Source organism: Myxocyprinus asiaticus, chromosome 6, assembly GCF_019703515.2.
Source record: "Myxocyprinus asiaticus isolate MX2 ecotype Aquarium Trade chromosome 6, UBuf_Myxa_2, whole genome shotgun sequence".
Taxonomy (NCBI): domain Eukaryota; kingdom Metazoa; phylum Chordata; class Actinopteri; order Cypriniformes; family Catostomidae; genus Myxocyprinus; species Myxocyprinus asiaticus.
In genome coordinates this window covers 16,211,734-16,448,661 of record NC_059349.1, presented here as the reverse complement: position 1 = coordinate 16,448,661, position 236,928 = coordinate 16,211,734, and the positions used below count along the sequence as shown (strand labels likewise).

Sequence of the window (236,928 nt, the reverse complement as noted above, 5' to 3'; positions counted from 1 at the left end):
AATGATAGATTTGCTTTGTTCTTATAATGCATTAAACCTCTGCTAAAGTCTCTTTGTAGGTCTGAAGACGTACAAATTTTAAAGGATACAAATTTTCTTTTGATCGTTGATTCAGTGACTAACTCATTTCACACAAGACACTGATTTTCCCCATCCTTCTGGCATCACCAGAAATGGTCACTGAATCATTAAATGGATCTGAATGAATTTTGGTGAATTTAGTCAAAACACTCAAGCCACTTGGATACATTTAAATCCCACAATGCACAAGCACAGAGTAAAAAATAAAATTGTGCACATGCACAATTGTCATTATTGTAACTGACTAAATAATTTATTCATGTCTTTAATTGTCATGTGTGAAACAAAAGCAAGTGCTCCACAAGATGCCCTTTATTTTTTGCTGATTTTTTGCAATTAATTTGCAATACTTGAATCTTTAAAATACTACAAATATTAAAAGTATATAGTACGCATATATTAATGTAATACTTATATAGACTGTAATATATTAATACTGCACTGTAAGCTTTGGGTCTGTGCAAGCCACCTACTTACAGTTGTGTGTGTGTCACCCCCCATTTAGATGTGGTTACATCTAAATTAATTGGTTTTATTGAAGTCAGATATATTATTTAATATGACAGAATCAACCCAAATGCATTAGGTTAAACCAGTAATGTTTATGAGTCAGGTTAAGTAGAAATTGTCAAGTCTGTATATTCCTCTCTACACCAATAAATAAATCCGATAGCCTCATGCAAGTTGAGATCATCTTTTCTTACCTTATTCATTTTCAAACAGAAACGATTCTTGGGCATTCTTTTGTTATAAAATGTCTGGAAAGCTTCAGAAGGGAACTTTCTCTGGCATAGCTGCATTGTTAGTGTCTGTGAGCACAGGCAGAGAATTACAGAGCCCAAGAGAGATCATCAATCAGAATCCATATCACAGAACCTCACAATGCCCCAATTAATGCTGAGCTGGAGTTGCATTGTGCTGGGATCTACATGACCTTGAAAATGTTCATTTATAGGTTTTAAGATGTTTTGCAACTCCCCCATGTAGATTTATCAGTTGGTCGGTGCAGATTCAGCAGCACTGAACCTCATTACACAGTGCAATGTCATAGGACCACATTTTTGTGGGAGGTGCTTCTCTGTTGCACTGAAAAAATGACTAGAAAGAAAAAGCTTAATTTTTATTTAGCTAGTTTTTGCACAGTAAATTTTATTGGTATTAAATTAAGTAAAATCTACTTACCTGTGAAATAATATTAAGATTAAATAAGATTATTGAAATAATAGTGATTAAGTTTAACTTAAACATTTTAATCAATACAGTAACTTTTACCTACAAATCTGATGTACATTTATTAGTATTTAAATAAGCTAAATTAATTTTAATGAGCATTTTATTTACATAAATTGTATTTTTATGAGAATTTATAATCACATTTAATGTACCACATGATATACAGAAATCTTCCACAAGGAAGCATAATGTATGCTACAGTATGAAGTCTATTAGACAGCATCACCTTGCATTTTTGGATGTAGAAACAAAATTTAGAGCTGTGCATGCAGACCTTAACACTTGGTGCACAAAACACGATGACGGTAACAATCAATAGAATTATTATTTTTTATTTTTTATCATGAATGGGTAATTTTGAGCAGAAAATGAAATTCAGACTTCACAAAACAAGAAGTTACAAAACATACAACAAGATCAACAATACAAACGGTGTAAATAAACGTACAAACAGTGAAAAAATGCAGTCTCATTAATTATTCCAGCCTGGTGCATGTTGGAAACACCAGCTTCAAAAAGTTAAGTAAAATTTATTTATTTTATTTACTACTGAAATTAACTCAAATTAGCGAATAAATCTGACAAGGTTTTCTTCTTTAGAAGTGATACAAAACTATACATTGTAGAGATACAAAATAATTATGAATAATATTTATTTATAAGCTAGCTGCTAGAGCTTTATTTTGTACATGTTTAAATTGAGTACAAATGTAAAAAGTACTTAATCTATTCTGCTATATTTACTTCACTACAAAAAAATAAATAAATTCAGTGTGGTATGAATTTCCCTCCAGGTGCTTCTAAATTTCTGTCTGATATTCTGTAATCACCCACTGGGAATCTTCATTGGTTGATAGGAGATGGGCAACCTGTAATTAATGTATGATTAACATGTCACAAGTTACAGTTAAATAACAATAAACCATGAAGCCATTTGCATGTGTAATTGTGTTACATATACCCCTATACTTTTAATACAGTAGGTCATGAAATTATGGTTTTCACCTCTGATCATTTCAATTAATGGCCTCTAGGAATATTTTTTAAACATCAATGACAATGGCTATGTTCTTAATGGTAAATTAATTTGTATTTTCAAATGTCATCATATTGTATTAAAACACGTCTAACATGTTTCAACCAACAGCTTTGATGTAATTTCAGAGTTTGGAGGGGTTTGTGTTTTTTTAGAAACAGTTAGAGTTAGAATGGTGTGAAGCTTGAGGTTTCTTCACAATTAGTCTTTAGTTGAACCACACATCCCTGTGTCTCAAGAAAAGAAAAATGTGGTTACAGTGAGGCACTTACATTGAAAGTGAATGGGGCCAATCTGTTATCGTTAAAATCACGGGCGAAGCCAGGAAATGACTTTTGGGTGGGCCTCAGTAAAAATGAATGGGCCAAGTTTTCGCACAATTTTTTTTTTTTTTTTTTTCACCAAATTATCCTTAACAACAGAGAAGCAGCACATTCAAACAGTTCTTTCACGCTTTCAGAAATCAGAATTTATGCTTTTTTTTAAAAACAAAACAAAACTATTTAGTAAATATATATTTGAAGACAAAGAATAATCTGTAATATTCTGGGTGGGCCTGGGTCTAATACTCACTGTTTCAGAAGTATATTCATAAAACATAAACAATATGGGTGTTAACATGATTTTAGTGTGATAAAATCGCTCACTAACGTATTCTGTTTAGTTATACCCAATTTTACAACTTTGATGTAAAACGATATAATGTCAACAAACCCCAAAACGACTGTAAAAATTATGATTTACAAAACATTACAGCTCAAATAATACATGAGTTTTAACAGAAGAATTAATGAGAGTGCTTTTATAAAAATTATAATCTTCACATTTCTGCCTTTAAACCCTCCAAAAATTGGCCCCATTCACTTCCATTGTAAGTGCCTCATTGTAACCCAGATTTTTGCTTTTTTTTTTAAAGAAAAGGAGGGATGTGTCGCTTGAGCTTAACTTGTATTGAACCCGGAACATTTATTTAAAATAACCAACACACTGTTTTAAAAGTATAGCCAAAAAAAAAAAAGAAAAAAACCCGTAAACGATATACGCGTTTAATATGATTTTAGTGTGATAAAATCGCACACCAGGATTACAGCATTTACCGACGTTATGTCGTCATGACAACAAAGTTGTAACTTTGAATATAACTTTAGACAGAAAAGGTTAGTAAGCAATTTTATCACACAAAAAACATTTGAACCCCTGTAATCTTAAATCTTGTGGCTATACGTTTAAAACAGCTAGTATTTTAACGTTTATGGACTGGCCCCATTTACTTCCATTTTAAATGCCTCACTGTTAACCACCATTTTTGCTTTGTTTTTTAATAAACAAGGGACTAGTAGCAATTAATTTTTGTCATAATCAACATTATGCTACAAATGCTGTCGATTGATCTTAACTTGTATTGAACCCGGAACATTATTCATTAACTATTGTCTCATCCTTCTGGATAAAAGCATCTGCTAAGTCAATAAATGTAAATGGATTTCCCTCACATCATAGGGAAAAAAAAGAAGAAGAAGAAGAAAAAAGAAAAAAGAAAAAACCACATGCTGCAAGTCCTCATTCCTAAAAACCAATGTGAAATATGTGCTGGCGAGAAAAGCATGAAAATTGAACCCTGGGGTGAATAATCTAAAAGATTTATTGACAAAAACGTTATAAATCATGTCATTTGGTTACAGCGTCTCCCATTTAAAAAAAATAAAAAAGTATATATTAACTTCAGTTTCTCATCAAGGAAATTGGAACAAGTCCAATTCAGTTAAATCAAAAAAGTTAATATATACTTTTTTATTTAAAAATAAATGTGTTGGATCATACTGTAACAGCATGCAAACAAGGCCCTTCTTTTTACCCTTTATTGTGAAAATGATTTGACGTAAAACTTAAAAAAAGTTTAACATACATGCAAACCTGTTTTATTTCTTAAAAACAACAATGTAAAAATGCAGACCTGCCTTTCTCTCTTATCATATACTATTTGGATAACACATTATTTTACAATGTTACATGCTACTAACTGCAATTAATTACTATAGTAATAGTGTAAACAATGTGTTATTACACGTATTTCCATGAATTACACAGTATAGCTTATTAGAAACTATCACACAGTCCTTTCTTCTGCAAATGCACACATTAAATTATCTAATAGAAAGACAAAAAGAAGCGTTTTTATTATACCACATTGACCACATTGTGTTAATAATGAATCGTGTAACAATGGTGACGTAATTCACTGTCGCTCAGACCGGTCACACTTTACATGACATTCTGAGTCAAGAGCCAAAAATGATAAAATAAGATCTTTATTTCTTAAGAATTTGATTTCTGTTCCACCTGTAATTTCCTTTTGGAATAATTTGTTTGTTAACCTTAATTGGGAAAAAAATATGGTCTTTACAGCAAACAAACAAACAAACAAAGTGAAAGAAGTTTCCTTTAAGCTGATACACAGGTTTTACCCTGTTAAGAAATGTATAGAAAAGTTTAGAGCTGACATTGATTTAACATGCTCTTTTTGTCTGAACTCTGATGAAACAGTGGCACACTTATTTTGGTCGTGTCACTACACTCAGAAGCTTTGGAATGATATTGGAGTTTTTGTCAAGTGTAAGAATTTGCCAGGCTTCTCAATACATATGAGAAACATTATATTTAGGTATTTTGACTCAGACCCCACAAAAGAAAATATCTGTTTTGTTATTAATTAAAAAAAATTTCCTAAGCAAATTTTACATTCACAAATCTAAATTTTCCAAACTGTAAACCTGTCTTCTCTGTCTTCTTAAAAGAAATGGAAAATGATTTAAATGTGATCTCAGTATCTGTTAATAAGAAAGCTAGAAGGACTGTTAGAATTTGCTCTGCTTTTGGGCTCTTTATGTGATCATTTTTATGTGATATAATGGCCCTCTTATTTTGATTTTTTTATTTTATTTACTTTGTTTTATTTTTTTGTTGTTGTTTCTTTTATTGTTGTTGTTGTTGATATTATGTGCTGTATGCTTATTTTTCTGTATGTTCCCGTTCTCAGCAATTAAAAAAAAAAAAAAACACTTTACATGACATCAACACAGTCACATGATAAAGGGGCGGGGCTTTCGTAACCATCAGCCAATAGAAGTGCACGTTAATCCGAGCTCTTCAGATCAGAGAATAGAGCATGAATAACGGAACGCCACAATATTTACTAAAATGTTTCAACGCCACACCGACGTCGGACACTCATGCCGCAGATCAATAAAACAGTAAACTCCCAATACTAGCTCTTTCATCTTAAATTGAGCACTCCAGCATTGCAAGTTATTTATTCAGCCTGTAAGATGGCCTGGATCTGGAAGGTAAGTCGAGCCGCTGACTGTTTTTTCTCACTTTATATTCAGTAACGTATGAATGTGCATAAAGATTGCACAGATTGTTTTGAAAATGCTGGTGTTTTACCTCTAAAGTCTTGTCGTGAGCGAGACGTGGAGATTTATGCAAATATCTAGCTCCTCTTGTAATGAATGTAACTGTATGCACTGTTGTTGTTCGAGTACGACACGTGTGTTCAGTTGGCTTACACTTTACAACCATATTTATTCTTTATTTCTGCTGTATTATGCAATGACAAGGCATCATGTATCTACACATCCATTATTGTGTTTTCATTGAAGTGGGAAAGAGACACATGCCAACATCAAGTTGTTAATTATCATGTTATATGCACTTTATTACAATCAGTGAAGAAAATATGCATATGCAATAGGTTTTTATACATTATCCTTGATGTTTTAGATCTTCTCTTATTCAAAAATAACTGAAGATCCTCATGCATCATAAGACTATCACTCATAATAGTTGAGTTGCATCATTCTCTGGGGCTTGAGTGCATCATCTTCTGTTTTCATTGAAATGGGACAGCAAATTGGATCCAGACTGATTGCATTTTCAAACATGCTCAAGCAACTGGATTATTTAGTAAATTAGAAAAATGTTTTGAGAAATTTTAATTCACATTTTAATTTGGATCCACTGACGCATGAAAATCTGTGAAGCTTTGAGAAGAATTGGTCAAAGAATTTTCACACCACCACCAAATAATTTTTATTGGTAGTTAAAATAAAAATAAAAATAGCTCAAGTAGTTTAAATTGAACTGGCAGCAAGAAAAGACACACATGAGTAGCTGATTCACTTTCAAACAGACAATTTCAGTGTGTGTTAAGAAAGTTTTGGTGTGACCCAGCATTAGGGATCTGTATGGTGAACACTTTCAGACTGACACTGACTGCATTGAAATTCAGTGTTTGTTTTTTATAAGGTTTTCTTACATGTGCTTTCAGACAAGTAAAACTGAAGATATATAATCAGGAGATACTCGTAGCTCTTGTGTAGCTATAAAAAGCCTCAGTCGGCCGTACTTTCTGACAAAGAGTTTCCTTTGTCAGCCCTTTATCCTTACCCTTAATCTATACGTCTGCATCAGATAACTATCAGTAAACAGAGAAGAGGGGCAGATTAACTATTTAGAGCTACACTGATCTAAAATGTATGCTTCTGGTTGCGTTAACGTGAACTGTTGGAATTCTACAGAAATCCCTCAGACCCTCTTTAAGCACTTTGCTTTACTTCTGGACAGTTTTAGCCGTTTTGTTATGGTAATGTACTTTCAGGAGCTGGTCAGAGTGCATAGTTTGACTGAGAGCCTCTTTGTTATCAAAGAGAATTAGTCCCACTGTTGTCCACAGTGGTCACTTCAGGCTACACTTGGTACTGTATATAAAGTCATCAGTATCTGTATACATCATTCACATTATTGAATTACAGTGCCTTCAAGCAATACATTTTATGAGGACGCTCTCTGGGAATCAACCCCATGTCCTTGGCGTTGCTAGCAGCAGCTGTTGAGCCACATATTGTAAAAAGTGGCAGCCTCCAATTGTTACTTTAAGGAGATATTTATACTTAATCTAACCCTTCAAATTAGTTTTGATGATGTGTAACCTAATATATTCAGATAATAAATAATAGTTGTGACCTAAATGAATTAATCTAGATGGTACCACATGAAACAATTTTTTTAGGTTAACATTTTTCCAGTGTAGAAAAACTGAATGGTGTGCTTTAGACGTCTCCAACAACCCCCCCCCCCACCCCCCCAAAAACACATTGTTTATCCTACTTTGAATAGTATATCATGTTCTTTAGACAGTTATTGGCTAAGTGTATTTAGACTTGACTGAAATGGATGTGGGAATTGGAAAAAAATTATTTTGGTAATAAATTGATGTGGGTAATTCATATTTTAGAAAGTATTAGTTTCGTTCCAAAGATCTAAAGTATCTATTTTTAAAGATTATCAGTAAAATGAAGAGAAACAGCCAATTTTGACTGGATTACACAAATCTCTATTAGACTATTTATTTATTTATTTATTTTATCCCCATTTCTCCCAATTTGGAATGCCCAATTCCCACTACTTAGTAGGTCCTCGTGGTGGCGCTGTTACTTACCTCAATCGCTTCTGAGACCGTCAATCTGCGCATCTTATCACGTGGCTCGTTGTGCATGACACCGCGGAGACTCCGCATGTGGAGGCTCATGCTATTCTCCGCGATCCACGCACAACTTACCATGAGCCCCATTGACAACGAGAACCCCTAATCGCAACCTTGAGGAGGTTACCCCATGTGACTCTAACCTCCCTAGCAACCGGGCCAATTTGGTTGCTTAGGAGACCTGGCTGGAGTCACTCAGCACGCTCTGGATTCGAACTTGCGAATCCAGGGGTGGTAGTCAATACTCGCTGAGCTACCCAGGCCCCCATTAGACAATTTTAAGATGCTTTTCCAAAAGTAAACAAAATAAAAAAATAATAATAAATGTTGGCATGTGTTGGCATAATACATAATAGCAGCAAAATGCAACTAGCCATGCAGTATAGCAAACTTTTAAATCATTAAATGTCTATTTACTATAAGACTGCATGTTCTGAGCCCAGTTAGCCAATTTATATGAGCTGTTCTTGCACACATTGAATTCTGACTAATCCAGCATCTACTCAATTACAGTACACTTAATTTAAGAGATGGGCCAATATATAGAATTTTGAAATATCCGAACCAAAATAAATGATGAAGCACATCAAGGCAAAACATGATATTGCGAAATTTGCTAAATTGTTTTCTGTCCATGTGACCATAAATGAAATGACCCATAAAACATCAAAATCTTTGTCGCTTTTTTCTACACTGTTTACAGCTTTCGCACAAGGTTCTTGAAGTGCTTAAAGTTCTTGAATTTAGCTTTTAGAAATTTAAGTACTGGAATAGCTGGAAAATCTGCTTATTTTGTTGAAAATTGCTTGAGATTAAAATAGAACATTTCTTCCGTGTAATGTGTGTCCACAAAGATAAGATCCACGCACTCCACTCTCATTGAATAATGTGTCTTTTAATGTCCTTTCTTTGTTGATCAAAAAGTAAAAAGAAACATTCATTTTAATCACACATAGCACGGATGTGGTAAAGAAAACAAGACTCCTCTCTCATTATATGTTTTATTAACCGGAACACTGTGAAGCCTAATTTATACTATGGAAGAAGCCGAACTTTTTTCTCCTGGACTAAAGCAACCTAGATGAACGAAGCCGGCGTTTATGCGCAGCGTCATTTTAAAATTAGTTAGTTGAGGGTGACATGATGGTGTTTAACGTGTTCCAGCCCCTGAAGTAATGCCAATAATGCAGATCTTTCCATGGATCTTCGCTTTTAGTGCTGCAATGCTTCTTTGCCTGGTTAAACTTGCGACGGAACCACTTCCACTTTTGGCAACAAGTTATCTGATCTGACTTTATAAAGACTACAATCTCTATCCACTCATTTGTTGTGGCCACGCTGTCTTTGTGGACTTTGTGTTGTGAATCATATAAAAAATTGTACTTCTAAACAAAATCTAAAATACGGGGTACAACGTTGTCAATTAGCCTATAACTACTCCTCAGCTAGCACGTGCGATTGTAAATATAAAACTTCATGTTCAAACCACACCCACAATTAGTTTTAACCAATCATCAATGCTCTTCGACCAGCTGAGTTCTCATAGGTCAAGAATTTCAGAGATGTGTGCAAACAGGAGAAATAGAACCAAGTGAACACCTTGTCAGAATAAAAACTTCACTGCATTTCGTCATCATTGTTAGGCGAACTAAAAGAACAACCCGATCTCATGAAAATTCGTACATATTTTATGAGTTGGCTATTTCGTATGATTTCATACAATTTTGTTACCCAAACCCCTATCTAAACCTAACCAATCAGTAGAGTGTGTAAACATGATAGGAAGCTGTTGTGTGTGGCAGAAGCAAGTAATTGTTGTGTACAGTGCTGGGTGGATTACTTGTGAATAGTAATCACGTACTGATTACAAAATACATTACAAAAAATGCTATCAGAAATGTAATCTTGTGGATAAATTTTTTTGGGGTTATCTAATCCAAATACTTTTGGATTCATTTCAACCTAATTCTATTTTATTTTATGTCACATACTTTTGAGTAGGATAATCATTTTAACATAAAAGTACAAAGAGGAAGAAAATGTATTCCATTCTTTATTACTAACAAAAAGAGCCTCACAAAAAGATCTCCTTATGAACTTTTTAAAAAGTGCTTTAATCATTACATGAATGAAGTAAATATTAAATCTAACAGCAATGACAGTGCATGGCCAAAATTTATAATTCAAAACACTGAGACATCAAGCTCATTTTAAGTTCATAAAACAATAGCAGCATTACGAACATTAATGACCATAAAATCAACATAATACGATCAACAGCAATGACATTGCCTGGTCAAGGCTAACAGCTCTAAACTCTGACACAGTTACTTTTAACCCTTACTACTTAGTAATAGTCCATCACCTATTCCTTAGCTGAGGTGCATATCTTACTATTGTAACATAAAGATAATTATTTTTTTGTATTTTATATAATTTTCTGTCATACTTTGTCATTTAAGTGTTATTATATCGATCGAGATTATATCGAATCGTGAACTTCATATTGTACATCAAACCGAACTGCAAAAAATTCCAAATACCTGCCCCATTTCTGGACAAACAAATCTAAATAACCCCGTCTTCCCAATGACACCTCCTCATAAGCCGCTACCCTCCCCATCTCCGTGCACCACTCCGGATATGGGGGCGCACCAGCTGACCTCCAACCCCTCAAAATAACCTGCCTGGCAATCATCACACAAGTCAGAACCCAGTTATCAATATGGCCATCCCCCACATCGATGACCACCCCATCACCCAGAACACAAAGTCTGGGGCAAAACGAAACCCGAGTGCCCACCACGTCGCACACAAAATTCTGAACCTCCAAAAAACATGGGCCTTCTCTCCATCCTCCGACTGGCATCTCCAGCAGGTGGGAGTGTCTTTAAGACCAAGCCTATACAGTCTAGAGGGGGTCCAATAAAATCTATGCAAAATTTTGAATTGTATAAGACGCACCCTTGCATCTCTAGATGCAGACTTAACGTTTTTAAGAACCTTAGCCCACACTCCTTCCTCCAATGCCAAGTTGAAATCTTTCTCCCATACTCTCTTGAGAGAAGTTAAGGCTCCATCCCCCAGACTCTGAATTAACAAGGAGTAGTACACTGATGCCTCATGACCTTTCCCAAAAGCTGCAATCACCTCTCCCAAAGCATCTGCCTCCTTGTGTGCTACTCCCAAAAATAGTACAAAGCAGGTGGCGCAGTTGTAAATACCTATAAAACTGAGGTCTGGGGATCCCAAAATGTTGGACCAAGTTTTCAAACGATCTCCACTTTCATATAGGCCACTGAGTGTAGCAACCCCCCTCACAATCCACTCTGGCCAGCAGAAAGGAGACTTGCCAATACACAATCTTGGGTTCTGCCATATGCTCGATGCAACATTTAAATAAGTGTCCAATTTAAACAATCTGGACACTTTAGTCCATACCAAGTGTAAATGCGAAATAATGGGGTGTACAGTAACTTAACTTTTCCGATTAGTTTGATAGATATGCTTTGTAATGGCGAAACAGGGGCAAGAACTGCCTGTTCAATAACAAACCAGGGAGTGGCTTTCTCAGGTGGAAGTGACCAATGAGCCAAATGTCTGAGACTGAACGCATAGTAATAAAACAAAATCACGTGTAGGCCTAGCCCACCTTTGTCTATCGGCCTATGTAACTTATTAAAATGCAATCTGGGACGTTTACCATTCCAAATGAAGGACTTCACTATGCTATCAAATTGCTTGAAATAAGAGAGGGGGACATCTACAGGGAGAGACTGAAGCAGGTATTTAAATTTTGGAATACAATTATTTTTAATAACATTAACCTTCCCAATCATCGATAAATGTAATGAAGCCCACCTGCCCAAATCTTTTTATTAAAGGGTCAAAATTAACACTAACTAAATCAGACAAATTTGCTGGGAATAAAATCCCCAAATATTTAATGCCCTGTTTGGGCCACTGGAAGGCGCCCGGCTGGAAAGCCGTTACTGGACAGTACACTGTCAGTGCCAAAGCTTCGGATTTAGACCAGTTCGCTCTGAATCCTGAGAACTTAGAAAAGGAATTAATAATTCTGTGGAGGCAAGGCATAGATCTAGTAGGTTCAGAGACAAATAATAAAATATCATCTGCGTAAAGCAGAAGCTTATGCGCCACACCTCCTGCCACCACCCCTGGAAAATCATCCTCCTTTCTTATTGGGCTGCTAATGGTTCCAGGGCAAGACAGAACAATAATGTGGAAAGAGGGCAACCCTGCCGAGTGCCCCTATACAGAGTAAAATAATCTTAAATTAATCCATTTGTTTGTACCGCTGCTACAGGGTGTCTATAAAGTAACTTAATCCAACCAATAAATGTACTCCTGAACCCATACATTTCCAAAATCTTAAAAAGATAATCCCATTCTACCATATCTAATGCCTTTTTGGCGTCAAGTGAGATGTCAGCGACCGGAGACTGATCATTCGCTACTGACCACATGATATTGATGAGACACCTGATGTTATCAGAAGAGCTGCGGCCCCGAATAAACCCCACCTGATCTATATGTATAAAGTCTCCAAATATGTGTAAGACCAAGATTTTTACACATTCTGTGAAGCGTCAGTGTTGCTCTAGTTGGTTTACACACTTTTGCTTCACTATGATCAAGGACTGAGTCCATCAAAAGATTAAAGTCTCCTCCCAAAATTATATCATGAGGGGTGCCAGCGGCTTGCAACATCCCTTCAAGATCTATAAAAAAGTCCTGATCATCAGCGTTAGGTGCATAAATATTAGCCAAAATCAGACTTTGCCCCTGAATTTCTGCTAAAACAATTTGAATTTGAATTGTAAATGTTTATTTACCAATATAATGACTCCCTTGCTCTTACTTGAGCCAACACTAAAGAAAACATTTTCACCCCAAATCTTCCCAAATTTTTCAGCTTCCTACTGGGAAAGATGCATTTCTTGAAGAAACACTATATCATATTTCTTATGTTTAAGAAAAGAAATAACCTTCCTTCTTTTTATGGGGTGCCCCAACCCATTCACATTCCATGTGGAGAGAGATAGTACACTCATATTAACATTTGACATTTTGATATAGTAGAAAAAATAAATTGTGTGGCAAAGACAAAATTATGAAGACCACATTTCAACATCAATGCAACAATAAAACCCTGAACTTCCCCCTGAACAAAACAAACAGAAAAAAGATAAAACGTGCGCATTAACCCCACGCACCAACTGGTGTCAATCCCTTTAAACTCAAAGAATCCATGTACGCCTATGAGAGCCCCCGCTACAACTTTGCCATCGGATTGCTCAATTTTGCCTCACAAATTTGTAAGGCAAAATTACATAACATCAAATATTTTGTAAAACAAACCCCAGCCAATAGGCAGAATAAACACAAAGAACATGTAGACTCATTCACAGAACTCTCTCGAAGGTGTGTTCCTTCACAAAACAAATTCCAGCCGATATAAAGCCGTTCAGTTTCCTCGTTCAGACAAACTAATCTTCAGTGAGCCAGCTGATGAGTACAGCAGATGACATAATCATTCTAATGTCCCACAAAAATACTCCATAAATCATACTCCAGCCAACAGGAGGCATAAGCACGAGGAACTGACAGATTCATCCATAACTGTCCCTAAGTAGTGTAATTAAACAAAACAAGCTCCAACCGCTAGGCGGGACCAGCACAAAAGGAAACGAAACACGCACCCCGGTTCCTCAGATGGTCAAGAGTCAATTCACTCAGAGGCCGCATAAAAGTATATCCCATGATTTACACAGTCTGCCAACTTTATAAAAGACATCCTTTGTGTGGGCATGTAGATATTTTGCGGTCATCCGTTGGGTCTATTCTCAATCTGCCCGGGAACTTCATTGTAAATGTGACCTTCCGTCAATGCAAAAGTTTCTTTAAGGAAAAGTGTTAATCCACAAAACAAACTCCAACCACTCGGCGGAGCCAACGCAAAAAGAAACAAAAATGGTGCCCAGCTTCCTCCAAAAGCCAGAGTATGTACAGTGAGTCAATCCACTCACAAGAAAAACACCCAATGGTTACTCACCCATTGTTTCAATAAAAGACATTGCCTGATTTGGACATGTAAATACTTTGCTGCCATCCTTGGTGTTTATTCTCAGTCTGGCCGGAAACATCAGAGCAAAAGTGATCTTCCGCTGATGTAAGAGTTTCTTGCATTCCTTAAACCGATCGCGTTTCTCTCTTGTCGAGTTCCCAAAGTCCGGGAACAAGAAAATATTGTAATTCTTCCAAGAAAGCTTTCCTTTACTCCTTGCCTGGTGCAACATGAGATCTTTATCAGATGATTTCAAAAATTTGGCCAGAATCGATCGGGGCCTGTCTCCCTCAGCAGATCTGCGAGCTGGGACTCTGTGAGCTCGCTCGATTTCCAGCTTGTGGCCTGTTATGTCGAGCAGACTTGGGAAAAGCTCGTCTAGGAATTTCACCATATCTCTGCCCTCCTCATGCTCAGGAATTCCAACAATTCGTATGTTATTCCTGCGGCTTCTATTCTCAAGATCTTCAAGCTTTTCAAGAACACGTTCCAAATCAACTTTGGTCGCGGGCGGATTAGCAGCTAATTCCCTCTCTGATGACTCCAAATAATCGATTCGTTTTTCAACATCTGTCACTCGTGACTAGCTCAGATAATTTATTTTCCATCGCCGTAATCGATCGACGTATTACAGCGAGATCCTCCAAGTCCGCAAGTACCTTCGTCAACATCACCGACATATTGGACATTTGACGCTGGATTCCTTCTCCCGCCGCACCATCTAAATCGAGTCCCCGGTCCACAGGCCTGTCTGGGCTTTCATCTTGAACCCGTAAGTGTCTTTTAATGTCTCCAGAGCCCGAGGATTTTGACTTCTTTGCCATGTTTACCTCAAACAGTAAATGTGTAACTGGGTGTATCGAATTTCACCGGATTATATCATGAAAATTATTTACAAAATTAGCAAAGTGCGCAGAGCTGTCTCTCACACGTCTGCCCTTCACATGGCGTCATGTGGCTCCCTGCTCATTTGCAGTGTATTTAACATCTACGTTCAAAGCGAGCTGTGCAATATGCAATGAGTCCAAAATAATTCCAAAGTGCTTTTCGCTCTTGTTCTACAGCTTCTTTTCATGTGTCAGGTGATGTTTCTTCAGTATTAATTTTCGTGTGCCATGTGAACAGAGATAGAACATAAAGCAAGCATCTGTGCATTCAGACGGTTTAAAACTTGTTCATTAGAATCAGTTGTCATTACAGATAGGACGGAGGATTAATTTAAGCGGCTCTGATTGACCATTGCCATTTCATTGCTCAACAGACATGTTACTTATTAGTTAGAATACTCAACCGCTGCAAAATCACATTGTAAATAGAAACCATTGACGTAACAGGAGCAGACTTAAATTGAACGCTGTAATCGTCAGTTTTCATGATTACATAATCGTGGCTGCCTCAATCGTAATCGCGATTAATTTTCCGATTAATTGTGCAGCCCTACTGCTGTATATTTTAGGGGTTCTACAGTGAAAAACATGAGGAATACTGCCAATTACAGTTCAATTTTTATGGCTGTGCTTAATTCTATTTCAAGAGGATGCACATTTGATTTCTCACTACTTGCCTCCTAAAGCTAAAGTTAATTTTCAGGCTGTAGCATATTCCACAGTGTTGGTCTTGCTCTGAGACGTGGCGCATATAAACGCAGTTTAAAACAGTTTTGCTGTTGTAATAAAGTCAAGCTTAAAAGGTTGCAGGTAAAAGGGACTAGCAAGCACTTTACACCTCTGATAAGATAATTAAAGTGCAGTTTGGTGTTTGCTTCACCCAGATGTCCAACAGGAGCTCTTGATTTGTTGCTGTGCTAGATTCTTTTGTTATACTAATTCATTTTTGTTGAATAGGTGGAGAAAGACAACTAGGTCAGAAAATGAAAGACATCTCATTTGACTGGTAATCTGGTTTGGAATAGTACAGTGTGGCTGTGGGAAAGTAGCTTAGCAGGAGTGTGAAGAAGCCAGGGAGAGATATTGTAGGGATCTGCTTGTGTGGCTGTTTGAGGATTTACACTTGTGATCCATGCGCACTTGAACAGTGTCCCAGCAGATGTGGATCCAGAATACATGTCTGTTACCTCTCTATAATGAAGTGTAAATTCTTATAAATGAATTTTGGTTTGAGCATGAAAATCAGGCGTTGTCATGTACTGTAGCAATTGCAGCCCTTATTTTGGCAGTTATTTGTGGCCCAGATGCAAACTAAAGGTTGATTAGTTAAAAATGACATTGTTAAAGGTTTATTTCACCCATATATGAAAATTCTGTCATGATTTGCTCATCCCTATGTCATTCCAAAGTTTTATGCTAATTTTTCCATGGAACACAAAAGGAGAATTATTGAGCCTTCACACAGCTATTTTCAGCACAACAACAGTTCATAGTGACCACATCTGTCAAAAAGGACAAAGACACCTTTAAAGTAGTCTAGACTCTCACACTATATTTTAAGTCTTCTGAAGTTTGCATGAAGAAAATATTTAAAATAAGTCATTAATTACTGTTAATCCTACTCTCTGCCGAAGCTCTAAAATCTCATTAGCAGTTCCCATTAATATAAATAATGCCACATCGCCAGACTCGCCACGCCAGGTTTGACAGGATTGGTTCTTATGTGTGACATAATCAAACAATACACATAATTTCAAAGCAGCTTCACAGAAAATGAGGCTGTAATGTCTGTAATGTTTTAAAGTCCTCGTTGAGCAGTTAAGGATATTAAGTGAACTGTAAGATTAATGATTATGTGTCTTGTAAATCCGTCCTGAATTGACTGAAAGTGCACGTAGATGCAGTGTCATTTGTTAATTGGCTGATAAAGGCTTTAGTTCGTTATTTATTTTCTATGTATTCCATTTTCAGAGGAGTGATGCAAGCAGTTGTCAGAGAAGTGTTAGTCACCATATGTGGAATTGGAAATTAGGTTTTGAGTGATTTTTAAGTAAATAACAACAACATTTTAGTCTGTTCTTCACACAACGCTATCATATGGCTTATATTGGAATATACACATATACACTCAAAAAAATATTTTAGCCTATTTTTAAGATTTACACATTTCAATTTCATAACAAAATTCCATCAAATTGAATTGTGTGATGTTTAACAAAATTAAATGAATACAACTTAAAATATATAGTTTTATTTTATTATAAATTACTCAATTCAGTTTGATAGTATTTTGATATAAAATAGAAATTCTTAAATCTTAAATTTGTTTATTTGAGTGTAGCACAAAATTCGTATACTATTTCAATTGTGTTTCTTTGTCCAGTTTCCTTAATGAAATCCTTTAAATATTATCATGTCTTCTCCTCAGTGGCGTGACTCCATTAATCTGTTGTAAAACATTTTATATTGCATTGAAGGCAACAAAAGCTAAATAGAGTCAGGAGTTGGCAAACCTGGCATCCAATTAACAAAACGAGATTGGAGGTGTGGGTTAGAGCTACTTTGACTTATAAAAGCACTCAAACATTTTGAGTTTGCTATTCACAAGAAGCATCTGCTGATGTGGACTATGCCTCGCAAAAAAGATTTAAAAAGACCTACGATCAAGAATTGTTGCTTTACATAAAGCTGGAAAGGGTCAAAAAGTTATCTCAAAGAGATTAGATATTCATCTGTCCACAGTTATACAAGTTGTCTATAAATGGAGACTATTTAGTACTGTGTCATACTCTCCCTAAAAGTGGCCGTCCAGCCAAGATGACTCAAAGTGCACACCGCAGAATGCTCAATGAGGTAAAAAAGAACGCTAGAGTGATGGCTTAAGACATCTCAAGACGGCTTAAGATGGCTTAAACATTTCTGTTCAAGAGTCTACTATATGGAAAACATTAATCAGGCTTGGTGAAATGGCAGGATACCACGAATGAAGCATCTGCTTTCCAACAAAAACATTGCTGCATGCAAAACTCTACTGGGAAAATGTTTTGTGGACTGATGAAACTAAGGTTGAATTATTTGGGAAGAACATGCAGCACTACGTATGTCATAAAAAGGGCATCACATACCAACATGAAAACGTCATCCCAACAGTGAAGTATGGTGGAGGGAGCATCATGATTTGTGGATGCTTTGCTGCTTTGGGACCTGAAACGCTTGCCATCATTGAGGGAAAAACGTATTCCCAAGTTTGTCAAGATGTGCGCCTGCTGAAGCTCAGTAGAAGTTGGGTGATGCAGCATGACAATGACCCAAACATAGAAGTAAATCCACTACAGAATGGCTTCAAAACAAGAAAATCCACCTTTTGGAGTTGCCCAGTCAGAGCCCAGACCTTAACCCAATAGAGATACTGTGAAATGACCTCAAGAGAGCTGTTCACACCAGACATCCTAAGAATATGGAGCTGAAGCAGTTCTGTAAGGAAGAAGGGTTAAAATTCCTTCTGAACGTTGTGCAGGTCTAATCCACAGCTACCAGAAACACTTGGTTGAGGTTATTGCTGCCAAAGGAGGATCGACCAGTTATTTCCACAGCACTAGAAATGTTTAATGGGATGTGTTCAATAAAGACATGAAAGATTATAATTGTTTGTGTGTTGTTAGCTTAAGCAAATTGACTATACTTGTGACTTTGATAAAGATGAGACCACAATTTACGACCAATTCATTTATTTAGGAAACCAGCTAATTCCAAAGGGTTCACATACTTTTTCTTGACACTGAAAGACACGATTGCACCAAAGGATCAGACTATGATAATATTTTGGTGAAATCATGACTATAAAGATTTTATTCAGTGCAATCACTTTAAGTGTTGTGGGTCATTGTCAGATTGTTTCTTTTGTAAAGTTAAATGAATAATTCAATGAGAATTCAGTCATTATTTACTCACCTTCATTTTGTTCCAAAACTGAAAACAAAAATGCTGTTATTTGTCAGTGAAACACGAAAGGAGAATATTTAAAGAATTCTTCACATTAATCTTTTCCATAAAAGACAGTTCATACTTAGTCGCTGACTGCTGCTTTAAAGCTCTACATGTAGTCCCAATGACTCCAGCACTACATTCCAAGTCTTCTGAATATATACGATAGCTTTGTGTGAGGAAGAGACCAAAATTTAAGTTGTTACTCACTAAAACAATCTTCCCTTCCGCTGCAGCTCTGATGTCTTATTCTCCATTCCGTATATTTAAACTGCTGTGCCATTTTCGGTTATGAAAAATGTGAGAACCAATGGCCTGTGCCATCAAAGATTTTAAACATGCCATTGTTAAATCTAAATGCAAATGAGATTTGAGAGCCGCAGTGAGGAAAGTGTATGGATTACACTTATCCGATTATTCAGCATGTGCCCGACTTAAAAGTTTGTATTAAATATGCTTACTAACAATAAAGAGGACAAAATCATCTTTTAAAAATACCTCTAAATTACATTCACTGAATTAAAGTGAAAAAAAAAACTTTTTATTAAACCCTACGAGAAGAGAAATCTTTTACGATCCTTGAAATTTGTGTCAGACGGCAAAATCATGGCCAAAAACGTACAGTCTGAACCCAGCTGTACACAGCAAAAAATCATTTTCTTAATAATGTTTTATTATTTTCCTGTAAAATATCTAAACATCTTTAAAACAAGGTAGCCTAAATTTTGCCCTACAACAAGAGAAATATTTTAGAAAATCGTAGTGTTAACTAGGGATGTCATTAAATACTGATATATCGATTATTGATCGGCACATTATTTTATCGATATATTTTTGAAGCATCAATATATTAAAATTAGCTGACATTTATATTAGAAGCCATATTGGCATGCTTTCCAATTCACTCAGTTGGCCTCTGTTTAACAGTCTGGTGTAATAGCATTGGGAGACCACAAAAGGGCGATATACCATTTACTGAAGCCGGTTGCGGTCACGATCACACACACAAAACGGTATTTTAGAGCTCCTTGACACAAACACACATAGTACGAGCTGAAGTGGTGCAGATGGCAGTTTTTGTACTTTTTCAAGAATGAACGGTGACGTTGATGAGGTTAGTGAAACTGGTGTAACTGCGTGAATTTTATTATGCAATTTCTCTGTATGTAGCGTTCATTCAAGCTGTCAAACCACAAAAAGGCATACTTGTAACTGAAAACACATTGTGTAGGCTCTATGAAAGATGCTTGTACACAATATATCATCCAGTTATACTAGAGTAAATAATATGTGTCCTTTGATAATGATTTGTGTCAAATTTAATGGAAAACTATGCGAGTTGAGCTCCGTGGCGCTGCAGAATGTTGATGCTGAGCGTTGGCTGTGTGTGTATACATTTGTAGGAAATAAATAATTCTTTTGAATTTTAGAACGCACCATTTCATCCGCCAGACACGTCCAGTGTACGGCCCCCTTTAATTTAATCTGCCGCTCACAGTTTACCAAAGGTTTGTTGAGAAATATGTCTGAAGAGTCAAAGACTTCTGTGCAACGAGCAGCCCTATTAATATCTGGAAAATAAAAATCTGTATATATGGATAATCATCAGGAAAATCGTCTGATTATCGATGCATGAAAAATGCATTGATCCCAAGCCTAATAATTAGTAGCCTAAGTGTGGCTTAAGTGTTAAATTTGGGGCCACTGTAGGCTTAGATTACAGTTAGTTACAGCAGGTCAAGCACTTCACTGACACAGATATCTATTTTTCAAAGAAAAAGGTTTGCAAAGTATATTTAAGTTAATTCACAATGTGAATTTTCCATCCTGAATCCAGATGTTGTGGTTTTTCAAGCATGAACCTCTCCTGCAGTCTTTCTGAGAATAAACAATTTAGCTGAGACAGCAGATTCTGCTTGTGAATTTGGTTTCTTTCAGTCTTTAAAGGAATAGTTCACATTTCTGTCATCATTTACTCAAGCTCATGTGGCCTTTATTACTTTCTTTCATCTGTGCAACATAAAAGGTGGATTTTTAAGGAATATCCTGGCCACTCCTTTTCATACAATAAAAATGGAATGAGGGTTTTTGCACAGTCGAGCTACAGTTTTCATTTCACTGTCCAAGTATACATGACACATGTGTAATCGAATAGCTGGAGAAAGACGTCAGCTGAGGAAGTGACTTAGATGGTTTCCAGTTGACCTTTTTGCATCAACTGGCACAACTACATGGAAAACTTTACAGCCATGTGCATTTCTAACCTTTACACTTTGATTTTGGTGCATATGAGATGTACGTCATCCCTTGTGCTTATGGTGATGTCCAAAGGCAGAAGACGATGCAATTTGCTCTTGAATTTTATAACTACAAACTCTGCTTTGCTTCACTTAGTGCCTACAATTATCCTTATAAACTCTGTGTAAAGTGTAATAATAATGTTTAGACTGAGGAGAGATGTCGTGAATAAACAAACGATTAAGAAAATGATTGTTTTTTCTATATTTTCCAAGCGATTGCTGGTATTTTTATAGATTTGTTGTCTGTATACTTGAACAGTTCTGCATCTGTCACTGAACCTGCATATTCAATAAAAGTCATGCTTTCTGCCTCATTCTATGAATGGAATCCACATGAGATCAGTAAAAGAGCTGTTATAACTAGGGCTGTCGATTTAATGCGTTAAGTTTGTGTGAATAATTATATTAAAAATAATGCATTAAAAAAACTAATGCAATTAATCATACCCCCGACACGTATGTAAATTCCGTAATGAAAGAACAGATTTTCCTACCATACGAGCTGCAAGTAGGGGAGAGATCTTCCAATGTTCAGGCGTTGTCAGCAACCGAAATCACTAACTTTTTCAAGCTTGAAGTACATCTGTTTTTACGAGCCGCGTCAATAGGTGGCAGCGCGCCTCAACAAACCTCACAAGCAGCGCAGCAACAGGATGAGAACCGCTCACTGAGGAAGCACAACAGAGTACAGGAATCTTGAGATGTGATTTTCAAAGTTTCCACTACTTTTAACTTGACACAGCATCCTAAAAATGCAGCGTTTATGACGATGAATACCAGTGAGATGCTCCAAACGGGTCCGTCCGAGTTTGTACATAGAGCGACAATTTAAAACTGTCACGCAGACGGAACGCAATAATGCGTACTGTTAAAACTGGACACACTTACGAACTCAATGCAAAACAGATAGCTGTCAACTGCAGGCTTGTGCAATGATATGAGAATTAAACAAACAATAGATCGAGTTCTTAAGCCACTTTTTGTATTGTCTAATCAATGCTGGCTACGCGAGACTATGACCCCATTTCCACCTGGTATCACGATGCGTCTCGGGTGGTCCGATCACATGTGGTCTGGTGAGACACATCGCTGTTTACACCTGGCCATTTAAATGCGTCTGCTGTGACCACTTGTGTTCGGATTTGGAAGAGAGGGTCTCTGTTTCATGACGACATACATCAATCACTATGTCTGTGTGTTACTGCATGATTTTAAGGCACAACAATGTCAGAAAAGTCAAAGAAAGATTCTTAAGCCACTTTTTGTGTTGTCTAATCAATGCTTTACCTGTCTGTCACAATAAATGCAATTTATTTCAAACTGAATTTCAATTCGTATGATATATTTATTATAGGCTCTATATATTATATTTATAAATATTTGAATTATTATGCATTATTTATATGAATTATCTTTATTTGGGGGCCTTCCTCAGCCAATAATGATGTGCACGATTAATTGAGATTCATTCGATTAATTAATTGTCATGTCATGTATTTAATTCAGTTATACTGTTTAATTGATTGACAGCCTTAGTTCCCTATCTGTCACTCACTCGACGTTGGTGTCGATGTAGTGACACTAGGGGTCACTCTTGGGAGCCCGAGACACCTCTGGTCTTTGATAAAAGGCCAATGAAAATTGGTGAGTGGTATTTGCATGCCACTCCCCCGGACATACGGGTATAAAAGGAGCTGGTATGCAACCACTCATTCAGATTTTCTCTTCGGAGCCGAACGGTCATGCTCTCTGAGCTGAATTCCCACGAATGTTCATTCACCTCTGCTGGATCTGACGGAGCATTTCAGCGGCTTCTCCGTCCTCTGCACTGGTGCACTGCAGAGAATGCCCCTGGGCGCTTCGACAGAAATAAGAGTATATTTCTCTAAAAGAGTATATTTCTCTAAAAGAGCGGCACACACGGTACGTCTTTTTAAAGATGTGTCTTTTTAAAGATGCCTTTCCTTGTGTGTTATTCCTGGTTGCGCTCGTTATCTCTCGCCTTCTGAGGGTCACGATCACTGTCTTTCATGTCTGGGCACTGCTCACGCGGAGACAGTGTTCATGGATGGGTCATGTACTCATTGTGAGGACATGTCCATGGCAACGGTGTGGTCGCAGCTTGCCTTCATAAGAAAGCAAGCCACCCCAGAGGCTCCCTGCCTCAGTCCTTTTACCCACAGGTATGAGGCCAGCGCGGCTAGCACTGGGGGCGATTTGGGGACCCAATAGGACCGCCTCTGCCGGGTATCCCCCCGCGGACCTCCCATTCCCCAGCACGCTCGTCTGCCCCGATTGGGCTTCCGGATGAGTCCGCCGGCTCGTCTCACGGTGAGTTCGACCTCTTATTCGGAGCCCGTGAAAGTGATGAGCTCTCGAGTGCAGCATCGGAGAGCGGGCTCGTCCAGTCGGACACGGAAGCCTTAGCTGGGCTCCTCCCTTCGGGTGCGGTGCCCGGTCACAGTCTGACACGGAGATGACGATATGCTTTCCCGGGCAGCCTCGAGCGTCAGGCTAGAGTGGAACCCTCCGCTCTTCCCTGAACCCTCGCGGATCGATGATTGGTTCCTGGTCCCTCACTACCCTCAATGGCGGGGTGGCCAAGGGCTATTCGGCAATCCCCCGGTGGATAAAAGCGCTCGCGGTGCACCTATGCCCGCAGAGCGCCGCCACCTGGCACGGGTGCCCAAAGCCCGCGTCCAAGGCCTGTAGGTTTACGTCGTCTCTGACGGCCAAGGCCTATGGTGCCACTGGACAAGCCGTCTCCGCCCTGCATGCCATGGCTCTCCTGCAAGTCCGCCAAGGCGCTAAAGGAACTGCACGAGGGTAGTTCCGCCCCGGGATTGTTGTGTGGTAGTTCCGCCCCACCCCTTCGGCCCGGCCCCGGCGTGGAGCCCACCACAGGAAGCAGACGCCACCCGTCTCGCAGCCGCCAAGAACTGTGAAAGGCTTCAAAGCGCCCTTGATACGGGCGACCCAGGGACGACGAAACACGCTGCTCTGGAGCTGGTAAGCAGACCTTTCCATCCCCCAGTCGAAGGCCGGGAGGAGAATCTTTTTGTTACCTTTGCATTTCATTGTGCTGCATGCCCAAGTGGCTGCAGTACCCAAGAGTTCAGCAAGAGCGGTTTCCTTGTTCCCTGGGTCACGTATCCGGTATGCACGGCTGTCATCACGACCACCGTCCACCACTCTATTTGGCAGGTTTGGCTCTCCAGCGGCGGTCTTCCACGTCTCGATTCTACCTCGACACAGACCCTTCCTGCGGTTTGCATTCGAGGGTCAGGCATATCAGTACAAGGTCCTCCCTTTCTGCCTTTTCCTTGTCTCCTAGCTTCTTCATGAAAGTCGCAGAGGCAGCCCTTGCCCCGTTAAGGGAAGTGGGCATTCGCATTCTCGATGATTGGCTAATCCTAGCTCACTCTCGGGACATGTTGTGTGCACACAGGGACTTGGTGCTCTCACACCTCAGCCGACTAGGGCTTCGGGTCAACTGGGAAAAGAGCAAGCTCCTCCCGGTTCAGAGCATCTCTTTCCTCGGTTTGGAGTTGGACTCAGTCTCTTTGACAGCGTGCCTCACGAACGAGCGTGCAGTCGGTGCTGGCCTGTTTGAAGGCGAAAACATCGGTTCCACTGAAACACTTTCAGAGGCTCCTGGGGCATATGGCATCCTCAGCGGCCACCCCGCTCGGGTTGATGCATATGAGACCGCTTCAGCACTAGCTTCAGACTCGAGTCCTGAGATGGGCATGGTGCCGCGGGACACATCGCGTGGTCATCACGCCGGTCTGTCACCATCTTTTCAGCCCTTGGACCGACTTCTCGTTTCTACAGGCAGGTGTTCCCCTAGAACTGGTCTCCAGGCGCGTCGTGGTCACGACGGACACTTCCAAAATGGGCTGGGTGTTGTTTGCAACGGGCACACAGCCGCCGGCTTGTGGACGGGCCCGCGACTGAATTGGCACATCAACTGCCTCGAGTTGTTGGCAATTCTGCTCGCCCTGCGGAGGTTTCGGCCGTTGATCCAGGGCAAGCATGTGTTAGTTCGGACAGACAACACGGCAACGGTAGCATATGTCAACCGTCGAGGCGGTCTGCGCTCTCTGTGTATGTCACAACTCGCCCGCCGTCTCCTCCTCTGGAGTCAGCAGCACTTCAAGTCGCTGCGAGCCACTCACGTCCCGGGCAACCTCAACACTACAGCGGACGTGCTGTCAGGGCAGGTTACCCTCAGGGGAGAGTGGAGACTCCACCCTCAGGTGGTCCAGCTGATTTAGAGTAGATTCAGACAGGCACAGGTGCACCTGTTCGCCTCCCAAGAATCCTCCCACTGCCCGCTCTGGTACGCCCTGACCGAGGCCCCCCTCGGCATAGATGCGCTGGCACACAGCTGGCCCCCTGGCCTGCGCAAATATGCGTTTCCCCCAGTGAGCCTACTTGGTCAGGGAGGACGAGGAGCAGGTCATCCTGGTAGCACCCTACTGGCCCACCCAGACGTGGTTCTCGGACCTCACGCTCCTTGCAACAGCTCCCCCCTGGCGAATTCCCCTGAGGAAGGACCTTCTTTCTCAGAGACGGGGCACCATCTGGCACCTGCGACCAGACCTCTGGAATCTCCATGTCTGGCCCCTGGACGGGACGTGGAAGACCAAAGCGGTCTACCACCCGCAGTGGTAGACACGATCACTCAGGCTAGGGCCCCCTCTATGAGGCGCCTGTATGCCTTTAAGTGGCGTCTGTTCGCTAAGTGGTGTTCTTCCCGATGGGAAGACCTCCAGAGATGCGCAGTCGGATCAGTGCTTTCCTTCCTGCAGGAGAGGTTGAAGGGCGGCTGTCCCCTTCCACCTTGAAGGTGTACGTTGCCGCCATAGCAGCACACCACGATGCAGTCGACGGTAAGTCCTTAGGGAAGCACGACCTGATCATCAGGTTCCTGAGAGGCGCCAGGAGGCTGAATCCCTCCAGACCGTGCTTCGTTCCCTCATGGGACCTTTCTATAGTTCTTCAGGATCTACGGAGAGCCCCCTTTGAGCCTTTGCAGTCAGCTGAGTTTAAGGCACTCTCTTTAAAGACTGCCCTCCTGACTGCGCTCACTTCCATCAAGAGGGTAGGAGACCTGCAAGCGTTCTCTGTCAGCGAAACGTACCTGGTGTTCGGTCCGGGCTACTCTCACATGATCCTGAAACCCAGACCAGGCTATGTGCCCAAGGCTCCTACAACCCCTTTTAGGGATCAGGTGGTGAACCTGCGAGCGCTGCCCCAGGAGGAGGCAGACCCAGCCCTGTCGTTGCTGTGTCCGGTTCGCGCTTTACACATCTATTTGGATCGCATGCAAAGCTTTAGAATCTCTGAGCAGCTCTTTGTCTTCTGTGGTGCACAGCGGAAAGGAATCGCTGTCTCCAAGTAGAGGATTGCCCACTAGCTCATTGACGCCATAGCTATGGCATATCACTCCCAGGACGTGCCGCCCCCGGTAGGGCTACGAGCCCATTCTACCAGGGGTATAGCGGCCTCCTGAGCCCTGGCCAGGGGTGCCTCTCTAACAGACATTTGCAGAGCAGCGGGCTGGGCAACACCCAACACCTTTACAAGGTTCTACAACCTCCGGGTGGAACCGGTTTCGTCCCAGGTAGCGGCACGCAATACAAGCGGATAGGCCCGGGATAGCCGGCCGGGTGTATCGCTTGCACATAGCGCCTTCCACCTCTTTTGAGCTGAAGATGTGCGTCATTAATTCCCAGTAGTGTTCACAAACTATGTTCCCTGGTTGACATCCTCCGAGCCCTGTGGCAGTCGAGTTTTCGGAGAGACCCAGTGCACGTGCTAACTAAGAGCCCTGTTCTGGGGTAGGTGCTCCGCATTTGGCGGTTCTCTGTAAGGTAAAACCCCATGCGATGTATATCTTCCACTAATTTGTTTCCCTGTTGGCAAACTGCGTCTTCATTGGGCAGAGCCCCTCTGCCTCAGTCTCTATGTTAGTAGTAACTCCTCCCCCGTTGTGTAGGATCTACCTTGAGACTCTCCACTTGGTCGTCAAGACCATGTGACGTATTTTTCCTCTTAAATATCCCCCCTCTTTTTGGGCGAGGTGTGGTCTCCGCGGTGTCCTCCCCTTGGGAGGGACACCCCCCGACTAGACCTGGTGGCCCAGTCGGATAATCCCCTTCTTTTTTAGGGAGTGGAAAAAAAGAAGGGGAAAATAGGCCACGACTGGGTTAGCCTGTCTTTATCTTTTGGGTAGTCGACTTGTCCCCAAAGGGCCATTCGACACTCATAACTATGTTGGGGAAGGTTACGTGTCGACCTGGTGTGCTGGCTACGAGGCACACAGTGGTCTGCCCGTCACACTCCACCAGTTCACGTAACACAGTTCAGCCAGTTGTGGCATTTCATATAGGGACCCCTAGTGTCACTACATCGACACAACATCGAGTGAGTGACAGATAGGGAACGTCCTGGTTACTTGCGTAACCTCTGTTCCCTGATGGAGGGAACGAGACGTTGTGTCCCTCCTTCCACAATGCTGAACTACCCGCTGAAATGGCTGGACCTTGTCTCGGCTCCTCAGCATAAAACCAGAATGAGTGGTTGCATATCAACTCCTTTTATACCCGTATGTCCGGGGGAGTGGCATGCAAATACCACTCGCCAATTTTCATTGGCCTTTTATCAAAGACCAGAGGTGTCTCGGGCTCCCAAGAGTGACCCCTAGTGTCACTTCATCGACACAATGTCTCCATCAGGGAACGGAGGTTACGCAAGTAACCAGGACGTTATAACCACTCGATGATAATTTAATGTAAGATGCAGTAGATAATTTCTAGTGTTTACAATCTATACATAGCATACATAGCATTTTAAGCTTGGCCATAGTATGCAACTGTTATGTCTGTGAAATTCTCTATATTGAGGTTTTCTGTGCTGTTCTTAGACTCTCTACACATTTTCTGCTATTCTTCCTTGTGTTTACTGTGCAATTGCTTGCGGAGATTCACCACTATATACTGTGCAAGACCACTATATAAATTATATTTTCCCCTCAATGTCTGTCTCTCTCTATTATGGTATGATACATCTCCAATAACCCCACCCCTAAACACCCTGTAATGACAAAACCGACTGTGATTAGAACCTTTACATGTCAGTTAGTTGTCTAAATGTGCGATTCTTGGCCAACTGAAGCTGCTATAGAGCCCAGACCTATGCCGCAGTCAGCAGAATTATCCATTATTTTAGTGGATTACCTGTATTAAAGGAGCTTCAAGTGTTATGCTTGTCATCTGTTGATATCAGACACACTAAAGAAGATGCGTGAAGCTCTCGTGATTGTGTACTGTATGTATCCGCTTTTTAAAATTGTCCAATCTGACGGTTATTTCCTTTTAAATCTGCTCGGAACCGGCAAAGTTTAAGCTCTTGTTTTTGCGCAGCAGTTGATTGACAGGTGAGGGGTGGTGCTTCGCTTCGGCTAGGACGCATGCAGGACGGATTACTGTTCATACCTTAAATGCGATGTGGACATGCATTTTTGACCACATTCGTATGTGGTTTCTGTGATCTGATCACAAAACATTTTAGACCCATTTTGGACCTGTATTTAGGGCTAACCACATATGATCGGATCACCCAAAACACATTTTAATACCTGGTGGAAATGGGGCCTAGATGTTGGGTGATGTGGGTATTACTGTGGCAGACAGATAAGAGGATTAGTCAATGAGCAGAATACAGACAAAAGAATAATAAGGCACATCAGTGTGATACAGGTGTGAATGGCTTACAGACTGTTGATTCGTCCAGTAATGAACATTTCTAGCGTTCGCCATGATATCTTTGTATTGTTGCTACAGTATCCTTCTCCTCTGTTTTGTGTTGCATTGAACTTCTGGGTTAAATACATGTTGTGCAGCACCTCTGTTTTTTCGAGCATGCACATAATACAGAGGCCAGTTGTGATCTGATTAACATGAGTACATGTTGGAGTCATGTTACAATCACATTACCTAACTCTGTTAGTTCGATTTCGCAAAAACTGGACTGGCACAATTTCAGTCAGACTTGACATTTTAAAAAGTCGAATTATTGCTTTAGTCCGACTTTTAAGTTTATAAACTTTTAAAGTGCATCTAAACGCACTCAATGACATATGTTTAAAGTATCATAAAAGTAGTTTATATGACTTGTGCAATGTAGTCTGGTCTTCTGAAGCCATATGATATCTTTCTGTGGCTAACAGATCGAAAATGTAGCTCTAAATGGGTCTACAAAAGTTATATGCCTATGTAATACATAAATACAACATCGAGGCCATTTGTAGCCAAATGCATCTTGGAGGGGATGTTTTTCAATGAACAAGATTAGATTTCATCTGCTAATCACACAAAGCTATCATATGGCCTAATTAGACTTGGAATATAGCGCACAAGTCATATGGACTACTGTGTTTTATTTATATTTTATCTTTAAATATTTACCTTGCGTGTTCGGGTTTGTAACATTAGGGTGAGTAAATGATGACAGAATTTTCATTTTTGGGTGAACTGTTGCTTTAATTACTTCAAACTTTCAGTTCTTATCTCTCTAACCTGCTGGAATGTCACGTCCTGCACAATAGAGGGGGTATAGAGCAGGGGTGGGTAAAGTTTTTTTGTACAGGGGCAACATCGGGCTTTAAGTAGTACAGTATATGGGTGGGAGCACATTGTATTCCTTTTGAGATACAATGTTCCGCATTGATTTACTTCTTGTATCTTTTAAAGGGATAGTTCACGCAAAAATGAAAATTTTCTCATCAATTACTCACCCTCATGCCATCCCAGATGTGCATGACTATATTTCTTCTGCAGAACACAAAGATTTTTAGAAGAATATTTAATCTCTGTAGGTCCATACAATGCAAATGATGTCAGAGGCGGCAAGCAAGAGTCCCAAGAGCAGAGGAACAGTTCACAGAATTTATTAATAACAGGAACTCAAAAGCACAGCAGAGCTGGCAAATAGTAAGGGACCCTGCACCGACTGCAGCGGGAAGGCGATGTGTGTGTTCGTAGGCGTGTGTGCATCGTTGCAGTGTAGAACAGATCTGTGAGGAATCCTCCGGTGAAGAGCTGGAAGGTAACCGCACTCCAGACACACGGGCAGAGACTGGCAACCAACACAGAAACATGAGACAGGACCAACTGAGGCAGAGAGAGCGAGGTGAGTTACTAGAACACACAACAACAATCTAGCAAAGAACATGAAACAACGAAGGGTTTAAGTAGGCAGACAATCAACGGAGAACAGGTGCCATCAGCAGGCAAAGTAGTGGCATGATCAGCATTCGGGAACAATCAGGGTTCCCATGGAAATGCCGGCAGCACCTGAGAAACATGAGGGAGGGAGAACCAAAACAAACAGAACAAACCGGCGAATTCACTGGAACCGTGACAAGTGAATAGTGATCAGACCTTTGTAGCTCCAAATATCATATAAAGGAAACATAGAAGTAATCCATTAGACTCCAGTGGTTAAATCCATGTGTTCAGATGTGATATAATAGGTGTGGGTGAGAAACGTCACAAGTGGTGCCTGTTTAGTTCATCTTTCACATCTGAAAAGGAAAGTTAAAGTGGAGATTTAGAGTAAAAAAAAATAACTTAAATATTGCTCTCTCACCCACACATTTTATTGCTTCTGAAGATTTTGATTTAAACACTGGAGTCTTATGGACTACTTCTATGTTTCCCTTATGTGAGTTTTGGAGCTACAAAGGTCTGATCATCATTCACATGCATTGTATGGACCTAAAGAGCTGAGATATTCTTCTAAAAATCATCATTTATGTTCTCCTGCTGAAAGAAATATAAGTGAATTTTCATTTTTGGGTGAACTGTCCCTTTAAGGCTAAAAATAGTTGTGTTCTCATTCTAATGTATGATGCTCTACAAAGATTAATTCTTTTCTATCAGGCATTAGAAAAACTTGATAAAGGCTGAGCATAACTATAAATTATTTTATCATCTCTACTTTCCTTGTAATTTATTATTCAAATTAACACACTCTCTACATCAAGGTTTGGTATTATAAAAAACAAAAACAATGTTATAAAAAATATTATTATTAAAATGTCTCGTTTTCTTGTAGTTTGAGCCTTTTAATGACACACATGATAGCGCGATTGGTGAAAGGTGCCATGCGTTGTTCTCGGCAGGCTACTAAACCTTACAGGCTCCATATGGTTAGGATTAGGGTGGTGGTGGGATTAGGACATCTGCTGCCTCCCAGGAACAAACTGAGGCACTTTTGTACAACAGGCTCATGATAGCAGTTGGCGCCACACCACCTTCAAGTTTTCTACTTGTTTTGATTTTGAGACTCTCCCTAGCCAATCACGTTCATGGATAAAAATAAAGTAAAAGTACAGAAACAGTCCTTAAAATATACTACAGTCTGTTAAAATGTAAGTATCAAATTCCTGAGAAAAACTACTTAATTACAGGAACAAGAGTATTAGTAATTCGTTACTTTAAACCCCTGGTAGGGAAAAAGGTTTAAAACCTGCCCTAGAAAGCATTTGGTGATAAAGTCAATGCATTCCCAGATAACATATTGCTAGTGTTGGCTTAGTATTCCTCTGTCAGAGTAGCTATTTCCTGAACCAGATGGTCATTGCTGGGTACCTACCTTAAGTACATAATGTCCCAGATCTAAAAATGTCAGGATAATTTCACGAGGCAGCAACTAAGCTGATATATGTGGCCGGGCAAAGTTCCAGGTCATTCCGAAATATGAAGCCAAAGAAGTACATCAGCGAATGAAAACCTTTTTGTGTGACCCACAGCAGGTATAATGGAGGGCAATTCTTTTAAGTGAACAGTGTCAGTGAAAAGCTCAGTATTCACATTAATCACCCACAGAGCTAAAAGACATTGTCTTGGCCTCGGAGCACAGCACAGAAATAATTGACTGTCAACTGTAGCAAGCGAGATTCTAATAAATGGCAAAAATTACTGTACGTGGGTGTTTGACATTGAAGCTTAAAAAGTTAGGGGGACAAATGTACAGAAGGTGGACATGGAATATGACTGACACAAGGCTGCTTAATAATGCTCACATGCTTATTTGGAACCCGTAATCTGTTACTCCTTGTACACTGAAATCGACAATAAATCAAATTAATATCGTGACATGTCCTAGTGTGATATATTAAAGGCTGTAATCTTAGTGTGGATGAGCTGCGTACTTTAAATAAATCCGACCCCTCATCCGCTAGAAACTCCACAGACATTGAGAATCATTCACATTGTATGAGATGACAGAACAGAGCACTTTTCCATTGTGAACCACACATGTAAAATATATATTTATATAATTAAAATCACAGCATTTGCACTTTAATCTCAGCTCATCTTTATTTATGTTAAATTATAAATTAATTATTTAAAACAACAGAGTTGACCAAAGTGCTTAACAGTAATAAAATTGAAAAATTACCACAAACACCAGTAACCTAAAATACAAACACTCCAAAACTGTGTCCTACATTTCATTTGTCAGACTCAAAGGCCAGTGTAAAGAGATGAGATTTCAGACGTGACTTAAAAGTCTTGAATGATCACACTGGGCCACAAACTGTTTATCTGGAAAAGTGAAGCATCCGGCAAAATCACGTCATAATAAAAGCACGATTCAAAATAAAATCGAAATAATTAAAATTAATTAAACTGGTGTGTTCAGTAGCACATTATCATATTAACATATTTATGCTGTGGTATCGAAGTTGGTATCGAGAACCATATAATTTCACTGGTATCAGTACCATCTACTGAAATTTTGGTACTGTGGAAACACTACTACATTTACAACTAAAAACCACTCGCTTTTGCCGCCACTCTGTGGACATTTTACCTGGAAACTGGAACTGACACGTGCCCGTACGTTCAACAACACTTCTAGCTTCAGCCTCTGGGGACAGTGATTTGAATTTTGGCAAACAGAGACCGATTTCAGGAGCAGAACTTTTGACTTACTATTGCCGAAATCACAGTGTGATCGGTCTGGAGTGCTCATTTTCTGTGAATTCCATTTTGAAAGCCTAAAGCCACATACTTTTGTCATTCTACTCACTTTCACTTAATGAAGTTTTAATTCTCCATGATGAGCTGGGTTGGGTGGGGTGGGGGAGAAACGAGCGATCCACTGTGGTAAATTTGTGACATACTGGCTCAGAGAACTTCAGTGCTGTATCATGTAAACGGGATTATATCTGCAGTGACCTGGTTTTATGAGAGCCTTTTAAATGCTAAATGGTTCATGCTTGTCAGTAAAAGTGGGATAGATAGTGAACATTCAATTGTGATTGGCTATATGTATGAAAAATGTAGCAGGCTGCCAATGGCAGGTGAATTGAGAAAGTTATCATTATGATTTTGTACCAGATATTTTAGTTTTAGTGGCATATTGCAAGAAAAATTCAAAATTGAGTTCTGGAGGAAAAAAACCCTCATCTAGTCAGCATTTAGTCATCTACTTTCATTCCCTCTAATGAAGGGGGAATGGTATTTTTTACTTGCATTTGGTGCTTTAGCGACTGAAAGACTTTTAGTAGGTCAGCTTTGGAACTCTTTACCTGAGTGGTGAATCACTTTAACAGATTATCAACTTTACAGATCTTTTTTTATGTTCTTTTTTTTATAAGCACCAGCCTGATCTCATGAAATTTACGTGACTATGGCAACATGTGTGCAAACCAAAATTACTTGCTCCATTACACGTTTGGCTGCAGTTCCCATGTGAAATGTCCAGCGGGGGGCACCAATAGCGAGTGAAATTATGTAATCAGATGAGGTTTTTAAGGTGAATTTTAGATGGATGTTTTAATGAGTAAAAAATACCTAAAACTTTAACCTAAACCTAACCAATAGTGTTCAAAAAAATAAATGAGAGGTGAACAAAACAGACATCCTTACCCTAAACCAACACCTAAACCTAACCAATAGTGTTTTAAAAGCAAATTCGACATTAAAAGCACATTTACTGAAGCAACCATGTAATTTCTTGTCATTTCTATGGCACTCACTTTTGCTTCACTTTCATTTTCATTTTCATTTTTATTTTGAGCGTCTTTGGCTGGGCTCGAGTGTCACGACCTCGGCCTGACAGCCCTCTCCTTTCTGTTATCTGTGAATGTGTTTGTCTGTTGTGTTTGAGTGCATAGCTCTGTTGTGTTTTCTGTCTGCCATGCGCTCTGCTTTCTCTGCCTCCTTGTTTAGTCCTTGTCATGTTGATTGTCTGCACCTGTCCCTCATGTATGTTCCTCTAAATATTGTGCCCTCTTTCCTCTTGTGTCTGTCAATTTGTTTTGTTAGCAAGTTCATCTGTTCCTGTGCTAGTCTTTGTCCTTTTCCCGTTCGGTCCTAGTAATTGTCTTTATTCTGGTTTATGTTAAGTTTGTTTTCTCTCCCTCAAGAGAGTTTTGTTTTGCCTGTTTGTTTTCAGTTGTTTAATAAAATATACAGTATTTATTTTTCACTAATTCTTGTGCTTGGGTCCTTCTCTCAACCCCACGTACCATCGACATCAAGGCTCGTCTCCATATCAAGTGAGCTTATGCGTATTTGCACTAATTTGCACATGGAAAAAAGAAAAACAGCAGAAAATAAAGACAGCAGGTATGGAGAAGTGGATGATTTTTTTTATTTTATTTTCTAATTATGTTTTGTCATTTGCTATCCAAATCTTGCTCTGCTCTTTGAACAAAGATGAAAGAACAGCTCGTGCCCATTTTGCTATTTGCAAAAGGAAACATTTAATAAAAACAGATGTCTTGCTCTTCCAATCTCATTGGAATAAGTGTGTAAAACTAAGTGTGTCTGTAATTCAAGCATTAAAATGTATTGTTCTTCAAATGATGCATTAGAATAAGTGTTTTTTATGTAATAACGTAGAAGTGTGCGAGTAATAGAGCGAAAAATAAGTGTTTATAAAGTCATAAACAGCCATAGTACCTGTGATTTGTGTGAAGGTGAATAAAACGCAGTTGTAGCACCTCTAGTGATAGTTTCACCAAGAAACATAGAACGCGCACATAATACTCAGTTTGCAGAAATTTAGTTATAGTAATGTTCATTTTATGTGACCGAGAGATCACTGAGAGATTGGCAAAGATTTTGGTTCAAATAGGTGTATTAACCTAAAGCAGTAATAAATAACATTAAAAGTTAACAAATGCAGGCCATAACTGGTAACATTAAACAAAACACGTATAGAAAAAAATTATAATTTGCTGACCATAAAAAAAAAAAACATTTTTAGCAAAGAAACTTCGGAAATAAATTCCTTGTAGTTGGGCCTTCTGGAGCTTCACCAAATGAAACGGCAAAAATATACATTGTATTCCAGCAGCTTTCCCCAATATACCTGCCGTATTCCATTGGTGGAACAAACAAAGTCTCACCCCAAACTAACAGTATGCTAAAGCAAACAGAGCAATAGTGCATAGAAAAGGCACACAGTGACAACATCTTCATAATAGTTTATGGCCAGGGGGGAAAACAACAGAACCATGAGACAAGGTGAGTTTTACATATAGAAACAGCTGGTGATCAGTTTGCAGATGCTGCTATCCAAAGTGACACATTTAATGCAGGGACCTGGGGTTGCTCAAGGACATTGTGGTAATAGCTAATTGAATGTCCCTTGCAGTGCTTGAACCTACAACCTGCTGGTTAACAGCCCATATCTTTATCCTTGCCATTTTATAGACTCTATGGAAGTGAGTTCCAGAATTTAGGTCCCATAACACAGAATGTTACGTCCTGTTACTGAATGCTGTTTCAGTCTGAATGCAGTCATTGTCAGTTCGTGACATAATGATGTTTATTCATTATCAGTTTTCTCCTTTATCCAATCATGCTTTACTCTCTTTCGTGCTCATAACTTGATGCAAAAGTAGCCTCTTGTGCTTCCAGATTCTTCTGTTGCTCCTTTTTGTCAGGCAGAATGAAAAGAGCTCATTTTCCATGAGGCCTGAGGAAAGTATCTCTGAACACTACTGGTGCTGTTATATAGAGAGGGGATCCCTCTACTGGTTACTGTCAGGACAACTACAGTAACATGTCTTACATACTCTATTTCTGAAGTATTTGCAGACCAACTTATGGTTAAACTAGGGAGAGTAAGGGCCTCAACAATAAGGATTTGCTATGCTAGTAGATCAGATATTTACAAATGGGATAAATAGCTATTTTCGCAACATATTTTATATATGTGAGAAAAAGTATATCATTAACAACAAAAGCTATAATGTAACTCCAAGACACCTATACATTCATAAACAATAGACTCTGAAATAGTTCTGATTCATTTATCATTTTTAACCATTTCTTACTGATACTTCCTAGACTATCACAAATCATTCTTGCAGTTTTGATAAAATCTCATCTATGCCAGCTAGACAACTTTATCTTGGCTACATGTTCAAAATGATACAAAAATTGTCAAATGTTTTCAATTGCAAGGCATAAAAACATGTTTATGATCAATGTTTTTATCTAACATTATTTAATGTTTATATTAACGTTTATTTCTTCACTCTGAAATAATGAAGAACAGCATGTTTTCTGAAATGTAGTGGAGTCAAAATTAAGATATTACATTTTGGAATGAAGAGGAGTAAAACTACAAGTTTCTCAAAATGAAAATACTCTGATTAAGTACATAGACCTATACATGAAAAACTCACAGAAGTACAAAAGGACAGTAATGGAGAAAAATACTTAGATGTCACATGACTAAATCCACTTTTTTTTTTACAAGTCTGGTTGTCTTGGTTGTCTTCTCAAGAATAATGATTCTTGAGAATTAGCTGGAGATTAGAGGAGAGGAAATAGGAGAAATGCTCTGTATATATTTATATTAAATAACTCCGTTATTAACTGAAACTGGATTTTAATGGCTCACTCTGTGGGTGTGGAAACAGTTTGTCAATGAAGCGTCTTTGCATTGCAAATGTAATTTCCATGCTTGTTATTGATGTGAAGAGGTCGGAAAATAGATTCTGTGTTGAGCTTGAGCTCTTTCTTTAGATGTCTTATCTTCAGAGATCATATGTATTGACATTATGAACCTACCCAACGAGTTGGTAATTTAATTTTAAAGTAAGCTTTTAAATAAAATTAGCTTAAGTGTTTGTCAGTGTGTAGTATGACGAGATATAAACTGGTTTATGACTATTTTCTCTGTGTTGGCTTAATTTAAATTTAAGAACATTTAAAAATACTGTATTTGCTTAGATAGGCCAACATAGTGACAGAGTTTCTATAGGCAAATGTAAATTGAACTAGATATTTAAATTTTTTGAAGAACATGTGAGTGACACTTGCCCAGGCAAAACTGTGTGGCGGTGTTCTGGGTAGCTGCTGGGGTCTTATGTGTGGTTGCTTGTGTGTTGCTAGGATGTTCTGGGTGGCTGCTGGAGTGTTTTGGGTGGTTGTTAGGGTGTTCTGGGTGGTTGCTAGAGTGTTGCTAGGATGTTCTGGGTAGCTGCTGGAGTGTTTTGGGTGGTTGTTAGGCTGTTCTGGGTGGTTGCTAGGGTGTTGCTAGGATGTTCTGGTTGGCTGCTGGAATGTTTTGGGTGGTTGTTAGGGTGTTCTGGGGGGTTGCTGAGGTGTTCTGGCTGGTCGTGTCTGATCCCTGGATGCACATTTTATTTTCCACCAGATGAAAATCTCAAGTCTGACTACTCACACACATAATAATACAAAGGCATCAGCATTATTAGCATGCATCTCAGCGTGCCATCCATGTTTTTGCTTCTCCAGATGTGTTTAATTTCCCACCTTAAATCTGGGAGAAATCCAATTTCTTTCTCTAACTCTCACACATACTTACGAGGCTGCCAAGATGATTCTAGTCAGTGTATGGGATTGCTTTGATGCCCAGTGCTCAGTCTGTGACTGCAGATCAATACTTGTTGAAATGAGTCTGGTTGTGGCTCTAGAAATAGCCCTGAGCAGAGAGATGTTTCACAGAGAAAGCTTTGTTAGCCACAGTGTCAGCTGCGTAGCACTGTAAAACTCTCTGTCAGAGCCGGTCGTAAAGAAGCTTCATAAAAGAAGCAGAATTTATCCAGCTCGGTGTCCAGTACTGGTGAGGAACCTTGAAGTTTATGGTACCTCTTTATATCCTGGCCGTGAGATTGGAGTGAAGATCCATTGAAAGTGTAATAGTTTCTCGCAGAGAGTGCATTGAATACTTCCAGCACACGGCCTCATGTTCAGTTAACTAAAAACAAATACAGTGATTTTCACCAAGAACTTTATCTTCACTTTGTAAAAAAAGCAAAGCCGGAACTGTTGAAAGGGCAACGTTTCACATACTGTATAATTTATTAGTGAGCAAACAGTTTGGAGTGTAACTAATCTACAGATCGGTTGTTGAAGAGAGGTGTGCTATTACTATTATCCTAAGTGATCGAACGAGTGACCCAAGACATATCTTAGGGACCAGAAAATCATAAAGAATTTGAGGTGGGCTCTTTTGTCTTTAGCCAATTAGCAACCACCCAGAACACTATAGCAACACCCTAGCAACAATCTAGATTAGCTCAGCAACAATAATTTATAGCAATGCTCTAAAAAACACTCAAACATCTTTCTGTAGCATTGCTCTTGCAACCACAAGGAAACACCCTAGCAAACGCATAGTAATGTCTTAGCAACAATCCAGAAAACTAAAGCAACCACATAGAAACACACTAAAAAATACTCAGAACACCTTAGCAACCACATGGCTACACCCTAGCAACCACCCAAAATTAACTCCCTCAATATATGTAGTGCATCATGGTGGCATGTTTTCTACAGACAAGCACCACTTACATGTACATAGCAGACTTCACGTTTGGCTCTTTTGACTATGGTCAATGGACCCTTTTCACACTTCTGTGTGCGCAATGCGGAAATCGTCATAGTTGGGTAAACTATGGCGGCAATTGGGAAGAAAAGTAATAACCAGCGCCACTGCAGTGTTCCTATTTACACAAATTCTAAAAGAAAACATCTGGATTTGCATTTCCATTCATTTCCAAAAGATGCTGAACTTTGTTCAGGCTCAGTGGGTTCAGACAATTAAATGCGAAGAAGATAACTTTGTTATTAAATGAGGAAGCACTTTCGTCTGTGGACAGTATTTTCAAGATGAGGACTTACAGCAGTCGCTCACAGGTGGAATTGTGAAACTCTTTGAAATCTGAGCTGTACCATCACGGTTTCATTGGAATGATTACACATAATCACAACCAACACGAGAGTGTGTGTTTGACAGGGTTAGAATTTGGATGGAGTGGGATATGGGTCTCTCCACTCGTCGCATCACCCCCATCAGGTATTAGTTTCACCAAGTACAACTCAAGCCACGTTTCCACCTGGTATTACAATGCGTCTTGGGTGATCCGATCACATGTGTTCAGGTGAGACCAGTGGCGGGTCGTGCATTTAATGTCTAGGCCTTCAGTGTGATTCAGGCCATTAAGAAAACACAGTTTCACAATAAATAAGACACCCTATGCCTTTGGGCATCATACGTTATGTCACAGCTAACTAGTAATACCAATTGACATTTTAAAAACACGTCCACACACGAAAGCCAGAACTTGGAATGACACTTAATACTCAAGCAAGCCTAATTTTAACTGCAGCATGACTGTTTTGTGAAATGAACGTCTCCCGAACAGACATTCAAAAAATGATTATTTTTCATATGAATCTACCAAGGAGGTATATAATACCTGGAAAAATCTATCTAATAATATTTGCGATTTAAATGTTGCTTGCAATAAATTTCGTTTCATCAGGGTACACGGTTATGCTGCATTCCATTCAAGTTGGATGTGGGATATTCCTACTTGATATCTCCGACCATAAATGCATTCCATTCCCCGATATTCAGAACTGCAACGCTCCCATTAGCTTAGCAGGGGTTTGACTCTCATTAGAGATGTCTCCTAGCAACCCAACTGATAAACAATGCTGCAACGCTAGCATTTGTGCTTCAGGTGTACGATTACCAAAAGAGATTATAATTTACCATGTTTTATACACCTGTTTCTGCAGGCGTTTGTTAAACAAGCTTTTATATCATGTAATTTGGAAACAAACTCATTTATCGATATTGCTTAATAAAGTGAATGTTTATTACTTACTTTGCATATCTCCCTGAGTGTCGACATGTTTGTGTGACATCATGCCCCTGCATCTCGGCGAAATCAGAGTTGAGAATTTCTGCACGAGCCTACAGGTTGTAATTCTGACTTCAAGATGCATTCCATTGCACTTTTCCTAGTAGGAAGTTGAACTTTCCGAGTTGAATGGAACACAGCACTACTTTTCAAAACTTGATCCGACACTGAATTCTCAAGCAGCCTAATTTACACTTAGAAAACTCCTGATGTTGCTATAACAATGCAAAAAGCACTTACCGATTTACTTGAAGTGAAAATCAGTCCTCCTTTCCTGTTTAATAAATTAAGCAATCACACGGTCATGCAGAACATCTCAGGTATTTAAATCCATAAGGATCTCTTTCTCAATGGCGATAGCGGCAGATCTCGCTTTCAAACGTACATCACTTAAAGCTTGATTGCGTCACTCAAGGCCAGCTAGAAGGCCTCGACTGGGACATATCCTAAAGATCACACCCACCAAGAACAAATAAATCAATCTGATTGGCTGATGAATATGACAATCTGACTTTAGTTGCCCATTCATTTGCACTGTTGAGGGATTCTGAAAAAGTTTTGAAGGCTTGAGGGGGTGGAGCTCAAACTCACATGCTGCTTCGGCTAACGAGCTCGGCTTCGGGCATGTGATTTGTGAAACAGTTGTCACACTTTGCTTGTAAGCATCAAGGAATAAATTCTGACTGGATAAACTGTTAGTTTTTCTCTATTTGTTTGTAGATTAATTAAGAGTGGAAAGCGATTCAAAATACATAGGCAAAAAGGTGATTGAGAATGAAAGGACGAATGAAAGGCTTTGCTGGCCCTGAGAATTCGCCACTGGGTGAGACACATCGCTGTTTACACCTGGTCGTTTAAATGCATCTCCTGTGATCACTTGTGTTCAGATTTGGAGGGGAGGGTCTCTTTCATGATGACATACATCAATCACTATGTCAGTGTGTTACTGCATGATAATAAAGCACGAAAAAAAAGAAAACGGTGCGCTGTTTCTCACAGATGCAGTACAAACACAACATGTCAAGCTGAATTATCCGTTATTTTAGTGTATTACCTGTATTAAAGGAGCTTCAAGTGTTCGTGCTTGTCATCTGTGTTGATATCAGACACACTCAAGAAGATCGATGAAGCTTTTGTTGGTTGTGTATGTATCTGCTTTTTAATATTTTCCGATAAGACGGTTATTTCCTTTAAAGCCACTCATAAATGGTAAAGTTTAAACTCTTGTTTTAGAGCAGCGGTTGATTGACAAGTGAGAGGTGGTACTTCATTGCTGCTGAGATGCAAACAGGACGAATTAGCGTTTACACCTCAAATGTGATGTGGTCACATGCATTTTTGACCACATTCGAATGTGGTTTTTGTGATCTGATCACAAAGCGGTTTAAACCCTGTTTAGACCTGTATTAAGCGCTGACCACATGTGATCGGATCAACTGAAACGCATCTTAATACCAGGTGGAAACGGGCCTCACAGATTTGTTAACTGTGCCCTCTTTTTTGCATTTTTGCAATTTATGGTGACAGATATGTAAAGATCGTTCCCTTAATACATACTAAATATGTGCCTGCTGATATAATGTGCAACCTCTCAATAATGATTTATTTTTATTGACTTACATTTGTATTCGTGCAGATAACCCTCGAAAACAACTTGAGTTTAGATTTAACCGTTAATGGACGATGCAGTCAACGTCTGCAAACATAAATGCAGGCAAAACTTTGAAGGACTGTGAAAACACCTCAGCAGCGGCCATAGTTGCGTTTACCCAACTATGACGACTTACGCTTCGCGAACACGGACGTGTGAAAAGGGTCCATAAGCAACCACCACCACCCAGAACACCATAGTAACCAGTAAATCAGCCTAAGCTGATTTAAGGCTGGTCTGTTGGCTGTTTTTTTTTTTTTTTAAAGGGTTTTGGGCACTTAAGTACCTGCTTAACCAGGAGACCAGCTAGACCATCTTAAGACCCAACATGATCTCATGAGAATTCGTATGTTTGGTACATTCTCTTACGTTTGCATAGACACCGAAACGTACAATACTGATGTACTGACAGCATGTAAACATCATAATTTTACGTATTAACATCTATATAAATGTACAAATGTTTACGTGTTCTGTTTGAATTGATTTATATTGAATTCATATAATTAATCAGTTTAGAACATTGAATTTATAATCATTGAGATTAGTTTAATGCCATCACATGTATTTTACGAAGATGACATTGTAATATGACATTTTAACGGTTTCTTTCAGTTCTGTGTGATTTCAGCTGCCCTGTACAACGTTTTAAAGGATTATCACTTTAACCAAGATTACACTTTAAAATGTTAAAATGAATAAAAATTCTCTCATGTTTAATAAATTATTAAGCATTTTGTTTTATTTTTGTTTGCCATGGGACACAAAAGGAGTTTTCAGAATATGCCAAAAAACAAAATAAACCACAAAAAGCACCATAAACAATAATAAAATTAACCCAAACATTTGTTAACTATAATCCAAACCTTCAGACTGCTTTCTGTGAATAACAGACCCAAATTGAAGCCTTTTATTCAGCGATCTCCGTCTCCATCTGCCGTAGCGCCGTCACGCCTGCCACCGTCAACCCGCATTGATTTTGTTTTAAAAATGCAAAAATTGCCGCCACAAGAAGCATTATGATTTACAGCGATTAATCATTTAAATTCCACTCTCTACCTTACACAAAGCTAATTTATGCCATTAGGGAAGCACATCGGATGCAGCGCATCACCCTTTGGACTACTTTTGTGCTGAATTTTGCTATTTTTCTGAATAAATTATTGTGATAAAATGTTTCTGCATGTTACGTGTTTTATATGCATAATAAATGGTTATGGTTAGGTTTAGGAGTACGGGTGGGATTAGCAGCTGTAAAATATATATAAATTAATATATTGTAACAAATTATTTCTACTGTACATTAATCTACTTGTTACATGTTTTCATATAGTTGAAAAGAGGTTATTTTTAGAGGTTGTGGTAGGGTTAAGGGATCTAAAATATCTATAAAACAGTAAAGATTTGCAAATACATATATAATCGATTTGTGTATTCAAATAAATTTGTAATGGATTACAAATATACACAAATATGTAAAAATGTTTACATTTTAGATGCTTTCAAATGTCCATATTGTACGTTAAGTGTCTGTCCAAATGCACAAACATGTACGTTTAAATGTTACAAATATTAGTGTACAAATAGCTATGTATATTAATGAGATTAGGGTGGAAGACCGGCTTGGCCAGACTGGGAGACCATCTTAAACCAGGTACAACCAGTTTTTCTACTGATGGTCACTCAGTTGTCCATGAGTGGACTGTATCTATTCACTTTTATTTTTAGTTTATTGTAATAGTCCTATGATGGCGCTGTTGTCCTCTCTCGCTCTCTCCCTTTCTCTCTTGTGCTCTCATTTCTTCCCTCTTTCTGTTTCTTTCTGCTTCTGAGTAATTCCTCTCCACTGAAATGGGTGAAATTGTGCAGAACACAAGGCCTGAGCGATGATTATCCTGATGGATAATACAATGATAAGATGAGTCATGTTGTGCTGATCGAAGTTCTCTGATTTCCTCACTCTCCTCGAAGCCTTTACCTCACCCCCAAATCTGACACATTGCTTCATCAAGATTTGTGACCAGAGATTGAAATCAAGGTGGATGGATATTTTATTTATACTCATCCTTGCCATGAGAACAGATGAGGTCAAGCAGATGGATGTTTTTTTTTTTTTCCTCCTTTCTCTCTCTTGGTTGGATATTGAAGAGCTTTAGGGCTCAATCACAGTCTCACAGGAGTTCCTATGACTCAGATTCATGAAAGCTTGTCAAAACCTAATCAAATTGCAGTCCATAATCTTATTATAAGCTTTTAACAAAGGCAGTGAGCAAAGAAACTGTTTTTGCAAGATATAACAGAGATATTACAATTTTTACCTTTGGCCTTTTTCAGATTTCAGCATTAACATTTAATTTAAAGTCATTTTAGTTAGAAAGACTGCCAAAACATAAATGTTAAACTCAAGATGCATCCATTTCTTTTAAGCTTCTCTTAATCTGTTTGTCCAACCAATGATAGATGTGGGGAGTGTTCGGGATGCCTGTATGACAACAGGCAATGTTTTGGCAATTCCGTTTGGTGACGCTAGTGGTACAAAAATTTTGTAGCATTCACCATTGATCTCAATGACAAGCCAGAAATGTGAGACCATCACAAAGATAATGATGCAACATTTCTGTAATGTGTGAAATGCAATATCTTAGTCCAAGCTTTAAATGGTCATTTCTTTGGTATCAACTCATGTTTGATCTCTTCCTGTGAAGTATAAACCCAAACACTCTCCCTGAGATGTTTGATGTGCCAAATCTGAGCCCCACTGGCTCAGACAGATTGGCTGACAACCACCCTATTATTCCAGACACGATTCTATTCTAGATGGCAAATTTCAGGCCATCAAAGAACATAGACATCCACATCTTAGCAGCAAAATAGGGGGCTTTTGCTTTATATGTCTCCATTGCATGGATAAACATCTGCAGTGGCTTAAAACATTGCAGTACACAGACATAACCTCAGCCTGGAGCATGATGTTAAGATAAGCATTTGATCCATAAAAACTCACAGCAAAGTCAGCACACTGGTGCTCCTAAATAAATTGAATGAGCTCACCACAGAAAAAGCAAAGTGACGTTTCGAACTACATGCTCTTCATCAGACTAAAATGACACTTACAAACACACCCATATACACCTGTGTGCATCAATCAAGAAATCACATGACAGTATTACATGACAGCATCACATGACCATACCAAAAGAGAAGACAAAAATAAATGTATATACAATCATACCTAAAATATAAATACACATTTACATACATGCAAACACCATTTTTTTCTTATGTTGACACATTTCGTAAGTTGAAGTGAGACATATCGAACGATTTGTCTTACTAATAAATAGCCAATATACTGTGTACTATTTTAAAAAAAAATTGTACATGAAACAGTACGCATTGTGCAATTATTTCAGCAGCCATATCACCCTGCAGCTCTTGCCTGGTTGCCCACTATAGCTAAGCAGGATTGAGCCTGGCCAGTACCTGGATGGGAGACCTCCTGGAGAAAACTAAGATTGCTACTGGAAGAGGTATTAGCGAGGCCAGCAGGGGGTGCACACCCTGTGGTCTGTGTGGGTCCTAATTCCCCAGTATAGTGATGGGGACACCATACTGTAAAAAGGCACTGTCTTTTGGATGAGACGTTAAACCGAGGTCCTGACTCTCTGTGGTAATTCAAAATCCCTGACACTTCTAAAGAGTAGGGGTGTAACCCTGGTGTCCTGGCCAAATTTCCCCCATAGGCCCTTCTCAATCATGGCCTGCTAATAATCCCCATCTATGAATTGGCTGTATCACTCTACTCTCTCCTCTCCACCAATAGCTGGTGTGTGGTGAGATTACTGGTTCACTTTGGCTGCCGTCGCATCATCCAGGTGCATGCTGCACACTGGTGGTGGTTGAGGAAAGTCCCCCTATACTATGTAAAGCGCTTTGAGTGCCTAGAAAAGTGTTATACAAATGTAAGGAATTATTATAAATTATACTTGTTTTAAATATAAATATATATATATATATATATATATATATATAAAACTTTTACATTTTTTGTGTAATTATTTTTTAATTCTTGATAGTTTGGATAGAAATGGAAGCATATGGAAGGTCAAATACTGTATAATGCACATCTTCTAAATGTGTACTAAGTCATCCTGGAGCCAAGGTAGGTGGAGCCATAGGCAGCTTGAGGGGCGGAGCCATGGAAGGTTGAGCCATGGAAGGCTCGAGGGACGAAGCCGTGGAAGACTCCGAGGGTGGAGTCATCGTGGTCAGGAACGCCGGCAGCGACTGGGGAACGACCTCTGTGGTCGTGAGCTTTGGCAGTGACAAGGGAAGGACCTCTGTGGTCGTGAGCTTTGGCAGTGACAAGGGAACGACCTCCGTGGTCGTGAGCACTGGCACTGACTAGGGAATGAACTCCATGGTCGTGAGCATTGGCAGTGACAAGGGAACGACCTCTGTGGTCGTGAATACTGGCATGGACTGGGGAACGACCTCTGTGGTTGTCAGCACTGGCATTGACTGGGGAACGACCTCCGTGGTCGTGAGCATTGGCAGTGACAGGGAAACGACCTCTGTGGTCGTGAATACTGGCACTGACTGGGGAACGACCTCCGTGTTCGTGAGCACTGACAGTGACGGGAACGATCTTCATGGTCGTGAGAATGGGCAGAGACTGGGGAACAACCTCCATGGTCATGAGGATGGGCAGAGACTGGGGAACGACCTCCGTGGTCATGAGGATGGGCAGAGACTGGGGAATGACCTCCGTGGTCGTGAGGATGGGCAGAGACTGGGGAACGACCTCCGTGGTCGTGAGCACTGGCAGTGACGGGAATGATCTCCGTGGTCGTGAGCATGGGCAGAGACTGGGGAACGACCTCCGTGGTCGTGGCTCCAGGCGCTGGCTCTGGGACGGTCGAGGCTACAGGTGACAGGCGCTGGCTCTGGGACGGTTGAGGCAACAGGCACTGGCTTTAGGTGTTTCCACTCCATGTTGTCTGCTGCATCCATGAGAATTGGTGAAGTATTCTGTCAGGAAGTACACCAGGAGAGTAGGATGCAAGTGCATTAAGGGCAGTTTAATGTGAATCAGGCAACAGTACAGTTCAAACAGCAGGCAAAATCCAATAATCAGTACAGGCAGAAGGTCAGGCGATTGGCAAACAGAGGTAACAGGGCTAGAGGCAAACTCGTGGTCAAAACAGGCAAAGGTACTATAACAAGAGATCAGGCAGACTATGAAGGCTTGGTAACGTCTTGGATACAAGGAATAGAGCATATATTTTGCAATGACTAAATGTGACAGGGTTTCTTATAAAGGGTGCAGTGATAACTGTGGTGACAAGGTGCAGGTGAGGCTGATCGGAGTTCAGGTGATTGGGATCGAGGTAGTGCATTGTGTTGTGAGTTCATGACACTAGTGGGTGCCAGATGATAATGGGGGCAAAGGACATTCTTAATATAAATTATTTGTAAAAATGTGTAAATGCACCTGTGAATAAGTTTATTTGTCAAATTTTAGGAGTACACTATATTACTGATGACCTCAAAGCTAACAGACATGGTCTAAATGCCACAAAACTAGAATTTTGATTTCATGGGGTCTTTAAAAGTTGAATTACTATGTTTATTGCATACCATGGCATTTACAACAGTATTATTCTAAAGGAGAAATAATTAAACTCTCAGACTAATTTGTATGCAGTTAGTCTTTAATTGAGATGTACTGCATATTTTTGTCACATAGATTCAAACATTTATTTATAAAAATTATTTATGAATATGCATTATGTCGGTAGGCACTTTCAGCTGTCCGTGAGATAGCTTTGACAGTTCCCCATCTTTCATTGTGAAAATAAAAAAGAGAATGTAAAGATGTGACATTTTAAGAGCTTTCCGACTTTTTGTGAATACTCAATGGAAAATGTGTCTTATCAGATAAACATGAAGAAGGAGAATATTCAGTTTTAATAGAAAAAAATGAACTATTCATTGGCTTGAATTGTCCTCCGCAATCAGCTGTGCAAAACAAGAGAAAGAGCTTCAGTTTCTGAGAGGTTTCATCCTTTTTAAGGACTGCAGAATAACTTCTGTTATAATGTGGTGTGAAAAGGTTGAATTTTTACTTCTTAGACTATTAGGACAAGTATTGAGAAAAAAATCATGATTTGTGTCGATACTATATTATTGATTTGGTACAGATTTATTGCCATTGTCATTTAAATGTGCACACTGTAAAAAAAATTGTTTCCCTATGTGGGAGAATTATCAGCAATCATTACAAGCAAAGTATACAGTAGCCTGTATATCTTTTCAATAAATGTATTTTTAATATTAAATACATAACAAAAAATAGTTAAAACACAAAAATACATCTGGCCATCAAAAAATCAATTAATAGACAAAATCTCTCTCTCCTGCATGCATTCACACACTGCTTGGGCGTGTTTGGACTAAAAGTAATCTTTTGTGGGCTTATGCAAATTATTTTATTTTAAACATGTACTAAATATTTAACAATTATTTAATTATTTTATCTCAATTTTTAGTTTTAATGACAGATCTGCCTCTCGGTCAGAACCCAGCAGCATCAAATCTGTATCTATGCATCATATCTAACAATAATTCAGTGAAGACTTGAAAATTAGGGATGGGCATTTGAAGTAATTTTGTAGTCGAGCACTCTTACAAAAAAATAAATGAGTAATCGATTACATGAAATTTAGAATTTAAGTTCAGCCTTCAGCTTTTGAACGTATTTTTCTTATAAACATTTTGCACTATGTATAAACAACTAGAACTAGATTCAAAAATGAAAAGAAAAAAAAAACATTTAGTTACAAAACATTTAATACACATATAGTAACATATTTTCCAAGTCTTTTAAAGCAATACAAGTTAAAATAATGGCAGAATTGTCTTTTTGGGGGGGACCTAACGTCAATATTTAGGTGAGAGAAGCAGTTTTAATGTTGCCCATGGCGGGCAAACGCACAAAGGAAAATCAAATTGCAATATTCGAGTAATGTTTTTACTAGTCGAATATTTAAATCTGAACGAGTACTCGATTAATCGATTACTTGTGCACATCCCTATTGGAAACAACTGAGAAATTTACTTTTTACCTTTTTATTATTTTTCCTTGCATCTGGATTAACCGTGAATGTATATGTAGTAATTATATATAGTTGTCTAAAAGGTCACAGAAGGCTACATCCACAATTAGCATAAACTGGGAAAGAAATTTGTGATGCAGCAGTTCCCTTCAGAATCAAAGCACATGCTTATCATGTTCTACTAAAAAGAGAGAAGCCTAATTTTTGGGGCAACAGGAAGTGCTGTAATTCCGAAAATGTACGGTAATAAACCATTAAGACTGGTTTCATGAAAAAAAAAAAAAAATCATTGTAACAAAATGATTAACCGGTTACCAACATTTAAATATAAAGTTTTCACTCCAGAACAATTGAAAGGGACTTTGCTCCCATTTTCGGTTACGTTCTGCAAAATTTTTTTGTTCGTTTTCGGTTTTTGTTTTTCATTCCTTGGAATGTTTTCAGTCCATCTAGAAACATTTGTAAAAAAAAATTTTAGGCCTGTAGAGCACACAAATGCAGAGCTCAGTTACAATTCCAGAGGGTCACACCCATTTGAGAAATAGATTTTTGTAATAAATAGGCCTTTTTAAATCTGATATACACTTTCAACAGCTAAATCAACAGCAAATTGTAAAATAAAAATGCAACTTGTTTGTGCATAGTTTATTTGTGCATGCTGGGAACATAAGGGACAGTATAGTACTGTGGACACTATTACAGTTAATCTGTAAAGGTTACAAGAAGTAACTGTAGATGAAGACACAGCTAATCATTGTGATTTTACAACGTAATTCTGCTTACATTTAATTAATGTCCTGGTCCTGTTCACTGTGTAATAAATTGTAGAACTACTTACTGTAAAAATTGCTGTAAAAGTATGGCAACTATATTAACCAGGAAAATGCTGTAATATAACACTTTTTTGTGTATGTTTTTATTAACCCATTTAGCTTTAGCAGTCACGCGGTAAACAGGCCAGTTTTGTTCTGACAGTATTTTGTTACCTGTCTGTTTGCTTGTCAATTATTTGGCCCATTAGCATGAACAGAAAAGCTAATGATGGTATGTTTTCTGTTCTTCTCTCCCTCCCCTCACAGAGGAAGTCAGTAATAGTAAGCAGTCTTATCGTGGTGGTGTCTCTGTTTCTGGTGGTGATGAATTACTCAGAGAAGCCTTACTTCCTTCTGCAGCCTGTATTCGGCCAGAGCTTCAGCAGAAACTGGATGTTCTCCCGTCCACCACACAAAGCCTTCAAACCCCACCGTGGCTACCTCAGTATCCCCAACCAGGAGGTAACACTAGAGCTCAAGTAAAACACAAAAGCTGCTTTTCTGGCTTTTTTTAAATGCAATATATTTGAATAAAAACAAATGGGCCTTTTTCAATCAAAACTGGAGGTGGAAACTCATATTTGATACTCATATAATGGTTAAACAAGACCAGTGTACATTTACGATTTAAACAAACAAGCAGTGCTCTGCACGTAATCCAGAAGGGCTTGATGTTGGGTCTGGTGGTTGCCGGCAAAAGCCTTGATGACTTTGGCTAATGGCGAGGGCTCCATGACAGCGTTTCTTCCTCAAATATTCACGGGTTCGGCACCACTGTAACAAGTTCCTTCTATTAACTTAAATGAGGAAGCGGCGAGCCAGGTGAATTCTCCGTTCTCCATATTTATTCAGTTTCTTTTTACACTTTTCAGTGCTGACAACAAAACCACACACACACACACACACACACACACAGAATGGCACGTGTCACTCCTGTCCTCTGTGGCTCTCAGCTCCCTTTTATCTCTCTGTCACCTCTCAGTGCAACACAGAACAACTGTTAGTAAAATTGCCCACAGGTTTAACTCCTTACTGCTCTCATCTCCCGTTCTCGCTCTCCATTCACAAATCGGTGCTCGACCACGGCCCCACCTCCACAATATAATTATGTATTATTATATGATTCATAATTATATAAACAATAAAATTGTTAATACCATGTAATGATTCAGGAAATAGCCCATACGTTGTGGGTATGATAACATGTTTATGTATAATTCATACTGAAAAAATGAAATAAAGCAGTTATACTCCGGGCAGCTGCCCATGTCGCCAATGCCTAAATCCGCCACTGCAAACAAGTACTATAATCATTTGTAGAGCTGTTCAGTCATGACGACAATTTGTAGGCCAAACCGGAAGCCTAATTCGGTGTGGGTTGGAATTTCCAGTGGGTTTTTTGAATAGCGGTTTTCAATGACTGAGTATAATAAGGTAGTTAACATCACTGGAAGTGACAGTCACATTATGTTTTAAATCAATTAAACAGTCATACTTCATATGGAAATCTCGCTCGCAAATACATTTATTCTGTCTGAATACACAGCTACTTTTCAATGGCTGTTAATGGAGAAACATGCTTTTTGCCTGCACAATGGTTTAGTGACAGTATATATACAGCATCTACCAGCAGTGGCTAGCTGCTAAAGTTACAGTGAGTTTTTAGTTATCAACCTTGAAGATTTACATAATGATTAAAATACTCTTCAAGCCTTTATATACTTTATAAGGGGCACTTGGAAGTTTCTATAATAGCAAGTATAGAAAAAAACACTGTTTCTACAGTATTTTACCCAGTGCTAATGAGTTTGTTAAGACTGAATTCTAATCGCATAAATATTTATGAGGACATTAACAATAGTTTTAGCCTATTTTGCCTCAAGATGTTGTCTTGGATGGGTGGATGATGAAAGAATCTGTGGCCCAGATGTTTAAATGGAGTTTTTCCAAGTCGTTTCTCTCATGTTGAAGGTCATTGGAGAGACATCATCACACACAGACCAGGCTTTGACTCATAACTGCCAAGTTAATGCAGTTTCAACCGCTCTTGTGATTTATTGCCACAATTAGTGCAGAGGTTTGCTTGTTCCCTGCTTAAAATGAAACAGGGATTATTAAAGAGAAAGAAAAAGTTTATTAATTTATTGCTCTACAGTAAATTGAACTCTGTGTACATTCGGCTTTTTTAGAATAGATAAAATGAGTCTGGAGGGTCAGATTTATTCACTTGTGTGTTTACAGTTTGCTGTATACACAAATGAAGGGGCAGAGAAGGTCCTGGTTGTAATGCATTATTGAATACCTTTGTCAAGGTTTACAAGTCTTGTCATGACAGTCATGCCTCAGTGAAAGGTTTTTTAGTTGCTGGGCAGTCTCTCTAAATAATTGAGCCTTTTCAAAGTCACAAAACTCCCTTCAACAACAGTTTTGACCATAGAAAACCATTCATATTGAAAATATGACTAATAACTAGGCTTGCACAGAATCTGCACCCCCATAATTGAAAAGAAAGTGTCGCAGATTTCGCTAAACTATTTTTATGAAGAAAGAATAATTATGTATATTTTTATTATACATATATATATGTAACAAGTTCCTCACTTAAATGAGGAAGCGGCCATTCTCTGTATTTATTCAGTTTCTTTTTACACTTTTCAGTGCTGACAACAAAACTACACACACATACACACAGAAAGGTGCATCACTCCTTTCCTCCTCTGTGGCTCTCATCTCCATTTTATCTCTCTGTCGCCTCTCACTGCAACACAGAACAGCTGTTAGTAAAATTGGCCATAGGTGTAACTCCTTACCGCTCTCATCTCTGATGATGCATTGATACAGATTTGATGCTGCTGGGTTCTGACCGAGAGGCAGGTCTGTCATTAAAACAAATAATTAAGATAAAATAATTAAATAATTGTTAAATAATTAGTTCGTTTAAAATAAAATAATCTCGCTCTCCATTCACAAATTGACACTCGACCACGCCCCCACCTCTACATACCCCCATCGCCCGACTCAGGCAGGGGAGCCATCCGGACTGCCCAATACCCCCCCCCCCCCCCCAAATACTGCCCAATACTCCAATACAGCCATCTGCACCCCTGGTCTGTGGACCACCTAGAAATTAAACAGCTGAAGAGCCAGATACCAACGGGTGATCCGCGCGTTGGTATCCTTCATGCGATGGAGCCTTTGGAGTGGGGCATGGTCCGAACAGAGGGTGAAAGCCCATCATAGGAGGTAAAACCGAAGAGTGAGGACCACCCACTTGATGGCCAGACATTCCTTTTCAATTGTGCTGTACCTCAGCTCTGTTGCTGAGAGTTTCCGGCTGATGTACAGCACTGGACGCTCCTCCCCCTCGACCAGCAGGGACAACACGGCTCCCAACCCACGTGTCGGTCTGTAAAACAAAAGGGAGAGAGAAATCAGGAGAGTGTAGAAATGGTCCGCCACAAAGTGCAGCTTTCACTTGAGTAAAAGCCCGTTGGCACAGCTCCGTCCACTGGACTGGATCTGGTGCTCCCTTTTAGTAAGATCAGTCAGCAGGCTGGTGACAGTCGAATAGTTAGACACAAACCTACTGTAATAGCCAGCCAGCCCCAGGAACTGTCTCACCTCCTTTTTGGTCTTGGGTCTTGGGCAAGTTGCAATCACTGCAGTCTTATCAGTTTGGGGATGCACCTGCCCATGTCCCAAATGGAAGCCCAGATACCGTACTTCCACCCATCCAATTGCACACTTCTTTGGGTTTGTCATGAGGCCCGCCTGCCGCAGCAATCTCAGGACAGCCCTGATTTAAAAAAACATTTATGTAAAGTCCTTGAATAAAGTTTGAGCGCAACATTTGTGGGTGCTCGTATCGTATTGTATCGCATCATATCGTATCGTGAGGCTATGCATCGTATCGTGAAATTTGTGTATCATTACATGCCTAATAGATGTAAAATCAGAAAAATAAGAAATAAAGTTTTTTTGTTTTGTTTTGTGATTGTTTAGCAGTTTCATAGGCTGAAAGTCTCAGAATTTATCATAATCTATATCATTAAAGAATTAGAAAAGTTTCCTTGACAATGCTACCAAACAGTGATATTTGACCCTCCTTTTTGTTTTGTTGTCAAGTTATGAGCCTTTAATTTTGGGTATGCCACCCACTATCAAGCTCTTTTGTGCTGTGCTACATTTAAACAAAAATCTATGCTGATTATGCTAAAGATAAATGCTCATTCTCAGATGGTGTTGAGTCATCAAGGCAATTTTGAAACATTTCAGTGAATTAAATCTTTGTGACCTGGGCTTTATTTTACAAGTAGTTTTTTTTAATTTTTTTATCCTTGACTGCAATAAAATTAGGATCTATCCAAGTCATTGGCATAATCTTGAAAATTACTACAGTTTATAAGCCTTCATAGGGTAACATTTATGAGGCATTTTAACCATTCTTTAAACGTAATAGATATAAGTGCAAATGAGGAAGCATAAAAACTATAGAAAGTTAAAAATATTTCTGGAAAGTGCGTATGTGGTGACATTTAAATTCGGTCAGATAACAATGTATAAAAGTTTCTAATTGTTTGATAATGCAACTTGTTCAGCAGTAGTCTACACTTTTTGCCCTTGCATCTTGAAACTCAGTGTTAGTTAGAAAGTGATGTTATGGCTTTGTGTGATGTTAGCTATTTTTAATTGTACAGAAAGTGAGTATTTTAGCTGATACCAGGTTTCTGTTAATTCTGTTCCTCCTATTTCACCTCCTATTAGACCTTAGGAAACAATCTGATACCTATTAACTCATCTGCTCTTAACCAGCTAAATGCAAAAGAACTGGATGACATTAGGGTAAGGGTTAGATGCAATATAAGTTGCCTACATTTATACATCAGTTAGTTCTACTCCTCTAAATTTAATTGGCTAAGCAATGTTCCAAAATTCCTCATGCATACAGTAAATATATGCAATACATATTCCCCTACACATCACTCCACAAACTAAAAATGTTGTGTTAATTTGCATGAATTTTTGTACACATAAATACAATTGAGAAATAACAACAAGCTGTATCTTTCATTCTCTAATGATGGAGTGTGGGCGTTGAATTCAAGCATCTCACATTCAGATTGGAACAGGGTTACATGTCAGATCAGTGTCTGTGTCTGTCGGCTCACAGTGAGATGAATGCCTCTCATCTCTCTGTTGATGTTCTTGTCAATACTTTGCTCTACTTCTGCCATACGGTGATGTGAATTGGCTGGGTAAATCTGTTGTAGTGGTCCTGTTGTTATTCGGTGCAACCAAGGTGACTGCTGTAATATTTGTCTAGTACTGCACTGGCAATCCTCAATTAAAAATCCACCTTTTATTATTTAATTTAATATTTTCCACTTCCTGTAATTATTCAGCGTTAAAATATTTGAAATATTTGCACAATATAACAAGAAAAATGTGAGCAAAGATTTAGGCTGTATTTAATATCGTCATACCGTTCCAGTTCACATTATCAAAGCTTAATGACATTGTTATGGAATGTTATAAATGTTGGTTCCACATTCAAAGTCATTTGCATTGTGCATTTTCATACTTACTATAGCAGAGAATTTGAGGAGGTATTTTCATTTCACCTCAGATTTCCTGTGTTTGGGTGTACAAATAGTTTTTGATTTATCCATCTTTTAACGCTTTGCTACATTAAACTTGTGATTATGACTCTGTTGGCCCCCTCTGATATGCGAGGTTGGCATATGAAACATTACTTTGCTGCAGCAGCAGCTGAGATTGAATGAATTTACCTTGAAATCTGACATCAAATGGAGAAAAAATCTTAAGACAGCACAACAAATATCCAAAGTGCCTAAAATGATATTATTGAGGCCTAGGGATGACGTGTTGTGAGATTTTGATAGTTAGATTACCGTCTGAGAAAAAAATAGCTGTTAACCGGTTTTACGATTATTTGCACATTTTCTTATTGTATAACAGCACTGATGCAAAAAATGCATATCACATAACAATTGATTAAATGTCTAAGTGGATGTATTTCTGGGGGATATGTGGATGCTAAGGGCATAAGAAAACTGATAAATATACAAAAAAATAAATAGGACTTGTATAGTAAGAGATGCTCCAATCTATCGCACGACACCACTTATGCGCATCCCAAGCTCAGTGATGTGCTTCAATGTAACCAGAGTGCTTCAAAAGTGTGTAACTGTAAGATTATTGTGGGTGCGCAACATGTAGTTCATGGCATCCAACAGTTTTTTTCGTCTGCATCAGTTTATTAAAGCAATCCGTTGTCTGTCAGATATCCCAACATCGGCAACAGACTCCATAAAAATACTGAACTTCTCACAAATAAACCTGTGGACAATGAATAATAAAGGGAACATTGCTCACAGCAGGCAATTTAATGTCCGATCATTACTTAAATTGACATTTATTGTTGAATGCGTTGAATATACACAAGCAATGCTTTAAATAATGAGTAATTGAAGACACAACTTTTCAAGTTTACTCGCTGATAGTAACTACACGCAAATGCACCGCATGCTGTCAGCATGCTTAAATATTACAAAAAGTAGTATCTTTAATTCATCACTTTTTTTATTTAACTCACTATTTTGTTCACTGTAAAAATCCATTTTGTCAGATAAGCTCAGTTTTAAAAGTTGATTGAACTATCTAAAATCGAAAAAAGTGAGTTTACTTAAAACAATCAAGTCAACTTTTATGCCATTTAAGTCAGAGCAGCTTACATTTTTAAACAGTGAGCACATACAATGTCAAGTTTGGTGGTGAAGATAGAACATACAGGCTTTTGAGCATGCTCGGTTTGATCACTGACCCTCCAACACCCCCCTATTTGAAACTTTGTGCACCTCTGTGAAATGGAAGTTAAAATTTTACTGTTGTAAGTCTGTAAAGCCAGGCTCTACCACGGAAAATCAGAAAATATGTGGGAATTTAAATCTTTGATTTTGACTTATCTTTAATGATGATATCCATTTGTTAAATTCATGGAAAGGTCTTGAAAATTCATGGTTCAAAATCTGTGGGAACTTGTAAGCCTGAGCACTATGAACTACACATTGTTGCACCTGCTACTGAGCATGCCCACTGGAGAAACATTGTGGCTAAAGACACTACCCACAATCCCCTGTGTGTGAATTTATTTAAGTGTGTTTGGTCAAAGCGTGCTGACTTATGAGACATGTAAATAATTTGCAAATAATCTGTTTTGAATAAATAGATGTTTTTGCTCTTTATGTGTTTTTAATTTTGTTTTGCAGTAAAAAGTTGTGTTTTATTTAAAGTCACCATCTGGGTAATTAGTGTTTGCTTTGATGAAGTTTCTTTATTTATAGAGACTACTCTACTTCTAAAAGTTTGAAATACTTGTAACCTACCCCATCTTTTAAGTTGGGCCAACTATTTGGTCTCTTGGTGGGGCTCATACATGATCTTAAGCTGAAATAAGGATCTGCTTAATAATATTTTGTATTATCTTCCCTGAGGTCCACTGATAATGATAAGTTGTTTTGTTTTGCACCAAAACAGTCATAATTTAGTAATATATGATAATTTTCCACGCTGTCTCTGGCCCTTTGTTTTGGTCTAAGCACCTCCTTAAAACTTCAGTGTGAAATCTTACTGTTATGATTGGCTAACAGTATGCAGCCCCTCAAAATTAGCCTTATTTGAAACTCAACCAGAAGAGAATGAACAACCCCATATTATCATAAAATGTCCTGGTTACTTACGTAACCTCCGTTCCCTGATGGAGGGAACGACACGTTGTGTCGATGTAGTGACACTAGGGGTCACTCCTGGGAGCCCCAAACACGTCTGCTTTTTTAAAAAAAGGCCAATGAGAATTGGCAAGTGGAATTTGCATGCCACTCCCCCGGACATACGGGTATAAAAGGAGCTGGTATGCAACCACTCATTCAGGTTTTGTGCTGAGGAGCCGCGACCAGGTCCCGGCCATTTCAGCGGGTAGTTCAGCGTTGTGGCAAGAGGGACACAACGTCTCGTTCCCTCCATCTGGGAACGGAGGTTACGAAAGTAACCAGGACGTTCCCTATCTGTCACTCACTCGACGTTGTGTTGATGTAGTGACACTAGGGGTCCCTATACAAAACACCACAACTGGCTGAACTGTGTTATGTGAACTGGCGGGTGTGACGGGCAGACTGCTGTGTGCCTCGTAGCCAGCGCACCAGGCCGTCATGTAACCTCCCCCAACGCTCTTATAAGCGTCGAATGGTCCATTAGGAACAAGTCGGCTGCCCAACTATAGGGACAGGCTAGCCCAGCCGAGGCCTCTTTTCCCTCTCTTTTCTCCCCAAAAAGAGTGGAATTTGTTAACTGACTGGGAGCCATAAGTGTCTGCATCGGGGGGTGTCCCTCCCAAGGGGAAGACACCACAGAGACCACAAACCGCGTCCAAAAGAGGTGGGGGGGGAGGGGGGTATTCTGAGTGGAATATGTCACATGGTCTTACTGAGTCTTGTCGGAAGTATGTCATGTGGAGAGGTCCCATGGTAGGTCCTACCCGAAGGGGGAGGAGTTTCTACAGAGCATGGCGACTGGGGGCAGAGGGGCCTCTGCCCAAGGAAGACGCAGTTTGCCCTCAGGGAAACAATTTTCCAGAAAATATCACATGGGGTTGCCTTCGGGGAACCAGCACATGTGGAGCACCTACCTCAGTACAGGGGCTCATTAGCGCACGTACTGGGCCGGTCAGCAAGTTTCTCCGCAAACTCAGCTGCCAGAGGGCTAAGGAGGAAAGTCATCCAGGGATCACAGTCTGTGACCACGACTGGGAGTCAAGAGTGCATGTCTTCACCTCAAGGGAGGGGAAAGGCGCTATGCGCAAGCGGTACACCTGGCCAGTTGTCCCGGAACCTACCTGTTCGTGCCTGCCAATACACAGGACGAGACCGGCTCAACCCGGAGATTGTGAACCTCGCAAAGGTGTTGGATGTTGCTCAGCCCGCTACTCTGCAGATGTCTGCCAAAGAGGCGCCACTGGCCAGGGCCCAGGAGGCCTCCACACTCCTGGTGGAGTGGGATCATAACCCCGCAGGGGGTGGTACATCCTGAGCCTGATATGCCATCGTGATGGCGTCAATGACCCAGTGGGCGATCCTCTGTTTGGAGACAGCGCTTCCTTTCTGCTGTCCACCAAAGCAAACAAAGAGCTGCTCAGAGCTTCTAAGGCTCTGCGTGCGATCCAAATAGATGCGTAAAGCTCGCACTGGACGCAGCAATGCCAAGGCTGGATCTGCCTCCTCCTGGGGCAGCGCTTGCAGGTTCACCACCTGATCCCTAAAAGGAGTCGTGGGAACCTTGGGCACATAGCCCGGTCGGGGTCTCAAGATCATGTGAGAGTAACCTGGACCGAACTCCAGGCATGATTCATTGACAGAGAATGCCTGCAGGTCCCCTAACCTTTTGATGGAAGTGAGCGCAGTCAGGAGGGCAGTCTTCAAAGAGATTGCCTTAAGCTCAGCTGACTACAAGGACTCAAAGGGAGCTCCCTGTAACCCCGAAGGGCTATGGAGAGGTCCCATGAGGGGATGAGGCGCAGTTTGGAGAGATTCAACCTCCTAGTGCCTCTCAGGAACCTGATGATCAAGTCGTGCTTCCCCAAATACTTACCATCTACTGCATCGTGATGAGCTGAAATAGCAGCTACATACACCTTCAGGGTGGAGGGGGACAGCCACCCCTCCAGCCTCTCCTGCAGGAAGGAAAGCACTGATCTGACTGTGCATCTCTGGGGGTCTTCACGTCAGGAAGAACACCACTTAGCGAACATACGCCACTTCAAGGCATACAGGCACCTCATAGAGGAAGCCCTAGCCTGAGTGATCGTGTCTACCACCATGGATGGTAGGCCACTTAGGTCTTCCGCGTCCCGTCCAGGGGCCAGACATGGAGATTCCAGAGGTCTGGTCGCGGGTGCCAGATGGTGCCCCGTCCCTGAGAAAGAAGGTCCTTCCTCAGGGGAATACACCAGAGGAGCGTGAGATCCGAGAACCACGTCTGGGTGGGCCAATAGGGTGCTACTAGGATGATCTGCTCCTCGTCCTCCTTGACCTTGCACAGGGTCTGTGCAAGTAGGCTCACTGGGGGAAATGCATGTTTGCGTAGTCCAGGGGGCCAGCTGTGTGCCAGCGCATCTATGCCGAGGGGTGCCTCGGTCAGGGCATACCAAAGCGGGCAGTGGGAGGATTCCCGGGAAGCAGACCAGGTCTACCTCTGCTCGACCGAATCAACTCCAAATCAGCTGGACCACCTGAGGGTGGAGTCTCCACTCTCCCCTGAGGGTAACCTGACGTGACAGCGCGTCCGCTGCAGTGTTGAGATCGCCCAGGATGTGAGTGGCTCATAGCGACTTGAGGCACTGCCAGAGGAGAAGACGGCGGGCGAGTTGTGACATGCAATGGGAGCATAGACAGCATTGGTGGTTGATGTACACTACCGATGCTGTGTTGTCCAACACGTGCTTGCCCTGGATCAACGGCTGAAACCTCCGCAGGGCGAGCAGTACTGCCAACAACTCTAGGCAGTTGATGTGCCAATGCAGCCGCGGGCCAGTCCAGGAGCCGGCGGCTGTGTGCCCATTGCATCCGGCACCCCAGCCCATCTTGGAGGCGTCTGTTGTAACCATGACACACCTGGAGACCTGCTCTAGGGGAACCCCTGCCTGTAGAAATGCAAGGTCGGTCCAAGGGGAAAGAGATGCTTTGAACCGGGGAGAGCTTGCTCTTTTCCCAGTTGACCCAAAGCCCCAGTTGGCTGAGGTGCTGGAGCATGAGGTCCCTGTGTGCACACAGCAACTCTCAAGAGTGAGCTAGGATTATCCAGTCGTCGAGATAGTTGAGGATGCGGATGCCCACTTCCCTTAGCGGGGCAAGGGCAGCCTCTGTGACCTTCATGAAGACGCGAGGGGACAGGGAAAGGTTGAAGGGGAGGACCTTGTACTGGTACACCTGGCCTTCGAAGGCAAACTGCAGGAAGGGCCTGTGTCAAGGTAAGACCGAGACGTGAAAGTACACGTCCTTCAGGTCTTCCGGCGTGAACCAATCTTGATGCCGGACACTCACTAGAATGCATTTTTGCGTCAGTATCTTGAACGGGAGTCTGTGCAAAGCCCAGTTCAGTACTCGCATGTCCAGGATTGGTCGCAACCCACCGCCTTTCTTCAGTACGATGAAGTAAGGGCTGTAGAACCCTTTCTTCATCTCGGCTGGAGGGACAGGCTCTATCGTGCCCTTGCGCAGAAGGGTAGCGATCTCCGCACGCAAGGTAGCGGCATTCTTGCCCTTCACCGAGGTGAAGCGGACGCTGCTGAACCTGGGCGGGCTCCTGGCGAACTGAATCGCATAGCCGAGTCGGACGGTCCAGGTCAGCCATCGCGACGGGTTGGAAAGCGTGAGCCACGCGTCCAAACTCCGGGCGAGGGGGAACAAGGGAATGATCACGTCGGACGTGGGGCCTCGTGGCGGGGCGGAGCTCGAGGTGCCACATCGAGGGGATTTGAGCCCCGTTGCCGTGCTGAGTCCAGGGACATCAAAGCACTTACATGGCTCCTGCCGCCCAACATAAGATTGGCCGAGGAGGGGGGTGGAGGAGTCTCGTCCCCGTAGTCCACCGGACCCAATCCCGTGTGGGCGTGTTTGTGCCACAGCTGGGCACACAGGGGTGGGGGACCGCCGCTGGAGCGCCATACCTGCAAAGATGGGATGGTGGATGGTGGTCGTGACGACGGCCATGCGCACCGAACATGTGACCCAGGGAACAAGAAAACCGCTCTTTTGTTGAATATTTGGGTACCGCAGCCTCTTGTGCATGCGGCGAAATTAAATGAAAACGAAAAAAAAAGATTCTCCTCCCGGCCTTCCACAGGGGGATGGAGTGGTCTGCTCACCAGCTCCGGAGAAGCGGGTCTCCTTGCCCCTGGGTCACCCTTCTCAGGGGCACGTCGAAGCCTTCCTTGGGTTCTTGGCGGCCGGCTGTGAGATGGGTGGGGTCTGCTTCCTGCGCTGGGCTCTACGCTGGGGCCAGGCAACGGGGGCGGGCTGTGGCGGAGCCGTGTGGTTGTAGTTGGGGCATCAAGGAACCGTGCCTTGTCAGCCTCGCACATCTCAAACAAGTTGAGCCAAAGGTGGCGCTCCTGGACCACCAGGGTGGACATCGCCTGCCCGAGAGACCGCGCTGTGACCTTCGTCACCCAGAGAGCAAGGTCGGTCGCCGAGCGCAGTTCCTGCATCAGTCCCGGGTCAGAACTACCCTCGTGCAGTTCTTTTAGTGCCTTGGCTTGGTGTACTTGCTGGGGAGCCATGGTGTGCAGGGCGGAGGCGGCTTGTCCTTTGGCTCCGTAGGCTCTAGCCGTCAGGGATGACGTAAACCTACAGGCCCTGGATGGGAGTTTCAGACACCCACGCCAGGTGGCGGCGCTCTGCGGACACAAGTGCACCGCGAGTGCCTTATCCACCTGGGGATCACCGAATACCCCCTGGCCGCTCCGCCATCGAGGGTAGCGAGAGCGGGGGAGCTGAAAGACCGGGTCTGGGCAATAAAAGGTGCCTCCCACGATCTTGTCAGCTCCTCATGCACTTCCAGGAAAAAAGGAACGGGGGCGAGGCGTGGCCATGGGTGGCACCCCGAGCCCAGGAACCAATCGTAGATCCGCGAGGGTTCAGGGGAAAGTGGAGGGTTCCACTCTAGCCCGACGCTCATGGCCGCCCTTGAAAGCTCCTGGACCACTAATGTGGACATCGTCCGCCCGAGAGACCGCGCCGTGACCTTCATCGCTCGGAGAGCGAGGTCGGTCGGTGAGCGCAGTTCCTGCATCAATCCCGGGGCAGAACTACCCTCGTGCAGTTCCTTTAGTGCCTTGGCGGACTTGCAGGAGAGCCATGGCGTGCAGGGCGGAGACGGCTTGTCCAGCGGCACCATAGGCCTTGGCCGTCAGAGACGACGTAAGCCCAGAGGCCTTGGACAGGGGCTTTGGGCACCCGCGCCAGGTGGCTGTGCTCTGCGGGCATAGGTGCACCATGAGCGCCTTTATCCACCGGGGGATTGCCGAATAGCCCTTGGCCGCCCCACCATCGGGGGTAGTGAGGGCGGGGAAGCTGAAAGATCGGGACTGGGCAGTAAAAAGTGCCTCCCACAACCTTGTCAGCTCTTCATGCACTTCTGGGAAGAAAGGAATGGGGGCGGGGCGTGGCTTTGAGCGGCGCCGCGAGCCCAGGAACCAATCATCGAGCCACGAGGGTTCAGGGAAGTGTGAAGGGTTCCACTCTAGCTGACGCTCGCGACTGCCCGGGAAAGCATGTCATCATCTCCGCGTCAGCCTGTGACTGGGCAATCGTCCCCGAAGGGAGGAGCCCAGCTGAGGCTTCCGCGTCCGAGTGGACGAACCCGCTCTCCGATGCTGCGCTCGAGAGCTCATCACTTTCGCGGGCTCCGAATAAGAGGTCGAACTCGCCATGAGACGAGCCGGCGGACTCATCCAGAAGCCCGATCAGGGCAGACGAGCGTGCTGGGGAAAGGGAGGTCCGCAGGGGGATACCCGGCGGAGGTGGTCCCATTGGGGTCCCCAGATCGCCCCCAGTGCTAGCCGTGCTGGCCTCATACCCGTGGGTAAAAGGACAGAGGCAGGGAGCCTCTGGGGTGGCTTGCTTTCTTACGAAGGCAAGCCGCGACCGCATCGTTGCCATGGACATGTCCTCGCAATGAGTACATGACCCATCCACGAATGCTGTCCCCGCGTGAGCAGTGCCCAGACACGAAAGACAGTGATTGTGACCGCCAGAAGGTGAGAGATAACAAGCACAACCAAGAATGACACACAAAGGAAAGGCATCTTTAAAAAGACGTTCCGTGTGTGCCGCTCTTTTAGAGAAATTTACTCTTTTAGAGAAATATACTCTTATTTCTGCCGAAGCGCCCAGGGGCGTTCTCTGCAGTGCACCAGTGCAGAGGAGGGAGAAGCCACTGAAATGTGCCGTCAGATCCAGCAGAGGTGAATGAACAGTCATGGGAATTCAGCTCATTGAGCATGACCTTTCGGCTCCAAAGAGAAAATCTGAATGAGTGGTTGCATACCAGCTCCTTTCATACCCGTATGTCCGGGGGAGGGGCATGCAAATACCACTCGCCAATTTTCATTGGCCTTTTTTCAAAGACCAGAGGTGTCTCGGGCTCCCAAGAGTGACCCCTAGTGTCACAACATTGACACAACGTCGAGTGAGTGACAGATATGGAACTGTTCATCTCAAGCACAATTGTTAACACTCAGCACCATAAAATATCAAACAGTCCTTTGCGTTGATGTTTTTGAGCTTTAGAGGCAGTCATGAATTTATGTACCCCTAGTGACGTTGGGTAGTCGCGGAAGTCGAGAATGTGGCGTCTTTGCAGCTTGGTTTCAATAAATGCTTTTATTGCACTGGGGATTAAGTTTTGAGTTCTGAAATTTACAGTATGTTTTTATAGTTTAAAAAACCTCTTATATGTCAAAATATCAAGTAAGATTGGATTCCTCATGATATGACCCCTTTCATTTTATATTGCCAGCAAAATGTTCTCGCATGTTCTCTTGCTAGAGAGGTTTTAAGGTTAACATGGACAAGTGGGGGAAAAAAATCTGATTACAAAGTATAGTCATGACATTACTGATATAAAAAACAGCACCATCATTATTTGAAAAAAGTAATTTTTGATCAAATCTAGACAGGCCCCATTTCCAGCAGCCATCACTCCAACACCTTATCCTTGTGTAATCATGCTAAATTGCTAATTTGGTACTAGAAAATCACTTGCCATTATATCAAACACTGCTGAAAGCTATTTGGTTCGTTAAATGAAGCAAATTTAACGAACACATTGTCTTTGTGTTTGTTTTTGAGTTGCCACAGTATGCAATAGACTGGCATGTCTTAAGGTCAATATTAGCTCAAAAATGGAAAAAAGAAATAGCTTTCTCTAGAAACTCGTCTGTCAATCATTGTTTTGAGGAATGAAGGCTATACAATGCTTGAAATTGCCAAAAAACTGAAGATTTCATACAAAGGTGTACACTACAGTCTTCAAAGACAAAGAACAACTGGATCTAACAAGGACAGAAAGAGATGTGGAAGGCCAGATGTACAACTAAACAAGAGGATAAGTACATCAGAGTCTCTAGTTTGAGAAATACACGCCTCACATGTCCTCAGCTGACAGCTTCATTGAATTCTACCCACTCAACACCAGTTTCATGTACAACAGTAAAAGAAGACTCAGGAGTGCAGGCCTTATGGGAAGAATTGTAAAGAAAAAGCCACTTTTGAAACAGAAAAACAAAAAGAAAAGGTTAGAGTGGCAAAGAAACACAGACATTAGACAACAGATAATTGGAAATGAGTGTTATGGATCTTAACCCCATTGAGCTTTTGTGGGATCAGCTAGACTGTAAAGTGCGTGAGAAGTGCCCGACAAGACAGCCACATCTATGGCAAGTGCTACAGGAAGCGTGGGGTGAAATGTCACCTGAGTATCTTGACAAACTGACAGCTAGAATGCCAAGGATCTGCAAAGCTGTCATTGCTGCACATGGAGGATTTTTCGATGAGAACTCTCTGAAGTAGTTTAAGAAGTTCTGAATATTTTAATCAAATTGTAATTGTAATTTTTCATTTTATTAATGTCCTGACTATACATTGTGATCAGTTGAATGCCACTTTGGTGAATAAAAGTACCAATTTCTTTCCATAAGAGCAAAATCTGTACATTATTCCAAACTTTTGGCTGCCAGTGTGTGTGTGTGTGTGTATATATATATATATATATATATATATATATATAATAATACTCTTGATAAGCTCAAATTCCTAAGACATGCTCTATAAACGGAGACTGCAACGCAGCCATCCGATTTGAACTTGAAATTACACTGTGCACATTTTCATTCATAAAGTTTATACTTTAGAACAGGGGTTTTCAAACTTTTTAATGCCAAGGACCCCCAGATATGATATTTTCCTTGTGTGGGACTCCCTTCCTAAAATTTAGGCAGCTACAGTATACATTCTTATGTAAACTGACCCATTTATACGCTCTGAGGAAAAATAGTAATAGTGAGACCATGTTGTTCTAGAAATTAAATAATATTTTTATTTTATTTTTACTGTACTGAAGCCAAAACAGATTATTCAAATGTCATGTGGAAAATTTCTTTTTGTGTGTGTGTGTGTGTGTGTGTGTGTGTGTGTAAAATATTATTCTGTTTTCTACCCAATAGTAAAATTTTAGAGAAATATTACTGATTTTTTTTTTATAAATATAATATTTTTTGCAGTTATTATTGTTCCAAAGCAGCTTTACATGAAATAATGCCATTCAACCGGTGAGCAAGCTAAGAACAGTTGCAATGAAAAAATCCCTAGAAAGATAATAATATATACAATATGTAAAGTAGATATGTATACAGTATGTTCACAACTATTTATGAACATACATATGTTGCAAGGAAGTAGAATGAACACTTAAAAATAACAAATATATGTTTTGAATATTTGTTTTTAATTTTTACTGTTATATATATTGTAAAATCTTTCAGTTTTCTCAAAAAATTTCTGTAGTCACCCATTACCCCCTTGCACCCCTGGGGGTCCCTGGACCCCAGTTTGAAAACCCCTGCTTTAGAATACTGGCTTCACAGACTCAACATTGCATTGCCATTTTTATGTTTGTGTTTATTTAAAATATCACTCTATCACTGTGCTCATTGAATAATCAGTCTAACTAATATTTTTTCTATTATTCTGAAGAATTAATTTTTCGTGTTTTTTAGAATAAGGTATTTGGCATTGGGCACATCTCTACTGTTCAGGTTTGTTCTATGAAACAGCCTTTATTTTTGGTCCTATTTTGTTATGTATCAAGATTGTCTGCACTTGAGTAACATACTTGGTGCTGTCTCTACTTCCTGTAAAGGAACATGAATACAAGGACAATATATTCATGATATACCGTGCCAGAATGAAAAATATACTAGCACAACTCAAGAAATATTAAACTAATTTCTCTTAAAACTTTTCTGGTTTCCCTCTGCACTCCCAAACACACAAATAAACCCACACGCGAGTGGTCACACGAAAATATATTTCTCAAATATTGTCTGTTTACATACTTATGCAGTGCTGTTGTGGCTTGACACAATGCAATATCAGATGCAGCATATTCTCCTTGTTTTTCTCATCTCAGCTTTAATGAAAAAAACCATAGCTTATTTTCTCTGGGCTCTTGGACTAATGTAGTGTATCTTCCCCTTTCTTTCCTAGTTCTACAACTGCAGTGCCAATGAGCATTAATGTATTCTAACATCCAAAAGCTTCTACACAGCTGCTCAAAGCCCAACCATAACCATTTGCATTTCAAGCTACTTTGCTTTTGTGCCCCTTTAGAAATACACATAAATCAAATATAACAGATCTGGCTCAATAGGGACTCGGTCCACAATGGCCTGTGTGCCACGCAAACAACACAATCAGTTTTCTAAAAGCAACTCAAAGCAGTTTTTTTGTCTGTCTCATGACACAAGGCTTTTAGCTCTGCAGAAAAATGTCCAACATCAATAAGTCTCTTTCCTACCTGCAGGCAACATAAGGCCAAGTGTCAGCAAAATTGTGTGGTTTGACCCATGAATCATTCATGGGGTCCCTGAATTACGGTCAGAAAGGTTGAGGTCATGGCCCTCTGTCAGGTTACATGTCAGGTGGTGCGGTTCGAGACAGGTTGCTGTAAGCTGCCAGTAACACTTAAGAAACTATTCAAGAGGTCCCACACTGTCTTATTTGCTGCTTTCAGGTGAATAATGGACTTGATTTTATTTTGGAATGTTGAAATCTCAGATTCAAGGGGCGTTCACACTGACAGCGAATTGTAGTGTTAAAATAACCAAAAGTTATTCATTTTCATCGTTGGTCCCTTTGTAGTCTGGTATTTTTGTCCTTGTTTGACATAAGCTCAAAAGGGTATTTGATTGAGTATGTCATTAGTGTATATTATCAGCACAGGATTATGCTCCTACATGACTTAATCTTATCAGAGACCATAAATGTGCCTCCACTGACATTTATTTTGACAGAAATATGTGACTTGCCCTTTAACAATGAGCGATGTTTAGGCTGATAGCCATTTCAAGGACACAGTGCTATAGGCTTATGCTAAAAACTGGATAGAGGGCATTTCTCCACCCCTTGATGCACAATATTACTCTTCGCACAGTATATGCATATAAAAGGAATAGTTCAGCCAAAAGTGAAAAATCTGTCATTATTTACTCAATGTTTACTTCCGGACCTGTATGCTGTTATGTTTTTGTTGGAATGCAAAAGGAATAAAAAGTTTCTTTACTCAGCTCTTTTCCATAAAATGACAACAACAATCAACAGCAAAAGGACCAAAAAACACAATAAAGGAAAAACATAAAATTAGTGCATATGACAAGCTATGTCATGCTATATTCAGAGTCTGGGAGGAACAGACCGTAATTTAGGTTGAAAATCTTCCCCTTGAGTCGTTTAAGCTACTTTTATGGTGTTTTTTTTTCTTTCGTTCTTTTTGGAGCTTGACAGCTGTTGTTGACAGAATTTTCATTTTTTGAGTGAACTGTTCCTTTAAGCTAACTTTTCTGATCTGTGATCAAAATGAAGTGTTGGAACAGGCTCATGTGAAGGCCTCCTTTTTGGCATGAAGTGCACTAATACTTTTAAGCATCTTAATGAACATCAAGGTTAGGTTTGGTCCCAGAAGATTCATTATTAAAATTAATTAGCAAGTATGTTATCTTGTGAAGTGTATGACTTTATAATATGCTACACTAGTATTCACTGTCTTGTCTTTTACTTTTATTCTGGAACCCATTGCATTGAACCTTTTTGTCAAGGATATATTAATAAAATTCACCAGCAGGGGCTAGATACAGTTAAATGGATAAAATTGATTATAATCATAAAAGTAATATTAAAGGTCAGATTTTAATTATCTTGAATTGCTGCATGCTGTTATGAGATCAATATGCGTTTTGTGAAGTGAGGCTGAAAATTGATATTTAATTAAAGTCATTTGTCTTGAACATTCGTCTTTTGTTTGAATATGTTTTTTTCAGTCAAAATTCAGTCAAATATTGCATAGAAGTTCTGCACATTAAGATTCTAAACAAGATGTTTGTATATTAAAAGTGTATATATTCTATTGAGCCTTCTAACATTTGTTATGGCATCAAAGGAAAGTGGAATGAATTTGAATTTGCCAACAGAATTAATGCTTTGCCATATGGGATTTTACAAATGTAAAATCCTTAGAAAATAATATTGACCCATTAGTGATTGTTTATGATTCTATTTTTCCCTTGCTTATAGAGTTTTTGATACAATTGTTTTAGGAAAATATAGATTATATGGTAAATAAAGTTTATCCTGTGGTTGTTGCCTGATACAAATCTATTATTCTATCTTTTCTGTACCGTGACACAGGCGACCTGCTTGATTTGACAGTTGAGTAAGACTGTTGTTTGTTTTTTTATGTTAAAGCTGACGTGTGCCATTAGCGACGCCAAACAGAATTGTAAAAATGAACATTGTTTTTAAATGTTTGCTATTAGTTGAACAAACAGATCCCGCCCCAATCTCATGCAATTGGTTGAGTCATTGGTTGCAGTGTCTGGCTGGTCACGACTCTCAAACAAAAAGAACAATGTTATTATAAGAAATTCAATTTATTTTTCACACATCGGTAATCAGAACGTTTTCCCAATGATTATCGATATATATCTGCATTTTTACAGATATAAATAGGGCTGCTCATTGCACAATAGTCTTTGTCTTTTCAAACATATTTATCAACACAACTTTGGTAAAGTGTGAGCAGCAGAGTAAATTAAAGGGGGTTGCACACCGGACGCATTAGGTGGACGATATGGTGCGTTCTAAAATTCGTAACAATTATTTTCTTCAAAGTTATACGCATCGCAGCCACCACTTGCCGTCTTCGGAGGCTGCTCAAAATTCTGCAGTGCCACGGAGCTCAACTCGCATAGTTTTCCATTAAATTATCGAAGTACAAGGATTTTTTACTCTAGCCATCACTGGATGATATATTGTGTATATGTATCTTTCATATAGCCTACACAATGTATTTACAGTTACAAGTATGTCTTTTTGTGGTTTGACAGCTTGAATAAACCTCTTCAAAGCTACATACAGAGAAATTGCATAATAAGTTCTAATTGTTCATTTTGCACGGTTACACCAGTTTCATACACTAACCTGCAAACTCATCAAAGTCACTTTGTTCATTCTTGAAGAAGTACAAAAACCTTCCCTTTTTTGTGTATGATGACTAAATCACAACTGCCACCTGAACCTCAATGATGCGTCCTGTGTTGTGAGAACTGTGCCTTGTCCACTTCTCAGTAAATGTTATATCACCCTCTTGTGGTCTTCCAGTGCTATTATGCCAGACTACACGAAACAAGGCCAACTGAGTAAATTGGAAAACATGCAAATTAGAATTTTAATTTAAATGCCGGCTGATGTTAATATATCGATGCCTCAAAAATATATAAATAAAATAATGTGCTGATCAATAATCGATATAAAGATATTTTATGACATGCCTAGTTCTGATAGTGCCAGATAGTCACAGGGCGTATACTTTTCGGGGAAATCAACCTACGAATAGTTTCCTTAGTTGTAGCAAATTTATATGTAACTAATTAATTAATTTGTTTACAAATCTTGGCTGCGTTCGACCATCATTATATGTAGCGTATTTGGTAGTATAAATGAACACAAGATGGGTTAAAGTGCCCGCGTACCTCCACCATTATATGTAGGGAAACAGTATGTGAGAGCTAGGGATTAAATTAAACTGTCCTTATTCTACATTATTACGTAAGGGAATTTGTAATGGAATTAGTCGCGTTCAACAACCATTATAAATTAGATAAATGACAAATAACTAGATTATTTGTCTGAATAAAATTCTCCACCATTAACATCGTAATACAACGTCTCGTTGTATCCACTCACAATTTCTATTGTAAGGAATTAGCTTTAATAAGGGAATTATGATTAATTCTCTTATTGGAGTAATATTATTCTCATGGCTTATTGAAAATAATATTACACATATTTAGGTACAACTTTGAAGTGAAATCTTTTAAAAACAGGGATGAGATTATTTATCAAAATATACCACAGTCAAATTATCTTTAAAAGGGGAATATGAATAATTAACCATAACTCATTATAATTCATTATAAATATTTGGATCAGTCAATAGAATTAACTTGATGTTGCTGAGTTAACAATACAATCAATTAATCTGTTTGTCCAGCGAACACTCAGTATTGATAACTCTTTCTTAGCATGTAGCTGTTTGTGGTTTAATCATTGAAGTAGATGTTCGCATTTTTGTGTCTGCTCGCTGAGCGAATTTGAAAATACTTGTGTAATGTGCATCATTGTCCGAGTGTAATTTTGAATGGGAGTGTAAATGTTTGATCATGCTAGAGATTTGCAGTAAATCTGTTTAACTTCAGTGGAAAGACCCTGTTGCGTATTTAGAAACTGACACAAATTCCGCTCTGATCAAATTACGTTGTTATTGAAACAGCCGCAGTTAACCTGCCGCTTAAATATAGATTAATTTAGCAGACCAACCGCTGGGAGGAGCCATGGAAAAGAACACCCTCACCCTGCAAACACCACAGGACGTCCCACAGCAGTCTACAACAACATCCTCCTCTGCACCCTTTACACAGGTGCCAAATGGAGGCTGCACAAAGACAGCAGGACATGCTTACTTCTGAGTTATAGGAGCTGCTGACACTAGCAAAAGAGCTCCTTGAACAGAACTCACCCGAGGAGCACTGGGAAGAACAAACATCCGACTCCTTGCCCAGCACAACTCCAGAGCAGAGTGACACTGAAGACTTCAGACGCCTTGTGACTGGGCGCAGAACCAAGGGTGAATGACCACCTGCTGCCCTCTTGCCACCAGCACTAGGTGACATTGCCAAGGCACCTGCTGCATAAGCCTAGGAACCTGAACCTGCTACTGTCTACACCATCTGCCATGGCACAACCACCACTCCAGGAGGCACAAACAACCAGGGAGCCCACCACGGCCTTCCAGCCTTGTGTGCCGGATGCGTGTCTGATCTTGCTGTACCTTTGACGTCGCTCGCTGTTGTCAATAGGATGGACAACAACGTTCGAAAGGGGGGATGTATGTAGCATCTGGACCAATCAGACACACAATTATTCATTATTTAATGAATAATCCAACAGACGTCTCAAGACCGTAACAAGCAAAGGTCCAAGTAGGCCCAAGCAGACTCCGAGATATCTGCTCTCCCACTAATCATTATCAGCTCTTACTCCCCCTTTGCTGACACTGGTCCAGCAACTAGTGGACCTCAGAGACATTCCAGGTGGGGGAAGGTAGCCACATGCAAAAGCAAAGTAATGTGGCTGAGAAGAAACTCACTCCCCCATAGGAAAGACACATAAAGCCCATAAAACAGATTTTTCTTAATTAATTTATAGACAAACTGTTCTATAAATGAACATGCATATCCTCAGGACATTGTGTGTATGATTATTACTGTCTCATATAGTGTCTTTTGTACTGTATACCATTTGTGCATGCTTTATGGCAGAACCACTAGATAATGTAAAATTATTGGTATCATGTTTCCTATCAAATTAATCCTTGTCTGATGCCCTAAACTTTGGAGTATAGCACCCCCTTATAGCATGCATTGTATGCTTGTTATATTAATCAGAGCATTAAGGGGCACAAACTGCTAGCTTACTCCAATCATGCAAATGAGTCAGCTTCCAAATAAAGGAACTTTTCCCACTGGAAAATTGCACCTTTCTCATTGGTCAAGCCAAACTCAGAGTGACCTCCCTCTCTCTCTTCCCTCTTCTCTTTCTCCCTTCTGCTCATGGTTGCTGCTCGTGTGGGACCGGAAACACCCGGTCCGACCGCGAGGTCATGGGCCGGCAGGCCTTAACACGTCAAGCCATGTGTAACTTCCTCGACCATAACGGAGTCAAACTAACACCGCAAGTTCATCATCATTTCTTCATTCAACACGGAAGAAATTGATTGCAACTTTAACACCATCGACTCAAGGAACCATCAAGACTTTCTCCTGAGATTGCATCCGGGCTCTCTCTCAACAGCCAAGGCATTGCAAGTATCGTACAATTAACTAACTAAACAGTGGTTTAGTATAAGCTGTGAACCCCTTTGTTAACACAGGTGCTTTGAAGTACGAAACTGATGGTCCTTACAGATGGTTAAATGACTCTTGTCATAGCCTCTTTCCCCTGTTCTGTTCCGGTTTCATTCACTTTCACTTTTCCATTTCCCATGTATGCTTGATTTGTGTGTATGTGTTTGTTTAGATTAGTTATGTGTTCGTGATTTAGTTAAATAAAGCTTTTGTGTACATTCTTGCGAGTTGATTCTGGTCTGCTTGTACATCAACGTCAATTTAACGAGTTGATCACAGCTACATGCTAAGAAAGAGTTATTTTTCTATGGCCACGAAAAATATACTTTCTGAGAGATTGATAGACGATCAATACTGAGTGTTCGCTGGACGAACAGATTAGTTGATTGTAATATTAATTCAGCTACATCAAGTTAATTCTATTGACTAATCCAAATATATATAATGAATTATAATGAGTTATGATTAATTATTCATATTTCCCTTTTAAAGATAATTTGACGGTGGTATATTTTGATAAATAATCTCATCCCTGTTTTTAAAAGATTTCGCTTCAAAGCTGTACCTAAATATGTGTAATATTATTTTCAATAAGCCATAAGAATAATATTACTCCAATAAGAGAATTAATCATAATTCCCTTATTAAAGCTAATTCCTTACAATAGAAATTGTGAGCGGATAAAACGAGACGTTGTATTATGATGTTAATGGTGGAGAATTTTATTCAGACAAATAATCTAATTTATAATGGTTGTCAAACGCGACTAATTCCATTATAAATTTCCTTACATAATAATGTAGAATAAGGACAGTTTAATTTAATTCCTAGCTCACACATACTGTTTCCCTACATATAACGATGGAGGTACGCGGGCACTTTAACCCATCACTTGTACATTTATTCTACCAAATTCGCTACATAGTTGTCTCTGCATATTAAACTGAGATAGAAGTAAATCGAGATTTCTTTTTCTTATAAGTGTTCATACTATGAAAGTGGATTTATATATCAAGCTCCAAAAAGGGCAAACAATCAAGTAACAAAAGTAGTTTATATGACTCGCACGCTATATTACTTGTGTTCTGAAGCTCTACAATAGTTTTGTGTGAGGAACAGACCAATATTTAAGTTATTTAAGTCAGCTGAAAATGTTCCCCTCAAAAAGAGCTCATAAATCTTATTTGCTTTTGTGTTCAATTCAAAAACAGCACCTTTGGATCTCTCGTGGCATGTATGATGTCATTGACGGAAAACACCATTGATTCATGTGTGTCATTTGACCAAAACAAGACCGCAAAAGTGATGTAAGATCTACGGCAGTTAATAGCTACCTAAATTTCAGTCTCTTCCTCACAAAAAAGCTATTGTATGGCTTCAGAAGAATTGGAATAAAGCACACCAGTTAATGGTGCTTTTTATGTGATTTTTAGAGTTTGTCAGTAAATCACCATACACTTTAATTGTATGGAAGACAGAAGCTCATTCATAAGACATGCAAAAGATCTCCTTTTGTCTTTCACAGAAGGAAGAATATAATGTGAGGAAAGTAAATAAAACAATTAAACAATTAAAACAATAAATAAAAGTATTATTATAATACTTATAATAATTATAAAATTATTTGTTACGCACACTTTAAGTTCAATTTATCTGGGTCAGTTGCAGTAGTATGAAGCACTGTATTACATCTCTAGTTTGAAGTTTAAATACCAAATTAAAGGATTAGTTCACCCAAAAATGATAATTCTCTCATGATTTACTCACCTTTAAGCCATCCCAGATATGTATGTCTTTCCTTCTTCGGCATAACCGAAAATAATATTTTTATAAGCACATTTCAGCTCTTTTTGTCCGTACAATGAAAGCGAATGGGTGCCATGATGCTGCTGGCTGTTTGATGGACTGAAAGCATATTTAGGCAGCATAAAAGTAATCCACATGGCGTCAGTCGATCAATGAATGTCTTCTGAAGCAAACTGATAGGTTTGTGTAAACCTGTTTTTATTTTGTCTCTCAGCATTTTAAGTTTTGTGAGAGGATTAAATAGTGTGGTTATTACAATTTGCACAGCATTTTATTCCAAACCAAATGTAATGAAAATAAATGTGATTCAAATCCCAGGTTTCCAGGCTTGTACAAGACATGTTTGGATACTTTTAAAAAGCCAATCATTCATTTTCTAAACATGTTTGTATAAACATTGCCTAACTGATTAGAATCCTGCAATGCAAACCATTTGTTTATGTAATCACTAATTTCCAAGGTAGTATGAAAAAAAAAAAGGACAACTGTGCACCATTTTTATGAAAAAAGCACTGGTTTGCTTCATAACAGCATTAGTCATTACTATGTGCATTTGGTTTCCCTTCTTATGACCTTGTTTTCAGTCTGATTTAACAAATCCAGAGGTGCTGAACTCCACATCAAAACAGACAATTAATGCATGAAGCATCATGTTGTACTGTATCTGTCAGAAAAAGCTCTTTAATTATATAAAAACTTTCTGGAAAAATAGACAAAGTTACAGTGTATAATGTAAAAACAATTTGTACTTTTATAAGAAGCATCTCAGATTTTTGGACGAGGTTAATCTGTGTTTTTTTTAAAATAGCCTATTTCTTGAGTTCACATTGAATACATTTTTGTCTTGTATGTTAACCCATTGAATTACATTACATTGTATTGCACATTTAATTACATCATCTTTTATAGCAGTGCATCATAATGTCTTATATACTCCTCAAAATGTCACTTTTTTGTCTGTGCGTGTTTTTTCCACTGTTTGCTTTTCCAAGTGTACATATTTGTTGTTCTGCCCAGATTGCCGTTTGAAGTCCAGGCATAGTCCAGATGCCCCCAAAATGATTTTATGGCAACCAACTTAATGACAGTGTATTCCTGGTCCAGCCAGCCAATCAATTTGTGTATGTCATTGTGAGTTGTGGGTGTACAGTCCAGTGGCAGGTTGAGACAGACTGGATGTTAATAGAAGGACAAGTGAGAGTTCAAAGCCTCACTGAGATGTCTCTCAGTCTCCACTGAAAGAGAGGTTGGAGTTGCAACCTTTCCATAGCTTTGTAGAGAGTGTGTAGGGAGGAAGGTTCATCCACAGAGGGGGTACTAAATGCAAGTGTCAGAAGTTTAAGTTTTCAAGTTTTGCAGTAGTCCAATCTTAAGATTAATAATAATTTAAAAAAAACTTCAGGGTCATAAATGACTCCTTCGCTTTCCATTATCATGGACTGTACCAGTTGACTGAACATTATTCCACTTATTAGGGATGCACCGATACCACTTTTTCTCTTCCGATCCGATTCCGATATCTGAAATCTCAGTATCGGCTGATACCGATACCAGTGTTGTTGTTTTTTCTTTCATAATCAGTTTAAAATATTTATACCTCACTGAGTGATGCTAATTATATGTAAAGAAACACAAACCTTTAACTACACATTATTTTAATATAAATGTACAAACTATTAAGAAAAACTTTATTGTTAACTAGTGTACTGGATAATGTTGCAGCAAAATTAACAGTAATTCCAGTCTAAGTGTTTAGTAGAAAAGTTTTTTATTATTATTTATTTATTTATTTTTTTAATGCAAAAAACATTCAACTTGTATCTAGACTTTAAAGGATCAGATCTCTTTTTTTTGTTCAATTTAATTGTAAGATATCAGTTCACTTTTCATTCACAGTTATTTTTTGGAACCCATCAAACTTCAATATTGTTATAATTTGTAAACAAATAATAATAATACATTATTATTATTATTATTATTATTATTATTATTATTGACTTTTAGAATTTTAAATACAACAGTAATATATTTCAATCGTGCACCTTTAACTTTAAAATCCCCTGGCTTTTATTTTGTCATTCTGAACTCTCCAGGAAGTCCTGTATGTGTCTGTTTGTTAGCAAGTTCACAGTAGTTTAATTCGCTTCTTATTCAAATTCTGGTAAAATGCACCTCCGGCACCGTTCTAAATGCATATTATAAGCCAAACTGAACTATTGAGCATCTACATCTGAGATGTTGTTCGTGAGTAGTGCTCAAATGTTGCGCAATGCGTGAAGGCTAAAAATAGCCGCGAGTGTGTGTGTAAACAGAGCAGCACCATTCAATAACGCACTGGCGTTGCACATGCATATTATATATTTACTTATTAAACACAGCCTTTTGTGATTCACAGAGCTATTGCACGTCCTCAAGTGGCTTTGAATAAAATGCACGAGTCATATGAACTACTTCAATGGTGTTTTTATGGTTCTTTTATGTCATTTCTGGAGCTTGACAGGAACGAACATGACTAACGCACAGTATCGGATTTGGATCAGGCTCGTCGGACCGATACTGATCCAGGTATTGGATCGGTGCATCCCTACCACTTATTACACAGCTACTTACCAAATAAATAAACAAATGGACAATAAATATTGATTTGTGTCAAAATTATTTTATTATGTGAGAAGAAAGAGACTGCGAAGTAATAACAATACAATATACAGATACATTTCCAGATATTGCATTGGAATGTTTGACATCATACAGTATAAGCCACTACATAGTTATCGACTATCCTTTGTTGCATCTTTGGCAAACAAATGGGTAGCCAAACACTTTGCATCCACTAAGGTGCATCTGATGGTTTCCAGGAGTTGTTCTTTATCTTTTGTCTCATTGACAACAGCGACAGTGACTCAGTGGTCACCTTAACAGTTCTTTGTCCCCAAGAGAATAATGTGACTAATGTAACATTTAAAGAGGCATACCTCAAATTACTGCCTAATTGTTACCGATCTACTAGTCAGTCATAAGCTATTCATCAGTCCCCACCACCATTATCCTGCCTGGAGCAATAGTCATTTGTGCTCAGATTTGCTGATCAGCCAAGCAGGGCCAACATGCTCTAATTTGTTAGGGCAATCTCATGGCACTCAGCATCCCTTTGGTATTCCAGGCGAATAAATAGAAAGACCAGGGTGATAGATTTAATGCCACAGTGCTGATGATTAGTCATTACATTGCTGGTAAGTAGAGGTAAGTGTTTAAGGGTTCTGTCTCAGTCGTCGGTTTAGAGAAACAGCATTCATTTCACACTCTGCCTGCATGCTCACAGTTTTAAGGGTATAGCTTTCAAGCAGACATATCATTTGGCTGGTGTATACAGGAGGGAAAACGTTTTCTTGTCTTTAGCTTGAGTTCAGCAGGAAGCTTATTATTAAGTTTTCTAAAAATATCCACACACCTCTTTCATACTGTATGTCTTCCTTAGTTGATAAAGCGTACTTAAATTAATAGTTTACCCAAAAATGTAAATTGTCATTATTTAATCAAAAACATTACTTTCAAAATTATATTAGCACTTTTGTCCATGAACCACAAAAGGTCAACAATTTTGAACAATCTTTATGCCCGCTTTGCATACAGTGCCAGTTCATTGTGACCAGTGTTGGATAAGTTATTCAAAAATAGTAATCAACTAATATTACTTCTCCAAAATTGTAACCAGGTTACTTATTGATTACTTAATTGAAAAAGTAATCAAGTTACTAATGACTAAGTTCAGGCATGCAACTCTGAATAGCACAAGCTGATAGGTTTTATGGAACTTCTGTTAGCCAATCAGCTCGCTCACATGTGATATGTCAAGCCAATCGGCTCACATGGTGTAAGCTGATAGGTCCTTTGACGTGTAATCGGGTAGCCAATCAACTTGCGTATTCTTTCTTTGCCTAACATTTAAATTTGCTCAGTTTGCAAATAAGCCGGTTTCGCTGTAGCACGCCAACAAAAGTTTTCTCTGAAAATGCTATTTGCTCAGGTGGTTGCTGGGGCTTGCATGGTAAGGTCTGCTTTGGCCATGACACATAGAAGCTCACCTTTATCAAGGTAAGCTGTTGCCAGATCAGGCACTGGCACACATTGCAATCTTAGCTACACATAGCTAGGCTATGTCACTAGTTAAAGAAGCTCTGGGTTTTCCAGGTCCAGATACACATTATGAGTCAGGTCACTAGCTGTTAAAGCCTTTTGGCCAAGCAGGCCCAAGCACACATAGAGATTTAGTTCATTAGCATTATGCCATTTGGCCAGCAGGCCAAGGCACACCTAGCTAGCATACACTCGGTGCACATGGCTCTTCGGAGCAGCAGCAGTACTCAAATCTTGGCGATAGATCTGCTTGGTTGGAGGGTTGTTTCGTGTTTATATGTTATGCGTTTGTGCAGCTTCCCTGCTTTGTTGTTTGTATTTATGTCTAATTGTTCAGCAGCATGTCATGCATGCTTAATGCAGCATGTCTTGTGTTTTTCTAATTTTTCTATGTCTGTGTACAGCGCTGGACTTAGGGTGGCTGGGGCCCCTGGGCAGGATTCATTGTTGGGGCCCTACACCATAAAATATTGTGCTACCATTTTGGAAAGAAAAATGTAAGGTATTTCAGAGAGAACCATATAAGCATAGCACTGAGTGCTTCAGGCTCTAGCTATACAAACACAGAGAACAGAAGCATTGTATGTGTGTGACATCAAAAACATTCTGTAATCACTCTGCTTGAACTCCACTCTAGGTTTTTCATATTCCACACCTCACTATATTATTAAATGTACATACATAAATGGAATGGCATACATCTATATAATTATCAGGAAAATAAATAAAAATAGACAGACATAACAATGGATAAAAATAGACCATGGCTGGGTTTCCCAAAGCACTAAGTAGCATGTAAGCAGCTATCTCTGCAGCATGTTTCCCAAAAGAATTATCTTAATAGCATGTAAAAACGTTTGTGAGCCTCAGAACACTCATAAGTCCATTATGTGCAACTGTCTTTCTCACATCTTTCAGTTTTTAAGAGACAAAGTGACATTTAGTAAATTGTATTGATATATTTTGATGCTTAGAAAGATAAGCCTAGCATCTGAAACCCTGTCTTACTAAAACCATCATTATTTATTTTATGACATTCATTTATATTTAATACCTTTTGGCACCCTGATAAGATTCCATAATATTTCAATGTTAGACAGTGTTTCCATGCTATTTTCCTGTTGAGAAAACAAACTGGACATATTGGTGAAAGATTCAGCCTGTTAGTTTAGCACCTTTGGACTGGACAGCTCCCGCTACAAAGAACATATGCGAAGAATGAATAATGAGCGATATACGTGCCAGTTCAAAACGTATGACGGTATTATCTTCAAACTCAGCCCATGATGGAAATTTACAACTCAGTCCATCTGAGTGACGGATAATAATCATTTTATTATCCACCATGCCATTCACCCACACCTCCTATTTCATTTGAAACATTTGTATGTAAAATGGTAAGCATATAGGCAACATTTTCTATAAAATTAGCGGATAAAATTGGAAACAAATATAGAAATATATCTGTCTTGTCAGCCGCATGCAGTCACTGACTGGTGAACTAATTACCTTAATAAGAGTGTGCGGGTGATGGCAGAATTCAGGCAACAGTAAGAGGTAATCCTGGAAATTATTTTGTCTTTGGTTTCATGAAAAAAAAAAAGGTTGCTCCTGTCTTCTGTTATGTTCAGCAAAACTATTCATTTGTTATCGGTTTTATTCCTTGAACTGTTTGTTTCTAATCCCTGATCCAAACTGATTACTTTAATTGGTGTTTTGGTTGTTATCGTATTTGCAAGGATGATATATTAGTATGATAATATTTCGACATTTTGAATTGGCTATGTGGAAGAGGAGAGAGAGAGAAAGACATACAGTAACCAACCTTAAAATGTTTTCCTTATATGAACGCAGCACTTTGGCATGTTTTTGGCCATAAGTCTTTATAAATTCCACAATTAATCTTTGCTTGTGGTAATTACCTCCTCACACTGTGTACATCCTGGCCATCTTGTATTTTTAGTGAGCATTTGTGATCGGTCTCTTTCTTACAATATTTAAATATAAACTGTTTAATTAGTTGACATAAGTTATATTTAGGTTCGTCATGCTCATGTTTCTCAGTTGGTCTGCTCATTGCTTTTCTAACTGATAGTTTCTTCATGCAGTGTTTGTTTTGCCCTTTTTTGTAAATTATTTTCTTAAATAAACTTTTTCTTTTTTTTTTTCTTTTTTTTTTTTTTGGCTGACCTGCACCTGAGTCCATTCTTCTAAACTCTGACAGAATTAACATAATTGAAAGTCTGTAACTGGGATTTGATTACAGTTATACTACTTTTCTGACTAATTTAATTTAATTACAGTAACTAATTATTTTGTAATCAAATTACACCCATGGTTGTGACCATGGCTGGCAAGCTTCAAAAAGGACATAATAACAACTTACTAGAGACTTGTGTGCTATATTCCAAATCATTCAAAGTCATACAATAACTTTGATAACCTTATTCTCATGAATGTTCACATTCAGATTTAAATATGATGCATTGATGCATAGCCTCAGGTTTGGCATCGTTGATTCAGTGGAGAGGAACATCATTAGTGAATAACTTACATTTCAACCTATTCCTCAGAAGATGTGTGTAAAGATTCCTCAAAATGTCTCTTTTGTTTTTCCATGGAAAAAATAACAGCATTTAGGATTTAAATGACATGAGAGTGAGTAAATAATGACAGAATTTACATTTTTGGGTGAACTCTGCCTTTTTTTTTTCCTTTTTCTTCCAATTTGGAATGCCCAATTCCCAATGTGCTTTTAAGTCCTTGTGGTCACGTAGTGATTTGCCGCAGTCTGGGTGGTGGAGGACAAATCCCAGTTGCCTCTGTGTCTGAGACTGTCAACCCGTGCATCATGTGGTTTGTTATAGTGATCATGAGGAGGTTACCCCATGTGACTCTACCCTCCCTAGCAACCGGGCCAATTTTGGTTGCTTAGGAGACCTGGCTGGAGTCACTCAGCACGACCTGGGATTTGAACTAGTGAACTAGTGAACTCCAGCATCAGGGTGGTAGCCAGCGTCTTTACCACTGTATAAAATAATTTATCCTACTCAGCATTATCAGGATATTATAATTTCATTATGTTTTATGTGTGACATAATCAGTAACCAGAATCACAATCTATCAAAGTTGCTATAACTTAAAGCATTTATTGTTTTGTTATACATAGTCAAAATAAAATATGGAATCTTTCTTGAGTTTTAAATTTCATCTTTTCTTTTCTCCTCTAGCCATTGAAGCTGCATTGTGAGGTGTGCAGTATAGTGTCCAGCTCTGGCCAGATGTTGGGGCGTGAGGCCGGGGCTGAAATCGACCAGTCCTCCTGCATATGGAGAATGAACAATGCACCTACAAGAGGCTTTGAGATAGACGTGGGCCGCAGGACGGACCTGAGGGTGGTGTCCCACACCAGTGTTCCTCTGCTAATCCAAAAGCCACAGCACTTTTTTGGCCAGGGGAATGAGACTGTTTATGTGGTATGGGGACCCTTACGTAACATGAGGCAGGACGGCAAGGGCATTGTGTACAACATGCTGCGGCAGGCGGTGGATAACTACCCACAGGCTCGCATCTACGTCACCACAGAAGAGCGCATGAATTACTGTGACACTGTATTCAAGAAGGAGACTGGTAAAGACAGGTGAGAGAGCTGTAATCACCTCCTGTGAAAGTCTTATCACATGTTTGTGCTGTGCTGTACTCTATAGTGCATACAGAGACAGTAAATGGAGCAGTAAATCTGCCCTGGATTCTGAATGTGTAAAACAGTACAAGGAAGAAGAGACAGACCACTCCTTAAAAAATGAATGGGAGAAATCTCAATGCTCAAAAAGGAGGCTGAAGGAATATAGGAAAGTCCTGCCTTTCAGTTGAAAGAGTAAAATTGCCTTTTTACTGTTTTTGTTTACCACTGCTATTTGTTTAAAGTTGTCTTGTTGGAACTACAGCTCTTTACCTGTGGTTAGAATCATAGTTTCTTGTTAGTTTGCTGTGTGGACATAAATTGACTTTGCTGAGGCTTCTATATCTGTTATTCTATGTATATCTTTCATTCTGTCAAGACTTTGACCACTTTTACATGCATTTAAGAAAAAATTTATTCTGAGGTTTTGCAGAAAGCGGCGTTCTGAAACATCATGTAAACATGACAGCCGTCTGGCTGTCAGTTTGTCCAGATACTCAGGTGACATTTCACCCCACGCTTCCTGTAGCACTTGCCATAGATGTGGCTGTCTTGTTGGGCACTTCTCACGCACCTTACAGTCTAGCTGATCCCACTAAAGCTCAATTGGGTTAAGATCCGTAACACTCTTTTTTCAATTATCTGTTGTCCAATGTCTGTTTCTTTGCCCACTCTAACCTTTTCTTTTTGTTTTTCTGTTTCAAATGTGGCTTTTTCTTTGCAATTCTTCCCATAAGGCCTGCACCCCTGAGTCTTCTGTTTACTGTTATACATGAAACTGGTGTTGAGCGGGTAGAATTCAATGAAGCTGTCAGCTGAGGACATGTGAGGCGTGTATTTCTCAAACTAGAGACTCTGATGTACTTATCCTCTTGTTTAGTTGTACATCTGGCCTTCTACATCTCTTTCTGTCCTTGTTAGAGCCAGTTGTCCTTTGTCTTTGAAGACTGTAGTGTACACCTTTGTATGAACTCTTCAGTTTTTTGGCAATTTCAAGCACAAAGACAATGTTAAGCTTCATTTAATGAACCAAATAGCTTTCAACTGTGTTTGATATAATGGCAAGTGATTTTCTAGTACCAAATTAGCAATTTAGCATGATTACTCAAGGATAAGGTGTTGGAGTGATGTCTGCTGGAAATGGGGCCTGTCTAGATTTGATCAAAAATTACTTTTTTCAAATAGTGATGGTGCTGTTTTTTACATCAGTAATGTCCTGACTATATTTTGTGATCAGTTGAATGCTACTTTGGTGAATTAAAGTACCAATTTCCTTCCGAATCAGCAAAATCTCTACATTATTCCAAACTTTTGGCTGCCAGTGTATACGTCAAAGGAGTCAGGGGAACACCTGTCACAAGTCTTATGTAGACGGAAACCCCACTATTGCAACGCAATGCATCAGTCGCATTACAAAGTGCATGCCGTTTACGTGTCTTCAGCAACTTTCTCACATTAAATGGCTTTCTGGCGTACGTGTGTCGTGTATTTTGTTGGTACATGTTTTTCATGTCTTTTATTTTGAAATTCTAGTTCCTGTTTCATGTCATGTGGTTCCCTTGTCATGCGATTTCATGTTTTCCTTCATGTTCATGTGTCTAGTTTTCATTGGTTGATAGTCTTATCTTGTTTAGAGTTCTTTGTGTTTATTGGTTTTCCTTGTCATGTTTTCTCCCACGTTCGTGTATTTAACCCTCATGTTTTCCATTGTCCATTGTCAGGTATTGTTGTATGTAACTTTGGTTGTGTATTCAAGCTTGTGTCATGTTTATGTTTCATTCATGTTTGTAGTTAGGGTTTTGGATATCACGAGTTGGAATAAATTTGCACTTGGCTTCTTTACTTCATCGTCATCGTCTTTGTCATTGCCAGCACCAGCCTTCGTTATAATATGTAAATGAGCTATTATTACTGGTGGTGGTTGAGGAGAGTCCCCTATTCACAATGTAAAGCGCTTTGAGTGTAGTGTCAGGAAAGCACTATATAAATGGAACGTTCATTCATTCATTTATTATAATTTGTGGTAAATTTGTGGAAGTTATTACTCCACCCTTGAGTAACGTAATTTACGGCAGCTCTGCCAACGTGGTTCGAATGATGGATGTGCAACATAGTTACTGCGGTGTCAGGAAACTGTCGTGACTAGCTAGCTAATTTCTACAACGATGCATCGTACCATTGTGGTTACGCAGTGAGTTATGTTGTTGTACGGGAAACACACCCCTGATCGGTTTTAGGTGATAACAGACCAAAATGTAACTTTTTCACTATTAATCTTGACATTAGCAGTCTCCTTGATGATCATGATTACAAGCTTGATTACACTTCCTAGCTCTCTGCGTACGCGTCAAGTTTTAGGAAGTGTAATGACAGCTTGAAATGACAATAGCAAGATATAAACACACACTTTTCAAATTGTTCCTATGCTCGTCCTTGGACATATCACTGTCATTTCATTTTATCACATGACATCTGAAACAAATGAGCTCTTTGTCCACTTTAGATATGCGTAACATAGTCTGATGAGAATTCGTCACAATACTACAAGATGGCAAATTCCAAACCAATTCGTACGACTTCATTCGTATGAAAACGTACAACTTAAACATCAACCAATCACCAGTGTTGGGTGAATTGTAATCATTGGTACAAATTCTATTTTATTTTGTGTCACATGCATTTGAGGAGGATAATGATTTGAACATAAAAGTATAAAGAGGAAGAAAATGTATTCCATTCTTTATTACTAACAAAAAGAGCCTCACAAAAAGAGCCCCTTATGACAGTTTTAAAAAGTGCATTAAACATTACATGAATTTAATAAACATTAAATCTAACAGCAATGACGGTGCATGGCCAAAGTTATAATTCAAAACACTGAGACATCAAGTTCATTTTAAGTGCATAAAACAATAGCAGCATCACGAACATTAATGACCATAAAATCAACATAAAATGATAATAATAATAACAATAATAATAATACGTTTATTATAGCGCATTTCTTGAACCCAAGGTCACTTTACATGAGAGCAAATACATGAAATACAGAAAATGGACAGATAACACATACATAAAAAATAAAAATAAAAATAAAAAACCTAACAAGCAGCCGAGAGATAACACTGAGTGAAGAGATTAATTTTTAGATGTAATTTAAAGGAGGAGAAGGTGGTGAGTTCCCGAAGGGGTTGTGGGAGATCATTCCAAAGCCGAGGAGCAACAGTCATAAATGTCCTGCCTCCCATTGAAGACAACCTGAACTTCGGGACAAACAGGAAATTTGCACCAGCAGACCGTAGAGTGCGAGTGGAAATATATGGGCGAAGCAACTCATTGATGTACTGAGGAGCAAGTGTGTGAAGAGCCTTGAAAGTTATCAACAATATCTTATATTGAATGCGATATATAATTGGTAGCCAGTGGAGCTGTCGCATAATGTGAGTGATGTGTGCTGACTTTTTACTAGAAGTAAGAACTCTAGCTGCAGAATTTTGGATGTATTGTAGGCAATTTAGGGTCTTAGTGGGTAAAGCATAGAAGAGTGAGTTACAATAATCCAATCTAGAGGAGAAGAACGCATGGACTAGTGTTTCTGCATCATTTCTGCATTCGTATTGATTACTGGTCGGAGACGGGCAATATTGCGTAAATGAAAAAATGACGTCTATATAATGTTATTAACATGAGCCTCGAAGGTGAGTGATGTATCAAAAATCACCCCAAGGTTACGAACAGTGAGAGAGGGCTTGATGACAGTACCGTCAACATCCATGGTAAGGTCTGAACAGCGTGATAACAATGATTTGGGGCCCATTATCAAAATCTCAGTCTTCTCTGCATTGAGCCTCAAGAAGTTAGCATCCAACCAATGTCTTAATTCATGGAGGCACGCAGATAATGAGGGTGGTGTGAATGGTGTTGATGAGCTATAACTAACATAAATCTGGGTGTCATCCGCATAACAGTGAAAAACTAAGGCCATGTTTCCTTATAATTTCACCAAGTGGAAGGATAAAAATTACTAAAAGAAAGGGGCCCAGCACTGACCCTTGTGGGACTCCTCTTAAAACAGAAGCAATTGATGATTTGTAATTCTGTATTGAGACAAACTGCTGCCTGTCTTGTAAATAGGATAAGAACCAATGATAAGCAGTGCCGGAGATGCCTATAGCTAAAAGACGAGTAAGAAGGATTTTATGGGAGACAGTGTCAAAAGCCGAGCTAAGATCGAGTAGAAGAAGAATGTTGAGTGAAGTTGTGTCTTCAGTAATGGGAAGGTAATTTACTACTCTTAATAGAGCTGTTTCCGTGCTGTGTCATGGGCGAAAATCTGTCTGAAAGGGCTCGAAGAGGTTGTTAGACTTCAGGTGTTCCTGAATTTGGGATGCAACTACTCTCTCAAGGATCTTGGCCACAAATGGAAGGTTGGAAATAGGCCTATAATTCTCCAATACACATGGGTCAGCATCAGGTTTCTTGAGCATAGGGGAGACAGCAGCTGTTTTAAAGCTAATGGAACAATACCAGAAGCAAGTGATGTATTAATCAGGTGAGAGATAGGAGTAGTGATAGCATGAAGAGAACATTTAAGGAGAGAAGTTGGTGCAGGGTCAAGTTGGCATGTTGAAGAGTGTGATTTATTAATCAACTCAGCAACATAAGATGGGGTGGTATGGAAAAAAGTAGTAAGTCTGGTGACTGGGTGGATATGAAAAAATTCTAAATACTCAGTAGCCTCAGATGGGTTAAAGTGGCTGCAGATTGTGTCAGTTTTGTTTTTGAAAAACTGTAGAAATGATTCACATAGCTCAACAGATGCAGGTGGAGACAGTGATGGAGACTGTGTAAGTTTCTTAGCAATGGAAAAGAGAGTTTTAGGTTTACAGTTTGAGTAATTGATAATGGAAGAAAAATAGTTTGCCCATGCAGTGTTAAGAGAAGCCTTGTATGGGACAAGATGATCAGAGAGAGCCGCAGAATAAACTGTCAAACCAGTTTTATTGACGAGCCATTCCAGATGTCGACCCTTTGCTTTCATAGCCCGCAATCCAGGAGTATACCAAGGAGAGGAATAAGAGGAAGAAACCAGTCTAAACTTGACAGGTGCATAGTCATCTAAGATGGAGGTAGTTGTTGCATTGCATAAAGAAAGAATTTCATCAGGGCAGGAAATGTTTATAGAAGATGTGAGTACAGAATTGCAGATAGAATCAGTGAAAGACGACAGATTGATAGATTTTATATTATGATAGGATATCTGTTTTTTGCTACAAAACTTAAAAGATAACAGCTGAAACTAAACTTTATGAGCTTATGATCAGAAAATCCATCCAAAGTTCCCAACACAGAAAGATTGTTAAGCCCAGAGGAACATACCAAATTCAAAGTGTGGCCATGACAGTGAGTAGGAAAATTAACACACTGATTGAAATTGAAACTATCAAGTATAGACATAAACTCATGAGAAGCAGTTGAGTTCCCTATCTGTCACTCACTCGACGCTGTATCGATGTAGTGACACTAGGGGTCACTCTTGGGAGCCCGAGACACCTCTGGTCTTTGATAAAAGGCCAATGAAAATTGGCGAGTGGTATTTGCATGCCACTCCCCCAGACATACGGGTATAAAAGGAGCTGGTATGCAACCACTCATTCAGATTTTCTTTTCGGAGCCGAAAGGTCATGCTCACTGAGCTGAATTCCCACGACTGTTCATTCACCTCTGCTGGATCTGACGGCGCATTTCAGCAGCTTCTCCCCCCTCTGCACTGGTGCACTGCAGAGAATGACCCTGGGCGCTTCGGCAGAAATAAAAGATTATATTTCTCTAAAAGAGTATATTTCTCTAAAAGAGCGGCACACACAGAACGTCTTTTTAAAGATGCCTTTCCTTTGTGTGTTATTCCTGGTTGCGCTCGTTATCTCTCGCCTTCTGACCGTCACGATCACTGTCTTTCATGTCTGGGCACTGCTCACGCGGAGACAGCGTTCGTGGATGGTCATTTACTCATTGCGAGGACATGTCCATGGCAACGATGCGGTCGCGGCTCATCTTCGTATGAAAGCAAGCCACCCCAGAGGCTCCCCGCCTCGGTCCTTTTACCCACAGGTATGAGGCCAGCGCGGCTAGCACTGAGGGCGATTTGGGGACCCCATTGGGACCGCCTCTGCCGGGTATCCCCCCGCGGACCTCCCATTCCCCAGCACGCTCGTCTGCCCCAATCGGGCTTCCGGATGAGTCCGCCGGCTCGTCTCACGGCGAGTTCGACCTCTTATTCGGAGCCCACAAAAGTAATGAGCTCTCGAGCGCAGCATCGGAGAGCGGGCTCGTCCAGTCGGATGCGGAAGCCTCAGCTGCGCTCCTCCCTTCGGGGACGATTGCCCAGTCACAGGCTGACGCAGAGATGACGACATGCTTTCCCTTGGCAGTCGGCTAGAGTGGAACCTTCCGCTCTTCCCTGAAGCTTCGCGGCTCAATGAATGGTTCCTGGGCTCGCGGCGCAGCTCAAAGCCATGCCCTGCCCCCGTTCCTTTCTTCCTGGAAGTGCATGAAGAGCTGACAAGGTCGTGGGAGGCACTTTTTTATTACCCGGTCCTGATCTTTTCAGCTTCCCCTCCCTCACTACCCTCGATGGTGGGATGGCCAAGGGCTATTCGGCAATCCCCCAGTGGATAAAGGCGCTCGCGGTGCACCTATGCCCGCAGAGCGCCGCCACCTGGCGCGGGTGCCCAAAGCCCCCATCCAAGGCCTGTAGGTTTATGTCATCTCTGACAGCCAAGGCCTACGGTGCCACTGGACAAGCCGCCTCCGCCCTGCATGCCATGGCTCTCCTGCAAGTCCGCCAAGGCTCTAAAGGAACTGCACGAGGGTAGTTCCGCCCCAGGATTGATGCAGGAACTGCGCTCAGCGACCGACCTCGCTCTCCGAGTGACGGAGGTCACGGCGCGGTCTCTCGGGTGGACGATGTTCACATTAGTGGTCCAGGAGCGCCACCTTTGGCTCAACCTGGTCGAGATGGGTGAGGCCGACAGGACACGATTCCTTGCTGCTCCCATCTCCCAGGCTGGCCTATTCGGCGACACTGTCAAGGACTTTGCCCAGCAGTTCTCGACGGTGGAACAGTAGACGGAGGCTATCCGGCATATCCTGCCCCGGCGTGGCTCAAGATCCCGCACCCCGTCCCAAGGGTGTCCCCCTGCAGTGACTGCACCAGTTCCTCCGCAGCCCGCCCTTTCGGCCCGGCCCCGGCGTGGAGCCCACCGCAGGAAGGAGACACCACCCGTCTCGCGGCCGCCCAGAACCCGTGAAAGGCTTCAAAGCGCCCTTGAGACGGGCAACCCAGGGATGACAAGACCCGCTGCTCTGGAGCTGGTAAGTAGACCTCTCCATCTTTTTGTTACCTTTGCATTTAATTGCGCTGCATGCCCAAGTGGCTGCATTACTCAAAAGTTCAGCAAGAGAGGTTTCCTTGTTCCCTGGGTTACGTATCCGGTGTGCACGGCCATCATCATGACCACCGTCCACCACTCTATTTGGCAGGTTTGGCGCTCCAGCGGTGGTCTCCCGCCCCTGAGCGCCCAGCTGTGGCACAAATCCGCCCCCGATGTGACAGTCTCCACGGGTCACGAGGACAGGCCTCTTCCTCCCCCGTCCCAGGCTGTTCCGGGGGTGGTCACAAAGAGCCAGGTAAGTGCTTCGATGTCCCTAGAATCAGCACGGCCACGACATGGTGTGGCACCTCGAGCTCTGCCCCGCCGCGAGGCCCCACCTGCCGGTACGTCCGACGACATTGTCCCTTTGGTTCCCCTTGCGCAGAACTTGGATGCGTGGCTTGCGCTTTCCAATCCATCGCGATGGCTGGTCTGGACCGTCCGACTCGGCTATGCGAGCCCAGGTTCAGCGGTGTCTACTTCACCTTGGTGAAGGACGAAAACGCTGCTACCTTGCACGGAGATCGCTACCCTCCTACGGAAGGGCGCAATAGAACCTGTCCCTCCAGCCAAAATGAAGAAGGGGTTTTACAGCCCCTACGTCATCATACCGAAAAAAGGCGGTGGGTTGCGGCCAATCTTGGACCTGTGAGTACTGAACCGGGCTTTACACAGACTCCCGTTCAAGATACGGACGCAAAAACGCATTCTGACGAGCGTCCGGCATCAAGATTTGTTCACGGCGGTAGACCTGAAAGACACGTAATTCCACGTCTTTATCCTTCCTCGACACAGACCCTTCCTGCGGTTTGCATTCGAGGGTCAGGCATATCAGTACAAGGTCCTCCCTTTCGGCCTGTCCCTGTCTCCTTGCATGTTCACGAAGTTCGCAGAGGCAGCCCTTGCCCCGCTAAGGGAGGTGGGCATTCACATTCTCAACTATCTCGATGACTGGCTAATCTTAGCTCACTCTCGGGACATGTTGTGCGCACACAGGGACTTGGTGCTCTCACACCTCAGCCGACTAGGGCTTTGGGTCAACTGGGAAAAGAGCAAGCTCCTCGGTTCAGAGCATCTCTTTTCTCGGTTTTGAGTTGGACTCTTTGACAGCACGCCTCATGAACTAGCGCACCCAGTCGGTGTTGGTCTGTTTGAAGGCTTCAAACAGAAAACGGCGATTCCACTGAAACTTTTTCAGAGGCTCCTGGGGCATATGGCATCCTCAGCGGTGGCCACCTCGCTCGGGTTGATGCATGTGAGACCGCTTCAGCACTGGGTTCAGACTCGAGTCCCGAGACGGGCATGGTGCCACGGGACACATCGCGTGGTCATCACGCCGGTCTGTCACCGTCTTTTCAGCCCTTGGACCGGCCTCTCATTTCTACGGGCAGGTGTTCCCCTAGAACTGGTCTCCAGGCGCATCGTGGTCACGACGGACATCTCCAAAACGGGCCGGGGCACAGTTTGCAATGGGCACGCAGCCGCCGGCTTGTGGACGGGCCTGCAACTGCATTGGCACATCAACTGCCTCGAATTGTTGGCAATTCTGCTCGCTCTGCGGAGGTTTCGGCCATTGATCCAGGGCAAGCACTTGTTAGTTCAGACAGACAACACGGCAACGGTAGCATATGTCAACCGCCAAGGCAGTCTGCGCTCTCATATGTCACAACTCGCCCACCGTCTCCTCCTCTGGAATCAGCAGCACTTCAAGTCGCTGCGAGCCACTCACATCCTGGGCAACCTTAACACTACAGCGGACGCGCTGTCCCGACAGGTTACCCTCAGGGGAGAGTGGAGACTCCACCCTCAGGTGGTCAAGCTGATTTGGAGTTGATTCGGACGGGCACAGGTGCACCTGTTTGCCTCCCAAGAATCCTCCCCACTGCCCGCTCTGGTACACCCTGACCAAGGTCCCCCTCGGCATAAACACGCTGGCACACAGCTGGCCCCCTGGCATGCACAAATATGCGTTTCCCCTAGTGAGCCTACTTGCACAGACCCTGTGCAAGGTCAGGGAGGACGAGGATGAGGTCGTCCTGGTAGTACCCTACTGGCCCACCCAGACGTTGTTCTCAGACCTCACGCTCCTCGCGACAGCCCCCCCACTGGCGAATTCCCCTGAGGAAGGACCTTCTTTCTCAGGGACGGGGAACCATCTGGCACCTGCGACCAGACCTCTGGAATATCTATGTCCGGCCCCTGGACGGGACACAGAAGACCTAAGTGGTGGTAGACACGATCACTCAGGCTAGGGCCCCCTCTACGAGGCGCCTGTATGCCTTTAAGTGGCGTCTGTTCGCTAAGTGGTGTTCTTCCCGACGGGAAGACCCCCAGAGATGCACAGTCAGATCAGTGCTTCCTTCCTGTAGGAGAGGTTGGAAGGGAGGCTGTCCCCTTCCACCTTGAAGGCGTACGTTGCCGCCATAGCAGCACACCACGATGCAGGTGACGGTAAGTTCTTAGGGAAGCACAACCTGATCATCAGGTTCCTAAGAGGCGCCAGGAGGCTGAATCCCCCCAGACCGCACCTCGTTCCCTCATCCGAACTCTCTGTAGTTCTTCAGGGTCTACAGAGAGCCCCCTTTGAGCCTTTACAGTCAGCCGAGCTTAAGGCACTCTCCTTGAAGTCTGCCCTCCTGACTGCGCTCACTTCCATCAAGAGGGTAGGAGACCTGCAAGCGTTCTCTGTTAGCGAAACATCTGGAGTTTGGTCCGGGCTACTCTCACATTATCCTGAGACCCCGACCGGGCTATGAGCCCTTTTAGGGACCAGGTGGTGAACCTGCAAGTGCTGCCCCAGGAGGAGGCAGACCCAGCCCTGTCATTGCTGTGTCCGGTGTGCGCTTTACGCATCTATTTGGATCGCACGTAGAGCTTTAGGATCTCTGAGCAGCTCTTTGTCTGTTTTGGTGCACAGCGGAAAGGAAGCGCTGTCTCCAAGCAGAGGATCGCCCACTGGCTCATTGACGCCATAACTATGGCATATCACGCCCAGTACATGCTGCCCCCGGTAGGGCTACGAGCCCATTCTACCAGGGGTGTAGTGGCCTCCTGGGCCCTGGCCAGGGGTGCCTCTCTAACAGACATTTGCAGAGCAGCAGGCTGGGCAACACCCAACACCCTTGCAAGGTTCTACAACCTCCGGGTGGAACCGGTTTTGTCCCAGGTAGTGGCACGCAATACAAGCGGATAAGCCCGGGATAGCAGGCCGGGTGTATCGCTTGCACATAGCGACTTCCACCTCATTTTGAGCTGAAGACGTGCGGCATTAATTCCCAGTAGTGTTCAAAAGTTTTGTTCCCTGGTTGACTTCCTCTGAGCCTTGTGGCAGTTGAGTTTTCGGAGAGACTCGCTGCTGGCCCAGTACACGTGCTAACTAAGAGCCCTGTTCTGGGGTAGGTGCTCCGCATGTGGCAGTTCCCTGTAAGGCTAACCCCATGCGATTATATATCTTCCGCTAATTCGCTTTTTTTTGCCCTGTTGGCAAACTGCGTCTTCCTTGGGCAGAGCCCCTCTGCCCCAGTCTCCATGTTTGTAGTAACTCCTCCCCCATTGGGTAGGATCTACCTTAAAGACTCTCCACATGGTTGGAAAGACCATGTGACGTATTCTTCCACTTAAATATCCCCCCCTCGCTTTGGGCGAGGTGTGGTCTCCGCGGTGTCTTCCCCTCGGGAGGGACACCCCCCGACTAGACCTGGCAGCCCAGTCTGATAATCCCCCTTATTTTTTAGGGAGTGAAAAAAGAGAAAGGGAAAGAGGCCACGACTGGGTTAAGCCTGTCTCTATCTCTTGAGTAGTCGACTTGTCCCCAAAGGGCCGTTCGACACTCATAACTATGTTGGGGGAGGTTACGTGTTGACCTGATGTGCTGGCTATGAGGCACACAGTAGTCTGTCCACCACACACCGCCAGTTCACGTAACACAGTTCAGCCAATTGTGGCGTTTCGTATAGGGACCCCTAGTGTCACTACATCGACACAACATCGAGTGAGTGACGGATAGGGAACGTCGTGGTTACTTGTGTAATCTCCGTTCCCTGATGGAGGGAACGAGACGTTGTGTCCCTCATGCAACAATGCTGGACTACCCGCTGAAATGGCCAGACCTTATATCGGCTCCTCAGCATAAAACCTGAATGAGTGATTGCATACCAGCTCCTTTTATACCCGTATGTCCGGGGGAGTGGCATGCAAATACCACTTGCCAATTTTCATTGGCCTTTTATCAAAGACCAGAGGTGTCTCGGGCTCCCAAGAGTGACCCCTAGTTCCCTCCATCAGGGAACGGAGGTTACACAAGTAACCATAATGTTAGTGTCAACATGGATATTGAAATCTCCTAACATTATCACTGTTTTATGTGATGCACAGGCTAGAGTAAGCAATTTGCTGAGGTCAGAAAGAAAGCTTGGGTGTCTATTAATTGGTCTATAAATTAGAATTACAACCAGTCAAATACCACTTGCCAATTTTCATTGGCCTTTTATCAAAGACCAGAGGTGTCTCGGGCTCCCAAGAGTGACCCCTAGTTCCCTCCATCAGGGAACGGAGGTTACACAAGTAACCATAATGTTAGTGTCAACATGGATATTGAAATCTCCTAACATTATCACTGTTTTATGTGATGCACAGGCTAGAGTAAGCAATTTGCTGAGGTCAGAAAGAAAGCTTGGGTGTCTATTAATTGGTCTATAAATTAGAATTACAACCAGTCAATGACCACCAGTATTACATTTAAACAGTATTACAATTTAAAAGAGCACCAGTATTACATGGGGACACATATGACACTTTTCCACTGCACGTTACTGTTCGACTCGACTCTGCTTTCTTTACTTTTCTGAGCTTGCTTTTCCACTGCAGTTTAGTGCCGCCTCAACGTGGGTGGGATTATAGGCTGATTGTCATAGTTGCGCCACCTCTACATGCCGTGACATCATCTTAAACGCAACACAAACATTACTGACCATAAACAATAACACGACCGCTAGCTGTTAGCTACTAGCTCATTGTGCTACATAAAGCAGTTGTTGCATGGTGATTTTACACAAGTGTAACAGTTAAATTGGCCTAGTTGTTTTAGAAGCAAGCTTTCCAGTAGCTGGTCAAATAAATAAAGTGAAGCTTTCAAGCAGAATATAGAGTTAATGTAACATAAACGTACCATCCTCCATCGTGGACTCCAGCAACGCTGTGGCTGAGTCCAGGGCACTCTCCCTCCCATTGCTCGCCGGTCTGTTGCCATAGATAGCGTCCATTTGGTCGAACCACTTCCACTTTCTTCTGTTTGAACCACTCTGGCTGTTGTGGTCCTTGATGGTTCTGTAGTCACTTTTAAGCTTTTTTCACTTTTCCCTACACTGTTGGTAGGTCCTGTGGTAGCCGTGTGCAGCCAACAACTGAGACACTTCTTGAAAGACTTTTTCGTTTCACGTTGGTTTAGGGATGAGGTGTGATTGGGTTGGATATGCAACAGAATTACTTTATCTTTAGTATAAAAGCAGAAATATCACCTTCCAGCCATCTTGAAATGGATATACAGTTATTCCGTATTCTCAGAAAGAAAGAGTACATCAAATGTTCCTCCTGTCATCAGCAACATCCCAGCGGTAACAAAGGAGAGATGTCACCAAAAGAAATCAATGGACGTTTGAGGTTATTTGAGTTGTGAAGAGCATTTGCTGTGTGCTAATGAGTCTGGTACGCTGTGCAGTCAGAGAGCAGAAATTAATCAGCTCTGATTAATTTCAGCTCAGACCTCTGATTCAGTCAGAGGAGAGAACATACAGACAGAAGAGTTGCATACAGGAGATGGGTGTTTGACAGGGTGTGGTGCTGAGAGTCTTGGTGGAGTGTCCACTTTTGAAGCCTGACTGATTGTCATCCAGCAGTTTGTTCTGTGAAGATAGGCAGAGATTTGATTGAAAACTGCCCTTTCAAGTGTTTTGCCATGAATGGGATGAGAGAGACTGGTCTGTAGTTTTCTATTTGTGTGGGGTTAAGTCTGGGTTTCTTCAGCAGCGGGGTTACTCAAGCCTGCTTAAATGTAGTGGGAAAAGTGCTTGTAAGTAGAAATGTGTTAATTATGTGTGTGAGTGCAGGTAGGATGGATGGAGAGATGGCCTGGAGAAGGTGAGAAGGAATGGGGTCAAGGGAACAGGTGGTGGGGTGGTTGGAAAGGAGTTGTTTAGAGACCTCTGATTCAGTCAGAGGAGAGAGCATACAGACAGAAGAGTTGCATACAGGAGACGGGTGTTTGACAGGGTGTGGTGCTGAGAATGTATTGCTGATGGTTGTAACCTTATTTGTAAAAAATGTGACGAAGACATCTGCTGTCAGTGATGTGTCAGGTGGTGGAGGGGGAGGGCAGAGAAGTGTGTTGAATGTTCAAAACCAGCTGCGAGCGTCTGTGGTGCTGTTGATCTTGTTCTGATAATAGATATTACTGTTATATTTAAAATTCTAAAAGTCAATAATAATAGTAATAATTATAATAATAATGTATTGTTATTATTATTTATTTATGAATCATAACAATATTTATGTTGCATGGGTTCTAAAAAATAACTGTGAATGAAAAGTGAGCTGATATCTTACAACTAAATTGAACAAAAAAAACAAAAACCTGCCTTCTTTTCTGCTGAACACTTAGACTGGAATTACTGTTAATTTTGCTGCTACACTATCCAGTAAACTAGTTAACAATAAAGTTTTTCTTAATAAGCTATACATTTATATTGAAATAATGTGTAGTTAGAGGTTTGTGTTTCTTTACATATAAGAGTACCCCAATTAGTTCCACACGATAATGTAAAGATATTCTAAACTGATTATGCAAAAAAAACAAAAAAAAACAACAGCACTGGTATGGGATCAGTATCGGCCTATACTGAGATTTCAGATATCGGAATCGGATCGGAAGAGAAAAAGTGGTATCGGTGCATCCCTAGTAATTCAGGCGGACAACCTGCAAGACGTCTCAGAGTGACACATGATAAGAAATGCTGTTAGTCACATAGACATGTGCTTGAAGAAACACACTTTATTATATTTTTTAAGAACAGACAACAGAAAGCCGTCAATGCTTTTCGCTGTCTAATTCGCTGTTGTTCAGAGGCATGCAGCACGAGCCTGTCATGTGAAACAAGCGCATGTCGGCGTGCAGCGCAAGCCTGTCTTGTGGAACAAGCGCATGTAAAGTTTTCACTCTTTTTTTCTCTGTTTCATTTGTCTGAGAACTGTTTGCAAGAATAATATCGACTATGATAATGCTGCCAGTTATCCCCGATCATATTGGGAGGTGCTGTGAGTTTAATGTGCTTTATTTCCTCGCGGTTGGCATGCATTGCAGATTCCTACGTAATGCAAATGGAGCCGTTGGAGATGGTAAATGTTTGGATTTGGGGAGGTGGTTAAATAAGGTTTTTTTTATCACTTCATTATTTTATTGCTTTTTTCATTTAGTTTAAAAAGCTTCTTGAATTTAGAAATGTCTTTGGTTTATGTTTTTCCTGTTTCAATAAATGAATTAAATTTTTAAACCAAAATCAATAAAGCAAATAAATTCACAGAGGGTTGGTGGGGGGGTTGACGATGTAATCGGATATCGTGATATTTTTTTAGGGCAATTATCGCTAAAATATTTTTTACATATCACACAGCCCTACATCAGACTATAACATAACACCATCTTGAATGTTTCATTTGAAGTCAGCAGATTCACTCTTACTGTCTAAAAAGTAGCCCAAACATCTCTCTTTCATGGAGAGGCTTAGACTATGTTTGATCAGTCCGACTGAAATGCTGCAATAGATCTGCTTTTCAAGGCTAATCCTCAAATGATAGCCCTAATGCTGTTGTGTTATTGTACAGATAAAAGATATTCCTAAGGAGGACTGGAGAGGATTATCCCTTATCCAACATCAGCTCCTTTAGAAGAAAAGCCAGCTGATTGTGATGTCTTTAGCAGTGTGCTGCAGTTTACATATCCAGTAGGTGATATGCAATAGGTGATATGCAATTCCTGCATAGGGAAGAGGCACTTATGTTTGTGTGTGTGTGTCTGTGTGTGTGTATGCATACTTATCTATAGTTTTGGAACAAAATTGTCCCCAAAAAGCAGGCAAAATCTGACAAAACCTCCCTTTGGGGACATTTGGAATCATTCTTGTTTGGAGAAAAATATGTTTTTAGGGGCTGTTGACGTCAAATATGTTTTAGCATCTGTCTGCTCTGTTTTTGAATGGTTTTTCTATGTAAACGTGCTAGGGGGACTACTTTGACTGTTGTGCACATAAGTTGATGCAGCGTCAAGTTAAAAAGAACTTCAGCTTTTAAAAATGCATCTCGAGACTAATGCATTCTGTTCCATTTGTTTCGCTGCATTTAGCTATTTTCTTAGTGTGTGGGTTAGGGTTAGTCTATAGTAATTACAATTAGCTTTATATAAAAAACAACAGAAGCCTACGGTGTTTCCCATTAAAGGGATAGTTCATCCAAAAAATAAAAATTCTCTCATCATTTCCTCACCCTCATGCCATCCCAGATGTGTATGACTTTCTTTTTCATTTTTGGGTGAACTATCCCTTTAAGATAGCTAAGTAATAGTGTGTGTGTACTTCCTTAGTTATAGTTTCGGGACAGTTTTATTCCAAAACTGAGCCAAATTGGACAAACCTCCCTTTGGGGACATTTTGGGACGTCCTCACTTGTAAAAGCGATCCATACGTAAATTTATAATGATTTTTAACATTCTAATAATGCAAATGTTTTCTGTTAGGGTTAGGTTTAGGGTGTGAGTTAGGGTTGTTCATAGTAATTATAGTTTTATATAAAAATAATATACGTCCATGATATGTCCCCATTTAGATAGCTGAGCAAATATGTTTTTGTGTTTGTATGTATGTGTGTGTGTGTGTGTGTGTGTGTGTGTGTGTGTGGCCATGAGCAGATGTGTGTGTAATGTCAGTAATAAATCAGCCTTAATAGAGCAGATCGGCATGTCAGGGAACAGTTGGCGGTAAAGCCTTTGTTTTGAATCACATTTTAGGAGCAGACTCACTTACAGACAACACCAGCAATTGGAATGTTTAGTTTAGAGACACCAAATGATCACCAGTATAGCCTAAAATCATTGCAGATTGCGGCAGAATTCAAAGGTTTGAGGTTTGTGTGTGACAAGGAGGAGAATGTAAACATCTGTGGCTGCTATGGGACAAACTGTGAAGACATAAAACTTAAGGAAGCAGGCATGCTATATTTTCTAAATCCAGAGATATTTTAAGCCTATTGCAGCTAGAAATAACTCATTTTCCTTGGCATTTTGAAGCTGCACCAATTTCACGCTCTGGCCAGATTATACAACTACCGAGACTGATTCAGTATACAGTAATATGTAAATGGATGGTAGAGATTCATTGTCATTTGTTGTTGCAGCATTTCACTTGCTGTAACACGCTAAATTCTACTCAGACTATATAGATGCAAGGTTTCAGAGAGGAGTGTGAAATTAACAAAACGTTTTGTTTTTCTGTTAGTGTATCAGTATCAATCTTTGGATTAAGTGCAACATATACAGCCTGATGTCAATGCAACCAGATTTAGTATTATGTTTCAGCCTTGAACAAATTAGTCACTCTCATTTGTGCGGGTGCCTGAAAGTTGGCTTTTATATTTCATTTGAATGCATGTGCACCTCATCGTTAATAATTTATTTATTATCTTCTTTCAGTTTTCTCATTGTTCAGCACCTAAGATACCTGTCAAACTGAATGGAATTCCGTGAATACGTCTGACTATACATTTCTGTCTCATTAGTCCAGTGTGATACATCAATCAGTGGCCAACAGTGTGAACCAGCAGGGGAATCAAGTGAGAGACACTCCATTATTCTTATTGCGAGCAGCAATGGCGTTTCTGATATGTGTGATGACAGCTCTAATGTAGAACACGATGAATGGAACTTTTTAAGAATTCCAGAAATCACTCTGCTCAGTTTGAGCTGCTGTGATACTGTATAGATCTCACTAAGTTTAGGCAATCTGAGATGTATTAGCAACTTTAGTTCTTACAGTAGGCCATATCACAAAAAGTGCCAAAGCAAAATAGCATATTATTTCAATTGAAATTAAACTCTGAAAACTTCACATATGAGTTGTTTTCATATACTAAGTTGCTCAATTGGTGTAGAGAATGGTACCAGCAACACCAAAGTCATGGGATTGATTCACAAGGATCACCCAATCCAGTAAAATCCCTTTGGATAAAAGCATCTGCCAAATGTAAATGAGTTTTGAAAGTAAAGTAATATTTATTGATTCATTTCAGGTTGATTTTAGCTGATTTTTCAATGTTTTCAATTTAGGATTTTGTAATTTGCTTGAAAAAAAATTGTCATTGCATTGCTTGCAGGGAACCACTTTACTGAATTCCTCAAACATTACATATTCTCCCCCCCCCCCCCAAAAAAAAATCTACAATCCAAAGTATAATTCTTTTGTAATATTATATTTTTTGAAGACATTTAAAGGAATGTTTCGGGTTCAATCCAAGTTAAGCTCAATCAACAGCATTTGTGGCATAATGTTGATTACCACAAACATTTATTTTGACTCATCCCTCCTTTTCTTAAAAAAAAAAAAAACAAAAGAAGAAAAAAAATTTTTTTGGAGGGTTTAAAGGCAGAAATGTGAAGCTTATAATCTTATAAAAACACATGAATATTTCTGTTAAAACTAATTTTATTATTTGATCGGTAAAATAGTTAAAAACATCCTTTTAGGGTTTTAGGGTTTACAGCATTACGTCATCATGGCAATGGAGTTCAAATTAGATATAACTTTACACAGAAAAGTTTAGTAAGTGATTTTAATACATGAACATTGTGTTAACATGCATATTGTTTACATCTTGTGGCGATACTTTTGAAACAGTGAGTATTTTAATGTTTATGGATTGTCCCCATTTACTTTTTATTGTAAGTGCCTCACTGGAACCCAGATTTTTGCTTTTTTTAATTGAAGGACTGCAAAGCAGCTCTGATGCAGCATTTTATTTGCATAGAATCAAAATCTAAAACCTAAACTTACACTATAATTCAAAATTAGTCTTTTGCTGCCTTGATGGCACTGGTATTTCCTTCAGGAAATGCACATCTAAATTTATTTAAATAAAGGACAAAAAGATACAGTATAGTCAATTCAAGTCATTTTTATTTGTATAGCGCTTTTCACAACACACATAATTTCAAAGCAGCTTTACAGAACATTATGCTGTAACAGAAATGAAGCCATAATATAGTAATGTCTTTGAGTCATAATAGTGCAGTTTAATAAAAAAACATGATTGTAAATTGCGCCTTAAAATAAATAAGTTAAATATATTTAAATTTAGACCCACAGTGAGCAAGCAAAAGTGACTGTGGAAAGGAACACAAAACTCCATAAGATGTTGGTTAATGGAGAAAAATAACTTTGGGAGAAACCAGGCTCGCTGTGGGGGCTAGTTCCCCTCTGGCTAAACAACTTGAATATAATGCCAATATGAGTTATTTATGTGCAGTGCAAGTTATGTTTTAAAATGTGTAAACCAAGAAAGTGTTAGGGTCCATTGTTTAAACAAAAAGATTTTGTGGAAGTGGAAGTGGACACAGACGCATTGTCCTTTGTTATATGTAGTCACAAGTGCAGTTTTAATGGACTTGGACTTGTCACGGACTCGGATGCATTTTTACTCGGACTTGACTCGGACTCGAGCCTTAGCGACTCTGGATTTTTTTCCGAGTCCAGCCGAGTCCATGACATTTGTAATGCAATGAAAAAAATAAATAACAAAACAGAAATTAATGAACACATCTCTGTCTGCATGCAGCTGTATTAGCCCCTGAAGTTGTAGACGTAGCCAGAGTTGTTTCACTGACATGCAAATACGCACGTGTACAGGCACACTCATCAGTCAACCAATACGCTTGAATGTTACTACAGAGACTACTGTATAATATCGACTACCGAGGTGGCTGGCACAACAAAAACATAAAGACGTGTATCGATCCAATGTAATAGAAACTAATCAAGGCAGTTTCACACGACACAGGACCTGACAACTGGTAAAATTGCGTGTGGCGTTTGTGCAGCCAAGACGGTGCTCGCATTGCGGTTAGTGTCTTAAAATCAAGAACTTCATTGAGTCAAGTCACCCACATCATGCCTCTCACAGTTTACTTAAAACAGCACATCGAAATAAAAATACATAAAAATAGTATTAATATTGGATATTAAGTCTTTTTAGGTGTAATGTATCTACACATGTAGGCTTCTGTAGTCTCTTGTGGTCCACGCAGTGTTTTCAATTAAACTGGTCCATAATAGCTTGATGAATTAACGGTGTAACTTTTTAAATAGTCGGGGGAAAAAGCATTATTGCTTAAGCAGACAGCAACTCTAAACATATAAACAGCACCTATTTATTATTGATTGACTATTTTCAAAGCGTTGACAAGCTGCTTAAAATACATTCTTTTACAGCATTTGTCCACCATTCACAACATTCAATCATGCACAATAAAATATTAGGATATTTTGGGCAGTTGTAAACCACCGGGTAACTTATGTACGTCTTTATTTAACCTACATCTCTGACACTTTTGAAGGACAATTCTGTTAAATTTATGACTCAAAATTATTATTCTCCATGTTTTTGCGGTTAAAGAAGAGCTCAATGATAATTTCTTTGGTTGGTATTTAAAGATTTCAGACTGATTGCAGAGCAACACGGCTGCCGCTCAAGCAAATATAAATTATTTAATTTTTTTGAATCTTCTGCGGTAGCTGCTGCGAGACGTACACGGACGCATCAGGGATTTAGGTACATGAGCAGCACACAGAACTGCCCTGCATTGTGAGGTTTCCCGCAAATTATCTAGAAAATCATGTCTGTGACGACATGGCCCTAATATTATCAGTGGGCTTTTCCAGTGTTTTTGGATGTAGCATTTGCAGTCAAATCGTGAGATGTAACTTCTTAGTGAGTGCTAATTACTACTGTTTTGACTTGTTTGTATGTATTGTATTTTCCCAAATCAGTCAGCAGATAGAGAAAAAAGATTCAGAAAGAAATCTCAGTATAGACTATTATTTCTTTAGATAGGGATCATTTTAAATAAAAATCAATTACAGTGAATTGACAAATTGAAAATTAAGTAGAAATAAAAACTAAATTAAAATTTGAAACATAACAACCTTGGTTGTAATGACTAACGCAGTTTTCACTTTCTTTAGTCTATGTTTGAGTGGAGGGGAAAAAGCAACAAATCATTGAAATGTCAACAGAATAAGAAGTGTGTTGAAGGACAGTTTTGTCTTCATACACCTAAAGTATATGCTTTCATTCTGAAACCACTTTGAAGTTTGTTCAGCAGGATACTAATCATAAAATATATATATGAAAGGCAACAGAGGTGTTTTGTTACATTTATACTGACAATTGTTTTTTCTTAGTTGTGAAAGTTAAAATAAGCTTAAAATATTGATGTTGAGTCTATGTGTTACACCCACAGCACCTGCCATCTCCCCCGAATGCCGCCAGAGGTTGCCATCACCTGAGTTTTAACATTTCACGAACTACATTTCCCATAATCCTCCAGTCAGACTGATTACTCTTCCACCTGTATCACATTTAACCCTGTCTATTTAAGTTCCCAGTTTCCATGCATTCAATGCAAAGTCTTGTTTGCCTAGTCTACAATTCTGAGCGTTATTACTATCATTGAATACCCTGTGTTTGACTCCTGCCTGTTCTCTGAATTCCCCAGCCTTCTTGTGAGTGTTTTGGATTTACTGCCTGTTTATTGGATTACCCCTCTCCCTATCGGACTTACTTTGTTTGCCTTTCTGGACTGACTATCTGTGTACCGATCCCTTGCCTGCCTATGTTTTTGCTGTTTGTTTTGTTACTTTTGTTTTTACTATTTATTTGCCTTATTAAACTGCACATGGATCTTAACACTATTGCCCCGGCGTCTTCGCTACACTATGGTTACAATTTGAACTCAGATTCAAGAACAGATTCATTCGGACTCGACTCGGACTGTTATGGACTCGGCCTTGAGTCCGTCTCGGCCACATTTGGACTCGGACTCGACTCGGACTCTACTAAGGTGGACTCGAACCCAACACTAGTGTCCAGTGAAGATATCATTATTTGTTGTCTTAAGTTGGAGTTTCAAAGCATAGTGATAAATCAACTGCAGTGCAGTAAACAGAGTGAGCATTGTTATTACTGTATGGGACAGAGCATACATAATTATACCAGACATTACTCATTCATTACTGTGCTGATCTACATTTATGTCTTGCTGTACTCTTATAAGGACAACATGTTCTTCTGGTGACAGGATATATTGGAAGTTTAATTAGTGTTGTTTCATAGAGAATAGAATGAGACGAGCTTCTGTACTGCTAACTACACAATCCTTGGATTCACTAATCCGAGCAATTCAATACTCGTTGTTTCTCATTGTGGTGCAATTAAGATCTCCCTGTTGGAAGAAAAAAAAAAAAAACACACTAAGCTGGTTTGCTTGTCTTAACTGGGTTAAGGTGGTCTTCCAGTCTGGTTTAGCTGAGACAAGCAAGATGTATTAAGATGTTTTGTTTCTCTTTGTTTTGTACAGTGTGGGAATAAACAATTGATGAATGTTCAAGATTTTTAATCAGCTTAATTAGAGTTTGAACTGCTTGTGTTTTCAGTCTAATTATCCCTTTTTTTTTTTTTTTACCATTTATGTCCTTTCCTCTCTGCTTTCATTATCCTTTATTTCTCCCTTCATTCTTGCCTCCCCATCCTTTCCATGTTATCTCCAAGGTAATATGTAAACTTTTTTTGCAATCTTAAGATCTGAACATTTCCTGCCCCATGTTTAAGGCCAAGCAGAACCTTCCAGATGGAATTGTTTTATCTTAAATGTCGCACTTTTATTGGTTTGCTGTCATGATATGTGTTGGGGTGGCCTGCAAAACTATGTGCAGATAACAGCAGACAGGCCTCCTAAATCACACTGTCACTTTAGTGTGCTGGTACCATTGCCATGATAGTGCTGTTGACCTCTGAGCTGACACACACAGGGTGCCAAGTCCCTGCAGATATTACTGATAGTCTGAGGATCCATTTTGGGAATTTAGTTTGCTTCTCCAGTATTTTCATCTGTTACATCTTCATAACTGCTTTATTACATTATACCCTTTTGCTGTACTTTCTAACAATATAATGAAATATTAAAATGGCAATATTTATATGAATTATAATCTTTCATGTCTTTATTGAACACATCCCATTAAACATTCACACTGCTGTGGAAAAAGTGAACCCTTGGATTTAATAACTGGTCGATCCTCCTTTTGGCAGCAATAATCTCAACCAAGTGTTTCTGGTAGCTGTGGATTAGACCTGCACAATGTTTAGAAGGAATTTTAACCATTCTTCCTTGCAGAACTGCTTCAGCTCCATATTCTTAGGATGTCTGGTGTGAACAGCTCTCTTTAGGTCATTCCACACTATCTCTATTGGGTTAAGGTCTGGGCTCTGACTGGGCAACTCCAAAAGGTGGATTTTCTTTTTGAAGCCATTCTGTAGTGGATTTACATCGACGTCTGGGTCATTGTCCTGCTGCATCACCCAACTTCTGCTGGGCATCAGCTGGCACACAGCCACCCTGACATTATCCTTTAGGATATCTTGATAAACTTGGGAATTCATTCATCCCTTGATGATGGCAAGTGGTCCAGGCCCTGAAGCAGGAAACCAGCCCCACATCATGATTCTTCCTTCACCGTACTTCACCGTTGGGATGATGTTTTCTTTTTGGTATGTGGTACTCTTTTTTTTTTTTTTTTTTTTTTTTTTTTTTTTTTTTTTATTTTTTATTTACACCATACGTAGTGCTGCGTGTTCTTCCCAAACAATTCAATCTTAGTTTCATCAGTCCACAAAATGCCTGTTTAATGTTTTCCATACTGTAGTCTCATGAACAGAGATGATAAACAGTTCCAATGATTCCTTCAAGTCTTTAGCTGTCACTCTAGGGTTCTTTTTTACTTCATTGAGCATTCTGCTGTGTGCCCTTGTCACCTTGGCTGGGCGGCCACTTCTAGGGAGAGTAGCCACAGTCCTAAATAGTCTCCATTTATTGACAGTTTGTCTAACTGTGGACAGATGAATATATAAGCTCTTCAAGATAACTTTGAAACCCTTTCCAGCTTTATGCAAAGAAACAATTCTTGATCGTAGGTCTTCTGAGATCTTTTTTTGCGAGGCACGGTCCACGTCAGCAGATGCTTCTTGTGAATAGCAAACTCAATGTTTTTCAATTTAGGATTTTGTCATTTGCTTAAATTTTTTTATTACATTGCTTGTAGGGAATCACCGTGCCACTGTACCACAGTGCTTTTTATAAGTCAAAGTAGCTCTAACCCACACCTTCAATCTCTTTTCATTAACTGGATGCCAGGTTTGCCAACTCCTGACTCTAATTAGCTTTTGTTAACGTCATTAGTGTAGGGGTTCACATTCTATTTTCAAACTACACTGTGAATATTTGAATGATGTATTCAATATTTACAAGAACAATACAATAATTTGTGTATTATTAGTTAAACAGATTGTGTTTGTTCATTATTGTAACTTAGATGAAGATCAAACCAGATTTTAAGACAAATTTATACATAAATGCAGGTAATTCCAAAGGTTTGACATATTTTTTTCTTGCCACTGTAAGGTGCAGTATGTAAGATTCAGAAACCCTTGTTAATAATGACACCTGTGACCATTAAGTGAACTGCAGCTGCCTGTTGCTCGTGATCACGCGCACACACTCCACAGGGACGCGAGCATCGACCAAAACAAAGAGACTGAACGTGATTCACTGGCATCATGCTGACAGATGAAGTAGCATAATTAAAATTACACCGTTATGATTGTTTTACTACAAACTTTGAGACTGTAAGTTATATTTGACTCTCCAGAGCTGGAACAGTGCTAAAACAAAGTGTGGATATAGGTCTGACTATGCCAGACTGTAGATTGAAGTAATCACTTTTCTGATACATAGGCTATCGTATACATGCAGTCAATGTCGGCGTTAGCTAGCTAGCCAGCTTCATCAATAGCTGTTAACTAAATTTGGTGGATGATGACAGTAGCTGTTTATAAAATAGACTGTACATTATAAATATGTTGAGACAATTCAGTATTGATGTGATTCCATCTCAACTGTCTTATTGTATTATATTTTCTGTATAATCAAGTTATGTTACATTAAAGAATGGAGCTTTTTGCATTATCTTGAACATTGTCTAGAATTCATTTAATGTGTTATTGTAGTTTACCTTGCTGAATAAATACAGATTAACATTGACATTAAACTGACTTTTAGTATAAAGAGTATATCGTTGAAATTATTTGAAAGTTATGAAGCAAGATAGCTTGCAATTCGTCAGCATTAGCAGGCAAGATCAATTTAATAAAATTACACAGATCAATCCTTATGGCACTATATTTCTCATGCTTTGCAGTTATGTAAGCTTACCTGTCCAATAAGAAGAATGTCAATTCAGGGTCGGTTTTGATCCCCAAAACCAAACAAAGGTCCCTCCAGGAGTCAAATGCCCTGCCGATGTTCACTGTAGTTTTCGTTCGACCACGATCACATTCCCGCTTAGCCAGACGGGATTCGGTAGATACATTTTTTTTATTTTTATTTTTATTTTTTTATTTTATTTTTTTTGGCTTACTCTGAGTTTGTATAGGAGTCGGTGTTGTGCTGGGAGCCGGACTTTGCTGGATTCCATCTCTTAAGATAACGTTACCTAGTGTTGCAGTTGAATAGCGGAAGAGAAGCACTGAGGCAAGGCTCTCGGGAGCGTGCATAAACGTCACATCCTTTGGATTTTCCCGGCAAAACCGACCCGCTCCCTTCGCATTAAAATCAGTCTACAGGCTTTAATAGGCAACCTAGGAAGTCCGGGAAGAGCTCATTTTTTAAGTTGCGTTACAAGCCGTTCACACATTGGCAAAAAAAGGCGAATATTACATGAAAAATGTTACATATTGCACCTTTAATTTAGCAATAAGCCACATTTAGGTTGTGCGTTATAGTGATTAACACAGGAGTGCCCAAATCCCCCTTAATTATGGTAAATCACTGTAACACTATGCCTCAAGTGGATTATTGCTTTAATAAAATGGCAGCAACAGCAATTTAATTAAAGACATCAATGCTCAATAAATATTTAAATTCATTCATAACAATAACTGCTGTAAACAATTCTTCTGCCAAGTAATAAATTGTCAGTTGTCAGGAAATGTAGTGACTTGGCGCATTTAATATGGAATGTGTAGTGACAACAACTTTAAACATGGCTCATGATCCAATCATAATTTAGAGACCAAACTATCCTTTTTATAAAATTCATTTTATTACATACTCAACAGATAAAACAGATGTTCATACCTGGAAGTTTAGCCATCATTTTAAGATTTGTTTTGACAGTGATGCATATGACAATGATACAGAGGCGTTATAAATGATTCTCCAGAAGTCTGTGAAGTTTGGAAATTTCAGCAGGTTGCTGCGTAGGCTGCATATTTCTGATAGCTTATTAGTTCATTTAAAAGTAACCTAATAAAGCATAAGCAATGAGAGGCTTTGTGTTACAAAACTTTTACAACAGGTAAGGGTTGTTCGTAGGTGACAACAGCAATATGATAAAAGACACCAATAATTACATTGGTTTTTTTTTTTGTGTGTTTTTTTTTTTTTTTTCTCCCCAATTTGGAATGCCCAATTCCCAATGCACTCTAAGCCTTTGTGGTGGCGTAGTGACTCACCTCAATCCAGGTGGCGGAGGATGAATCTCAGTTGCCTCTGTGTCTGAGACCGTCAACCTGCGCATCTTGTCACGTGGCTTGAGTGCGTTACCGTGGAGATGTAGCGCATGTGGAGACTTCATGCTATTCTCCGCGGCATCCACGCACAACTCGCCACTCACCCCACTGAGAGCGACAACCACATTATAGTGACCATGAGGAGGTTACCCCATGTGTCTCTGCCCTCCCTAGCAACTGGGCCAATTTGGATGCTTAGGAGACCTGGCTGGAGTCACTCAGCACACCCTGGATTTGAACTCACGACTCCAGGTGTGGTAGTCAGCGTCTTTACTCGCTGAGCTACCCAGGCCCCCCAATAATTACATTTGTTAGTAATAGTAAAAGTCATAATATTCTGTCAAATAATATAGTTCATTAGCCTAACTGCAGGTTGTTTAGATTTGCAATGCAACACAGAAACTTGGCACATTGATATAGAACTCAGTGGATGGTACACAGCAAATTATCGGCTATTACACCCGTTTTGAATGTGGCTTATTCAGTCAGAATTTATAGTCTAAACTGTCATTTTACAGATGGCTTTAAATATTGAATTTAATTGCCCAGACAGAGTTATATGGTTCTAATTAACAGTTGTCAAAGTAGTCACAATGCAATACTGTCTTGGGAAAGCATTGATAGTCTGCCTCACTATGCCTAATTGAATCAGACCCTTTCACCCACTTTTTACCATGTTGTTTTAGCACCTGATTCTGTAAAGCAATGCAATTGCAGGTAACAGCGTAAACACACCCAAAGATTTTCTCCATCTTAAATAGCCAAAATCGTGCAAAAGTGAATTCGCCCCCATGTTGTCATTGCCACCCCCATGTTGCTCTTTTATTTATTAACAGTCTGTGATGACTGAAAAGTTTACTTTATTTTAGTTCTACTGGAACCAAAAGCATGGATGGCATCTTCAATTTATACTTATAAATATCTGCAGCATTAAATCTGTTGCATTAGAAAGATATATAGCTCCACTGATGCATTTTAAAATCTAAGCTAATCAAGAGTAATTGATATATCTAAACCTCATCTGAAGTGTGACACTGTACATTCCTACTTGATGTATTATATGTATTCATAGAGAGATGTAAGAGAAAGACTGCATGTGCAAACGTTGCACTGCAGTTTGGTTGAAAAATACCTTTAGTCTGAAATCTACCATGTAAAACAGCACTGACCCCTATTTCCACTCTAATCCTTTATTTCATACTGGAACCACAAAGGTATTCATTCTGATTAGTTCTTATGCTTACAGTTTTCATTCTGAATGTTCATGGAGGATTTTTGAGATGTGCTTATCTTTTCATTTGTTTGTTATTTTGCATGGTTGCACAAAGTCGCTCTGCATATTTTAGTTGTGTCTCAAATGATGGACTATAAACTGTGTACTTACTATATACACTATGCCATCTAGTGTATACATTTTCGAGGGTTAACATTGTCTTAAATGTAAAAAAATAAAATAAAATTACAATGCAAAAAGCATTCGCCATTTTTCAGTTGAAGGAAATGCTGTTTTAAACGCCTGTGATGTGTTGCTGCTAGCTTAAGGTAGCGTAAACCAACCCAGTCCAACAACTATTTCTGAAATGATGTACATATTTGCACAATGTGTGGTCATGGTAAAGTATTTAACTTTTTTTAGGACAGCATCACAAACCAATAGCCCCTCCCTTTCCGCTATAAGGAAAGCTGCGGCCATTGCAAATAGCCTAGTTATATTACAAAATTCCATTTCATAGTGCAGAAGTATGTAAATTGTGACGCAGCTTTTCTATATCCACATCCCTACGAACTATCTGACGTATTACGAGATCCTTATGCCATTAGGAAATCCATTTTCTCTTTCTTAGCAGCTACTGTAATTTCACTTCTTTTGTAGAATTTGGCTGAATATCAGCAAAATAACAAAAATGGCCTTCCATTATTCAGAGAGTGCTTCCTGAGGCACCTCCATTTGTGTATTCTTGAGCAAGTTCTGTTGAATCAGCTGTGTGTCAGGATGGATGGCTTTATAGTCCATGAATTTAAGGGGCTGCCTGAGAACACTGTGAGCAGGACGAGGGAATAAAAGTCCTAATGTATGCTAAAGGCCTCATCATTCATTGCCTATTATTACAGATTCTGGAGCCTTTGAAAGAGACATTACCGAGATGGGATGTGAGCGTAATTCAAATATTGAAATTGTTCATTATTTTGCTCACACACATTTCTCCCTGCAGCAAATGCAGCTACACACAGATTAGATTTGTACTCCAACAAAGTCAGTTTAGCCCTTGAAGATTGATATTGGATCTAAAAATGTAACTTATGGCTGTCTTCATAGAGTAATGCTTTTTTTTTTTTTTTTTTTTTTTTGGATATGTAAATGATTCGGCCTGTGTTTAACATGAAAAACCAAATGCATGCTTTTGGTTACAGAAATATACATGTGGAGATGCTAAATACTGTACAAGCAAAATTACACGCAAAAATGAATGAATACACAGTAGATGTAAATTGTTCTTGTTCATTCAAATGCTGACAAATGTTAGATGTATTTATGGTTCTTTCTCCAGATATTGCCTCTTTTGAAATAAAAATGAGCTGCAACATCTAGTTAAGGTAATTTATAAAGCATGCAGTGGTCAGTTTACTTTATTAATCTTTCCAGCTACGATATAGTACCCTTCCTATTCTTATCTTTAAATCAGGATAGTGGTATTATTATTTGTGCTGGTTTCAGGTTTTTTATTACAGCAAGCTTTGACATAAATTGATCTTGGAATCAATTCGGAATCAAAAATTTGCACGCATTTGAAATTAATCTGCTTAACTTCACAACAAATCAAATGCTAAGAAATTTCTCCTTGCTTTAAATGCACAAACTGTCCTTAGATCAAGTAAAAGTGACATTAAAGACATTAGATCAACTGGTTCTATTTTCAACCATATAAGATTGTAAAATCATGCAATGCTGCTTCTGTGAGCTAATACAAATCAGAGCATAAGGCTCGTCATTGATTAATGAATATTTCTGCTAATGAAATTTGTTCTGTAAAGAATCCAAAGACGAATAAATGGAAGATAAATTAGTTCATGGCTTTGGACTCCATCGTGTTTGGCCTTTGGACTTCTCCTTTCCATTTTAATATAGGACTGAAACTGAGTCAAGATTGTGAGTGTAGAGAGTAATATTTAGGTCACCTTACTTGTGCATGTAATTCCAGGTCTTTCACTGTTGAGATTGAGCAGTCATGATTCATAAAGAGTTATAGCTCCTGAAAACGTTATAGAGCGTTCTGTACAAAATGCACAAACAAAACTAATGTCTGCCCAGATTTCCTATGGGATTTTGTTGAGATTTCAAGCCAGGCTGTCATATGAAATGTGCCATTCTGCTACTAAGAAGCAGGACGTTTTGATGAATGTATCTCTTGCATGAGAGTGCCCCTAATAACAGGTGTTTTTCAGAGAGAAGAAGTGGGGAAAATTTTGCCCTATCAAGATTAGAGTTAGCTGATCTTTAAGCCGAATATGGTCAGTATGGTGTTCAGCTTGTTTAGATGGTCTTCTAGTCTGGCCCAGCTGGTGTTCAGATGGCTAGCTTGTTTAGCTGGCCTTCAATCATAATTAAACTGTTGTTCAGATGGTTTAGCTGGTCTTCAGGCCTAGTCAGTCTGGTGTTCAACTGGTTTAGCTGGTGTTCAAGCCTTGTCAATCTGATGTTGAGCTGGTTTAGTTGCTCGTCCAGTCTGGCAAAGATGGTGTGCAGCTGGTTTAGCTGGTCTTCAAGGCTAATCAATCTGGTGTTTAGATGGTTTAGCTGATCTTCAAACCTAGTCAGTATGGTGTTCAGCTGGCTTAACTGGTCTTCCGGTCTGGCCAAGATGGTGTTCAGCTGGTTTAGCTGGTCTTCAAGCCTAGTTAATTTTGTGTTGAGCCAGTTAACTGGTGTTCAAGCCTAGTCAATCTGATGTTCAGTTGGTTTAGCTGCTCGTCCAGTCTGACCAAGATAGTGGTTAGTTGGTCTTCAAACTTGGTCAATCTGGTGTTCAGATGGTTTAGATGGTCTTCCAGCCTAGTCAATCTGGTGTTCAGATGGTTTAGCTGGTCTTCAAGCCCAGTCAATCTGGTTTTCAGATGGTTTAGATGGTCTTCAAGCCTATTCAATCTGGTGTTCAGATGGTTAAGATGGACTTCAAGCCTAGTCAGTCTTGTGTACAGCTGGTTTAGTTGGCGTTTAAGCCAAGTCGATCTGATTTTCAGCTGGTTTAACTGCTAATCTAGTCTGGACAAGATGGTGTTCAGATGGTTTGCTGATCTTCAACCCTAGTTAGTATGGTGTTCAGCTGGTTAACTGGTCTTCAAGCCTAGTCAATCTGGTGTTCAGATGGTTTGCTGATCTTCAACCCTAGTTATTATGGTGTTAAGATGGTTTAGCTGGTCTTCCAATCTGGCCAAGATGATGTTCATCTGATTTAGCTGGTCTTCAAGCCTAGTCAGTGTGGTGTACAGCTGGTTTAGCTGGTGTTTATGCCTAGTCAATCTGATGTTCAACTGGTTTAGCTGGTCTTCCAATCTGGCCAAGATGATGTTCATCTGATTTAGCTGGTCTTCAAGCCTAGTCAATCTGATGTTCAGCTGGTTTAGCTTTTCTTCCAGTCTAGCCAAGATGGTGTTCAGCTGGTTTAACTGATGTTCAAGCATAGTCAATCTGATGTTTTGCTGTTTTAGCTGGTCTTCAACCCTAGTTAATGTAGTGTTCTGCTGGTCTCCCAGCCTGAGCAACTGACAAGTGCCCCAGACCCCTTAAAAACCATCAAAACAGACCAGCTAACAACCTTAGACTTGGCTTGTCTTCCCAACCTGGCCAAGCTGGTGTTCAGCTAGTTGGCTAACTGGTCTCCATGCCCGACCATGTGACAAGTGACCAAAACACTTAAAAACCATCAAACCAGGTCTTAGTGGCCCGCTAAGTCCAGTAAACCACTTTAGGCTGGTTAAAGCAGTGATTGTTTTTTTGTTGTTTTTTGTTTTTTTTAGTTGTCACTTGTCATCCTAACATCCTGGTTACTTTTGTAACCTCCGTTCCTTGATGGAGGGTACGAGACATTGTGTCGATGTAGTGACAATAGGGGTCACTCTTGGGAGCCCAAAACACCTCTGGTCTTTGAAAAAAGGCCAATGAGAATTGGTGAGTGGTATTTGCATATATACATACGGGTATAAATGGAGCTGGTATGCAACCACTCATTCAGGTTTTGTGCTGAGGAGCTGAGACAAGGTCCTGGCCATTTCAGCGTGTAGTCCAGCGTTGTGGCAGGAGGGACACAACATCTTGTTCCCTCCATCAGGGAACAGAGGTTACGAAAGTAACCAGGATGTTTCCTATCTGTCACTCACTCGACGTTGTGTCGATGTAGTGACACTAGGGGTCCCTATACGAAACGCCACAACTAGCTGAACTGTTACGTGAACTGGTGGTGTGTGACGGGCAGACCACTGTGTGCCTCGTAGCCAGCACACCAGGCCGACACGTAACCTCCCCCAATGCTGTTATAAGCGTCGAACGGCCCTTTGGGAACAAGTTGACTGCCCAAAAGATAGGGACAGGCTAGCCCAGTCATGGCCTCTTATCCTCTTTTTTTCACTCCCAAAAAAGAGTGAAATTTGTTAACCGATTGGGGCCACCAGTGTCTATGTCAGGGGGGTGTCACTCCCAAGGGGAAGACACCGTGGAGACCACACCCCGCCCGAGGGGGGGGGGGGGAGGTTATTTTGAGTGGAAATACATCACATGGTCTTGCCAAGCCTTGTCGGAAGTATGTCATGTGGAGAAGTCCCATGGTAGGTCCTACCCAACGGGGGAGGAGTTTCTACAAACATGGTGACTGGGACAGAGGGACCTATGCTCAAGGAAGATGCAGTTTACCAACAGGGAAACGAATTAGCGGAAGATATATGTCACATGGGGTCACCTATGGGGAAGCAACACATGCGGAGCACCTACCCCAGTACAGGGCTTAGTTAGCACATGTACTGAGCCGGCAGCGAGTTTCTCTGCAAACTCGTCTGCCACAGGGCTCGGAGGAAGTCATCCAGGGAACACACTTTGTAAACACTACTGGGAGTCAACAGCACACGTCTTCAGCTCAGGGGAGGTGAAAGGCACTGTGCATAATTGATACACCTGGCCAGCTGTCCTGGACTTACCTGCTTGTGCCTGCCACTACATGGGACGAAAACGGCTCAACCCGGAGATTGTAGAACCTCGCAAAGGTGTTGGGTGTTGCCCAGCCCACTGCTCTGCAAATGTCTGATAGAGGCACCACTGGTCAATGCCCAGGAGGCCGCCAGACTCCTGGTAAAATGGGCTCGTTGCCCTGCAGGCTCGACAGGGCTGGGTCTGCCTCCTCCTGGGGCAGCGCTTGCAGGTTCATCACCTGATCACTAAATGGGGTCGTGGGAACCTTGGGCGCACAGTCCGGTCGGGGTCTCAGGATCACATGAGAGTAGCCCGGACCGAACTCCAGGCATGTTTTGCTGACAGAGAACACTTGCAGGTCTCCTACCCTCTTGATGGAAGTGAGCGCAGTCAGGAGGGCAGTCTTTAAAGAGAGTGCCTTAAGCTCAGCTGACTGCAGGGGCTCAAAGGGGGCTCCCCGTAGACCCTGAAGAACTACAGAGAGGTCCCATGAGGGAATGAGGCGCGGTCTGGAGGGATTCAACCTCCTGGAGCCTCTCAGGAACCTGATGATCAGGTCGTGCTTCCCTAAGGACTTACCGTACATTGTGTCGTGGTGTGCCGCTATAGCGGCAACATACACCTTCAAGGTGGAGGGGGACAGCTGGCCCTCCAACCTCTCCTGCAGGAAGGAAAGCACCGACCCGACTGCGCATCTCTGGGGGTCTTCACATCGGGAAGAACACCACTTAGTGAACAGACGCCACTTCAAGGCATACAGGCACCTCGTAGAGGGAGCCCTATCCTGAGTGATCGTGTCTACCACCGTGGGTGGTAGACCACTTAAGTCTTCCACATCCCGTCCAGGGACCAGACACTGAGATTCCAGAGGTCTGGTCTTGGGTGCCAGATGGTGCCCCGTCCCTGAGAAAGAAGGTCCTTCCTCAGGGGAATTCGCCAGGGGGGCTGTCGCGAGGAGCGTGAGGTCCGAGAACCACGTCTGGGTGGGCCAGTAGGGTGCTACCAGGACGACCTGCTCCTCTCCTCTCTGACCTTGCACAGGGTCTGTGCAAGTAGGCTCACTGGGGGAAACGCATATTTGCGTAGTCCAAGGGGCCAGCTGTGTGCCAGCACATCTATACCGAGAGGTGCCTCGATCAGGGCGTACCAGAGCGGGCAGTGGGATTCTTGGGAAGCGAACAGGTCTACCTGTGCCTGCCCAAATCAACTCCAAATCAGCTGGATGACCTGAGGGTGGAGTCTCCACTCTCCCCTGATGGTAACCTGTCGTGACAGCACGTCCGCTGCAGTGTTGAGGTCGCCCGGGATATGAGTGGCTCGCAGCGACTTGAGGTGCTGCTGACTCCAGATGAGGAGACGGCGGGCGAGTTGTGACATACAACGGGAGCGTAAACCACCTTGACGGTTGATGTATGCCACCGTTGCCGTGTTGTCTGTCCGAACTAACACATGCTTGCCCTGGATCAATGGCCGAAACCTCCGCAGGGCAAGCAGAATTGCCAACAACTCGAGGCAGTTGATGTGCCAACGTGGCCACGGGCCCTTTCCTGGAGCCGGCAGTTGCATGCCCGTTGCATACAGTGCCCCAGCCCATTTTGGAGGCGTCTGTCGTAACCACGACGCACCTGGAGACCTGCTCTAGGGGAACGTCTGCCCATAGAAATGTGAGGTCGGTCCAAGGGCTGAAGAGGCGGCGACAGACTGGCGTGATGGCCACGTGATGTGTCTCGTGGCGCCATGCCCATCTCGGGACTCGAGTCTGGAGCCAGTGCTGAAGCGGTCACATATGCATCAACCCGAGCGGAGTGGCCACCGCTGAGGATGCCATATGCCCCAGGAGCCTCTGAAACAGTTTCAGTGGAACTGCTGTCTTCTGTCTGAACGCCTTTAAACAGGTCAGCACCGACTGTGCACGCTCGTTCGTGAGGCGCGCCGTCATCGAGACTGAGTCCAACTCCAAGCCGAGAAAGGAGATGCTCTGAACCGGGAGGAGCTTGCTCTTTTCCCAGTTGACCCAAAGCCCTAGTCAGCTGAGGTGTGAGAGCACCAGGTCCCTGTGCGCACACAACAAATCCCGAGAGTGAGCTAGGATTAGATAGTCGTCGAGATAGTTGAGGATGCGAATGCCCACTTCCCTTAACGGGGCAAGGGCTGCCTCTGCGACCTCCTGAAGATGCGAGGGGACAAGGACAGGCCGAAAGGGAGGACCTTGTACTGATAAGCCCGACCCTCGAATGCAAACCGCAGGAAGGGTCTGTGTCGAGGTAGAATCGAGACGTGGAAGTACGCGTTCTTCAGGTCTACCGCCGCAAACCAATCTTGATGCCGGACGCTCGCTAGAATGCATTTTTGCATCATCATCTTGAACGGGTGTCTGTGTAACCCCTTCTTCATCTCAGCCGGAGGGACAGGCTCTATCGCACCCCTCCGTAGGAGGGTAGCGATTTCCATGCGCAAGGTAGCGGCGTTCTCGCCCTTCACCGAGCTTGGTGGACTTGCAGGAGAGCCATGGCGTTGAGGGCGGAGGAGGCTTGTCCAGTGGCACCGTAGGCCTTGGCCGTCAGCGACAATGTAAACCTTCAGGCTCTGGACGGGAGCTTTGGGCGCCCGTGACAGGTGGCGGCGCTCTGCGGGCATAGGTGCACCGCAAGCGCCTTATCCACCGGGAGGATCACTGAATACCCCTTGGCCGCCCCATCATCGAGGGTAGTGAGGGCAGGGGAGCTGAAAGATCGGGACCGGGCAGTAAAAGGTACCTCCCACGACCTCGTCAGCTCCTCGTGCACTTCTGGGAAGAAAGGAACTGGGGCGGGGCGTGGCTGTGAGTGGCACCGCGGGCCCAGGAACCAATCATCGAGCCACGAGGGTTCAGGGGAGAGCAGAGGTTTCCACTCTAGCCTGACGCTCGCGGCTGCCTGGGAAAGCATGTCCATCATTTCCGCGTCAGCCTGTGACTTGGCGACCATACCCAAGGGGGGAAGCCCAGCTGAGGCTTCCACATCCAACTGGACGAGCCCGCTCTCCGATGCTGCGCTCGAGAGCTCAGCAGCTTCACGGGCTCCGAACAAGAGGTCGAACTCTCCGTGAGACGAGCCGGCAGACTCATCCGGAAGCCCGATTGGGGCAGACGAGCGTGCTGGGGAATGGGAGGTCTGTGGGGGGATACCCGGCAGAGGTGGTCCAATTGAGGTCCCCAAATCGCCCCCAGTGCGAGCCGCGCTGGCCTCATACCCGTAGGTAGAAGGACCGAGGCGGGGAGCCGCTGGGGTGGCTTGCTTTCTTACGAAGGCGAGCCGCAACCGCAACATTGCCATGGACATGTTCTCGCAATGAGTACATGACCCATCCACGAACGCTGTCTCCGCGTGGGTAGCGCCCAGACACGAAAGACAGCAATCGTGACCGTCAGAAGGCAAGAGATAATGACCGCAACCAGGAATAACACACGAACGGAAAGGTATCTTTAAAAAGACGTTCCGTGTGTGCCACTATTTTAGAGAAATATGCTCTTTTTTTTTTTTTCAGAATATACTCTTATTTCTGCCAAAGCGCCCAGGGGCATTCTCTGCAGTGCACCAGTGCAGAGGGGGAGAAGCCGCTGAAATGCGGCATCAGATCCAGCAGAGGTGAATGAACAGCCGTGAGAATTCAGCTCAGTAAGCATCGACCGTTCGGCTGCAAAGAGAAAATCTGAATGAGTGGTTGCATACCAGCTCCTTTTATACCCGTATGTTCGGGGGAGTGGTATGCAAATACCACTCGCCAATTCTCATTGGCCTTTTTTCAAAGACCAGAGGTGTTTCGGGCTCCCAAGAGTGACCCCTAGTGTCACTACATCGACACAACGTTGAGTGAGTGACAGATAGGGAACCGATGTTCCTTCTAAATGCTAAGGTTCTATTGACTCATTCTGCCCTCATCTTATCACACATACACACACACACACACACACACAACTTAACTGTAATTTTAAACCTTTACATTTGTATTGATCACACACACGAAAGCAATGACTGAGATAAAAGTTTATTGTGGTCAGTCAAAGAAAAGTGACGAGCCCTTTTTAAATTGACATAAAGACTGAAAACAGGTATGGCACCATTAGCTGTTAGTGGATACATTTGGAAAGTCTTGTGCTGACCAGGAAAAACCACTTAAGAACAGGAGCTGGTGTACTTACCGAAGGCCCACCTTTTACTAGCAACTGATGACAGCCTTGGGGTTATTAATAGATATAGCCAAAATGAAAGTAAACAACCTTAGCTTCGAGGAACTGTCTGTCTTCTTTAATGTGTCAGGTAATAATGGCCATACTTAGTTCCCACACAAAGATAAATTAGTGCAGCCTGAGAACGCTAGTTAACTCTAGCTTTCACACCCGGCTAAATGAAGAACTCATCCCAAGGGAAGAAATAGTTTAAAACATCTTAGGAAAGCAGTGTTCTGTTGTATTAGTCAACAGAACCCTACTATTAAAAATGATCTGTCTAGTGTAATCAATTAAATAACAAAATAGCTGTGCTTCCCCATTTGAACAATTTTGGTAAGCAATTCTATCTCACTAGTCTCATTTTAAAACACATGAAGTATGTGGCTATACTTTTGAAACAATGTGTATTTAAATGCTTACTCCAGTGCAATGCTTTGCTACATAGACTTCCATTGTAAGTACATCACTGTAAACATGATTTTTTTTTGCTTGTTTTTGCAAACTAAGAGACGAGGTGAAATTATTTTCTGTGGTAATCGACAGCATGTCACAAATGCTGTTGATTGAATTGAACTATTCTTTTAAAATAATAGTTCACCCTGTCATTATATGGAAGAGTGTTGCACAAGAGTTGAATAATGCACATTATCTGTTGTTCATTATACATTTTTTATTCAAATTGACTATAAATAAATAATGGCAGAATTGTAATTTTTAGGCTATCCCTTTAAGTTTCAGCAGCTACCATTGAAAGTGTTATTAAAAGGGTGTTGTGTTTAATCAGCCAAATTATGTGACTTAGAGGCGAACAATGCCTCTGAAACTCAGTGTGAATGGCAATTTAAGCCTACACAGAGTCGAGGTGGGTAGATGGTGGTAAGGGGAACTTAAAATTAATGTCTGTACTTTAAAAGCAAGTCTGCTCTTTCTGATGAAGCCCATGTTCTTTACAAAGCGCCAGGGAAATTGATTTTTCCACAGGTGCCAATAGCTTCTCTGAATGGCCACGTTTTCTAATATGTCTTCATGATTGACCACTCTCCTGTGCCTAGCAGGGGAGGGTTTTCATGGACCCAAGGTTGCAGGGAATATGAGAGTCTGAGTTGAATGTGTGTGATGGAGCTTTTGAGGCTGTGGAGGTGCTTTTATACAGGGCAAGGGAGCTCCACATGTAAATTAGTGTGTATAGTGTGCGACATAGTACATTATTTACTTTGTGCACTGCTATGATTTTGTCTATTAACATCACAGCAACTATACGTATCTTAGCAGTGCAGGTCCTGTATTGAACAACTTCTGTAGTGTCTTTTCTTAGTCTAGCTGTCTTCATCAGCCTGTCAGTAAGGTTTCAGCTTTTTATTCAAAGTTTTATGCTGATAATAATATTTGTAAACAACTGTATTCAATTAGAAAAATGCAAAAGAGAAGCAGTTTCACTAGTGTTTTCAGACTTTTGAACTGTTCATGTGTGTGTATTTGTTTTACGGTACTTTTTCGATTCTACAGCTTTTTGGAAACTACAGATGAACAGAGCATTTTAATATCAGCTTTTGAAGATCATTCATAAATGTCAAATAAGGATAAATCAAATAATGTACATCCCAAGAAAATGTTCCTATTTTTCCTTACTTCTCTATCCAATACCAACAGTACATACAGTACATGTGCAGTATTTGGCATTCACTTCATTGTGACAAATCTAGGCTCAGACCATTGTGCTGTCATTCAAAGTGGCATCTTCAACTGCCCGACTACACAGTAAATATAATAATAACAGTTTAGACAGTGAATTGACTAAGTGTTGTATCTGTGTTTATGATTTCTGTCTAGCTGAATCAAGACTATGTAAATGAGGTATTATAAAGGAAGATTGCTAACAGGATGATTTTATGTTGGCAGGATTCAGTCGGGGTCGTACCTGAGCACCGGTTGGTTCACACTCATTCTGGCCATGGAAATGTGCAAGGAGATCCAAGTCTACGGCATGATTAACGACACATACTGCAAGTAAGACTGATGCGTAATCTAGAACTTGTCAATGGTCTAAAAGTTGCTTCATCTACCTATTTTCTGAGTGTTATTCGGTGGACATATAACACAGGCTGATACTAGTGAAAAAAAGGCTCTGCAATAGGCAACACCTCAGTTCAGTAATTTTTGTCTCTATGGGCTTGCCATAATTATTTTCACAAGGTTTCAGCAATACACTGTGTTACTATAATATTCTTAGTGGTGATTGCTAAGGCAAGTATTACTATATCTATTGCATTATTACTATTACTGTAACATTTAAAATGATACTTTACAAATAAAATTATACTTTTGCTCTTTCTGGTTTGTAAAACAGTCTTTTGGGGTCAGTAGAATAATCATTTTAGAGGTCAAAATTGTATTCCTGTACAAAATAATACAAACAAAAAAACATCTGCCATGTTAAATACTCCTTCTATAGTCATGTTTTCTAACTCATTCCCTTGTGTGTCTGGAGTTTACTGGCAGCCTATAAATCCCCTTTATCATGAATCGCACATTCTGATTGCAGTTTAATGATTTAATGATTTGATGACAACCTCATGCCCCACCCCCCGCTGTAGATAGACATAAGAAAAGCATGTGATTGTGATTAATGTGTTTGTAGTGTAGCTATTATCATCTGTTTTCCCAAACCATTTATTCATTCCACTTTCCTCTTCAAAACAAAGAGCAATTTTCTTTCAAAGCGACTCCCAGTCACCTGTAAAGACTGGGAAATTAGTGAGCAGTGGTCAAAACGAAGTCATTAAAAAAAAAGGCAGTTCAGCTGGGAAGTATCTATTTTAGCAGAATGTGGTGAGCTGTTGTTGCAGTTGACCTCTTTGGATCTCTTCAACTGGTTTTAGAGGGAGAGAACAATTTAATTTATTTAAAAGAAAATGGGCCTTCTGAGCTTATTTTTCCTTACTTTTCTATCCAATACCAACAGTACATACAGTACATGTGCAGTATTTGGCATTCACTTTATTTTGACAAATCTAGGCTCAGACCATTGTGCTGTCATTCAAAGTGGCATCTTTAATTGCCCTACTACTGTACACAGTAAATATAATAATAACAGTTTAGACAGTGAATTGACTTGTGAAGTGTTTATCTGTATTTATGATTTCTGTCTTGCCGAGTCAAGACTTTGTAAATGAGGTGTTATAAAGGAAGATTGCTTACAGGATGATTTTTTGTTGGCAGGATTCAGTTAGGGTCGTACCTGAGCACCTGTTTCCATTTCTAACGGTATTCTCCTTATGGATTTAGAGCAGTCAGGCTTTGATGAAAAAGTAACAATGGGTTGGAGCATGACAATCAAAATGGACCTTTATTGCTTTCTTCATACACATTCCTGGTCTTATTGTGCACAATTAATCGATTCACAATTAAAAGTGCTGAAATTTGATGGGCTGCTGGTGGCTATTTTTGTTGATTAGTTAAATCTCTCTCTGTATATGTATATGTATGTGTATATATATATATATATATATACACACATATACACACACTGGCAGCCAAAATTTGGAATAATGTACAGATTTTGCTGTTATGGAAAGAAATTGGTACTTTTATTTACCAAAGTGACATTCAGCTGATCACAATGTATAGTCAGGACATTAATAACGTGAAACATTACTATTACAATTTGAAAAAAAAAATATATATATTCAGAACTTCTTAAACTACTTCAAAGAGTTCACCTTTGGATTCTTCTTGTCCAAGTCATTCGTTCATTTGTCACGTGACAGCCATATGTGCATAGCATATACGACTGTAACGTGACAAAAGAATGAACGACTTGGACCAGAAGGCTCGAGAGGTGAACTAATAATTTCTGTTTCCTGTACAGTGCCAATGTGGTTTTCACGAAACAAATGAATGGAGGTTGCGCAATGAATCACTCTCTGAGACTACTCGTTCTTCTGAGTCACATAAAAGATTCGTTCAAAATGAATGAATCGTTCATGAACGACCCATCACTATTACACTGACGCACACTTCACAAAACACACAGCACTGATTCAGTGTCAGTGATAAACTGATGGGGAAAGGAGCTCTTAATGCTATTTGTTGTACAAAACAAGCCCAGATGAAACTTGTGACAGAAATCAAGTATTTGTCAGCCTAAGTAAGGCACATTTTTTAATTACCACAGAAGCACATCAAACCTTAACTATCACCAAAACCCAGAATGAGACGTTCTTGTCTGCAAGCGCTTTTCATGTGGAGTTCAAAGCGGTGCTTTGGAAAGCACTGACCTGACTGTGCATCTCTGGGGGTCTTCGCGTCAGGAAGAACACCACTTAGCGAACAGATGCCACTTCAAGGCATACAGGCACCTCGTAGAGGGAGCCCTAGCCTGAGTGATCGTGTCTACCACTGCGGGCAGAGGGAGAGATTGCTCTTTTCCCAGTTGACCCGAAGCCCCAGCCGGCTGAGGTGGCTGAGCACCAAGTCCCTGTGCGCACACAACAAATCCCAAGAGTGAGCTAGAATCAGCCAGTCATCGAGATAGTTGAGGATGCGGACGCCCACTTCCCTTAGCGGGACTCTATCATGTCCTTCCGTAGAAGGGACGTGATCTCGGCACACAAGGCACCCATCACCGAGGTGAAGCGGATGCCGTTGAACCTGAATCGCATAGCCGAGTCGTGTCCTGGTCAGCCACCGCGACAGGTTTGGGAGCGCAAGCCACGCCCCTAAGCTCTGGGTGAGGGGGACCAAGGGAACAATCGCGTCGGACATACCGGTGGGTGGGGCGGAGCCTGAGGTGCCACGTTGGGGGGGCCGAGCCCCGAACTCATGGCCGTGCTGAGTCTGGGGACATCGAAGCACTTACCTTGCTCCGTATACCCACCATAGGACCAGTCCGGGATGGGGGAGGAGGGAAGTCATCCTCGCGGCCTGTCGCAACCGTCCTGGCGTGGGTACAATTGTGCCACAGCTGGGCGCGTGGGGGCGGGGGGACCCACCTGCGGAGCGCCATACCTGCCATAAAGGTGTGGTGCCCGGCGGTCGTGATAACAACGGCTGTGGACACCGAATGTGTGACCCAGGAAGTGAGGAAACCGCTCTTTTCATGAAAATGTGGATACCGCAGCCCTATGGGCGTGCGGCGAAATCATAAGAAAAGGAAAACAAGGATTCTCTTCCCAGCCCTCCACCGGGGGATGGAGTGGTCTGTTTACCAGCTCCAGGTCTGTAGCAGATCTCCCTGGGTCGCCGTCTCGGGTGCTTCGAAGCCTTCCTCGGGTTCTTAACGGCGGGCTGTGAGATGGGTGGCGTTTGCTTCCTGCGGGTGGCTCCACGCCAGGGCCGGCCTCCTGGGGTGGGCTGCGGCGGAGCCGGTGTTGCTGCCGCAGGGGGACGCCCTTGGCGATGAGCAGACGGGGTGCGGGATCTTGATCCACGCCGTGGCAGGACGTGCTGGATAGCCTCCGTCTGCTTCTTAACCGTCGAGAACTGCTGGGCAAAGTCTTCGGTGTCACCGAATAGGGCAACTTGGGAGATGGGGGCGTCAAGGAATCGTACCTTGTCAGCCTCCATCTCGACCAGGTTGAGCCAAAGGTGGCGCTCCTGGACTACCCTTGTGCAGTTCTTTCAGCCCCTTGGCTTGGTGCACTTGCAGGAGAGCCATGGTGTGCAGGGCAGAGGCAGCCTGTCCAGCAGCACCGTAGGCCTTAGTCGCCAGTGACGACGTAAGCCTACTGGCCCTGGATGGGAGTCTCTGATGGTTCTGCCAGGTGGCGGCATTTTGCAGGCACAAGTGCACTGCAACCACCTCATCCACCTGGGGAATAGCCAAATACTCCCTGGCAACTCCACCGTCGAGGGTAGTGAGAGCGGAGGAGCCCATAAATCGGGTCCGGACAGTGAAAGGTGCCCACCATGATCTTGTGAGCTCATCATGCACCTCCGGGAAGAAAGGAACCAGGGCGGGGCACGGCCATGAGCGGCGCTCTGAGCCCAGGAACCAATCATCAGTTGCGAGGGTTCAGGGGGGAGTGAAGGGTTCCACTCCAGCCCGGCGCTCGCAGCCGCCCGGGCAAGCATGGCCGCCAGCTCCGCGTCAGCCTGCGACTGAGCGACCAGCCCAGTTGAGTCCTCAGCGTCAGACTGGACGAGCCCACTCTCCGATGCTGTGATCGAGAGCTCATCCACTTCACGAGCGCCAAATGAGATCGCAAATTCATCGTGAGACGAGCCGGCGGTCTCATCCCAGAACTCGACCGGGGCAAACGAGCGTGATGGGGAATGGGAGGTCCATGGGAGGTTTCCCAGCTCCCATTGAGGTCCCCAAATCTCCCCCAGTGCTAACCGATGTGGCCTCAAACCCGTAGTTAGAAGGCCCGAGGCGGGTAGCCGCTGGGGTGGCTTTCCCTCTGAGCCACGACCGCAATGTTTCCATGGTCATGTTTTCTCAGTGAGGACATGACCTGTCCGTGAACGCCGTCTCCGCGTGGGCAGCACCCAAGCACATTAGACAGCGTTCATGGCCGTCGGAAGCGGAGAGATAACGACCGCAACCAGGAATTAAACACAAACGGAAAGGCATCTTTAAAAAGACACTCTCTGTGAGTGCCACTCTTTTAGAAGGGAAATATACTCTTTTAGAGGAAGAATATAATCTTTTAGGCTTCTGAAGCGCCCAGGGGCGTTCTCTGCACACCGGTGCAAGAGGGGGAGAAGCTGCTGTAATGCACCGTAAATCCAACAGCTTTTCAAGGTGAATGGATCGGCAGAGTAATTCAGCTCGCTGAACACAACCGCTCAGCTCCGAAGAGAAAATCTGAATGAGTGGTTGGAAGCCGGCTCCTTTTATACCCGTATGTCCGGGAGAGTGGCATGCAAATTCCACTCACCAATTCCCATTGGCCTTTTCTCAAATATCAGAGGTGTTTGGGGCTCCCAAGGGTGACCCCTTAGTGTCACTACATTGACACAACGTCGAGTAAGTGACAGATAGGGAATGAGAGTTCATGGCAAATTTGCCGCAAAATTGTGTCAAATTGTCCATTGTTGCCAAAGGTTTGCTGGAGGTTCTTGCAAACTTCTTGCAAACATTTGCAGCAAATCAAAAGCTCATTTGCATATGAAAATAACAAGTGGTAAATTTGCTACAAATTTGCGTCAAGTTTGCGGCTAGTTTAGATTTTTGTATGAGAGTTTAAGAGATTTAATGCCCATTGTAATGAAAATGCAACCTATGTGGAGACTAGTTCATTCAATTGGTCAAACTCCCACTTAGACTTTGAGAAACATTTTGTTACTTGATTTGGTGATATTTTAGTGCATTTCTATCTTTATACTATGGAAGGCTTTGTTTGAAAAATGTTAATAAAGCATTATATTGTTACATAATGGATTTTGACAGGAAAATAAGTATATTTAGAGTCAAATTACAGCACTTTCAAAATCTGCAATTAGTCACAATTGACTACCCTTACAAAAAATCTAAACTAGCAACAAACTTGCAGCAAATTTGCCGCTCATTATTTTCACATGCAAATGAGCTTTTGATTCGCTGCAAATGTTTGCCAGAAGTTTGCAGCTCTTCGCCGGTAGTGGTGAACCTCCTTTGGCAACAATGGACAATTTGCCACAAGTTTGACGCAAAGCTCATGTGCATGTGAAAATTATCAGTGGCAAATTTGTGGCAAGTTTGTGGCGAATTTGCCATGAACACTCGATTTTTGTAAGGGTATGAAAAATTATGCGATTGAATCGTGATTAAAAAAATTTTATCAACTGGCAGCACAAATATTTATATTTTAGTATAGACTTGATAAGGAAGCGCTGGTACTTTTGACATCACTGCAAGATGAGAAAAACATTTGGGGCTTTACTGTCATGGAATAGCAAAATAACCTTTGCATCCTTTCCTCTTGTCATTTCCTTTAGGTCAGAGGGCAACAGGAAAGTACCGTACCACTACTATGAAGCAGGAAGTAGAGACGAATGTGCAGAGTATCTCTTGCACGAGAGCGCACCTTATGGCGGACACCGTTTCATCACAGAGAAGGCGGTTTTTGCAAAGTGGGCCAAGACTCACCCCATCAAGTTTTTCAGTCCAGAGTGGCAGCTGTCATGACCAATGGAAGACTCCCATTCCTTCTGAATGTCCCAACACTCTGTCAGCCCATAACCTTTCCTTCTTAAATTAACACACAAACGTTGAGGTGAAGAATCCCTCTGATTGCAATTTCAAACACCAGTTGTTTGAGTGTAGTAAGTCACCCATCGTAACCATACTGAGAGGTCTCTATTGCACCTGGTGTTGAATCGTTGTGGTCATTTAGTGGATTTTGCATGTTCTAATTTGTTTATTCATTGGACAACCGAGTAGCTTAGATTTTCTCTGAGCACGTACAGTTATTGCAAAAAAGATGGGCTACAGTAGAATGTCGCATCCTTGTTTTTTTTTTTCATCACTAGACTTAGAAAAGAGACGATGAAGTACATGACTGAGAAACCTTTGCTTTGATTGGCATCTCGGATCACAACAACTGCTGATGCAGTCTTATATGAACAGTGATGGATCTTGGTTTCTGTAAATGAGTACACATAATATGTTATTTATTGTCTCATAGACAAGCATCGGACTGAAACCAACCTCAGAAAAAGTGATGCCACTCTCAAATCTTTTACTTTTGTACATGACCTACAAAAGTCGTCAGCCAAAAACCCAAACATTTTTCACTATGACGCTCACATCTTTTTTGGGGACACGTAACTTTAGTAATATTAATATTACGTAATATAATATTAATATACTAAAATACACGTAATATTAGGTCATTCGGGAACCTTAGCATATCATTTTTGCGCACTTGCATATATTATGCAAGTTTTTGCTGTTAAAATAGGCTGTGGAATATAAACTTATATTCTGTTGTTATGTGCCATGGCAAAAACGCAAGAAAGCCAAAGGTGCAATAGTATTGTTGGATTCACATTTTGTGCCCATAGACAGATGACATGAGAATGGTCCAGTGCATGGTCCAGTATCGGTGCCGTGAGTTCCGATGTGAAGATTGTTCCTGTATTAAATGTAGTGTATACTGTACATTGACTGCATGTAGCGACCTATACATCACCATTCCTTATGCCCTCCTGTCCAGAACCTGTCAGTATCCTGAAAGGAATAGTTCACCCAAAAATGAAACATGAGGGTGAGTAAATGATTGCAAAAGTTTCATTTTTGGGTGAACTATTCCTTTAAGATGATTTTACACTGTCCCTGTTGTCAGATCAGCAGGTTAATTTGAACAGCTACTGTAGCTAAGTGTTGTAGCGTCATATAAACCAGCAGACAATGCAGCACCCCAGGGGCTCCCCCGATGTGTCGAGACTTCCCCAGTGCATGTGGTTGTGGTTTTTCTCCATCAAAGCACAGCATGGATCTTTTTTGTATCTATATCAAGAACATTCATTGTCGTTGAAACTATGCGTAATGCTTCATCTTGTGATTATGACATCATCTGGCAGCTCAGCCCGGACAGCCTTTCTCTATAATGCACCACTTTGTGCATGTTTGACCAGAATTGCTGTAGCATTGCAACAACGTGTAAGCACCATGGCAGTGCCAGACGTTTTCCCTGGAGAGAAAAACAAAGGCGCTGGATGGATTAGCTGTGTGAAGTGAGGATGGAGTCAGAATAGGAGAAAAGGAAGGTGGTGCCACATCTGGAGCAGTTTTGTGTTGAGATATTGCTCATGCTTTGGTCCAGTCAGTTCATTTAAACAACTGATACATGGTCAATTTCTCAGAGTTATGGATGGGCAATAATACTTATTTTCTTTTCGATGTGATATCAAGTATGAGAAAGTATAGCCGATTCTGATACCAATACTGATACCTTTATTAAATGGAAAGTTTTCTACCTGGTCTTATAGAATCTTGTTACTATACCTACATTTCTGCAAAATTATTTTTACCTAGCTCATTCGGATCACGGCATTTTCCTGGTGAAATGAACACTAAACGACTTTTATTCCCTTTCATGACTTGTAAGGTGATACATTTGAATGTTTTTATTACATAACCAGATACATTTACAAGCTTGTTAATATGCGGTCAGATTGCACGGTTGATCATCTAATAGAGAATTGCACCAGAGACTATTTAGCAGAGACAAGCCACTTCTATTATGGGAGAAATTGGAATACCCAACGGTTAACAAATGTAGAAAGTAAGTTTTACAGGCAAAAGAGCCAATCACCTTTTAGATACAGACATTGCCTGTCAATGAACTCGAGAATGCCACGCGCAATAGCTATATAAGCTTGGACAATTGTGGTTTTTAGCCTAATCTGAGGTAAAGAAGCATAATTTATGATACCAGTGATTTACTGCTGATTCATGTCTGGAAACAGCTTCCCAAGAGTGTTCGAAAAATTGCCACCAGAGGACTGACTTGCTAGAAAGAGTTTGGTTGCACTTGCAACATGAAGGACTGGGGTATGAGTCCTTGGAGTCAAAGACACGTGATGCGAAAGTGTTCCTTCAGCAATTGTGTTTTTCATTTAACCAGTGCTTTTTGATGACACTATCAGTTAGCTTTAAGTTTAAGGTTTAGGGTAGGGAGGAAGGTTTTGTTAATTTAAAACTCGATAGAGCATTAACATTAAACACCTCATCTGTTTGGGTGAAAATTTTACTCACTTTTAGTGCCACACGGTGAACATTTCAACTGAACTGCCGCGATACGTGTAAGGAGCAACATAATATAATTTTGCAAAAATATCGCCATGTAATGCCACAACATTTTCATGATATCACGCTGAAAGTTTTTGTAACTTCTGAGGATAAAATGAAAATCAAACACTACAAAAATCTACACTACACCAGCACTGAAACTGAGAAATATAGCATTTTTGGAATGGCCAGCCAAATGTATTGTAAATACAGTATATGGAATGCACTAATTAGATTTTTACATGAATCTCATGAATCATAGTTGAGCCAACCCCGTTTTTTCTCAAGCTGGAAGTGTTGTTGAACGTATGGGCACGTGTGAGCTCCAATTTCTGGGTGAAATGTCCACAGAGTGGTGCCAAAAGCGAGTTGTATTTTTAGTTGTAAATCATGTAATACAGTTAACAGGAATATTATTTTAAATCTGTGCCCTAACCCAAACCTCGACCCTGAACATAACCGTCAATGGTGTAAAAAGGTAGTCTTTGATGCAACCTCTGAGTTGTTTATGTGAACACGTTTACTTCCTGGTTCCCGCGGGACCAGGACCCGTGTCTTGGAGGTTGTTACGCAACAAGCTATCAGTAGCGCTACAGGGAAATGTATTCACGTTGAAATTGATAAAACAATGTCTGATGGGGGATGCTGCTTTTCAGTAACGGTGTTGATTTTAGGGTACATGAACTTTCGGAATCAACATGTTGATTTCCTCCACGATCATGTTGACTATGCACCACTCTTTCTGTTTACGTAAATGAGTACTTTGACTGAGCAATGTCTGTGACTGTTTGTGTCTTTCGGCATTCCTGCTTGTGATCAGCTGAGCGAAAGGAGAAATTGTTCCTATGCTACACAACTATTTGCTAACAAAGTTCAGTTTTTCCCCTTCAAAGTTTGATACATTTATTTTCATGTTAAATAATTAATGAAATCAGAAGTGTTAAAAACACTTAGGATTAATATTTAAATGTGAGAATTAACCCTTTCAATTAAGTATGAAAAAATTATGATACTTCCCAACAGTATGGGAAGTATCAAAATTTTTAAGATCGATTCGCCCATCCCTACTTAGAGTGTTGACCCAGGAACATCATTTCCGTTCTTACAGTATTGATTTAGTTCACCATGTGATAAAGGCGTGATAAGGAAAATAGCACATTCAATCTTGTATATATTCTTGAATTTATCCCCTGCCCTGCTGTTCGTGCCTCAGTTATTACCATATATACTAATGATATACTCTGAACTTGCAAGTACTCTTGGAAGAACTTGCTGATCTTAATCCCATGATCTGCTTGATGCAGTCCATGCCTTTCCACTGATCTACAGCAGCATTAGCGCTTCACACAAGAATGGGAATGTTGACCTATCACCCAGATGTTCAATTGAGACTAAATCCAGCACATTTTTTGTTCTTTTTGTTTGTGAAAACACTAAACTGACTTTGGCATTGGGCTTGTGTTATGTTGTTTCTTTTATCAAATGTCATAAGTGCTTTTCTTTAACTTTTTAAAAGGGTGCATTTTTGAGGTGTATACTTCATCACTTTTTCTTTGCAGCTTAAAGTGTCCTTTTTATCTTTTTATTCTGGTTATTGAATTTTATTTTTTCTATTTTTCTTTGTTGGTATGTGTATGTTGTCACACAATTAAGCTTTCAGCCATTTACAGCAGACAAAATTAGGCTTTCTATTTTTGCAAGTGATGATTTTTGTGTGTTTTCCCCCATTAATAGTGGAATCTAAGAGTCAAATATACAGTGCCTTGCTAAAGTAATTATTCCCCTTACAAGGACACAGATGGCCTCTACCTGTGAATCCTTGAAACAACTTCTTACATGTTTTACAACAAAACATTTCAGATTGTGATTCAGAAGGCCAATTAGAAAAAAAAAGACTAAAGATCATTACAATGAAGTTAGAGATGATGTAAAGCAATGAAATAGATTAGGAAAGGGTATAAACTAATATCACAGAATATCAATATAATACTAGTTTTTTTACTTTTTTCTGAAAGAATTCTGAAGGGAGTTTGCCCATGCAAATCTCAGCACTATGATGCTGGGTGGTGTGAGTCAGGGTCAGAAGGTTAGGAGGGCTCGGGGCAAAAATTCAACATATTGGGGCAAATATTGTTCTGAATTCTTCTTTTTTTTTATTTGAAACATCTGACATAATTCTTAATTTTCTATTATAGCCCTAGTTATACAGTACATATGATTGCGAGAAAAATGAGTTGATGTTCATATGATTTTACGAGTAAGAGGTAATAATTCTCAATCTTGAGAATTTGTTTTCATATTAAAGTATTTTACAAGTGAATGATGACCAATCCATGGAAGAAAGAAAGTGGGTCTGTGAAAGTGTTGTAAATCTTGTTTTAGTGAATCGTTTTGTGGTGCACACAAATAATCCTTTGTCTCACTGAAAAGGCAGTCAGATGGATTCAGACTGTTTAGGCATCATCAACTGTTACTGTATAATTACTTAGATTTTTGGTTTAAAGGTCAGTCTACTGTATTTTGGTGTGCAGTCAAATAGGTAGCAGCTTATTTCACATTCAGTTCATTCTCATATCTCGGCACAACACCATATTTGTGAAAGCATGAATATGTGTTAGAACTTTTATAGCAGAATTGAGGTTACTATTGGAGGTGTAATTACTTTGTCTTGTTGATTCTTGTTCCAGCTCTCCCTGCTGTCAGTGAAGGTGTGAATAACATTGTAGCAACAAAGGAGACTGTTTCAGACTTCCCTTTTCATCTTGATTATAGAACATACTTAAAGCGGTAGTGTGCCCAAAAATGAAAAGTCTGTCATCATTGACTTACCTTTTCTTCGTGTCATTTCAAACCTATATGACTTTCTTTCTTCTGTGAAACACCATATGAGAAGTTCAACAGAATGTCTGAGCTGCTCTCTTCCACACGGTGAAAGTGAATGGAGACCACAAGCTCCAAAAGACAAAAAGCACCATATAAGCAGGGTTGGGGAGTAACGGAATACATGTTACGGGATTACGTATTTAAAATACAAAATATAAGTAAATGGTAAATGCTCTGCACTTATATAGCACTTTTTTAACCTTAGTGGTTCCAAAGTGCTTTACACTGTGACACATTCACCCATTCATGCACACACTCACACACCAATGATGGCAGAGCTGCCATGCAAGGTGCTAGCCTGCCAGTGGGAGCAACTTGGGGTTCAGTGTCTTGCCCAAGGACACTTCGGCATGTGGAGTAACTGTCTTCCACTTCAGTTACAATTTAAATAATTGGTAATTAGAATACAGTTACATTCAAAAAGTATTTGGATTACTGAAGAGATTACTTTGCATTTTATTGTCATTTGTTTCATTTAATATTTAGTCCTTTCAGATGGAAAACATTTATACATATAAATGATGCGATCCAAAGTGCATTTGAACAGCGGTGAAACACTTTCTTATGATGTGTTACATTCATACGAGCAGACAGAGAAGTAAGTTTGAAGTAAGTTTGGAGCAGAAGAAATAGAAATAATCCTTGTGTAAATTGTCACTTTTACGCTAAGCTAAAATGCTATTTCTAACCATTTTACATGCACGTTACCAGGCACGACCATATTTTTTTATCAAGAAAATTCACGTTGGATCACAATTTGATTAATCTCGTTTTAGAAACAACACTGCATAAGATATTTAGGTTTTTCAGAGATTGTATTTTTAACGTGTATTTTGTCTTACTGTACTGGCAGAGTTTTTATAGTCAAAACAAGTGAAAAAAATCTACCAGTGCTGAAGAAGTAATCCAAAGTATTTAGAATACGTTACTGACCTTGAGTAATCTAACGAAATACGTTACAAATTACATTATACAGCATGTATTCTGTACTCTGTAGTGGAATACATTTTAAAAGTAACCCTCACAACCCTGCATATAAGCATCATAGAAGTAGTCCATATGGCTTTTGCGCTATATTCAAATCCTTTTGAAGCCAAACAATAGCTGGAAAAACACGTGGCTGAGTAAATGATGATAGAATTTGAATTTTTGAGTTAAATTTTCCTTTATCTACCACATTCCAACATAGGTCTTTTATGGTTAAACCCCAGTAAAGTTTTAGATCTCTGAGGGTAAATGTCAGTGGGCAGTGCTGCAGTATTTCACAATGTTACATATTTAACCTCTGTAGTTCATATGAAACTTTGTAGAAGTCTGGTCAATAACACATCATTTCAGATTATTTGTATTTTTTTTATCAAATGGATACATTTCCCTGTAAAATATTATTTCTGCCGAACTGTGCTGATGCCCTTCATTGAACAGATGACATTGCCATATGTAATGTGCTACCAACTAGACCTCTGCTCTCAGCTCACCACCACAATTTCATTGCTTTCTGCGGAACTTACAGTGACTGCAGAAAACACCATGTGTGAGGAGACACCCGTGGAGATCTGTCTACATCAGCGGTTCTGCTCGACTTTGATGCATTAAAACCAAAAGACATTTTGTATATTTTCAGAGTAGTGAAATAGTCAGAGGTCCATCATACCCTTTTTAAGTTTAAATTTTTATTGCTGTTGTGAAAGCTGACTGATCTCTGTATTTTATATGATCTTTGTCTTCTTTAATGTCTGTAACTATGTATGCTGCTTTGTCTTTTTTTTTTCTTCTATTTTCTTTATTGTCCGTTACACTGCAGTGTTTGGTTGCTGATAAAAAATAAGTTACACATTGTCAAAATGTTTGATTTTCAAGCAGTGTGATTGTGTCACTAATTTTTTCTACTTGCTGTCTGGCTGTTTTTAATAAAACAAGTAAATTAAATAAGCGAGATGAAGGCTTCTATGTTTGGTAGTTCCATAAAACCAGTACTTTACATACCGCATACTAAACATGTACAGTAGGGGGTATCAGGGATCATTGTAAAACATTTAGGTTTTTGCGCGTTTACTTAGAAAATGTTTAGCCTTAAGCTTTGAATTTTTTTCCTAAAAACTTCTTTGACATGTAAGCAGTCATTACCAATGTTGATTCAATGTATAACATTAAACAATTCAGATGCAATTAACCTGGAATCACAGGAAGGTCAAAATTACATTCATAATACTCAAAAAGAAGTAACAATAAATGCAAAAGGTCCCAAGCACAAAATATAGTTTTTCATAATTCTTTTACTGGTGAAAGAAAAACATAAATGATTATGAAAGACAAAATCTTAAATGCCAGTGATCAATATTTACTCAGTAATCCATTATTTTGTAGAAGGTGGTCAATTTCTGCCGATGATTTGGAGCAAAACTAAAGGTCAAAAAATAACCTTAGAAAGGTGGCAGTGTCATTATTTATTTTTACACAGAAATTGGTAGGTCTATTACTAAAAACGGTTGACTTTATCACTACTTGTCGCATTTTATAACAATAGTGTGTGCAAAAAAAACAAAAAAAAACATTGTTTTTCCAAAGTTGGAGTGCAGAAATATTAAATATATCTTAATATCATTTTAGATTCTGGTTTAGAACGAACTTTCCATTTTTACTCAATTTTTTTGTTATTAACATTTTTATTGATTCAAAAATTAACACAGAAAAAATAAAACAACATATATATAATGAATCAAACACTTTAAACATTAAACCCCCACTATATCCCCTCCCCCTACCAAACTCTCAACCCACCCTGACCCCCCCCCCAACGAACACCACTGTGATCAATAGGATATAGACACAGAAAAAAAAACACAAAACTAAAACAACAACATAAAATAACAATAATCAAGTATAATAAAAAATAAATAAAAAAAAAACTCTAAATTACTCTCTCCACCGCCCCTCCTCAAGATTCCCTCAAAAATGCTAAATAATTGCCCCATTTCTTATTGTAAGATTCCCTAACCCCCATCCTTATGCTAGATCCCTCCTCTCCAACCATGTGGAGAGCCTTCAAGGTAGTTCCTGCCCAATGGGGGAGGAGTTACTACAAACATGGAGACTGGGGCAGAGGGGCTCTGCCTGAGGAAGACGCAGTTTGCCAGCAGGGAAACGAACTAGCGGAAGATATGGATCGCATGGGGTTAGCCTTACAGGGAACCGCCACATGCGGAGCACCTACCCCAGAACAGGGCTCTTAGTTAGCGCGTGTACTGGGCCGGCAGCGAGTCTCTCCGAAAACTCGACTGCCACAGGGCTCGGAGGAAGTCAACCAGGGAACAAAGTTTGTTAACACTACTGGGAATTAATGGCGCACATCTTCAGCTCCAAGAGAGGTGGAAGGCGCTATGTGTAAGCGATACACCCGGCCAGCTATCCCGGGCTTATCCACTTGTGTTGCGTGCCACTACCTGGGACGAAACCAGTTCAACCCGGAGGTTGTAGAACCTTGCACAGGTGTTGGGTGATGCCCAGCCTGCTGCTCTGCAAATGTCTGTTAGAGAGGCACCCCTGGCCAGGGCCCAGGGAGCCGCTACACCCCTGGTAGAATGGGCTGGTAGCCCTACCGGGGGCAGAATGTCCTAGGCGACATATGCCATAGTTATGGCGTCAATGAGCCAGTGGGCGATCCTCTGCTTGGAGACAGCGCTTCCTTTCCGCTGTGCACCAAAGCAGACAAAGAGCTGCTCAGAGATTCTAAAGCTCTGCGTGCGATCCAAATAGATGCGTAAAGCACGCACCGGACACAGCGACGACAGGGCCGGGTCTGCCTCCTCCTGGGGCAGCGCTTGCAGGTTCACCACCTGGTCTCTAAAAAGGTGGTGGGAACCTTGGGCACATAGCCCGGTCAGGTCTCAGGATCATGTGAGAGTAACCTGGACCGAACTCCAGGCATGTTTCGCTGACAGAGAACGCTTGCAGGTCACCTACCCTCTTGATGGAAGTGAGTGCAGTCAGGAGGGCAGTCTTCAAGGAGAGTGCCTTAAGCTCAGCTGACTGCAAAGGCTCAAAGGGGGCTCTCTGTAGACCCTGAAGAACTACAGAGGTCAGATGAGGGAACGAGGCGCAGTCTGGAGGGATTCAGCCTCCTGGCGCCTCTTAGGAACCTGATGATCAGGTCGTGCTTCCCTAAGGACTTACCGTCGACTGCGTTGTGGTGTGCTGCTATGGCAGCAATGTACACCTTCAAGGTGGAAGGGGACAGCCTCCCTTCCAACCTCTCCTGCAGGAAGGAAAGCACTGATCTGACTGCGCATATCTGGGGGTCTTCCCAACGGGAGGAACACCACTTAGCGAACAGACACCACTTAAAGGCATACAGGTGCCTCGTAGAGGGGGCCCTAGCCTGAGTGATCGTGTCCACCACCGCAGATGGTAGACCACTTAGGTCTTCCGTGTCCCATCCAGGGGTCAGACATGGAGATTCCAGAGGTCTGGGCACGGGTGCCAGATAGTGCCCCGTCCCTGAGAAAGAAGGTCCTTCCTCAGGGGAATTTGCCAGGGGGGAGCTGTCGCGAAGAGTGTGAGGTCCGAGCACCACGTCTGGGCGGGCCAGTAGGGTGCTACCAGGACGACCTGCTCCTCGTCCTGCCTGACCTTGCACAGGGTCTGTGCAAGCAGGCTCACTGGGGGAAGCGCATATTTACGCATGCCAGGGGGCCAGCTGTGTGCCAGCGCGTCTATGCCGAGGCGGGCCTCGGTCAGGGCGTACCAGAGCGGGCAGTGGGGAGGATTCTTGGGAGGTGAACAGGTGCACCTGTGCCTGTCGAATCGACTCCAAATCAGCTGGACCACCTGAGGGTGGAGTCTCCACTCTCCCCTGAGGGTAACCTGTCGTGACAGTGCATCCGCTGTAGTGTTGAGGTTGCCCGGGATGTGAGTGGCTTGCAGCGACTTGAAGTGCTGCTGATTCCAGAGGAGGAGACGGTGGGCGAGTTGTGACATATAACGAGAGCGCAGACTGCCTTGGCGGTTGACATATGCTACCATTGTCGTGTTGTCTGTCTGAACTAACACGTGCTTGCCCTGGATCAATGGCTGAAACCTACGCAGGGCGAGCAGCATTGCCAACAACTCGAGGCAGTTGATGTGCCAATGCAGTCACGGACCCGTCCAGAGGCCAGCGGCTACGTGCCCATTGCAAACAGCACCCCAGGCTGTCTTGGAGGTGTCTGTCGTGACCACGACACGCCTGGAGACCAGTTCAGAGGAACACCTGCCCGTAGAAACGAGAGGTCGGTCCAAGAGCTGAAAAGACGGTGACAGACCGGCGTGATGACCACGCGACGTGTCCTGTGGCACCATGCCCATCTCGGGACTGGAGTCTGGAGCCAGTGCTGAAGCGGTCTCATATGCATCAACCCGAGCGGGGTGGCCACCGCCGAGGATGCCATATGCCCCAGGAGCCTCTGAAAAAGTTTCAGTGGAACCGCTGTTTTCTGTTTGAACGCCTTCAAACAGGCCAGCACCGACTGGGCACGCTCGTTCATAAGGTGCGCCATCTAGGAGACTGAGTCCAACTCCAAACCGAGAAAAGAGATGCTCTGAACCGGGAGGAGCTTGCTCTTTTCCCAGTTGACCTGAAGCCCTAGTCGGCTGAGGTGTGAGAGCACCAGGTCCCTGTGTGCGCACAACATGTCTCGAGAATGAGTTAGGATTAGCCAGTCGTCGAGATAGTTGAGAACACAAATGCCCACCTTCCTTAACGGGGCAAGGGCAGCCTCTGCGACCTTCGTAAAGATGCGAGGAGACAGGGACAGGCCAAAAGGGAGGACTTTGTACTGATACGCCTGACTCTCAGACGCAAACCGCAAGAAGGGTCTGTGTCGAGGAAGGATCGAGAGGTGAAGTACGCATCATTCAGTTCTACCACCGCGAACCAATCTTGATGCCGGACGCTCGCCAGAATGCGTTTTCGCGTCAGCATCTTGAAAGGGAGTCTGTGTAAAGCCTAGTTCAGAACTCACAGGTCCAAGATTGGCCGCAACCCACTGCCTTTTTTCGGTACGATGAAGTATGGGCTGAAAAAACCCTTCTTCATCTCGGCTGGAGGGACAGGTTGTATCGTGCCCTTCCGTAGGAGAATAGCGATCTCCGCGCAAGGTAGCAGCGTTTTTGTCTTTCACCAAGGTGAAGTGGACACCGCTGAACCTGGGCGGATGCCTGGCGAAGTGAATCGCGCAGCCGAGTCGGACGGTCCGGACCAGCCCTCATGACAGACTGGAAAGTGCAAGCCGTGCGTCCAAGTTCCGCGCAAGGGGGACCAAAGGGACAATGTCATCGGACATACCGGCAGGTGGGGCCTCGCGGCGGGGCGGAGCTCGAGGTGCCACACCACGTCGTGGCCGTGCTGAGTCTACGGACATTGAAGCACTTACCTGGCTCCTTGTGACCACCCCCGGAACAGCCTGGGACGGGGGAGGAAGAGGCCTGTCCTCGTGACCCGTGGAGACTGTCACATCGGAGGCGGATTTGTGCCACAGCTGGGCGCTCAGGGGCGGGAGACTGCCGCTGGAGCGCCAAACCTGCCAAATAGAGTGGTGGACGGTGGTCGTGATGACGGCCGTGCATACCGGATACGTGACCCAGGGAACAAGGAAACCGCTCTTGCTGAGCTCTTGAGTACTGCAGCCACTTGGGCATGCAGCACAGTTAAATGCAAAAGGTAACAAAAAGATGGAGATCTGCTTACCAGTTCCAGAGCAGCGGGTTTCATTGTCCCTGGGTCGCCCGTCTCAAGGGCGCTTTGAAGCCTTTCACGGGTTCTGGGCGGCCGCGAGACGGGTGGCGTCTGCTTCCTGCGTCGGGGCCGGGCCGAAGGGACGGGCTGCGGCGGAACCGGTGCAGTCACCGCAGGGGGACGCCCTTGGTGATGAGTAGACGGGGTGCGGGATCTTGAGCCGCGCCGGGGTAGGATATGCCGGCTAGCATCCATCTACTGCTCTACCATCAAAAACTGCTGGGCAAAGTCCTCGACGGTGTCACCGAATATGCCCGCCTGGGAAATGGGGGCAGCAAGGAATCATGTCTTGTCGGCCTCACTCATCTTGACCAGGTTGAGCCAAAGGTGGCGCTCCTGGACCACTAGTGTGGCCATCGTCCGCCCGAGAGACCGCGCCGTGACCTCCGTCGCTTGGAGAGTGAGGTTGGTCACCGAGCGCAGTTCCTGCATCAATCCCGGGGCGGAACTACCCTCGTGCAGTTCCTTTAGCGCCTTGGCAGACTTGCAGGAGAGCCATGGCGTGCAGGGCGGAGGCGGCTTGTCCAGCGGCACCGTAGGCCTTGGCCGTCAGAGATGACGTAAACCTACAGGCCTTGGACGGGGGCTTTGGGCACCCACGCCAGGTGGCGGCGCTCTGCGGGCATAGGTGCACCGCGAGCGCCTTTATCCACCAGGGGATTGCCGAATAGCCATTGGCCGCCCCACGATCGAGGGTAGTGAGGGCGGGGAAGCTGAAAAGATCGGGACTGGGCAGTAAAAAGTGCCTACTGCGACCTTGTCAGCTCTTCATGCACTTCCGGGAAGAAAGGAACAGGGGTGGGGCGTGGCTTTGAGCGGCGCCGCGAGCCCAGAAACCAATCACCAAGCCGCGAGGGTTCAGGGAAGAGCAGTGAGTTCCACTCTAGCCGACGCTCGTGGCTGCCCGGGAAAGCATGTCGTCATCTCCGCGTCAGCCTGTGACAATCGACCCCGAAGGGAGGAGCCAAGCTGAGGCTTCCAACTGGATGAGCCCGCTCTCCGATGCTGCGCTCGAGAGCTCATCACTTTCGCGGGCTCTGAATAAGAGGTCGAACTCGCCATGAGACGAGCCAGCGGACTCATCCGGAAGCCCGATCGGGGCAGACGAGGGTGCTGGGGAATGGGAGGTCCGCGGGAGGATACCCGGCAGAGGCGGTCCCATTGGGGTCCCCAAATTGCCCACAGTGCTAGCCGCGCTGGCCTCATACCCGTAGGTAAAAGGACCGAGGTGGGAGCCTCTGGGGTGGCTTGCTTTCTTACGAAGGCGAGCCACGACCGCAACGTTGCCATGGACATATTCTCGCAATGAGAACATGACCATCCATGAACAATGTCTCCGTGTGAGCAGTGCCCAGACACGAAAGACAGTGATCGTGACCATCAGAAGGCGAGAGATAACGAGCGCAACCAGGAACAACACACAATCGGAAAAGCATCTTTAAAAAGACGCGTCTTTAAAAAGACGTTCCGTGTGTGTCGCTCTTTTAGAGAAATATACTCTTTTAGAGAAATATACTCTTTTATTTCTGCCGAAGCGCCCAGGGGCATTCTCTGCAGTGCACCAGTGCAGAGGAGGGAGAAGCCGCTGAAATGCGGCGTCAGATCCAGCAGAGGTGAATGAACAGTAGTATTCAGCTCATTGAGCATGACCATTCGGCTCCGAAGAGAAAATCTGAATGAGTTGTTGCATACCAGCTACTTTTATACCCGTATGTCTGGGGGAGTGGCATGCAAATACCACTCGCCAATTTTCATTGGCCTTTTATCAAAGACCAGAGGTGTCTCGGGCTCCCAAGAGTGACCCCTAGTGTCACTACATCGACACAACGTCGAGTGAGTGACAGATAGGGAACCCAGTCCTTCATGTACTTATCCTCCAAATCCATGACCTCCCTATCTCCCAAAATACAGAGTCTGGGGCAGAATGAGACCTGAGTGCCCAACACATCACACACAAAACTTTGTACCTTCAGCCAAAATTCTTGGATCTTATGGCACCCACAAATATCATGGATGGTGTCTCCATCTTCAGAATGGCATCGCCAGCAGATGCGTGTGTCCTTAAGACCAAGTCTATACAATCTAGAGGGGGTCCAATAAAATCTATGTAAAATCTTAAATTGTATAAGGCGAACCCTTGCATCTCTAGACACAGACTTTATGTTTTTTAGAATCCTTGCCCACACTCCCTCCTCCAATAACAAACTTAAATCTTCCTCCCATAATCTTTTGAGAGAATTTAAAGCTCCGTCCCCCAGACTCTGAATTAACAGGGAGTAATACACTGATGCCTCATGACCCTTCCCAAAAGCAGCAATCACCACTTCGAGTATCTGCCGCTCTAGTGGGGTGTATGCTACTCGCAAAAACAGAGTAGAGCAGGTGGTGCAGCTGTAAATACTTATAAAATTGAGATCTGGGAATCTCAAAATGTTGAATCAAATTTCCAAAAGATCTCAATACTCCACTCTCATATAGGTCACCAAGTGTATTAACCCCCCTCACAATCCAATCTGACCAACAGAAAGGGGACTTATTAATACATAGTTTAGGGTTCAGCCATATGCTCGAGGCTACGTTTAAATAAATATCAGAATTAAACACTCATCACACATATCGAGTGCAAATGCAAAATAATGGGGTGCGACTTAACCTCTCCAGCTAGTTTAATCGAAAGTCTTTGCAGTGGCGAGATAGGGGCAAGAACTTCCTGTTCAATACCAAACCAGGGAGGGGCTCTCTCAGGTGGAAGAGACCAATGAGCCAAATGTCTAAGACTGAATGCATAATAATAAAACAAAATCTTGGGTAGGCCTAACCCACCTTTGTCAATCAGCCTATGTAACTTATTGAAATTTAACCTGGGACGTTTACCGTTCCAAATGAAGGACTTCACTATGCTATCAAATTGCTTGAAATAAGAGAGGGGGACATCTACAGGGAGAGATTGTAGCAGGTAGTTAAATTTTGGAATACAATTCATTTTAATAACATTAACCTTCCCAATCATCGATAAGTGTAATGAAGCCCACCTGTCCACATCATTCGAAAAACTTTTTATTAAGAGATCAAAATTAACTCTGACTAAATCAGACAAATTTGCTGGGAATAAAATTCCCAAATACTTAATTCCTTGTTTGGGCCACTGGAAGGCACCTGGCTGGAAGGCCGTTACTGGACAGTACGCTGTCAAAGCCAAAACTTTGGATTTAGACCAATTGACTTTGTATACTGAGAATTTGGAAAAAGAGTTAATAATTCTGTGGAGACAAGGCATAGATCTAGTAGGGTCGGAGATGAATAATAAAATATAATCTGCGAAAAGCAGAAGCTTATGCGCCACACCTCCCGCCGTCACCCCTGGAAAATCATCCTCCTTTCTTATCGCGGCTGCTAATGGTTCCAGGGCAAGACAGAACAATAATGGGAAAGAGGGCAACCCTGCCGAGTGCCCCTATCCAGAGTAAAATAATCTGAAATTAACCCATTTGTTTGCACCGCCGCTACAGGGTGTCTATAAAGTAATTTAGTCCAACCAATAAATGTACTCCCGAACCCATACCTTTCCAAAATCTTAAAAAGATAATCCCATTCTACCATATCAAATGCCTTTTCGGCATCAAGTGAGATGGCAGCGACCGGAGATTGATCATTCGCTACTGACCACATGATATTGATGAGACGCCTAATATTATCAGAAGAGCTACGGCCTCGAATAAACCCCACCTGATCTATATGTATAAGTGATGTTATAACTTTACTTAATCTATTAGCCAGAATTTTGGACAACATTTTTACATCTAACTGGATCAGGGAAATTGGGCGGTAACTTTTACACTCGCTTGGATCTTTGTCCTTTTTTAGAATCAGACTGATCCGGGCTTGTGTCATGGTTGGAGGAAGCTTTCCATTCTTTAATGATTCCATATAAACTTCTAACAAAAGTGGAGCCAGTTCTGTAGCATAAGATTTGAAAAACTCTGTAGGGCCCCGGAAAGCTCCTCCAAGGTTATCTCAGAATCAAGAGAATTTTTTGCACAGTCGTCAGTTTAGGGAGATCTAATGGTTCCACAAAGTTCCTAATATCTTCATCAGTGGATGAAGATGTGGAACTATAAAGATCAAAATAGAATCCTTTAAAAGCATTATTAATATCAATGGCCGAGGTAAATATTTCACCACCAGCAGATTTCACTGAGGGAATGGTAGAAAAAGACTCTCTCTGCTTTATATATCTAGCCAAAAGTTTTCCTGCTTTGTCAACCGACTCAAAGTATGACTGTCTTGCCCTGAATAACCAAAACTCCACTTTCCATGACAAAATAGTATTATATTTCAATCAGGTCAATTCTCTGAGGCCATCAGATGACATACGGTGCTTCAGCTCTGCCTTGGCACTTTTAATATTTCCTTCCAACTCCACAAGTTCTTGTGCTTTGGAATTTTTAATGAATGAGGCATACTGTATGATCTGACCCCTAAGAACTGCCTTAAGTGCCTCCCAAGCCACGCCCACAGAGGATACTGAGGACTAGATGGTCTCCATATAAACATTGATTTCAGTCTTTAACATTTGTTGGAAATCAGGATTTTGCAAAAGGGACACATTAAGGCACCAACTATATGATTTCTTTTTCTCTGTATATGGCAACACCTCTAAACTCACCAGAGCGTGATCTGAGACTAAGATATTTCCAATTGAGCAATCAACAACAGATGAAATGAGGGATTTGGATATATAAAAAAAAAAAATCTAATCTAGAATATATCTTATGGACTGATGTAAAAAATGTATAGTCCCTACCTGATGGGTTCAAAAGTCTCCAAATATCTGTAAGACCAAGATTTTTACACATCCTGTGAAGCGTCAGTGTTGCCCTAGGGGGCTTACACACTTTTGTTTCACTATGATCAAGGACTGAGTCCATCAAAATATTAAAGTCTCCTCCCAATATTATATCATGAGGGGTGCCATCTGCTTGCAACATCCCTTCAAGATCTATAAAAAAGCCCTGGTCTTCAGCGTTAGGTGCGTAAATATTAGCCAAAATCAACTTTTGCCCTTGAATTTCTGCTAAAACAGTAATGACTGTTCCTAATTTATCTTTAATCTGTTTGAGAAATTTGAATTGTAAATGTTTATTTACCAATATAATGACTCCCTTGCTCTTACTTGAGCCAGCACTAAAAAAAACATGTCCACCCCATATCTTCCCAATTTTTTCAGCTTCCTGCGGGGAGAGATGTGTTTCTTGAAGACACACTATATCATATTTCTTACGTTTAAGAAAAGAAATAACCTTCCTTCTTTTTATGGGGTGCCCCAACCCATTCACATTCCATGTGGAGAGAGACAGTACACTCATATTAACATTTGACATTTTGATATAGTAGAAAAAATAAATTGTGTGTCAAAAACAAAATTAAACAGACCACATTCCCCATTAGTGAAACAATCAAACCCCGAACATCCCCCCGAACAAAACAAACATAAAAAAGAAAAATGTGCGCATTAACCCCACACACGACAGCGCCAACCGGTGACAATCCCTCTAAACTCAAAAGGTCCATGAACGCACACGAGCCCCCACAACAACTTTGCCATCGGATTGCTCAATTTTGCCTCACAAATTTGTGAGGCAAAATTACATAACAGAAAATACTTTGTAAAATAAACCCAGTCAATAGGAAGAATGAACACAAAGGACATGTAGATACATTCACAGAACTGTCTCAAAGGTGTGATCTTCCACAAAACAAATTCCAGCTGATATAAAACCATTCAGTTTCCTCGGTCAGACAAACAAATGATCAGTGAGCCGGCTGTTATGAGTTCAACGGATGACGTAAACATTCCAATGTCCCGTAAAAATACTCAACAAAACAAGCCACAGCCAGCAGGAGGAATAAGCACTAAGAACAAACAGATTAATCCACAGCTGTTCCAAAGGAGTGTTATTCAATAGAACAAGTTCCAGCCGGTAGGTGGAACCAATACAAAAAGAAACAAAACCGGCATCCCGGTTTCCCGGATGGTCGAGTCAATTCACTCGGAGGCCGCATAAACGTATATACCTTGACTTACACAATCCGTCAACTTTATAAAAGACATCCTTTGTGTGAGCATGTAGATATTCTGCGGTCATCCGCAGTGTCCACCCCCAAACCGGCCTGGAACTTCAATGCAAAAGTAATCCTTCATCAATGCAAAAGTCTCTTCAAGGAAAAGTGTTACTCACAAAACAAGCTCCAGCCGCTCGGCGGAGCCAACGCAGTTTACTCGCTCATTGATTCAATAAAAGACATTGCCTGATTGGGACATATAAATACTTTGCGACGACCTTCGTTTCTATTCTCAGTTTGGCTGGGAACATCAGAGCAAAGGAGATCTTTTTCTGATGTAAGTGTTTCTTGCATTCCTTGAACCAATCACGTTTCTCTCTTATTGAGTTCGAAAAGTCCGGGAACAAGAAAATATTATGGTTCTTCCAAGAAAGCTTCCCTTTGCTCCTCACCTGGCACAACACAAGATCTTTATTGGATGATCTCAGAAATCTGGCCAGAATCGATCGGGGCCTGTCTCCCTCAGCAGATCTGTGAGCTGGGACTCTGTGAGCTCGCTCGATTTCCAGCTTGTGGCCTGTTATGTCGAGCAGACTCGGGAAAAGCTCGTCTAGAAATTTCACCATATCTCTGCCCTCCTCATGCTCAGGAATTCCAACAATTCGAACATTATTCCTGCGGCTTCAATTCTCAAGATCTTCAAGCTTTTCAAGAACACGTTCCAGATCAACTTTGGTCGCAGGCGGATTAGCGGTTAATTCCCTCTCTGAAGACTCCAAATAATCTATACGTTTCTCAGCATCCGACACTCTTGTAACTATCTCGGAGAATTTCATTTCCATCGCCGTAATCGATCGACATATTACAATGAGATCCTCCAAGTCAGCAAGAACCTTCGTCAACATCAGCGACATGTTGGACAACTGACGCTAGATCTCCTCTCCCGCCGCGCCATCCAAATCGAGTCCCCTGTCAGGGCTTTCATCCTGAACACGTAAGTGTCTTTTAATGTCTCCAGAGCCTGAGGATTTTGACTTCTTTGCCATGTTTTGCCTCAAAGAGCAAATGTGTAACTGGGTGTATCAAATTTCCCCAAATTATAACATGAAAATAATCAAAAAGGCCAATGGGAATTGGCGAGTGGAATTTGCATGCATCTCCCCCGGACATACGGGTATAAAAGGAGCTGGCTCGCAACCACTCATTCAGGTTTTGTGCTGAGGAGCCGAGACAAGGTCCCAGCCATTTCAGCGGGTAGTTCAGTATTGTGGCAAGAGGGACACAACATCTCGTTCCCTCCATCAGGGAACGGAGGTTACGAAAGTAACCAGGACGTTCCCTATCTGTCACTCACTCGACGTTGTGTCGATGTAGTGACACTAGGGGTCCCTATATGAAACGCCACAATAAGCGGTATTTTGAGTGGAAATATGTCACATGGTCTTATAGAGTCTTGTCGGAAGTATGTCATGTGGAGAAGCCGTACCTGACAATACACGGGACAAGACTGGCTCAACCTGGAGATTGTAGGACCTCGCAAAGGTGTTGGGTGTTGCCCAGCCCGCTGCTCTGCAGATGTCTGCCAAAGAGGTGCCATTGGTCAGGGCCCAGGAGGCCACCACACTCCTAGTAGAGTGGGCTCATAGCCCCACAGGGGGCGGCACATCCTGAGCATGATATGCCATCATGATGGCGTCAATGACCCATTGGGCGATCCTCTGTTTGGAGACAGCGCTCCCTTTCCGCTGTCCGCCAAAGCAATCAAAGAGCTGCTTGGAACTTTTAAAGCTCTGCGTGCGATCCAAATAGATGTGTAAAGCACGCACCGGACACAGCAACGCCAAGGCTGGGTCTGCCTCCTCCCGGGGCAGCGCTTGCAGGTTCACCACCTGATCCCTAAACGGGGTCGTGGGAACCTTGGGCACATAGCCCGGTCGGGGGCCCAGGATCATGTGAGAGTAGCCCGGACCGAACTCCAGGCATGTTTCACTGACGTAGAATGCCTTCAGGTCCCCTACCCTCTTGATGGAAGTAAGCGTAGTCAGGAGGGCAGTCTTCAAAGAGAGTGCCTTAAGCTCAACTGACTCTAGGGGCTTGAAGGGAGCTCCCTGTAGACCTCAAAAGACTACAGTGAGGTCCCATGAGGGGATGAGGCGTGGTCTGGAGGGATTCAACCTCCTAGTACCTCTCAGGAACCTGATGATCAAGTCGTGCTTCCCCAAATACTTACCATCAACTGCATCGTGATGTGCCGAAATGGCGGCTACATACACCTTCAAGGTGGAAGGGGACAGCTGCCCCTCCAGCCTCTCCTGCAGGAAGGAAAGCACTGATCCGACTGCGCATCTCTGGGGTCTTCGTGTCGGGAAGAACACCACTTAGCAAACAGACGCCACTTCAAGGCATACAGGCGCCTTGTAGAGGGAGCCCTAGCCTGAGTGATCGTGTCTACCACCGCAGGTAGAAGGGTACCGATCTCCGCACGCAAGGTAGTGGCGTTCTCGCCCTTCACCGAAGTGAAGCAGATGTCGCTGAACCTAGGCGGGCGCCTGGCGAACTGAATCGTGTACCTGAGTCAGACGGTCTGGTCAGCCATCACAACGAGTTGGAGAGCGCAAGCCACACGTCCAAACTCCAGGCGAGGGGGACCAAGGGGACAATCACGTCAGACGTACTGGCAGGTGGGGCCTCGTGGCGGGGCGGAGCCTGAGGCACCACATCGAGGGGGCTCGAGCCCCATGGCCGTGCTGAGTCCAGGTACATTGAAGCACTTACTTGGCTCCTGATACCCACCATAAGATTGGCCGGGGAGGGGGGAGGAGGAATATCGTCCCCGCAGTCCGTCGGAACCAACCCGGTGTGGGCATGTTCGTGTCACAGCTGGGCGTGCAGGGACGGGGGTCCCGCCACTGGAGCACTGAACCTGCCAAAATGGGATGGTGGACGGCGGTCCTGACGACCGATATGTAACCCAGGGAACAAGAAAACCGCTCTTTTGTTGAACTTTTGGGTACCGTAGCCTCTTGGGCATGCGGCGAAATAAAATGAAACAAAAGATTCTCCTCCCAGCCCTCCACCGGGGGTTCTTGGCGGCCGGCCGTGAGACAGGTGGCGTCTGCTTCCTATGGTGGGCTCCATGTCGGGGCCGGGCTGCAGGGATGGGCTGCGGTGGAGCCGGTGTTGTTTGTGCAGGAGGACGCCCTTGGCAACGAGCAGACGGGGTGCGAGGTCTTGAGCTACGCCGGGCCAGGATGTGTTGAATAGCCTCCATCTGCTGCTTCACCGCTGAGAACTGCTGGGCAAAGTCCTCGACGGTGTCGCCGAACAGGCCCACCTGGGAGATGGGGGCGTCAAGGACCGCACCTTGTCAGCCTCTCTCATCTCGACCAGTTTGAGCCAAAGGTGGCGCTCCTGGACCACCAGGGTGGACATCGCCTGCCCGAGAGACCGCACTGTGACCTTCATCGCCTGGTGAGCGGGGTCGGTCGCTAAGCGCAGTTCCTGCATCAATCCCGGGTCAGAACTACCCTCGTGCAGCTCTTTTAGTGCCTTGGCTTGGTGTACCTGCAGGAGAGCCATGGCGTGCAGGGCAGAGGCGGCTTGTCCAGCAGCACCATAGGTCTTAGTCGTCAGAGACGACGTAAACCTACAGGCCCTGGACAGGAGCTTCAGGCACCCGTGCCAGGTGGCGGCGCTCTGCGGGCACAAGTGCACCGCGAGCGACTTATCCACCTGGGGATCACCAAATACCCCCTGGCCGACCCACCATCAAGGGTAGTGAGAGCGGGGGAGCTGAAAGACTGGGATCAGGTAGTAAAAGGTGCTCCCCACAATCTCGTCAGATCCTCATGCACCTCTGGGAAGAAAGGGACCGGGGCACGGCCATGAGCGGCGCTCTGGGCCCAGGAAACAATCATCGAGCCGTGAGGATTCTAGGGAGATTGAAGGGTTCCATTCTAGCCCGACGCTCGCGGTCGCCCGGGAAAGCATGTCCATCAGCTGTGCATCGGCCTGAAACTGGGCGACCATACCTGAAGGAGGAAGCCCAGCCAAAGCCTCCGCATCAGACTGGATGAACCCGCTCTCCGATGCTGCGATCGAAAGCTCATCGTCTTCCCGGGCTCCGAATAAGAGGTCGAACTCGCCCTGAGACGAGCCGGCGGTCTCATCCGAGAGCCCAATGGGGGCAAGCGAGCGTGCTGAGGAATGGGAGGTCCGTGAGGGGTTACCCGGTGGAGGTGCTCCCACTGAAGTCCCCAAATCACCCCCAGTACTAACTGATGCGGCCTCATACCTGTAGGTAGAAGGACTTAGGCGGGGAGCCGCTGGGGTGGCTTGCCCTCTTACGAAGGAAAGCTGCAACCGCAATGTTGCCATAGTCATGTTCTCGCAATGAGGACATGACCCATCCATGAATGATGTCTCTGCGTGGGCAGCGCCCAGACAAGTAAGACAATGATCGTGGCCATCAGAAGCGGAGAGATAACAACCGCAACCAGGAATAATACACAAATGGAAAGGCATCTTTAAAATGACGTTCCGTGAGTGCTACTCTTTTAAATATGCTCTTTTTAGAATATACCCTTTTTGTTCTGCCGAAGCACCCAGGAGCGTTCTCTGCACTCCACGGGTGCAGAGGGGGAGAAGCCGCTGAAATGTGCTGTAGATCCAGCAGTTTGAGGTGAATAGTAGTGAGATTGAATTCAGTGCACTGAACACAACCGCTCGGCTCCAAAGAGAAAATCTGAATGGGTGGTTGCGAGCCAGCTCCTTTTATACCCGTATGTCCGGGGGAGTGGCATGCAAATTCCACTCGCCAATTCCCATTTGGGGCTCCCAAGTGTGACCCCTAGTGTCACTACATCGACACAACGTCGAATGAGTGACAGATAGGGAAATAAAGATACTGCCACTTTCTAAGATAATTTTTTTCAGCTGTAGTTTTGCTCTGAAAACTTGTGGTTAACTCAGTAAATACTGATCCACAGCATTTAATATTTTGGCTTTCAGCATAATTTATGTTTATCTTTCTTCAGGAAAAAGTGTTATTAAAATCCAAAATTTCATCTAGGGAAGTTTCTGAAATTTAGTTTGATTTGACATGGAAAAACCCTAGTGTGAATTTCTATATTTTAAGTGTACATGCAAAAGTTAGTCAATCACATCCTCAAACACTAGACATCCAGACTATGAAGAACAGGCTTTAAAGGGATAGTTTACCCAAATATTAAAATTATCTCATGTCATCCCAGATGTGTATGACTCTCTTTCTTCTGATGAACACAATGTTTTTTAGAAGAATATTTCAGCTCTGTAGGACCACACAATGCAAGTGAATAGTGACCAATCCATGGAAGAAAGTCATTCATTGTATGAAAAAAAGAGGAATGAAAGTGAATGGTGACTGTCACTCCTTAATATTCTGCCTTTTTGTGTCCTTTTTGTTTTTCTCATTTTAGAATTAAAGAAATATAGGTTTTGAATGACATGAGAGTGAGTAAATGATGACAGAATTTTAATTTTGGGTGAAATCATCCCTGCTCATCCTTATGACAACACATAACTAATAATGAATATCTGCAATAAACAAATAGTTCCACAGAAGTGGTGTTGAGCAGACAAAGAGAAGAATTAAAATGTGACATTTGAAGGTGAAATCGGAAACAGTAGGTTGACTTTCTTTAGCTAAATTCGGTCTGTGCTTACAGAAATTCAAAAACTGCCCCCAGTGGCCAAAGCAGTAAATGTTGTTGGGCATAACGACACATGTGAGCTCAATTTTCCATCTGTAATGTCCACGGAGGGGTGCCAGAAGCGAGTTGTGAAGTGAGTTGTTCAGCTGTACAGGGTGTAATACAGTAAAAAGGAATGCATATTTTATAAACTGAACCCCCAAACCTAAACCCCAAATCTAAACCTAATGTTAGAGGGAAAAATGTAGCCTCTTAATCGCACTTATTATGTGAACGCGACTTCTTCCTGGTTTCAATGTGGGATGCGAACCCGGTTCTCCTACACTGCTGGTGCAATGCTCTTCTGGTCGTGCCACAAGGGAGGGTAAACACACTGGAGCTGATGAAAATGTCTGATAGGAGATGGCGGCACAATGTGTGCGAATGTAGGGTACTGGAACTCTCGTAAACAACATGCCGACTTCCCGTGTGATCATGTTGTTTGTTAAGTGCAGAGTGTTTTGGCGACTTTCTGGATAATATTGCTGTGATTCAAGGTTTCCTTGGCAGGGGACTTGAATCAAATCAGCTGCCTTATTTCATGCCACAACCTAATTAACTACTGCTCCCTGCCTGCTGCAACAGATTGCATCAAAGATACTCTGGAACAGATGCTGTACATTCACATTCTCCAACAGGATGTTTACAATTAATGAATTCCTCCCCATTAAATGTCTTATATCTTTTCATTGACCAGCCTGAGATAAATAGCATTTTTCTTTTCCAATTGAAAGGTATAATCGCATGAACCAAATGGAGAAACGATAAGCTAGCTGAATGGACTGTCTCAAAGCCAAAGCCTCTGGCTTCAGTGCTGCTGTGGTGGTCTGTTCTAAGTTGATAAAAGGCATGATTTTTACCTGCCGTTGGCAGAGTAATGATCACTGCTACTGGAAATGATGAGCACAAGATTTCTAGAGATAATGCATATTGTAAATATGCAATATTTAGCCATTTGGCTAAAACTTGCTGCCACCCACAAAGAGAGATGAGACCTACAGTACTTTTTGCACACCTAACAGTTAAGCTTATTACTTGCATACTAGCTGTCATATTCAAGAGGAATACTGATCTAGTAAAATTCAATTGAATTCTACAACCCATTTTTCTTATTTTCAAAAGGCATTAAAGATAGTTTACCCCAAAATCGCTTTAAGATATCAGTTTCCCTTTAACCCTTTTGAGTTTTTGTGGTATTGCATTCAGCTTAAGTCTTGAGGGGGCATAAACACCCTGATTTAACAAACTTCAGTATATTGACACAGTATTTTTATGGCATAATTAATATTTCAATCAGATTTCTTAGCTTAAATTATTGTTATTAACCTCAGTGTGACAGAAGTTAAACATATTTCTGCATGAGTGCCAATTTAAGTGATGGAGTCTATTAAGTGGTGGAGTTCTAATCACACTAATACCTCCTTTCCACAATCTCAATCAACTCAGCTCTCACTGAAGTCAAAGACTAAAGCGCCTCCAATCAAATTTTAATGAGGAACACGCTGGCAGACTGAGGCTAGCTAGAGAATGGGCAACGGTTCAAAGGAACACTCAGATAACAACTTATTTCGTCATGGGGACATTTCAAGCCACAAGCTCTTTGACATTTTTCACTTTTTCTTGAAGTCATGGATAGCTAAAATTGGGAAGAAAAAATCTCATAGACTTACCTTGAACGAGGGACCTGAGTCATATCTAGATACCAGAATATGCTAGAGAACTAGGTATGAGCTCTTTTGACATGGGCCAGCAAGAAACCACCCAGCAACCACCCAGAAATCTTTAGCCAACACCTATCACATAGCAACCCAGCGTGTTAGCAACCACATAGCAACACCCTGGCAACCACCTACAACACCTTAGCCAAAGGAGTCCATCCAAAGTCTCTATGACATTCTGAGAGTGTATACATATTCTCGGGTCTCTCCTTCGGTGTTACTCCACCAGGTGAAAGTAAAAAAAGATATAAAGTTCAGTTTATAAAAATATTCCATTTTGAATTTTTTGAAAAACCTAGTTTTTCAAACTCCTCCTAGGCCGTTTTTTCCGAATCACATGAAAATTGGTATACGTCATCTACAGACCCTCCTGACTAAATGTTATCAAAAGAATTTCGATACGTTAAATTGTCCCAAAGATATTAGCGATAAAATTCCTTCGGAAGAACTGAATTTCATAAATTGATCAATATCTACTCAACGCAAAGTCCAAACTTAAGTCCAGTCCCTTAGAATAGTATAATCACACCTCTCCTCAACAATTAGCATGATTTGAAACATCATTCATGTCCGTAGCTCAAACAGTGCAGGTCGAGTTAAGCGCAGAAGTTTAATACTTAGTGTCGGGGGTTTGTTTGAATCACTCACTAGGTATGAGCAAAAGTAATAGTGAAACATGCCTTAACAAGAATTCCACTAATAAATAATTAAATGCGTATTAGTTAAAGTACTGTTAAAACAGCTGCCTTCTGTCCAGGTCAAATCTTCAGCATTGCCGTGTAGGCTAATTACAACAAACAACAAGATGTAGTTGCTTTTTCCATTTGTGTTATGTGAATAAGGGCAAAATGTCTACAAGGGCTGGTGTGTATAAGTCAGCCAGGCATAAGAGCTGGAGTCTCACAGCTCCTGTAGCGAAGTCACCCCTGAAACTAGATTGCAGCTCCATCATGCCTCAGGGAGCAATTTAATTAAAGCTCTGCTCTGAGCTCAGGACAATCATCGACTCTAACCAAACTGAGAGAGGAGCAAACGTTGAGAAGAACAACATCTTGCTGGACATTGCTTTCCCTTTAAATAACCAGGGTACATTATTTTGAAACAAAACAAACACAAGAAATGATAGGGTTTACTGGATTTTTTAAGAAGAATAAGAGCAGGGGCCTGGGTAGCTCAGTGGTAAAAGATGCTGGCTACCACCCCTGGAGTTAGTGAGTTCAAATCCCAGGGTGTGCTGAGTGACTCCAGCCAGGTCTCCTAAGCAACCAAACCGGCCCAGCTGCTAGGGAGGGTAGAGTCACATGGGGTAACCTCCTCGAGGTCGCTATAATGTGGTTTGTTCTCGGTGGGGCACGTTGTGAGTTGAGCATGGATGGTGGATGGCATGAAGCCTCCACACATGCTATGTCTCTGTGGCAATGCATTCAACAAGCCACATGATAAGATGTGCGGGTTGGTGGTCTCAGACACAGAGGCAGCTGGGATTCATCCTCTGCCACCCAGATTGAGGCAAATCACTACACAACCACAAGGACTTAAAAGCACATTGGGAATTGGGCATTCCAAATTGGGTGGAAAAAAAAAAAAAGAAGAAGAATAAAAGCATTAGGCTAATTGAGCCAGACCTCATGCTTAAAGGCGCAGTCACATTTACCTTTGCGTGGCGGAATTTCATGGGCGAAGGTGTCAGCGGATGTTAAACGTGTGAAACCAGCAAAAAAAAAAAAAAAAATTGCCAAGCAGGCTCTTTTTAATTTAGCACTTTGTTCTCTGTGAGAACGATGTTAAAAAGAAAATTGACGCTAAAATGAAATTCACGTCCATTGTGAATATTTAGTGTAGCTGTGTGCACAGCACCGCCCACACAGAGATCACTTCCAAACCAAGCAATTTCCTATTGGTCAACATGGCGAATTCACCAAACTTGAACTCCAACCGACATTTGCTTATTTTCACCTGCAAATGAGCTTGTGACCCGCCGCAACATTTGCCAGAAGTTTGCAGCTCTTCACCCATAGTGGTGAACCTGCAGCAAATCTTTGGCAACAGTGGACAATTTGCCTCAAGTTTGCCACAAAGCTCATTTGCATGTGAAAATAATCAATCAGTGGTGAATTTGCCACAAGTTTGATGAATTCTCAATTTTTGTAAGGGGGTACTTTTTTGTCTTTCTTGGAACTTGACTGACCATGATCACTGTGAAATGTCATTGTATGGAAAATATCTATGTGAAGATTTCTCAAAATTTCCCTTTTGTGTTCTACAGATGAAAAATAACAGCATAGAGGTTTGGAAAGTCATGAGGGTGACAACAGAATTTGAATTTTTGGGTGAACTATTCCTTTAAAACCAACACGAAAAGCATTTCATCACAGCACATGTTACCAATGAATAAACACATTTTTATGCCATAGAGAAGTCTGCTGAAATACAGAAATGGCTTGCCAAATGAGCTCATTACACAGAATAAAGAATGGCTGCATGTCATTTCAGTATGACTCCTCACTAGCGAGATGATTGCATCCCTGTTGATAATGAGCATCTTCATACGTTTCTTTTTTATACAAAGACAAATTTTCTTCATCAGCTATGGTTCTTGCTGCAGTAGCGCTGAGACCTTGACTCGCGGCTTTGGCTGGATTTTTTCCTATATATAATTAGCAAGTATGTACAATCCACCTCGTTCATTACCCAAACGCTGGTGACAAATGGGAGGGAGGCCTATTTTCACTCCAGTATCTGTTCCCTGCAGAAATATGGCACTACTGAGAGGAATGCATTGAGCTGATGGACGATACTGTGTCAAGAGCAACAGAAGTTCCATTAAGGATATTTTTATATATTTTTCATGCAATATTCATAACAGTCGGTTTTATATAGTTTTTTATCATGTAATGTTCCCCTTAGGATTGTGCTTATGCATTCTAAAAAATATATATATGCTGATTTAAAAACAACACAATATGGGTCATTTTTGAACACACTGCTGGGGAAATATTGTCCAAAACACATACTTAGTTAATCTAACCAAGTACCTACATGTTCTTTCGGGAAATCAGCATGTTAGTTGCACTCATGTCTTGGGCTTGCACAGTGCATTGCACAAAGGTGTACATAGGTTCAACTGTAGTTCCAGCTTCAGCCACTTAGAAAGCACAGACCGATTTTAGCTTACAAAAAATTCTACCTCCTATCGCAGATTTCCCACAAGATCAGCACTGAGTTGCTCAGTTAACCCAGCAGGTTGGGTTACTCATTTAATCTAAATGGTTGCTGATGCTGATTTGAATATTGTGATGTTGTTGTTTTTTTTACATCATAAAATTGTTGTTTTCTATATTTCTTAAAGCAAAATCTGTAAAATATAAATAAATGAATAAAAATAAAATAAAAAATAAAAACTGTGAAATTGAAAAGGCTATTAAGACTATGTCCACATTAATCCGGATACATTTGAAAACAGCGTTTTCATTTTAGAAACGCTCTCCATTCACACTGCCTCTCTTTAAATGTTTTCCAGAAGTTTCTCATCCACACTGAAACGTCAAAAAATGCTTAAATCCCCTTACTGTGCATGCAAAAAAAAAAAAAAATGTAAGAAGAGTGGCCCTGTGACATTTCCATGTAAAGTCTGAAACGCAACTGTCCTCGTGTTCTGGCACCAGACATCAGTTCTGAGTAAACTTCTCGTTGCCTTTGAAGGAATGCAATGTGAAGGTTGTACAAAGTAACATTTATCTTTAAAAACGCTATCAAAGTGAATAGCAGGCACAACAACACCGCTACATCATGGGCCGCCATCTTGATTGTTTTGGGCTGAATGGATCACATGACTGAGTCACATTACAACAAATACGTAACTGTTTTCGAATATCTATGTTTTCGCTGTCCACACTACAACGTGAAAACAGTGTTTTCAAATGTATTCACAGCGTTTTTTGAAAAGCTTCGGTTTCACTGGACAAAAACGCCGTCTCATTGTGGACAGAAGGCCAAAACAGAGAAATTAATGCGTTTTCGAAACGAAAATGTACAAGTGTGGATGTTACAAAATTACACTCAAGATTTATACAGTGTAGATAAATCATTTTTATTCAATGGCAATTCAGTCCTTGAAGGAAAATGACAAATTAATTAAAATCCATAAAATAATGACAAATTATGAATTAAAAATTTAAGAAAATCAAAAAAAATTCAAAAGCCTTTGACGCATATATCATTTAGGTTAAAAAGGAATATTGTTTTAAATTATGATGATGAACAGCTAATTATAAGAGTATGAGCACTTTTAGCTCTGTCATATGTAAAGTATAATTTGCATTTCTGTGTATATAATTAAGTTTCATGAGGATGTTAATTAACTATATTCACTTTGCTGGAGCTCAGTTGTGGAGAGTGTATGTTTTTAGGTCCAAGTGAGAACACATGATGACAAAATCACAGGCAGTTTTACATCATTACCTTATTTAACATTATTAGTCTGGCTCTCAATTTCATCCTTTCATATTCGTAATACAAGAAGATAAAGTCAGTCATATGAGTCAATTTGAGACTCTACTGATTCCTAATGTCTGTACAATTTCCCAAGCTAAGCCATTTTTGTAGCATGTGGTTATCATTTGAAACCTTCCCCTTAATGGCCCATAAAAAGGCTCATCAGTGATTATTGACATAAATGGTCCACATTATCTGTAATACAATCTATAATACTGGAAAAGTGTCAAAGCTTTTAGCATACCTCTCATAGATGGATGTCAACATGCTCTTTGTTGCACAGAGGCTTTTCGAATCTTAGTTCTGACATCTTTGAGAGGTCATGATAGAGATCTTAGCACACAATGTGCTTTACAAGGTGCACGTACCACTCTGTTTCTTGGTACATTTCGTGATTACCTTTTCTAGAAAAGCTTCTTAGCGATGGCCATTTCTTTAATGAAAAGACTGTATGAAGCATAAATAATGGTCTTAGTCTCACATTTCCCATTTTGATTTTATTGCCTATGTGTCCGCTGTCACCATGGTGTCATTTGTTACTTTCCAGTTTCTTCATTTTCTCTATTTTGATTCTCTTTAATATTTCATGGATATGTGCAGTTGTTGACTTGTCAAAATATCTGTGTTGTTGTCTCAAACCAACTGTCTGCAGATTACTTGCCAGGAAGCTGTGTGAGGCACAAAACTAATCTGGAAAATGTATCCATATTTGGCATTGTTTAATTTTAAACTATTCCTATACAAGTAACGTTGAAATTGATAGATAATTCGCAATTTAAATTTGTGACATTAAATTCTATATATGTCCCATATATGTATTTTTATATCAGTGAAAAACATGTATTTCGCGTATTTCATATATGTTTTTTACATATACAGTATTGTAATATATCAGATTTTTTTTATGGGCATGGTCAAGCCTGAAGTAGGGATGGGTCAATATAGTTGACTATTTCTCTGACTAGTCGATTAGTTTATCTAGATTTTTTCTCATACAAGCTATACATTTTTAAGCTTTGATATTTTTTGTGGTGGTACTTTAAATAGTAGGGCTGTTCACACAGAACACTTTTTTACATCCATCTGGGATGTAAACAAAATTGTTTTATTAATTTAATTAAATAGATTTCATAATAATTCTATGTAGGATAAATGTGCGCTAGCAGATGTTTTTGAAATTTGTTCCATGTTGCGCTGTTTTTGTTTTTGAGTTCCATGTTTTTAAGACGCTGTGTCAAGTTAAAATAACTTTTAAATATGTGCTTTGAGACACCTGAATTATTAATTGTGCTTTTTTAACGTAAAAGTGTGTTTGCTCGATGGCCACTTTGCACAGTAAAACCCTCACCGAGAAGTTTTGTCTTTAAATGCATCTCCTCACCACTTCAGCCATTCCAAATGGACGTATTTGGTAATTTCGGTGTGTTCTGCACTTTTGAGCATCCCATCACCAAATGTTGTGTTTTTAGGATGCCGTGTTCAGGGCCATTCACTACAATGCCTTGATCCCACCACAAAATAAAAAAGGTAATTCTGAATGTATAGCTCACAATTCTGACTTTATTTATATCAAATGCGAGATATATATTTGAATTTGTTACAGTTGAAGTCAGAAGTTTACATACACTTAGGCTGAAGTCATTAAAACTCATTTTTGAACCACTCCACAGATTTCATATTAGCAAACTATAGTTTTGGCAAATCGTTTAGGACATCTACTTTGTGCATGACACAAGTAATTTTTCAAACAATTGTTTACAGACAGATTGTTTCATTTTTAATTGACTATATCACAATTCCAGTGGGTCAGAAGTTTACATACACTAAGTTAACTGTGCCTTTAAGCAGCTTGGAAAATTTCAGAAAATGATGTGACGCTTTAGACAATTAGCCAATTAGCTTCTGATAGGATGTGTACTGAATTGGAGGTGTACCAGTGATGTATTTTAAGGTCTACCTTCAAACTCAGTGCTTCTTTGCTTAACATCATAGGAAAATCAAAAGAAATCAGCCAAGACCTCAGAAAAAAAAAACTGTGGACCTCCACAAGTCTGGTTCATCCTTGGGAGCAATTTCCAAAGGCCTGAACGTACCACATTCATCCGTACAAACAATAGTATGCAAGTATAAACACCATGGGACCACGCAGTCATCATACAAGACAAAGAAAGCACAGGGCCCAGATGTCATTTCACCCGCGTGTCTTAGATCCTGTGCTAACCAGCTGGCCCCCATCTTCACACTGATCATCAATAGATCACTGGAGCAGTGTGAAGTCCCATGCTGCTTCAAATGCTCAATCATCATTCCTGTCCCAGAGAAACCAAAAATCACAGGACTTAATGACTACAGACCCATCGCCCTGACGTCTGTGGTCATGAAATCATTTGAGAGACTGGTGTTGGCCCACCTGAAGGACATAACTGGACCCTTTCTAGATCCCCTTCAATTTGCTTATTGAGCAAACAGGTCTGTGGAGGATGCAGTCAACATGGGATTGCATCATATCCTGCAACATCTGGACAGACCGGGGACATATGCAAGGATCCTTTTTGTGGACATCAGTTCGGCTTTCAACACCATCATCCCAGCTATTCTCCAGACTAAATTAAACCAACTCTCTGTTTGCATACAGAAGGGAGGTTGAACAGCTGGCTGTTTGGTGCAGTCAAAACAACCTGGAGCTGAACACGCTCAAAACGGCGGAGATGATTGTGGACTTTAGGAGGAACACCCCAACACCGACCCCCATTACCACTCTAAACAGCACTGTGGCAGCAGTGGGGTCATTCAGGTTCCTGGGCACTACCATCTCACAGGACCTGAAGTGGGAGACCCTCATTGACTCCACTGTGAAAAAGGCCCAGCAGAGGTTAAACTTCCTTTGTCAACTGAGGAAGTTCAACCTGCTACAGGCACTGCTGATACAGTTCTACTCAGCAGTCATTGAGTCTGTCCTCTGCACTTCAATAACTGTCTGGTTTGGTTCAACTGCGAAATCGAATATCAGACGTCTACAAAAAACAGTTCGGACTGCTGAGAGGATTATTGGTTACCCCCTGCCCCTGCTTCAAGAACTATACACTTCCAGAGTGAGGAAAAAGACTGGGAAAATCACTCTGGACCCCACTCACTCTGCCCACTACCTTTTTGAACTGTTGCCTTCTGGCCAATGCTTCAGAGCTCTGGGCACCAGAACTGTCAGGCACAGGAACAGTTTTGTCCCTCAGGCTGTCCATCTCATGAACAGTTAAAACTGCCCCATTGAGCAATAATTATGTGCAATTCACAGTTTAGTCTTCTAACTTACTCTTCTGCTATTACATTCCCTTGCACTGTATATAACAGATTTGTATTTAAATTTGCACTACGTATGTGTGTGTGTGTGTGTGTGTGTGTGTGTGTGTATATACAGTGGCATGCAAAAGTTTGGGCACCCCTGGGCAAAATTTCTGTTGCTGTGAAAAGTTAAGTGAGTAGAAGATGAACTGATCTCCAAAAGGCATAAAGTTAAAGATTAAACATTCTTTTCAACATTTTAAGCAATATTAGTATATTATTTTTATTTTGTACAATTTTAGAATGAAAAAAAGGAAAGGATCAGCATGCAAAAGTTTGGGCGCCCCAAGAGATTTGAGCTCTCAGATCATTTTTACCAAGGTCTCAGAACTTAATTAGCTTGTTAGGGCTATGGCTTGTTCAAAATCATCATTTGGAATGGCCAGGTGATGCAAATTTCAAAGCTTTATACATACTTTGACTCCTCAAATCTTGTCCCAACAATCAGCAGCCATGGGCTCCTCTAAGCAGCTGCCTAGCACTCTGAAAATTAAAATAATTGACGCCCGCAAAGCAGGAGAAGGCTATAAGAAGATAACAAAACATTTTCCTCAGTTCGTAATGTAATTAAGAAATGGCAGTTAACAGGAATGGTGGAGTTCAAGTTGAGGTCTGGAAGACCAAGAAAACTTTCAGAGAGAACTCCTCGTAGGATTGCTAGAAAGGCAAATCAAAACCCCTGTTTGACTGCAAACGAACTTTAGCAGAAGCTAAAGGAAGATTTAGCAGACTCTGGAGTAGTGGTGCACTGTTCTACTGTGCAGTGACACCTGCACAAATATGACCTTCATGGAAGAGTCATGAGAAGAAAACCTTTCCTGCATCCTCACCACAAATTTCAGCATCAGACGTTTGCAAATGAACATCTAAAAAAGCCTGGTGCATTTTGGAAACAAGTCCTGCGGAGTGATGAAGTTAAAATATAACTTTTTGGCCGCAATGAGCAAAGGTATGTTTGGAGAAAAAGGGTGCAGAATTTCATGAAAAGAACACCTCTCCAACTGTTAAGCACGGGGGTGGATCGATCATGCTTTGGGCTTTTGTTGATGCCAGTGGCACAGGGGAACATTTCACGGGTAGAGGAAAGAATGGATTAAATTAAATACCAGAAAATTCTGGAAGCAAACATCACACCATCTGTAAAAAAGCTGAAGATGAAAAGAGGATTGCTTCTACAACAGGATAATGATCCTAAACACTCCTCAAAATCCACAATGGACTACCTCAAGAGGCGCAAGCTGAAGGTTTTGCCATGGCCCTCACAGTCTCCCGACTTAAACATCATCGAAAATCTGTGGATAGACCTCAAAAGCGCAGTGCATGGAAGACGGCCCAAGAATCTCACAGAACTAGAAGCCTTTTGCAAGAAAGAATGGGCGAAAATCCCCCAAACAAAAATTTAAAGACACTTAGCTGGCTACAAAAAGCTTTTACAAGCTATGATACTTGCCAGAGGGTGTTATTAAGTACTGACCATGCAGGGTGCCCAAACTTTTGCTTCAGGCCCTTTTCCTTTTTTGTTATTTTGAAACTGTAAAAGATGAATATAAAAAAGTAAAATTCCTTAAAATATTAAAGAAATGTGTAATCTTTAACTTTAAGCCTTTTGGAAATCAGGCCATCTTTTGCACGCTTAGCTATTCACAGCAACAGAAATTTTGATCAGGGGTGCCCAAACTTTTGCATGCCACTGTATATATTGTATATATTGTCTTATTGTGTATTCTATATATACTTTATTTTCTATTCAATTTTATTTATTTATTTATTTATTTTTAATTTTTTTATTATTATCTCTGTCTTGTTGCTGTATTGTATTGTTGTGCACTGGAAGCTCCTGTCACCAAGACAAATTTCTTGTATGTGTAAGCATACCTGGCAATGAAGCTGATTCTGATTCTGATACTGCTCAGGAAGTAGACATATTCTGTGAATGTAGTTTTGTGCGAAAATTGCAAATCAATCCCAGAACAACAGCAAAGGACCTTGTGAAGATGCTGGAGGAAACAGGTAGACAAGTATCTAAATCCACAGTAAAACGAGTCCTATATTGACATAACCTGAAAGGCTGATCAGCACTGCCTTTCAGCAGAAGTCACTGCCTCAAAGGCACCATAAAAAAAGTGCACATGGGGACAAATATCTTACTTTTTGGAGAAATGTCCTCTGGTCTAATGAAACAAAAATGTAACTGTTTGGCCATAATGACCATCATTATGTTTGGAGGAAAAAGGGTGAGGCTTGCAAGCCGAAGAACACCATCCCAACCATGAAGCATGGGGGTGGCAGCATCTTTTTTGTTTGTAAAAATAAAATGCTTTTTGAGTTGGATCTCGCCATCTCCCGCTTCCAACTTAAACCTTCACGTGAACCTGTTACACTGGTGCCGAAACTTGGGATTAAGGATGCCACCATGGATGCCTCACCTCTGGCGGAAGTGTTCAAGACCCTCGCCAGCATCCACTGGTCACAGCAAGAGACCCTCCTCGAGCTGCGTGCAGAGCAGGAGCAATGGATCATCATGGTCCTCCAGGCCCAAGCAGAGGACCGGCAGATGCTCTGGTGCTTGCTGCCCTAGGAGGGGGCTGCCGCCAGGACCCCGGATCCCGTGACCACCCCTCCCCATGTTCCATTCCTCAAGATGGGGCCCCAAGATGACCCGGAGGCCTTCCTGGAGCTCTTTGAGCAGATGGTGAGGGCATGCACTTGGCTGAATACCCAGTGGGCGGGCCGCTTATTGCCACTGTTGTCCGGGGTGACCCAACTCACGGCGCAGCAGTTACCAGCAGAGAACCTCCTGGTGTATGCCGATTTTAAAAAAGCCATTTTGCAATGGGTCGGCCGAACACCAGAGCAACAGCGCCAATGTTTCCTGCTGACCCTTGGTGAGCGCGGCCGCATGTTTGCCTTCGCTCAGCAGCTCCGGGACGCCTGACAGCAGTTACTGGCTGAGCAACACCACGTCAGGACTCTGATCGACCTGGTAGTACTGGAGAAGTTTATTGCTCGGCTTCCGAGAGGGACGACGGAGTGGGTCCAGTGCCACCACCCAATGTCGCTTCACACGGCTGGCAGAGGATCATCTGGCAGAGTATTTGGGAGCCGGTGAGCCCCGAGATCCTCTTTCTTCTCTCTCTCCTGTCTCCCATCCTTTTCTTCCCTCCCCTTCCTCCCATCCTGTTCCTCCTCCCTGGAAATGGGGAGTTCCCCCTCCAAAACCGGCCCCCCGGCTTCGGGGGCTGCACAACCCGCCGGTTCCCCCTGTCCCTCTCCGCTCTCACTCCCAGGTTGGTGAATCCGCCACCACGGGCGTGAAATCTGGGCCGGTTTGCTGGAGCTGTGGGGAGCCCGGGCATTTCCAGGACCAGTGCCCAGTGATGGAGGTGGGGGCATTGGCCGGGTGCCCGATGCACCGCAGGTACATACCAGGCCTTGGTGGATTCAGGTTGCAACCAAGCCTCCATCCATCAGTGCCTGGTTCAAGACGAGGCTTTGGGTGCTAATCACAGCGAGACGGTGAGGTGTATGCATGGGGATATCCACAATTACACCTTTGTGTCTGTCAATATTCAATTTAAAGGGCAAAAGCATAGAGAAGAGGTGGTGGTTAGTCCCCGCCTCACCCAATTCACTAATTTTGGGTACAGATTGGCCAGCAACTTTATTGAGGGTAATTTGTGTGGATAGGTCCTGTAACAAAGCGACTCTGTATATGATTTACGATGCGCTGGCAGGGGAGGCAGAGCTGAGGCCATCTACGTCAGCTCTGCGTCAGGATGATGTAAGGGAGGGGAAAGTCTCAGAGGTTTCCCTGCAGGGGATTTCCCTCTGGAGAAGATGCATGACGAAACCCTTAGGCACGCCTTTGACCAAGTGAATGATTGATGATCAGCGTCTCCAGACAGACATTGCACTCTCATATCCGTATTTTTATATTATTATTATTTATTGTATTTTTTTATCCCCTTTTCTACCAAATGTTGGAATGCCCAATTCCCACTACTTTAGTAGGTCCTCGTGGTGGTGTGGTTACTCACCTCAATCCGGTTGGCGGAGGACAAGTCTCAGTTGCCTCAGCTTCTGAGACCGTCAATCTGCGCATTTTATCACGTGGCTTGCTGTGCATGACACCGCGGAGACTCCGGATGTGGAGGCTCATGCTAAACTCCATGATCCATGCACAACTTACCATGCGCCCCATTGAGAGCAAGAACCACTAATTGCGGCCACGAGGAGGTTACCCCATGTGACTCTACCCTCCCTCGCAACCGGGCCAATTTGGTTGCTTAGGAGACCTGGCTGGAGTCACTCAGCACGCCCTGGATACGAACTCGCAACTCCAGGGGTTGTATTTTTGTATTATTAAGGATCGGTTGTATGGAGTGACACAGGATTCTCAGACAAAGGATGATACAACACAATTGTTAATACAGAAGAGCCATCGGGAAATGCTATTCCAGACAGCTCATTATAATCTGATGGCGGGTAATTTAGGACAAGGGAAAACACTGAACCTACAAACAGCCTATTTCTATTGGCCAACATTCATGGGGATGTCTGCAGGTGGTGTGCAGCATGCCACGAATGTCAGCTGGTGAATCCACCGGCCACCCCAAGAGCGCCATTGCGCCCATTGATCAAGGTTCCCTTTGAAAGAATTGCCATGGACCTCGTCGGGCCATTAGAGCGGACAGCATGCGGGCATTGCTTTGTGTTGGTTTTGGTGGACTATGCAACATGAAATCCGGAAGCAGAGCCTCTACGCAACATCTCCGCACGTAGTGTTGCGGAGGCAGAATAATCTCCTGAGAGGGGATTCCAAAAGAAATCCTAACTGATCAAGGCACTACATTTATGTCACTTACACTACGGCGAACTGTATGAATTATTGGGGATTAAATCAATTCGTACCAGCTTTATCACCCTCAAACGGATGGCTTGGTTGAACGATTGAAAAATATGATTCGTAAGCTCGTTCATGGCGATACAAAAAATTGGGATAAGTGGCTTGAATCCCTGTTATTCGCAGTTTGAGAGGTCCCATAAGCCTTGGGATTTTCCCTATTTTAACTTCTGTATGGGCGTTGGCCACGTGGCATGCTAGATGTCCTATGTGAAAATTGGGAGGAGGGACCTTCATCTAGTAAGAATGAAATTCATTACATTCTTGACCTGAGAGCAAAACTCCACACTTTGGGGCAACTATCACAGGAGAATTTTCTCCAGGCTCAAGAACGGCAAAGCCGACTATATAATAAGGGCACTTGACTATGATAATTTTCACCGGGAGATAAAGTTCTTGTATCTTGTAGCCCCACATCGAACTCCAAATTACTCGCCAAGTGGCAAGGGCCCTTTGAGGTCACACGGCGAGTCGGGTAACAGATAGGGGCGGGGCACGTCAGATATACAACCTCAACATCCTAAAACCATGGAGAGAGGTGGTTCCTGTGACTTTGCCATTGGTGGTTCCCGAGAGGGAGGAGCTCGGACCGGAGGTGAATTTAAAAGCCACTCAAATCGCCCCAGTGATCACTTGTGGAGACCACCTCTCACCGCCCTGACTCATGGAGGTTGCCATGTTGCAGAAAGAATTCTCTGACATGTTCTCACCTCTCCCCGGACATACGAATCTCATAGAGCACCACATCGAGACAACCTCAGATGTAGTGGTACGCAGTTGTCCCTACCACTTACCCGTACACAAAAAACAGGTGGTACGGGAGGAATTAAAGGCCATGCTCGATAAGGGAGTAATAATAGAATCCCACAGTGATTGGGCCAGCCCAGTCGTTCTAGTGTCGAAGAGCAATGGCTCGGTCCGTTTCTGTGTGGATTATAGGAAAGTCAATATCCAATGCCTCGTATTGAAAAACTGCTCGACTGGTTGGGTGCGGCTCGCTTTTACTCGACACTGGATTTGACAAAGGGTTATTGGCAGATTCCCTTAATGCCAATGTCCCATGAGAAAACATCCTTTTCCACACCGTTTGGCTTACACCAACTCGTGACCCTTCCATTCTGTTTGTTCGGGGCCTCGGTTCTGTTTGTTCTGAGGACTCTGTCCTTATGGACAGAGTCCTCAGACCACACTCTGCTTACGCCGCTGCCTATCTGGTTGACATCATTATAAACAGTAATGATTGGCAGCGGCACATGACCTGCCCGAGACCCAAGACCAAAAAGGAGGTGAGACAGTTCCTGGGTTGGCTGATATCATTATATACAGTAATGATTGGCAGCGGCACATGCAGCACCTGAAGGCTGTTCTGAGGTCGTTGCGATGGGCGGGACTCACAGCAAACCCTAAGAATTGTGCAATTGGACAGGTGGAATTACGGTATCTGGGGTTCCACTTGGGCCATGGGCAAGTGCGTCCCCAAATTGATAAGGCGCAGTGATTGCGACCTGCCTGAGCCCCTAGACCAAAAAGGATGTGAGATAGTTCCTGGGGCTGGCTGGCTACTATAAAAGGTTTCTGCCTAATTATTAGGATGTCACCAGCCCGTTGACTGACCTCAGCCCCAGACCCAGTCCATTAGATGCAGCCGTGCCAACAGGCTTTTATTCAGGTGAAAGCTGCGCTTTGTGGCGGACCGTTGTTACATTCTCCTGATTTTGCACTCCCTTTTGTTTTACAGACTGACGCATTGGATAGGGGGTTGGGAGCCATGTTGTACCAGGTGGTCGAAGGGGAGGAGTGCCCAGTGCTGTACATCAGCCGGAAGCTTTCCGCGAGAGAGGCAAGGTACAGCACCATTGAGAAGGAGTGTCTGGCCATCAAGTCGGCGGTCCTCACCCTTCGGTACTACCTCCTGGGATGGGCTTTCACCCTCTGTTCGGACCACGCCCCGCTCCAGTGGCTCCATCACATGAAGGATACCAATGAGCGGATCACCTGGTATCTGGCTCTTCAGCCATTTAAGTTTGAGGTGGTCCACAGGCCGGGGGCGCAGTTGGCTGTTGCAGACTTCCTCTCCAGAAATGGGAGGGGGGGGCATTACTGGGCAGGCTGGATGGCTCCCCGGCCTGAGTCAGGCAATGGGGGTATGTGGTGGCACCGGCTTGTGAATGGAGAGCGAGAGATGAGAACGGTAAGGATCATCACCTGTCAATGATTGTGTCTAACAGCTGTTTGTTATTGCAGTGAGAGTTGGAGATGGATTTAAGAGTGAGCCAGTTGCCAGTGGGATCGAGAGAGACACGAAGCTGACTGCGTGTGCTGATGTTACACTGAAAAGCGAGTTTTTTGGTTTGTAAAAATAAAATACCTTTTGAGTTGTATCTCGCTGTCTCCGCTTCCTTCTTACACCTTCACCGTGAACCTGTTACACCCCCCTTAAGGGTAAAAGGGTAAAAGAGCCAATCACCTTTTAAATAAACTAGAACATGCATGTGCTTTAACTGGACCACCCTGAATTTTTTTTTTTTTTTTTTTAACATACGATACCATTGTTGTCAGATTTTACTGATGATTTGAAATATATTCTTTGATCATAATCTTGATCAATATTTTGGGAGCGTTCCCAAGACTTGCCTTGAAAGGAACTTTGGCATTAAATAGTGCAGCATGGTACAGTTGCATCTCCCTTATCATTGTGCAACCTATTTTGTGAAGTATTTAGTTTTCATTTAATGAGTTGTCAAATCAGTTTTGGGAGCATTCCTAAGACTTACCTTGAAAGGTACTTTGGCATTAAATAGTGCAGAATGGTACAGTTGCACCTCCCTTAACCTTGTGCAACCTATTTTGTGAAATATTTAGTTTTCAATGAATGAGTTGTCAATGAAGCACTGCCACTCTGATGCTGTTTTCAGATATTTAGGAATATTTCAATACTTTACCCAGGGCTAAAATTTTAAATGATTTACTCATTGCTTTATTTATTTCTTGCTTATTTGTTCATTGTTTTGTTTGCCGTGGGACACAAAGAGAGTTTTCAGAATGACCAAGTTGTGCCTCAAAAATGAGAAAAGCACTCTAAAATGATCATAAAATAATCTATGCTAAAATTGTGATCTGTCATATACCATGTGAATGGCTTTGTCTGAGGAACAGATTCTAATTTTAACCTTTATCCCGTTAGGTTTGCTCCTAAAGAAATTAATAGTAATTCTGAAACATGTATAAAATCATGACCACTCACATGAGATGAAGAATCCAGTAATACAAATTACAAAAGCTGTTTTATTCTACATGGAAAGTGTCCCCTCATGTTGAGATCACATGACCATATGAAAACTACTTAGTAGCCACTCTGTTATTGGACACTGCCACTCGTGGATTAAATTAATCATTGCTAAATGGGAATATTGAATTTCTACAATGGCATCAGTAACTGATAACTGTTGTGTTTGAATGATGCTGCATCCACGCCTCTAGGTGTCCGTGTAAGTCCAAGATGACATAGTAAAAACAAAAAATAGTGAGTGCACGTTTAAACATTTAAAACAGCTATCAAATACCACTGGTTCTCCAGTTTCATGTGAATGATTACAACATTATATTGTTTAGATGCATCTTTTGAATGAGATGCGACTGCCTTTACGAAGAGGAAGATTTTTAGCAATTAAGGGCGTTTTCACACCTAGTTCGTTTGGAGCATTTGTTTCGGAACCTGGAGCATTTTCTCCTTTAGTTCGGTTAGTTTAGGCATATATGAATACAGCAATCACACTTGGAACCACACCAAAACAATCGGTCCACCGATTGTAAACGAACCCTGGAACGGTTCGCTTGTGGTGAGAATGTAATCCGACCCAGGACCGACGAACCAAACAATATCCCAATAAAAACCATGAACATACTTGATGGATCTTTGGAGAAGAAATTTGTTGGTCAGCACTTCACCGTAATTCATCATCAAAATGTGTATATAGCCTTTTGGCGACTATATTAGATATAGTTGCATGTTAAAAATAGGAGCTATTTTATAATTCCTGAGGTAATTTTAGTATGATCGCTTCTCTCGGATAGTGGCAGAACACAGGTAGGATGGCGTCAGCAACTTTTTGACAGATAAAAAAAAAATTCTGTGGCTTCTCTCCACTGTTTGTGTGTGTGTGTGTGTGTGTGTGTGTGTGTGTGTGTGTGTGTGTGTGCGCTTGAGAGGCAGCTCTATGACTGTGAGCCACTTTTCAATGCAGAAATAATGCAAAAGCAACTAATGATGGACAAAAATAACCATGACGCAAATTTTACATAGCATATAATTTGTGTGTCGCATAAAGTATATTTGCCCCGCAACCTCAGACTGGAACGCGCATTATGTATCATGCGGTGATGTTTTGCGTAAGTATGACACAAAATATCTTTGAAAATGTGTTACGGTTGACAAAATTTTACAGGTATATAATTTTAACTAGTATATCAATGGATGCGCTAAATCCCTGAACAGCGCACAAACATTCTGACCAATAAGGGGACAGTTTGCGTACATGTGACTTTTATTGACACGGTTTTGGTCCTTTTTTGAAATGTTGCCTTGTGAATGCGAACAAACCAAGAGGAAAATGCAACATTGTAACAATTTTAGCCTGTGTTTCGGAAAAAAATCAAATGAGCTTCAGGTCTGAAAATACACTAAAACTTTAAGTTTCACTCTGTTCCTCACACAGAGCTATCTTCTCACTTTGGACGACTTTTTGAATACAGCATGAGTCAACTTTGGATACTTTTATAGTGCTTTTTCATCATCTGTTGGAATAAATGATTGTGATTGTACTTGTATCGGCTTGTTACGTCTTTTATATTGTTGTGTGGTTATATTGTTGTTATATTATTAGTTAGGTTTAAGCGTAGAGGTGTGTTAAGTGTTAAAAAAAATCTAAATTCGTATGTAAATAAAATAATTATGACTGAATTTGCTGGCCTGTTACATGTTTTGCAGTATATTGTTTATAAGTTAAGTTCCCTATCTGTCACTCACTCGTCCTTGTGTCGATGTAGCGACACTATAGGGGTCTCTCTTGGGAGCCCCAAACACCTCTGATTTTGAAAAAAGGCCAATGGGAATTGGCGAGTGGAATTTGTATGCCACTCCCCCGGACGTTTTCTTGATGCAGACAAAAGGTAGCTACAGGGACGTATTGATCATGAAACTGCCCTGACATATCCAAAGAAGTTGTGTTGCAACCAGCCAATCAGATTGGACCTGGTGATTTCAGCCAGTTTTGCCATTTTTGTGTGCAATAGGCACCACATGGTCAGTGAACAGACTGAGACTAGATCATAGGTTGCATAATTTACACACTTTTTATAAGGAAAATATATCAAAAAATATCAACCACTGTTATGAAGATGTCTATTGGAATTCCCGTAGTGTCTACAATGAATAAACGGGATTGGGCAATTTGCCTGGAATGCTCTGTAGGAGGGCATGGAAAGACTTCACATTAAAAACACAATGATCTTTAGGACCGTGGGGTGTCACATTGCTCTATCTCTGCTCGCTGCTTTCAGTCTGTGTGAATTCCATTATAAGAATGGGTTGAGTCCGCACACACACACACACACACACACACACGCGCGCGCGCGCTGTAATCTCACACTGCGCGAGCGGAGCGCGGCAATTTAATGACGGCATAATCTGATGAAGTAGCAACAATCAGTGGGAAAAAAGTGGATCTTCATGCGCACATTCCCAGGAATATTCCAGCTGGCTTCAGGATGAAGACACCGATGGTAATTGTTGTAAAAAAATGTTTTAATGGATTGCCTCTCTCCTGTGCTTTCAGCATTGTTCCTGAAGTACTGCGGCTCTCTGTTGCTTTTCACTGCACATGCTGAATGAAAGAAGATTAAAAAAAAACAAAAAAACTTAATCCCCATTTCCTGAATTATGAGGACTTTGTCGGAAATTAAATTTTGGGGGACATGAGATTTTATATTCTTAAATTATGCATGCATTCATTTATTCAATAAATAATAAACTTTGAAATAAGGGTGCAGCTTTTTATTAGCCTATGATATGATGCTTCTAAGAAAGAAGCTGTTATTCTGTAGTAAGATTGTACTTAGTTTAATGTTGTTGCAAATCAATAATGTATGATCGTAGTTTTAGGCATCAACATTTAACATGAACACGCTTATATTATATATTAATCTTAGTTCTTCTTATCTGAAAATCTCAGTCTAATAATAGGTTTAATATTTCATCTTGGCAATGTGATGTGATTGCACTGAGGATATTAGTTGGTGATGATTTATGACCTTGCGCTCTGATCAGTCTGTGATATAAAGTGGTAGATATGAACTTTTACCCTCGTGTTTTCCAGCGTCATGGAGTAGCCGTGTTTCTCGCGATCACCATGTGCACCAGTCTGTTCTTCGTGTACAGCGTCAGCTATAATAACAGTACAACATCCAGCGCGTCGAAGGGTGTGTCGGGTGACAAAGTGGAGCCCACCAATGTGCCCCTCAAGACGCACCGAGCGCCGCCAGCACTGCAGGGATACAGCAACATCATTGACCACAAGGTAAATCCAGGCCGTTATGTTCAACTGAAGTTAATTGTCTGTAACAATAGCCATTATTGGTTATGTAAGGAATAATTGACAATGGACCATTGAATTATTGAAAAACAATGCACACCTGAGGTGGTAATGCGGTCATGACGCACAGCGGAGTGACCTTTACACCTCGGGTGTGCATTATTTTTCAATAATTCAATGGTCTGTCATCAATTACTCTGCTTATACCACGGTTACCATACCTTAAGACATCGTTCAGGGTTTTATCTCAAGACATTTGATGGTTTTCATCCCTAAAACGCTCTTGTGAGTGGAACTACTTTCTTTCGCCACAGATTCAGCGTCTTGCTCTGATACAGCTCAAGTCTTCGTTGCTAGTTCGAAAACGTCACTTTAGAACTAGCAACAGAGGATTGTGCTGCTTTACTGGAGTAGCAAGTTAGTGTGTGTGTGTGTGTGTGAGAGAGTTTGTATTTGAGGGATTGAAAGAGAGAAACTGAGAAAATGAGAGAAATCGCCTGTGGGATTACCTTTTTTTTGTTGCAGCTCTTGTCAGAATTAACATCGCTTCAAAATCGCCAAGATGTGTGTCGCCATATTCCCATTGTAAACCTTAATAACTTTTTTCATCCCCACTGAGATGCAGGAGTGCGCTGACATGACAACTCTGTTTTTCTCTCGCGAGTATGTTTGGGCCTTAAGTGTGTGCATTACGCGAATAATGTGTGTCCACGAGTGTGGGAGTGTGTGTGTGAGAGGTGGTGCAAGAGGGTTTTTCTCACAGATATTTCAGATAATATAGAAACTGTTGTATTGATCATGTGTATCTAGCTTTGATACAGTTCAAGCCTTCGCTGCTAGTTCGAAAACGTCACTTTAGAACAAGCAACGGAGGATGTGCTGCTTTTCGGCATTGGAGTAACAAGGTAGTGCGCGTGCGTGCGTGTGTGCATGCGTGCGTGTGTGCGCGCGTGCGTGTGTGCGCGCGTGCGTGTGTGTGCGCGTGCGTGTGTGTGCATGTTCGTGCGTATGTTTGTGTGTGTGAGTGTGTGTACATGTTTATCCTACATTGTGGGGACCAAATGTCCCCACAAGGATAGTAAAACCTGAGATCACCTACCTTGTGGAGCCCAGCCAGTGGTCCCCATGAAGGAAATGGCTTATTAAACATACTAAACGATGTTTTATTTAAAATGTAAAAATGCAAAAAGTTTTCTGTGAGGGTTAGGTTTAAGGGAGGGTTAGGGGATAGAAATTATCGTTAGATCTGTATAAAATCCATAAAATGCATGGAAGTCTATGGAGAGTCCCCACAATGATATAAAAACAAGTTTGCATGTGTGTGTGCATGCATGCGTATGTGTGTGTGCGCGTGCACGTACGTATGTGTGTGAGAGCGTGTAAGTGTGGGAGAGACGAGGGAGCTTTTCAGCTGAAATTGAAATAAATGTAGGATATTTTAGACATTGTTTTGATGTTCTTAACTGATTTACTTGTAAATTACTTTGAATGACTTTGTTTTAATTTGTTATTTTGTTGTGGTAGCCTGTAGCTAGGGCTCTTTGAAATAACTGAAATAATTTGGTGAAGTGATATGGCACCGTTATGCAGTCAAGACCTGGAGCTACTTCATAGCTGTGCGTTTACTGAAAAATAATTGCACACCTTAGAACGGCCGTGAACCAATCAGAATCAAGCATTCAACAGACCCGTGGTATAACAGAAGAGTGATGTTGCACATGTGTAAGGAGCCTTGTGACAGCTGTTTCTTTATTGTACTTGCCTAATCAGCTGAACACAGTTGTGAATAATAGGCCCTACATGGTGAAGTTGTCACAAAGGCTATATATCTGTAACTATAAGGTTTCGAGTCAAAAGTCTAATTACACAAACACTAGTGGTTTTTAATGATTGTCATAAATTAGGAACATTTTTGTGAAATATCTAAATAAGCAGTCCAATAGCATCATGCTTTTGCAAAGGCTGTTGAGTAAACAAGAAAATATAGGTTTACTGTTTAAATGTTGCTTTAAAGCCAATAAATAGACCATAATAGGCCATGTGACAGCTTCAAATTGTGACAACTTACCGCATGTAGGGTGACAACATGAACAATAACTGTACGAACTGTATCTTTTCTCCTAGCCATGACACTAAAATGGTCAGTAGCTTTTTGTAGCATATACACTGTGAATTTCATAAATAAAATGATACTCCTATGAAAAATTGTATGATTTAATAGACAATGACCATAAGGTTATCACTGTTGTTGTACCCTTGTTTTGGGTACATGCTCTATTTGTACCCTTAATGAAGCAAAAAGGTATCTCAGAGGAACAAAAACATATACAATGATGAGCCAAAACATTATGACCACCTGCCTAAGATGCTGTTGGACCATGAAGGGGTGTACCTGGTCTGTAATAATGTTATGTAGGTGGCACGTGTGAAATTAACGTCCACATGAATGGCCAGACCCAGGGTTTCCCAGCAGAACATTGACCAGAGCATCACACTCCCTCCACTGGCTTGTCATCTGCCCACAGTGCATTTTGGTGCCATCACTTCCCCAGGTAAACGGTGCACACGTACAAGGCCATCCACGTGAAAACAGGACGGGACCAGGCGACTTTCTTCCACTGCTCCAAGGTTCAGTTCTGATGCTTGCATGCCCATTGTAGGAGCTTTTGACTGTGGACAGGGATCATCATGCGCACTCTGACCAGTCTGCGGCTACGCAGCCCCATACGCAGCAGGGTGTGATGCACTGTGTGTTGTGATACATTCTTCCCGTAACCATCATTAAAATTTTCTTGTGCCACAGTAAACCTTCTGTCGGTTTGGACCAGACGGGATAGCCTTTGTTGTGCTAGCACACCGATAAGCCTTGAGCGCCCAACACCCTGTTGTCATTTTGTGGTTTGTCCCTCCTCGGACCACTGTCGATAGGTACTCACCACTGCTGACCGGACTCACCCCTCAAGCTTTGCTGTTTCAGAGATTCTCTGACCCAGTCGTCTGGCCATAACAATTTGGCCATTGTCAAAGTCACTCAGGTTTTTACTCCTGCCCATTTCTCCTGCATTCAACACATTGACTACGAGAACTGATTGATGGCTTACCATCTAATCTACCCAGACCTTGACCTGTGGCCTTGTTAGGAGATGATCAACGTTATTCGCTTCACCTGTGAGTGGTCATAATGTTTTGGCTCATCGGGGTATGTGTACAATTAAAGCTACACAGTACAAATGTGTACCTCAAATAATACCTACGTTTTAACAGAAGAATTCATGTAAGTGCTTTTATAAAATTATAAGCTTCACATTTCTGCCTTTAAACCCTCCAAATGTTGGCCCCATCCACTTTCATTGTAAGTGCCTCACAGTAACCTCGATTTTTTTTTAAGAAAAGGAGGGACGAGTTGAATCTTTTTTTTTTTTGTGGTAATCAACATTATGCCACAAATGCTGTTGATTGAGCTTAATTTGTATTGAACCCGGAATATTCCTTTAAACAGTACAATTTTGTTTTACAATTTCTTTAAACAGTACAATTTTTACTTAGTGTACCACTAAGTAAAAGGTATGACAACTAGCCTCTGATTTTTCTCCCACAGAATTTGCACCATCTCACTGTTCTTAAATTACCACAACACCCAACACAATTTTTTGAGACTCAATTGTTATTTTTTTACCTTAAGGTTCTGGGTGTCATTTCGCGGTATGCTATTTGGACTTAATGCAGTTCTTGTGGAAACTGGTTTTGTCTAGGCCAATATGAAAAAGGCAATAGAAATGCACCTTTATGTATTTGAAAAATGAAGTGTGTGACAATCTTGGAAGATGTGGTTAAAAATTAAACTGTGCATTTAACATTTAAAATGTATAACCAACCACATTCTACCCAGACAGACATACATCTCCAAGCATTTTTCCAGGCTTTTGAAGCTTAATTCAGTAAAAGCTGCCTAAGGCATTCTGACAGATTTAAAGCTTATTAATTTGTTGAAACTGCTAATCAATAAACCAGATTAAAAACATTCTCTAATCATCATCATTGGTTAACTGGAACATTTAGCAGTTTGGATGCAAAAAGAAGGTGCACTTCCATTAGTAAATTCCATTCTCCTATTAACATTGATTCACTTGCATGGGAATGAACAGATTCTACAGAGTGTAGTCAGATTGCAGGCACTCACACAGTTCTTTGAAAAACCTTTCTGCATCTCCTATTAATCACTATTTACCCCTGGCTCAGGCAGACGGGCCGTTCAATACTGCCGATAGCAATATCAGCTTCCACTCTAGCGAAATCCCTTGCTGCCCTCTCCTAACTGTTAATGATAAACCCAAAGCAATTTTTCTGCAATGAGATCTGACACCACTTGTTTCACACTGCCGCCAATGACTGGCATTGCTGTTCACATGAGGGCTGATAGAAAATGCATTGTTATGGTAGTTGCTGTGCGCTTTAAGTCACAGAAGAGCTGTTGAAAAGCCAAATGACTCCGGGATCGATCGCTGAGTTACTTTGATGGTTCTCGGTGGGTTGGTCTTCAGGCACCCAGGTTTACTGGAGAGGTCCCTTATGGTTGAGGTTGGAATTTGTTAGATGCTGTAATTTCACAATAACATTAGTTTTAATCAATTCATATTAATTCATGTGAATGATGAAGGCAAAAGCTTAAAGATGAAAAGTGTAATTTCTGCATCACTAGTGTCACCATATTGCAAAAACATTATTGCAACAAACAAAACAAAAAAATCACTGTTTTCAAACAGGTTTCCTAAAGACTCTTCGATTGGTCAGCATTTAAAAATAGGACTTCTGCTGCTTGTATGATTTACTTTATTAAAATTAACTAAAGCAACACAATTCTAGAACATTTTGACAACTTGATTTCATTGTGTTCTATCCATTAAAATGTGCAAAATGGAAGTTTACTTAATCCAGTTGAGTTGGGACTACATGAATAGTTTTTGTAGTGTTAATGTAGCATTGATCAAACTGCCCTTACAAAAATTGAGAGTTCACTGCAAATTTGCCGCAAACTTGCCACAAATTCGCCACAGATCATTTTTACATGCAAATGAGCTTTGCGACAAACTTGCGGCAAATTGTCCATTGTTGCCAAAGGTTTTCCGGAGGTTCACAACTACCGGTGAAGAGCTTCAAACTTCTGGCAAACATTTGCGGCGAATCACAAGCTCATTTGCATGTGAAAATAATGAATGGCAAGTTTGCGGCTAGTTTGCGGCTAGTTTAGATTTTTTGTAAGGGTGGGCAGGGGATTTCGATTTTGCAGCATGCTCTGCATAGGACTTGATTGGGAGAATAAATGTTCAAATTAAATATTATTTTATGTGTTTTTGTGCAAGATAAACATAAAGCGATTGCTGTGCTAACCATAGCATAGTTACTAAACTACACTCTGTAGTGCTTCCAACCAGCATGTATTTAGCATGCTAACATTTACTTTCACTAGTTAGTAAATAAAGAAATAAAAGAGATTTGTTTGAGTTGCATTGACATGTCTTATTTTGTTGGATTTACCCAATTCAACTAGGTTCCTGCTACACAAAGTGTTTGTGTTGAGACTACATAGTAATTTTAAGTTAAGAAATCTAATTTCAAACACGTGGAACCACTGTCCATGATTGAATCAAGTAAAGCATTTTGTTTTTTTCTTTTTCTTTTTTTCTTTTTTTTTTGTGGAATAATTACTAATGAACACAGTTGCAGACAGATTTTTTTTAATTATTTTTTTTTATCTTGAATGTTTTTTTTAGAGTGTGTTAACACTGTGAAATATATTGTATGTATATTTATATATATAATATATCATTAGTGAAATTGATACAATGCAAGCAAATTCAGCCTACAGTATATAAACATATTTGAAAGTGCCAATAAACCTCTTTTATATTAGTATACAAATGAGCCAAAATAAATAAGGGGCGAATATTTCAGTAGTTAGTATTATTATTTGTAAATTATACAAGTGAGAATTATACAAGTATGCATTTTTCTTTTAATTCACTTTTGGCCTTGACTGTATGCATCAAGTGCAGTGGATCAGAATTCAGTGCATGTCTTTTTAAATACTATTAAAGTGTCTGAGCCTGAATAGACATCTGGGTTGGCCTCTTTCAGCATTTCTGAATTTACTGGGTTTCTGCATAGATTCACTCGAATGTCAGTATGAAAGGGTGATATGATTTTAACATTTGTGCTTTGTGGCAGTAAGGTCAAATTTGAGAGAAAAGACATAAGTATCATCTTAAAAGCACTTAAGCAGTCAGTCACCTGATGGTGAAGTGCAAATGCATTGCTGCCTATATGCTGCTTTAAGGCCTTAAAATGGCCAGCGGTTTAATCTCTAAAGTAGATGCCAAGTGCTGCTCATTGTTTAGTTTGCCATAGGATTATGTGGGTGGATTAGGAAATCCACCATTACATCAGCAATCTCAGGCTGACATTATAAAAAGAATGCATATTATATGCTGTCCCAAATTCAGACTTGCCAGTTCAAAGGAAGCAATTCTCCAGAGCATGTTAGAGAATGTAGAGTCTGCTAATGTGGTTTGAATCTGCAGGAATAGCTCCGCTCAGAAGACACATGGACGCAAATAGAATTATGAAATACTATTTAAACTCCACCACATTCTTTGAAGTGCTAAGAAACTTATGCCATGCTTTTTACTGTTTCATAGAACTTAGAAGCTGCAATTTGTAATGTCTGTGCCATCAGTTCTTGTGAACGCATAACAGAAGTGTCTCAAGATGCACTTTTAAAAGTGAAAATAACAATATTTAAGTCATTTTTTACTATAAATCTCCACTTTCACTTTCACATTCTTTTGTTTTTGGCGATTTGCATTTTCTGTGCATATCGCCACCTACTGGGCAGGGAGGAGAATTTATAGTAAAAAAAGACATAAATATTGATCTGTTTCTCACTCACACCTATCATATCACTTCTGAAGACATTGATTTAACCACTGGAGTCATATGCATTTCTTTTATGCTGCCTTTATATGCTATTTTGACCTTCAAAGTTCTGGTCACCATTCACTTGCATTGTATGGACCTACAGAGCTGAAATATTCTTCTAAAAATCTTTGTTTGTGTTCAGCAGAAGAAAGAAAGTCATACACATCTGGGATGGCATGAGGGCGAGTAAATTATGAGAAAATTTTCATTTTTGGGTGAACTATCTCTTTAAGATGTTCTTAAGCGCTCTATGATTACTCCAGAATATTCGTAGATCTACAACGAGTTAGATGAAAGTGCTCAGTAGCTCAACTGATAGAGCGTTGCACTTGCGATGCAAAGAACCGGGGTAGGAGTCGACATGTTATGTCATAGAAGCACCACAAAATTATGTGCTTGCTTTAGCAATTGTGTTTTTCATCTCACATTTGCTTTTAATGATACTGTCTGTGAAGTTTAGGTTTAAAGTTCAGGGTAGGGATGGCGGTTTTTGTCAATCAATGTTGCTACTGTATGTTGGATTGCTCAAACAACATGATTGGCTCTGCACATTAAACAGGGACACGAGAAAGCATTTTATCATAAATTTTTTTTATTGTTTATTACACATTACCTTTAAGTATCAACTATAAAACCTGAAAAACTTTTTTCATGATTCGTATCATCGTATCATACATTAACTTCGTAATATGTGGAGGCTTGGCCCCATATGCCCTTTGAGTGTCTAGTAATTGAGAGGACTGAAATAGATCTAATGATAAGAGGCGAGCTAAAGATACGTCACTAGCATTAATGTGGACATCAAAGGATCTTTAGAGTGCACTATTAGCATTTCCTACTCATTAACCTTTAGGTTGTGACTGTGTATTATACAAGCAAGACATCACGCATAATATGGAAACTTTGCTAGTTTAACCTGTTGTTGAGCCATGGTCAAGTATTATTGAAATTCTGCAGTCAAATATTTGATTTGATTTTTACAAGTATCATTTAGTTTTTTTGGTTACAAAGCAATTGGGAAAGGTTTTTTTTATTTTCTCAAGCCTGTGCAATTAACAGCTTCCGAAAGTTGTATGGTGATAGAATAGGTCCCCGCTCTCTCCTCTGCTCTCTCTGCATTTCATTTGCTGGATGACTGCTCCTTTGAATCCTCCCAGTGTGGGGCGAGATGAGTGTCAGTTCTTCTGTTGACTGTGGAGAGGAATAGAGGATGAAATAGAGACAGCCGAGAGAGAGATCCCAGTGGTCTTCGCTGTGCACACCAACCCAGGCTGATGTCTCCAGTGAGGGTGGATTTGCACACTCTTAGCTCTGGGCTGAAAACCTCCAATCCATTCGCTCTGAAAACACATAACCTGTCGACCTAACCAATAGGGGAGCTTTGAAGATGTGCTGATACATTGCTGCAGGCTCAAGTACTCTGATAACAGCAGTGTTTCTCAACTGTTTTTGCTTCAGGAGCCAGATTTTACATTAGACATCAAGTGGCAAATCAACACAGTACCAAAATGGTTAATAATACAAAAGTAAAACCTTTGAGAAAAATTTGAACCTGTAAAAGGAATCATTTTCTCCTCCCTGTTCGAAGTTAATAAGCCTATTTATTTTTCTCTCCTAACTATGCACAATTATTTATATAGTTGCATTTTATTATTTGCATTTCACATTGTTTTTCCCCGCAGTCTGCAACATTATCAGAACAGACCTGCGACCAAATTTTGGGTCCCACCAGTGGAGAGGGTTAAGAGAGTCAGTTCCCACCTTTCCTTCTATTTCTTCGTGTGCCAATATAAACAGATTTGTCTGTACTGCATCAAGCCAGAAATGAGGTCCTCAAGTGCATTGCGTATCTTCCATTGCAGTTGTTACTGCTACTACATACCAGATACCTCATTTCCATTTGGTGCTGTTCTCAGCATTGTGAGAGTTCTTGATTTCAAATTTTACTTTTAGATGAGCCTATGGCCATTTTTATTTTGTTGACTTTGGGTAAACGATTTGAACACCCTTACAAAAAATTTAAACCAGCCATAAACTTGCTGCAAATTTGCAGCAAATTTGCCACTCCTTGATTTCACATGCAAATGAAATTTTGCTGCAAATGTTTGCCAGTTAGTGGTGAACCTCCCACAAACCTTTGGCAACAATAGACAATTTGCAGCAAGTTTGCATAAAAAAATCATTTGTATGTGAAAATTATCAGTGGCGAATTTGTGTGAAGTTTGTGGCAAATTTGCCATGAACTCTAGATTTACGTAAGGGAAACCCCTTACTTTACAGGAATGATCCGGGTTCAGTACAAGTTAAGCTCAACCATTAGATCTTCCTAAACCGACGATTGAGCAAAAAAACACTCTTGATTCTGAGATAACCTTGGAGGAGCTTGACGAGGTAATTAAGTCCCTACCTACAGGCAAGGCTCCGGGGACGGATGGTTTTGCCGCAGAATTTTTTAGATCCTATGCTACAGAACTGGCTCCACTTTTGTTTATACTGAATCATTAAAGAATGGAAAGTTTCCTCCAACCATGACAAAAGCCCCGATCAGTCTGATTCTTAAAAAGGACAAAGATCCAAGCGAGTGTAAAAGTTACCGTCCAATCTCCCTGATCCAATTAGATGTAAAAATATTGTCAAAAATTTTGGCTAACCGATTAAGCAAGGTTATGACATCTCTTATACATATAGATCAGGTGGGATTTATTCAGGGCTGCAGCTCTTCTGATAACATCAGGCGGCTTATCAATATCATGTGTTCAGTAGTGAATGATCAGTCTCCGGTCGCTGCCATCTCACTTGACGCCGAAAAGGCGTTTGATATGGTAGAATGGGATTATCTTTTTAAGATTTTGGAAATGTACGGGTTCGGGAGTACATTTATTGGTTGGATTAAGTTACTTTATAGACACCCTGTAGCAGCGGTACAAACAAATGGATTAATTTCTGATTATTTTACTCTGGATAGGGGCACTTGGCAGGGCTGCCCTCTTTCCCCATTATTGTTCTGTGTTGCCCTGGAACCATTAGCAGCCACGATAAGGAGGGAGGATGATTTTCCAGGGGTGGTGGCGGGAGGTGTGGCGCATAAGCTTCTGCTTTACGCAGATTATATTTTATTATTTGTCTCTGAACCTACTAGATCTATGCCTTGCCTCCACAGAATTATTAATTCCTTTTCCAAGTTCTCAAGTTAATTGGTCTAAATCCGAAGCTTTGGCTCTGACACCGTACTGTCCAGTAACAGCTTTCCAGCCGGGCGCCTTCCAATGGCCCAAACAGGGCATTAAGTATTTGGGGATTTTATTCCCAGCAAATTTGTCTGATTTAGTTAGTGTTAATTTTGACCCTTTAATAAAAAGATTTGGGCAGGTGGGCTTCATTACATTTAACGATGATTGGGAAGGTTAATGTTATTAAAATGAATTGTATTCCAAAATTTAAATACCTGCTTCAGTCTCTCCCTGTAGATGTCCCCCTCTCTTATTTCAAGCAATTTAATAGCATAGCGAAGTCCTTCATTTGGAATGGTAAACATCCCAGATTGCATTTTAATAAGTTACATAGGCCGATTGACATAGGAGGGCTAGGCCTACCCAACATTTTGTTTTATTACTATGCGTTCAGTCTCAGACATTTGGCTCATTGGTCACTTCCACCTGAGAAAGCCCCTCCCTGGTTTGTTATTGAACAGGCAGTTCTTGCCCCTATTTCACCATTACAAAGCATATCTATCAAACTAATCGGAAAAGTTAAGTTACACCCCATTATTTCACATTTACACTCAGTATGAACTAAAGTGTCCAGATTGTTCAAATTGGACACTTATTTAAATGTTGCCTCGAGCATATGGCAGAACCCAAGATTATGTATTGACAAGTCCCCTTTCTGCTAGCAAGAGTGGATTGTGAGGGGGGTTGCTACACTCGGTGACCTATATGAAAGTGGAGTGTTGAGATTGTTTGAAAAATTGGTCCAACATTTTGGGATCCCCAGACCTCAGTTTTATAGGTATTTACAATTGCGCCACCTGCTTTGTACTATTTTTGGGAGTAGCACACACCCCCCTAAGGAGGCAGATGCTTTGGGAAAGGTGATTGCGGCTTTTGGAAAAGGTCATGAGGCATCAGTGTATTACTCCCTGTTAATTCAGAGTCTGGGGGATGGAGCTTTAAATTCTATTAAGAGATTATGGGAGAAAGATTTGAATTTGGTATTGGAGGATGGAGTGTGGACTAAGATTCTGAAAAATGTCAAGTCTGCATCTAGAGATGCAAGGGTTCGCCTTATGCAATTTAAGATTTTACAAAGATTTTATTGGACCCCCTCTAGATTATATAGGCTTGGTCTTAAAGACACACCCACCTGCTGGCAATGCCAATCAGAAGTTGGAGACGCAACCCATGTTTTTTGGGGATGCGTTAAGATCCAAGATTTTTGGTTAAAGATTCAGAATTATTTGCATGACATTCTGGGCACTCAAATTTTACTTTGCCCCAGACTTTGCATTTTGGGCGATGGGGAAGTTATAAATTCGGGGGACAAATATATAAAAAATTGGGTTCTGACTGGCGTGATGATTGGCAGACAAATTATTTTAAGGGGATGGAAGTCAGACGGAGCGCCACTATTTCTGGAGTGGTGTGCAGAGATGGGGAGGGTGGCGGCTTATGAGAAGATGATAGATGGAAGGCTGGGGCTGGAGGACTTATTTTTCAGGAAGTGGGGTAGGTATTTGGCGGTTTTGGAGGACTCTAGGGGAGGGATGAGGAGGGAGACGTTTAGTTTAATTATGCATGTTTATTATATATTTAATTTGTATTTATTTGTATTTATTTATTTTTTATTTTATTGTTTGTGTGTGTGTATTATTTTATGTGACCATAGGGGTGTTCTTTGGGGTAGGGTGGGGTTGGTGTTTGGGGAGGGATGTTAATGAGGGTGTATATGTTGTGTTTTTCTCTGTTGTGTTTTTTCTTTGAATCAATAAAAAATGTTAATTACAAAAAAGAAAAGGAGGGATGTGTCGAAATAAATTTTTGTGGTAATCAATATTATGCAACAAATGCTTTTGATTGAGCTTTAAGTATTAAACTTCAGTTTGTAACTCCAGCATCGATTGTGCTGTGGACATGAATGACAGCTTAAATTGTGCACCTTATTGAAAAGAGGCATGCTATGACTTTGTACATGGTAAGACTTGTGATTTTTGCCTGCCTGAAAAAAAAGTCTGAAAAATTACTTCCTGATGGCTAATGTAGTATTTAGAAGTCATTTGCACTTGAACAATGGAATTGAATTACCATCGAACAAAGGTGGCATTTACGGGTGGGACGGGTGGGTCATGTCTCTACCACTTTTTGCCTTTGCCAAATTTGTCCCCATCACTTTCTGAAATAACTTTAGTCAGGTAAGTTTTTAATGCAGGAGAAACATCTCCAGTTCTTGAGCCGGAGTTTCCAATTTGTTTGTGTGTGTGTGATAATAAGTAGCGATCCAGCTCTGGAATTTGCCATTTTTAATGTTATAATGAGTGCTCGTTGCAGCTGTTATCAGTGCTGTTCAGTAACATTTAGACAACATTGCTTTTCTTATTCCTCTATTTTGCTGCTCGCATCCTTTGCAGTTAAATCGCAAAGCAAAATGCAAACAGATGTGTCCCTGCTCATGTTATACATCCACTGACGTACAGATATAACCTTCATTTAGTCAAATATAAAGTTATATTAGGGTGGATTAGAACCCGGAACTCCTTAAATTAAAGGCAAAAACGAATCCGTCATCCTTGCTAAGACTACCTGATCCATGTATTTATCCACTGACTAACAAAATCACAATACTGACAGTATTAGATATACAGGTGAAGTTATCAAATTAATTATGTGAAGTATTTATTGTAGCGCTTGAATTGGTCATCATGACTATTTATCAAAACCGTAATTTTAGAGTATATTTTTTGTATTGACTTGCTTGCATTCATGTTTTGAAACTGTTTGAGAAATGTTCACGCTGTGTTTTCATTGCGAGTGACATGAGTAAAGAGCACTGTTACGTAAATCTACCTCTGTCCGTTATCTTTTCATGCACATATTTTACTATTTACATAATTTACATTAATCCAAATGAATCGCTAAACCCTAGTCTTAAAGCCTATAATTTTATTTTCCCTTAAAAGGAAATTAATTTGTTAAGATATGACTCTCAATTCAATGTTTTAAACCATAACAGGCCTCTATATGGGGCAAATCAAGCACGCAAATGACGAATGTTGAGTTCAATTGAAAATCCATTTTGGCTGTTCACACTGTAGGCACATTTGAAAAATTCATACAGATACCTGATTTATTTCCACAAACGGTTTTGAAAATGCATTTGTGGCTCACACTGTCATCTAAATCACAGTTCTGTGTCACATGTGAGTAAAAAAAATCTGTTTTGGCTACATTCAGCTGTGGTGTGGACTGTGTAAACAGTCAAAAGGCACATTGAATCTGACATTTCCCAGATACATGTAGCATGCCTACATCTCTGAGATGTCTGTTGTAGATCTTTTGATTTTGAAAGCATTGAATTTGAGTTAACATCTGATAGACGTCTGTAAGCACAGATTTATAGTGGTGAATAATCTAGCTCAAAATTCGACATTTGCGTGCTTGATTTACCTTTTATATAGACCTGTTAAGGTTTAAAACTTCTAATTGCTAGTCATATATTTTCTAGTTAACAAATTCAGTTCCTTTTTAAGGAAAGATAATAAAATTATAGGCTTCAACAGTTGGATCCAGCGTTACGTTGCAAGCAAGCCAATGGAAATCTGAAATAATTACAGGTAACACCTTACATATATGAAATGTAATTTTCCCTGCTGTCTTTTGATTAGTGTGTTTTGCTCGTAAGTAGCCCTAATATTACATTCTTGAGCTTTAATTATAATTAAATTCCACTGCACGACTGCAGATGACTTTATTTAAAATTACTTTATCCATCAAGACGGCCTTTCTCCAGCACTTGCTGACTGGCATTAAGTGTCTTATCTGCGCTAGAAATAAAATTAACAGCTAATTACAATTTTAATTCTAATTTAATTCATTAAACATTTTATAATGATGAACGTGTCAGGGTTTGTTATTTTCATGTTCAGGCGGTGTAACATGCATGCAGGTCAGTTTCTGATATGGGCTACATTTAAAATATCATGTGAACAACCTTAAAAAATAAGATTTGAGCTCTTTAGACTTGGGCCAATTATAAATGTGCACAAATATGTGTTTGATCAGCACCTTGCTGAAAAAATAAATACAGCTTAAACAAGCCTAGGATGGTTTGTTGTTCTTAGCTGGTTTAAGCTGGTCTCCAGCTGGTGTTCAGCTGATTTAGCTGGTCGTTCAGCCTGACAAGTGCCAAAAAAAACAATCTAAAACCAGCAAATCAGACCAGGCTGGAATACCAGCTAAGACCAGCAAACAATCTTAGGCTGGTTTAAACTATTTTTTTTTTCCCCAGCAGGGCATTCATTCATTAACATAATACTGCGCAAAGGGTGTTCTTGGTGTTTCTGCGCAAAGCAGGAAATAGGGGGATGTTGAAGGTACTTGTCTGTGCAGAATGCCGATTTCATGCTTTTCATGTTTAACCTCTTATTCTCTGTGATCCATCAGCTTGAGGGGATGATATCCGCCAGTTGAGTCTCAAGAGGCGATTCAAAAACCATAAACACTCACACAATGACACTTTCTTGCTGTAGTCTGCAGCAAGGTGTACATACATAACACATGAATTGATTTTCCTTTTGCTATTTTAATGTTGAGTAATGTAGAGGGGGGACAACAGCAGACGCCTTGGAGTATATTAATGAATTTGTTTTTCTGTGGCCCATATAGCTCGAAGAAGCCCAAGGCATTATGCAGCTATTTAGATGTGACATGTTTCCGGATGAACTGGTTTAATCAAACCACAATACCTGCAAAGAAAAATGATTTCTTATTTTAATTTCATCCTTTAATTTCCCTTCTGGTCTCAATGCACAGTGATCCGAGAACCAGCTGACACTCTGGTATTCCCAAAGGTATTCACCTACAATTCAACAGTCACTAATGGCACAGCTTTAAAAGTATGATGGTTGCTGTTGGCAGCTCTCATCAGTACCGGTGACATGACAGAATGAAATGTCACACAATAGTTTGGCCCCAAACACACTTGACAGCCCATTGTGTGATACTTTATAAGGGCCATTGTACATATCGAGCATTATCATCCATTTTTATGCATATGGAGATCCCCGCTGGGAGTCGACAGTAATTCAGGATCAGTCTTGCTGCTGAGGGATAAGCAGCAATGTGCCATCTGGGTGATGAATAGATAACGTTTGTGACAGCATCTTCTTGACCACGGTGGTTAAATGACTCGTTCTAATATCTGTCAGCCATTAAAGGTATGAAGCATCTATTAAGGAGGTCAGTGGTTTATAGAGAAGCGTTCGAGATGAGTAGTGAATTGTGGATGATAATTATAGAGGGACAATAGACCATATTATCGGACCAATCATATCGCATTAATCGGGTTTAAATTTAATTGAGTCTCCGAGGTTAATTGTACTGAATGCGCATAATACTCAGAATGAACTGATCGTTTATGACACAGTTCTGCAATGGCTATGATAGCACAGATGTTCTGTAATAATCGTAAACAGCTGTAATGTCCAGGGTGAATCGTTCTGAATTGAAGAGAGAATGCCCTTTGAATTCCAATTCAGTTCCTACATTTGAAATGAATTTGAGGTAGCAAAAATGATGCAGACTTCTTTTTGTAATTTGAATTTAAATGGATAGTTCACTAATTTCGTTATTTACCCAGCTTCACGTTGTTGGTGAAGAAAGGTCTATCCATTCAGGAGCCCGTGAAGAAAGCAGGCATATTTCAGAGCTTTATCAACACAAGGTTATAGTCTCAGTAGCTCAGCAGAAACTCAGCATCATTATCATTATCTGATAAAGAGCTGAGGAGATAATGACTGGCACAGCCTACGTGTGTGTTTGTGTGTTGTATATGGAGGTGATAGGATGTCTCTAATGAATACTGAGTGAGACTTTTTGGGTGACGGCATGTGCCTTCAGGGCTGTATGTTTCTATTATCGACACTTTCAGAGGCGGGTTTACAATTTCTGAGCCCCCAAGCAACCGATCAACCCGGGGCCCCATTTCAAAAGGTTTTGCTTAAAAAATAACATAAAATTGATTTTAAATCATAATTTTAAATTCATCCTATCAGCCGTTTACATTCAAAATGTTTACTGAAACATAAAAATTTAGTTAAAGTTAATTAATGCATGTTTTCCAGTTTTCCACAATATAGTGATAAAATACAAACATTTACCTACATATTTTTAAAAAACACTTTTTTTTATGAACCTACTACACTCACTAACATTTTGGAATTCAGTTTTTATTTATATAAGCCAGCAATAATTTATTGTTGTCCAGTTTGTCATTATCATTTGATACAGTATTATTATTATTACTTTGAGGATTTGTTGTATACAATAGTAATATATTTTTTGTCTTATTTAATTTACTTTCACCAGGAGATTATATTCTGACACTGCAGTGTATTGTTCACCATGTTGCAAAAGGCTGTATTTTATGTTAGCATCATTGGCAACATTCTTTACAGTACTGCAACAGTAGACATACAAGGCACAGCGGCACCTCAGCACACTAGAACAGAAGGGGGAAAAAATTTTGATGAAAGTGCTGAAACTTTGCTTGTTGCAGAACAATCTGGAATAATGTTAAACATTGTAACAGTCACCTCTTTGCAACCTGAACTTGTTCAGAATGTTAAATCTTTGTGACACATGCGCTAAAAACAGTCTAGGCACAGCGCAACGAATGAAACAGAACGTTTTTGAGTGAAACGGCATTTTTGATACCTGAAGTTCTTTTTAACTTTTGACACTGGGACTAATAACGTGACGGTCGTGTGAGACACTGAAGAAACAGCAAGACGCAGTGCAGCAGGCATGGACGTTCGTCCAGCGCGTGTTTACATAGGAAAACAATGGAAAAACAGAACAGACACGGGCAAAAAACACGTTCGGTATGAACGGCCCTAACTCATCCATTCGCATGTATCTGTGAGTGAGAGCGCGTGGGCGAAACAAGTTCGGAAGGCCTGTAAATTTTTTTCATAAATTACAAACCCGAACTAAAAGTCCTACATGAAAAATTGACCCAATCCAGTGGACATCTAACATGAAAAGCTCTGAGAGCACTGACAACAGCGTATTCACGCATGACAAAAGAACAACATGTGACATGCCACCCCTCAAGCTGTTTTTGTGGAGCTTTCCTACTGCGAAATTGCGTGGTGGTTAAAACTGCTACTGGATACTTCTACTGATTTCAACCAACACAAATACACACAAACACAGTATGCATACAGAATGTCAAACAGAAGACCCACCAGCATTAGGGTTCTTATCATGTGATCCATCACAGCTGGAGATGATTACTCTCTCTGATGTTGAGTATTTGTGCACTTTTTAAAAAATCGTTCTTTCTGCTCTGAGACATTTTTTGTTAAAGTTTTGATCTGTAATTTTTGATCATCTCAAAGAAAAGCAAACAAAGTTACCATGGTAACTTATGACATTTATTATGTCTAACATCATAACATTTATTTTACAAAAGTAACACATTTACGTAATTTAACAGTAAGCTGGGTGCACACGGTACAATTTATATTGTCATTTATGATTGTTGCTTGTCAGACTGTTATGATACCCAATATGATCCCAGTGCGATCTTGGGTAAAAGCCAAGACTATGCGAAACATATGGTAGCCAAGACTTAAGTCCCAATCATCCTGACTGACAGCTTTGAATGGGTGTTATGTCATCTGGCCGTCATAGGAGCAGTCATACTGTGACGCAAAATTTCTGACATGGCTGTATACTGCAAAAAATTACTTTCTTAATTTTTATTGTCTTGTTTTCCAGTAAAATATCTATACATCTTTAAAACAAGGTAAATTGTGCCCTACAACAAGAGAAATATTTTACAATCCCCGAAATTTGTTGGACAGCAAAATCGTAGCTAAAATTGTAATGTGAACCCAGCTTTACATTGCAAAAATTATTTTTCTAAATCAGTATTTTTGTCTTTTTTTTTCCCCAGTAAGATATCTGAACATCCTTAAAACAAGGTCAATTTTGCCCTACGACAAGAGAAATCTTTTACGATACCTGAAATTTCTCTCAGACGGTGAAATCATGGTTTGAATCTGGATTTACACAGCAAGATTTTTGTCTTGTTTCCCTGTAAAATATATATATACTTAAAACAGAAACATTTTGCTTATGACAAGAGACATCTTTAACAATAACCCGGCTGTACACTGCAAGAAATAATTTTCTTATAATTGTTTTTGACTTGTTTTCCAATAAAATATCTTAACATTGTTAAAACAAAGTAAATATATTTGAGAAGCAAAATTGCATAGGATGCGCAATTATCCTAATATTTAACAAATAGAAAACAAAAAAAGTGAATATTATGCTTAAAAAACAAGAAAAAAAAAATTGGCAGTGGGGCAAGAAATTCAATATATACTGTAATCTCTAAAAACAAATCTTATTATCTTACACGATTTTGCTTCCCAAGTAAATGTATTATGTTTTAATAAGGATGTTTAGATATTTTGACTGTAAAACAAGACAAAAAATGGCATAAGAAAATTATTCTTTGCAGTGTACAGCTGTTTTATTGTGTTCTGTGTTATACAGAAACACAACAATCTCATAATTGGCCTCTTGTTTATTAGTAAATGATGCAGAAAGACTTTCTAAACAGCAAATCGAGATGGGATGTTTGACTAACGGAAACCTATTTGTGGTCCTATGACAAAATCTACAGTATCCATCTATCCCTCATCCATCCTTCCTACTATCCTTGGTGTTTCTAGGTCAGTTAGAGCTGTATTTTATTTTATTTTAAAATGTCATTGTATCGTGTACTTCAAAAAAGTGCTTTTCAGGTGAACCCATGATTTCCTTTTGCTGTAAGGACTCTTCCCAGTATTTTTTCCTAGAACCCCCTCCTCTTTCAAAACACTTGTTCTTGCAATTCTAACCCCTCCTTTCACTTCACTATGATTGCTCCTTCTCTCCATACCCCTGTCATCGCTCTCCTTGAAAGGAGCTTTTTATCATTGCAGCTCATCTCTGCTTTATAAGCCTGTGGATAGATGCTAATTTCTCCCTGAGGGCTTGTTATAAGGAATCACAGGTGTCTGCAGATGACCTAATCTGTGCTTGCAAAAACACGAACCGGGAGCACCTTTTATATTCAGTGCAAGGCAATCATCTCGATGGGGGGCATCTTCATCTCACCTCTACTCTGACAGTGTTTCCTCTTTCTTGTTTCTTTTTTCTTTTTTTCTGCTCTTTCTCTATCACGCCCTCTGTCTTTCCTTTTTCCATTCTCTTTCTATCGCTCATATCATGTAAGGGGGACAATAAGTAATGGAGAGTAAATATTCAGTCTGTGTCTTACCTGCTGAGGAGGCGATGAGCCCTCTGTATGGTGTAGAAAAGATCCACTGTGGCTTATAGATTAAGTTGGAGGATGAAGATGAATCTACCCGGCTTTGCCACTCACAAACAACAGAGAGGATGCTGGAAGGGTTACATCCAAACAACCTCCACAAATTTGTCTGCTGCAATACTTTTGTACACTTCAAATTCTATTAAAGGAATAGTTTAGCTAAAAAGAAAAGTTTTGCCATCATTCACTCACACCCACGTTGTTCCAACCCGTTATTCATTTCTTACTTCTGTGTCAGAGCTTCTGTTTTCCTTATAACAAAAGTGGATGATGATTTATACTGACAAGTTCCAAAAAAAAAGGACCATAAAAGTAGTCCATATCAGTCATGCGCTATATTCCAAGTCTTCTCAAGCTGAATAATAGCTTTGTGTGAGACTGAACAGACCAAATTAAAGTCGCTATTCATCGATAATCGTCCCTTCAACCTTATCTCTCAAATCTCAGTTTTGGTCCATTTTTTAAACGTGTCCTGCTGTGACCGGTGTTTGCCATCAGTTACACCAAAGACGCCTTTTTTTTAAAACTTTTTTTTTATTGATTACAAGCACAAATGAGATTTGAGAGCTACGGTAGAAGGGATGTTCATCAGTGAATAAGGACTTTTAGTCTGTTCTTCACATAAAGCTATCATATGTCCTCAGAAGACTTAGAATATAGTGCACGAGTTGTCTGAACTGTTTTATCATGTTTTTTTTTTTGGTCCTTTTTGGAGCTTGGCAGTATAAATCACCATCCACTTTCATTGTATGGAAATCAGAAGCTTGGGTATTCTGCCAAACATCTCCTTATGTGTTCCACTGAAGAAATAAAATAATATGGTTTTGGAACAACATGAGGGTGAGTAAATGATGACAAAATGTTTCTGAGTGAACGATTCCTTTAAAATAGCTCTTTTCTTTCTTGCATTAACTGGTAATAATTGAATATAGTGTTTCCATGGATTGAACTGTAACACTAGGTAGATATTACAGAAGGCTCTACACTTGCTGGTTCTAGTGGATTTGTTGGTTATAAAAGCATCCTTAATTTTCACTCATAACAATAACTGACTGGATATTTGCTGGAGATTTGTCTAGCAATTGAAAGACCAGTTGTCTTTACCACTGTTCAATTTTGTAATGTTTGGGGAACTTCCTCCTTATAAGCCAGTAAAACTTGTAGTAGGCAACTATATAATATATATATATATAGTATACATGTGTGTGTGTGTATGTGTTTTTATTAGGGCTGTCGTTTTAAACGTTAATTTAGTGCGATTAATTATATTTAAAAAATAACATGTTAAAAAACTACTGCAATTAATCATTCCCTAAAACCGTACGTAAATTCTGTTGTAAGGAATGTTGCTACCATTGAGGCAATTCAAGATATGTACCACCATGTTTTTGAGAATCTTTGGCAGTAGGAAGCAGTCAGTACAACTCCAGTTGTACAGGCAACACAACTTGTCAAGCCAGCAAGCGGGCAACACAGCTTTTACACCATCACAGAGGAAGTCAGCATGTAGTTTCTGAGAGTTCCAGTACCCTAGGATCGGCCACACTCACCAACTCACTGACAAGTGCCATCTCCTATCAGACATTTTTGGATCAGCATGTTCACCTTCCCTTTTGGCACGTCAGGGAGCATGTTACATCAGCAGCGAGGGAGACCCGAGTTCGGATCCTGTAATTGCTTTCGCATAATCAATGATGAGCATGATTCAGAGGTTGCATTTTCCCTCTGACATACATTTTTACTCCACTAATGGTTAGGTTTAAGTTTGGGTTTGGGGGTACAGTTTATAAAATATGCATTTCTCTTCACTGTATTACAGCCTGTACAGCTGAAAAAAATTCACTTTTTGCGCCCCTCCTTGGATATTATATCCAGAAAATGAAGCACACACATGCCCGTACACCCAACAGCATTTACTGCTTTGGCCACTTGGGGCAATGTTTCAAATTTCAATAAGCTGTTTCTGATTTCACTGTGAGATCAGTATGTTTGCACTCAAAGACAGTTGGACAGCGTACAACAAAATGCGGGGATCTTGAGATGTGTTTTTCAAAGTTTTAAACTACGTTTAATTTGACACAGCATCCGAAAAAAACAGTGCTTTTGACTGAAATCTAGTGAGATGCATCGCAACCAAAGTGAGATGCTCCAAAAGCACCCACCTGATGCAAAAGTACAAAGACCAATAATTAAAATTAAAAGCGCAGAGGGAAATAGGCCAATAATTGGGTTATGTTCAATGAAAAGGAAATAAAACCAAAAACATTTTTTATGTATTTTAATTGTCTGAATTATAATATTAAATAATATTTTATTATTTTAATTATTATATACTATTGGGGGGCCTTTTTTAGTAAACTTTGATAGGTGATTAATTTGATTAATCGGCACATCATGCAATTAATTTGATTTAAAATTGCCGTTTTCCACTCTACATGGTGTGAACCAGTGGAGGGACTGCAGGCATTCTAAAGCCAACTGCAGCTGAATGTGCAGGGGTCTTCGTTGGCTCTCTTAAATCAAAAGTTAAAAGGTGCTTTTTGCTTAGGACATCATCCAGGTCAGAGGTCAAAGTTCTGTGGGAGCAGATTCAGTGTGGGCCTGCTAATAACCTGCAAGGGAGAAAACAAGCCATTGAAGGCATCATGCCCTCTGACAATATAGCATTCAGTAGTTAATAGTAATATTCAGTTCTCCTGAGACAAAAGCAACACTGTCAAGTATCATAGCAAGAACAGTGTGGAACAAGTGCACTGTACTGTAGGTTGCTCCTCATATAGAGATTAATCAGCTGTGCTGTTCCCCTATGGGTATGTGCAATGATGATTTGAGTAGGTTTCCTCCTATATAAACATCACAGAAGGTGGCAAACAGAATAGAACATCTCTAGACACTGCAGGAACGAGACATCTCCCCTCATCTGTTTAAAACACATAACCCTATTAACACTGTCCTCTCTTTCCCTTCCTCTGCCCTCTGAAGAATTCACAGCCCCTGCAGATAGCTGGTAATCAAGGCCCTGTAGGTTATGTGCTGTTGTTGTTGGCTCCAAATAATTGGGATACACTTAGTAGATTGTTTGGCAAAAAAAACAACCTTTTGTCTAATTAAGAGCTTGCAGGAACATGCAGCTTGGACCATCAGCAGGGGCATGATGGGTGGCCGATGGGATTTGGCTAATTGCCGCTTGTTTCTTTATGGCTGGTACACCCTGTCGTGTCTCCTTCGTTAGCTCGGTATATCATGTGCATCGTGGGCTGCTCCGGTCAGCAGAGTGATTTGCAGGGAGTCAGTGATCTCGACAGGGCCCTTAATCGACGATGCCCCGGAGCCACTTCCTCCCACAATGCAAATGCAATTTTAGTTCCTCTCTCTACACTCATTTGAAATTGATATCTTTTTTTCTTTCACGTCAGATTGCCTGCAGTATATACACTACAGTGAGACTAATTATTGCCTCCCTGTGTCTTTTTGTCTTCTGTCTTTATTCCCTTTTATGGGTTTCATGTTTCACTAAACACAATGGAATATGTAGACAAAACCCTGTCTGAGCAAAGGAAACTTTTCCAAGCAAAAGTCTGGGGCAGACAACATTAGGGGACAAATTCCAACATAGTCAAATGAGAACTCGTAATAAATCGTTAAAGATGGTGAAGTCGTAAGATATCGTACAGCTTTTATTCCAGTAGAGACCAACCCATCAACAAACAGAATTTTATATTGATACAATACAGGCATCACATTTTAGCTAGCCTCCTATCCAACACTTTATTTGGTCTAGGTTTTGGGTAAGGGGTTAGACTTTATTGTTAGGTTTTGGTTTCTTAAAAACCCCAAAGGAAAAATCCTCATAACATTGTTCGTTGGTGCATTTATTTGTCTCTATGGTAATAAAAGTCGCAAGTTTTTCTATGAGCCCAGTTAGATTAGATTTCTGCCATCTCGTACTATTATTACAACTTGTCATGAGACCGTCTGAGCAAAAGAAACTTGCCAAACAAAAGTCTGGAGCAGGCAATATTAGGGGGCAAATTCACTAAATTCATTGTGCCATATTTAAAGAATTCATTGTCATTCTTTTCAGCACAAAACGCCTCCTTTTTTATGTAAATTAGGCTTATTTTGGATCAAGCATTATTCACACCACTCAAGGCTATTTGCTTGGCACAATTAACATTTCGCTGTGACTGCCCATGGAAATCAGGAGATAAACTGAACTGATCATGGCATGGTGGTCAAATGTTGGAGATGAGCATTAAAAGCAGGCATATATACAGACGTGCTGTGTAGTCGAGTGAACATTCTACATTTTTAAGAGCCGATTCAAGTGTCTGTATTACAGTGGTAAAACGATGCTGTTGCATTCAGCACTATTTTTTAGTAACATACTTGTTGCTTAAAAAAATTGCCTAAACACAATGTATCTTCTAACCTAGGCTATAGACAAAAATATATGTCCCTCATCAATGTATGTGCATACATCAAATCAAATCAAATCACTTTATCGTCACACAGCCATATACACAAGTGCAATGGTGTGTGAAATTCTTGGGTGCAGTTCCGATCAACATAGCAGTCGTGACAGTGATGAGACATATACCAATTTACAATAACATCAAATTAACACAACACAAATTAAACATCTGTTATACACATAATTACACTCAACAATATACAAATAATAACATACACTGTACAGTATACAATACGCTGTTTTTTTGTTACTATATAGATACACATTATTCAATAAAAATTAAAAATTAAAATATATAAAAAAGTGTATATATATATATATATATATATATATATATATATATATATATATATATATATATATATATATATAGAATGTACAGTATTGTACTGTATTGACATTCAGGCTGTCGGTTGATAGTCAGTTGTTAAGAGAGAACATAATATAATAATAATAATATAATTTATGAGAGTCCGGTGTGAGATATAAGAGTAAGAGTAATAAAGTGCAGTGCTGATGTATTTTGATCGTGGGAGATCAAGAGTTCAAAAGTCTGATTGCTTGGGGGAAGAAGCTATCATGGAGTCGGCTGGTGCGGGTCCTGATGCTGCGATACCGCCTGCCTGATGGTAGCAGTGAGAGCAGCCCATGGCTCGGGTGGCTGGAGTCTCTGATGATCCTCTGAGCTTTTTTCACACACCGCCTTGTATATATTTCCTGGAGGGAGGGAAGCTCACATTCATAGAAAACAATGGTTTCGAATTTTAGGACGCTGTGTTTTTGCCAGATGTGTCCGTTGTGTGAACCCCCCCCCCCTTTAGAAAATTATCAATGTTTCATTTAAATTGAAGGTTTGACTGCATTTCCACTAAAAAGAAAGAGATGCATTTTGTTGATTGCAACTCTAATTCTATTTGATATTTTGTTATTTCACGGTTTGTAAACATGATCTATATTAATGGTTTCAAGCAAAGAACTAATGCTAAATTTAGTACTTGGGTTTTTAATTCATTTTATATTTAATTTAAAAACTTCCCAGTGTAGCACTTAAAAAAGTAAAGTCATGTTATTTCACCTTTCGCAGAAGGACACCAAATTATTCAATTCACAAGTAGTAATGCAAGGGTAAGGTTCATACAGTATGTTATTTTACAAGATTACTCTTGTCATCTGCTTCTCAGATGGCTGCCACTTATGGTGTCTTTTCCATGTGACATTTCCTCAAGCTCATTGACAGAGTCTCAGTCTCTTTCTTCAATATGTTATTTGCTTGGTGGATCACAAGCTCCACCACTGATGGTCTAGATTCCACTGGGGGCAGAACAATGTGCCTCCTCCACTTCTCCTCACAGATATTACTGATTTCCAGGCTGGTTGGTAAGCACTTCTGGAGCCCGTGGGTGTTAATTCAAGCAGGTCCCAGTGCAGTTTTCATCACCCACAGCTAAGATATGTTGGAAGATGACTGATCTTAGCAATTGTTGATGTCCTCATGTAACCCGCACTAATACACGACACATCTGAATGGAACAGATCCCATGCAGTTATTATTTCACTCACAGCAGATGCCTTCATCCAGGACAAATTACGCAACTTTGACTGCGCTCTTTGCATATTATTGATTGAAAGTGCATGACAGAGGATGGGGGAGAGGAAATTCACCTTAAATTCAATACTTCCTTTAAAAGCGGTGATGGGCCTTCATTCCCGAAACACTTTATCCTCCAAGGAGGGGGTTGGTGGGACTGGCCTTATCACTGTAAGAATACCAATGGAGCTTTTACGTCGGGTTGGAATAATTCATGGAAAGCCATATAGAATGGAGAGACATGCAGTGGAATACTGTATGGTATGAGTGTGGAGGTGTGTGGGAGAAGCTGGATGGATTGTAAAGATTACCAGCTATTCAAGGTCAGGAGGCAATGACCTCTGAATTAAAAACCACTGTAATTACGGACAAACAAGATACGGTGAATAAAAACATCCTGAAGGAAAACCGTTGCATATGGTTGCAAGTGTTGAATGTCAAAAGTTTATTTAAAACCAGAGTAAATTCCTCCTCATAGTCCTTTTCACTTGGAGGGCCTACTTATTCCCAGCCTCAGATGGCACCGCTCAGAGTCCATTCACTTACCGCCTAATGCATATTGCACACAAAAGTGTAAAGCACTTACATTTGTATTTTCAATTGTATATTCTTGTTTTTTCAGTGAATTATTCTATACTTAGTACTTTTGGAAAGACAGAAATACTGATCACAAAGTCTGCACATATTTTCCACATTTTGTGCTGGAAAACCATTCAAACAGATACACAAACAGTATATATATACAGTCCAATTCATATAATAGAATGATGGTTATCTTAGGTTTGTTTCCAACTTCTATAGTACTGGCTACTTTCCACCAGCCACATTTACATTACTTACAAGGAACATATTTTGGGCTCCTTGCTACAGCAGTCTTTGGCTTGCTCATCAAGGACAAATTACTTTTAAAGCATGATTTTCAATCTCGTTTTAATTTAAACTGACATTACAAAAGACATTACAACAACATTTTCTGTTACCGTTAAGCTTCTTTGAAACGATGTGTGTCATGAAATGCGCTATACAAATAAAAATTACTTAAATTGACATTGCATCTATTAAAATACAAAATTTTGACTGTGCTTTTACACAGGTCATGGACATGTGCTAGTGTTTCTAATCTGTTCCCCGCAGCCTCTGAAGATGCACTGCAGTAGCTGTGCACTGGTCACTAGCTCTGGTCATCTGACAGGTGGGGGTCACGGAAAAGAGATCGATCAGGCAGAGTGCGTCATCCGGATGAATGACGCACCCACAGCCCGGGGCTACGGCTCAGATGTGGGTCACCGCACAAGCCTGAGGGTCATCGCTCATTCCAGCATGCAGAGAGTGCTGCGCAGCCGCCACGAGCTCCTTAACTCCAGTCAGGACACGGTCTTCATCTTCTGGGGACCCAGCAGTTACATGCGGCGGGACGGGAAGGGTCTGGTTTATAACAATCTGCGGCTTATGAACCAAGTGCTGCCCAAACTGAAGGTCTACATCATCTCCTGGCAGAAAATGCTACAGTTTGATGAGCTGTTCAAAAGAGAGACGGGCAAAGACAGGTAATGAGCTTTTTATGCCATTTTTAGTAGAGATCAACAGATATGTTTTTTTTTATGACCAGTATGATATGATACTGATTATTCTACGTTAACAGATACGCGATAACTGATATCCGATAACTGGTATCCATATTCGATTTTTAAGTATTGTTTTATTTTTGCTTTTAGATGCAAAAATAGAAAATAATTTTCCATTATGTAAGTTAATTTTTGTTTTGAGCTATGTCTAACTTATCAATAACTTATTGGTAGAACCAATAACCGATTAAGTGGAGAAGTGTAAATATCAGTAAAAATATGGGTCAAACCGATTAAAAATTGGATATGCATATCAGTTACAGTTTGATGAGCTGTTCAAAAGAGAGACAGGTAATGAGCACCTTATGACATTTTTACTAGAGATCGACAAATATTGTTTTTTAATGACCAATACAGCTACTGATTTTTTTATGTTTAAGTGTCTGATATGCATATTTGAGAGTCTTTGTTTTGGACTTTGTCTAACTTATCAATAACTTATCAGTAAAACACAATCTTAAAGAACAGATAACTGATTAAGTGGAAAAGTGTAAATATCAGTTAAAAATATGTGTCAAACTGATTATTGCTCAATGTCTAATTTTTACAACCCAATTTGGAATTTTATTATATAATGTGAGGCCTATTTTAGTATCTGTTATAATGAATTCCAGAAAATGTGTGATAATTTACTGCTTTAATGATACCTTGTATAAAGATAAGTGGAAAATTTTCAAACCTATTTCTGGATTTGCAGAACACGATTAACCGAGGGTATGCATTTAAGTGATTGAGATACCAGACGTTTTCATACATGCCAATAATGTGTTTGTGGCATGCCCTAAATTGTTATGACCTATTTTTATTTAAAAGAGGTGTTATGTGGGAAAGCTGATAGGTGTTCTAGAATGGAGTCTACAGAGGCCATTCTTATTCTAGTATTACTGATCTCAGAATGGACCAACCTCTTTTTCCCATTCAACTCTAGAATCACAAGGGAAATCAGTTTGTGAAGGATTCTAGATTTTAACTTTAAGCCTGGATCTCCATTTAATCAAAGGGAAAAGGAGGTTACAGATGGAGAGAATGTAGTCATTTCTTTCTGTAGAAATTCAGTAGAGTTTGTAATGCTGTTCTCTATACTGTAAATATACAGATACAACCCAAAATAAACATACCACCCAAAAATGAGTCACAGATCTGTTCTGATAGGGCCACAGACAGCAAGAGAATTCAATGCTAAATTCAAATGATAAAATCAAACTAACCAACTAACTTCATCATCCAATTTATGTTAGCAAAATAAATAGTCTAATCAGCTATTAAAAGCGAGGAGAAAACGCTTCCCATATCTTTTGTTGTTGATGTCAAAGGCTGTATGTCCAATCAAACTCTACAGCATTTTAATGCAAATGTATTTCTTACTTGGTAGAAGCTAGCCAAATTAGGTAGATGCCAACATGGACAGATGGCGTGTATGACGTGCCCTTTTCCTTGAAAACCTTGAAAACAAATAAAACTATGCAAGGTACTAGACATTATTAATAAACTGTTTGTAAAATCTGGCTCCTTGAGCAACACCAGTTGAGAACCATGCTTTTTGCCTTTTATTTTGCTAGTCTTAGCTGATTTAACTGGTTACCTGGCCTGGCTAATTTAGTGTTTAGCTGGTCGGCCAGCTGATCTTCCGTACTGACCAGTTGATCAGTGCTCAAAACCCCTCTGACAACTGCAAAACAAACAGACCAGCCTTACAAGCTTGGCCAGGCTGAGAGAACTGCTAACACTAACTACCTTAAACTGTTTTTTTTTTTTCATCAGCAGGTTACCGTTAAAGAATACATTAATGGATTATGTGCTGTAAAGCTGCATATCCACTTTTATCTTTGTTTATTTTATCCCAATCCAGCAATGTATATGGCAACCACTAATCTCCTTACTGTATGATATGTGTCGTTCTGCAACTCTCATTAGTGAATGGAGCATGTCTGTTTGTGTGTCATTGCAAAAAACAAACAAACAAACAAAACTAAAAAACAAATCACATTTTTACAGAGGTTTTTACAGATTACATATCTCTTCTAAACTCTTTGGAGGCTCATTAGTAAGAAATAAAAATACTAGCACTGATGAATTCCCTCAGAATGATACAAGCGAGTGTTTTGTAGTTCTGGTACCTTATTTCCACAGTAGTCTTATTGCAATAGTCAAAGTGTGTCTTTCATCTTCTATCTGTTTCTTTGGTGTTATTCTCCAAAGTGACAAATGAAAGACCAGAGATTGCTGTGAGAATCATATCAACAAAAAACTGTCTCTAAAATGTCAGTTAGACTGGCAAAGGGTGGCTGCTGTTTTTTTTTTATTGGTTTGATCAATGTTATACTTCTTTTTTTGTCTACAGAACTTCAAAGAGTTGGTCTATCAAAAGTTGTTTTAAGAAACTTTTGACAAGAGACACCACCATTGCTTACAAATAAAAAGTGAATTTATCAGAAACCAATCTTTCTCATTTTTAGGGCAAACTTTTGGAAGATCATAGAGGAATTAGGGTTAGGAATGTATACATTTCATGACTTGCATTTATGTTGGTGGTTCTGAAACATCTGCATTCACACCCAATTAATCCCCTTTGAAATTTGGGATGCAATTTCATGCACACTACTGCGGCTAAGCCATAGCTTAGGAAATTTTATTAGATCACAACAACTTTTCATGTCAGGCTTCCTCAAGCTTCCAGTCATTCACTTCCAGCTTCGGCCACTGGGGGCAGTGGTTCCAGTTTTGGTAAGCACAGATCGATTTCAGGTTGTATAGGTCTCTGCGGAACAATAATGGGCATTTCCCAATCTGTGAAGGTTTTCAAACAGGGATGGGCATTTCTCAACTATCCAATGAAAGTAGGGATCTCAGTGTCATAGGAAATCGTGTAAAGCGGTTGAAAAACTCCCAGCCTGGTTTGAAAACACCTACCGATTGGGAAACGCACATTGTTGTTCTGCAGAGACACAAGTCTCGATTCAGCAGAAGAACTTTCGACCTACTGTGGCTGAATTCATAGTTGGATGGCAGCAGCCTCAAAAGTTAACCTGTTTATGACGGGTGGTCATTAATGATAAAAATCACTAATGGTAATTAGGTACTTCTACACATTTTGTGTTTGATATGCCATTTTATAATAGCCAGTGTTACCTGGTGTGCTTTCATTGTTCTTAAATGTTTTGCAGCATATAGAGCTGAATTTATGAATTACTGTAATGTTCTAATTAAAGGATTAGTTCACCCAAAAAGTCATTGTTTACTCACCCCTGTATTATTATAACCCTATATGACTTTCTTTCTTTTTCTTAACACAGGGAGAATCTGTGAAAAAAACTGTGCTGGCAGTTTATGGTGACCACCTCTTCAAGATTCTTCAAAAGAATGCAAAAGTATAATTCAGAAGTCTAATAAATTATTCCATGAGACTCATGATTTTTATGAAAGCAGACGATAAGGTATGGTGAGAAACAAACCAAAATGTAATGTATTAATTAGTGAAAATGTTCACTGACCGTTGATCTCCTGATAGGGCACGAGAGCAACTGTTCATGCAGCCCCATTGCGACGTTGGGGCGTTCAAGCAAAAACTTGTTTGTTTATCTAAAAACAGAACACAACAAAGCTAACAGAACTTACTAAATATGTCTGAAGAGTTTGAAGTTGAAAAATTGATGCATTTTTATGCCCAGCCTTATTTTTTGGAAGAGAGTACTCAGAAATCAAACAGAAATATAGAGGAGGCAACAGGCAGCCACAGTCACACCGTGTCCTAACCTGATGGCAAACGACACGCGATAAAAGGTATATTTTCTTTGGCAATCAGAGTTTTTGTCCTAACCAGCAGTGACGAGCGATGGTACATTCTATCGATCACTTGTTTTCCAGTGTCACGAGGGGGCTGCGTGAACTTTTGCTCTCGTGCCCTGTCATGAACGCGTACAGGAGATCAACGGTCAGTGAACATTTTCACTAAATAATAATTTAGATTTCGGATTGTTTCTCACCAAACCTTATCGTCTGCTTTCATAAACATCATGAGTCTCATGGAATAATTTATTAGACTCCTGAATTATACTTTTGTGTTCTTTTGAAGCTTGAAGAAGTGGTCACCATAAACTGCCATTGTATGACATCACTGAACACATTTCTTTTTCACAATTTCTCCCTTTGTGTTAAGAAAAAGAAAGAGAGTCATTTGGGGTTATAACAACACAGGGGTGAGTAAACAATGACTGAACTTTCATTTCTGGGTGAACTATCCCTTTAAGTACTTTACTGGCATCAACAACAAAGGCACACATAGATGAATTTTGCCGTAATGAGCTTTTCCTGAGAAACAAAGCTCTAAGTAGAATTTCTGAATTGTAATTTTGTAAACAAAGTAATTCTGACACAACTTGGAACACAGAATCAGATTCAGAATGGAATCTAATTCCTTATGATTCTCAATTCTAGTGGGAACAGACTTTTTTATTCTTTTATATTTAAATGTTCTCTGCTGTGTAGAAAGTCTCTTTTAGCCAGTGTCAACAAATATTTGAAGATGTATTTTGTGGTTCAGGACATTTTTAAGGAAAAAGACCCTTAGACACTTTCTAGAAATTCATGCTGAGGGTGTTGTAAGTCATGCATTGTAAGTCATGTAAATAGTCATGCAAGTTTGGGAACACTTGACAGTCGGGTTGCAGTGCCTTTGCTCTCTGGCCTGCCAGCACGAGTGTGACAAACAGCCCTGCAGCACAAACACGGCCCAATGTTCTTCAATGTTTTTCTATGACTTAGCAGCTCTGTTTTGTTTCTCTTCTGTTTTTCTCTCCTTCCACTCAAAGCGGTTTTTATGCACCCGTTCACATAGGCATATAAACAACACTGCTTTGAAAAAACAGGTCTGTCAAACAGTGTTCAAAGGGTTTTTGAAAGTAAATGTAAGCAATATGTTTCCATGATATCAGAACAGCATTTGCTGGTTTGTGGCAAATGCTGAATATGAAGTTGGTTAATACATATAAGTTCAGTGTAATAACTTTAATGGCTAAAATCGAACCTCACACTTGAATTCTCTGGATAATTGAATTCAGAGGTTGTGGTCATCTACTATGCTGCAATGAATTTCTGAGCAGTCTCACAGATATATACTATACCACACACGCACACACACACCCACCCACACACACACACACACACACACACTTGTGTAAGAGCTGTGCATACACTAAACATTGTCATGCATGATCATCATCAAATAAGAGGCTCAGTCTCCCAGTGGCGTATCATTTTGTGTGTTCCAGGAATCTTTTGTTTCTTGTGAAATATATTGAAAGAAGCTAACACAAGTTTTGTGTTAAGTGAGAAAGCATTAGGTTTTATAAAAAGATGTCTATATGACACAACTCGATAGTTAACAGCGAAGAACAAACCCAGGAAATCATCTAAGCCTCAGCTGAGGCAATTTGTTTATGCCTTTGGGTACATCTTTATCCTTCGATGGTTTTTGAGACTATAAGCTTAATGAACTGACCTTGAACTGACAGTCATATACTTGTACTGTTTATAACAAGGCAAAAAGTCTCAAGCTGAAATATCCAGAAACTTTTCATGTGCATTACAGATGATCATTCATTATAATCGACTGTTCCTTCTGCCTTAATATATAGGGAAGGGAATCAGCAGGGACCTGGTGATATGATATTATCAATATCTGGGTCAGGATAGAATAACATTGTGATTCTGTATGTTTAGTGTATTGCAATTCAAAAAACATTGTTGATTAAATGCATTCATTTAGTGTGATTAATTATATAAAAAAATATTGCATAAAAAAATAATGCAATTAATCATTCCCCCTGACCCATATGTAAATTCCACACATACAAATTTTACTACAGTACCATCGAAGCAGTTCAAGCTTGAAGTACATTCATAATTTTGTGTTTTTACGAGCCACATCAGAAGGGGACAGTCAATATATATATTTATTATATTGATAATTATTTGAATTATTATGCATTATATGAGTTATTTATTTTGAATTATCTTTATTTGGGGGCTTTTTTCAGCAAATATTGATTATATGCGATTAATTGCGATTAATTCGATTAATTAATCGGCATGTCATGTAATTAATTTGATTAAAAGAGCCATTTCATCATAGAGCCAAAGAAGTACTGTAGAGCATAGACACGTCAGAAAAAAAATAGCTTACCTCGGTTCCAGCTTGCATGAAAACGCTTGCAGTTGATTGTTTTTACCCTTTGGCCAAATGGAAATAATTGAGCGTTCATTGACAAAATGCAACAGTATGTTTAGTCTTCTCACGCACTTGCTCTGAGTGGTGGTCAATCTCTCTTTTTTTTTTTTTTTTTAACAAAAATAATAATAGGAAAAATATTTTTTTAAAAAATGGATTCTTGCCGATAGAATATCCATATGGTGTTTTATTAACAAAGTTCGAGAGGAGCAAGTTCATTTAATCCGACCAATCTCACAGCCAGAGTAAGAGTATATAATAAGCTGCTTACCTCTACGTAGCATTGAGAGTTTCCAACATCCCACCACATGCCCATCTCCTCCTATCTATTCCATCAATAATCCAGTCCGCGGGGGGGGGGGGGATTCGAGCTCAGGTCAAGTCTCGAGCCTCGAGCCCTCTGCCAGGCACAGCAAGCCACATATGTTTATGCTATCCTCACTGCAGGATTACATTAACTTGTGAACTACTGAAATAGTGTCGTGAGGTGAAATATTGCTATACTTTGAAATTATTGATTTTTTTCATCCACCTCTAATAATGCATAAGAAAGTCTTGCATCTCTTTGCATTTGACCTTAAACTGTACTCATTTTCCCCTTTTTGTCATGCACTTATGCAAACATAAAAGAAGAATTAAGCTATCAAACACAAGAGGGATTCTACTAACCAGGTGTGACGCGTCAAGTTTCCAGCAGGAAAGAATTTGTATATCCACACTGAAACTGACATTGTTTTGTGATTTGGCACAGCAACAGAGCATATTTGATGTTTAATATACAGTATAGTTATGAGGGGTGGGATTTTTGACCAGAGATTGCTCTGTGAGTGGGGCTACCTAACAAAACGGCATCAAAGTAGAAACCAAATGACCAAATGTCCTGTTGCTTTTCACGTTGGTAGCCAGTTATAACAAAAATTCATATTCAAACAAAACAGTCTCATGACAAATTGTAATAATTCGTACGAGATTAGGCTTGAACAAAAAGGTACAACTTTTATTTCAATAGACACCAACCAATCAACAAACCTAATTTGAAATCGATATATGCGTTACGTATTAGCTAGCCAGTGCTTTATTTTAAGCAAGGAAAAGTCTGTGAACAAATCTGGTTACTTATTCCATTTTTATTTATGCAATGCAAATGACTGATGTATGTCAAGAACCTGTAATATGCTTCTCTCATCTTGTTTCAAACCCTGATGTTTTCTTTCTTCTGTGGTACACAAAAGTTATTTCCTATTAAAATCATGGTCAGGTTTAGGTTTGGGTTAGGGGTTTAACTTAGAAAAAATCATGATAAAATCTTACGTTGGCTCGTTTATTTTTCTCTTTGAGTAAAAGTCATACATTTCAACTCTTACGATCTGTTCTTGCGATTTCACCATCTCTTACTGTTATTACGACTATGTTGGATTTATATGGAAGAGATATCTTTTATCACTTGTTGCTTTGCATCATGCCTGGTGAAAAAAGTGTTTTATCCTGAATAACATATATATATGCCTGTTCTGCTGCTTTTATAAAAAATTATAGACTATATACCACTGTTTATGATAGAGAAACATAAAATAAAGCAAACCAAACCGAAGAAACCCCCAAATATTTCATATATAGTCTTCTTCTGCCAAAAAGTAGTTCCCTTAAAAGTAACATTGCAGTTGCTTTACTATCAGTGGTCTGGAAGTCAGAAGAATGGTACATTTTGCCATTTACAAATGTAAAACATGCTGTTATCATAAACAATAGCATGGGTTCTAACCATTTTCAGCCAATCAGATCTAGCTGTTGTGTAAAACTTATTAACAACTCTAAATGCCAAGCTGATAAGTGACCAGGATACTAGATATAATGATTCATCTGTGTTGAGTTTATAGTTTTGATGTTGATCAATTCCATTGTATATTCTACCACATTCACGAGGGATTATTGATGCGGCATTTGCCTGACAGTAGATGATCTGTTGTCTGAGGTAATTTATCAGTAATCAGAGACTTCTAATCAATCACATCCAGGGCTGTTGTTCACTAATGGTGTTTGTTTTCCTCTATTAATGTGTTATTTGTTTGAGATTCGCCAGGGCTTTCATGTCAGGCAGCAGGTTGGCAGAACTGATGAGCAGTTGATGATAACATTGAGTTGTAGAAATGATCCTGACAACTGCACGGCATTCCAAACGGAACGGAATCTTGGGATTGTGTGTGCGGAGTTTCTAACGGAATTATCCTCTTTAATGTTAACCATAGTTTCACGATTCAGTATTCATTTTATTACGTTCCATGCATCAGCAGACAATCTCTCTTTTTGTCTCTATTTTTAGGAGAATCTCTAACTCCTGGTTAAGCACAGGCTGGTTCACAATGACTATTGCCTTAGAGCTTTGCGACAGAATCAATGTTTATGGCATGGTGCCTCCAGATTTCTGTAGGTAAGTCAGATTTTAATTTGTTGCTATTCTATTTTAGCATGCCCTTTTTTTTTTTTCTGTCCCTTAGGATGATTTTATAGAAAGAAAATCCATCATTGTATAGAAAAAGCTATCATTCTAATTTTAAATGAAAAATGAATAGGTTTTGAACTTTATATTGACTCTTTAATCACTTTTTCCTCATTTGTAGGTGTTGAAAGGTTAAATATGACAGAATTTTCCTCCATTTAGACTTTTAAACTACCCCCCCCCCCACACTAAATTCTCCTTTGCACTTTGTCACATGAAAGAAATCACATTTCCTATTTATTTTATATATGTTTGTACAATCTGTCATTTTTTAAAAACTGTCCCCAATACTGCTGTCATGACCATGCATACCAAAACAATTTCCAGAGGAGATTCTATTCAGTTATGATGGAAACGAGAAGTGATGGAAAGCACATCTCGGCCAGGGCAGAAAAGTAACAGTTTGAAGATCAGAAATGTCATTCTTTTTAAGATTTTCACATAATGACCACAGAGTAGCTTTATTAGGTGTGAATATCAGATCAGTATTTGAGAATTTTGATTCTGAAACAATCAATTTCTTTTTGTTCTTATAAATTCACATTTAATTATATTCTATTCTACTAAATTGCAACTGAATTTGTCAATCTGTCACAGGTAGATTTATTATAAGGGCTTTGTTTAAGGATGCGTCTATGTACACATGCATCAGACGGACAATTTGGAGCGTCTCACTTAAACACAGCGTGTTTATGTTGCGTTGCGTCATAAACACAGTGTCTTTAGGACGATGTGTCAAGTTAAATATAGTTTGAAACTTGAAAGTTGACTCCTGCATTCAGACTTTTGCTCCACCCTGCTGTGTTTGAACGCAGGAACACATTCTTATCTCGTCCTGTCTGCTGTCAGTAAGTTTTGTTGCCTGTACAGCAGGAATCATGCTTACTGCCTCCTACTGACTGAGACTCGCAAAAACATGACTGTGGTACTTCAAGCTTCAGTTGCTCTAGTGGTAGGAATATTTCTGTATATGGGCCTGGGGGCATGATAACTTGCGTTAATCACATTATTTTTCATATAATTAATCACACGGAATTAAAGCGTTAAATCGACAGCCCTAGTTTTAACCTCGTGTGACCCCGTGTCCACATGTGTGGACCTTGTATTTTGGCTTCGCTATACGCAACGCATAATTTAAATTGATTTAAACCGACTGAATACTGTTCACAACACTCTAGACTGTAATTTAAGGGTTAAACTTCTGGCGCACCGACTCACGTGACACAACAACATGACGTCAATTTCCATGAAGTGCTTCTACTAGAGCAGAGCCAACAAAAGTGCCTCTGGTAAGAAACCTCTTTAAGTTTTTCATTGAAACCTAGTTGGGTGTAAAGAGTATTGTCCCTAGTTTCATTTGTTATGCCGCTTTAAAAAATCTGTTAATTTTTCATGCATTAGCCCCTGATAAACATGATGTCCACACACGTGGATTTTGGGACATTATTCCCTCAAAAGTTGAAAAAACATGTTAGTTATATTGAATAACTTTCAACATTAACACATCTGTGGGTCATATCATTTCATTTTAATATAAATTGAGTTACATTTTATTTTGTTATCGCTGCATTATTTATGCAGTGCTATTCATTAACATTAGTAAATACATTTCTATATTTACAGTGCAGTTTCACATTGAGGGCTCTATTTTTGTGAGTGCGCAACGCGCTACGACTGTTCGCAACGTCTCATCCAATTTTCGTGAGAGCGCTAATTCTAAGCCCAGTTTTTGTGCCAGCGAAAAGAGCAAATGGCCGTGGGTGGGAGAGTTTGCACTACTGTGGGTGTAGGCACGCAAACTGTGGGTGTATTGTATGTAAATGAAGTGACGAAAAGTGAAATTTGCTATTTTCCTACGAATTTGGTTATTGTGCTAAGACATTTCAATACCACCTCTTACTTAGTGCTTAAATTCAGTTCCTGCATTTGCAGTTTGGAGATTTCACCAGCAGGTGGTAATAAAGTTCATGTTCAAACTCTGAAAGGACAGAACATCAAATAATGTCATGGTTTATTTTTTCAGTTATTATTATTATTATTTTTATTGTTATGTTTATGTCACTGTGGAATCACAGAGAGAATGTTTGAATTTGGTATGATTTTTTTGACCACTTCGTTATTTTGATTATATTTTTGAATATGAATTTTTCAAAATCATTGTTGACCGGTAGAAGTGAAGTGTGTTCCGATACAATCACTGTTCATATTAGCCATGATTTGTGTGTCAGTAGATGAAAATGATTAATAATACTTACATTCTCTGTAATTTAACTGAGCCTACACACATATCCTGAACCACATTTTCCATGCATATAAAAGGAACGTGTCCCATTTAACAAGGACGCACAAAATAATGTAAATCCATATTTGTATTCTTCCAATTCATTGCATACAATCAATTTACACTACCAACTTCTTATGAATGTACTGTCTTTGTTTACATCACTGGTGCTTGACAGGGAATGGACTGTATAATAGGACGGAGACAGTGCTGGAGATGAACCTCCATTGACCCAATTTGCACCATGCGTGCATGATTTTCCATGCGTATAAAAGGAACGTGTCCCATTTAAAGGAATGTTCCGGTTTCAGTAAAAGTTAAGCTCAATCGACAGCATTTGTGGTATAATGTTTATTACCAAAAAAATTATTTAGACTCGTCTCTCCTTTCCTTTAAAAAAAAATTGAGTTTCCAGTGAGGCACTTATTTAATGTTAAAATACTCACTTTTTCAAAAGTATAACCACAAAACATAAAGGATATGCATGTAAAAAATGAGTTTAGTGAGATAAAATCACCTACTAACCTTTTCTGTGTAAAGTTATAGCCAATTTTACAACTTTGTTACCATGATGATATAATGTCAACAAACCCTAAAATGACAATTCAAACAACTTTACAGCTCAAATAATACATGAGTTTTAACAGAAGAATTAACGTAAGTGCTTTTTTTAAATTATAAGCTTCACATTTCTGCCTTTAAACCCTCCAAAAATTGGCCCCATTCACTTCCAATGTAAGTACCTCACTGAAACCCAGATCTTTGCTTTTTTTTTAAAGAAAAGGAGGGACGAGTTGAAATTATTTTTTGTGGTAATCAACCTTATGCCATAAATGCTGTCGACTGATCTTAACTTGTGTTGAACCCGGAACATTATTTTGGGCATCCTTGTTAAATTAATGTAAATCCATATTTGTATTCTTCCAATTCATTGCATACTGTCAGTTTACACTACCAACTTCTTATGAATGTGCTTTCTTTGTTTATATCACTGTAGCTTGACAGGGAATGGACTGTATAATAGGACGGAGAACAACCAATTTCATCAAACCCACTTGCGCCAACACTTAGCGCATGCTTGCATGAAAATACCAAAACTTCATGGCCATGCCCATTGACTTTGCGCTGATGAGTTAAGTCATTGCGCTGCGCTTTGTGCTTGCATGCTTAAAATAGGGCCCTGAGAATCAATGGGTTTAAACAAAAGCTGAAAATTTTTGCTTTCAGAGGCTTTATATTGAGTTAGGTTGAAAATAAGATTTCAAACTGTTCTGAGACTTTTTTTCAAGTTTTCAAGCTGTCAAAAGTTCCCCTAATTGGGCCTGGGTAGCTCAGCAAGTAAAGGGTTAGGGTTAGGCAACTGAGATTTGTCCTCCGCCACCCGGATTGAGGCGAGTCACTACACCACCACGAGGACTTAGAGCGCATTGGGAATTGGGCATTCCAAATTGGGGAGAAAAAAAAAGTTCCCCTAATTGAAAGATCTTATCTTTGTGTGTGTGTGTGTGTGTGTGTGTGTGTGTGTGTGTTCCATGCATGTTTTATACTGCACGCCATGCTATGGCAGCCCCTGCTGTCTACCAGAGCCACTAGAAAAATAACCAAGAGCCTAAAATGTTATGATTCATTGTAATTCCCTGCTGAGGCATGACCTCTCCCCCTGCCCATTTTGCAACCATAATGTATTACATAAAATCAATTTATTCCCCTTAAAGCAAGTTGTTCTCTGAACCAAATCGGGTTCATTGCCTTGAAAATGAATATCTAGCTCAGAATTAATCGGGGAATCTGGGACTTTTCTCGTGTAATGGTAATTTCAACACATTTGAATCTCTACTCTCGTTCTTTACAGGGAGTCTCAGCACCCCTCTGTCCCGTATCATTACTACGAACCGATGGGCCCGGACGAATGTGCCATGTACATCTCCCATGAGCGTGGCCGGCGAGGTAGCCACCATCGCTTTATCACAGAGAAGAGGGTCTTCGCTAGCTGGGCTCGGACATTCAACATTCATTTCTACCAGCCGGACTGGAGTCCTCCACCGTTACCGAGAAACAGCTCGGTGACCACAGCCTCGCCTCGATCTCAGAAAACGTGACTAACCAGAGCCTTCAAATTATCTCAAACTGCCTCAAATGAATCACTGACTAATATTCCTGTTGCCATGTGAATTGAGTTGTACAGTATGTGTTCGATTGACTGGGATAGGGTGGGTTTTAGAGGAATCATGCTGGGCTTCTTACATTCATGAAGGACTGAAGCTAAAACAATTTATTTTGCACATTCATAATTTATTTATGTATGAAAGACATTCCAACAGCCTGTCCGGACCATGTGTTATCCATGAATAGAAACCCAACTCTAATTGTGTTCCACTGGGCAGTTTTACTTTTAAGAAGCATTTGAAAGAAAATGGGGGCAGAGCCAAGAGCTCATTGAATATAAGATGAAGTAATGTTTGGGGGCGGAGCCAAGAGCTCTGGAATGTTGCTTGGGGGAAAAAATTGTTAAAATCAACATGTGTTTGCAACCCATTTTACTTCCGCAATGTGCTGTATTTCAGAGAGAAACATCTGGAATTGATTGGATCTTAAAAGTTGGTTGGTTGGAGGGGAGATGTTATAAAATAAGAGGGACTGATGACATCGGCCATTTCAGAGGCAGAGCAATTTATTACATTTTGAAGACAACCATTTTTTTCTTTCTTTTGAATAATGTGCACTGACTCACTTACAATAAGGCAAGGAACATGTATAAACAACATAAATGGGGTAAACTTTGATTTCATGTTGACTAAAGAATACAGCAATTTTATAATTACATTAGAGATCAAGCGATCATATTAGAGGATAAGTCAGCTGGCACAACACTGTCCAATGTAATAACGACCCTTATATATGCAGAAATGTATAACATGTTCAATTTCAAGTACTTTTATTATTGTTATGTATTTCTCAATTTAATTATCTATTTTAGCCCCCACTGTCACTGAGTTGTTGTATTTCTTTGAAGTCTTTTTATGTATTTATTTATGTTGAAGTCTTATCTTTTATTTTATTATTATTGTTTTTTCAAGATAAATCGTTACATGGGACATAAATGGTGCAAATGATACTTTATTAAGTTGGATTTTAATGTTTTAACATGAACAATAAATATATTGTTTGTTAAACAGGAAAACCTTTTGAAAAATGATTGGCAGTGTGATGGGATCCAGCAGCTATATGTCGTTCCAAACCCATATGACTAATGCAGAATGTTCAGGTTGCTCTTTTCCATACAATGAAAGTGAATGGTGATAAGATTTTCAAGGCGAGATTTTCAGTAAATAACAACCTCACACAATGGCACTTTTATGGTGCTTTTTGTCCTTACTGGATTTTGACAGCCTGGAACACATAATAATACACAATCATTATCCTAATTTCAGATGCAATGGAACAGAGGCGTCTTGAAACTCCACAAGAAATTCAGCACCAGGAAGGTGACACTGAGCACATTAAAATGAAATAGAAACTCTACATGCAGCAACATCCATTATTTTTGTGGTCAGTCTGGAGCAGAATATGTTAGCGGCGTACAGGACGCGTACTGGTGTAATTATGCCCGTCACAGCAGGAGGGCACGCATCATTGACCATGACCGCACTGCACCTGCCAGTCATGCAAATGAACACACGCGTCGAGACTGTTAAAGCAGCTGTCGTATTAATGTGGATGCGCCCCATATGAGTGACAAGTTGGCATCACTGTTGAACGCACAAGTGCTTTCAGATACAGTGCACAGCTATGAGCGATCAGACTGCCTTTTAGAGCGTGAATTATTGTGAAAGGTACTGCTTATTGTATAAATGCTGAAATGTGCCTGTCCATCTTAAGCTGGAGCTCAAGAATTCTGGAAGATTTACTTAGTTTTAATAAAAACTGAACAAAAAAAAAAAGTGAATCGTGTTACTTTGAAATCCAACAGTCAAGACAAAGCTTTTAAGCAGGGTCCAAAATGAGCTTTTTGCCACAATTAGCAATAGTGGGTGAATGGAGAAATGTCATAAACATTTCTTACCGGCCATGAAACTGTAGTTTGCATTATTTTCATTAAAATACACAGTATATATTTTTTCCTTGTTTAGCTATTTGTGACTAAAACACAGGTTTCTTTCTCTTATCCCAGAGTAATATGCAGAGTAAACTATAAGTAAACCATTTATAGGTTTATATCACCTAAAATTGTAACACTCTGACTCTTTGGTTCTTTCAAAACAACTCTATTTGTTTGAGTGGCCTATCCAGCCTGACACAGTTGGCTCGACCAAAGGTGTGACTGGAACTATCAGTTTGTTCAACCAATGGAAGACAGGGTTTTCTGGAATCTGTCTGAAAACAGGTTATTTTCAAGTTTTGAGCATTTGGTGAAGCTAATGGCACAGAAAATACATACTTCAGCTTCAAATATTTACCAAAGCCAAATTTTACTTGCATTTGGTGCTTAGCTGCTTAACCAAGATAAGTCACTCCTGAATCCTGTATAATAATTATGTCTATTTTGGAAGCTTAAAGGAATATCCCAGGTTAAGCTCATTTGACCGCATTTGTGGCATAATGTTGATTACCACAAAAAATACTGGACTCACTTTATATTAGGTTTCTTTAACTACTATGTATTTAAGCATTTGATACAATGTACTTATTATGTACATTTGTGTTGTTGCATTGTAATTATATTTAACATACCTGCATTTAATAAGGTCTGAAGTTACACTGTTAACCTTACCCTAAACACAACCCTAACCCACACTCCTAATCCTACCTGTACCTCAACCTCAGTAGCAGCAAATGTGAATCTTGTGAGAATTTTGCAGAACAACATGTAGTTACACAATAAATACATTGTTTGTATGTATTTTAATTTAAGTACATAGTAGTTAAAGACACCTAATATAAAGTGGGACCAAAACACTTACAAACCCATCCCTCCCTTTCTTTGAAAAAAAAGCAAAAATCAAGGTTACAGTGAGTATTTTAACTTTTACGGATTGGCTCCATTCACTTCCATTGTAAGTGCCTCACTGTAACCCAGATTTTTTGCTATTTTTTTTTTAAAGAAGGGGCAAGTGGAAATATATACTGTATCTTTTTGAGGTAATCAACATTATGTCACAAATGCTGCTGATTGAGCTTAACTTTTATTGAACCCAAAATATTCCTTCATATGACACTGACGAATATCCTTAAAGGATAATTAATGTGAGAATGTGCACGTGCTTGTTTTTTTTTTTTTGGCGATAGTGAATACGAGAGCTATTTTTCATCATTGGTTTGTGCCCCACAAAATACCATACACAATCTTTGGAAGCAGGTTACTACTGAGTACAATGAGTACAACAAAATGCAATGAGTTTGCTTCAGAATAGCTCAATTGTGGCATAACGGTATGATATTGAATTGGCGGTGTAGGTGGAGTTGGAGATACAGACATAAAGCAATATGGGCCACTGCAACGAGACCCAGATTACTTCAGAAGCAGTCTCTTCACTTGGTTGTGTATTGATCTGTAGTGCCCTGGCTATTTTCTAACAGTGAGTCCCTGACTGCGAGATAAACCTCTGCCGGCTCTGAGAATACTGATAGATGAAATAGCTAGGGGCTCTGCAATGTGCTGAGCTAAAATTAAACCCTAAAATGGCCTTTTATATTGGATAAAGCAGTTAACCAACCCTTGAATTACATGCTAAATGATTTAATGGTTGAAATGCATAAAATAATATGATCAAGAACTCCTTTCGGTGCATGGGTTTCAATTTACATTAAAGAGCCAAAATGTCTGGTGGCAATAAGCTGCTATAGAACACTCTTGTAATGAAAAAAACTACAAAAATTATGTTAAATGTTAAACAATGACATGCGATATAACACAAAAAACAGTGCCTCTTGGACACCAAAGGCCCTTTATTCTTCTATTGAAGCCCACACCCCCTAAAACAATACTGTCAATATATATAAACAAAATTAATTACAATTAATTTCGTAAATCCAGAAGAATCAGGAACTTATATATATATATATATATATATATATATATATATATATAAAATCAGATTGTGATTTAGGTCTACATGTTGATATTTGGTTCTCCTGAATTTCATGAAGAACAAAAGCTGAGGTTTTAAACTATATCCACTATTTTCTGCTACATTTCTGCATTCTAACTTTCCTTCAAGTTTAAAAAGAAGGGAACATGACAAGCTTTTAGAGTCTTTTAACTGTAGGCTTTATTCAAAATGTCAGATTTAGCCTGTTTTATATACTGTGTGTGTGTGTGTGTGATATATATATATATAAATAAACATACAGGAAAATGGAATAGAACACAAATGAGAAATATATATTGGCACTGTACAAATTTTGTGTTTCTTATAATACATTTACCCACATAGCACATGTGAATGCCAGTGAATATTCTGATGTTCTAAACAATGCTGGATGCCTGGCCTGTACCTACAGTTAATGATGCATTAGGCAGACACACACACAAAAAAAAAAAAAAAAAGAATTACTGAGTCCTGCAGTTTGTCATTCTCTCTTTCACACTTAAAAGCATGTTCGTAACACAGTTCAAGTGGATTGGAGATGCTAATGGACAAAAACAGGACACAGCCACAGGCAAATGGTGGTTTAGTTGCTGTGTGCTCACATGTAATATTGGGTGAATCTCATGAAAACTGTCATGACAGTCAGGGTCACTTTTTACCCCAACATCAAAGACAAAAATAATAATAATTACATTTGCATAGAGAAAATGAAGCCTATTTTTATGACCATTAAGATTATTTTGCATTATTTTCATGACAATTATGCTTAGTACATTTAAATTTCAGTAAGTGACTGTAATGTGAAAAAAAAAAAAAAAATCATTACTGTAATACACAAAAAAAGTGTATTTTATTGTTAAGTACATTTTGTAAAGTACAATTGTAAATGTACATCATAGTTGTTGTACTGAATTTAATTTATGCTGATTAAATAAAAAATTTGTGTCAAGACAGAATGATTTTCATTGCTGTACTACGGTAATGACAATTTAAACAAAATTCACATTACGGTAAAATGAATTTGGGGTTAAAATGTACTTAAATGTTATTTAAAATGGTAGAAAAACTTAATGGTCCTAAAAATTGGTTATATTTTCTTTATGCTAAATAAAATTGGAGCGAAATATGACCTGGTATTGTCATTACTGAACAATCGTAAAGACAATTGAGATTGTTTATAACATTACAGTAATAAGAATTTGGGGTCAAATATGCTTAAATGTCATGGAAAATAATTAAAAAAAACAACTTAATGGTCCTAAAAATAGGCTTTATTTTCTTAATGCAAAATATAATTGGAGTGAATTATGACCCAAGCATTTTCATTAATGAGATTTTTCTTTTTCAAATTATGGTTATGGAATTTGGATAATGCTAGAAAAAATTATAAAAGAAAAAAAAAAATCTTTTTTTTTACATGCAAAATATGATTGAGTGAAATTTAACCCAGGCATTTTATTACAATACTATAGTAATGACAATGAGATTTTTTTTCTATATTAAATTAATGAGAATTTAGGGCTAAAATGTGCTTAAATGTTATGGAAAATGGTAGAAAAAATTCTTAATGGTCCTAAAAATTTGCTTCATTTTCAAAATCCAAAATATTATTATTGGTGTGAAATATGAGCTGGACATTTCTTCGTTAGATTCACTTTCAGCTCAACCAAAATTAAAAACCTCAGTACTACCCCAAATGTGTATTTTCCAACATCCCGCACCACCAGATTCTCCACATTCATCCCCTACACAGTACCTCTGTTGTAGAATAGTTTAAACCCACATTCTGTGAAATCACTGCTACATTATTTAACAATTACATTTTTTAATCAATAGCACAAAAAAGATCTCTATAGAGCTGTTCAGTCATGATGACAACTTGAAGGCCAAACCAAAAGGCTAATTCGCCATGGGTTCCCTCTGAAATTTCCAGTGGTTTTTTGGAATAGTTTTTTTTTATTAGAGTTGAACGTTACTCGAGGAGACTTGCACGTTTTGATCAACAACATACGTTTCTTAATGTAAGTTGCTAGTTGTAGTCTTTAGCAACTTTAGCAACTTAAGGTATGACTGTGTGCAATTTATATTGTTGAGCAAAACGTGAAAGTCTCTTCAAGTAATGTTAACCAAAGACTTTATTTTACTCAAATCGAAAACCGCTATTCTAAAAGTCCATTAGAAATGTCAGACCATGGCTCAAATGCTAATTCTCTTACACGTTTTGAAAACTAAAAACTGAGCAGCTTTATTTCACCCCACTGTGAACAAAATGAAGAAATCTAGGGAGGCGTGCATGTGCTCATTACGAGTTTCCATAACCAGGCAGTTCGACATTACAAGTGTAATTTAACTCTGCCCTAGGATGACTGTAGATGAAACAAGAACTAGAAATTAAATAGCAAAATAAAACCTTGCCAAAAAAAAAAGAAACAAACAAACAAAAAGTATGCTTCTCCCTGCAAGCATTCTGTGTGTCTTCAGTTCAAAAGAAAGTTCCCTTGTGAAATTCAAATGGATTTCACTACAGAGTTCTGTGAACAACAAAGAATGTTTCAAAGTAGTCAGTGCATGTCACTTTCAAAACATGACACAGCTAAACCAAAAGACAACAAACCTCCATCAGTCAGATGAATAAAAAGCTATTCCTGACCAAATCAGTCATGAACAAAGCCACAGTGGCCTCTTTTATGAGAGAGACTATATGGAGGCCTCTAATGTGGCAGTCGGTTCTTTGACCCTCTGGTGCTGGGAGGGTCAATTCCATCAGAAGATGTGTTTGAGGTGTTTGATGCCATAGGTCTTGAAGAACACTAGCAGGATAAGGGTCCAGAATCCTAGAATGAAGCCATCAGGAGGGTGCCAGTCTTTCTGCTTTGGTTTCTGTGAAGGCAGCAGAACAAGAATGGTTAATAACATGCAAAAACAAATTACTTGATCTTTTCAAATAGTCTGATGTACAATGTAAATGTACTTTACTGTATGTTTTAAAAACGTCCACCCCAGTCTAAGACTGTATTTTGTGAACCCGTTAAAACATAATGCAGAATGTGCAAAGAGGCTGTTGTCAAAGGATGGGGAAGCACAAACTATATTGGACCCGACAACAAACCCGCAGCTTGTGAGTAAGCACTATTACTCATTTCACTTGCTTAAAGGAATAGCTCACCCAAATATGCCAATTCTGTCATCATTTACTCTCATTTACTCATCACTTTCATATAATTCCAAACCCATGTTTATTCCGTGGAACACAAAACGAGATGTTAGTCAAATTTCTATAAAATGAAAGCAAATACTGACCAGTGTAAGGCTGTAAAATAAAAATGTGAAATTTTAATATTTGTCGAATTTAAGACAAAAATGCACATTTGAATGCTAAAATGAGCATTCAAGTTTTGGATGTGTGCCAAGCGCTAATGATCACATGCTTGGGCTAAAACAGACGTAGTGCAACAAATAAAACAGAATGCGTGGGTGTCTTGAGATGCATTTTAAAGGCTGAATTCTCTTTAAAATGACTTGAAGTACAAATGAAAGCACTGCCCCTGCACGAGACGCTGAAAAGAACAGTGAGACACGACAGTCAAAAAGACATCCGTCTAGCGCATGCTGGGAGTGAACGGCCCCTTAGGTAAAGGTCTTTGGCGGCTGTGTCTTGACTATGCCTTGGCTTGCTCTTATGAGCTTCTCGCTGCATAAGCTTTAGGTATGTACACTCACTGAGCAATTTATTAGGAAAACCTGTACACCTACATGCGATTATCTAATCAGCCAATCGTGTGGCAGCAGTGCAATGCATAAAATCATGCAGATACGGGACAGGAGCTGTGATCTCAGTGATTTGGACCGTGACATGATTGTTGGTGCCAGACGGGCTGGTTTGAGTATTTCAGTAACTGCTGATCTCCTGGGATTTTCAAACACAACAGCCTCACCAGTTTACTCAGAATGGTGCCAAAAACAAAAAGCATCCAGTGAGTGGCAGTTCTGTGGAAGGAAACGCCTTGCTGGTGAGAGAGGTCAACAGAGAATGGCCAGACTGGTTTGAGCTGACAGAAAGGCTACTGTTAGATCTTCTTGTATTTGGCTGACCAGATATCAGGTGGCTCACCAATGTATCAGAGTTCTAATAATACATAAAGAAGAGTAAGCAAAACCAAGTACTCATGGGGAAAAGAGTTTATTGATGACGATCGTGTAGCATTGCTCTTCTGAATCTTAACCCAAAGTTCTGTCTGTGTGACAGACCTAAAGAACAAAAGTGTTAAGACCTCCCTAAAAGACCCCAGATGCAACTGTTACAATGGTTCACCTTTGATCAATTGTTGATTGCTCTGAGTTTATGGCCCCTTTCAAAGAGATGCAACTGTTAAAATGTAGACATTATTAAATAATTAAAATACACATAATTCTACATTACGGTAACTCAGATAACACCTCTGTACAATTGTAGTGAGCAGAATAGCATCTCAGAATGCACAACATGTCGAGCCTTGAGCGTATGGCCTACAAATAGCAGAAGATCATGACAAGCACTCTATTAGGACCATAGTGTTCCTAATAAAGTGTTCCGTGAGTGTACATACAACTGTTTTGAATGAAAAACACAGTGGCACTGCTGGCATTATGGAGCTTGACTCTATGGTTGTACTATGGCACTGGTAGAGGCGACTGTGCAACACTAAGTTAACATAGAACTGTCTACTGAAGCGTTTCTTTTCTCATTTTCCTTTTTACATAAGATTTGAGAATATGAACTGGCTAAAATCTTTTGATTTGATCATTTTACACACTTTTGTAAGAGCCATACATGTTCTTTGTAATAATCAATAGCTATCACACGTTGCTGACTGGTTTATATTGATTTGTTGCATCCTCTTGTGGGCGTAGGAGACGATGTTGATTTCAAAATCAGATGTATTGTAGATTGAAATAATGTCTTAAAAATTCAAATATTGGTAGTATTTCAATGAAAAATTCTAGTTTCTCAGCCTTGTTGACAGCCCTTGACCAGTGGCTGTTAAGCTTCAAAAAGGACAAAAAAAGCACCATGAAAGCATCATAAAATAGTCAATATGACTAGTGCACCATATTCCGAGACTTTTATAGCCATACATTAGCTTTGTGTGAGGAACAGACTAATATGTATGTTTTATTCACTGAAATTTGCATTTAACATTTTCCTTTGTGTTCGGCGGAAGAAAGAAATACCTTAATACATATTCCTTTAAAGGCAAAGCAGAAAAACACAGCCTATTTAATTTCAAAGAGAGGGTAAAAAATGGTCACATAAAAAAATTAATTAGGACTGTGTCTGGTGCAAGAGACCTTGACGAACATTATAAGTGGACCTGAGAAAGAAAGCACACACACTTCGGCATCAGGACTCATCAGCCTCAGTGTTTGCACATTTACAGCTACATCATCAGTTTGTGTTTGAATACTATACATTTAAATCAGCGACTATTAAACATGAATCATCAGAGGTACATTTATATGCTAATGCGGATTACAAATTCTACTGAGAAGAAAGATTTAACCTCTACAAAGAAAGTGCTAACAACTTTTCCAATTATATTACAGAATTGCGAGAAAGGGCACATTCTTAAAGGCTCTTGCCATCACTTTGACCATGACAGGGAATTTAACTTAAGACCTATATTTTCAACTAAAATGGAGCTACATCCTAGGGCCAAACTCAACAGTGACCGAGAGATGAGCCAGATGAACGCATACATGCTGACCACCAGAGCGCAAATAACCTGACTCGTGGATGCCGTCACCCATAGGAACCCGGAAAAGGGGTCGTGTGAGCCATACAGCTCTGGGGAAAGACGAATAAAGAGCATTTGTACACATTTTTGGTGCCTGTAAGCATATGCAAATGTAGCATCCTTCCCATCGCAGCTTTGATGGATATACGGCACATGCCTTTAAAATATTTTAAATCCATGTAAAAGACAATCTGATAACATTGTGAAAGACAATGAGGGGAATTCACTTAGAATGAATTGCGCCCGCTGATAGCATAGTTTATTTGCAAGCATAGCTTTTGCACAAGATTCATAAATGGAAATACAGTTGAAGTCAGAAGTTTACATACACCTGAAGTCATTAAAACTCATTTTTTAACCACTCCACAGATTTCATATTAGCAAACTATAGTTTTGGCAAGTCATTTAGGACATCTACTTTGTGCATGACACGAGTAATTTTTCCAACAATTGTTTACAGACAAATGTGTCACTTTTAATTGACTATATCACAATTCCAGTGGGTCAGAAGTTTACATACACTAAGTTAACTGTGCCTTTAAGCAGCTTAGAAAATTCCAGAAAATAATGTCAAGACAATTAGCCAATTAGCTTCTGATAGGCGGTGTACTGAATTGGAGGTGTACCTGTGGGTGTATTTGAAAGCCTATCTTCAAACTCAGTGCCTCTTTGCTTGACGTCATGGGAAAATCAAAAGAAATCAGCCAACACCTCAGAAAAAAAATTGTGGACCTCCACAAGTCTGGCTCATCCTTGGGAGCAATTTCCAAATGCCTGAAGGTACCACGTTCATCTGTACAAACAATAGTATGCAAGTATAAACACCATGGGACCACGCAGCCATCATACCGCTCAGGAAGGAGACACATTCTGTCTCCTAGAGATGAACATAATTTGGTGTTAAAAGTGCAAATCAATCCCAGAACAACAGCAAAGGACATTGTGAAGATGCTGGAGGAAACATGTAGACAAGTATCTATATCCACAGTAAAACGAGTCCTATATCGACATAACCTGAAAGGTTGCTCAGCAAGGAAGAAGCCACTGCTCCAAAACTACCATAAAAAAGCCAGACTACAGTTTGCAATTGCACATGGGGACAAAGATCTTACTTTTTGGAGAAATGTCCTCTGGTCTAATGAAACAAAAATTGAACTGTTTGGCCATAATGACCATCGTTATGTTTGGAGGAAAAAGAGTGAGGCTTGCAAGCCGAAGAACACCATCCCAACCGTGAAGCATGGGGGTGGCAGCATCATGTTGTGGTGGTGCTTTGCTGCAGGAGGGACTGGTAGATTTCACAAAATAGATAACATCATGAGGAAGGAAAAGTATGTGGATATATTGAAGCAACATCTCAAGACATCAGCCAGGATGTTAAAGCTCGGTCGCAAATAGGTCTTCCAAATGGACAATGACCCCAAGCATACCTCCGAAGTTGTGTCAAAATGGTATAAGGACAACAAAGTCAAGGTATTGGAGTGGCCATCACAAAGCCCTGACCTCAATCCGATTTGTGGGTAGAACTGAAAAAGCATGTGCGAGCAAGGAGGCCTACAAACCTGACTCAGTTACACCAGTTCTGTCTGGAGGAATGGGCCAAAATTCCAGCAACTTATTGTGAGAAGCTTGTGGAAGGCTACCCAAAATATTTGACCAAAGTTAAACAATGTAAAAGCAATGCTAGCAAATACTAACAAAGTGTATGTAAACTTCTGACCCACTGGGAATGTGATGAAAGAAATAAAAGCTGAAATAAATAATTCTCTCTACTATTATTCTGACATTTCACATTCTTAAAATATAGTAGTGATCCTAACTGACCTAAGACAGGGAAGGTTTTCTACAATTAAATGTCAGGAATTGTGAAAAACTGAGTTTAAATGTATTTGGCTAAGGTGTATGTAAACGTCTGACTTCAACTGTATGCAAATCAGGTAACAGCACAAACACACCTAATTGGATGCAATTCCCGATGCTGCGGGTCGGTTACAAGTACTGGGTTGTTGAGGATGCAGCAGACTGCCGTGGATACTTACCTGACGGTAAATGGAAATGTGTATATGTATATTATTCTTTTATCACTTCATTATTTTAATTGCTTCTTCGTTTTGTTTGGAGTGCAATTTGAATTTAGAAATGTATTTGATTTAAGTTTTTTAAACAAATTAATTTAATTTTCAATGCAAAATCACAAAATCAAGAATATTCACCGATCTCTCAGCCTGGGTGTTGCCGAATTGGATATTGCGATTATATATATATATATATATAGTGAAGGAGGGAACAAAACAAATTTTATTCACACACATGATGTATTTTCCCGGACAATGAAATACCCGACCGGTAGAGAGTGCACAAATGAAGTATGTTCTTTGCCAGAGAGATGTTAACAACTGTTGTAAAACCATCTTTCAAAAAGCTGAACAAGACATTTTAATTGCAATTTTTTTTCCAGTTTCATTAGAATTTTTTGTTAAAATAAATTAAAAAAAATAAAGTTCTAAGTTTTAAATCAAGGTGTCTTGCTTTATTGTGTAGGCTTAACCCTAACCCTGCTTAATGAAAATTACCCCATAGTACCACCTAGCGTCCAACCAGCGGTAATACCGGTGTTCGTCGTTTTTATGTGGAGTTTTTTCTGACCAAACAACCAATCAAAACTTGGTCGACCAAGAATCTTCTCATCAACTAACTTTTGGTCGACTGTCAGGGGGCAGCCTTATAAAATAGTGACTTGAGTTTAACAAAGATCCTAATTGCGTCAGTGCAGGATGATATGTGTGCGTGTCATGTTTCACCATGGATTGTATAATGTGTGCTCAGCGTATTTCAGCATGGATTGTATGCGTTTTTGACACATATCAGCATGGATTGCTTGTGAACAAGTCACAATATGATTAAAGCTTTGCAAAGGAACTGTTGTTGAAAGATGGGGCAGTTAAAAACACTATCGGACCACCGACCGCAAAACCGTAAGTAACCAATTCCATTCATGAATGTTTTATTTGTCATGACTCTTTGATATTTATAGTTTATGGTTTGATACACTCAGATGTGATGTGTTGGATGTGTGTTATGTGTAAACCCTGAAATTAATTTTTTTATGTTGTGGAGCTGGTTCATCTTTCGATTGAGTTTCAAATATACTGTATATGGTTGTATTCGAGGTGCTACACAATGTTAGCCAATCACAAAAACGGGCATTTACATTGAAGTCTTAAAGGGCAAGAGAGCCGAAAACCGACCGTTTCAGGCAGAGGGCCAGAGACAGCGTGGACATATGACTAAACTATGACTGTTTTGGTGTAAAAAAAAAAAAAAAAAAAAAAAGTTTACTAGCACTATAAGTGGACTCCAGGGAAAATAATAACATCATAAAAAAATAAAAATAAATAAATAATAATAATAATAAAAAAAAAAAAAAAAAGAGTATCATAACCCCTTAAGCAAGTGTCAGTTATATAATGAAAGCAGTTTTTACCGAAAGGTTTAAATGTGTTCTTAGGACAAAGGTATGTTTCATAAAAGTCAGGTTGGGGCAGGTTGTCAAATGTGTTTTAAATGTCATAAATGTATACAATTTGACAGTTACATTTGTTGGCCAAAACAATGTTTTGATATTTTGATATGTTACCTTTTCCATTTTTGTTGTTTCATGAATTGTTGTTTTGTGCTTGAATGTTTGTACAATTAAACATTTTGCTGAAAAGCCTATAATAGGTAGTTTAATGCAGGGATAGATTTAAAAAAGAGGTTGTTTTGGTGGTTGTGATGGGGTAACCAACAACACCCACCCCCCCACCCCCAACACACACACATAACACCTACACCACTGGTTTAATGGCAGGTTCCACTGTGACAACTTACCCCATATAGTGTGACAGCATGCCCCACTATTGGGATTCAATGAACTGTATCTTTGTTTCCTGTGCAATAAATGTGAACATTTTTTTATTTTTTTTTTGCAGCCAAGACTTCAAGGTATGTGGCTATGCAGAAATTGACTTTAAAATATGAACCTACTATAAGAAATATTCACTGGAGTAAAAAAATCTGACAACTAGACCCAGACTCCCCTATATGCTTGACTATAACACTCTTCTATATCATTCGATAAATTACAGCTGCCATGATCAATAGAAAATGTGAACAAACGTCTCTTTTAAAAAAAAAATAAAACCCAAAATTAATTGTGCAAAGTGCTGAGTTTTCTATATAACTCTAGTCTAATTTACATGGAAAGGAGTTGTGTTTGTGCTGATAAGGAATGACAATGGCTGTTTCTCAATTAGCATTTTTTGTTTTCTTGTGTTCTCGTGGACTCGTTCGATGTCATCAACCACTGCCGAAGTTAAATACTCAAGAACGCAATTACAGAGAATGCATAAAATTACTCGGCTGTGTTCCTGATCAGGCCAAATATCGAGGATGCATCAGATAGTGACATGTGGGCAAGAACCCATTTGAAGACCCAAAAGTCAGTATGGCACTACAGTGGCAGATGAAGGACATTCATCGTTGTGTTTTACCTCAAGTGTTTCCCGCTGTAAGCTCGCGAAGAGTCGTCATACTTCGTCAACATTTGTTATTTTGTTGGGCACTGACACACTAATTGTCTCACTGGCTACAAATGTGTTTGGATGGGCAATTCCACAAAAGGAAGATTGCAGCACATCTCAAAGCTCGCAACAGATGCATTCTATATCCTCCTGTCCTTCTGAGTTCATTCTTCCAAGGTAGCTTAGCAAGACTGGTCTTCATAAAAATGCAAGTCCGTTCTCTGCATTCTTAGCATGGAGAAACACCATTAATTTAACATGGTGCAGTGCTATTTCAGTGTATTTAGTGAATATTTAAACCAAACTGCAGATGGTTAGTGAATAAGACGCAGGATTTTACACTGAAATACCACTCTGTGAACACTGTGAATTCGCCCCAATGTCTTTTGCTCTGTTTCACCAGAGACTTAGGACAGCAATAATGAGTAGCCTTGATATGCATAATACATTGAATATGAGGGTGGAGGCAAGAGGAGGAGACGTCCTGAGTGCTGCTATAGTTAACCTCCACAGCTAAATTGGGCCTGGGAGGGTGCTGGCTGTACATAAGGGGGCTTCTCACATGGCTTAACAAGAACTGATGGATTGACTCTGACAGATCGCTTGGCCTACCTCTGAGAGCAGCCGAGGTACTGAGCTGGCGTTAACTGGAACCACGATAAAGAAAATGACGAAGATGGATTAGAATTATTCAAAGATTATCACTTGGGAAGTGATACATTCTGTGAGGTTAAAACTTGTGTAATGGGCCCTCTGGATGTTATAACAAGCAAAGGGCATAAATGCATGTGAATGAGTTGAGGAGAGATTACACAGAGAATTCTGTGCTGGTTTCCATGGAGATTAATTACACTGGAATGCTACTTTGTATTTCTGTAAAGGTTTGAAGTGTTGCACACTTGGATATGGAATGCACAGAGCTGCAACATGAGCTAAAGTTCATTGAATTGTTAACTCAATGTTACAGATCTTTCACTGTAAAGCTTTTAAAGATCTATAGAAGACATACAATGGAAAACAGGATTTTCTTTGGGCTTCTGAAATAAAAGAGTTTAATATGGTTGGTAGACATACTCTAATGTTCAGAACACTAATCCGAAAGTCCACTAAGACCAAATATTAAAACGAAATTGCAAAATCAGAAATCATCATTCAGAAATCGCAATGAGCACTTAAATGAATGTTCCGGGTTCAATAAAAGCCAAGTTAAATTGACAGCATTTGTGGCATAATTTTGATCATTAAAAAAAAAGTATTTTGACTCGTCCCACATTCATAAAAAAAAATACATATGGGGCCTGGGTAGCTCAGTGGTAAAGACGCTGGCTACCACCCCTGGAGTTCGCTAGCTCGCTAGTTCGAATCACAGGGCGTGCTGAGTGACTCCAGCCAGGTCTCCTAAGCAACCAAATTGGCCTGGTTGCTATGGAGAGTAGTCACATGGGGTAACCTCCTCGTGGCCACTATAATGTGGTTCGTTCTCGGTGGGGCGCGTGGTGAGTTGAGCGTGGTTGCCGCGGTGGATGGCGTGAAGCCTCCACAAGCACTATGTCTCTGTGGCAACGCGTGATAAGATGCGCGGGTTGATGGTCTCAGACACCCGGACTGAGGCGAATCAGGTCACTACGCGACCACGAGGACTTAAAAAGCACATTGGGAATTGGGCATCCCCCCCCCCAAAAAAAAATACATAAATTACAGTTACAGTCAGGCACTTTCAATGGAAGTGAATAGTGCCACAACCTTTCAAATACACTCTGGGTCCTATTTTAAGAGCAATAGTGCCAAGCGCAGTGCTTTGCCATTAGGCATACATGCAAAGTCAGTGGGTATTGCCATGAAGTTTTGGCATTTTCGAGCAAGCATGCGCTACGTCTAGGTGCAAGTAGGTTTGCGAAATTGCACGCAAATCGCAAATGGGCCAGGTCAAGTGCAATTTAATTATGAGGTTCTTCTCCGGCACCATCTGCATCCTATTATACAGTCCATTCCCTGTCAAGCACCAGCGATATAAACAAAGAAAGCACATTCATAAGAAGTGGCTAGTGTAAATGGACTGTATGCAATGAATCAGAAGAATAGAAATATGGACTTAAGTTCTTTTGTGCATTAATTGCATCCCTGTTGAATGTCAGGCATATTTCTATGACAGTGACACTCCTTTTACATGCATGGAAGATGTGTTTTTTTGTAAGGATTTGGATTTACACTCCATTAAATTCTAGAGAATGTAAGCATTATTATATTGATCTACTGACACACAAATCATGGCTAGTATTAACAGTGATTGTATCGGAGCGCACTTCACTTCTACCGTCGATTTGGATTTTGAAAAATGTTATTCATTTTTTTTATTTACACGATAAATTAAACCGAAAATATTTTGAAATTCAAATCCAAATACACTTCAAATGAAACAAAAATATAATCAAAATAACGAAGTGGTCAAAAATATTTACCAAATCCAAACCCAATTTTACTCTCTCCAACTTCTTCCACCGGCCCCTTTTGCGGTGACTTAAAAATAAATCTACGACAACAGGTGGAAAAATATCAATAAAAATTAGATCATAAATATAATTGTAAATATAAACATAATAATAATAATAATAATAATAATAATTAATTACCATGACCTAAAGATAGTTTAACACAAATCTCATAATATTTTTTTCATAAAACGGCTACATCAGTGATCGTCATGGACTTAATTTAATGTTCCACTATATTTTCAGAGTTTGAACATGAACTTTATTACCACCTGCTGGTGGAATCTCCAAACTGCAAATGCAGGAACTGAATTTAGACTTTGCGCTTCAAACTGATGTGCTTTTGAAATGTCTTGGCGCAATGACCTACTGTATTTCTCAGGAAAATAGCAAATTGCGCTTTGCCCAACTTCATTTACATACAATACACCCACAGTTTGCACACATACACCCACAGATAGCGCAAACACTCCCACCCACGGCCACTTGCGCTGGCACGAAAATTGCTCTTAGAATTAGCGCTCTCAGGAAAATTGGATAAGACGTTGCGAGCGGTCGTAAGTGCACTCACGAAAACAGAGCGCAAATACAAACATGATTTTAGTCTGATAAAATTGCCTTTTCTGTTTAGTTATATTCAATACTACAAATTGAGTTAGTCATGACGACAAAGTCGATAAACCCTGTAATCTGGCAAAGGTTGCAATGCCAGTAAATCCCTGATTTTATCACACTAAAATCATGTTAACACATTTTGTTTATGTCTTGTGGCTATACTTTTGAAACAGTAAGTATTTTAACGTTTACTGATCGGCCCCCATTCACTTCCATTGTAAGTATGTGGCGAGAGTGTAGTTGAGCATTCATCTGCGGAGAGGGGAAGCAGTAAGGATTCATTCCTGGGTGATAATTAGGTCTAACAGCTGTTTCTTTTTGCAGTAATCTGGGGAGAGCGATAAGAGGATCCCACGCCAGAGGAAGGAGGGAGAGAGAGAGAGAGAGAGAGAGTGATGCACAAAAGTGCGGCGCATTGGAGTGTTTATCCCGACTTTTGAGTGTTTATTTTGTGAATAAAGAGTTTGAAGATACCTGACCCACGCTTCCTCATTCCCACATTAACCAGTCCTGTTACAAAGTACCTCACTGTAACCCAGATTTTTGCTTTTCTTAAATAAATGATGGGGAGAGTCAAAATATTACTACACCGGTGAGCAAAGGTTACCCAGTCATAAAAGAGGTCATTTACATATAGAAGTCTTCAAGAGATTTGCATAAAGAGAAAAACTAAATTACGCCTTAAGGGAACATTATAAGGGAATTTGCATACAATTTACCCAAATATATTGAGAGTTTTCTCTTGTAAAACATGTATGCAAATGGTACTCTGCTGTTTTTTCCCAGACTGCAAACTCTGTCATCAAACGTCTCACTATTCAGTGATTTAATTATTTTCAGTTTAGCTGGTTCACAACCCAGCCAAAAAGGACAAAAGGAAACAAGCATGCATCCTCCACCTTCAGCTTTGATTCCCTCATGCCATGAGGCTGTCAAGCGAACAAATAATTATTCAAAGCGGAAGACAAGCCTTCTCAGAGCAAAATCATCACAACAAGCTAAGTAATTGAGTCTGGAGAAAAACACCTTCAGCTGAGTACACTGCGATTAGTCCCTGACATTTCAAGCTGGATTTAGAAGTGAAAACCATCTCTGCAAAAAGGGGATAACCTCATCCTCAGACAGAAAAGATGAGGTTATAGCACAGTGTTTCCACTTCTATGACCTCACACACTGACTTGTCTTTTCAAATAAATTAAACATAGTCCTGCAGCAATTCATATTTGGCGTACAGCTGCTTTTGGGTATCTTAAATAATTCTAGGCTCTTCTGAAATGCTCTTTAAATATGTCTGTTTTAAGATAAACTCATTTAATATCACTTTGATCATTACATGTTCTGGATTGAAGTAGAAACATTTTAAATTAAATTACTTTGTTTCTTCTATGTAACACAAACAGAGGTGTAAGGCTGAATGTTAGACTCAGTAACATTCACTTTTATTTCATGCTTTTTTTTTCTTCATACAATGAAAGTGAATGGTGACTGAGGTTAACATTCAGTCTAATACATCTCCTTTTGTGTTACATGGAAGAAAGAACATCATACAGGTTTGGAATGAATCACCCTCATATCATTAAAAGAATTTGAACATTTGGGTGAACTAACCCTTTAAAGTTTTTTAAGAGCTTAAAAAGTCAAACTTTCACTGGCCCCCGGCTACATATTCAATCAAACATATAAGTGGAATCTGAATGGAAAAGAAAGATTTTTTTATTTTATTTCAGTCTACACAAAGTTTGATAAATATCTGACCAAATATAACTGTAGGGGAACAGAAGGGAAGGAGATAGAGGTGCTTGAAAAATAAATTCTTTATCTAGCAGAGGGCATAATTTTAAATAATTTTTCAAAACATTGTCTAGTCTGGCTAATGCGTCTGCCAATGCCCTTGTGCAATGCAATCAGACTATTTTTGAAGGTAACAAGTAAACTAACTTTACTTACTATACCGTCTAGGTATTCTTCAGTAGGGATGGGAATTTAAATAATTTAACCATTCCAATTCCTCTTAACAATTCCGGTTCCTTAAGGGTTCCATTACAGATTCCTTTAGTACTTTTGAGAAATAAATATTTGGATATAAGAAATGCAACTCTTACTGCATTTACTGTCCTCAGCCTCCTGTTAGAAAGTGATGAAATAGTTTCATATTTTAACAGAAAAGATTTCTGCCAATGGTGTGTTTGCACAGACATTTTAATTAAGATATTTTATTAATTCATTACTTTTTAAAAATACCACTAATTAAAACAATACTCGTGAAGTGTTTTAACTACACATTGTCCTAAAAATACCGGAGGATAAGTATCATTCATTCGGGAGGAAGGGCTGCATGTTATGTGGTGTAGATTCAAATGAACTGGCTCATAAGAGTCATTTGTTCGGGAATCGGACTACACTGGTAGCACTGCATGTTTCGTACTGTAGATTCAAAAGAACTGGCTCATAAGAGTCAATTGTTCGGGAATCGGATTACACTGGTCACGTTGTAGGTTTCGTGCTGTGAATTCAAAAGAGTCATTTGTTCGGGAATCGGATTACACTGGTCACGCTGTATGTTTTGTGCTGTAGATTCATAAGAACCGGCTCATTAGAGTAATTTGTTCGGGAATCGGTCTACACTGGTCGTGCTGTATGTTTCTTTCTGTGGATTCAAAAGAACCGGCTCATAAGAGTCAATTGTTCGGGAATCGGACTACACTGGTCACGTTGTTGGTTTCGTGCTGTGGATTGAAAAGAGCCTGCTCAAAAGAGTCATTTGTTTGGGAATCGGACTACACTGGTCACGCTGTATGTTTTGTGCTGTGGATTCAAAAGAACTGAGTCATAAGAGTCATTCGTTCGGAAATCAGACTACACTGGTCATGTTGTAGGCTTCGTGCTGTGGATTCAAAAGAACTGGCTCATAAGACTCATTTGTTTGGGAATCGGACAACACTGGTCATGCGGTATGATTCGTTTAATCTTTTTTTAAGTTACTTTCTAAATTTACAACATTATACCTGAATTACTGCTTTAAATAATAACGCATGTAAGAACGTATCTGATAAAACATAAATCCAGATAATTTAATTGTCTTATTCTGATCATACTGATATAGACAATATATTAATAACAAGAATACAGAAGTTTGCATTAATGACCCCGTTTACACCTGGTCGCTTAAATGCGTCATCTTTGACCACTTATGTTCAGATTTCTGAGGGTAGGGTTTCTGATTTCAGGACAACACATCAATCACTATGTCAGTTTGTTACTGCATGATAATAAACTTTAAAAAAGTCATAAAATGCAAAAAGCATGAAAAAACTGTGCACTTTTTCTCCAAGATGCAGTTGAAATTGAATCTAAACACAAACACAACATTTCAAGCAGAATTCTCAATTATTTTGAGTACCTGTATTAACCTGAGCTTCAGATGTGTGTACTTCTCCTCTGTCACTGCATGTTGATATCAGCCACACAGAAGTTCCACGAAGTTCTTGTGCCAGTATATGTGTATGCTTTTTCAAATTTTCCAATCGAATAGTTATTTCCTTTTAAAGCTGCATGTAACTGGAAGGTGCTTCGCTGCTTTCTGTGATGGATTAGTGTCTACATATGCATTTTTGACTTCCTCCGTATTTGGTTTTTGTGATCCGATCACAAAACAAAACCTGCAATTAGCGCTGAAAACAAAACCTGTATTTGTTCTTGAAAATCTCATGGCCTAATAACTGATGAATGAATATGATAAAATTATGTACAGCCCACTTTGGATGCAAAAATCACAAGTGGACTAAAACACTCACATATTACACCACATTTTCTTTGAAGGAGAGCAAGAGAAACAGACATCCAGCCCTTTCATTACTAATGAAAAGTGACCACAAGAGAATTTCATCTGAAATCCAACCTCATTTGATTTGAAAGTCTACAGTATTAGATTTTTGGTGCACTTTAAAGAAAAAGTATAGAATTGCTTCCTTTGATTGGGAACACAAAGTTTTGGATGGAAAAAATGTCTACAATTAAGTTTAACTAATTAATTTAAAATAAGAAGTATAAAGTATAAAGGGCCATCACATCTCAATTGCATAAAATGTATCTCTGCTCAACATCACCAATGGCCAATCACCAACTCTAAGTGCAAATTAATTACTTCAGTTGCACTGTCACTGGAAAACTCTATCAAAAAATCTATGTAAACCTTCTTATTATGCTATTATTTTGTATATCTCAAGAAAAAGTTAAATAACCAACAGAACAGAATCAGCCCTGAGCTGGTTTATATTGCACTATATTTGGCAATTCATTACACACATCCCCTTGCAAAAGACTCGTTTTATTCTTAATTCAAGAATCTGTTGCACTATTGAAACATTTGCAATGCACAATCCAACTAAAGCGCATCTGCCAGGAAAACTGAACAGTATGCAGAACTTTTTGAGAATTATTTCAGAAATATTTCTCCAGCAATTTCATTTCCGAAAAGCTATTTGAATTGTAGCATTTGGCCTTACAAGGGAATCATTTAGATGCATGGACATTCTGTCCAACAGTAATCTGTTTATACAAGAATAAGAGCTAGTTAAGAATGCTGAGCAACACAAGCATCATTTATGTCCTTGCTCCAAATTCACAAAATACCAGGAATGTCACTAATAGGAATTGATGCAGAGAGAGAAGGAAAGAGACAGAAAGAGAGAGATCAAAGGTTGTGATGTAGTCTGCATGAGGCCAGTAATAGAGTCCAGCACACAGTGAGAGGGAGCATCCAATCAGAAATTCCTGACTGAACGACTGCTGGAGGGATGGCTCATCCCAGTCCTCAGACTCACACTGTTCACTGCATATCCACTCACTGCCTGCAATTACTCCACTATTCTTTATCCAGAATAGAACATTCATATTTATGAATGTCATCTGCAAAGCTCAGTTATAGCAGTGCGATATACTGATAAAACAAGCAGTCTTGACTCTTGACATCTTGTAACCTCCACTATATCAAAATGGAAAAGAGGTGCTGGTTCATCAACAATTTATTACATATAGCAATGCCTTCACTTTATCTTTAAAAATGTCACTTTTTGCTTCATTTAAAAAAAGAACACAAACAAATCTCTAAACCTCAGAAGAAAGTCTGAGTATGGTTTGCTTTTTTTGTCATTAACGCAATTATTCATGACTCCTATATATATGACTTATTATATATAATTCATCTTTGTTTCAGGGCCTTTCTCAGCAAATATCAATGTACCTGCCGATTAATTGCGATTCATAAATCTGGAAAAAATGTAATTAATTGTATTAACATTTTTAATCAATTGACAGCCCTATGAAATATAACAAATAAAATTCATAGCAATCAATTCACACATGTATACAATAACATTTATTTCTAATAAGAATTATAATTATTATTCGAGCTAAAATTAAATCATTTTGCTTCACATAGATGGAAATATAGATGGAACATGCTTCGATGCAGACAGCGTTGTAGATTATATTGAAGCCAATCTAGTTTTGTTCTATCTAGTTTTGCCGGGACAGAGCCAAATTTTCCATCCCAGAACCAGGGGCATGAAACAGCACCAGACCGGGCTTCAGGTCTGACACCAGCATTGGCATCATGTTGGTGTAAATGGTTTAAATCTGAATGCAAATTCACTCATTTCAATTTTTGGTCCACTTGAAGCAGGAATGTGTTTCTTTAAAAGAGGTCTTTAGTGTGAAAAATTCTAAGGCCATTTGCACCTGGTATTACAATGCATTTTTAGAGTAATCCCATCACAAGTGGACAATGCTAAAAACGGGTGCAAACAGGTAAAAAGGTTTTGTGATCGGATCACTGAAACCACATAGTGTAATGTAAACCCTAAATGTGTGTAAAAACATTTTTTTTTTACTTTGCCGGTTACACGGGACTTTACAAGGAAATAACTGTCAGATCTGAAAATGTTAAAAAGCATACTATATGTAACTGCATACATTCTGTATACATGCATAAGACTTCACAGACCATCTTCACTGTGCCTGATATCAACATGCAGTGACATAGATGAGAAGCATGCACATCTAAAACTCAGTTAACACATGCACTCCACTAAAATATCAGAGAATTCTGCTTGAAATGTTACGATTGGGCTTAGATTCTGGGTGAAACTTTCCCATGCAGTCAATGTTGAATGCATAGAAGCAGGCAAGGCCAAAACAAATTGGTAAATTTCACACATAGCATGGTCACACCTACTAGCTATTTAGGTACAGCAGCAAGGTAAACACAAAACATA

At 40.6% G+C, this 236,928-nt stretch overlaps 3 protein-coding genes across 4 annotated transcripts in view; 2 read left to right on the top strand and 1 right to left on the bottom strand.

The window, feature by feature from the left end:
- The first annotated feature begins 5,521 nt into the window (after positions 1 to 5,521).
- LOC127442027 (alpha-N-acetylgalactosaminide alpha-2,6-sialyltransferase 3-like) lies at positions 5,522 to 168,545 on the top strand. Of its 2 annotated transcripts, XM_051699695.1 has the most exons (5): positions 5,522 to 5,694; positions 50,219 to 50,413; positions 82,436 to 82,845; positions 121,547 to 121,654; positions 127,568 to 135,204. In XM_051699695.1, the coding sequence occupies exons 1-5, from the start codon at positions 5,677 to 5,679 to the stop codon at positions 127,755 to 127,757; spliced, it is 921 nt and encodes a 306-aa protein (XP_051555655.1). In that variant the 5' UTR covers positions 5,522 to 5,676; the 3' UTR covers positions 127,758 to 135,204. The 2 variants fall into 2 exon arrangements, with proteins under 2 accessions (XP_051555655.1, XP_051555657.1); XM_051699697.1 differs by lacking the exons at positions 121,547 to 121,654; positions 127,568 to 135,204 and adding an exon at positions 168,007 to 168,545.
- A 3,014-nt stretch (positions 168,546 to 171,559) lies between these two features.
- LOC127442847 (alpha-N-acetylgalactosaminide alpha-2,6-sialyltransferase 5-like) lies at positions 171,560 to 215,020 on the top strand. The gene is made up of 5 exons (XM_051701083.1): positions 171,560 to 172,049; positions 172,643 to 172,843; positions 199,630 to 200,042; positions 208,667 to 208,774; positions 212,977 to 215,020. The coding sequence occupies exons 1-5, from the start codon at positions 172,035 to 172,037 to the stop codon at positions 213,221 to 213,223; spliced, it is 984 nt and encodes a 327-aa protein (XP_051557043.1). The 5' UTR covers positions 171,560 to 172,034; the 3' UTR covers positions 213,224 to 215,020.
- Positions 215,021 to 218,016: 2,996 nt separating this feature from the next.
- The window catches only part of LOC127441993 (GPI-anchor transamidase-like), a 48,430-nt gene continuing 29,518 nt past the window's right edge, over positions 218,017 to 236,928 (bottom strand). Inside the window, exon 11 of the mRNA XM_051699619.1 lies at positions 218,017 to 220,093. Coding sequence (XP_051555579.1) covers positions 219,977 to 220,093 — 117 coding nt within the window. The 3' untranslated portion in view covers positions 218,017 to 219,976. The remainder of the gene's footprint in view (positions 220,094 to 236,928) is intronic.

Excerpts from the sequence above, each read along its gene's own strand:
- LOC127442847 (XM_051701083.1), top strand. Across the intron at positions 172,844-199,629 it reads GCAACATCATTGACCACAAG|CCTCTGAAGATGCACTGCAG; the intron begins GTAAATCCAGGC and ends TGTTCCCCGCAG. Across the intron at positions 200,043-208,666 it reads AGAGAGACGGGCAAAGACAG|GAGAATCTCTAACTCCTGGT; the intron begins GTAATGAGCTTT and ends CTCTATTTTTAG.
- LOC127442027 (XM_051699695.1), top strand. Across the intron at positions 50,414-82,435 it reads TCAGTATCCCCAACCAGGAG|CCATTGAAGCTGCATTGTGA; the intron begins GTAACACTAGAG and ends TTTCTCCTCTAG. Across the intron at positions 82,846-121,546 it reads AAGGAGACTGGTAAAGACAG|GATTCAGTCGGGGTCGTACC; the intron begins GTGAGAGAGCTG and ends TTATGTTGGCAG.